Genomic DNA, 288,358 nt, shown 5'->3' with positions numbered 1-288,358 from the left:
AAGGAAAAAATATCTTTGACCATGTGAAACTACAGAATTTCAGGCATATTATACATGAAATAAACTATCATCTAACTTTTCATTAATGATAAGGCTTTTCAAGTAGTACTAAATATTAAAGACAAGAAATAAAAAGATCAATCCTCATTACAAGATTTTAGTGAGGTGTAATCTTGAAATTGCATGAGCTGAGAATTCTTCAGAAGAAATATGCTATGGGGCGGCGCCTGTGGCTCAGTGAGCAGGGCGCCGGCCCCATATACCGAGGGTGGCGGGTTCAAACCCAGCCCCGGCCAAAATGCAACAAAAAAATAGCCGGGCATTGTGACGGGCGCCTGTAGTCCCAGCTACTCGGGAGGCTGAGGCAGGAGAATCACCTAAGCCCAGGAGTTGGAGGTTGCTGTGAGCTGTGTGACGCCATGGCACTCTACCGAGGGCCATAAAGTGAGACTCTGTCTCTACAAAAAAAAAAAAGAAATATGCTATGGAATAGGTTCCCGTAGCCACGTCCTGAATACTTGAATTAAGTAGACTCAGAATAGTCTTCAAAAGCAAGATATAAATGTAGTGGTTTTGGCCTTAAAAATAAGAGGTGTTATTTTTAAATAAATAAGAAAAATCTTCAATTCCTATCCCAGTTATATTTATTGGATGCTAACAAAGTTTTCACAAAGTAATAATTTGGCTATGCTTTGAAAGGGCATTAAACGTAATGAGTCTGAAAATTTTCAAAGTGAAAATATCACAGTATTATGTCCAGAAGAAACATTCTTACTCTATGGACTGGGATTTGGAATTAGGCCCAATCTAGGACTCTTTTTACTGACATTACAATCCTGATATATATCAAGACAAACTTTTCCTATGCAGAAGTTTCTCATGTGTTTTGTTAAGGAAATAACACAATCCATTGAATGACCAAAATAGGAGACTAACATCATCTTTGACACTTTCATTTCTTTCACCTTCCAAATCCAATCTACCAGGAAACACTTTTGGTCATTTCAACTTTCAAAATAGGCCCAGAATTTGTCTATTTTCTGACCACTTCCACTAATCACCTTAGTTTAGTTCACCATCACCAGTCACCAGGGCTGTTGCAATTACCTTCTAACCAGACTCCTTGCCTCCACCTTTATCTCCTCATGGTCCCTTATCAATACAGAGCCAGAGGGATCTATTAAGGCATTAAGTCATGGCATGACACTTCTCTGCTCAAAGCCCGGCACTGGCTCCTCAGGGTAAATATTTAAAGTCCACAGGTCATCCCTGCATAGCCTGGTGTCCCTTATCTCTTCCTGTTTGCTCCCTCTACTCCTGTCCTCCTGACCTCCATACTGTTCCTGGAAGATACCAGGTCCCCTCCTGCCTTAGAGCCTCTGATCTAGCTGTTCCGCTTTGTGATGCCATCTAATTTAGCAAGAAAAGAGTTGTGTTGTGTTTTAAATGTCCCACTTTGAAGAATTAAAAAGACCTAAGCCTAAACCCTTACGAAGACTTTTAAGAGGTACATTGGACAGAGAAAATCCAATCGGAGTATGAGGTCCATGGAGCTTTCTCCAAGTAAGTGCCAGCAGAATAGAGCTGAGCCCTGAGGAGAAAAGAGAAATAGGGATAGAAAAGCTAATCAAGGAAGGCTGAAGAAAGAGCTTTTATTGAGCATCCCCCCACCATTGACTCTGTATGGCCTGAAAGGTGACTCAGGGAGAAAGTAAAGAAATATTCTGCAGTATCTCTGGCCACTGCATGAAGTTGGGACTGGTAAGTAGAGAATTCATTCTGGTGTTGGTTCTGCATTTCTTCAAGAATTTCTTACAATTAGACTAAATATTTAATTTTCTTTTAAACTGACCCATGTAGTTAAACTTTATGTATTTGAGTGTGCTTTAAACTTTGAGCAGGGGCAACTTTTGAATCGTTCTGTGTATTAATGTGACATTCTGAATTTAATGGCTTGATTTAAATATAGCTATCTAGAGAGAAGTACATCTTGTAAATAAGTGATAGCTGTACTGTGTTTTAAACAAATTTCTATAGAAAAATGGGGGGGTGAGCATATATAGAGACTACTTTAGTGTGTTATATATATTTTTTCTTGTTTGGGATTCATTGAGGATACAAAGAATTAGGATGCACTGATTGCATTTGTTACATAAAGTCCCTCTTATAAATGTGAAGAACAGACATTTTCACAATGTTGATTCTTCCCAGCCATGAGCATAGTATGTTATTCCATTTGTTAATATCTTCTGCTATTTCTTTTCTTAGGGTTTTGTAATTTCCTTTGTAGAGGGCCTTCACCTCTTTTGTTATGTATATTCCTAGGTATTTAAATTTTTGAAGCTACTGTGAAGGGAACTGTGTCCTTGATTAGCTTCTCATCTTGGCTGTTATTGGCATATACAAAAGCTACTGATTTGTGGACATTGATTTTATATCCTGAGACGTAACTGTATTTTTTTTATCACTTCCCGAAATCTTGTGGTTGAGTCTTTGGGGTTCTCTAAGATCATATCGGTGGCAAAGTCCAAGAGTTTGACCTCCTCTGCACCCACTTGGATGCCCTTTCTTTCTTTCTCTTGCCTACTGTATTGGCTAGAACTTCCAGCACTATGTTGAATAGTAATGGAGACAGAGAACAATCTTGTCTGTTTCCATTTCTAAGTGGAAAAGCTTTAAGTTTTACTCCATTCAGTAAAATATTAGCTGTGGGTTTGTCATAGATGGCTTCAATCAGTTTAAGAAATATGCCACCTGTGCCTATATTCTTAAGTGTTCTAATTAGAAAAGGATGCTAAATTTTATCGATTTTTTTTGTTTTTTTGCATCTACTGAGAGGATCAGGTCTTTGTTTTTGCTTCTGTTGATATGGTGAATTGTGTTTATGGACTTGCATATATTAAATCAGCCTTGCATCCCAATAATAAAACCTACTTGATCATGACGAATGATTTTTTTGATGTGTAGTTGTAATCTATCTGTTAGGATTTTATTGAGAATTTTTGCATCTATATTCATTAGTGAAATTAGTCTGAAGTTCTCTTTTTTAGGTGGGTCTTTTCCTGGTTTTCGTATCAGGGTGATGTTTGCTTTGTAGAATGTGTTGGGGAAGATTCCTTCCTTCTCAATTTTTTTGGAAGAATTTCCACAGCACAGATATAAGCTCTTCTTTGAAGGTTAGATAGAATTCTGGTGTGAAGTCATCTAGACTAGGGCATTTTTTTTGTTGGGAGATTTCTTTTTATTGCTTCTTCAATTTCAGTTCTTGAAATCAGTCTGTTCAAGAGATCGATTTCTTCTTGGTTAAGCCTAGGGACAGGGTGCAATTACAGATACTGATTCATTTCCTCCACATTGTCAAATTTCTGGGCATAGAGTTTCTTGTAGTACTCAGAGATGATCTCTTGTATCATCCGTTAACATATCTGTTATCTATATTGTATCATTGTTATTTCCCCTTTATCTTTTCTGATTGAAGTTATTAGAGATTTAACTTTTCTGTTTCTAGTTAATCTGGCCAAAGGTTTATCAATTTATTTTTTTCAAAAAAACAACTTTTTGTTTCATTAATTCTCTGAATGACTCTTTTGTTTTCAATTTCATTAATCTCTGATTTAATTTTGGTTATTTCTTTTCTTCTGCTGGGTTTAGGATTAGATTGCTCTTCTTTTCCAGTTCCAGTTTGTTGATGCTGTCTCTTTCTGTTTTTTGAATGTAGGTGTCTAATGTGACAAATTTCCCTCTTAAGAATGCTTTTGCTGCATCCCAGATTTTGGTAACTTTTGCCTTCATTGTTATTATGTTTGAGGAATTTAACAATTTCCTCCTTCATTTCTTCCTGAACCCAATTGTCATTTAGCATAAAATTGTTTAATTTCCATGCTTTTGTGTGGGGATGAACATTTTTGTTGGAGGTGAGTTCCACCTTTATTGCCTTATGATCTAAGAAGATACAAGGTATAATTTCTTTCTTTCTTTTTTTTTTTTTTTTTTTTTTGTAGAGACAGAGTCTCACTTTACCACCCTCAGTAGAGTGCCATGATGTCACAGGACTCACAGCAACCTCTAGCTCTTGGGCTTACACAATTCTCTTGCCTCAGCCTCCTGAGCAGCTGGGACTACAGGCGCCTGCCACAACGCCTGGCTATTTTTTGGTTGCAGTTTGGCCGGGGCTGGGTTTGAACCCACCACCCTCCATATATGGGGCCGGCGCCCTACTCACTGAGCCACAGGTGCCGCACATAATTTCTGTTCTTTTAATTTTGCTGAGGTTTGATTTGTATCCTAGGATGTGGTCAATTTTGGAGTATATACCATGAACTGATGAGAAAAATGTATATTCTTTAGCTTTGGAATAGTGTGTTCCGTATATGTCTATTAATCACATTTGTTCTAGGGACACATTTAAGTCTTTTGTATCTCTGTTTAGTTTCTGTTTAGAGGATCTGTCCAGTTCTGTCAGAGGAGTGTTAAAGACCCTGGCTATGATTGTGTTACAGGATATCATGTTGCTCAGACCCATCAAGGTCTGTTTCATAAATCTGGGAGCATTTAAGTTGGGTGCATAAATATTTAAAATTGAAATGTCTTCTTGTTATATTGTTCCTTTTACCAGTATAAAGTGTCTATCTTTGTCTTTCTTAACTTTAGTTACTTTAAATCTGCTTGTATCTGAAAACAAGATCACCAACCCTTCCTTTCTTCTGATTTCTGTTTGCTTGAAATACTGTTTTCCATCCCTTACCCCGAGTCTTGATTTGTCCTTAAAGGCTTGGTGTATTTCCTGGAGACAGCATATGAATGACTTGTGCTTTTTCATCCAGTCCACCAGCCTGTGCCTCTTCAATGGTTAATTTAATCATTGACATTTACTGAGAAAATTATAAGTGTGGTGGAGTTCTATTCATCTTATTTTGTAAAAGTCTGTTATGTAGTTTTGTTCTTTGAGCCACTGTGGAAGCTAAGTTTTAACCTTTAGCTTCAGACTGTTTATTTTGCTGGTGGTCCATTGTGATGGTCTGTGTTGAGAATAGGTTAAGTATTTCCTGTAGAGCTCATCTTGTTGTGGCAAATTCCCTCAATGTTTGTATATCTGCAAAACATTTGATTTCTCCATCAATTTTGAAGCTTACATTAGCAGGATACAGAATTCTGGGCTGGAAATTATTTTGTTTAAGAATGTTGAAGGTGAGAGGGACTTTACCTAACAATTGCAATCAGTGTAACTGGCTTATTGTACCCTCAATGAATCCCCAACAATAAAAAAATAAATAAAAAAAAAAAAAAAAAAAGAATGTTGAAGGTGGATGACCATGCTCTTCTGGCTTGCAAGCTTTTAGTTGAAAAGTCTGCTGTCATCCTAATGGCTCTGCCTCTGTAGGTCAGTTGATGCTTACTCTTGGCTGCTTGCATAATTTTTTCTTTAATCTTGACTTTGGACAGGTTCATTACAAGGTGTCTTGGAGAAGCTCTGGTTGAATTGAAACGACCTGGGTTTGATATCCATCTAAAAGGAGTGTGTCAGAATCTTTAGTAAAACTTGGCAAGTTTTCATTTATGATAGTCTTTAGTAGGACTTCAATTCCTTTGGGACAATCTTCTTCCCCTTAAGAGATCCCTATTATTTGTATGTTTGAACACTTCCTGGAGTCTCGTAGTTCTCTAAGCACCTGTTCTGCTTTCTTTGTCTTATTTTCTGCCTATTTGACTACCTGGGTTAACTCAAAAACTTTATCCTCTAGCTCTAAGGTTCCTTCTTCTCCATTTTTGATACTTTCTACTGCATCTTTACATACCTTGATTATTTCCTTCATTTCCTTAAGCTCCACCATACCCTTTCTATATTCTACATATCTCTCATCCAACTTTTAGTTTTTTCCATTTTCTCATTCATTCCTTTAATTGTCTTTATTATCCATACTTTAAATTCTCTTTCTGTGAAATCCATTAATTGTTTATGGGTGGAGTCTTCTGATAGCTGCCTTATGATCCCATGGGGGAACTGCTCTGTTTTGGTTTTTCATGTTGCCCAAACTTTTCTTTTTGTTCCTCCTCATGTGTTCTTTCTTTTTGTTCACCTCCTTGTTCTCCTTTTTCCTTTTCATTTCCTTCTTTGCTTCAAATTACCTTGTCTCAGAGCTTAGGTCAAAAGAAAGAGAAGGGTAAAGTGCAAGGAGGGAGAAACAAGAGGAAAAGAAAGAAGAAAAAAGAAGGAAAGAGAAAAAGAAAAGAAAAAGAAGGAAAGGCGGATGAAAGAAAAGAATTGAAGAACAGGAGAAAATGAGGACAGGAAGAGAGAATCAAAGTGGTAGAATAAATGGTATTGATTGGCATGGTATTAAAGCCATGCCTGTAATTCAAAGATTTTGAGGGTCTGGGTTCCTCAAAATCAGGAGCTCCTTACCAGCCTGAGCAAAGCCAAATTCTTCCTCTGCCAAAAATAGGAAGAGAAAGAAAAGAGAAAAAACAAAAAACAAGAAGGAAAAAAATAAACACAAATAAAATGCAAAATAGAAAAATTCTACTGGACTTCCCAATATTGTCTTCCAAGGGCCAAAAGTAGAATTGCTCCCTACACCATGATCAATTGCTCTCCTTGAGCCAGACTACTGTTATGATCTCCCCTCCAGTCCACAGTCATGCCACCCCAGCACCCAGCAATAAAAGAAAAGATGGGAAAGAAAAGGAATGAAATATAAGAAGAATAGATAATGAAATTAAAAATACAGTTATATCAAATAAAGAAGAGAGAAGGAAAAAGAAAAAGGAAAGAAAGAAGAAAGACCAAAAAAAAAAAAAAAAAGAGGTGATATCTTAGCTGTTACACAAGTGATTTATGTAGAAAAGATGAGGAAAGTAAAAGAGAGAATGAAGAGGAGTGGAATATAGAGAGAGAATAAATGAGGCTAAAATACCATGACTAAAATTCCAGGAGTCCTTGCTCTTGATGAAAGTAAAAATGGAAGTTAAGAATAGAACCAACCAAACAAATTAGCAAAAACAAAACACAACAAAACAAAAAAAGCTCAAATAGCCCAAAACTGTAGCAACCACAGAAACATAAAAGAGAAAAACAATAAAGAATAAAAAAGTAATTAAAAAGACAAAAATACATATGTGTGTGTGTGTGTGTATATATATGTATATATATATCAGAAGGAACCAACTTTATAGCAATATATATGTTGCAATATACCACTGGGACACCAGGTGGTGCTGTGCTTTATTTTAAGAGACTGAAAACACAGCTGGCAACCTCTGTGGTTCTTATTCCTAACTTAGTTGCCTTTGGTAAGCACCGGATTATTTCATCAGCATTCAGATCTTGCTGGGTTGGGATCTTTAAGCTCTCCAGAATCATTCAAGGGCAGATCTCACAGTGTCCCCTGACACCAGTTCCCATGGGGAGTCCCTCAGCTGTCCCAAGAGTGGAGCTCTGATCCTAGCAGGTGGAATTAAGATGGCCGTACTTTAGGCCCCTGCTAAGACTTTCTCACAACATTCCCACAATGGCAGCCACTTGGCCACAGAGACCTTCCCACTATGGGTGTCTCACCAGCCACCAAATTGATGGTAAATCCTCTCCAATCAGTATTCAAGTCTGGTTGCTGTATACTGTTTGAGTCTGCCCATTCTTCTAAGCTTTCCACTCAATGTGCAGCTTCCTTCTCAAACCAAAATCTCCAGAAAGGCTTCCTTCCATCTGGACAGGGGGGAGGTGGGTGGCCAATGCCTATGCTGATAATTACCCATCTAATGAGTCAGATTTCCTCCATTCTGGATCACATGCTGTATCCAGCTAACCACCTTGCTATGCTCCCTGAGCTATGACTCCGTGTAAGGTCCCTGTGCCAGATATGGCTGGGTTCTCTCTTTTGTCCTAGTCATACTAGGAGAACTCAGCTGAAGGACCTTCTGGTCCTCTTCTGGTCATCTTGCTCAGCTCTGCCTTTAGTGTGGTATTAATGACATTTTGTCCCTACCAGGAACAATGCAACTCTATTTCTTTTTTTTTTTTTTGTAGAGACAGAGTCCCACTTTATGGCCCTCGGTAGAGTGCCGTGGCCTCACGCAGCTCACAGCAATCTCCAACTCCTGGGCTTAAGCGATTCTCTTGCCTCAGCCTCCCGAGCAGCTGGGACTACAGGCGCCCGCCACAACGCCCGGCTATTTTTTGGTTGCAGTTTGGCCGGGGCCGGGTTTGAACCCGCCACCCTCGGTATATGGGGCCGGCGCCTTACCGACTGAGCCACAGGCGCCGCCCGCAACTCTATTTCTATACAAAATTTCAGTGTTAAAATTCAGCCATATGGATAGGTTAAGGCAGTGTTAAATATTTTAGAAAAGAAAAGGCATCCAAATCAGAAAAGAGGATGTCAAAACTATCCCTGTTTGCTGGTGATAAAATCTTATATCTAGAAAACCCTAAAGCTCTAACGAAAAACTCCTGCATTTTACAAATAAATTCAGTAAAGTTTTAGGGTATAAAATCAATACACTGAAATCAAAAGCATCCCATGCTCATGAATCTGATGAGATTGGGTGCATTCAGGGTGGTATGGCCGTAGACTCAAAAGTAATACTGTATACCAATAACTATCAGGCCAAGAAGACATCCATTTACAATAGCTAAAAAAAAATAACCCTAGAAATATATTTAACCAAGGAGGTGAATGATCTCTACAAGGAAAACTAGAAAACTGATGAAACAAATTATAGATGACACAAACAAATTGAAAAGCATCCCATGCTCATGAATCAGAAGAATTAATATTGTTAAAATGACCATACTGACCAAAGCAATCTTAGATTCAGTGCAATTCCTATCAAAATACCAACATCATTTTTCGTAGAATTAGAAAAAACAATTCTAAGGTTCATGTGAAACAAAAAAAAAAGAGCCCAAATAGCCAAAACAGTGTTGGGGAAAAAAGAACAATGTTGGAGGCATTATATTGCCTGACTTCAAATTATATTACAAACTATAGTAACCAAAACAGCATGGTATTGATATAAAAATAATCACATTAATCAATGGAATGGAATAAAGACCCCATACTTATAGCCATATACTTGCAACCAATTGACTTTTGATAAAGCCAACAAAAACATGTACTGGGAAACAAACACCCTTTTTAATAGACGATGTTGGAAAAATTAGATTGCCATATGTAGAAGTGTGAAACTAGATCCTTATCTCTCACCATACACAAAAAAGTAACTCAAGATGGATTAAAAACATGAATGTAAGACCCAAAACTACAAAAATGCCAGAAGAAAATGTAGGGAAAACTCTTTTGGACACTAGTCTAAGCAAAGAATTTATGACTAAGACTTCAAAAGCACAGGCAATAAATGACAAAAATAGGCAAATCTGACTTAATTAACCTACAAAGCTTTTTCACATCAAAAGAAATAAACAATAGAGTGAACAGACAACCTTTGGAATGGGAGAAAAAACCTACAAACTCTACATCTGACAAGGGACTAATATGTAGAATTTATAAGGAAGTAAACAACAAAACCCCCAAATAGTCCCATTAAAAAGTGGGATAAGGACACAGTGAAATACTATTCATCTGTAAAAAATAATGAAATCATGTCTTTGTAGCAATGTGGATGGAAATGTGGAGGCCATTACTTTATGTGAAACAACTCAGACACAGAAAGACAAACACCCTGTGTTCTCATTTGTAATTGGGAGCTAAATAATGTGTACACATGGAACAGCGTGTGTGATGATGGACAATGGAGACTTGGAGGTGTGGGGGGAGGTAAGAATGTGGATGTTTTCCTTAAACATCTTAAATAAAGATAGAATTGTTTCAATGTCCTTGGGTTGCTGTCAATTGTGCACTGGGCAGCGGAAAAACTGGGAGTATATGCTTTAGGTCTGTGTGTGTGTGTGTGTGCCTGTCCTCACTTCAGCTACAGATGCACAGCCAGGAATTTCCCATGTGCAGCTTCTAACCCTGGACGACAACCAAGGCCTGAAGGTTTCCTGAAAGGAAATTCATCCTTTCATGTCCTGAAGCAATTCTAGCAAAAACAGTTCTACAGGGACCTGTACTTCCCAACAAAGCTCGATCTGGTATAAACCTTTCTTTGGCAGAGAATTAACTATGATAGCAACAAATATTTATTGAATACTTCATATGTATTAACTCATTTTAAGACTTTATTGGGAATGGGGGGATTGGTTTGTTTGGTGTTTTGTTTTTGTTTTTGTTTTTTTGAGTATAAGTAAGCTTTCTATTTTTCCGTGAAAGACAACAGGGAAATAGGCTTTACTTTTCAGAGACTCGAGTTTGGCTGGAACAGATAGCACGTAAGGTTAGCTGTTTGTCCAACACTCCAATCCTGCCACCTTCCAAGCAAAATAAAAAGCAAGTCTGCAAAATAAAAAGCGTGTCTATTGAATTTCTATGTCACGTCTTCCTAATTTGAAAGTCAGGATTATAATCAAAAGGAGAGAACATATCATCTTCTAAAATGTTTGGACTTAAATAAAGCATTTAAAAGTAAAAATTCATCTTTTTACAAGAAGCTATTTGATAGCATGGATATATTTTCTATCATGAGATTTAAAAGAGCGTATTCCTTTAATGTCAGCATATATCCCCAAAGATACAAAAAAAAAAACCATATAGAGTTATTTTCCTCCAAAGCTTCCCGAAATGTGTTATGAAAACATAAATTTACTACTTGTATCTAGGAAAAAAAAATTGTGTAATAAGATGAAAGCCTAAAGGTAAAAAGAGTGAACAACCATGTGAGAGATTGGATATGCACATCTTTTAAAATTAGGTCTTTAATCTTCTTTCACTCACACTTCTGAATTCAACAGTGCTACAGCAGCTCCTCATAAAAAGAGATAATAATCATTCCTGACCACGATGGCCTGGACGTCTTAGGAGCACAAAATGAAAGAGTAAATAAATCGTAATAAACTAAACTTCAATTTCCAAGGACTGTGCATTTTTTAAAAATGGTGAGCGTGAGGCTTTTATTTCTCTTTATGTAAGATGAAGTTATTAAGTTTTCAAAAAGATTGAATAGTTTAAATTCCTTTTCTCAAATCTTCTGCCCTTTGTTGACCTGCCGTTTGAACTGTGGCACAATGCAGAGGGGTTTATCAGTGGGGAGATTTCAGGGCTCAGCAATGCAGAACACTTATTAAATCTAATAAACGAAGCCTATCAGTTTGTATAGCTCACCACAAAGTTGCATTTCCTCATTCCTACTTCTACCTACAGAAGAGATTCAATTTTTCCACCTTCTCCATCCCCAAACCATCCACCTCCCCCATCTCCTTGAAGCCTAAAGACAACATTAAAAAGGCAGCAGAAAACCAAAAAAGGAAGGGCATTTTTGTGGGTTCTTAGATTCTCTCAAACCTGGACACATAAAAAACTACAAGAACAATGGCAACAACAGCCATGGGCGCAGATGCCCCCTTGCCCTGCTCCTGTATTCCTGGAATCTTTCTATAAAGGATATGATTTCAATCTGCTGTGTAATTATTCCTACTCATTGGGGCCTATTCCAATTTGGATCCTCCTGCAGACAAAAATATACCAAGATCTTTCATTAATGTACCATAGATTTTCATTTCATTATAAATCAAACTAAATAGGTCATGATTGCTTAATCAGTATGCAAAGTATCGCATCTGGGAATCACATACGTCCTTCGACAGCTAAAATTCTTTTTAGTGCTTCAAAATCTGATTCTACTCAACCTAACTCAACCATAGTTCACCATACCCTTACATCAAATTTTTCATCATATGAGGTTAGGTCTCATCCCTCCTGGGAGTCCCATCAATGCTAACAGAGTAGGGGTTTAATTCATTCAGGGGTTTAAATAGATTCTATCATTCCTCCCAACATATGATAAAGACCCTCCCCTTTTCCTCAGCAGCCAAGAAAAAAAGGATGGAGAGAGATCCTTTCCCAAAATTATGTGGTTGATGGACTTAATGCCTTCTGCTTAAGAAAGGGACTGATTCTTTCCTACAAAGGAAAGTTCACTTCCCTCCTAGAGGTTAGAACAGTGTTTTTAACCTTTTTTATATCATGGCACACTTGAACCTATAGTTAAACTTCCACATCACACTTAAATTATGTTGATTAAAAAAAAGTAAAAACAAGAATATACTTACTATGTTTTGAGTGGCTTTCAAAAATAATTTAATTAACTATTTTGAGGATCGTAAGATCCTCTTCATGGTATATCAGTGTACCATGCACACGGACTGAAAATCAGTGGGTCCATGATCATCTATTTTTATTAAATAATCTCCAAGGAAACCTCACTCAGTCATATAGTTTTCAGTACAACTATATGCAGATGAATCCCAATAGCCACATCAGCCTTGAACTTTTCTTCTGCGTTGCCCTCTCAGTGTATAAACTTGTTTGTCTGTTGGGCATTTCAGATGTTGCATCGCCAAAACAGAATTCTGGAGTGTCTCCTCCAGATGTATTTTTCAAGTTCTCTCATAGCAGAGAATAATTATTGCATGCCTAAACTATCAGACACGGTCCTACGGACTTTACAAATACTGAATCATTCAATCCACACACCTATGGCACAGGCATTAATATGACCTCAAGTCTGTAGCCCATGAACCCAGTTACGATGCCATCTCCCGTCACAGTAAATAGCTCCAGCACAAAAGTCACACTTGTTCCTTTTATTTTCCTCATCATCCACTTTCATACCATTTGGCTGCCTCTAAATCCTATCTCTTCTCTGTCCATGACTTTGTCTATAAGACAAACAAATCCCCCAAACTCTCTTCCCAACTAGACTTTAAACCCCATTAGCCTAGGAAGTATATCTGTGCTATTTCCCCAACAAAAAGCTTTACACTAAGTAGACAGCTTGACTGTAAGACCAATTTGTTTTTCAAACATGGAAAGACATAAATACATATTCTACTCTGTGGGAGTTCCTTGAACTTGCCTGATCTAATTCAACATCCCAGGGGGAGAGTGACTTTCTCCTCTCCCTGCCCACCTCTTACCCCGCCCCTGTCAGACCTGGAGCAAACCTGGCACACTCTGCCCTGTATTCCCTTCTTACTGCCTCCCATTCCCTTCAGCAAAGGATAGCCAGAATCCCTGGCCTCCATCTAGTTAGTTTATCCTTGCAGTGTGATTAGGAAGGCCAAGCAGAAAGGGCCTACTGGTTCTCACAACCCAGAGGGAAGTTCAGATCAGTGTGCCCTGGAGCCTCCAGGCCTGGATTTAATGCAGAGGTGATCAGACCCAGGAAATTGGAGATTATTCCGCTTTACACTGTCAACATCATTCACTAGCATTGGCTACCAAAGTAGAAACACAAGAAGCCAAAACTACAGACAGATAAACTTATTTAATTTAGTGCCTATGATCCCTCTTCCTTCTTCATGAGACCATTCAGTATGTCTTTTAAACTGCTGCACATCTGTGTGGGGTTTCTTATTTTCTTCCAAATTGTCACCCATAAGTGGAAAAAGGTTGGTTAGCCTCTGGAGGGAAAGTGATGGGCTCCCTGGCTCCATGTCACCCTACTTTGGCTTATGCCGTGAGCCTATCTGAAAGAGTCCTTCTGGTGTACAGTTGGGCCATGTTTAAGGGCAGAGAAACATTCTCCTTCACATGGAAACTAAGGAGCCAGGTTGGAGAGGCACCAGGCTCCTTTTAGCTCCAACTCCTTATATACAGAGAATGTTTACACAGGAGCAAACAGTCTTAAATCTTAGTCCTTAGGAACCAGCAGGCAAAGGTGGCAGCTGGCAAAACTGAAATAATCATTGTTGATCATGAGTACCTCTTCCTACTAGCAGGCCTCTGTACCTGGGAGAAAAGTCCCACAAAGAGAAAAACTTACTCCTACTTATGTATTAGGAATCCAGTATCTTTATCTTCCAGTGGGAGATACTAGGGAAAAAAATACAGAATTCAAAGATGAAAATTGCTTGATGGTGGAATTTAAGACTGAAGTTACAGCTGAAGATAGGGAGTTTCTGTGATTTCCCCATAAGTCCCCTACCCCTAACAGACAAAAAGAAAATTCATATCACATACGTGGGTACCTTGTTCCCTTGGATACAAGACCACTTGGCAAGCAAAACATTTTAAATCATGAGAAAAGTAACACCACAGTTAAATATTCATATAACTTAAAAAATCTGATAAAAGTGTGATTGTAGAATAAGCAAGGTTATTCTGTACCTTGCCTAACACAGGATAAGAAGATAATAATAGCAAGGCCAAAGCTGTTGGTCTAAACTCAGCCCTAAGTATTTCATAGAGTAGTGAGGATGAAAGGCATATACCGAAACATGAGAGGGATGAGGGTTTTTTTAAAACTTAATTGCTGGGCAGCGCCTGTGGCTCACTGAGTAGGGCACCAGCCCCATATGCGGAGGGTGGCGGGTTTAAACCCAGCCCTGGCCAAACTGCAACAAAAACATAGCCGGGCGTTGCGGCGGGCACCTGTAGTCCCAGCTGCTCGGGAGGCTGAGGCAAGAGAATCGTGTAAGCCCAAGAGTTAGAGGTTGCTGTGAGCCGTGTGATGCCATGGCACTCTACCCGAGGGTGGTACAGTGAGTCTCTGTCTCTACAAAAAAATAAAAATAAAAAAAAACTCAATTGCTAACACTCAGTACTAAAACTACCAACCATATGTTGAAAGACACTCAACATACGTAGCAAGTGTCAAGTATGCAGAGAAAAAAAATACCTGCCCACTCATAATTTTTATGAAAAAAATGTAAAGAAAAAATCTACATAATCAATGTTTAAAGCATATAATGAGAGAAAATGTTTAAGCCATAAAACCCCATGCAGGTAATCTGAGTGAAAATAGAGTTTGATTCTGTTTCACATGCAATGTATTTCTTTGTTTTGCTTCTGGAGAAAAAATTTTTTTCCCTAGCTACAAGTTCCAAATCAGCCTTTCAGGAGAAGAAAAAAAAAAAAAAAAAACAGAAGAGAAGAGAAGAGTGCAGAGACAGCGGGCCGAGCGCATTCTAAACTTTGGATCATGTCATACTCACGCAGTGGAAGTCTGCATGTCATGCCAGCTTTTGCTGAAGTTCTGTTTTAATTCATTCATCAGGTTCATGCCGAGTTTTTGCTTTATCTCAACCAGATGCCTTTCTTTCGCTGACAAAACTTGCCGCAAAGTTGTAATTTCGTCTTCTAGCTATAGATGAAAGGGAAAATGGTGAGAAAAATGTCAGACCAGATGTAAAGTACATTTCCAAAAGCTCTGGGTATCCCAGGGCAGCCTCTAAGTCCTGTATTTACAAAGTATGATGCTTAGCTATACCAAATACAACCTATACAGATAACAGTCAACTCTAATAGCCGAAGTTGTGGCGGGCGCCTGTAGTCCCAGCTACTCGGGAGCCTGAGGCAAGAGAATCGCTTAAGCCCAGGAGTTGGAGGTTGCTGTGAGCTGTGTGAGGCCACGGCACTCTACCAAGGGCCATAAAGTGAGACTCTGTCTCTACAAAAACAAAAAAACAAAAAACAAACAAACAAAAAAACTCTAATATCTAAAAATAAAAATTGATTTTTTAGTTTTGGTGATTATAAAAGTAATTCACACTGCTTGTAAAAAATTCAGATTGCACAGCAAAATATAAACCAGAAAATAAAAATCACCTGTAACCTACTAGGAAATAGCCACCACTTATTTTTTATTTGTTTTTTAAATTTGTCTCTAACCTTCTAGATGTTTTTCTAAAGTTGTAAGTAGATACAATTTTTGGATAAAAACTGGCTTTGCACTGTACTGGCTTTGTAAAGCACCTTCTTTCCAAGTGTTACTCGTCAGTGTTACTTATGTTTTGCCAACCAGATACGCTTGCATTGGTGTAGGAATGGGTTTAGCAGATGATGTGATTTTGACAAGCCAGTGCCTTAAGGAAGGGAGGTACGAGGGAGTAGAACAGTGATCCTCAACCTTTTTTTGGCACCAGGGATCAGTTTCATGGAAGAAGATTCCCACAGATGGGGGTACAGGGGGGCTGAATCCAACATGAGGCAGCGCTCAGGCGGTAAAGTGAGCAATGGGAAGCAGCCGTCAATACAGATGAAGCTTTGCTTGCCGGCTGCTCACCTCCTGCTGTGCAGCCCAGTTCCCAACAGGCCATGGACCAGTACTGGGCCACAGCCCAGAGGTCGTGGACCACGACAGTAGAGGATATATGTAAGAGAGAGATTTGCTTTTTCTTTTCACTAGTTTTATTGATGCACAATGGACATACCATAAACTACACACATTTAAAGTATGTAATTTGTAAGTTTTGACATCTGTAACCACCTGTGAAATCATCATCACAATCAAGGCAGTGAACATATCTATCACCTCCTAGTGGCTCTTTTAATTCCTCCCTTTCTCTTCGTTCCTCTCCCATCCTGCCCTCATCAGGCGGCACTGACCTTTCTTTCACTAGGATTTAGTTTGCATTTCCTAGAATTTTATACAAATTGAATCATAGAGTACATACTCGTTTTTGCCTGGCTTTGTTCACTCAGCATCATTCTTTGAGATTCATCCATATTGCTGCATTATCAGTGATCCTTCATTTATATTTATGTGTTTAATTATTTTTTGCAGACTAAAAATCCACTGTATGAATATACTACAGTTTGTTGTTTATTCACCTGTTGAAGTGAGGCAGGAGTGTAAAAAGCAGAGCTAAAGATCTGGCCACTCTGTATAAGCATTAGCCGGTCTATAACGCTCTTACTGTAGCAGCTGTGTCTGTTATCTGTGTATCTTTCCCTTGGTATGCGCTGGGCCTAGATAGTAACCTTGTAACTTCCTTAACCTTCCCTCACCTCTGCAGACAGGTAGCCCGCCCGGTGTCAAGGGCGCGGGCCAACCTGACCTTCCCTTGAGTCCCGAGACTTTCACGTTTGTCACGTCCCTCACATCTTTTGTGACTCTCATGTGCACCCTAGCCCTAAAAACTGTATAAAAGAAAGGTAAGAGATCAAGTCGGTGGGCTCGGTTTTTGAGACACAAGTCTGCTGAGACCCCCGGCTGGAATAAACTCGCTGCTTCCTCTATCAACTGGTGCCTGGAGTCTTCTGTCTGCGTCGGTTTTCTTGCTACAGAAGGACATTTGGGTTTGGCTAAGTCAAATAAAGTTCCTGCAAACAAACATGTGCAGGGCTTTGTATGGACCTATTTCCTCTTTCCCCAGTGCGTCAAGAAAAAAAGCAGATCTCTTCAGCAATATAATGCTGCTCTTGCAAATGTAATTTCTAACAAAGGAGTTCTGTAAAATATCCAAAGTTTAGAAAGTGGTGTTATATGCTCTGAAAGTAAATCTGATAAACCACAAATACTTTGATTTTAATTGGTCATTATACTCTGTAATGCATTACCCTAGTAATCTGCTTAAATTTACATCTTTGTTTTCCAAAAAGTTCAAATAGTTGTGACTTTTCTTTGTTAAACCAGAAAAGACTTATTAGAACTCCCTTAGGCTCCCACATGCACGAAGGTCATAAAAGTAAGCCACTTAACCAGATTTCTTAAAAAGAAAAAAAAAAAAAAAAGGCCAGGCTGGGTGCAGTGGCTCAAGCCTATAATCCTGGTACTCTGGAAGGCCACGGCAGGTGGATTACTTGAGCTCAGGAGTTCAAGACCAGCTTGAGAAAAAGTGAGACCCCCATCTCTACTAAAAATAGACAAACTAGAGCTGTGTGGTGGCACAGGCCTGTAGTCCCAGTTAGTCAGGAGCCTGAGACAAGAGGAATTCTTGAGCCCAGGAGTTTGAGGTTGCTGTGAGCTACGATGACACCATTCTCACTCTACCTAGGGTGAGAGAGTAAGACTCTGTTTCAAAAAAAAAAATTAAAAATAAAGGGCAGCTAAGTTTCATTCAAATTCAAAGTATCACTCTATTTCTTCTTTTTTTTTTTTTTTTTTGTAGAGACAGAGTCTCACTGTACCGCCCTCGGTAGAGTGCTGTGGCATCAGACGGCTCACAGCAACCTCTAACTCCTGGGCTTACGCGATTCTCTTGCCTCAGCCTCCCAAGCAGCTGGGACTACAGGCGCCTGCCACAACGCCCGGCTATTTTTTGGTTGCAGTTTGGCCAGGGCTGGGTTTGAACCCACCACCCTCGGCATATGGGGCCGACACCCTACTCACTGAGCCACAGGCGCCGCCCGTATCACTCTATTTCTGACCACAAACTATTAATATATACCAACGCTGTCAGTCATCTTGCAAATGTGTTCTCTGGGTCACAAGAGACACAGCTGCCAGATAAGCTGCGGGAGAAAGGTGTCTGCCTATGTAAAAAAACAAACAAAAAAAAACAGTCTTTTACTAAACCAAGGAAGATTTTGCCCCAATTATAAATAGACAGGAACAATATCGTAAACCTTTATATCTACCAATAATCACTTAAGCAAAACAGGCCAAAATACCAAACCATAAGCATTTGAAATACCACAGTAAGAGAAAACAGTATTATAGGGGTTTTACTATCTGTAAAATGTCCTGGTAATTTAACATTATTTCTTTATATTCATGAAACATTGTTTATATGTTCATAAAAATCCTTCCAAAATCTAAAATGAATTCCACTTCTATAAGCCTGGGGGAATCACTAGAACCCTGACTTTTCTTGATGACCAAATGTCTTTGGAACGCACACATATGCTGATTATGTAAAAGGAGCAGACTCTGAGACCACCAAAGGGAAAATGCTCTTGGCCTCACCATTAGCTGTGAACACACTGTGACTGTAAATTAATGTCCTCTACTCTTGTTGTCATGTCATATTCCACTTTTTCATCTGTGTCAATCTGTTGCTTAATGTTTCCCATGGTTGTATCTCTTACTTTTCTATCACAGAAAACGTTTGGGCTTCATGTCAGTCTTTAATTCTCTATTTGAGAGACCTTTCCTCCTTTCTTTCACTGAGAGTAAGTGAAATTACTAGGAGTCTGGTTTTTTGATACATTCAGATTCCCATAGTTTCACCATGTAATAAAAAGAATGGGAAATACTTTAACTTGGAGAAATAAATTGCAGATGTACAAAAGGAAAAAGAGGCTTAAACATCCAAATATTCTCAACCTCATGACCGTGGACACCCAAAATGTATTCAAAATCATGGGAGGGCTGTGGGTTATTATTAGTTATCTGAGGGGGAGTGAGTAAAGGATCCACAGTTTTTATTAGATTTTTAATAAAATTTAGACCCCCCCCAAAAGTAATTTAGAGAATCACTGAAGTGACAATTTACCAAATATCCTCCTAAAGAAAGAAACATGAAGTCCACATTTAATAATTTAAAAATACAGATACATCTTAAAAGGCATTTGTAGGGAAGAGACCTCCATGAACTCAGTTATTTAGTCGAGTCTATTCTCAGTTTTGATAATAAAATTCTAACCAATTCAATAAAACGTATTTCTCACAGATTTCAGCGTATTTATAGGAGGCCTAATATACACACTCCAAAATCTATTAAGAAAACCCCAGAAGTTAGAAAAACAATCTTAAATTACAATAACTTGCAAGATTTAAAATGGCCAATCATGTCTCTTCCTATGGAGCTAAGAATCTTGCTGTGCCAACAAAAAGGTCTTTAATTGCAAATACTTTTCCTACTGACAAGGGCGAAATTCAAAGCCCATTTGACTAATAAGATGTTCTGGTCTAGTTATATTAGTTGTTCTCAACTTCCCTTTACTTGAGTTGCCCAGAGAGCATATTTAAAATGCAGACTCCCAGGTGTATGCTTCTTTTTCAATGCCCTGAGCGTCTAACATCTTAAATTTGGGGGTCCAGACTATACAATTATTCAACGAGCACCCTGGGATATTCTAAGGCAAGTAGTATAGAAACTCTCTATTGTAAGTACTTCCGTCAGTCATATCAAATTTGGAATGAGATAGAGTATAAGGAAATCACATTAATTAATTAAAGTATCTAGTAAGTTCTTTTTTTCTTTTTGGAGACAGAGTCTCACTTTGTCACCCTCGGTAGTGCCGTAGCATCACAACTCATGACAACTTCAAACTCCTGGGCTCAAGCAATTCTCTTGCCTCAGCCTCCTGAGTAGCTGGGACTATAGGCGCCCGCCACAACACCTGGCTAGTTTTAGAGATGGGGTCTCACTCTTGCTCAGGCTGATCTCGAACCTGTGAGCTCAAGCAATCCACTCACCTTGGCCTCCTAGGGTGCTAGGATTACAGGCATGAGCCACCAGTAACTTCTTTCTCTTTTGATTTTTTCTTTTTTTTTTTAATTAAGATTCCACTTAATAAAGCATTGACCCTTTTAATTTTAAATTAAATTATTTCTTCATTACAAACTAATAATCTAGTTCTTTTGCTGTCTGACTCCCTGGAAGATCTCCTTACAGAATAAATATTTATGCCCAAGATGAGATGTTTAAACTTGATTATTTAAATATGAATTAATAGGAAAATATAACAAGTGTTTGTAAAGATGTGGAAGAACCAGAACTTTTGGACATTGCTGATGCGAGTGTAAAACAGTTCAGTCACTGTGAAAAATAGTCTGGCGATTTCTCAAAGAGTTAAGCACAGAATTACCATATCACACAGCAGTCCCGCTCTTAAGTATATACACCAAAGAATTGAACGCAGGATCTTAAACACATGTTCATAGCAGCACTATTCACAGTAGCCAAAAAGTGAAAATAGCCCATATGTCTATCAAGAAATGAACGGAATTGTATATAAATAAAGTAGAATACTATTCAGCCATGAAAAGGAAGGGAGTACTGACAGCTGCTATCACATAGACAAATCTCGAAAACATCAGGGTAAATGAAAGAAGCCAGACACAAAGGGTCACATATTGCCTGATCCCATCTATATGAAACATGCAGAATAGGGAAATCTGTAGAGACAGAATCCAAACCGGGTGTCCCAGAAGGGGAAGTGGGAAGCAACTGCTTACTGAGCCCAAGGTTTCCTTTCAGGGTGATGAAACATGCCATGACTAGGTGGAGGTGGTGGTTACACAATGCGGTGACTGAATGCAACACAGGACTAAATGCTACCAATTGTTTACTTTAAAATAGGGAATTTTATCTTCTATAAATTTACCTCAATATAAAATGGAAAAAATTTGAATCAAATAATCTGAATTAGCTGACAATTTAGCTTCAATATGGAATTTCTGTCATAAGATTGAAAATTTATTTTTCTATTGCTATTTTATCTGCAAGAGTACACAAAAGTTTAAACTGAAACCCAGAAGAAAAGAAAACTTTCATAAACTCTGAATCAACAGGATGAGGTTTGGATGTGGGTCTCTTGTGCTGATTGCTTCAAGGCTTGCCTCTACTTCTGCCCACACCTGCCTTTGGCTGAGGGAACTAAGAGTAAAATGCATGCCCTATCTGGGAAGGGCATGACCATAGCACCCGCGGGTTACGAACACATTAGCTGTTCACTAGCTCAGACAAGAAAGAAGGAAGGTCTTGAGGAAGCAGCTGAGAGAGGCCCGGAGCCTAAGGCATTTCTTTGCAAGTCTAAGACACAGATAGCTGGAAGGCACTGTGAGCTCTTCCTAGGGAACCACACACCAAAGGCAGTGGGAAGGGCCAGCAGAGGGGTTAGGGGAACTTGAAAACAGCCTCTGCCTACTTGATAGTGCTGGCTGGTACTTTTCCTATTCCTGTTGATGCCTATTTTTCTTAGTCATTTTATCTAGGGGACATTGGCAGTATTTGATGGTTATATAATCACAAATTTACAGGAGTCATGCCAACACTTCATCCTTTTCAAAAGCCAAGACACATTATGGAATGCTAAGTGTGCAATGCAGCTTGGTGAAATTAAAGTGGGAGGGGGAGGATAGCAGCACAGAATTACTGAGCAAGTTTATGCAAAGAGAAAGAGAGCGAGAGACTGAGGATAGAATATGTGTGTAAAGACTTCAGAAAAGATTTCAGGAGCATCTGATAATAAGACTAATGAGAATAAATATGTGAAACAAAATAGAAATTCTTTGTACAGTGTGGATATAAAGTTCTTGTGCAATTTAAAGTTACAACTATTTTAAATTACACACGAACTTTATGTCCACCCTGTATAGTGATAAGGTTTGTAAAAAAGTAAATTCTACTTTTGGCATTTATAAATATAAATGTTTGTTTCAGCCATAGAAAGAATACAAGTTAATTATAAACATTAATTGCACACCTTCTGTGCACAAATCACTGCAGCAGATCAGAGGTGATACTGGCTTCACATTGGAGGAACTTTTAAGAACAAACATATTGTATGACCACAATGATAGATTTATGTTAAAAGAGATTCTTCTTTTAAAATGCTGAATTTGTCCCAGATGTAAACTGTTTAGACATTATTTGCTTATTTTATGTCTCCCGTCAAAAGGAGATGTCTTCCTACTGCCAGCACTTGGTAAGCACAGAAAAATATGGTGGCTTTGGAGTTATGAGACCAGCCTGAATCTACAGACATCCACACGGGAATGAATATTAAAACAGGGCGGGATGGCCGGGCGAGGTGGCTCATGCCTGTAATCCTAACACGGGGAGGCCGAGGCGGATGGATTACTTGATCTCGGGAGTTTGAGATCAGCCTGAGTTAGAGTGAGATCCTGTTTTTACTACAAATAGTAAAACTAGCTGGGTGCAGTGGCGGGCTTCAGTAGTTCCAGCTACTGAAGCAAGAGTATCACTTGAGCCCAAGAGTTAGAGATTGCTGTGAGCTATGACACCACAGCACTCTATATGCACGGCAACAGAGTGAGACTCTATCTCAAAAAACAAAAACAAACAAACAAAAAACAGGGATCAGGCAGAGGGGAGAGAGGAAAGGTGGTGGCAGGAGGGGCAGCCCCAACACAGCCCAAAGGCAATAGGAATTGATGAGAAAACCAGGAAGAGGGACCACACAGGAGGCCAGACGTCTGGCACACCCAGGACTCCTTTTCAGCAAAGCAGTCGGAGATCGGAAGTCCCTGGGCACAAAGGTTGTGTCACAGCCACAATTGAGTGCCGACTCTGAGGCAGTCATCTAGGAGGCTGGCCTCTGAGGTGGCTTGGTACCCACTAGGATCTTCTCTCAGGCAGAGAGGAGTCGCTTGCTCTCAGGAGCCCAGGAAGGATGTCTGCGGGGAGGTGCGACAGGGGAGCTCACCCCATAAAGCGGTGATTTTCAACCCATGTGCTGTGTCTGTCTGGTGTGCTATGAGAGGATCTTAGGTGTGCCGTGAAAATTTTTAAAGACCATTAATTAAATTATTTTCAAAAGAAGTTCAAAGCACAGTAAGTATAATCTTTTTTACTCTTTTTTTGATCAACATAATTTAATTGTGCTGCGGAAGTTTAACTACAGGTTCCAGTGTGCTGGGAGATTTTAAAAGGTTGAGAAACCCTGCTCTAAACAATGTCGCGGTTTTTCATAAGACCAGTGGTGAAACCCTGAGATGGCTGTGTGTGTGTCCTTGTTGTGACTAAATGCTGGTGGTGGAGGTAACATCTGAATGCATCTGTGACGTGAAAGAGCCTGGTCTGCTGTGTATGCACACGCGGGCACACACGCAGTCCGGAAAGGATAGGAAAAGCAGATTTAAGGACAGAATGGGCGTAAGGCAGAGAGGGCTGAGGTAGAGAAAAGGAAAGGGAAACGTGAAGAAGAAAAACTGCAAAGATACACTTTATCCACCTTCCCCTGGGCCTGGGCTGACAACGGCGCCCTTGTCCCACTGGAAACCTTGACGCTCCCATTGGCAGCAGGTGGTAAGGCTTCATTTCTGAAGAACCCAGGCATAAAAGCCAGGAAGCATGGAGCCTAAGGCAATCTGAAGGATGAAGGCATGGATCCCAGTACCTTGAACACATTCACGGAGAGTCTTGTGTTACTTCTAGAAGTCAGGCTCAAAGAGTCACAGGAATAAAGCGTGTTGGAAGCTTATTACAGTGGCCAAATGAGATAGGAATTTCTGAACATAGTTTATATGTTTACCTTTTTTTAATTGTGAATATATTACATGCTGATTGTAGAACCTTTAGGAAATATAGAATGCACAAAAATCAAACCTACATTGATATGGTGTATTATGTATATCCTTGTAATCCCAGAACCCAGAAAAGTCTAGGCATTTGTTAGCAGTTGGTCTGTTACAGAAATTGTACCTGATTTTAAACCAGCACTATCCCTGCAAAGGAGCAAAGTTTTAGCTTAGAGCCAGGTAGACTATACCAGGACATAACTTTTGGATGCAGCAGTTCATATGAATAGGTCATGAACCAGAATTTCAGGCCTTGAGAAAACGTGGACTTTGTTACCCGTTAAGGCTGACTTTGGCCTGTGCCCCCTGGTACGTGTGGCCTATCAGTGGTCACAGACAGACCTGGCTAAAGACCCAGGATATTTGATTTGAGGCACTGTGCTTACTGAAATCATTTCTGGTTGTACCAGAGGAACAAAATGCTCTTTTATTTTAAAATGAAATTATTTTAGAGTGTGTCTTGAAAAAGCACCTGAAAAGTCTTTAATATTTTTATGAGTTGTCATAGACACACACATTCAGAATGTTAGAATTACAAGAGTCCAGAGTAGACTAAGAGGGGAGAAGGTAAGGTGGAGCTCAAAGCTGTATGCTTAGCCTGTGCCAAGGCCAGCACAGGAAGGCAAAGCCTTGTTTCTGCCCACAAGCCAGGACAACAGAAGGGCAGGGAGTGGTGGCCTCTGCTTTTTTGGCTCTAAGGTTTCATCCTACTTGAGGAGCACTTTCTCCAGCCTTCCCCAGCTAGAAAGGAATGGCTGCTCAGGGAAGTGTCCGAGGGTTGGTGGGTACTTCAAACAAAAGGCTTGAACAAAGACTTATATTCACAATGAGCACAGCATCCTCTTCCTCTCTAAGTCCAGATTCCCACAACTGCACAAGGCCTAATTAAGCTTCAATTAGTCAATCGTAGAACTTTCCTCTCTACCCTTAGAGCTTTGTTTCTGTGATTAACTTTTTCTTTAAAAAAAATCATTTCAAAGTATTTGTTGAGCTAAGTGACTGCCCTAAAACCAGAACTGCTCTTAAAAAGGAGCTTGCAGGCCGGGCGCAGTGGCTCACGCCTATAACCCTACCACTCAGGGAGCCGGGCGGTGGGTGGATTGTCTGAGCTCAGGAGTTCGAGACCAGCCTGAACAAGAGTGAGACCCCTGTCTCTAAAAATAAAAGAGACACTTTTATTGTGGTGTGCACTTGTAGTCCCAGCTACTTGGGAGGCTGAGGGAAGAGGGTCTCTTGTACCCAAGAGTTTGAGGTTGCTGTGAAGTATGACGCCACAGCACTCTACCAGGGCCAAGTAAGTGAGACTCCTTATCAACAGCAACAACAACAAAAAGGAGCTTGCACCCATACCATGGTCTTAAACTAATTACATCAGCTTTGTAAGTGGATTATTATTTCTAGAGTATTCTAGTATAAAAAAGAACAAGAAGCGCATATTTAAAACTAATTATTGTTGCTTAAGCAGCACACATTCATTTTTCCACACCAATAGGTAAAGGACAATTAGCATTAGAAAAATACCTTGGGAAAAAATGAATCATCTTGCAATGCAGTCATTTATAAATTTTATTAAATGAAAGACAACATAATTGCAACATGGGACTTATGGCAAACTAACAATAACTCCCAAGATCCAGAGATAGGAAAGACTATAAACATACCTGCACTAATTCTGCCTTTAACTCTTCCTTTTCCTCCTCAGAAAGTATGCTAGAGAAGTCAGCGCTGGCTACGGCGTCTTCATCTCTTTCTTGCAAAGGTTCAGTCTCCAGCAAACCTTGAGGCAAAATTGACAGAACAGAATGCAATTTTTAAAATGAATTTAGCCAACTTCTGTTTCATAGCCTGAAGGATTAGATATGCTGACGGACCCTCCCTCTGAAAAATAACCACAAGTTTCAGAAAAGACAAAAATCGTCCTAAATGCCTCATGAGCTCAGAGAAGGCAAGAATGCTAAGACGCCAAACAACTAAGTGGAAGTGGGAGGCCAGAGACGTAATCAAAGCTTTCGTGACCACAGGGTGAATTCCAGCTCTGATTTCCACTGTCTCATCAGGTGTAAGGGGGCAGAGGTCAAAGTCCAGGGCCCACCCATTCACCCTGAGAGTCAGGTGAACTAGAAATTTAAATACCTTCTGTTTCCCACACAGGGGTCTGCAGGGCACTGAATGGATGGAGAAAAGAATCCTCCCCTAAGAATTCACGACCATAAGTGGGACTGCACATAACCTGCCAACTTGAATGCATGCTGCCTCGCTGGTCCAAAACAACCTTGAGGTCAGAATTTAATATATGAAGGTCTTTTTCAGCTTCTCTTTGGATGTGGTAAGAGCCAGAACTTGGTGCGGCTGTGGCTGTGAGGAAACATCATGGATGAACCGAGTCTGGTAGAGGAAAACATGCAACCTGCCTGGGCTCTGGCTGCCATCCTTGTGTGCCAGCCTAACCCAGAATAGTTCAAATTCTACATTGTTCTGTGAGATAAGAGCTTTATTATTTTAAATATAAAGAATTTCCCCTCAGCATCTGGCTAGCGCAAATGCCTGTGTTCTCTGAAGGACCCAGGGAACAGGCCACGCATACGTGGAAACTTCCTTTCTGACATGATGCTGGGGGCATTTATACCTCTGCAGGGAAAGGAAGGCCTTTTAATAAATTACATTGAAACAAACAGTTATTTCTATACACAAAATTGTCTTGGACACCTTCATACAATGCATAGGGACAAAACTATAAACATTTTAAAAGATAACCTAGAAGTTTATGTCTAGGACGTCTGTATAGGAAAAGTATTTTTTTTTTTAACAAGATAAAAAGGGCAAACCATGAAAGAAAGGTTGGGTTTATGATAAAGAATGTCTCTTCATCAAACACACTACCTGGAAAATAAAAAGCCAAACCACTGATTCAAAGAAGATATCTCTCACACATAGAACAAACAAAAGATTTGTTCTCAGAATATATAGAATTTCTACAAACCAATTTAGAAAAGAAATAATCCAATAGACACATGGGGCAAAGACCCAAACAGATTCTTTGCGGGGAGAAATCACAAAGGGTCCATATACCTTAGAAAACATGCTCAACTTCATTAATGTTCAGGGAAATACAAATTAAATCATTTCACACTCACTGGATTAGCAGAAAGTTAAAAAGTGAGTGTGACATTATTGAATGCTGGTGACAATGTGGACGATAAAAACTCATACTCTGCTAACAAGAATATAAACAGGTGCAAATAATTTTGAAAATAATCTAGTATTATTTATTGAAGTTGAACATTCCCATACTCTAGAACCCAGCAATTCCACTATAGACACCAGACACATTATCTGCAAGCATCAGACCTCACATAGGAGCATCAGAGGTCACTGATAATAACTTTCACAGTAGCAACAAACTGTAAGGCACCCAAAAGTTCATAAACAAGACCACACTAAGTATATTGTGGGGGTGCCCTTACCCTACAAAGGCTTTGCAAGAGAGAAATGAGCGAACTTCAGCCCTATAGAGACAAAGCTCAGAAACATGATACTGGGTAAAAAAACACAAGTCGCAGAAGAGTAATAAAGTATAATTCCATTTAGATGAAGTCCAAAGGCTATAAAACTAAATGAAATATTATTTAGGAATGAAAACTATTTTAAAAATCAAGCAATGTTAAAAAATTCAGGCGTGTGATTTTTCTTTGAGAAGGAAGGGAGGGAGGGAGATGGGAACAACAGAAACCCGCTTGGTTACCCCAGAGGATTAATGGCAATGCTTCATTTCTGGGGCTGACTTTCCGTGCATGAGTATTTTCTGCACTTTTGCCCTTATTTTGTAAATAAATATACAAAATACCCTGCCACTAGAATGTTTTTATTTATTACCATTTAACAAAACAGTTAAAAAAATTATTTTGTCTAAAGTTAACAGAGAAAAGTAAACAATGATCCTATAAAGTCAGGTAAAGCGAGTAAAAATATGGCACAAGCCTGGATAGTTCTGAAGCTGGTCCTACTCTTGAGGCTATCCTGCTCACATCCTTCAATGTGAATCAACAGTGTACCACATGCGCCCTTGTGTCTCTGCTAACACATGGACATACATTATTAAACATGGCATGTTGCAGACCCAAGTTCATCAGACCCTGTGCAGTCATCTCTATATCAGAGGCCAGGTTCAAGGCTAACTAACTTCCTTTTTAATTAGTAATATCTCTTCATTGCAGAAGACAATAAAAGTATCCATTGTTAATTAAATCAATATTAGTCTCGTCTCTCAGAAATAATTATTATTTTGATCCTTCCTTTCCAATATTTCTTCTGAGCCACCCCCAGGATGTCCAGCCCAAGCAGTGCCCCTGTGGCACCCAGTGTACCAGGATTTACCAAGCATGTGTGCACCTCTTGTTCTGTCCCTGGGAGATGGGGGAAAGAAGAAAGGGAGAAAGAATGAGGAGAGAGGCGCCCTGAGATGTGTACATACAACATTTCTCTTTGGGCTTTGGCCCAGAAAGGATGGAATGTGTTAGATTTATAATTGGGTATTCTCTTTATCCCTCTATTCCCACTCTCCACCCTCCTCCACCCACCCCTATGCTCCAGAGATGACCAAAGGATTATATGAATATGATTCCCTGACCACTGGCCTGTGGGGTGGGGGCAGAAGTGAGTGTCCATCTCTGACTGCCTCCTTCCCTGCCAGGCTGTATTCTGTAGTCTCAGCTTTTAATGACTACAGGCCACCACTGCCATCAGTCCAGCTCTAGTTCAGTTCCAAGATCTCAGCCTTTTCCTCCAGTCTAGGAATCGTCTTCGATTTCCTCCTGCTATAGTTCCAAGGCCCCTCAACAGCCCCTGTTGGTTGCCCTTAACTCTGGTCATATTTTTCTAATAGTCAATTCATTAACATCTCTGGAATCAGGCATTCCTTTTGAGCATGCCATCTCTCCGCTTCTTTCCTGGTCCCCAACTAGTACAGGCAGCCTGCCCCTTCTTGAACTCTAGAAAGGATGATCTTCAGGCTACCCCACACCAACCTGGTACATAGTCACATCACATAAAAGCAGCAGGTGCAGTGGAATTGGGCAGTAGGCCCTTGATGCTTAATTCTTTACTCATTTTTCTGCAGTCAGTTAACCACTTTTAGGAGCAGAATGTCCCAGGGTACTTAGGGAGAAACTTACCACCTAAGCAAGGGGTTGGTGCCTTTGGAGCAGAAACTGGATAACCAGCTCTGGCCAAAGGTCTGGACAGAAAAAATAAAGAGAATTTCCTACCACAAGAGAGAGCCAAGACAAGGCTGAATCAGCTTGGAGGGGCTACTGGATCAAACCCACCTGAGGTAGGCAAGATGAGGACCTCAGCATTAGTGGACATCATACGGCCAGCTGCCTGAAGAGCCAGAAGGGAAGACACTCCATGGTTCCTTCCTGCTTCCATATAACAGACATACCAAATACTGGCAGCTTTTAACTTATAGTTATGGTATCAGACATACCAGATCCCCTCCTTAGATGAGACAAAGAAAAAGGGGAGCTGAAAAAGGAGAAATCTGAACTAGAAGATACTTTTACCAAAGAATTAAGTATTATTTAAATGGGCTTTTTAAATGAATGCATTGGAATAGACTAGGATTTGTGATTTTTTTCCCATTACCCAAAGCCCAGGGGCTCATACCCAGTTCAGGTATAGGTTTACAAAGAAAACCGAACACAGGTAGCATACCAAGATATAGTGTGAATAAATTCTGCGACCCTGCTATATGAGTATTTTGCACTGAAAGACAGCCATTTTATGCAATGAAATATATATAATTTATTAATTATATATCTTTTAATGAAGATAACATATAATGAAATATCTGGTTAGAAAGGAAGAATTTCACTTCTCCATTGGCCAAGGGAGGTAAGTATTTGGAAAGTAGGGAGGCCTTCAAGTACTTGCCGAATGGTACCATATGCCTATTGTCACTATACCCACAATTGGCCATTTAAGTTCCACATTCAGAGACAACACACAAAACTGAACCAGATCCAACTGAGAAGTCACCATGGTCTGGTCCTAGCACCATAGCTGAAGGCCAGCACTCATGGGACCTGGGGCTCAGCCTCAAGTAGCGGGGCTCTACCTAGCCTTGTCTGGCCCCAAATCCTGTATCCCTATGTCCTTCCCTATCTTACAAACATTTAAAGTATAGTGAATAAAATGTTGGCAAATATGAATCAGGTATGAAAATAACTACAATTTAAAAGCCGCCAGAACCCCCAAAACATTTTCAACCTTGAAAGAGATGTAACTGTGATCTGAGTCACACATTGCTACAACTTCTGTGGTTATAGTTTAACTTACTTTCTTATTTTTCTTGTTCTGTATAATGACTAGAGAGAATTAAAGACTATCAAGGAAAACCTCTGGCCTTCTTAATTAATGACCCTTGTTTAAAGATTAATTTTCTATAATTCTATGATATCACAGAATTCAAGTATAAGAGAGATCATTGTGAATTCTACTGAATTTCAGCTCTGCAACTTCAAAAGATTTGCCATGACCACAAATTAAGTTAATTAAACATTCCATAAATATTTGTTGTCCCAAACTGACTTTATCAGAGCCTACAAAGGTCACTTTGCCATTTATACAGCTTTTAGGATCTTGTCTGATATAAATGATTTAGGACCTTAAACCATATTTGGACAATAAATGGCAATTTCCTTCTTTGCTTTTCCTGAGTCCAGCCTCCTCCACTCTGTAGAGGGGCTGCTATGGGGACTGGTTGTCATCCAGTTACCCAGCCACATGGTGCCCCCAGCACCCTTGACACAGCAATGTTGTTCCGGGCATTTGGATTCTCTAAGACAGATGGACTGAGCTACCACCTGTTGGTCTGTGATCTCTGTTTGCACTCTGCAGCCAGGCCTGGTTATTAAAGTTTGGCCTTTTTAGTAGCTTATCTGGGAACAAGTGGGTATTATGCACAGAGGAAAAGTCCAAGGGTCCCGGCTCAACCAGAAGACCTAGAGACTCTTCGGGGACTACAGCAAATATCTCTGGAGAGACCAGTCAGGGATTTCCTAGAGATGAAGGCACAAGACTGGTTTCCCAGAGTTTCTGGGTTGTTCTACATTTGGGAAGATTGGCAGACACCACAACTGCAGGCTTGGGGCTTGTCTTTATAGCTGTGTTCTTCTTTACCCACGATGAGAAATGACAAATGAGCCTTCTCTACTCCAATGTTTGAGGCTGAACCCAAGTTGCCTGGCCTCTCATGGGCAGGTCTCCTAAGAGCACAGGCCAACTCAGAACCCAGGGTTCCACTGGGATAATACAGCCACAGGTGGTGGCTGAGGATTCTGTGCCTCCAAGTTGATGACAGAAGTCACCAGGGACTAAGCCCAAAGCCAAGGATCTAAAACAAGCTGGACTGTTTTCAGAAAAGCTAAGTAGCCTGTCAGAGGTAAAGTCCAGCCTCAGAGTTCAAGAGTATCAGTGGGAAATAAATAAAGCTGTGTCAGAGACACAAGGTGGGGACAAGATTGTGGGATCCTGAAGAAAACGCTCAGGTTTGTTTGTCCCCATAGCTCTGTGCAGGCTCCTGTGGCTTTGAACGACAAGCTAGGGCCTGGTGGCTCACCCTGCCCTTTGGGCTTTAAGGCTGTCTGCACCGGCATAAGCTCCCTTCAGTAAGATGGAAGGGCCAGGGTGGCATGGGACTGAGGCTGGGAGAGCAGCTGTCCCGCTCTCATGCCCTGTGCCTTCCTCCCTTGCGTTATGTGTATTTGATTACACATCTTATCTCCCTTATTAGAGTGTAAGCAGCTGACTGACAAAAAACCAGTTTTGTTCACCTTGGCATGCCCACTTGTCCCAGCATGGTGACGTCGGGGCAGCCCACAGAAAGAGCAAATATTCTAGCTGTGCCTGGAGCCACTGATCAGAGACGGTTTAAAAACAGTCACCTGGAGCTGATGCCCTAAAAGCCATACTACAGTGTGCAAAGGAAGGCATTAAGTGATGACAGAGGTCAAAAGACTGCCAGGGTGGCCGGGCGCGGTGACTCACACCTGTAATCCTATCACTCTGGGAGGTGAAGGTGGGCGGATTGCCTGAGCTCACAGGTTTGAGATCAGCCTGAGCCAGAGCAAGACCTTGTCTCTAAAAAAATAGCCAGAGGTTGTGGTGGGCACTTGTAATCCCAGCTACTTGGGAGGCTGAGGCAAGAGAATCACTTAAGCCCAAGAGTTTGAGGTTGCTCTGAGCTATGATGCCACAGCACTCTACTGAGGGTGACATAGTGAGACTCTGACTCAAAAAATAAATACATACATACATACGTACGTACAAACAAAGACTGCCCGGGTGACCCTCCCTCCTCCACCAATCCCGTCTGGAAACCTCTGACAGGCACAGTTTCTTACACCATCTCCTTCAGATTGCCATTCTCTTAGACAGAAGTTTCTCTCTCTCGCCCTCCATGAACTATGCTTACCTGTCCGTATCTCCAGCTCAAGCCTAGGAAAATTGACAATGGATTGCTGCCAGGCTGCTGTGTTGCTTTCTAATGATACCTTTCTCTTTAAGTTAACGAGGGACCATAGACCTTCAGTTGCAACCAGGCAGCATAATGATCGACTCTTCTCAAACTTTGCTGGATTCTTCTCTATGAATCATTACAAGATCTATCCTGTCCCTCAAACAAAGGATCTGCCCTGACTCTGCAACTATACTGAGCAGGGCATAACTGCCGCTACCAGTGTCTCAACAGCTGCTCAATTACTCTCTTAAAGGAAGATGTAGAATAAATGTGGGTTTTCCTTAACAGCATGCTATGTGCCAGGTGTGTTACATATTTATCTTGTCTCATCCCCCCCAGCCCCTGAAACACATTAGGCAGGAGGCATCAGGCACTATAAAGGGTTTGAAATTTTATCCAACTTGCAAACTAAAAAGTTCTTCTGCCCCAGTGTCATGGACTCTGGCAGGAGACCCAAGACTCCTAGATCAGAGACTTCCAGCACATCAAGCAGCAGGAACATTGTGTTCAGGGTGGTTCCTCTTGACACCAAAGTCCCACGGATGGTGACAGGGAGGGACCTAAATTCATACTGCACACACAATGAATTTCCTTCCCAGCTTTAGTACCCTGAGCTCAGAGAATTCAAACCTTTTCCAATAGGCAGTAAGCCCATCTGCCCTTTGCACTGGAGGAAGACATTATCTTTACCACCCTGGACAGTAAGCAAAGCAGAGTTCTGCTCCATCTCTGCCTTCTAAAGCTGTTCGCTATACATATCCCTGAAAATGTAGTTCAGAAAAAAAGGCAGTCATTGTCTTTGTTTGCAAAAGATCTATGCAGAACTGTCTTCCATGGGTGGTATGTTTTTCATGTTCCAAAGACAAAATGATAATTTAGAAAGTTAAGTAGCTTGAGCAAGCTACCACAGTGGATGAGTGGCAGACTTGAGATTTAAATGCAAATCTGTTAGGTTCACATTGTTTTGACTTGATCACACCACCTCATGCAGAGGTTGTACAGGAACTAAAATGTCTTCTTATCCCACCCAAGACTCCTGTCAAACCCTCTGCTCCCTAGGACTGGGGCTTACTGAAGGCCAGGGGCTGGAGCTTCAGTAGCTGCAGCCTCCGCATGTGGAGTGCTGGGAAGAGCCCAGGGTGGATTACACTTCCCAAACTCTCTCCTAGAGGACTTGTTCAACTAATGTTCATTGACTTAATCCTCTAAGATAAGAAAATCAAACTATCAAGGCTTCTTGATGTCTTTTTCATAATATCTGTCATATTTGTCTATTCCTTTAAATTTTCATTGCCATTACAGTGATTCAGGCTTTTATCATTACTCAGACTACTGAAATCTTAGCCAAATTTTACCTCCCTCCAAGGAGTATTCTCTTTTTCTACCACCCAATCTACATAAATACTCAATATTTTGAACACATTACTTTCATCATGTCAAAACTCAATTCAAAAAACATTTAGTGGCTCTCCATTGCTTCTAGCCTAGATTTAAAATTCTGATACAAGCATTCAGAACCTTCCACAGCTGGCTGCAAGTGATGATTCCAGCTGGGCTGCCTACAGTTTTCCTACAGAAGCCTCTAAGATAGCTGGGCCCTCACATGCAGTGTTCCTCAGTCATGTTCTGTTCAGTCAGAGGCTTTCAGTCCCACTCTGTCATTCTCAAAAGACTCTCCTCCTCCTCAGTTTCTCTTATAAGACTCCTATCAAGTTGCCAACAATACTAGAATAATAAGTATCACATTGTTTGCCTTAATTTGATCTAAATTATTGGCCTTTTCACCTTCTATATATATTATTATATACATTACTATACACGTACACCCACACAAGGTCTGACACTTAAGTGTGTGAACTCATCCTAGAAACAGTGCTATGTACCTCGTTGCTGAATATCACCATAGTCACCTTTGAAGTTTTCCACTTGGAAAGCTATGCAGTGATGTCAGCATCTGGTCCACCCTTCAAAGCTGTCATTGTATGGCACACAAAAACATGCAACAATAATGAATACTACTCAGCAAGCCTCCACCACATGTCAACATGAACACAGCTATGAAATACTGATACACCAAAGTCATGAAACCTTACCAAATTGTTTGTACAGTGCTTCCAACATAAGTGCACAGTGGTGAGCTCCAAACTTAATCGTCGAAAAAAAGGAGTTCTAAAATTGCTTTAAAGGGTAGAATGGGCACTGGCATTGGTACATGACTTCCCATGGAGAGTGCTTCAAACATGACTGTAGTGATAGTCAGCAATGAATTATGTAGCACTTTTTCTAGGATGAATTCTCAAACATAATTGTCAGATCCTGTACTATATATAGCATAAACAACATTACGCATTGCTTATAAATTATACTAAGACATATAATGTTGCATGTTACTATAATTATAGCTAACAAGTTAGAAAACATTTCAGGCACCCTATCCTGTAAATGTTCATTCTTCTTAAAATGTGAAGAACACATGAGCTGCTGCTATTAATAGTATTGTTTTCTAAAGCTTTGGTTTCATTTAATAATGTGGCTAAGGAAAGAAATTATGTCTATAATGGTCAGTCTGAGAATGTAGTAAGTAGCTAAGGAAAGAAAGATTTTATGTGTTTTCCTAAGAATTTTATCTCAAGATGCTTCTGGGGTTGTAGCAGATTAAATTAAATTCTTATACTCCATGTTTCCTTTTTTCTCTCTCTCTCTCTCTCTTAATATGCTGCTTAGGTGACAATCCAAATAGATGACTCTAATCTCTAAAGAAAGATTTGTGACAGGTCAAAATCTAACTTTGGCTGTAAATGGAAGGGGCATGCGCTTTACAGATAGAGAACTACAAATACAAGGAACCATCCACTTCCATTTCTTATTTATGCATATGTTCCAGGCCATCTCCTTTTTTTGTTTTCTTTGAGACAGAGTTTACTATGTTGCCCAGGCTAGAGTGCCATCATTGTAGCTCACAGCAACCACAAACTCTTGGGCTCAAGCAAGCCTCTTGTCTCAAGCCTCCTGAGTAGCTGGGACTACAGGTGTGCACCACCACACCTGGCTAGTTTTTCTATTTTTAGTAGAGACGAGTTTTCACTTTTGCTCAAGCTGGTCTTGAACCCCTGAACTCAAGCAATCCTCCTGCCGTGGCCTTTCAGAGTGCTAAGATTATAGGTCTGAGCCATCATGCCCCGCCCTGAGGTGACCATCTGCTGACTGCAAGAAGAAAGAAACTATTGATATAAAACTGTCAAGTTAACTGTGTATTGCTAAAGTCACCAAAGTTCAATGGAATACTAAAAACAGCAGAAAGTATTCAATACCCAGCAATTGATTAAATACCACACAGGTTCTGAAGGATCAGTGACCTCTGAGGAGCTCAAACCAGTTAAAGGCTTCCAGAATGCCCATAAAACTAAATTACCTTTTCTGTGACCAAGATCTGACCCGGACTCACCTTCAGGGACAGGAATCTCAGGGAGCCAGGCCTGGTCCCTTAACTGGAGGTCTTCCTGGTCCCATGCCCAGCCTGTGCCAGCAGGATGCTCCTGAGTGCACCGGAAGGTGTGGGCATTGGGGTGACACGTAGAACCTGCTCACCTATGGCTAAAGTGACACTGCCCAGGGCCATGCGAGTGGTTTGCTTTGGGATATCACATCACTGGGCTAACTTCAGGAAATGTCACTGCATCATAACACAGCTTTAATTATGGTATAAGACCAGCTGACCTTTCAGGCTGGGAATTCCAGGTTATCCGAATATTTGAGAAAGATCATATTTGAAGCCTTCCATATGGCTTTTTAGGTCTAGAAATTTTATTTCACCAGCTCACACTAGGTTGAGGAGCCTTTTGGATGAGAGTTTCTCTGAACAAATCTCCTGGGAGACTGATTTGACTACAGACCAAATATCTGCAGGCAAGTTCTGTGCTCTCTCCCTCCTCAGAACAAAATCTACTTGAGAAACCAAGTGAACACTAAGAGATTATTGTCTAAGCATCGTAAAGAAAAAAGAGTTAGATGACTCTAAAATGTTGTAACAATTAATATGTTGTATTTTGATCACACGATTCCTCGTCTTTTTCTTCCTTTAGATTACGAAGTGCTCTATTCTTTGTGTCACCACTGCCTTGTTCATACAAGGTACTCCATAAATAGTTATGAAATAATGTAATAGTTATCATGGCCTTACATACACACTGTTCGAGTGCCTACAAATTAAATCTGATATTCAGCCAGGGTTTCACTTCTTGCAGTGTTGAAGTGATAAAACAACCAAGACTTACAACCAACGCAATGGACATTGACGGGGGTAGCAAATGACACGTGGCAGAAAAGCAACAATCAGCACACATCAGAATATCAGCTCCACTGATACAATCACAACATTTTTATTTCTGCAACTTGCCCTGTCAAGGACTCCATCAGGCCAGAGTCAATGTTCTGCTCAAGTCTATACCTTTGAATCCCAAATAACCCAAGTCCTAAATCCCTACTTCCTTAGAAAAACTACAAGTAAAGCTTAAAAACTTAAGATACATCAGGCTTTTCATGACATAACAGGTGACCCTCGATGTTAGTTCTATTGGACAACTGAAGACACCCATAGCAGGGTCTTATTCAACATCCTGACAAGCTGAAAACTGATGTACGCTGGGACTGTCTGTGGTAGAAAGGTGTCTCTTTGTGTCACCAGGACAGTGTTGTGTTCTATTTTCCAAAATCGATGTTAAGTTATGTTGTTTAGAATATAACAATACAAGAAAGCTCAACTTAGCTGTGACTCCTGTAGAAATTGCTTAAAAAATGTTTTAGAAGTAGGTCAAGGGAGCAAGTACAGACGCTTCAGGTTTCCTGAAATGAAAACCGGAAACAGAGAAGCTCAAGTTCCTTACACCTGGGGTGGGAGAGGTGTCCTGGAGAGGCTGCTTCACGCTCCACTCCGGTGGGGCCTGCTTGTATCCCAACCAAAGAGTGAGCACTCAGACCTCCACTTTTATCCCTGACTTGGGGTCACATGGCCTGATCTCCACCAATAGCTTCTTCTGTGCTATTAGCATGTCAGTGGCCACACTCAAAACCACAGAGACAAACACTATGTCAATTTTCAGTTAAAAGATGTAAAACATTCATCACAAATCTTTTCCAGTTTCCTGCATTTCAAATACGAGATGAAAGCATTTGGTATATTCTTCCCCCATCAAACCATTATTCACTACTCTCAAAAGCTACGGTTTGACATACATGAAAGATGCATACTGGATCAGACTGCAAGTCAGATCAAAACAACCCAAAAATAGAATCAGAAAAACACAGCACTATGAATAAAAAGTAAACAAATAGTTATGCAAAAACAAAAAATAGTCCTTGCTACCGATGCATAGGCTCCTAGAACTTCCTTGACTGAACAAACTTCCACATTGTATAAGAAAAATAAAAAAAAAAGATTGCAGGAATGGGGATAAGCCCATCAAAAATAACTAGACCATCTAAACTTTGCAATCACCCTTCTCTCTATATCTTGTCCCCAGTTCACAGCACTCCCCTCACAGACACATATTCAAATTCACCTCTACTGCAACATGAAAAAGAAAGCCAAACCTAATAAAAGATAAAGCTCCAAATATAACACCCGACCTTACATTTTTGCCTGAAAGAGGAAGGAAGATAGTTTCATGTATATTGCAAGAGAACTTCAGGGTAATAAATTCTTATAAATTCAAATTCACCAAGTCACACTCCTTTCAATTAAAAAGAAAAGAAACCCATTCTATTCTGTCTCCTGTTCCTTTTTATTTTCACACCATCTAAACTTATTTGAGAACTAGATTTTCCATTCATTTATTTGGTTACCTGAGTTGTGAGATACCCAATCTTATAACCAATGGCTCCAGGACCTGTTTCTCATCTCCCCCTGGCCCTGAGGAAATGAGATAGATACAAGCCGTACTGTGAAGCCAGCTTCAGTGGACAGGCTACATTCCATCCTAGGTCCGTCCTTCTGTGTTCATTGATCTTTTAAAGTACTGGGTCACCCTTTAGAGTCAGTTCAAGAAATAAAAAATTCCCCTGACAATGGGAGACATCCACTATGAACACACAGCAGGATAAGATGTAACTCGTCCCCAAGACATATTTCAAGAAAGAGGTGCCAGGGATGTCCACCTTTTTTTTATTTTGTCTCTGCCACACATTAGAAGAATAATTGTTGTCTTGGGCTACACATTAAATATACTAACACTAATGAAAGCTGATTAGCAAAATAAAATAAAATAAAATAAAAACGCTTTTCATGATATTGGACACCAGCCATAAGCAAACATGTCCTCACAAAATCAGCAAGCATCCCACCGCCTGCAGGTTGGCCACCCGGGAGATAGTAAGAAAGACTTCTGCACGTGATAAAGTTCTCTGGTCCTTACACAACATGAAGGCTACTGGGAGGATTACAGAGTGCTGCTCTGAGGCAGCCACCAATAGGTCAAGCTTGGACCTATGCCCATAGGGACTGCAGCCAGACTCAGAGGCTTACATATTTGAAAAGCATTGTTCAGCGGTATAGATGGTCTTCCCTTTACTCTCAGCAAATCAGTTCAATAACAGTCACATTTCTCCAGTTTCTTTTCAACTCTTTAGCATTTCAAATGCTGCTCCTGACAATGTACCGGGGAAAATCCCCTTTCCTCTCGAAATCTGTGTAGAAAAATAAATGCTAAAGGAAATGGAAATATGCATTTCTGAGTCATGACATGTTTGGCAAAAATAAAATAGAAAATATTAAAGCAAGTCACAGACAAGAAAACGCAATGGCCAAATGAAATATGAAAAGACACTTAACCTTACTAGTAATAAGGAAAGAGCAAATTCAAATGACAGAGATATACTATTTTTTCATCTCAGGCCTTTGCAAAGTGGCAAAAACAGGATAATAACCTGTGCTGGCAAGGTTGTGGCTTCTGCACTCTGACAGCTGATTGGGAGAGCCTTTAATCCTGCCATTCTGCTCTTAAGAATCAATCTGAACAGATACAAAGGTACAGACCTAAGGAGCTATGTATATAAACATTGTTGGTAGTGGCGAAAAAACTACAAAACCCCGAATACCCACCAGTAGGCCTGCGACATACAAGCTGCGTATACCTACACTGCACTATTTTTCAGTTATTAAAAACTGAAATAAAACATAATTTTAAAGCCTTGAGAGAGATGTGACTGTGATCTGAGTACGACATAGGGTTCTAATTTGTTTCTCAGATTACAGATTAATTCACCTTCTCGTTTTTCTTATTGTGTACAATGACAAGAGAGAATTAAATTATATCAGGGAAGAAAACCTCTTGCTTTCTTAATTAATGACCCTTGCTATAGATTAACTTCTCCTTGTTGTCCTGCTTTGCTTAGAGCAGATGATAGAAAATCCATGACTATTATATTCTCTATGAAAAAATGTTAAATGTACCCTTTCCAAAAAGAAATACTATCCACCCATAACCAAACTGCCATAACTATGCCCCAATCTTGTATGAAAAATGTAATCTTGCTAAAAAGGTCTCTGTCTCTGACTGTATAAAGGAGATCTTAACATCCCTACTTCAGAATGCTGACTCCATTCCTTTGGAATTGGTGTTTCTGGGTTGGCCATGCTCACACTTTGTGTTTAAATACTCTGTTTTTCTTTATTATTATTTGAGATTCATCAAGGGTACAAAGAATTAGGTTCCGCTGATTGCATTTGTTAGGTAAAGTCCCTCTTATAATTGTATCCTGCCCCCAAGAGGTGCGCCATATACCATAATCACTCATCCCTCTCCCTTCTCCCTGTCCCTCATTCCCCTGCCCCAAACTTGAATTGAGTTTTTCTCTTATGAGAGTATGTATTAAATCGAGTATATTGGATTCTTTATTCTCCATTCTTTTTTTTTTTTTTGCTGGGGCTGGGTTTGAACCCACCACCTCCGGTATATGGAGCCAGCACCCTACTCCTTGAGCCACAGGAGCTGCCCTCTTCTCCATTCTTCTACTTTACTAAGAAGAATGTGTTTCAACTCTATCTAGGTTAATACAAGAGATGTAAAGTCTCCAACTTTTTTACGGCTGTATAGTATTCCATGTTATACATATATACCACAGCTTGTTTTGTATGGAACCAAAAAACAAACCCATATAGCTAAGGCTATTCTTAGTAATAAAAACAATAAAAAACAAACCCAGAGGCATCACCCTCCCATATTTCAGGCTATATTACAAGTTCACAGTAATGAAAACACAATGGTATAAGCATAAAAATAGAGGCATAGTTATGTGGAACAGAATAGAAAACCCAAGAGATCAAACCAGTCTCTACTTGCCATCTGATCTTTGATAAACAAAAAAAAAAAGCATACTGTGGAGAAAAGAATCCCTATTCAACAAATGGTGCTGGGAGAACTAGATAACCACATGTAAAAGACTAAAATTCAACCCACACCTTTTACCACTTAATTTTTTTTTTTTTTTTATTGTTGGGGGATTTATTGAACACTTACAAAAATTGACTGAAAATGGATAAGAGACTTAAATCTGAGACATAAAACAATAAAATCTTTGAAGAAAGTGTGGGGAAAACTCTTGACAATGTTGGACTGGGGAAAGATTTTATAACAAAACTTCAGTGGCCTTCACAACAAAAATTAACAAATAGGACTTGATTAAGGTGAATACTCTCTCTAAAGATCCTGACCCTTTTGATTATTTTAGGTTGACAAAATAATGAATAGGATTAACATGTTTGGACCAGGAGGAATTTTCATTGTATATTGTTAAATGCAAAAATCGAGTTACTGAGTCATGTTGGCACATAAGCCATTTGGGGGAGGAATAAAATACCTTTTATAGGAGAACATGAATATCCATGTGTTTGCATGAGGGATGACAAAGGAGAGAAGGATAAGCATGGAATTGTTAATGACTACCACTGCGAAAGGGCGAGTGGGCATAGGAAGAAGAGGATTAATTCTGTTTTACAGTCTTCTGTATTACTTTCTGGTTATAATACATAAATTTTCTTTTGAATTCGTACTTGCTTGTTCTGGAGATGAATTACTACTGAGGAACACTTAACAATTAGGGTGCGTTGAATTATTTAGAAACCATGTGTATCTTTTGTCTCTATTTTCTAAAAACATTTCTGATATTTTGAATGGAATTTTTTTTTCAGAGAAAACACCTATTTAAATCGTTTGTGGCTAGTGTACCTTTAGTCAATTTTTAACACATTTTTTAACAAATGACTGACTCTAGGACTATTTTTTTAAAATAGAAAATAAAAACTATCTTAAAAATTTATTAGTGGAAATTATGGCTTGCTAAACATAGAAGCAAGAAGAGGCCTCAGTTCTCTTTCAAAACACATCCCAGATGGCAAACAAGGCTCAAAAATGAGTCTGCAAATAAGATGACTGAATGAGGGCTTAATAATCAGTGGCTTTGAAAATGCATGTTCCCTTAAAAAAGGTGCGACTTCTGACCAGCAACCGCTCGACATGGCAATGGATGCAGGCTGTCCCCTGCACCTCTGATAACCCAGTCTAGGCAGAGAGGTGGTGAGCCACCCACCAAGGAGACTTTACCTAACATAATGGGAACAACATGGAAACACAATGAAAGTTGAGCTTTAAAAGTTGCCCTATGACGCCAAAGCATTTGTACCAATTTAAATCAATTTGTAATTTTCGTTGTCTTATTTCCAGTATTTTGTGATAGAAGCACTCAATTCTCAAATATTTTATTTGTGTATGTCTGGAAAGCTAAACTTAATACCTTTTTCTTTTAGGTTCATCTGACTTGAAATAAGACTTTCTATATGTGGGCGGACAATTAAGTTGGCAAACTCATCCTAGAGAAAGTGTTACATACCTCATTGCTGAATTGCACCATGATCATCTTCCAGACACTCCCTTTGGGAAACTATGCACTAACATCAATGCCTCGTCCATCTTTCAAAGCGCTTTTTCTAGGAAGAGTTCACAAACTTAATTGTCAGATGAGAACTCTGAGGTGCAATCCAGACAAAGAGTTCCAAAATTGCTTTGGAGGGTGGACTAGGGACTGATATCAGTGCATAGCTTGCCAAGGAGAGTACTTTGAAGATGACCCTAGTGATATTCAGCAGTGCGGTATGTAGCACTTTTTCTAGGTCAAGTTCATGAACTTAATTGTCTGACTTTGTACACAGAGTGTAACATGTGACTTTCTCTTGGTCCTGTAATTGGTTAACAGTCCTATGCATCATGCAAATATCAGTAATTATTTAGTAAATCATATAAATCTACAAAAACATCTTTTAGAATACATTATTGGTAAAAAAATTAAAATCAACAAAATCTACCCTTTGAACCTTTAATCTGTAGTCCAATAAGCTGAGTGTAAGAATTGCTTATTTAATTTTTTTTAAAGCCATTACTTTCTCTTTGGAATCCAGAAAGAGTTTTCTTTCCCGAGAATCAGAATTCATTTCCTAGCAGGGTCCTATAGGCAATTTGTCTCCTTAAGTTCCAGAAGAGATCTTTAATGTTAGTGTGTTAACATCTTCTGATTCCTAAGGATGAAGGGAAATCAGCTAACCTCATCCTTTTTTGCTATCACTGTTCATCCCGGGTTTCTCAACCTCAGCACGGTTTGACATCTGGGGCAGGAGAAGAGTCTGTTGTGGGAAACTGTCCTGTGAATAGGAGGATGTTTAGCAGGATATCTCAACTCTGCCAACTGGACGCCCGTAGTACCATTCCCCCAGCTGTGACAAACAAAACTGTTTCCAGACATTGCCCATTGATCCCTGTAGGGCAAAATCAAGCTTCTGAGGAACCATAAAGGAAGCTCTTTTCCAACACAGAGACAGGTTGTGTGTCCAGAATTTTGGCTGACATGTGTGCTCACAAGGTGTCAGGCACTGTGCCGGGATTTTATGCACATTATTTCTTATGGGTAGGTAACATTATCCCTAATTTATCGATGAGAAAATTGATGTTCACTGAGAGAAAGTGGTAGAGCTGGGTTACCTGCTTTTTCTACATTCCAGCTGACTAATCACCTCTGCGTGTCCCTGGCCCTCCCAGGTTTGGACGCTGGCCACGTGTCTGTGGTCATGTGGTCATGTCTTTGTAAACACATCTTTATTACCCTATGCATGCAAGCATGTATGTGCAGCAATAGGGTTGGATGGTAATTCTACCCAAGTGATAGAGATGGAAAACAAAGGAGAAGACGTTACAATTTTTCTGTCTCCAGGAAACAGCTGAAAATCATTTATCAACCTGGCCACTACAGGTTGCAAACACTACACAAGATGCCTGCGAAGACTCACATTGCCTGAAAGGTTTTAGGGAACAATCAGGATGTGCTGGAAACTAACTGGAGAACACTGTCCTTGAAGGTGAACAGACTCTTGGCGCCTCTCTCAGAGGACAAAGCAGAGTTCAAGATCACACTTAGGTCAGTCAGAGAGCCCTGTCCTGGCTTGAAGCCCAGGGTATAATCCTAGTTTCTGGCAGAGCTTTGACTGTGTTGACCTTCCCAGATCCTGGCTGTTTCTTATGTCACTTGAGCCAAGGGCTCACTCAGAAGTTCCAGAACTAACTGATCCTTTGGCTTGCTCAACACTGACCTAGAGCTTGCCCAGCCTTACCCACGTGGACTCAGCAGTGAGCTGCTGTTAATCATACCCTGTTCTAAGGTCCCTACATCCCTCCCTCTTTCCTTTCCTTTGGACTGTTTCAGATAATGACACCCAAGTGCTTCTTTTTTTGAGACGGTCTCACTTTGTTGCCCTGGGTAGAGTGCTGTCATGTCATAGCTCACAGCAACCTCAAACTTCTGGGCTCAAGCAGTCCTCTTGCCTCAGCCTCCTACCAAGTGCTTTTTCAGACTCTGTAAAGTGGATGAAGCAATCCTTCACCTCTGAGGCTTAGTGGCTTCAAATCCCTTTTTACCCTCATCACTACTTCCGAAGTTACGTATACTTTGCTTGCTTAGTTCCTGCCATCCCCTGGCAATCTGAATCCCTAGCAGTAAAAGGTAAGGAAAGGCAAGTAGCCAGATGGTTGTAATTTGGGGGCGTACATCTCAGTTGAGAGTAATCATTAAATGGGAACTCTTGTTCTGAAGTGTGGCCTAATCTTAAGAAAATACAAAATTATATGTTCTTTTATCAATAATAGCAAGTTCATGTATCATATTAGTAATTTATTTGCTTAGTTTTTTTTTTGGAGACCGGGTCTCACTTTGTTGCTCAAGCATGAGGGCAATGGCATGATCATAGCTCACAGCCACTTCAACCTACTGGGTTCAAGCATCCTACTGCCTCAGCCTCTTAGTAGCTGAGACTACAGTTGCATGCCACTTGCCTGGCTAATTTTTCTGTTTTTTTGTAAGGGCAAGGTCTTGCTATGCTGCTTATACTGATCTTGAACTCCTAACCTCAAGTAATCCTCCCTCCTGGGCCTCCTCCAGGTGCTAGCCTAGAGATGTGAGCCTCCATGTCCATCCTGGGTTAGTACTTTATATTATTTTCTACTGTGGGTGGAAAACAAACAGTACTTTAAAAAAAAATCCTTTTAACTATTCTGCATCTTATAGCTTGGAACTCTACACTTTTTTTTTTTTTTTTTTGGTAGAGACAGGGTCTTACTCTATTGTCCAGGCTGATCTCAAATCGCTGGCCTCAATCAATCCTCCTGACTCAGCTTCCCAAAGTGCTGGGATTACAGGCATGAGCGACCATACCCTGAAATCCAAACTTTTCCGAAGAGTCTTTATTTTGGAGCCTGTCAGACAGAAAGAGGGGAGTGTCTCTTGCTTTGGGGGAAGCATTTCCCTGAAATTCTCTTTAGCAGAAAAAGAACTCAAAATAGAAATGAAAGTGAGTTGCAGAAAAACAAGGAAAGTTACACTTCTTGTACTTCAGAGTTCATGAACTCTCTTCCTACTTGCTCGACACTGAACTGGAACACCTGGTGGATATACGCAGTTTAGAGTTATTAAATTACAGAATGAGAACAGACCCACCAAGACAAAAAAGTAAAATGATTCAAGGGGTTGTAAGGTCAAAGCGGTAACAAATAAAACAGATTTTTCATCTAGAAAAGGGACATCTCTAGAAATCATGCATACAGGGGGGCTTGTTGAAAGGGAAATGACAGCCAGCTCTTTTCTCAGCAAGCCAGAAGGATGGGCAGAAATTTCAAAGAGAACTATTATGAGTCTGTATTAAGAAATATTTCCAAAATATAAATTAAATGTAGCTCTACGTGGTTGAAAAGCTTGGGGAAACCTTTCTGGTGATCCTTGAGGGACATTCCCCACAATTGTTCTGATTAATAAAGTCACAGACCTGGCCAGACATTAGCCTGCTCTCTCTTCTCTGCATTTTCTTCTTAATGATTTAGGAATATGGTTATACTTTGGATACCAAGAGAGAAGAATTCCAGTGCTGGGTCTGTAACTAACTGGCTAAGTGGTTCTGGCAGAGGACACTCAAATGTGATTCTTATTCATTCTTGCTTCCATGGCTAATGTATACCTAGGGAGACAGCATGTCATACTTATAAAGCTGCTTAGATACCAGGTGGTATAAGTGGAGAGTCTAAGAATAGTCTGATATCAAATACAGGAATGTAAAGAAAAAAGGAAAGTTCTATTTTCAAGGAAATTTGCTAAACAATTTTAATAGAATCTGATAAGTAACAAAGTATATATTATGGATAAATGAAGCATTTATTTTAGGTTATTAAATGTTATGTACTTTATATAAGCTAATAGAAAACACAATTCCATAACTATTTAAATGTAGTATAATTCTTAAAAATCATTTGACAATTGTTGGTCTTGAGTGATAAGTACTTGCATTTTTGAGACAAGACAAGAGCCTGAGTGATAAGTACTTGCATTTTTGAGACAAGACAAGAGCCTGAGTGATAAGTACTTGCATTTTTTTATTTGTAAAGCACATGTCAAAACCTGTTTATACATTAAAACTACAATTAAACTATTACATTAATGAAGATATTAATTAAAACTTCGGAACTGCTGCAGGGTTTCTGTGGCTAATATAAGTTCCTGTTTGATCTTATTTTCTCTCAGCAGCAGTCACAAGGATTAAGCATATACGGTGAGTTTTCAAAATAAAATATGGACAGTCTTAAAAACAACCACAACTTCAGAAGCTATAGAAAGCTTATCTTTCCTTGTTTTCCTGAATCTTTGGTGATTCATACATTTAGATCTAAATTTGCGGGTGTCACTCTAGGACTCCTGAATTAGACTCTTTGAGGTCAATGTTACAGATCTGTGTTTTTTTAAGCCCCACAGGTGACATTGATTGGCAGCCAGTGTATAAAACCACTGATTTTAAATAATACGGTGTGATACAAGAGGCCTATGAGCCCAGCACTATTCTGGGTCCTGGAGATACAATGATTATCAGAGTAAACAAGGCCTCCACTCTCATGAAACTTAAGGGTCACATGATGAGCAAATGAACAATGACTTACCTGGCTGTGAAGGTGTTAACAGGGCAACCTGTTAGTGTCATTGGAGGCAAAACTTCTCTCAATGCAAGACCAACCATGGTTTGAGAACTCACAGAATGTCTCTGCAAGACTGGTCAGTGTGTTGGACTTAAGAAGGAGTCACCACGTGACACTCCACAAGAGAAGGGATTTTTAGGGAGAGATAACAGCTAATTTAAATGCTCTAAGGTTAAAACCCGCAGTGGTGCATCAAAGGATCAGAAAGATGCAAGTGTTGACTACAACACCTCAAGACAATAATGTGACCTGTTCAGTATCATCAGGGATTTCACATAAGTGCCTTTTCCATAGATCTAAAATTTACTTAATCTTAAACCACTTAAAAATTACTCAATTTTGTTGATCCCAGGAGTTATACTCTAGCCTGTGCAACAGAGAGAGAATATCTAAAAATAATAATAATAATAATAATACTTATTTTATACAAATCATTGTCATTGAAGAGTGACACAAAACACATAAGACATGCTTCTTACCCTCAAAGAATGTAGAGATCCTCAATGTACCCAGATAACAAAAAATAATTTTTTAAGAAAGGCTACATGCTTTAGCCAAGGTCTAAACAAACTGCTACACGGATTAGCACAGATAAGGAATGCTCAGTTCCAACAGATGAAGGTCTTCATAGAGGTAATGTTTGAGTTTTGTTTTCCAAAATAAGAGGATTTTGACAAGTAGAAATAAGAGATCTTCTTGTAGGGAAGAGCACTGGTTAAGTATTGGAACCAAGATAGTTTAGGCATGTTAAAAGAATGAAGAAATGCTTGATTAACTAGAGTGAGGGTTCTAGGGGAGCCTAAGGGCAGAAGGAAATGTATTAAAAAGGACATTTGGACCAAATCCCAGAAGGCCTTAAATTCCATGGTAGGGAATCTGCAGGTAATGGAGAAACACAGATTCTAGAGCTGGGGAATGTGCTTAAGGAAGAAAACCTACTTCCCTGGTGCTACGACGCACTTCACTCACCATCTCAGAGGCTGCTGAATTACACATGGCCTTTTTACTCTTAAATAGCCCTGAGAACTTAGAGTTAATGTTTCTTCTGGTTCTTTTTCTGCTGTCAGCTGCCATTTCTAATTAATCGCAAACTAGAAATTGCTAAGGGAAACAGAAAAAGTCATACTTAGTATTAAACCAATAATTAAGTAAAAAAAAAATCTCAAGCTCTAAATGTGGTCCCAGTCCACTATTAGGGACTAAAAATCATGGGCCCTTGTCCTTGAATTATTATTATTTTTTTTTAACCTTTCAGAAGACTTTTCTACAAAATTCTCTATCTGTCTGAACCATTAGGATCTACAAGAACTGATCTATAAATGGAACTGTCAGTGCTACCCTCAAGAAAAACAAAAACTCACTGGACTGTAAGTTCCTCAAAGGCCTGGAAAGGCCTTTGTCCCCACCAGACCCCAAGCTCACTCCGCAAGGCACCAGGCAGTTGTGGGATGAAGTGTTGCATAACGAATGCATAACAGCCTGCACCCTTACTAAGGCCGACGCGGGACCTAGGAGAGAAGGATATATATGCCTAGAGTCATACACATAGACATCGATAAATGTTTTTCATATATATTTTAATATATGCATATATTTTTCATGTGTATGTGTTCGGCATACTTTTTTTTTTTTTTTATTGAAACAGTTCCTATTTATTCATTCCCTCAAGAAACATTGTCAAAATCCTATCACGTACCAGGTACTGGGTTATGCACATAGTAACAGGAACTGTCTCCTGTTCACTAACTTTGCTTCAAAAATCGGTGGTTTCCTTTATGCATAATTTGCTTCTAAATGGAATGGGTTGATCCAAATGGAGCAGACCAAGCAAATTGTTCTTTAAACATTTGTCAGTTGAAGACAAACTTCCTATTTTTTCAATTTAGCATTTAATCAGATTTAAAGGATATGCCTTCATTCAAGTCTTTTGGACTTTTTTTTTTTTTTACCATGCGCTGGTTTTATATACAATTTGAAATATTTTAATCACACTGGTTAACATATATTTTTCATGTGTATGTTTCATGTTTTTCATCTACATGGCTGTTTTCTCTCCTTCCTCAGCACCCGTAACAGAATAATGGCACCTGAACCTCTGCCATCCCAGAGCATTCCACATGCAGGAAGTCCCAGGAAAATGGCTTGGGTTTTCTTCAGTCCACTGGTTCTCAGCTATTTTTCCATCACAGTACTCCTGAGAGCTACGGCACTCAGGAACAGTGACTCAGGGTGACACTGACAGACACCCACATATCAGAATGGGGAAGATGGAACTGGGCAGTATAAATGCAAGCAGTTTGACAAAAGTCCCTAAGTCCTTCTGCTATATGTACCTCACCATGGGACAGGTCTTAGCTGCAGCTCCCATCCGCAAATTGAGAACCAAAGTATCATTTAAATATAGTGCCTTCAGAGTTCAAAAGGACCTGGCCATTCAGCGTCAGATGGGCCTGGGTCCAGTTCTAGCAACACAATTATTGGCGGAACGATTCCAGCAATCACATTTATTAACTTCTCTATGCTTTACTTTCCTTATCTGTAAAATAGAGACGATAACAGTAATATTTCAAATATAGTAGAAGCTCTGTAAGTTAACCATCAAAGGGACTGTAGCAAACTAGTGAACATACAGAGGCGGTCAACATAAGAACCTAGGCCTACAGTGCTGATATGTACATGTGGTGCATGTCCAGTCTCTGAAAATTAGGTCAACTTAAGGAGCTGGTCAACTATGGAGGTTCTACTGTAGTTGTTTGGAGGATTAAATGAGACGAAATCATATGAACTCTTGGGTACAATGTCTAACACACACGATAATAAATAGACGTTAGCAATGGTTATATAAACAACCAGCCAAGCAGAGGGGAACTGCACCCTGAGTGCCTTTATAATTAAATGTTTGCCATGGAGAACACAGATGCTAATAAAATCTTTCAAACAATCAGGTGGGACTCTTATGATAGATCCAGCTCTCATTAAGGTGACCACATGTGGGAATGGCTTTATCAACAAGGTATGCACACAAGTCAAGTGTGGACAGGTGAGGTGAGTCCAGACAGGCCAGTGCGGGCTCAGGCCCACCATGCAGACTGAGGCAAAGTGCTTGGTTGGTGTTTGGAACCATGGCTAATGTTCTCTTTTCTTTCTGGGTTCCTCTTAACTCAGAAAACTGGGCTGAACCAAAATAAGATGCTTATTTTCTTAGAAATGAATAGGGGACTCTGTTAAAGATGTTACTGGACCAAAAGATAATCAGGAAGCCTTCCTTCCTTCACCAGGAGGTGCTCCCTGCAACAGCAGCTCCTCTGCTGGCCAGGTAATGTCACAGCAGGTTTTCCTCCATTAAAACAAAGTATGAAGGAGCCACATCACAGCTTCCCATCCACGTCTCCTACCCTTGATAGTCTATGTTCCACACCACCAGCAAGTACATTTGGAGATCCTGATGAGGCATCACCAGTTAAACAAAAGCAAGATTTTCTTTTGTTCTCCAAATTCTGATGGCTGAAGATTAAGCCCAAATCATTTCATACTGTTCAGAAGAGCTGGGTTCTGAAACTCCTAGCATTAAGGGTACATGTCCATATGACTGGGTGATGGTCATATGCCTGCTGCTCAATGTCTAATGTCCCAAGTGCAGCCATACTCATTAGGGAAACAAAATTTTCCACTTGGAGTCAAACCAACCTCTAGCCCTCCCAAAATTCTTCTATAACGAAGACCTGAGGGAACAGGAGGATATAGTTTTCTTCTCCAATAGCATGTTACAGGTGATCTCAGGGGAGCTCAGATATGTCAGGGCCTTTCATGAAAAATTTCATTCAAATCTTTTATGATTTTACTTCGATTCTGCCTTAGAATGTCAAGGTCCATATATTATTACGTGGCATGGATATTGGTTCTTTCTATTTTTTCTCGTAACAATATATGTTCAAGAAAAAAGTAATAGTTCACCACGAAAAGGCATGTTGGTGTCCAGTGAACAGAGGATGGAGAAGCAAGGACAGAGGTATCCTTGGGCCACCGACAGCTGGTGAGATGCCCACGGTTATTCACATCTTCCTTTACTCAGAGCTCACTCTCCTGAGATGACTGGGAGAGAAACATGCTCAGAGTATGTCTGGTCTTAACTCAGAATAGAGTCACCCAGTTACTGTATTCTACATGCAAGCACAGCCAGCCAAATGGAAAGCATTGCTGTCCTTGGGCATCTATAATGCTGCACAAGTAATGTTGCCTGAGGGGTGTTTCAGTTAGAAGAAAGAAACTATCCGCCGATTTTAAGCACATCATAATCCTTTCACCAAGTGCCTTCTGAAACGAAGGAAAATGAATGTAATCTATATTTTGAAGAAAGCTGGAAAAGGACATTTTGCCTCTTTCTTCTTCCTTTAGAAAAGGAAAAGCTGCTTCCTGTGCTCAGGAAAATATATAAAGCAAGTGCACAACGGGTGAGATGCAAGTGCCAAAGGACAATTTGTTCTTCTGCAAAATCATCCTACCAGGAAACAAGGCCAGGATGCTACTGAGAATAAAGAACATGTGATTTGAATGGACTAAAAACAACAACAACAACAGAAAACAAACCCCGAGGTCAATAAGGAATAATTCAAGAGAAAAATGTTTATAGTTGTGAAAACAAGTGAATTTAAAATGTTATTACGATCTCTTACAGTATATGACGTAATAAAAACCACTGTAGTCAATACGTGGAGTGGAGCCAGTAGGAATGGAGGTCCTGTTGTTTCCTTGGTATAACAACAAAAGGGAATGAAATACCGAGTACATCATAAAAACTCTAAACCATGCTGGTGTAATGTTGATGGCTCTCAGTCCCATCAGTTTCTCGTCATTAGTTTGGTTGTTGTATGATGATTCTCACTTCAGTGCTATTTTCAGAAACAATGATCTAGAACCTATGCAGAAAATAGAATACCAAGGACAACAAGTCATCTTCACTGGGGCTGAACACAAAGATGTCATATTTTGACAGTCTACAAACTAAGGAAGTCAGATTAATTCTTGCCATTCACAAAGTCACAGCTGGTAGAAACAGTTCACATTATGACCGAGGTAGTTCCCAGAAACTATTTCCAGTCTGGCACTTTCAGTTACTTTGATGGGAACTGTCTTTAGCTATCGAAATGTGTCAGAAGTGAAAAGCGCTATCTGCACTTCCATCTTACGGTAATTCCAAATACTTCAAAACTGGTAGGGAATGCTAGCAAAGAAAGGAGAGCGGTAGGGGGAATTTTTGGAGTGAGGACCTATCACTTGACCTTCTACACCTCACGATGCCATTTTTTGCTGTGTTTTGTCAACACACAAACAAGTTTGTAAGTTGTCGCCACTGTTGCTTTCATGTCACACCCTTCTCAGTGTGGCGCATATTAAATAAACCTAAAACCAAAAATGGCTCAATATACTTCAAATACTCATGTAGTCAGGAAATAAAAGCAAGTTCCTGCAATATCAGATTTGGAACTACTTCAGAGTGAAAAGGAAATAACAATGAGCTTGGTGACAGGGGACTGCTGGAAAAGTACCAAGCAGGGACGTTTCCAACCCTCATCTCCGCCTTTACCCCCTGTGAGAACCATCTTTAGATAACACCACAATATCAAAGGCACTGATGTTAATATTAAGAAAATAAGTTAGATTAAATGAATACGGTAAATGGGCCTTTCTTTCCTAGTGAAGGTCTAAAAAAAGTCTCTTATATGCGTTTTAAATTTGATGTACTGTAAAATACAGCACAGGCAGAGTCCAGTTTCCACCTGCTCTTTGAAATTCTTTGCTCCCCAATCAAGTTAGATATAACATATATAATTTTCATTTGATTTCAAAGTATGATTCTGCTTTTCAAACACTTCCACTTTCAATGCCTGTGCATATAAGTCACCTCTGCTTATAATCCACACAAATCCTGTTTTGAAACAGAGTGTAAAACTGATTTCTACTGAGCCTAAGAAGAATTACTTTAGCAGCATACTCAACTAGAATAATTATAACATTATAAAACAAAATCCTTAAATGTTATTTAGTTTAGTATGGAAATTTTTCCTTTTCTAACATTAGCATATTATTTTAAAATCTGAGCAGAAAAGGTGATCCAAGAAAGCTTAGGGCAGAGGTGAAATCAACTGAGATGCCTTCTGTTTATACCAAGATGGCCAGCCTTCTCATGATAGCCCCAATGGAGGAAATAATTACCTAAGACATCCACAAAAGCAACTAAAACTTATTTTTCTCCACTTTAAGCTAATTCTCTAAAAGCATTATAATGATTTTGCTTAGGTTTTCCTAAAACTACCTTAAGGAACCTGCTTTCAGAATGTCTTCCACATGCACTGGTCTTATTGGTATAAATGAAACGAAGCAAACCAAGCCTAGGTCTGCACTTGACTGCACTGAGTAACTGTCTCACCTGTTCAGTGGAAACCTTCTGTTCAGTGGAGACCTTGTATGCAGTTTTGATAGGACTCCTTTGATGCAGTACTTTTTCAAACCACAGGTCACTACTCCATTTAGTGGGTCACTAAGTCAACTCAGTGGGTTATGATCAGTATTTTTTTTAATAAAATAAAATAAAGTTGAATAATAGAATGGAGTAGAAAGTATTAGGAATGCATATAGTAAGGTTAAGTAATGTTTCAAAAATTTTGTTTCCATTAGTTATTATTTCATACACATGTGCGCGTGTGCACACACAGACACACATTCACACCAATAAAACACAGTGCGATCCAAAATGTATTTGTTTTTTGTTTTGTTTTTTTTTGGCATATGAAAATTTATTAACTGTGTTTTCATCAAAATTTATGATCTTGGTCTTTCTTTCTTGCCTTTGTAAAGGGCCAAAAGAGAGACATTAGCTACTTTGACAACCTTAAAGCGGACTCCAGGAATATCACCAACAGCATGACCTTTTTGACCAAATCCAGCAACCAGAACTTCATCGTTTTCCTCAATAAAGTTCAAGCAACCATCGTTGGGTACAAACGCTGTGATTTTCTTGCCATTCTTGATCAGCTGGACCCTGACACACTTCCTGATGGCAGAATTTGGCTGTTTGGCTTCAACTCCTACTTTTTCCAACACAATCCCCTTTGCATGGGAAGCACCTCAAAAAGGGTTGGCCTTCAGGGCTGTGCCCAGATGGGCCTTCTTGTACTGTTTATCATGCCACTTCTGGTCTCATCTGTGACTACGGAGCTTCCTAGCAGTTCGGAGCCCACGACACTTGCCCATGCTGCCAGCACCGCGGGCCTACACGAAAGAGAGCTAAAATGTATTTGTTACTCTGCATCAAAGTTTGAGAAGTTTAGATACAACTAAAGGATATTTAATTTTATTGTTTCATATAATATCTACATTTTCACACACAATCAGTATAATGCCCTCTTCCCAACAAGGTAAGGGTGGGAGTAAACAGGATAAGGGAGCCCACTTTTAGCTACACTCAGAACACAGCTGTGGGAGGAGGAATCCACCCTGTGAAGACGACGACGGATCCTCCGAGGGATAAAAATGTACCTTTCCACTTGGATGACAAGTTGATGACGCGGATATTTTCACAGAAGAGAGAGCTTCCACTTGAGTCACTGTTTTTTTCCACATAGGGTAACCCGTTCGCAAACCTAACATGCTGTGAGGCCTGTGGCGGGATGTACTCTGTGCTTGGATAATTATGGGGGACACTCTTATTCAAGAAGGGCTGCCATAAAACCAGGATGTTTTCTCCATAGAAACTTCCCAAACAAGGTCTCTGTTAATTATTCTTAAATGTAAACGCTCCCCCACTCCTCATTCCACCCCCTAGCTAAAACTTAATTATTCAACACAATTTAAAACAAAACAACTAAACCTCTTAGTTTAATTTCTAGTCTTTGAGATGGTAGTTTAATACGTTATTTTCTCTCCGAGGAGGTATTAAAAATAAAAATGCATCTGTGTCAGGTTCTGGATTTAAGGTATAAGATTGTGTTTATTTTGGGGAAAGTGTGTATGTACATAAACATATGTGGGATACATATATAATTAGACACATACACGCAGACTTCCTGCCACTGTTTGACAAACACGGCCTCATATTCTATATACTTATCTCCATCTTGCTAGTCCTACTTAATAATTCATACTGCAGGTATGTGCCAAATGTTGCTGTTAAAACTCAATTCTTTTAAATGACTGCTGCATATTTCATGGTAAGCAAATAATGGGTGTTTTCAAACACTGTCCTTTTGATGGATATTTATTTTATTTCGCTTTTCTCTTGAGAGAGCAGTGCCTACTATAATCAGTGCTGCAATGAAATCATCTTTGTGCCTGTATCATTATACAAGGTACTTTTAGTTCTGGGAAGTTCCAAGAGAAGAATTTACATTTAATAGACGTTGCCCAATTATTTTCCGAAAAGACTATAGCAATTCACACTTCTATCAGTAACACGTAGAAATACTCTCTTTTCCCATCTTTGTCAGAAGTTGGAGTTACCATATATTTAATTTTTGTCTGTCTAAGATATATAACACAGCATCATATTGTTACTTAAATCTGCATTTCCCTACCATAGTTAATTTAAGAATCTGTTCATATGCTGTTGGCCCATCAGATTTGCTCTTATGTACACTGTCCATTCAAATTATTTGCCTAATTGTCTTTTGGTATATCAAACTACTAGATTTTTTCATACTGTATTGATATTAATCCATTCATTGATATATATAATAAAATTCCCCTTCCCGGCGACTGTTTATCTATTGAATTCAATGATATATTTTTCCATAAAAGTATTTTAAAATTTTATATAGGACAAAATGTCTGATTTTTCCTTTTATACTTTGTATATCACCTCTTGGTTGAAATAGTTCCCCCTAATTACTATTAATACATTGTACATAGTCATCTCATTCTTCTTTGAATATTTGCATTGTTTTATTTTTTATACATAAGATTTCTTTTTTTTTTTTTTTTTTTTTGTAGAGACAGAGTCTCACTTTATGGCCCTCGGTAGAGTGCCGTGGCATCACACAGCTCACAGCAACCTCCAACTCCTGGGCTTAGGCGATTCTCTTGCCTCAGCCTCCCGAGTAGCTGGGACTACAGGCGCCCGCCACAACGCCCGGCTATTTTTTGGTTGCAGTTTGGCTGGGGTCGGGTTTGAACCCGCCACCCTCGGTATATGGGGCCGGCGCCTTACCGACTGAGCCACAGGCGCCGCCCTATACGTAAGATTTCAATGCACATGAAATTAAGTGTTTAAGGCATACCATAAAAGTCAAAGTTTATTTTTTTAAATAGTCAGTTACAATTAAATAAAGCCTATTTCCCACCAAATAACATATATTAAGTTCCAGAAAATTCTAAGATACACTCTAGACTCTTTATTTTTTGGTATTTAACTATGGTGTTAATTCTATGCTGTTTTATAAAAGTGACTTTATAGTATATGTTAACAGCCCCAGGAGCAATCCTTTCCAGTTGTATTTATCATAATGCTTTGTTTATTCTCACAATTTATTCTTTAACAGACACATTTAAAGTACTTGATCCAATTCCAAAATATATTTGTGGGAACTTTAAGTGGAATTATACTAACTATATTTATTCACTCATTTATTTGAGTTTTAAATTCGCCTTGGATCGATTTTGGTACTTTATCTTCTGTTATACTTCCTCTAGTTCAGGGGTCAACCTGCGATGGTATAGCAGGATTCTAGAAGCAGCAACTTAGTGACAGGTGGATCCTCCTGATGGCTCCTCCTCCTAGCAGATTCTTAATAAGTGGCCATGGCAGCAATAGAATGGAGCTCCGTTCTGGGGAGCGGCTTTGAAAGTTGTTCTGAAAGCCTAGTCTACAGTCTACTACTTCTGCTACACAATGATTCTAAGGCCATTAACATGGCCCTGCAAGAAATTCCTTCTGTTTAAAATAGATTGGGGGGGGGGGTCTGTCCTCTGCAGGTGGTCCCTAAAAGATAGATGCTGTCCCTTTCTCCCTGCAGAACTCCCAAGATAATAATAACTCGGTGCTTTTAGTTTTGGATGAAGTTTTCTTGTAATACGTCTCTTCTATATGGAGAACCCTTATTTAGTTTGTATCTTACACATTCCTACTCACTATCATTACCCATTTACATTTATCCAACATTTCAGTGTCCACTGAGTTGCCAGGAATTGGGCTCTACAGAAAAAAAAAAAAAGACTGCCAAGAGCTGGTCTCTGTCATACTGTTCTATATTAGCCAACTTTACAGGCTTTAGAAATGTTTTACAATTTTATTCTCACGGAAGCCAGTGAGGCTTTGTTCACTGTTTTTTGTTTGTTTGTTTTGAGACAGAGTCTCACTTGTCACTCTTGGTAGAGTGTCCTGGCGTCATAGCTCTCCAAATCTTGGGCTCAAGTGATCCTCTTGCCTCAGCCTCCCGAGTAGCTGGGACTATAGGTGCCCGCCACAACACCCAACTATTTTTTTTATTGCAGTTGTCATTGTTTAGCAGGCCTGGGTCAGGTTCAAACCCACCAGCCTCGGTGTATGTGGCCGGCTCAGTAACCACTGTACTATGGGTGCCAAGGCCACTGTTTTTTATTAGAATTGCTTTCCGTAAGATTTTCCAGGAGAGAGCCACAGAGAGATACCAACGACATCACTGTGCCCTCTACTCAAGGCCCTTCACTAAGCAGTCTTCCTCTATCTTACGGCCTACCATTTCCAACTACAAAACCTAGCTTCAAGTGCACCCTTCCAAGAAGTTCTTTTCCATAGCCCTGTCCCAGTGGCCAGCCTGAAACCTTCTGGGAGCTTCTGTGTCAAATATGCACCTTCAAGCTTGCTTTTTTCTTCTCATTTCTATTTTTTTCCCATTCCTACTTACTACAGAAGGACTGGTCATATTGGAAATTTCTTCAAAAAGGAGAATTTCTCTTTTTGGCTGTCCAAAAAGCCATGTAACACCATGATTAGCATAAAGTACTCAACAAATAATATTCCTTGCATTTTAAATCACCATCATAAAGAGTGTGTGTGTGTGTGTGTGTATATATATGAATTCATAGGTGGTGATGTAAATTTTTCTTTCTTTTTTTTTTTTTTGTAATAAAATGATGTTTATTTGGGAATGGACATTGCCATGGGAATACACATGTCTTAGTAAACTCTGTGTATATTCAGGGAGGCAAAGAAAAGTGAAGGTTTCTGAAGAAGAAAGGATTACATGATTATTTTGAAATGACTGTCTTTGGCTGCAGAGGTCAGTAACAAGGGTGACACCAGGCCGAGGTTGGAAAGATAGTTACTGGGCAGATATCTTCTCAGAAATTTTTTTATGTAAGGTTGTGGTGGCCTTCATGCAAAGTTATAATTTCTGCAGAGTCTTGCAGAGTCCTTTGTGATAATTTTTGTCATCCATGTTCCCTTCTCTTCATGGCCTAGTGATGTAAATTTTTCAGTAGTTAGTGCGTAAGTTACTTAAATTCTCCAGGCCTCCATTTACTCATCTGTGAAATGATGCCATCACCTCCTCCTTAGGTGTATTTTGGGGACGATTACATGGAATCCAGTTGTTCAGGGTCACAAGGCCAAGAAGTTGTTGGGAGGAGGATGTCTGACAGTGCCGCTAACACCCCGACTCCTTCAGCTTTTCTTAGTCAATTGAACTTACTGTCCCCTTCTTTCTGTTTCCTCCAGAAGCAAGGGCAACTTTAAGAAGCTGTACCCAATGCCTGGAACATCATCACATTTCCAGATGGCAGGTTCCCTCCCTGTCTACCTTCAACCAACCCTCAAAAACCACCCCCTCAACAATCTTCTCCTGACTATAAGAGAGGGAAGCACACATCTCCACCTCACTCCCCCTAAAAATGCAACTCCCACAACATTTTGCTCACGACTCCAGCTCACGACTCCTGAAAAAGGCAGCTGTGCTTAAACATCATGGTAAGTGACATTGCACTGTGCACTTGCTTTGGGATACAGACTCTCCCTTGCCTCTCCATGATTTTGATGTTTGCAGGGCTGCCTCAGAGAAGGCACAGAATCTGTTTAAATTGGTTTTTACAATGCCCAGCCAAGTAACACATATTTACAAATATTAGCTTAATAAAATTCCCTGGCATTTATGCCCATCTGCCTTCTGAGTAACTCTTAGTCACTATGTTTACCTGGTATCTAGAAAGTACAGCTGCATGCAGAGAAGCACATTAGTGCTTTCCTTAAGCCAGAGGCATGCTAGAAGTCGTCATGCCCATAAGAACTGACCCAAAGGAGTAACCAAGACAGGAGCCACATGGGAAGGGACAGTTCAAAGCCACCTTTCCAAATCAAACCTAACTACCCTAGAATCATCCTGATGTCTCAGAGATTCCCTACTTCCTGTGTCACCAGCCAAAGAGAGTCTGGCCACCTGTCACTGTCAGCCAATACACGGAGACGGGTCCATCACACTTTGTCAGAAGGCCAGCGATTCTGGAGAACAGTGAGAGTAGCCTCTCCAAGACTGTTCTGCTCTTCCATTTCCAAAAGCACAGTTTTATACATGAAAGTTTTATCTAAACAAAAATCATGTCAACCCTTACCTTAAACAATAATAATCCGCATAACACATGACCCATCATATACAATAATCAGCATAACCCATAACCCCAAACAACACTGCAATTCAAAAGTTAATCTCCTAAATCAACTGCTCTAAACTACTCAAGATATTCACTTTAGGTTAAAGCTGACCTTACAAAACAGCAAGAACAGGAGACATGAGGTGAAAGCCGCACAGACCACCCAGACCAGCTGTGTCATCTCAGCCCTGGCCTGCCCGGCTCCATCTTATTCTCACCACAAATGCTCTCACCTGGAATCAGTGCAGGATCTAATAATCACTTGCTCACACTTCTCCTGGAAAATCCTGGCCTTTAATAACCTGGGAGAAGAAACTGTCCAAAGATGTATGGCTCATACCACGGCAAGGTAAGCTGACAAGACCTAGATGTTCATAGACATCTGTGCTGACTTACTTTACCATCCATTCTAGCTCGTCATATGTCCCCGGAATCTATACATTGTCTAGTACACGGAAGATGTGCACCAAATGTCTGTGAGTCAACAAATGTGACCATAACAACACATGCTCCTATTTAAATCTTTCCTCAGCACTGGCATAAAACACCCAAATTTTTTGTCTGTTCATAGTTAGAGACTCAAATCAATCTCATGGTTAAGTCTCAGTTTGGTTTCCTTGCTCTCGATTCTCTCTAGAAAACAGACAGTATAGATACAGCAAGATAAAATAGCCACTTTGCATCTCGGTATCATCCCTGAACTTATAACTGCCTTAGTTCTCTATTGTATCCTGGCCTAAATGTTTCTTGGTTCTGTTAGGTCCATTATTCAATTCTCTTGGCAATTTCTACATCCTCCTGCAGAGACATCTTGTCTTCTGCCCTTTAAATCTTCCTGAATTTTGATCCTCACATAGTTCCTTATGCTAATCATTTACATCCCATGCGTGTGTTACCAGGGGATTATTTATTTATTTATTTATTTTGCAGTTTTGGCTGGGACTGGGTTTGAACCCGCCACCTCCAGCATGTGGGGCCAGCGCCCTACTCCTTTGAGCCACAGGCACCATCCCTATCAGGATATTAGTTAATTACTATAAATCAATAACTATAGTGTACATATAAACCAGTTATGGCATCTTATTCATTCTTGGTTTCACTGTCAAAGCAGCTGCTTCAGCTTTTCCAGGTCTTGAAGAGAAAAACAGACTTCAGGTTTCGACCCATCTGGTCAGAGCACTTGAAGCCATGGTACTTTCTCCCCTCTTACGGTTTCAGCTTTGTAGTCTGCACAAGAACAACACCAGCCCCCTTCACACCCCCAGAAAGAGCTGTGAGGATTCACAGTTAGACGCACTGAAAAGCATTCAGTAAGTATAAAGGGCTGTGGTAATAGCAAGTCATTTGGCTGCAGCTCCGTGGGCCTCTGAAGCAGGAAGCTGATGTGATTCCCTTCATTTATTTAAAAGAACTCTGAGCCAAGTAAATAGAAAACATTCTTGATACCTGAATGTATCATTAGAAGGATCAGGAAACAAGTGTTTTTTTATACAGATGTTAAACAGTCCCACTTCATGTTTTCAATTGTAAATTGAGTTCTATAGAGTGGGGTAATTAGCACTTTCCTTTATGAACTCAGATCAAAAAACAGCCAAATAATGCATGTTCTCTCTCTCTCCACATACATATATAAATGCGTGTGTGTGTGTGTGTGTGTGTGGTAAATGTATATTTAAAAATCACGAACCACATTTAATTTGCAAATTTTTTCATGTCAGTAATTTCAGGACCTTCAAAGTTCAGGTAAAAATGTTATAAGCCAGGCCTGGCACTGTGTGCAATTAACCATAGCAGGTGGTAGGTAATTCTCTGAAAAGTCTCACTTACGAATAAATTTGTCTTTGAAAATGTCATAGGACAGGCCTGCTTTTCCTTTCCTTCCCCCACTTCCACCTTCTCACCATAAGAGTTGAACTGCTTTACAACATCATATATAATAAAGCAATAATTACATTGTGTAGTACTTATTTAAAAAGAAAGAGGGAAATAGAGACATTTGGGTTACTCCAAGCTTGAGTAGGGCAGTTATCCATGTGACAGAGCAAGAATGGAGGAACAGCACTAACCAGAGCCACGGGTTAAAGATGCTGGAAGGTCATCATCCAAGCTCTGTCTAGGGGTGAATGCAGGTGCACCCCACTCCCATGCCAAGTAGGAAGTGACTTTTCTCATTGAAATGCTTTTAAGCACCTTCCCTGAACAAGAATGTCCATGAGAAGTTGCTCCCCAGCAGCACAGCCCACTTAAAAACCATTTTTACATTTTTCTTAGAATGCTCAAACAACAGTATAGTTAGTACATGAGAGCAGAAAAGATTCTCCTTGAGTAACAGCTCCTTTCTCCGTGTTTCCATATACAAAAAGATCACTAGTATTTAGAGTACAGAAAGTGAATGAAAGGGGGTGGGGGGAGTAAATTCGTTCTATAGAGCAAAAAGAAAGACATGAAAGTTCATTCCAATACACGGAAGCTATCCTGTGAAAAAGAACTTATGCCTTAAATACACACCAGGCACAAGAAAATTATCAGTATCATAAAAATAAATCAGTGGTACAACTAACATTCATCCTAAAGACTAAATAGAAAGGAAAAGGTACTACCTGCTTTGAGGAATTTTTAAAAAAATCAACCAGTAGGAAAGCCCGCAGGCACACGCTGGTTCTCAGTTTACACAGTGCTGGGGGCACCTCAGGATTCTTCCTCCTGGGCTTGAGCACATCCAGTCTCTGAGCAGTTGTCCCCAACCAGCAGGGGGCGTGAGACCTGCCCCTCTGTCTTCGAGCTGCACCATCCAGCCTTTACACGCGCTGAGGGTCTACTTGGGCAACTTGTCATGTTCTATAGCCGTGGACTGGTTTTGTGGAAGATCATTTTTCCATGGCTGAGGGTGGGGGTGTGGGTGGGGATAGTTTTGGAAGGATTCAAGCACGTTACATTGATTGTACACTTTGTTTCTATTATTATTACATTGTAATATATAATGAAATAATTATACAACTCACCATAATGCAGAATCAAGGGGACCCCACAGCTAGATCTCGCACATATGCAGTTTACAGTAGGGTTCATGCTCCTGTGAGAATCTAATGCCACCGCTCATCTGACAAAAGTTGGAACTCAGGAGGAATGGGAGCGATGGGGAGGAGCTGTAAATACAGATGAAACTTTGTGGGCTCACCCTCTGCCCACCCTGTGCCATCTGGCCGGTTCCTAACAGGCCATGGACCAGTGAGTACCAGTCCACAGCCTGGGATTAGGGACCACAGTTCTACAAGACACAATAATAAATGAGAAACAAAACATAGTGCTTGTCTTTTTGAAGTTTACCTCTTCCTGGAATGCTAAAATTGGGCCAGAAAGTGACTTGGGGAAATTGTCTCAAAACTGTAGGACAAAACCATGAGGGATGACTGGAATTCAGTCAGATATGTCCATAAAGCCTAAGTGGTCTGAAGAATATGAAGAAATTCAGAATTGGCCGGGCGTGGTGGCTCACGCCTATAGTCCCAGCGCTGTGGGAGGCCGAGGCGGGTGGATTGCCTGAGCTCAGAGGTTCAAAACCCATATGAGCAGCAGTCAGCCAGAGTAAGACCCCGTCTCTACCAACAACATCAAAAAAACAGCCAGCACTGCAGGAGAAAGAAGAAAATTAACAAAAAAGAAGTACTTCGAACAAAGAAGAATGAACAAGCACACTGAAATTAAAAATAAAAAAAAAAAGAAATTCAGAATTACATCGAAGGTCTTTACTTTGGGTGGAAAGTGCATTTACATATTTTAAGAGCCAAAGAAATAAAAAATCCAGTCAAATGATGTGGGGGCTGCAGGTTTCCCTTTGGAAGTCATGGAGTTGTGGACGTAGCAATTACGAGTTCAGAGTATTCACTGGGGTCACCAGAGGGAATCCTGTAAAGTCCCAAGCCAAATCTCCAGTCCTTGTACAACCTTAAGTGTATCTAGAAGGTAACCTCCCTCTGTTGGAAAGTAGCTTCAATGAACTGATAAGGTCTCTACACAAAGTATCAATCCCAGCACAGGTAGGGTCATATATTAACGCCCTTACATCCACCCCACACATTTTCCATTCCCCTTCATCAATTTATTTTTTTCCTTAACATTTACCAAAATAGCCAGGCATGGTGGTGCACTCCTGTGATCCTAGTACTCTAAAGAGGCTGAGGTGGGTGGTTGCTTGAGCTCAGAAGTTTGAGAGCAGAACTAAATGAAATTGAAAACAAAAGAATAATACAATGGATCAATAAATCAAAAAGCTAGTTTTTTGAAAAGGTCAACAAAATAGATAAACCTTTGGCCAACCTAATCAGGAAAAAAAGAGTAAAATCTCTAATCTCATCAACAAAGACGAAATAACAACAGACTCCTCAGAAATCCAAAAAATCCTTAATGAATATTACAAGAAACTTTACTCTCAGAAATACAAAAATCTGAAGGAAATTGACCGTTACTTGGAAGCAGGTCACCTTCCAAGACTTAACCAAAATCAAGTGGAAATGTTGAACAGGCCCATATCAAGTTCGGAAATAACATCAACCATACAAAATCTTCCCCAAAAAGAAAAGCCCGGGACCAGATGGTTTTACATCAGAATTCTACCAAACCTTTAAAGAGGAACTAGTACCTATATTACTCAACCTATTCCAAAAGGTAGAAAAAGAAGGAAGACTACCCAACACGTTCTATGAAGCAAACATCACCCTGATCCCCAAACCAGGAAAAGACCCAACAAGAAAAGAAAATTATAAACCAATATCACTAATGAATATAGATGCAAAAATATTCAACAAGATTCTAACAAACAGAATCCAGCAACATATCAAACAAATCATACATCATGACCAAGTCGGTTTTATCCCAGGGTCTCAAGGCTGGTTCAATATACGTAAATCTATAAATGTAATTCAGCACATAAACAAATTAAAAAACAAAGACCATATGATTCTCTCAATTGATGCAGAAAAAGCTTTTGATAACATCCAACGTCCCTTCATGATCAGAACACTTAAGAAAATTGGTATAGAAGGGATATTTCTTAAACTGATAGAGGCCATCTACAGCAAACCCACAGCTAATATCATATTGAATGGAGTTAAATTGGAATCATTTCCACTCAGATCTGGAACCAGACAAGGCTGTCCATTGTCTCCATTGCTCTTTAACATTGTAATGGAAGTTTTAGCCACCGCGATTAGGGAAGAAAAGGCGATCAAGGGTATCCAAATAGGGTCAGAAGAGATCAAACTTTCGCTCTTCGCAGATGATATGATTGTATATCTGGAAAATACTAGGGACTCTACTACAAAACTCTTAGAAGTGATCAAGGAATACAGCAGCATCTCAGTTACAAAATCAACATTCATAAATAGGTAGCCTTTATATATACCAACAATAGTCAAGTTGAAAAAACAATTAAGGACTCTATCCCATTCACAGTAGTGCCAAAGAAGATGAAATACTTGGGAGTTTATCTAAGAAAGGATGTGAAAGATCTATATAAAGAGAACTATGAAACTCTAAGAAAAGAGATAGCTGAGAATGTTAACAAATGGAAAAATATACCATGCTCATGGTTGGGAAGAATCAACATTGTTAAAATGTCCATACTACCCAAAGCAATATATAATTTCAACGCAATCCCCATTAAAGCTCCACTGTCATACTTTAAAGATCTTGAAAAAACAATACTTCGTTTTATATGGAATCAGAAAAAACCTCGAATAGCCAAGACATCACTCAAAAATAAAAACAAAGCAGGAGGAATCACACTACCAGACCTCAGACTATACTACAAATCGATAGTGATCAAAACAGCATGGTACTGGCACAAAAACAGAGAAGTAGATGTCTGGAACAGAATAGAGAACCAAGAGATGAATCCAGCTAATTACTGTTATTTAATATTTGACAAACCAATTAAAAACATTCAGTGGGGAAAAGATTCCCTATTTAAAAAATGGTGCTGGGTGAACTGGCTGGCAACCTGTAGAAGACTGAAACTGGACCCACACCTCTCACCATTAACCAAGATAGACTCTCACTGGATTAAAAATTTAAACCTAAGACATAAAACTATAAAAATACTAGAGGAGAGTGCAGGGAAAACCCTTGAAGAAATTGGGTTGGGCGAGTTTTTTATGAGAAGGACCCCCTGGGCAATTGAAGCTGCTTCAAAAATACACTATTGGGACTTGATCAAACTAAAAAGCTTCTGCACAGCCAAGAACACAGTAAGTAAAGCAAGCAAACAGCCCTCAGAATGGGAAAAGATATTTGCAGGTTATGTCTCTGACAAAGGTTTAATAACCAGAATCCACAGAGAACTCAAACGCATTAGCAAGAAAAGAACAAGGGATCCCATCACAGGCTGGGCAAGAGACTGGAAGAGAAACTTCTCTGAAGAAGACAGGCGCACGGCCTTCAGACATATGAAAAAATGCTCATCATCTTTAATCATCAGAGAAATGCAAATCAAAACTACTTTGAGATATCATCTAACTCCAGTGAGACTAGCCTACATCACAAAATCCCAAGACCAGAGATGTTGGCGTGGATGTGGAGAAAAGGGAACACTTTTGCACTGCTGGTGGGAATGCGAACTAATACATTCCTTTTGGAAAGAGATATGGAGAACACTTAGAGATCTAAAAATAGATCTGCCATTCAATCCTGTAATCCCTCTACTGGGCATATACCCAGAGACCAAAAATCACATCATAAAAAAGATATTTGTATCAGAATATTTATTGCAGGCCTATTCATAATTGCTAAGTCATGGAAAAAGCCCAAGTGCCCATCGATCCACGAATGGATTAATAAATTGTGGTATATGTACACCATGGAATATTATGCAGCCTTAAAAAAAGATGGAGACTTTACCTCTTTCATATTTACATGGAGGAGCTGGAACATATTCTTCTTAGTAAAGTATCTCAAGAATGGAAGAAAAAGTACCCAATGTACTCACCCTTATTATGAAACTAATGTAGGACCTCCACATGAAAGCTATAACCCAGTTACAACCTAAGAATAGGGAGAAGGGGGAAAGGGAGGGGAGGGAGGGAGGAGGTAGGTGGAGAGAGGGGGATTAATGGGATTACACCTGCGGTGCATCTTACAAGGGTATATGTGAATACTAGTAAATGTGGAATGTAAATGTCTTAGCAAAATAACTAAGAAAATGCCACTAAAGCTATGTTAACTAGTGTGATGAAAATGTGTCAAACAGTCTATGAACCAAGTGTATGGTGCCCCATGATCCTACTAATGTACACAGCTATGGTTTAATAAAAAAAAAAAAGTTTGAGACCAGCCCGAACAAGAATGAGACTCCATCTCTACTAAAAATAGGAAAACTAGCTGAGCACTGTGGTAGGACCTGTAGTCTCAGCTACTTGGGAGACTGAGGCAGGAGGATCCCTTGAGGTCAAGAGTTTGAGGTTGCTATGACCTACAATAACTCCAGGGCCCTATAAGGTGACACGGTAAGACTCTGTCTCAAAAAATAAATAAATTTACCAAAATCCATACTATATATTTTTCTAATTTATGTTATTTACTTTTTGCCTCTGCCCTAGGATTTTAGCTTTACAAGGACAGAAAGTTTTATTCCCTCTCCCCGCAGTGTTTTTCTAGCACCCCTAGCACATAATCTAGATTGGTTTATTTTAGAAAATTATTGAATAAAGAAATGGCTAAATCAAAACCATAGAAGAAGGCATCTGAATATTTGGTATTTTATGTCTGACAGAATTGTTTTATTGAGAGACTATCAAGCTTTAAATTATAATTTTAAATGGTTAATTAGGTTAGTAATTTAAACTTGTGATTTTTAAGTTGAAATCTTACTAAATTTGTAAGCGATATTAAAACATTTAAGAGAATTTTAGAGTACCTATACTAACATATTTAATTTTTAGATTTATAAGATTTAAATACTTAGAAAGGCCAAATGGAAAATTAAAGTACTTAAGTATGAAACTGAGTGTAGTAACTGAATTTGTATGTCAGTTAATATTATACTATTTGAGTATCATACTAACCAAAGTTGCTTTAAACTTCATTATTAGCACCTATTAATTTTACACATAGCATAAGATTTTCAAGGTGAACTTAAAACTGAAAGTGTTCTGAACCTAAAACTTTAATTAATAAAATGTTCATTTTTAAATGAAAAATAAACCTCCGAATAGCCTCTTCAATCAGATATAACGGATGAATGACTGCAGTGTGCTGAAGACAGTGAAGGCTGGTAAAGCAGAGAAAAGATCACGGGGCTGTGGGCTGGAAAACCTGAATTCTTGTTCTGGTCTCTCATTTATAAGAAACCAGCATAGGTCAATCCCTTGATCTCTCGAGTGCTTTCAACTACAAAATGAGAAGATTGTATTAGACTATTTGTTAAGCCCCTTTCAACTATAAATTATGAGGCTGCTTCTTAAGAACATAAAACAGATTCATAGTGCTGTGGGAGTTGAGAAAAAAAAGGATTACTTCCATTGGGAAAATCATAAGTTCATTGCCAATAGTTCCATTGGCTGGGATCTGACAGGTCACAATAAGGGGGAACAGCATTGTAGGTGGATAAAACCGCCCATGTGAACGCCCTAACAAGAACAAATAGAAAGTGGGTTTGGAAAATGGGAGTAAGAAAAAATATCTGATGCTGAACTAGCCATTTAGGCTGATCAGGAGTAGACTTCACCGATAGGTTGATCAATGTATCTAATAGCTCAAAAAGCTAAGGCATGTGACTCAGTGAGTAGGGTGCCGGCCCCATATGCTGAGGGTGGTGGGTTCAAACCCAGCCCCAGCCAAACTGCAACAAAAAAATAGCTGGGCAGGTGTTGTGGCGGGTGCCTGGAGTCCCAGCTGCTTGGGAGGCTGAGGCAAGAGAATCACGTAAGCCAAAGAGCTGAAGATTGCTGTGAGCCGTGTGACATCATGGCACTCGACCAAGGGCGGTACAGTGAGAATCTGTCTCTACAAAAAAAGCTAAGGCAAAGGTAGCAACCTTTACCATACTGACTAAGGTGCCAGAGAGAGTTTAATAAAATAACTGCTGCTAAGCTCCCGTGGAGTGTCAAGAATGATGAAAGGAAACATCTGAGAAACCTGTTGAAAATTATTTTATTCTTGTTATCGTTATTATTGATGTTACTATTACTTTTGTTCGTATGTTTGTTGTGGGTATTTTATAATATATTTAACTTTGACCGCCTGTCCTTAAGTATATGAAAGGAAATTCAGTATTTTTTACCAAAAAAAAAAAAATACAATGATATTTACACAGGACCTAAACAAATTATTATCTGAATTATTATGTCTGTTCATATTAAGAGTAGATTTTGTAAGAAAGATATGCTTTAAATTACAGTCTTTTTTTGGCAACTTACTCAAAAATGACCTTACACTATTGTATTAGTATAAGGCTAATGATGACTCAAATGTTCATTTTACAGACTCCATCTTGAGTTTTATGAAACTGAAATACCCACATAATCTGATATTTCTGTAGGCAATTTCCTCTGCCTGGAATTCTTGAAAAAGCTAAAAATACTCTCCATTGAAAGGTCAGTGAAATTTGGAGATGAATGAATTCATACTCATCAATATTTCAAACTCTAGCAGGCTGTCACTGAGACTTGGGGAAGTGACACATTCAGTGAAGGAAATCAGTGTTTTGCAAGTTCAGCTCCATAACTACTTGAGGCATACAAAATAATGTTTCTAAGCATCATGAGAATATGGACATGTTTTCTTATAAACCCTATAAACTAGCTAGGCAGAGCAGACCACATGTGCATTTTGGAAGAAAATGCCACCAAATTATTGTAGCCTTTATTTCTACAAATGAGACTTGGTCAGGGTAAAATAACTTGACCAGGTGTTGCCAAACCAGGTTTTCAATCTCACTGAAAATCAGCTGTCTGAGCAACCATCCCCCGGGCATCAGCTGCCGTCTCCCCCTCCAGCCTTCTTTCTGTAGGTTGTAACCCGGACACCAGAACAGCCAGAAGAGCACGGACACCCGAAACGCACAGTTCACTTGCGTGTCTCATCCTGAGTCTGTAAGAATTTCTCAGTAATTTTTGAATGGTGATGGGGAGAAATCGAATACCTATATTTTGTTTGTAGAGTATACATCAGCTGTTCAGTGAAGTCTTTTCTTTTGATCTCTCCCACAACAAAACTCCAATCCCACAAAATCGGAATAAGCCATAGAATTTATTAAAGTTATCACAGGGGAAACAGGAGTTGGTTTTAGCACTTCCTGGAAGCATCTTCTGTTCCACGTTTTTCTGCTCAGTCTCCTGGCAGCTTGTGCTCTCTCCCTCTCTGTTTCTTTTTCTCCCTCCAGGGTTCCCTCTTTGTGGACCCTTCACCCTCACTTCCCATATTTCCCCCTTCCCTTCTTCATACCCTGTCTGTTTCCCTTTCTTAAGAGAGAAGCTCCATCCCAGCTTCCATGTTTACGTGGACACACTCAGGCTGCCAAGCTTAACATTTTCTTCAGGATTTCCAAGTTTGGAACAACATTTAATGACCATGTTACAATTCTAAAAATCCTTATGACTGTTGTAGCACTTCTTCAATTTTAGGAACTTTTATACAATTACTCCGGGCGTGGTGGCTCACGCCTGTAATCCCAGCACTATGGGAGGCTGAGGCGGGAGGATTGCTTGAGCTCTAGGCTTGTCTGAGCGAGAGTGAGACCCCAACTCGTGAAAAAAAATGGAAAAACCCAGCCGGGCGCAGCAGCAAAGCGCCTGTAATCCCAGCAGCCCCGGAGGCTGAGGCAGCAGGGTGCTCACAGCCGGAGTCCGAGGTTACAGTGAGCTCCGATGCCACTGCCCTCTGCTCAGGGCATAGGGTAGAACTCTGCCTCAACAACAACAACAACAACAACAAAAAAAGCAAGAAGTTACAATTACTTTGTTTTTTTTTGCAGCTTTTGGCCAGGGCCGGGTTTGAACCTGCCACCTCTGGCATATGGGGCTGGCACCCTACTCCTTTGAGCCACAGGTGCTGCCTAACAATCACATTTTTTAAAAAACGATTCCTTTCTCATAAAAGTTAAAATGTCTATCTTGCTACCCCTTGCCAGAGTTACATATGATGTTGCATCTCCTCAATTATATTCATCTATTAATTAATCTATTGTTTTTTCCCATAGGGAATTACAGAGTATCTTCCACGAATCAATCATTGTTCCAGACAATGGTGATATAGTAAAAAAGAAAACAGTAAAATTCCCTGCCCTCAAGGAGCTTATAATGCTAGTTGGGAGAAAAAGAAAAATCAGACAGGGTCGGTGCCTATGGCTCAAGGAGTAGGGTGCTGACCCCATATACCGGAGGTGGCGGGTTCAAACCCAGCCCCAGCCAAAAACTGAAAAAAAAAAAAAAAAAATTCAGACAGGATAAAAATGACCCATAGTGATATATGTGTGTATATCTACACATACAAACACACACATACGTATACATCCATCACTACAGACGTTTTGAGACAGACTGTGTTATTATCCATTATTTCACTTCCAAGAAACCCAGGCAACAGCATCACTTCTGATTCACCTGCGCAAGCTTCAACTTGCTGGGCTTATTGGTGTTACTGGGAGGGTTTCATTTGCTTCTGTCCTCAAAACGTTGGTAATGACTCATCTACACATAGGTATTAGAAGTTTTCATTTGTGCCTTATTTATTTTTTGAAACACTGAAAATAGCAAGCGCTGAAATCTCTCTTTGTCATTACAGGCTTTTGAGAACACTCAAGAGATCTCAAGCACGCTGCTAAGCAACAGACACGGAGATTTCCAAAGTCCTGCCATCAAGAGCACTCTCCCTTTCCCATGGCCTCTGTGCTCTTTCAGCAAGGCTGCACTGTTATCATCAACATCTGAGCCCCGGAAGGCCAGAGATGAGATCTGCTGAGCGAAGAGACGAGCAGTGCCGCCTCCCTAAGTCGCTTCACTAAATCATTACGAGAGAAGCAACTGTACCGTAGGCCAAACATGTAACCTGTTCCTCCTTTAAATATATCCAAACAACAGGCATTGTTTGGGATGTCCGCTATGCATATCTTCAGGCATCTATCATAGTAAAGAAAGAAGGAACAAAAGCAGCAGTCATTTAAAATATTCAGCATCGTGTTGGCAAAATTTCAGTGTGTTTTAGTAGGTGAAATTTACGCTTCTGGTTTGCATCCAGGCCAGATAGCCAAATTCCATCAACTTATATTTATTTCTATCTCAACCTACTTACCTTTCTTAGCTCCAGAAAGCTATTTTTAACTTTGTGGTAGGTGGTGTACCGAAGAATTTTCAGATAAAAGAATGCATTGAAAAGAGTTGCTTGATGCAACAAAAATAGGGTAACAAGCTCCAAAGGAAGGACTATGACTATGGTGTGTTCACGTCTGTTTTCCTAGCACCTAGTTCAGCGCCCAGCACAAGCGGTGTTCAATCCACATTTCATAAGAAATTAATACATGAATCTTCCTTTTTCATTGCCATAACAGTAGCCAAGCATCATAGTAACAATAGTACCCAAGTGTCATGAGCATTTAACAGACATCATCTCACTGAATCATCACCAACCCACTGGGTGTCCACCATTTCCTCTATGTTGTAGATGAGCAAATGAGACTTGGCAAAGCTAAAGGTCACATTACCCAAGGAACTGAACTGGGAAATGAATCCAAATCTTTGTGACAACATCCAAGCCCTTCACCACTGGCAAGAGTCCCTTTATCGGACAGAACCTTTATTTTTCTTTCTTCTGAGTTCTTCCTCCTGACTCCCTTGCACATGACCACAGCCACCTCAGACTGGAGAAGTAGCTTATGCGGCCGTGCAGTCATTCTTTAAGTGAAAAGCATCAGCATCATTATAACATCTTATATGAGAAACGAAACTATCTAAGTTGGCTGCAAACTTTCCCCATAGAAAAATATAGTTCAAGGAACATAAGCATGTATGTATATATTTTAAAAGCAATACCTATTGAAGGAATTTGAACAGGTTTCTGAAGAACGGGCCAGGTAGAATCTCCAAGATAATGTGATCCAGTGCTCTCAGGAAAGAGGCGAACAAAGAGGGGAGTGACAGAGTGCTGGCAGGGCCAAGGTCAGAGGCAGGCCTCCCGGCTCCCAGGCAGTGCACTCTCTCTGCATCAACTTGCACCATTCCTCCCACCCCGGGGTTTGATCAAGAGATGAATAACAGAGAACGGAATAAAACAACTACCCATGAAAAAATTTAGATTTATGTTGGGGAGGACATTCAAGGCTCTTTACACTATTCCTCAGACGACCTGTCTGACTCAAAGTGGAAATTCCTTTGGCTCAAATGACTAAGCAGGGGACAGCCTTATAATTAAGAGAAGAGTGAAGAGAGAAAGGAAAATGGGACACAGGTTAACAGGGAGCTGCACTCTGCCTTCCTCTTGGATTCCTTCTGTGAGCACGTGCTCATGCTCACACATAAACACATAGCCAGGCTGCCATGCACTAGGAAGAGACTTGCTGATAGAAACGAGGGGTTACATTCAACAGCAATACTGGTAGATGAACTCTGGTCCTGAAGAATGCAAACTCAGGGTCGATTTAGTCTTTTTAATGGGGGAAGGGCAAAAAAGGGTCAGTTACCAACTTAGTTTAAGTTATTTCCTTCTCATCGATTCTTACCAATTGGGCAATCACCTGATACTGAGCAAAGACAGTAGGAAGAGCCTGTTGATTTCAGTAGCACATTTGCCAGGAACTAGCAGACTTTCAAAAAGATGGTACTTTACTTCCTTTATTCAATACATACTGATAGAACTGCTCCTACTTGTCAAGCCCTGTTCTAGGTGCTGGAGACTAAGCAGTCACCAACAGTAAAATACCTTGGCCTTGCAGAATCCACAATAAGGAGGGGTGGGAAACGGCAATGAACAAATTAAACCATGCCATATCCATACATATTACATACTCCTAACATGCTCTATACGTACAGCATGATAGAGAGGCACAGCTGCTAACAAGCAAAGGAAAGAGCAGGCAGAGAAATAGTGTCTGTGTGAATGTGGCAAGGGATGAGGGTGCAATTGTATACAAAGGTGTCAGGAGACAACCATCAGCAGCATTGGCAGGACCCCCAAGCAAGAACACAAAGGCATATGGCCTTTCCTTTCCTCCAACACAGACCTGCACTGTGCTAGTTATCCAGCACTGCATAACAAATTACCACCAAGTTAACAGTTTAAAACAACACACATTTAGGATCTCAGAGTTCCTGTGGATCGAAAATCCAGGCACAGCTTAGCTGGGTCCTCTGCTCAGGGTTTCACAAGGCTGCAAGAGAGCCAGGCTATATTTATTTATTTACTATCTATTTAAATGTCAGATTAATATATGGGTACAAATGATTCAGGTTACATCATTTGCATTTTTTAGGTAAAGTCCAAGTTGTAGTTGAACCCCTCACTCATGAAGAGTGTCATAGACGCCGACATTGTGCCTGTTAGGTGAAAGCTTAGAAAGAGGGAGGGAGGTTAGCAAGGCTAGCTTTTCTTCTAGAAATGACCAGAGGAGCATTGCTTCACGGCTCATTTAGATGGTTGGCAGAACCATCTAATGGCCATTTTCGGGCAGTTGTAGAGGGACCCGGATTTTTATTGCTTTCCATAGTCCTAGAAGACACCCACAGTCCCTTGCCACCTGGGTGTCTCTGACACAGCTGCTTACTTCATCAACCCACAAAGAGGGTCTCAGCTCGTTTGCTAAGAAGGAGCCTTATTAAGGTCATGTAATCACGGGAATCACATCCCATCATGTTTGTCACACACATTCTCAAACCGAAGAGGGCACCAGAATCCCCTAGAGGGCAAGTTCAGCATAACTGGCCCACTCCCAAGGTTTCTGATTTGGGAGGCCTAGGATGTGGCCTAAGAATTTGCATTTCTATCTTATTCCCAGGTGCAGTTGATGGCGCTGGTCAAGGAATCACACTTTGAAAACTAGTTTCCTAGCCTGTATGTTCAAGCTACTCTTATTGCCACTCTGAAAATCAGCCAGCTCTCAGTCACCTCTCATGATTAGGAAAGTGCAGACAGCAGCAGTCTGTCCACGGACTGCTTGTGAAAGCCTGGTACTGTGGGCTGTTTGGGCGGGGAATTCTGGAGTCTCAGATACCCAGAGCATGGCCTAGAAGAGGAGACACAGGTTCTAGGTAGGCCTAAGAACTACTCACTGTGAATAAAGGCTCAACCAGAAGAGGATGAAGTGGGGCCCTCTAAAGCCAAAGGCTCAGGACAGCTGTTAAGAATTATGAGAGGTCTGATTTTATCCTACTTATAAGCCAGCTAATTAACCTGCCAATTTCATGATACTGGTAAAATACACAACCCTCCCAGGTCTTAGACAAAAGACAATTTACTACTCACAGCAATAGCTGTAGCCAAAGTACCATCACTGCACAAGTTCCCTGAGCCCTAATTCCAAGAGGGTATCGTGATAAGGGCCGTGTGTTGCTTGTTTACACAGTGGAGTGTGTTACAGGAGAGAAACACTGAGATTAGGAAACCCCGATGTGTACAGGGGCTGCTAGCAAATCTACCCGGCATCTAGTCTTTATCTTTCTTATCCTAGATAGTAAATAAATCTGCCCATAAGGTAGGCAGTCTGTATCTTCTAAGGCTGCCTACTATGCAAACATCCTTGAAAAGAGAGTCCACAGAAAATTAGCTGCTAGTTACTTTGCACAGAAGATGAGTTGTGCAAAAATCTGAGCGACCCAGGGAGAATGGTCTCCTGAAAACAGAGTCCAGTCACCAGGTCTAAAGATAATACTGACCAGTAACATCTGGCTAAAGAACCAAAGGGGTGAGGAAGCAGGCCCAGAAGATATCTAAGGCAGAGGGATTAATGAACTCGAAGATTCTGAAGAAGAAACAAAGGGAGTAAGGATGACTCTGTCTACTGTGTAGAGAATACACGGAGAGCTGACCTGCTAGGATCCTGCAGCAATCCAGATGAGAGATGAGGGAGGCCTGACGGCAAGCAATACAGCAGAGGTGATGGAAGGCTGTTTCACTTTAGATGCATTTTTAAAGTAAAGCTGGAATGACATACTGGAAATAGGGTGTGGGGGGTCAAACTTTGGAGGACAGGTTTCATCTTTCTCCTTTTGAAGTGGAATTGCCAATGCCTAAAAGGAGGATGACTTTGGGAGGACTAGGGATATTTTAGGAGGGAGATTAGGAGATCAATGTTATCCACGTTAAGTTCAAGATGTTTACTGTGTCCACAGGACACACCAATTGAGCATTCTGAATTTGAGGGGAGAGGCCCAGGCTGGGAAAATAAATTTTGGCATATTTTATCATATGGATTGAATTCAAAACCATGAGTCGTGAGGAGACGGCCGAAGAGAGTTAGTATAGATAGGAAAGAGAAGCAGGCCAGGGACTGACCCCTGGGTCATGCCAGCAGTTAGCAATGGAGACAGAGGGCTTGTAAAGAAGGAGGAAAACAAAGAGACTTCAGTGTTCTGGAAACAACTGAACAAAGTGCTTCAAGGAGGAGACAGCGGCAACGGTGCCAAGTGATGCCAATAGGTCAACTAAGGTGAGTGCTGAGAACTGACCATGGGATTTTGTGTACTTGAGAAGAGAAGGAGGGAAAGGAAGGGAAGGCGGAGAGAGAGCAGGGAAAGAGGGAGAATGCACACAAGTGAATACGAATTTTTTTTGCCAAATCTAATGGAACCCCCAAATCAAAGCTATGATATAAGACCATTACATCTACAGCGTATACAACAGGTCCTATTACATTAAACAAAAAAACATTTATTTTCCCTCAGCCTTGGAGAAGGGATAAAAAGAAAGGGTGAAAATCTGAGAAGGACAGAGATAAATTCTGCAAAAGTGGGTGAGGACGCTGTCTGGGTAAAAAGGTACTGAGAGGAAAGGACACTCTTTGTGGCACGTCTCCAGCACTGTCTGAGTAGAGCAGGTGCTGAGTCCCCTGTGATGGCTCAAGCATCAAACAGAACCCTGGAATCAAGTGGTTTCTCTTCTACAGGTCAGATCTCCACAGCAGACTGGTTTTTGTGTTTTCATACATTGTGAATTCCTGGGTCACTGCAAACAATAGTATTTCAAGGTAAGTACCTAAAATGTCAGATGAAGGTAGATATATAAATAATACATTATTGTGGTCCTCCATTAGCAAAGGTTATAAAAAGTTATATTTGCATCTAATTGTAAGATTTGGAGTAGTAGGAGACAAAATGGTAGTGTGTAGTATCACTGATCTATGTATGCTCAGATCCTTTAATGGAGGAAATCAGCAAATCCATTAATCAAATGAACATAAGTCAAATGCAGAAAATATATTGACTCCAATTATTTTCAAACATATGCCTGAGTCTCTGTTTTCAAATGTGTGTGTTACCTCTGTTTACCATTACTCAACTTACAGTGAAGTTGCCTTTTTCAAGACAAGATTTGCTTTTCAAATGTGTAAGATTAATTATTTGTGAGTACATGGCTTTCCTGTAAATGCCAAAATAACATCTAGAAAGAAGAGGCCAGAGTCTTAGGATCTTCCCTCACAGGCAAGAGAACCTGGGTGGTACAATCACCTGCCTTCTGTCTGTTGGTCCTCCCACATCTTGTGCATGCAAAATCACATTTCAAAAAATGTCTGAATGTGCATTCTTATTTCTACATAGTTCCTAAATTATCACAGTTAAAGTTGAAAGCCCTAGTTCTCAGAATATGCTTCCTTCTTTTGAAGGATGGTGTGGTTGAGAAAGGGCTACGAGAACTTGATAGAACACCTGATGAATGACAGGAAGCATGCTGGATACCCAGTGGGCCAGGAATAGGTAGATATTTCCCCTGCCATTCATGCCCTTGGTGTATTGGATAAAATATAGAGTGCTGAAAGGGATCAAGGTTTCCACCCCCAAATATGCCACTTTGCCATAAGAATTATTTCAAGCTGACAAAATTTGAGTCCCTGAAATGCTTTACTTGCCTAAAAACAGAGCCTTTCAATGGTCATAAATCCCCTCCCAGGAGTAGCTCTCCCTTCTCTTCTAGACACTGTCACAAGCTGTCATATCTCCCATCTATGCTCCTAAAGGTCCACTTATCTTTTTAAAAGAAGTCATGTGCTCTCCTGATATTATACTTTCTCTCTTTCCCTTTCTATTTTCTATTGTAGAAAAGGCATAGAAATTCTCAAACCTCACCACTTCTTGGATATTCATTTCTTTCTCTGATGCCCTAATGCAAGTAAAATTTAAAAATAAGTAACTGTAAGCGTTTCTCCTGTGAATCTGTCTGGTGTCAGTTTAATTCCCAGGATGCCAGGCAGTTAGCCTGACAGGGTGGGGAAAAGTTCTTCCTCTCCTTGTGTCTCTTGCCTGGTGATTAATGGGGCTGTTTGCTCTTTTCTCTTTGATTTGCTTGAGTTTTTTGTATACCATGGAATATTATTCAGCCATAAAAAGATGGAGACACTGTATCTTTTGTATTTACCTGGAAGAATTTGGAGAACACTCTCCCAAGTATCTCAAGAAATGGAAAATGAAGCATCCCATGTGCTCAACACTAAGTTAAAACTAGTAGATTGACATCTACAGGCCCACACGAGAGAAAAACACAATTAAGTTCAAGATGATGGGGGAGGGAGTTTGGTAAGTTCTTACCTAACGGATTCAATGTATGGGTGGGTATATGGGACACTTACTGGGTGAAGGACTCAATGACAACTCCGACTTTACCTTATAAATGCGAACAATGTAACCTAATAGTATGTACCCTCATATTAACCTGAAATTAAAAAAAAAAAAGTTCTTCCTCTCCTACAGTGCTTATTGAGAGCTTTCCAACTATTTAAAAGAAACTTTACAGGCTTGGCACCCATAGCACAGCGGTTACGGTGCCAGTCACATACACCACAGTTGGCGGGTTCGAACCCAGCCCAGGCCAGCTAAAATAACAATGACAACTGCAACAAAAAACAGCTGGGCGTTGTGGTGGGTGCTTGTAGTCCCAGCAATTTGGGAGGCTGAGGCAAGAGAATCGCTTAAGCCCAAGAGTTGGAGGTTGCTGTGAGTTGTGACACCACGGCACTCTACCGAGGGCAACATAGTGAGATTCCATCTCAAAAAAATAAAAAAATAAATCAATAATAAAAGGAACTTTACAGGTAGCATGGGCTCCTTGGAACTTCCTGTTGGTGTCCTGGGATATCTACAAAGGATAACAGGGGCCAAAATCGATACTTTTCTCCTGTCCTAGCCTAACTCTTAAGTCAGGGAAACCATCTTTACATGATGTCTTTGTGTAGAAATGAAACCATTTCAGAAGCCAAAATGTTGAGAAATACTTACAGACAAAGCTGTTTTTATTTCTCATTATTGCTGCTTTCATGTCATTCATGGGGAGAAAAATCAGTGAAAAACCACAAATATTCAACAGCCAGAGACTTTAAAACTGAGCCATCTGAGGAGATCTCACACAACCCCCATCCTAAATTGGCCTTTTCTTTTGAATGAATCAGTTCTGCTTCCATGAATATGCTTGGGAGATGGTTAAATGAATAAAACATATTCATGTAAACAAGTAATTATAATACTCAGGAGACAATAAACAGCTTTCTTTTGGGGGGTACTCAATGAAATTAGTCTTTTCATCCAACATCTAAAGAGGATAGATCTTACTTTCTGGAAACGAGCACACAGAACCTATGATTTATTTATTTTAAGATCCTGAGATTATTGGATACACACGAACACCAAGTGGAATAATATATTTGAACTATTCCATATTTGAACTGGCTTTTCCTTCCATTTAGTGATAAAACTATACACTGTTTTTAACAATCACGGGTTTTAAAGGCTTTTACAGAATTCATCTCAAATCAGTTCTGTTTCCATGATCCTTGACAAGATGCTTTTGCTATTGATTGACAAAAGAGATTTTTAATTATAAGAAAAACTGCATTTTGCAATTTCCAAGGATTTAAAGAGGATTCTTATGTTAGATACATGCCAGGGAAAAAGTACTTTGCTTAAGATAACAAGTAACCACAGGTGAGTTTGGAGATGAAACGTAACACATAGATGCCTTTTCAGTGTGTGGTACATGATCTGGCTACAGCAAAGTGCCAGATTCCTGCCTTTTGAGCAGAATGAGCAGTATCATGAAAGGTATTCTTGGAGATTTCTGGTTTTATTCTGGGAATTTCACTTCCTCTGCATCAAAATGCAGCACTTATAAATGGTTCACACTGTGAGAAACTATTTAAAATTCATCTTTCCTTGAGGACCCAAAGCTTCCATTTAGCCAATTCAAATTCATTAAAATGCTCTGGGGCTGTTCCTGGTTGGTTAACAATGATTCTTAAGCTGATGCATATATTTTAAATAAATTACAGTTTTATTCCTTAAGTATTCAATGAAAAGTGCGATGACAGATTCAAAAATCCACATCTTGGGGGCATCTGTTATGCATTCTTAACTACATAATAACTTAGTAAATTTTAGAGGTGGCTTCAAGGAGTTGTTGGGGGCATTCCAGAACAGCAGTAACAGAGACAGTCTCCACACATGGGGAGCAAACACGTAGATGTCCTGACGTCTTCACTTGCCACTTGAGGCCAAAAAATGTAACACAGAGATGTTAGAGTAGCTTGAGGTCAAATCCTCTCACTGTTGTTTTTTTTCAGCAACTTTATTAGGTATTTTCCTAAAGTAGCTATTGTGCTAACATGCTTGGGAGATGGTTAAATGAATAAAACATATTCCTGTAAACAAGTAATTATAACTTTTAGGAGACAATAAAAAGCTTTCTTTTCAGGAAGGCACTCATTGAAATCAGTCCTTTCAGCCAGCATCTAAAGACCCATACCCTTTGACTTTTATATATTTTCAAGTTCTAAGATTACTCGATACAGATGAACACCAAGTGCAATAACATGTTTGAACCATGTTTGAACTGGCTTTTCCTTGAGCTGGTGGTAAAATTCTACACTGGTTCTAAGAATCACGTCACGTGACTTTTATAGACTTCTTCATCTTGACAACCAAACTGAAATAGTAAGCTGTTAAATGAAGAGTCCCCCTCCCACTTCCAACTTGTCATATTATGAGGCTTGTTCTTAAAAATCTCAGATATACTGAGTTCCATTCATATTCCCAGACCTAGACACTGGCCACATATGGCACAAACCCTGCCTTTTAAAAGCTTTAACTGTATAGAATCCAAAGCAAAATCATTATTTGTAACTTTGCACACTGTCTGCTTATGCATACCAATGTAAACAGAAGCTATAGAATGGTAATTAAAAATTCCAAGGTATAAAGTCAAACTCCCTGATTTCAAATCCCAGCTCCAACACTTCCAAGCTGGATTAGCTAGAGAAAGTTGTATAACCACTTTGTCCTTCAGTTTCCTCATGTGTAAAAAAAACATAACATTCTCTTCCTTGTGAGTTTGATGTACTTATTAAATAACAAGTTTTAAAAAGTGCACAGCATGATATCTGACATCATAAAAAAACACTAAAATATTATTATTATCACCTTAAATGTGAATTAGTTCTACTTAGCATGCTAGCACTCGAAAAATCCTGTTGGGATGGAAATACATCATCTCATCAGTGCTCTGTACCATGACCCACAGGGATGACCCACCGGGATGACCCTCAGCTCTTCTTTGCCACCCTCCTGAAATGATGAACCAAGTCAAGCTCATCTTTGTTTACATTTTCACATGTTGCTGAGTACACACTGAGGCACAGTGCATTTCAGTTAAGCTCATTCATACTCTGGGCTCGCATGGACATGGAGTTGAATCTTGTCTTCCTTACTTGATCTGTCTGATCTTTAGTTTCCATGTTTGTAAAATAAGTTAAAAAAAAAAGTAAAGGTATCTACTTCGTGGTGTTATGAGGTTTCAGAAAGATGATGGGTTCTGCGCCCGTAACTCAGTGAGTAGGGCGCCAGCCACATACACCGAGGCTGGTGGGTTCAAGCCCGGCCCGGGGCCAGCTGAACAATGACAACTGCAACAACAGAAAAAATAGTCGGGCATTGTGGCAGGTGCCTGTAGTCCCACCTACTTGGGAGGCTGAGGCAAGAGAATTGTTTAAGCCCAAGAGTTTGAGGTTGCTGTGAGCTGTGACGCCATAGCACTCTACGGAGGGCAACATAGTGAGACTCTGTCTCAAAAAAAAAAAAAAAGATAATGCATGGAAAAAATTGTGGCATATGCTAATAAGAGCAACCGCACATATTTATATAATTCTTACACTGTTTTAAGCACTTTGCATGCACTAAACTGTTAAGTCCTCATTGTAATCCTATGATATGGTAGCTACTATCTTCACTTCATCAGGGAGAAATCAAGTCCCAGATAGATTAGTAACTTGTTCATGGCCATGTTAATGGTAAGTAACATGATTAGAATTTATATGTAGGCAGTTTGCCTTGATTCAGGGATCTCAACTAAAGTACCCTGTTGCCTCCCAATAGTAAATGTTTCTTGAATATTTGCTCTAACCATAGTAATCAATATCTGTGGAAATATTTATTTCACAAATCAATAGATGTTGAAATATTTATTATTTACTATACCTCGGTAGAGTAAATATTATACTATAGTGTAGGTTACAAAAAATAGACTCTTTTGCTTATAAAAAATCTCAGACTCTGACTACCCAATTAAAAAAATAAGGTATATACTAGGGAAGGTAATTCCAAAAGGTTCCAATATATTATAATACCTATCATTTGTATGAATAGATTTTTTTTTTTTTTTTCAGTTTTTGGCCTGGGGTGGGTTTGAACCCACCACCTCCGGTATATGGGGCCAGCGCCCTACTCCTTTGAGCCACAGGTGCCGCCCTGTATGAATAGATTTTTAAAGGATTTTAATTACATCTACAGTACATGATTTGTTCTACATGACTGACTTCATCTAACATATACATTATTACCTACTTTAAAGCGTTTACTTAAAGGCAAAACAAAACTGTAACGGGCAGCATTGAAGACAGTGTAGATAGTTCTAATAATACTGTTAAAAATCGCATATCAAAGTGTACACCAGTAAGGTTCCACAGTTTGAGGTTTATAATTATGTTCCCTGAATTGCAATATAAAATTCTAAATATAACATATACAATGCAAAATAATTTATAATAATTTATAATAATCTATAACATATACAATGCAAAATAATTGTATAATCTGATACTTACAATAGAGACGAACATACTTCCTTTTATTGAGCTTCACTTTACTGTACTTCATAAATACTGTGGTTTTTATAACTTGAAAGTTTGCGGCAATCTTCCATTGAGCTAGCCCACTGGCACCATTTTTCCAACAACCTTGTGTTCACGTTATGTCTCTGTGTCCCATTTGGTAATTCTCACAATATTTCAAGTTTTTTCGTTATTATTACATCTGTTTCGGTGACCTATGATCAGTGATTGTTTATGTTACCACTGTAATTGTTTGGGGGCACTGCAAACTGTGCTGATATAAAATGGCAAACGCAGTGGATAAATGTTCTGTGTATTCTGATTGCTCCACCAACCAGTTAGTCCCCCAACGCTTTCCTCTCTTTGGGCCTCCCTATTCTCTGTAACACAACAATACTGTAATTAGGTAAATTAATAACTCTACAATGGTCTCTAAGCGATCAAGTGAAAGGAGAGGTTGCCTATCTCTCACTTTAAATTAAAAACTAGAAAGCGTGCCAAAAGCCAAAACAGGTTGAAAGCCAGGCCTCTTGTGCCAGTCACCAAGTTGTGAATGCAAAGAAAAAGTTCTCAAAGGAAATTAAAAGTTCCACTCCAGTGAATATGTGAATGATAAGGTGAAACAGTTATATTACTATTATGGAGAAAATATGATTGGTCTGATAGAACCAACTAGCCCCAACATTCCCTTAAGCCAAAGACTAACCTTGAGCAAAGTCCTAATCATCCTCAATTCTATGAAGGCTGAGAGAGGGGAGGAAGCTGCAGAAGAAAAGTTGAAAGCTAGCAGAGGTGGGTTTGCTAACTTAAGGTTTAAGAAAAGAAGCTATCTCCATAACACAAAAGTTCAAAGCAGAATAGCGAGTGCTGATGTGAAAGCTGAAGCAAGTTATCCAAAAGATCTAGCTAAGGCCACTGACAAGGGGACTACACTAAACAATAGATTTTCCATGTTGACAAAACAGCCATATTGGAAGAAGATGCCATACAGGCACTAACTAGGTAACTAGAAAGGAAAAGTGAATACCTGGCTTTCAACTTCAAAGGACTGGCTGACCCTTTTGTTAGGGACAATTGAAACTAGCAATTTTAAGTGGAGGCCAATGCTGATTTACCATTCTAAAAGTCCTAGGGCACTTAAGGATTACGCTAAGTCTATGCTGCCAAAGCTCTATAAATGGAACCAAAAAACCCTGGATAACAGCAGTCTGTATACAGCATGGTTTGTTGAATATTTTGAGTTCACTGTTGAGACCTACTGCTCAGAAACAAAGATTCCTCTCAAAATAATACAACTGCTCATTGACAATATACCTTGTCACCCAGGAGCTCTGATGGAGATGTTCAAGACTAATGTTTCCGTGCCTGCTAAAACAGCATCCATTCTGAAACCTATGGATAAAGGAGTAATTTTGCCTTTCAAGTTGTATTATTTAGGAAACACATTTTTCTAAGGCTATAGCTGGCAGAGATAATGATTCTCTGATAGACCTGAGCAAGGTAACTGAAGGCCTTCTGGATAGCATTCTTCATTCTAGATGCCGTTAAGAACATCTGTGATTCATGGGAAGAGGTCAAAATATCAACACTAACAGCAGTTTGGAAGTTGATTCCAATCCTTATGGATGATTTTGAAGGGTTCAGTTCTTGAGTGAAGGAGATCACTGCAGACGTGGTGGAGATAGCAAGAGAACTACATAGAAAAGAAGTGGACTGAAGATATAATGGAATTACCGCAGTCTGAAGATAAAACTGGAACAGATGAGGAGCTGATTCTTAGGGATGAGCAAAGAAAGTGGTTTCTTGAGATGGAATCTGCTTCTGGGGAAGGTGCTATGAACATCATTGAAATGACAACAAAGGATTTGGGATAGTACATAAACATGGTTGATAAAGCAGTGACAGGTTTTGAAAGGAATGACTCTAATGTTGAAAGAAATTCTACTGTGGATAAATGTTATCAAATAGCATCATATGCTACAGAGAAACCTTTCATGAAAGAAGTGTCATTTGAGGAGGCAACCTTCACTGTTGTATTATTTTTTTAATTTTTTTTGTTGTCTTATTTTTGAAATTGCCACCACTACCCCACCCTTCAGCAACCACCATGCTGATTATTAGCTCACAGTCATCAACATCAAAACAAACCCTTCACCAATGAAAAGATTATGACTCACGGAAGCTTCAGTGATGATTATTTTTTAGCAGTATTTTTAATCAAGGTATGTACACTTTTTGGCCAGGGCCGGGTTTGAACTTGCCACCTTGGGCATATGGGGCCTGGTGCCCTACACCTTTGAGCCACAGGCACCGCCCCAAGGTATATACATTTTTTGGATATAATGCTATTGCACATTTAACAAACTACAGTAGAGTGTAAATGTAACTTTTACACTTACTAAAAAAACAGAAAATTTGCATGCTTCAGTTTGTTGTGATATTCACTTTATCCTGGAACTGAACTGTTGATCTGGAACTGCGCCTGCAATATTCCCATGATATCGCCTATATTAGCAACTCCAGCTCTGCTATCTGGCCATAGGAAGAAGAGTTATTTTATTATTTTGTAATAAAATATAATACTTTGTTTATAGAGCAAGAATTTGCTTTCCATGCAATATCAATATGGCAGATATAATATTACACATTTTCCAGAGCTTTATCCCTTGTTTCACTTCTTATCCTAATTTTCTTTCATCTATTTCTAATTTACATTATCTTAGTGAGTTTTATATATCTGTATAAACTGCCCAGTGTCATTCCTGGAACAAGATAAGATTATATAAATGTCCTATGAGCACATTATAATGTAAGGTATAAAGGATATTTTTCATTGAACAGAATTTGCAAACAGGTTTAATCTAATATTTATCACTTGGAGTCATTCATGGGCTTCTGAGACTCCTCCAGCATGGATGTCTGAATATAACAATATTATAGTAACTTGAGTAATGGCCTCCCAAGATATCAGCTACTAATTCATGGAATTTGTAAATATTACCTTATATGGAAAAAAGGTCTTTGCAGATGTAATTAAAGGTCTTAAGACAAGCAGATTATCTGGGATCACCTAGGTGGGTCCTAAATAAAATCACAAGTGTCCTTAAAAGAGGGAAGTAGAGAAGATTTGACACAGACAGAAGAGAAGGCCATGTAACCCTAAAGGCAGAAATTGGAGCAGTGGAGCCAAAGAGAGAGGAAGGACAGAATATTTCTGGGTGTCTCCAGACAGAGCACAGGCTGCTTACACCGGAAGTTCAGCCCAGTGGCAATGATTTTGGACATCTAACCTCCAAACTGTAAGAGAATAATTTCTATTGTTAAGCCACCAAGTTTGTAGTAATTTGTTACAGCAGCTTCAGGAAACTAACTCAGTTATTAATTTGAATACATACAAATGTTAAATGGAGACAAAGTTTTCCTTTTAACATTTAAAGACATTGGGTCTTTAGACAAAGTTATTTCCATTTAGAATAATGAAATACTGAAAGGTAGTTTAAAAGGATCAGGAAGTTTTTATTTTAAGGGACCTGCCCCATATTTCAGGGAATTTTAACATTCCTAAGCAAATTCCCTTTCTAACATATCAGTTGTCTTAAAGCAAAACTTTCCAGTACCTGCGTCCTCCCCTGGACTGCTCAATCCACGCTGTGCTCCAGCCCATCTCACTAAATTATTCTACTATAATCCAAGTTCATGATATCCCTCCTGCCATCTCTCTAGAATGTCTTCTTGGTTTGCTGGAAGAAATCTACTCTTTCACAAAATCAAAGAGTGTATTTGCAGAACTTCACTTACAGGCAAGTTTCCGGGACCCCTTTGGGCATTGATTGAACTATATGTGTAAATAATGTCCATAGCACCTGGGTGGCCTCCTGGACAGTTCAGGGGACAATTTATCAGCACCTGCCTGCTTAACCTTACTCATCTTTGCTTGTGTCTAGATTATGAGGCAGGAAGATAAGCCAGCTCCACTCCAGGTAATTCTAAAATAAACTGCACTGAATGTAGAAACTTAAACTTTGAAAATTATAGGACTATCTTAGACTCTAAGAGGCAAACCGTTCATGAAGCCAGGGGGAGAAAAATGTGCCAAGTAGGAAAAAAAAGATTTCTTTTTAATAACTATAATGTCTGTAGAAAGTTTTATTCTTAAAGACCCTAATATGCTTGCTGTTTAAATAACAACAACAACAAAAAAGAGTATGAAATGAAAAACTTAAATTACTGGGAAAATGAGGATTTTAAGAGGCAAGCATCCTCCATTTGGTTGCACAAAGTTAAGAAGGTGGGGTCATCCTTGACACAGCCTCCTTCACATCCTATTCCATCTAAATTCTTTTGATTTTTCTTTTTAAGAATTTCTTAAATCTGTTCACTTTTCACATATTTGTTTGCCTTTTTACCTATGCTCCTTCCCCACAAAGGTTCCACCCAGACATGAGAGGGAGGGGAAGGTAGGAAGGAATTTAGGTTAATCATTGGCTTCACAGTCACAGGCTTGAAGTGAGAATGGGATATGACAGCATCAACTCTGCTACTCCTTAATAGCTGGCTGTAAGTAAGGAGTTTTCCCACCATGCACGTTTCCTGTCGGTAGAATGGGAACAAGAACGCCAGCTGCCTCCTGACCTCATGAGACTGCTGTGCACATGATAGGCATCAACAGATGTAACCCACAAAGAACAGGGACAGGGATGCAATAAACTGTGTGCTCTTTTGATTATTGTATGCTAAATTTAAGTTTTTCGGGCTCTCACTACCCTATGGGGCCCTCTTCCAGGCATTAACACAGTAGCAATTTACATTTTGTTTATCAAGTAGCTATCAAATTAATGTCTGTTTCTTCCTCTGTTGTATATTTCATGCAGCAGAAATTGGGTCTGTTTATGTTCTTCCTAGCACACAGCTTGGCAAAGGAAAGCACTGAAATTTTTGTTAAGTAAATCCTGGAAGTAAAGCAAACCAGTGACAATAGTGGGTCCCAATCTGTAGTATCAGACATCCCCAGAATTGGGATGACCTTTCCTATCTGCTACAGTTCTTTTCTAATCTCACTGAATAACAGAATCACCAGGGAAGCTTTCAAATACACTCATCTCCAGGTCCCAGAGATTCCAATTTGTTTGAGATAGGGTTGGCCAGGGCCAGTATTTAAGACTGCCATTAATTCTAATCCGCAAGTCAGGTTGGAAAGCTCCAGTGTTGCTACCACCTGTTTCAGTTTAGGTGTGAAGGCCTCCAACCTGACCTTTTCTTTTGAATTTGACCAACTCCCTCAACCCTTGGTTAAATTCTCCTTTCCTACTTACATAATGGAGGAAAAATATTGGAAATGGCAGCTTTATGGGCAGGATCTTGGCTGGTAGAACGGAGGAGTATGGTTCGTGCTGTTCAATTGTTAATTGCGATCCTGGCAGCAAATCTGTTGGATGACTCCAAACCCGGGCATTCGCCAAACCGTTCTCATTCAGGACGCTTCTGCCCCTAGAGGGCGAGCATTTAGGGTCATGAACCTCTTTTTTTTTTTTTTTTTAAACGGGCTTGATTTATATTAAAAGCGATCAGAGAATTTCCTACAGTGTAGAAGAGGGGTGAGATGATTGCCTTAAAGGATCAACTTTGCAATCCATCCCTTCCGGGTGTTACTACCCCGGTTGATTTCGGAGTTGATTTCCTTTCTACCCGTCGCTCGCTCGGCGTCGGCCCACCTCTGCCCCTTTCCAAGGTCCGTTTACGCCCATTCTTGAGCGATTCCACTGGTATTCTCCACCCCCGGCCCAAGTGTGACCCCAAGATGCGAGGCCGCCCTTTGTGAAGCCGCCGCAGGCTCCTGGAGCAGGCGGCTCTGAGAGCCGGGTGCCGGGAGCGGGGCTGCCACGCTGAGGTTGGGGGCCCTAGAGCGCCTGGGAGGCGGAGGTCGCTCCCCGAGCGCGGGGAACCCGGGCGCACAGGTCGACCTGCTGGGGGTCAGGCGACCGCTAGTGCTCGCCTCGCCTCTGAAGGCCAGTCCCGGCGCTGGAAACCCCTCGCGTAGCCAGGAGACCTGGGTCTCTCCGGAACCACCACTCGGACAGTCCCCATCCTCCCACTTCCCAACTTGGAAGGCTTAAGGTGCGACTCCATGGCCCGGGGCCAAAGGAGTCGCGTCTCCTCCCCACTCCCCCACAGAAAAGGGAACGAAACGTGAATTCCGGACCTGGCACAACAGGTCCTATGCGCACCATGAGGTGCGGGCGACTGGTTGCGGAAACGGGTAGAGCGTTCTGTGGGCGCATTTTCTATGAAAGGACTTGTCCACTTACTGATCCCCAGACTCACAGCAAATTCTGAGTTTGGGGGCCGGCATTATCCCGAAGGAGCGGTTGGGAGTGGAGTTCCGGACGCGTAGGACGGCACCAATCCGTTCTGCCCAAGAGCAAAGTTAGATGCTGCAGGAAAAGCCTGTTATGCGCGCCCCAGCACCTGGCCCTCAAGGCGATCGGCGACCACTCACCTCGTGCCTGTGCCTCCATGGTGGCCGACTTCGAACTGAGCGCGGCGGGGACGCCCCGGTGCTTCGCGGAGCAGATGGCAGCGGTGCCCGGGCTCAGAAGACAGCTGGTCTCGCCGCTCGCTCCCGCACCCTGCACGCTTGTCGCGAGCGCTGCGTGGAGGGGGTGGGGGACCACGGGCGGCCACCACTGGCCTCTTCTGGTTACCTCCGCCCCTTCCAGTCCACCTGGCCCAAACGGAGCTAGAAAGAGCTCGCCGCGGGGCGCCACCTGCCGGCCGCTCTGCGCACCAGGCGGAAGGCGTCCCCTCAGGCGCTGCACTCTGCAGGTTTTGCTGGCTCCCTTCCAGAACACCGCAAGAAAACTAGTCCACGATTTTTTTTTTTTTTTTAGTTTCTCAGTGTATACCAAAGTTATGTTTACTCTCTGCTGTAGTCTGTTATGTGTGCCGTTATTTTTTTAAATTAAAACTACTGTTTTGCTATAAAATGCTAAAGAGTAATAATCTTTTTGCTGGTCATGGATCTTGCCTGATTGTTGAAGGCTACTGACTGATCAAGAGGGCAGTTGGTGAAGGTTAGGGGGTGCCTGTGGTAACTTCTTAAAGTGAGATCATGCATTTTGTCGCGTCAGTTGGCTCTTCCTTTCACAAAAGATTTCTCGATGACGTGCAATGCTATTTGATACCATTTTATCCACAGAAATTTTTTTAAAATTAGAATCTATCTTATCAAACCCTGCCACTGCTTTATCAACTAAATTTGTGTGATATTCTAAATCTTTTGGGTTGTCATTCCAACAATGTACATGGCATCTTCCCCAAGAGTTGATTCCATCTCAAGAAACCACTTCCTGGCTCATCCCTAAGAAGCAACTCTTACCAGTTCAAGTTTGATCATGCAAGTGATTACAGCCATTCAGTGACCTTCAGGCTCTACTTCTCATTCTAGTTTTCTTGCTATTTACAGTCTTAAATCCTTCCTCTGCAGTCTTAAATCCCTCAAAGTCAGCCTGAGGGTTGGAATAAACTTCTTCTAAACTCATGTTAAGGTTGATATTTCAACCTCCGCACATGGATCATTAAGAATGTTCTTCATGATGTCTACAATGGCAATTCCTTTCTAGAAGGTTTTCAGTTACTTTGCCCAGATCCATCAGGGCAAATTTCCATTTAGGAAATTTATTTCCTAAATAATGACACTTGAGAGTCAAAATTACTCCTTGATCCACAGGCTGCAGAAGGGATGCTGTGTTAAGCAGGCATGAAACAATAGTCTTGTACATTTCCATCACAGTTCTCAGAAGACCAAGTACCTTGTCAGTGAGAAGTACCTTTCTGAATGGGAATCTCTGTTTCTGAGCAGAAAGTCTCAAGGGGACTTAAAATATTCAATAAACCATGCTGTGAATAGATGTACGGTCATTCGTTTTCATTGTCCCATTTGTAGAGCAGAGGCATAGTAGATTTCCCACAATTCTTTGTGGACTTCGGATTTTCAGAACTGTAAATGAGCATTAACTTAATGAGCTTTAACTTAAAATCACCAGCTGCATTAGTCCCTAATAAGAGAGACAGCTGGTCCTTTGAAGCTTTGAAGCCAGATATTGACTTCTCCTCTAGTTATAAAAGATGCTTGTATGGCATCTTCTTCCTAGATAAGGGGATCTCATCTGTACTGAAAATCTATTGTATAGTATAGACACCTCCATCAATGATCTTAGCTAGGTTTTTTGGATAACTCACTGTAGTTCCTACATCAGTACTTGCTACTTGAACTTACACTTTTTTATGTTATGAAGGTGGTTTCTTTCCCTAAATCTCATCAATCACCCTCTAATAGCATCCAACTCTTCTTCTGTAGCTGCCTCATGTCTCTTGGCCTCCATAGATGGAGGATAGATAAGATATTAGCTGGTTTGGCCTTTGGCTTAAGGGACTGTTGTGGTTGGCCTGATCTTCTATTCAGACCATTCAAACTTTTTCCATAGCATAAATAAGGCTGTTCTGCTTTCTCATCATTCATGTGTTCACTGGAGTAAAGAACTTGTTTGTCTTCACAATTTGGTTAAATGGCATAGAGGCCTGGCTTTTGACCTATCTTGGTTGTCCCCAAGCCTTCCTAAGTAAGCTTCATCATTTCTAGCTTTTGAATTAAAGTGAAAGAAGTGCAATTCTTCCTTTCACTTGAATACTTAGAGGTCATTGTAGAGTTATTAACTGTCCTAATTCTAATATTGTTGTGTCTCAGGAAATAGTAAGTTCAAAGAAGAGGGGGAGAGACAGGGCAAGAGCTGGTCCATGGAGCAGTCGGAACACACACAGTATTTTTTGGTTAAGCTTAAGGTTCATGGCACCTCAACACAATTGTAACAACATCAAAAGTCACTAACAATAGATCACCATAACAGATATAATAATAATGAAATGTTTGAAGTATTGTGAGAATTATCAAAATGTGACACATGGTGTTGGAAAAACAACATCAATACATGCTTGACACAAGATTGCCATAAACTTTCAATTTGTAAAAAATGAAATATCTGCAAAGCACAGTAAAGTGAAGCACAATAAAATGAGGTATGCCTATAAATGCCTGATGCAACTGAAGTTGTCCTTGAGGTTGGCAGTGAGAGGACAGGAACGTGAGTTTACACTACTGAAACTTTGCTCCTAGTGGACATGCAAAGTAGGTTCTTGCAAACCTTGGCTCCAATATTTTTGTCAACTGATCCGTAGATAAACTTGTTTGATGTGAGTTTCTGTTTAATGATCTTATTTACTGTGTATTGCTGCTTCATTAATATTGAGAGCTCAGTCAATAGCACTATAGCTTTACTAGAATGAAGTTTATTAAACGTATTTACCATGCATATTTTCTCTCTAGTGCACATCACAGCTATCCTGAACCTAAGAACACTAGACAGCACTTCACTCTACTTGCCATTTTAAACAACAAAATCACCAAGAGAAAAAACGTACAAAAATGGTCTATCTGCAGGCCAGAAAGAGGGCCCTTGTTTCCCACATGAGAGCTAAGCAGGTAGGCAGTGCGCCTTGTTTGACCTCAGTCAGAAACCGGAGTCTTTCAGGGGCTCTGTCCATGTGTCTGAATTAAGTGAGAGTGCCAGGAGAATAGGTTTTGTGAATACAAATACATTTCAGTGAGAAGGCAAATATACAAATTTGGAATTTGCAAATTATAAGTATTGACAATACATATTTTTACTAATTTCAAACCTGTAGGCTGAACTTGTAGGTTGACATTTTTATGTTGCAGTCATGTTTTCAGAGAACAAGAGAGACCAGACATTCACAGTCCCATTTCAAGTCTTGCCTGGCAATGTGTTTAGAAAGCATGGCAGCAGATGAGAAACATCAGCTCGTGTCTCACCTCCACAGTTTTTTAGCTGTTAGAGATCGCCCCTTATTCTCAACATCTACACAGTCTTCATCGGTAAGATTGCCATGAATAGTTCGCCATTTTTTGTAGGGCTATTTTTCTGCTTTCTTTCTTAAAATAGATGGTAGTCTGTCAGAGTTGAAGGTGGATATTATAGTAAACTTCCCATAATTCTTGTTATAAACAGCCTTGTAAACATATCACAGCTCAGAAAAGATTTATTGCATAAACAATTAACTAATCGGTAGGTTATATTTCATCCATGCCTAAGTTACTCTGAAGGTGTAGACTGATAAACATTAATGAAGGCTTACATGTTTGCTTGAAAGAAGGAATAGTTTCCCAGCACATGATAAAACAGGTCAGCGTGGTTTTGTTATGTTGAAGATCTCACTGATTTGTAGTCATTGCCATTAAAATTGCTGTCTAGAACACCGAAACATAGGACTTCTAAATGAGTTTTGGTGATAGTGACCAGGGATGCATGAAGTGACAAATTGATGATTAAATCACTTTTAGCGTCTATTCAGTTGTTCTGGTCTTCTCCACCCTGGAAATTAAACACCAGGTTATGGGTTGACTCCCAGCTGCTAAAATGAGCTAAAAATAGTTAATGACTTTTCAGTTTGACTCATCTAACCTTCATCTACACTCTGAGTCATTTTTCTGATTTATCAAATTTTAAGCTACTATTCCTTTAATGTTTTTATCATCATTTATAAAAATAAAATATTGGTATTCATTCAGAAATAGTTATTGAAAATCTATCTATGTGTCAGGAACTGTTCTAGATATTAAGGCTAGAGATAAAAACATGATTTTTACTCAGAGAATTCATGATCTGGTGAGGAGGAGGAATAAAGGAAGGTTTCTTTCAGGGCACTTGCATCCCCTGAGTTTTGAAAAATGAAGAAATTAGCCAAGTAAGTTGTGTTAGCCTTCAAAAGATGGGTTAGCCAAGGAATACTATTCTTGAAGTCAACATATTATAAAATCTTTTCCCTGTTACTTATGATGGTGAATGTCCTTCGCTTCTCTAAAGCTCGGTACAACATCCATCTTCACATTCATTTTCTTCATCTCTGTAGGCAATCCATGTGGAAAACAATGGATTTGACTGAGTGGAACACCTTAAATTTGTGTAATGTAGATTATGATTATGGCTTCGTTAACATCGATTCACAGTGAGCAGCACTATAACTTATACCAAAATGAAGTTTATTAAAAGAGTTGATTTTTCTGCAGTATGCAGTGGGAATCTTAAATGTCCATAGAAAAAGTATATCCAGCAGTCTTTGCCTAACCAACTCTAGTCACAGGCAATGTGCAGGACTGAAGGCATCCTTGGAAGGTGGGCAATACACAGAATGAGAGGAAGGAGAGGAAGAGTAGGAGAAGGTCAAGGGTGCTTCCTGGCCCTCGAACCTTACTAATACATCGAGGGAGAACAGGGGCTTTGGGATCCTACTAGTTTCTTACTCTAAAAAGAAAGCAGAATTCCTCTTCCTCAAGGTCAGTCATAAAAACTAACCACTCTTTCCCAAAGCTAGCCATGCCACCTAGAAATATTACTCTATTCCCCCCAACTTTCTACCTAGAAGCTGGCTGCAAAGAAATTCTCTGACTTGCCTTGATAGTAGCTTTCTTTCAGGAAGCTGGCCCAGAATCATCCATTTTCCTTAGTTTTTGATAATTAAAACATTCTTATTATATTGGTGTATTATCTATATAATTTAGTGTTTTTCTCAATCTCAAAGTAAATCTCACAGGGGAGGAAGTTTCCTCAACCCTCTTAGGGTCTGAAATAAAAACAAAGAAAGATTAGAAGAAAAGCATTAAAAATTATGGAATCAAAGTTTTATGTGACATGGAAGCCTTCAGAAATAAAGACCCAAAGATGAAGGGAACACTGTCTTTATGCCAAGATGGATGAAGGATGTTCAGCTGTGTAAAACGGCGATTGGACAAAAGCACGTGCTTGAATGGTAATAGACTGGGAGGGGTGGGACAGAACAGTTCAGATTCTTCTTAGCCTCTCTGAGTAGCAGTCCTTCCCTCCAAGTATGGAGCAGGTCCTCTATGGAATGAGAGGTAGAGGGGGTTCTAGTTCCTATGACCTGCCTTAGGAAAGAGGAATTCTGGTTTCTATGAGTCTCTCCAAGGGAGAAAGAGGGGTAGGAGACAGGAGGGCAGAAGGGCAGAGAGTCTTTGCTTCTGAAACCTTCCGATCTCCATTAGTTCAAAGTTCTCAGCATGCCAAAATGCCATACTTTGGGGTATTGTGTTCTGTGCCCCAACACCATTGTCCAAGAAAGGCCTAGGAGGGCTTTGCCTCTCTCCTAAAGAACAAGAGAAGAATGACTGATGGACTATTTTGCTCTGCAATTCTGCTTTAGAAAATCACTAGAAGTTCTATTTTCTTTTTTGGCATTGAACTAATCCACATCAATTCTCTCCAGGGTATACATTTGACCTTATACTGACCAGTGTTTTCCCCCAATCTTTTTTCTTTAGAGAAGAGCAACAAGAAGGACTGGGAAATGTCACTTATATGAGCCTTCAGGTTGGGATGTGATGATCAGAGAGAGACAAAGAATCTGAGATGCTGGGAGCCAAGGAAGGAACCCGGGCCTGCACCAGTTATTTCTTGGTTAGTATTTGGGTTTTTTTAAATGGTAAATTCCTTTTTCTTTCTTTTTTTTTTTTTTTGAGACAGAGTCTCACTATGTTGCCCTGGGTAGAGTGCCGTAGCACCACAGGTCACAGCAACCTCAAACTCCTGGGCTTAAGCGATTCCCCCGCCTCAGCCTCCCAGGTAGCTGGGACTACAGGCACCCACCACAACGCCTGGCTATTTTTTGTTGCAGTTGTCATTGCTGTTTAGCTGGCCTGGGCCAGGTTTGAACCCGCCAGCCTCAGTGTGTGTGCCTGGCGCTGTAACCAATGTGCTACTAGCGCAGAGCCAATTGGTAAATTTCTTAAATTGGTAAAATTGGTCAATTTCATACTGATTACACCTCTTTTGTTTATTTTTTGTGGGACTTTCTCCTGCTTAGTTTTTATTAAATTTCCTTTCAGAAATATACAATCTTTCAGTAGCACTAACGGAAGAAAGAAACAAATGTGTTTTTCACTAGGGTTGGGACAGTACAGAGCATGGCTGGGGAACTAGAAACAAGAGAACTCCAAAGGGGAGAGGCAGAGAACAGCAGAATCAAAAGGCAAAGGCCTCTACCACACAGCCAATTACTTGGTTTTATTTTTTTCTTTACATTCCTTAGAAGATTTTTTTACTGATTTATTTTGAGATGTAATTTCTTTACAGCTCCAGAATAGCTTTTTGCTGATTAGAGGGCTATTATGTTTAGTGGCGATGTTTCCTGTGGCAGCCCCTGCTGTATCTGACCTGTAGAAAAATGGATATTCCCATACCTTCCTTGTAAAACAAATACAGAAAGTCAGATTCTTTTTCAAACACAAATGTACACGTCTGGGCTCACTGTTGACAAGTGACAATGGAAAATTAGAGAACATTTAAGTGGCATGCCACAAAGATTATTGATAAAGTCCTTAGGGAAAGTTAAAGGAGCCAGGAGCCTCATTTATTTGGTAAACAGCAATCTGGGCGGGACACATCACCATCGTTCTCAGACATGCGTAGATCACAAACAACACTGAAAAATAGCAAAGAGTTGCTTAGTGACTACAATAGAAGTCTTCTAAATCTTCACTGTGACTTTCACACTCTGAAATATTTCAAACTGAGCCTTAAATAAACATGATTGACAATACAAAAGAATCATAAACACTGTGCAGAAGGTCAGTAAGAACATACTATAGCAAACTCTAGTACATTAGCTTATGTCAAATTCAAGCCTGGTAGGTAGGTTGTGTCTCTTTTAAATCCCAATCCGAAAGTCAGCTCTGCCAGGAATGTAAGTGAATAATAGAAACTTCTGATTTGGCAAACTATAAAATAGAATGATGCAATGTACATTGTCCAATGTTCCAACATATTATGGAAGAAGGAAAAAAACCTATAATTAATAATTCTTAGTAAGAATCATTTTAGAATTAAAAAATGCTTATAAGCTTGATAAACTTCAGTTCTTCAAATATTTTATTATTAATCTTTAGAATAAAAGCCAGCAAAGAAAATGCACTTACAAAATTGTGCAGAGAAAAACATTTTCTTTTCTTTCTTTTTTTTTTCTTTCAAGATCCAGGGATCCTTTTCTTTGGGTAGACACTCATTAGTAAGATTGCTGAATGGAATGATAGCTCTATTTTTAGCTCTTGGAGGACATTCCATACTGTTTTCCATAGAGGTTGTACTAATTTGCAATCCCACCATCAGTGTATAAGCAAAACTTTTTGCCTAATCCATGCCAGGATCTGTTGTTTTCTGAGATTTTTTTTTAATCTTTTTTTTTTTTAATTCAGATCAATATAAGGGTACATATGATTGGGTTACATCGTTTGTGTTTGTTAGGTGGCATCCAAGCTTACTGAACTCCCCTCCCCCCTTCCTTCCTCTCCTTACTTGAATTTAATTATGATTTTCTCTTGTGAGGGCCTGTTCATCTAGTAGTTTCAAATTAGTATTCAGTACGTGGCGTGCTTGCTTTTCCATTCTTGAGATATTTTACTAAGGAGAACATTCTTTAAATCCATCCAAGTAAATACAAAAGATGTGAAGTCTCCATTTTATGACTGTAGGTATTCTGTGGTGTATATACGTACCACAGTTTATGATCTGTCCATGGGTTGATAGGCACATGGATTGTCTCCACATCTTTGTGATCGTGCAGTGAGCTGCTATAAACATTACATTGCAAATGTCCTTGTGATAAAATGATTTTTTTCTAATGGGTACTTAGTAATAGAATTGTAGGATCAAATGGAAGGTAGACTTTTAGCTCTTTGAGGAGTCTCCATACTTCTTTCCAAAAGGGCCTTATTAGTTTGCACTTCCACCAGCAGTGTATAAGTTCTCCCTTCTTTTTGTGCTCATGCTGGCAACTGCAGGTTTGGAGCTTTGAGAACCATTTTTTTTTCTTTTTCTTTCTTTATTTTCTTTTCTTTTTTTTTGTGACAGAGTGTCACTGTGTTGCCCTCGGTAGAGTGCCATGGCGTCACAGCTCACAGTTCACAGCAACCTCAAACTCCTGGGCTTAAATGATTCTCTCGCCTTAGCCTCCCAAGTAGCTGGGACTGCAGGCGCCTGCTACAATGCCTGGCTATTTTTTGGTTGTAGTTGTCATTGTTGTTTGGGAGGCCCTGGCTTCCAACCCACCAGCTCTGGTAGGTGTATGTGGCTGATACCCTAGCTGCTGAGCTACAGGCGCCACGCCAAGAGATTTTAATAATGGCCGGCTGACAGAGGTAAGGTAGGATCTTGTTGTAGTTTTAAATTGTGTTTCACTGGTGATTAAACATTTCTTCATATGTCTGTGGCCCATTTGTCTATTTTTTTTTTTCCCTTTAGGAGACAGAGTCTCACTCTGTCACACAGGCTAGAGTGTAGTGGTGTCAGCCTACCTTATTAGCAATCTCAACTCCTAGGTTGGAGCAATTTTCCTGCGTCAGTCTCCCAAGTAGCTGGGACTACAGGTGCTCACCACAATGCCCCACTAATTTTTCTTTTCTTTCTTTTCTTTTTTTGCAGTTTTTAGCCGGGGCTGGGTTTGAACCCGCCACCTCTGGCATATGGGGCCAGCACCCTACCCCTTTGAGCCACAGGCGCAGCCTTAATTTTTCTATTTGTAATAGAGACAGGGTCTCACTCTTGCTCAGGCTGGTTTTGAACTTCAGAGCTCAAGCAGTCCTCCTGCCTGGGCCTCCCAGAGTGCTAGGATTACAGGCAGGAGCTACTGCACCTGGTATTGTCTATCATTTTTTTGAAAAAATTCTGTTCCTATCTTTTGCCCACATTTTGATGGGTTTATTTGGTTTCCTTTGTATTTGAGCTCTTTGTAGATTCTGGAAACTAGTCCTTTGTTGGCTATTTAGTTTATTATTATACGTATATTATTACTTCAAAATATTAAGGGGGTACAAAAGTGTTTGTATTCTTTTCTCCTATGCTGAAGGTTGCCAATTCACTCTGTTAATTATTTCCTTTGCTGTGCAGAATCATTTAAATTGAATTAAGACCCATTTATTTATTTTCATTGCTGCTATATTTGCCTTTGAGGTTTTAGTCAAATTCTTTGCCTAGGCCTATGTCTAGAAGAATTTTTCTTCAATTTTTTTCTAAAATTTTTATGGTTTTATTACGTCTTTTATCCATCTTGAATTCATTTTTTTATATGTAAAGAGTTGTTTCATTCTTCTGTGTGTGACTATCCAGTTTCCCCCACACATTTTAAGGAGAAAATTCCCCAGGGCATCCTTTTCCCAGTGTGTTTTTGTCTGCTTTGTCGAAGAATAGCTGGTCATAGCTATATGGTTTTATTTCTGGGTTCTCTATTCTGTTCCGTTCTGATTGACTTTGGGGAGTTCTTCACCTATTCTATATAGTAATTTTTGACCATTTACACGAATGTGTTGTAAACGTTTTCTCCACATGTGACTTTTTACTTTTTTCCTGTATCTTTAATACAAAGATATTTTAACTTTAATATGGTAAACTGATCAGTTTTCACTTACTTTTTGTGCTTTGAGATTTACTAAAACATTAATTACCCTAGAGTTACAAATATAGTCACATATATTTTCTCTGTAGAGTCTTCATATTTTGCCTTTCACATTAAAAAATTCTTCCAATTTAAGTATATTTAATTTTGGTTATAATGTGAGGAAAGGGTGCAAGTGTATCTTTTCACCATACAGTCCCAGTACACCTTTTCTTTTCTTTTGTTTTTGTTTTTGTTTTTGTTTTTGGCCAGGGCTGGGTTTGAATCCACCACCTCCAGCACATGGGGCTGGCACCCTACTCTTTTGAGCCACAGGTGCCACCCTCCAGTACACCTTTTCTAATAAAGGCCCTAGTATATCTTTTTTCCCCCTTATGTTTGCAATGTCAACTCTTATCATGTATCACATTCCCATATACGGTGTATGGTTTTCTTTCTGAAGTATCTTTTCTGCTCCATTGGTCAATTTATTTACCACTAGGTCTATACCATAGCATCTTAATGAATATAGCTTTATGTTAAATTTTAATATTGCTCAAGAACACCCTCCTGCTTGTACTTCTCTTTTAAATGTGTGCCCTTTACCATTTCACATATTAGAATTAACAAGACAGGGCGGCGCCTGTGGCTCAAGGAGTAGGGTGCCGGTCCCATATGCCGGAGGTGAAGGGTTCAAACCTAGCCGTGGCCAAAAACCACAAAAAAAAAAAAGAATTAACAAGACAAACTACAAAAACTACTGCTAGGGTTTTGATCAAAATTTTATGGAATCTATGGGATAAATTTCTTTTTCCCTTGGAGACAGGGTTGAGCTGGGCTCAAATTCACTTGAACTGGTGATCTCCCCACCTCAGCCTCCCAAGTAATTAGAACTACAGGAATGTACCAGCCGTGACTAGGTTATAAATACATCTAAAGAAATCTAAATCTTCCGGTCAATGAATATGGTAACTAACACCATTCATTTAAGTATTCTTTAGTGTCTTTCATTAATATTTTATCATATTCATAACAAAGGCTTTAAATGCCTTTTGTCATATTTTTTCCTAGCTCCCTTGTATTTTTATTGATATTAATAATGGTGTCTTTCAAAATGATAATTACTAGCCTTTTGATGTTTAGAAATGCAGTTGAGTGTTTAATATTAATTTTTCAGTCACTAAATTCTCAATAACTTTTATGGATACTTTTTGGGTTTTCTAGATAAATAATCATATAACATTCAAAAACAACTATTTGTCATCTATCTATAATCATCCTTTAAACTTCTGCAGTACAAAATTAAATCAATGTGGCAAGCGGGGAGATTTTAATCTTTTCCTGATTTTTAAAGAGAAGCCTCTAAGTTTTTACTTACATTGGGTTTTTATAGCAATTCCCTTCAATTCCATGTTTTCTTAAGTTTTCATTCTGAATGGATGTTGAATTTTTTCAAGCTTTTTTTTTGTGCTTAGTGAGATAACTGTGTTTTTTTCTTGTATCTTATAACGTGGCCTATTATACTAATATGTTATCTAATGTAAATTTACCCTTGCATCCTTGGGATAAACCCAAGTCAGTTTTTTCAATATTTTTTTTAGAATATTTGCACTTATATTTATGAGTACATGGATATCAACCAGGATTTAGTGCAGTAAACAGAAACCAGTCTAAGTCTGTAAAGTAGAAAAGTATTTGATGGAGAGGATCCATGTCTTATAAAGTCATTGGGAATGTCAAAGGAGCAGGTTCTATTTGAGCTTCTTGGAACGACTCCCCAAAGTGAACAGAAGTGTTGCGCTAAGAGCAGTAGCACATGGATGCATCTTTACAGGTACGCCTACTGTGCCTGTAATGGAGCTGCCGTCACTACTGATGAAGCCACCTGAAGGCCTTAAGAAGCTAGAAAAACCAGCACTGGAAGCTGCTGGAGTACACAGAACCTTGCTCATTAGCAGAAATAGCTTATATCTGTGAGTTTTCCTCTCTCTTGCACCTTCTAAATGGCATATGAGAGCATCTCACTGGGGAACCTAAATCACACCCAAAGAGTCTGAGAAATACAGTTCTTATCCTTCCAGCCTCTGCCACGTAGAAAAACATTTGTATAAATTGAAAATATTAATATACATTGGGGGATCATTGTATTTTAATTTTGTAATCTATGGCTCTGTACGTTGAAAGGCTCTCAATTCTATCGGGTCTCCTTAGTATATAATATGTATGTGACTTTTCATGTTAACAATATCACATAGATGGGATGGCCCAATTTTTGCTCTTAATAAAAAATTTGAATGAGTAAGAAAAAAATACTAATATACACAATATCCATGCAAAACAGCTCATATTTTCTTATATTGTTCTTGTCAGTAATTCTTATTGATCACTTGTACATATGCTCTGGCACGGCTGTGTAAGTTTGGAATTTCTTGACTCTGGCGGAACTCAAATGTAAAATCATTTGGACCAGAAGTTTTCTTGTACAAAGAATATGAATGTTTATTATTTGTAGGTAGGACAATTTCACTGTTTTAAGTTTTTTGATCAATTTTAGTGAGCTAAATTTTCTCAAATTTTGCTTATTTCTTCGCAGTTTTCAAATTTATTGGCATAAATTGTTGAAAATACTCTTAAGTTTCTTTCATGTCTAAGTTCTTTTTTTGATTGATAATAGTACTATTTATCTGTGCTTTCTCTAATTCTTTCTGGACAAGCATTGCTAAACAGTTTTAAATTTTATTGACCTTCTCAGTAAACATACTGTTCGCCTTGGCAATCTCTCATTATTATTTTTCTTTTTCATTAATTCCTGCTTTTATTGTGATTACTGCTTTCCTTCCATATTCTTTGGATTAGTCTCCTGTTACTTTTCTGACTTCTTAACTTGAGTGATTAGCCTTTCATGATTGTCTTTCTTTTCCCTAGTATATGCTCGTAGTGTTTGATATATTTTTTCTGATACCAATAATTCAAGTATTGTCATGTAATGTTTTTATAATAATTCAGTGTTAAGTAACTTTAAATTTTTATTTTTATTTCTAACTATGTAGGATATTGTTAGGGTATTATTTAGTTACCTTTTTGGTATTTTATTTCCAATTTAATTATATTGTGTTTAACAAATGTGGTCTTTATAATATTTCTTTGAAATTTGTTGAACATGCTACATCATAATATATGGTCAAGTTTTGTAAATTTTCCACTTACATTTGAAAAAATGTGTATCTGTACCTTTATATATATGTATATGCCCTTTCCTTTCCTATATGAAGAACATTTATACCAGAGATTAAAACATGGATATCTTTTGGGGTTATCATTATTCTGCCTATCACAATTATGTAATTTCCCTTTTAATATTTTTAAATGTACTAAACATACTTAATTTGTATTCTGTTTGTTGATTCTACTAGAAGTCATTGATTTTGTTGACTCTTGCTAGAGGTATTTGTTTCATTTTATGTTCTGTGATTTTCCATTTTGATTCTGTATTTCTTGCAACTACCTATAAGGTGTTTATGCCTTAGGAGGAATATGCACTCATCTGGAAAAAATTGTGTTTGCTTCTACCAGGCACCTAAGGATTAATTTTAAAGTATAATTACAGGTTTATGTCATGCAAATATTAGTTAAGACCCCCAAACTCACATGATTATCAGCCACTGCATACTCACTCCTGGGAATTTGCCACCATAGACAGAGTGGAGTCATTTTCTTTTTTTTTTTTTTTTTTTTGTTGTTGGGGATTCATTGAGGGTACAATAAGCCAGTTACACTGATTGCAATTGTTAGGTAAAGTCCCTCTTGGCAATCATGTCTTGCCCCCATAAAGTGTGACACACACTAAGGCCCCACCCTCCTCCCTCCATCCCTCTTTCTGCTTCCCCCCCCATAAACTTAATTGTCATTAATTGTCCTCATATCAAGATTGAGTACATAGGATTCATGCTTCTCCATTTTTGTGATGCTTTACTAAGAATAATGTCTTCCACTTCCATCCAGGTTAATACGAAGGATGTAAAGTCTCCATTTTTTTAATAGCTGAATAGTAGTCCATGGAATACATATACCACAGCTTGTTAATCCATTCCTGGGTTGGTGGGCATTTAGGCTGTTTCCACATTTTGGCAATGGTAAATTGAGCTGCCATAAACAGTCTAGTACAAGTGTCCTTCTGATAAAAGGATTTTTTTCCTTCTGGGTAGATGCCCAGTATGTTTACTTCTGTGTCTTAAAGCTGTGGTCCCTAACCTTTTTGGCACCAGGCACCAGATTCACAGAACATTTTTCCATGGGATGGGGAGAGGGGTGGCTTTGATATGAGTCTGTAAGCAATTGATTTATTATGGTCTCTGTGCAACCAAACCTCTCTGCTAATGATAATCTGTATTTGCTGCAGCTCCCAGTGCTAGCATCACCACCTAAGCCCCACCTCAGATCATCAGGCATTAGATTCTCATAAGGCCCATGCAACCTAGATCCATGTACTGGTCCATAGCCTAGGTATCGGGGACCATAGGCTTAGAGTTTATTTGAATATTCCTTCATTTGAGGTGATAGTTTTTTCTCAGTCCAGATTTTATAAAGATTATTCTCTTGTTTGGTTTTCCATCTCTGTAATTTCAAGACTTTTTTTTTTCTTAAATTAGAAACAATATACATCTCCAAGGTACCTTACCACTCCAGATACCTGTTCATAAATCACTTCTTCCTCATATTTCTCTTCCTACATTTTTAGTTTCATCTCTTTATTTAAAAAATATATTGAACATTTTTTAATAATTTTAAAATATACATTTTTTACTTAGTGGAATGGTATCAGGCTTTATAGTCTTTGTATAAAGACTATAAAAAAATAGAATTAGAGATTTTAGCAGTTTCCTTTACCAAATTAAAATTTCCTAATGCAAAGTTTTCTCATCCCTAGTTTTTCTTTCTTAATCCCTAGACTTTGAAGAAGCAAGAGTTATCGTCTCGAAATTTTATCCTCATTACTCTAGAATGAGCTGAGAGACAGACAAAGTGGACAGGCTTCCACCTCAAGTGGTTATGAGGGGTCGGTACAGCTCTCTGCCAAGAATAACTCTTGACTCCTAAGATGATGCTTGAAATCTTCCCATGAAGCCCTACTCTGTGGACCTTGATGGCAATTGGGTTTTTTTGGGTGCTTTTAAAAAATTTTTACATATACATGTGTTTATTAGGTTTCCATTTTTTTGCCTTCACAAAAAAAAAAAAAGTGATAAGGACTAGAAACAAAAACCTTGTAAAGAACAAATGAACATTAATACATTCAGAAAAGGAATCGAACAATTGCTACATTGAAATATTAAGCAATAATAATAATAATGCAAAGAAAGTAACATTCACATTGTCAAGTAAGAGTATGTCTATTATAGAATGCTTTGACTCTGAGATTCAGTATAGAGTCATCAGTTAACTTTTTTTTTTAAGTCTCAAAAAATAGACAACTAATATTTATAAATAAAAGTAAAAGATAATTTCAAAAAACAGATCATGTCAAATCTTATAGACAATAGAAAAAGAAGAAATACTTCAAAATCATTCTACTTGATCTGGGTACACCTGATATTAAAATTGCAGAAAATATATTATTATAAAGGGGAAATTACAAACATATGTCACTTATAAATGGGGATGCAATATCCTAAACAACATATTAACAAGTTGAATTAAAAATTAATGTTTAAGTAATGTACTTTGATCAAAATTAAATCCAATTTATGTGAGAATTGGTCACTATTTTATTTTCTTTTCTTGTTTTTTTTTTTTTCTCTTTTTTTCCTTTCCCTCACCCCTTCTCTCCTTCTCTGTCTGGTCTCCTCTTCCCCCATGCCCCACCATGTCATTAATTGTCTTCATATAAAAATTGAATACATAGTATTCATACTTCTTCATTCCTATGATGCTTGACTAAGAATAATGTGTTCCACCTCCATCCAGGTTAGTACAAATGCTGCAAAATCTCCATTTTTTTAATGGCTGAATAATATTTCCATGGTATACATATACCACAGCTTACCAATCCATTTCTGGGTTGAAGGACATTTAGGTTGTTTCCACATTTTAGTGATTGTAAATTGGGCTGTGATAAACAGCCTAGTACAAGTGTCTTTATAATAAAAGACTTTTTTTTTCCTTCTGGATAGATGTCCAGTAATGGGATTGCAGGATCAAATGGGAGGTCTAGGTTGGGTTCTTTGAGGTTTCTCCATACTTCCTTCCAAAAAGGTTGTATTAGTTTGCAGTCCCACCAGCAGTGTAAAAGTGTTCCCTTCTCTCAACATCCACGCCAGCATCTGCAATTTTGAGATTTTGTGATGTAGGCCATTCTCTCTGGGGTTAGGTGATATCTCAGGGTGGTTTTAATTTGCATTTCTCTAATAATTAAGGTTGATGAGCATTTTTTCATGTGTTTGCTAGCCATTCATCTGTCGTCTTTAGAGAAGATTCTATTCATCTCTCTTCCCCATTGATATATGGGATTGTTGGGTTTTTTTCCTTGTGGATTAATTGAAGTTCTATATAGATCCTGATTATTAAGCATTTGTCTGATTCAAAATATGCAAATATCCTTTCCCATTGGGTAGGTCATCTATTTGCTTTGGTTGTTGTCTCCTTGGCTGTACAGAAGCTTTTCAGTTTAATTAAATCCCATTTATTTATTATTGCTGTTGTTGCTATTGCCATGGCAGTCTTCCTCATAAAGTCTTTCCCCAGGCAGATATTTTCCAGTGTTTTTCCTATTCTTTCTTTAAGGATTTTTTTGTTTCATGCCTTAAATTTAAGTCCTTTATCCATCTTGAATCAATTTTTGTGAGTGGAGAAAGGTATGGGTCCAGTTTCAGTCTTTTACATGTGGATATCCAATCTTCCCAGCACCATTTATTGAATAGGGAGTCTTTCTCCCAGTGGACATTCTTGTTTGGTTTATCGAAGATTAGGTGGCTGTATGTTGTTGGCTTCATTTCCTGGTTTTCTATTTGATTCCAAATGTCTATGTCTCTATTTTTGTGCCAGTACCATGCTCTCTTGACCACTATGGCCTTATAATGCAGCCTAAAACCTGGTATGGTGATACTCCCGGCTTTGTTTTTATTACTAAGAAGGGCCTTAGCTATACGGGGTTTTTTATAGTTCCATACAAAATGCAGAATCATTTTTTTCAAGACTTGAAAGTAGGATGTTGGTATTTTAACAGGAATGGTGTTGAATCAGTAAATTGCTCTGGGAAGTATAGAGATTTTAATAATGTTGATTCTTCCCAGCCATGAGCATGGTATGTTCTTCCATTTGTTAATGTCCTCTGCTATATCCTTTCTTAGGGTTTCATAATTTTCTTTAGAGGTCCTTCACCTCTTTTGTTAGGTATTCCTAAGTATTTCATTTTCATTGGGGCTATGGCGAAGGGAGTTGAGTCCTTAATTAACCTCTCATCTTAATGAAATGAGGAGTTGGTTTTTTGAAAAAATAAATAAAATAGATGAACCTTTGGCTAGACTAACTAGAAATAAAAAAGTAAAATCTCTAGGAACCTCAATCAGAAATGACAAAGGGGAAATAACAACTGATCCCACAGAGATATAAGAGATCATCTCTGAATACTACCAGAAACTTTATGCCCAGAAATTTGACAATGTGAAGGAAATGGATCAATATTTGGAATCACACCCTCTCCCTAGACTTACCCTAAATGAAATAGATCTCCTGAACAGACCAATTTCAAGCACTGAGATTAAAGAAACAATAAAAAGGCTCCCAACAAAAAAAAGGCCTGGTCCGATGGCTTCACAGCAGAATTTTATCAAACCTTCAAAGAAGAGCTTATTCCTATACTGCAAAAATTATTTCAAAAAATAGAGGAGGAAGGAATCTTCCCCAACATGTTCTATGAAGCAAACATCACCGTGATACCAAAACCAGGAAAAGACCCAACCAAAAAGGAGAATTTCAGACCAATTTCACTAATGAATATAGATGCAAAAATTCTCAAAAAAAATCTTAGCCAACAGATTACAGCTTATCATCAAAAAAGTCATACATCATGATCAAGTAGGTTTCATCCCAGGGTTGCAAGGCTGGTTTAGTATATGCAACTCTATAAACGTTATTTACCATATCAACAGAAGCAAAACCAAAGATTATATGATCTCTCAATAGATGCAGAAAAAGCATTCTATAACATCCAGCATCCTTTTCTAATTAGAACACTGAGGAGTATTGGCAAAGGTGGCATATTTCGTAAACTAATAGAAGCTATCTATGACAAACCCACAGCTAATATTTTACTGAATGGAATAAAACTCAAAGTTTTTCCTCTTAGAACTGGAACCAGACAAGGTTGTTCTCTGTCACCATTACTATTTAAGATACTCCTGGAAGTTCTAGTCAATACAATTAGACAAGATAAGAAAATAAAGGGCATCCAAATGGAAGCGGAGGAGGTCAAACTCTCCCTTTTTGCTGATGATATGATCTTATACTTAAAGAACCCTAAAGACTCAACCACAAGACTCTTAGATGTCATCAAAAAATACAGTAATGTCCCAGGATATAAAATCAATGTCCACAAGTCAATTGCCTTTGTATATACCAACAGAAGTCTTGATGGTAATTGTTAATTAATTACTGTATATGAATGACTTAAAAAGAGAATTAAGGGCCTGTGTTTGATAAATTTGATTTGGAGAAAGGAAGGCAGTGGGCCATGTTAAAGTGAAGGTTCAGCTGGAATCCCCAGAGAATGGGAGTCATTAAAAGCAAGAAAGTTAGTTCCAAAGAATATCCATGAAATGTCAAAAACCACCTTGTTGAAATATCCTTTATCATTTATAATATGGTGGTTATACCTATAAAGAAATACAGAAAGGTTAGGTATGATGATCGAGATTCAGAAAATTGCAGAATCAGTACAATGAACAGCAGTGTTAGACAGGTATTCAAGAGTAAGTAAGTAGATTTTGAGCAAGACTTCCTGCAGTCAGATACACGTGTTGAAATGGCTGGTGTGGAGAAGGAAGGGCTTTCAAAGGAGTTAAAGAAAAAACAGAGGACAGATGCAAGGATGGTGAAGGTGGAGGAGGGCTGATTAACAAAGCAGCCCCACTGAAATGAAGGGTTGATTCTGGGTATTAGCTATAGATAAGAGAATCTGGAGTGCTGATGGTCTCATTACCAATACTATTACAGGTCACGTTCAAATTTTCATTTTGAGGGAAAAAACCAAGGTAATAATAGTAATTTAAGTAAATATCAGCAATTTTATTTTGGACAGTACTATCACACTCACTCACATAACCACATATCTATATAGGATGTACAATATATATACATAGGTACACACATATGCACATTTGTGTGTGTATGTATCAAACGTCCTTGGAGGATGGTGTCATTATCCACATTTTAAGACAAAGAAATTGAGTCTTAGATTACTTACCTGGCTTAGGTCAAACAGCTACTAATGGTGCAGCTGGGGTCTGAACCCAGATTAAATTTCTCTGCCTTAATTTTTAACCATTATGGAAGATCATCTTCAATTTCTACTTTTCTTTCCCTCCATTCCTGAGAAACACTGAAGTAATTACTACGGCAGTTCATTCTATAAAAATATAGGGAATATTCGGTGAAAAATACAAAGTAACAACCAAAGTTAATGGATTACATTTACTTGAAATAAATATTGTACAATATTGGTAAAAAAATTGAAAAAAGAAAGAACACGTTGAATTTTGCTTTCATATATAGGCTTATATCTGTACCAGAATGTTACATTTCTGCATCTCTAATGATATCTGTGAGCCAAATGCCTGTTTTTTTCCATAGGAGAAAGAAAAGAGCTGCTGTATTCATGAGCTAGGTCAACAGTTTAAAGCATTCAATAGAAAAATGAAGAAAATTAACACAAGCTGACAAGCTGCAGGAGCTCCCCAGCAATGTGACATTTTAAACCAGTTCAGTAAGGAAAATACATAATTATTCCCCATAACTGTCAAATGAGTGTGGCAGCCATTCCAAATGCTAGTGAATAAAATCAATCCAGGAGCAAACAGGACCTATCAAACTGGTTGCATAAATCAACGTCTTGTAGAAGAATTTTTTCTTCCCTTCTTACATATTCAAGGAATTTTGCTTTCTACCTTTATTCATGCCACCTCTCCGTCTTCAATACACTTTTGCCAATCTCTTGCACTGTCACACTCACTCACTCCGATTTTGATAACTCACAATGAAAGATTCACAATTGACTCCCACTATTTCATAAGCTAAAATGTTCTACTCAGACCTGTCATTTCTAACAAAATAGCGTGAGATTGCTAATGTCCATAATACATTTTACTTATTTGCTACATTTACAATAATTACAGTTATTATGTTCTATAATTTATGCATCCTTGTGGAGCATTTATTATATTTTGATTCTATCATCAGGAGTCTCCATTCACTATTACTAAAATTTACTTAACGTTGTGCTAATTTCTGCTTTGCATGAGATAGTTCTATTACCTTTCTATGAAATATACTTCTTTTTGTTTGTTAGATTGCATCATTTTTTCCGACAAGGACTATCACTTTAACAAGTCTCCTTTTCAAAAGGTCACAAACTACTGCCTTCCAATTTTTAATACTTCAAAACTATTTTTAGCTCCCGTAGTTTAAAATACATGATATAAGTTGTGATTGCACTACATTTTCTATGTGCGGACCTTGTTGATCTAGCCATCATCTAAACATTTGGCAGCCTCTAGTTTTTTTCCCTTTAAAGTCAGCAACCATACTATTATCAGTGATCTTTCTAAGAAAATGAAATCTAATCATGTTATTACTGTCTTCACTAATTTAAAAAAGGCAAACTCTCCATAATCCAGGAGCAATTTTTCAAAATTTGCTTTGCCTGATACTATATATATTGCTTCTAAAATACGTTAAAACAAATTAGACAACATTTTAAAAAGTATACTCTTTCAAGATGGGAAATCTGCATATTTTGCCCAGTTTTATAGTATTGTTATAATTCCTGCAATATTAAAAATTGTTGCTTAATTTGTTTAACTCAGCATTTCCAAAACTTGCTCCGCCCCATAAACTCATGTATAGACACACATGACAACTACCACATATATGTATTTCAGTGGTGGAGGGGAGTATTTATTAAAATCACATGGACCTCTATCTTGGGAAAATGATGACTTCACATGAAAGAAGTGGACAGTCTTCTGCATGACACAGGAGGCCTTTCCTGGTGGGGACACTGTCCACTCTCTCTTCCCCTACTGCCCACCTTCAGCTGATCACTCACTGTACTCTGGGGTTCAGCCATTCGAAACAACTTACGGTTTCCCCAGTGGGGCATTTCATGTTTTTTGTCTCTTGGGAAAGTCCTTTGTCCCCTTACCCATCAAATTAATTTCTCATAATTCTTTTTTTTAATTTTTGACACAGTCTCACTATGTTGCCCTTGGTAGAGTGCCGTGGCCTCACAGCTCATAGCAACCTCAAACTCTTGGGCTTAAGCAATTCTCTTGCCTCAGCCTCCCAAGTAGCTGGACTACAGGTGCCCACCAAAACGCCTGGCTAAATGTCTCATAATTCTTGAAGTTTCAGTTTTTAAAAATGACTTCCATTATAAAGACTTCCCTGACCTTTCGTATCATGAAATTTATTGATATAAAATTAAGTTTTCCAAAGTGTTGTATGAGGTATGATTCTGGTTGTTAATCAAACTATTTTTATATTAATAGTTATATATTTATTTTAACATATGTTAAAATATACCAGATTTTTATTTATCATAATGATAGAAAATAGGTCTGGGGATATATTCATTTTACCCTAAGAAACAAGTTAATTTAAATAGAAACTTTACGTGAAATTGCAAACTAATACAACTTTTTTTTAGAAGTGTGGAGAATCTGCAAAGAGCTAAAAAAATAGAACTTCCATTTGATTCTCCAATCCCATTATGAGGTATCTACTCGGAAGAAAAAAATATCATTTTACCATAAGGACATCTGCATTCAAATGTTCACAGTAGCTCAATTCACAATCACAAACATGTGGAAACAATCCAACTGGCCATCAACCCATGAATATATAAATAAACTGTGGTATATGTATACCATGGAATACTAGTCAGCCACAAGACAGACTTTACATCTTTTGTATTTACCTAGAAGGATTTGAAGAATATCCTTCAAAGTAAAGTGTCAAAAGAATGGAAAAGCAAGCATCCAATGTACTCAATCTGAAATTGGTAGATGAACAACTACACACCCACAAGAGAGAAAAATTCAAGAGGAGAGGAGGGGGTGTGGTAAGCTCTGACCTATCAGATACAATGTAGGGGTATATGGCACACCACTTGGGTGAAGGGCTCAACTGCAACTTGGACTTTACCTAACAAACGCAAACAAGGCAACCTAACTGTACGTACCCTTATATTAATATAAAATAAATAAATAAATACAAATTTAAAATAAGTAAAAGTACATTTGGACATGGCAAACTATCATGTAAGATAATGTCTTGAGGAAATACTGATCTATGTAAGTTATTAGCATAACGCTTATATTCAAAATTGCATGCCCATAATGAACACCAGAGGGCGCCAAATCACAAGCACTTTAAGACATAGCTTGTTAACCACGACCTTATTACTAAGGTAAGTTCAATGATGATAAATAATAGCTGTCATTTCTTAACATTTTGTTAGGCAATTTACATATATAAACTCATTTATTCTTCACAATGTCTGTTAAAATTAGTGATTATCTTGTTCACAGATGAGATTATTTGAAATAATAATGTTTTAGTATTTGTTTTTATTTCAAGTGCAGTTTGGTTTTTTGCATTTAACATTGTTCCATGCGCGATGTTAAGGAATTAATACTGCTTATCTCCGTTATAATGTGCAGAAACCCTGCGAATTACATTGTATTATATTCCTTGTTTGTAGAGGAAGGGGCCAAGGCTCAGAGAGATTGATTAGTTCAGCAATACATGGTAAGGCAGTTTTTTTAATTGTTAAATCATAGCTGTGTACACTAGTGCAATCAAGGGGTATAATGTGCTGGTTTCATATACAATCTGAAATATTCTCATCAAACTGTTCGACGTAGCCTTCATGGCATTTTCTTAGTTATTGTATGTAGACATTATATTCTGCATTTAGTAAGTTTCGCCTGTACCCATCCATTCTAAGATGCACTGTAGATGTGGCCCCACCCACTACCCTCCTTTCACCGTAACCTCCCGCCTCGCTTCCCCTTCCATGGCCCTTTCTCCATAGTCTTGTGCTATAGTTGGGTTATAGCCTTCATGCGAAAGCTATAATTTAGCTTCATAGTAGGGCTGAGTACATTGGATACTTTTTTTTCCATTCCTGAAATACTTTGCTAAGAAGAATATGTTCCAGCTCCATCCATGTAAACATGAGAGAGGTAAAGTCTCCATCTTTCTTTAAGGCTGCATACTATTCCATGGTATACATGTACCACAATTTGCTAGTCCATTCATGGGTCGATGGGCACTTGGGCTTCTTCCATGACTTAACAATTATGAATTGGGCTGCAATAAACATTCTGGTACAGATGTCTTTGTTATATTGTGATTTTTGGTCTTCTGGGTATAAACCTAGTAAGGGAATTATAGGATGGAATGGTAGGTCTATTTTTAGGTCTCTAAGTATTCTCCAAACACCCTTCCAGAGGGAACATATTAGTGTGCATTCCCACCAGCAGTGTAGAAGTGTGCCCTTTTCTCTGCATCCGTGCCAACATCTCTGGTTTTGGGATTTTCTTATGTGGGCTACTCTTACTGGGGGTAGGTGATATCTCAAAGTAGTTTTGATTTGCATTTCTCTGATGATTAACGATGATGAGCTTTTTTTCTTGTGTCTGCAGATTGTGCGTCCTGTCTTCTTTTTTTTTTCTTTTTTTTTTTTATTATAGTTTTTTTTTTTTTTTTTGTAGAGACAGAGTCTCACTTTATGGCCCTTGGTAGAGTGCCGTGGCCTCACATAGCTCACAGCAACCTCCAACTCCTGGGCTTAAGCGATTCTCTTGCCTCAGCCTCCCGAGCAGCTGGGACTACAGGCACCCGCCACAACGCCCGGCTATTTTTTGGTTGCAGTTCAGCCGAGGCCGGGTTTGAACCCGCCACCCTCGGTATATGGGGCCAGCGCCTTACCGACTGAGCCACAGGTGCCGCCTGCATCCTGTCTTCTTTAGAGAAGTTTCTCTGCAAGTCCTTTGCCCACCCTGAGATGGGATCACGTGTTCTTTTCTTGCTAATACGTTTGAGTTCTCTGTGGATTCTGGTTATTAGACCTTTATCGGAGGTATAACCTGCAAATATTTTCTCCCATTCTGAGGGCTGTCCGGTTGCCTTACTTAATATGTTCTTGGCTGTGCAGAAGCTTTTTAGTTTGATCAGGTCCCAGTAGTGTATTTTTGATACTGCTTCAATTGCCTGGGGAGTCCTCCTCATAAAATATTCACCCAGGCCGATTCCTTCAAGAGTTTTCCCTGCACTTTCTTCAAGTACTTTTATAGTTTCATGTCTTAAGTTTAAATCTTTAATCCAGTGAGAGTCTGTATTAGTTAATGGTGAAAGGTGTGGGTCCAATTTCAATCTTCTACAGGTTGCCAGCCAGTTCACCCAGCACCATTTGTTAAATAGGAAATCTTTTCCCCACTGAATGTTTTTAATTGGCTTGTCAAAGATCAAATAACAGTAAGTAGCTGGATTCATCTCTTGGTTCTCTATTCTGTTCCAGACATTTACTTCTCTGTTTTTGTGCCAATACCTGTTTTGATAGCTATCGATTTGTAGTATAGTCTCAGGTCTGGTAGCGTGATACCTCCTACTGTGTTTTTATTGCTGAGTAATGTTTTGGTTCTGTGAGTTTTTTTCTGATTCCATATAAAATGAAGTATTATTTTTCAAGATCTTTAAAATATGCAATGGAGCTTTAATAGGAATTGCATTAAAATATTGCTTTTGGTAGTATAGACATTTTAACAATGTTGATTCTTCCCAGCCATGAGTATGGTATGTTTTTCCATTTGTTAACATCTTTAGCAATTTCTTTTCTTAAAGTTTCATAGTTCTCTTTGTAGAGATCTTTCACGTCCTTTGTTAGGCATACTCCCAAATATTTTATCTTCTTTGGCACTACTATGAAAGGAATAGAGTCCTTGACTGTTTCTTCAGTTTGGTTATTGTTGGTATATATAAAGGCTACAGATTTATGGGTGTTGATTTTGTAGCCTGAGACATTGCTGTATTCCTTGATCACTTCTAAAAGTTTTGTGGTAGAATCCCTAGTGTTTTCCAGATATACAATCATATCATCTGCAAAGAGTGAAAGTTTGATCTGTTCTGACCCTATGTGGATACCCTTGATCTCCTTTTCTTCCCTAATTGCAATGGCAAAAACTTCCATTACAATGTCAAAGAGCAATGGAGACAATGGGCAACCTTGCCTGGTTCCTGATCTAAGTGGAAATGATTTCAATTTAACTCCATTCAATACGATACTGGCTGTGGGTTTGCTGTAGATGGCCTCTATTAGTTTGATAAATGTCCTTTCTATACCAATTTTCTTAAGTGTTCTGATCATGAAGGGATGCTGGATATTATCAAAAGCTTGTTCTGCATCAATTGAAAGAATCATATGGTCCTTATTTTTTCGTTTTTTTATGTGCTGAATTACATTTATAGATTTATATATATTGAACCAGCCTTGAGAGCCTGGGATAAATCTCACTTGGTCATGGTGTATAATTTTTTTGATGTGTTGTTGGATTCTGTTTGTTAGGATCTTATTGAGTATTTTAGCATCAATATTCATTAGTGATATTGGTCTTTAATTTTCTTTTCTTGTTGGGTCTTTCCCTGGTTTGGGGATCAAGGTGATGTTTGCTTGGTAGAATGTGTTGGGTAATATTCCTTCTTTTTCTATATTTTGGAAAAGGTTTAGTAATATAGGTACTACTTCTTCTTTAAAGGTTTGGTAGAATTCTGATGTAAAGCCATCTGGTTCTGGGCTTTTCTTTTTAGGGAGATTTTGTATAGTTGATGCTATTTCAGAACTTGATATAGGCCTGTTCAACCTTTCCACTTCGTTCTGGCTAAGTCTTGGTAGGTGGCGTACTTCCAGGTATTAGTCGATTTCTTTCAGATTTTCATACTTCTGAGAGTAGAGTTTCATTAAGGATTTTTGAATTTCTGAGGGATCTGTTGTTAATTTCTGAGGGGTCTGTGTTATTTCCTTGTTACTATTTCTGATTGATGAGATTAGAGATTTTACTCTTTTTCCTGGTTAGGTTGGCCAAAGGTTTATCTATTTTATTTATCTTTTCAAAAAACCAACTTTTGGATTTATCGATCTGTTGTATAATTCTTTTGTTTTCAATATCATTTAGTTCTGCTCTGATTTTGGTTATTTCTTTTCTTCTGCTGGGTTTGGGGTTGGAATGTTCTTCCTTCTCCAGTTGCTTGAGATGTCCCATTAAGTTATTAATTTCCTCTCTTTCCATTTTCTTGAGGAAGGCTTGCAGTGCTATAAATTTCCCTCTTAGGACTGCCTTTCCAGTATCCCAGAGGATGTGGTAATTCATGTCGTGATTGTTGTTTTTCTCCAAAAATTTGGTGATTTCCTTCTTAATCTCGTCTATAACCCATCTAGGTTGTTTAGCTTCCATGTTTTTGTATGGGTATGCAGGTCCAACTTTTATTTCATGATGTTCTGAGAAGATGTGAGGAATAATTTCTATTTTTTTAAATTTGCTGAGGTTGGATTTGTGGCCTAGGATGATGTGGTCGATTTTGGAGTATGTTCCGCGGGCTGATGAGAAGAATGTGTATTCAGTTTTGTTGGGATGAAATGTTCTGTAGATGTCTCTTAAGTCCAGATGTTGAATGGTTAAGTTTAAATCTAAATTTTTTTTTGCTTAGCTTCTTTTTGGAGGATCTATTCAGCACTGCTAAAGGGGTGTTAAAATCTCCAACTACTATGGAAGTGGAGGAAATTAAGTTGCTCATGTCTGTTAGAGTTTCTCTTATAAATTAAGGTGCGTTCTGGTTGGGTGCATAAATATTAATAATTGAAATCTCATCATATTGAGTATTACCTGTAACAAATATGAAGTGTCCATCCTTATCTTTCCTATTTTGGTTGGTTTAAAGCCTATTGCGTCTGTGAATAGGATTGCAATGCCTGCTTTTTTCTGCTTTCCATTTGCCTGGAGTATAGATGACCATCCCTTCATCTTGAGTCTATATTTGTCTTTTAATGTAAGATGCAATTCTTGTATGCAGCAGATATCTGGCTTGAGTTTTTGTATTCAGTCAGCCAACCTGTGCCTCTTTAGAGGACAATTTAAACCATTCACATTAATTGAGAATATTGATAAGCCTTTCGAAAGTCTGGTGGACATTTTTAATCCTTTTGTGACTGTGGAAGTTGGAATTTGATCAAAATTTTCTGGGTGGGTTTACTTTTGTGGTGGAGGATTATGCTGGTCTTTATGGAGGATAGGTCTGAGAATATCCTGGAGAGCTAGGTTAGTTATGGCAAATTTCTTCAACATGTGAATGTCATCGAAGTATTTAATTTCTCCATCATAAATGAAACTCAGGTTAGCTGGGTACAGAATCCTGGGTTGAAAGTTATTTTGTTTTAGGAGATTAAAAGTCGATGACCATCCTCTTCTAGCTTGAAAGTTTTCAGCAGAGAGATCTGCAGTTATTCTAGTATTCTTGCCTTTGTAGGTGATGGTTTTCTTTCGTCTGGCTGCTTTCAGAATTTTCTCCTTCATATTAACTTTAGTCAAATTGATTATGATGTGTCTGGTGGATGTCTTATTTGGGTTGAGTCGTGCTGGAGTTCTGAAACTGTCTGCTATCTGAATTTCAGAATCTCTTGCCATGTCTGGAAAGTTCTCCTTCATACTCTCATGGAGAATTAACTCTGTGCCTTGTGAAGCCACTTCGTTGCTTTCGAGGATCCCTATAAGACGAATATTGGTTTTCTTCAAATTATCCCACAGCTCTCTGAGAGAGTGATCTGTTTTTGCCCTCCATTTCTCTTCCTCTTTGAGAGTTTGGAAGCATTTGAAAGCTTTGTCTTCAATGTCAGAAATCCTTTCTTCTGCTTGCTCCATTCTGTTACTGAGGGATTCTACTATGTTTCTCAGATCTTTGAGGGCTGCAACTTCTTGTCTCAATATGTCATAATCTTTGGTCATTTGGTCTTTGAATTCATTGAATTCTTGAGGTATCTTTTGGGTTACTGCTTGGAATTCTAATTCAATCTTATTTGCTATCCAGATTCTGAATTCAATTTCTGACATCTCAGCTATTTGTTTGTGCTTGGGATCTTGTGCTGGGTCTGCCCCATTGATCCTTGGGGGAGTTGATCTACTCTGATTATTCATATTGCTCGAGTTTTTCTGTTGATTTCGCCTCATGATTATTTTTCACCATTGCCTCTGGCCATCCTCAGATTTGGGGAGGTGTCTCTCCAAGATTAGACCCCAGAAGGATCACTCTATTGTTGCTGGATCTTTGTAGGGAGTGATCCTGTGTAGTTCCTCTGGGGCTGCCCCAGCCAGGGAGTTCTGGTTGGGGAAGCAGCTCCAGAGTGTGACACATCCAGATCCAGCAACAGGGCGGGAGGTGGTGCGCACAGTTCTGGGAGTGCCTGGTGCCCAGTGACTTTGGCACAGACATCCCAAGGCTCCAGCAGTCTCTGGCCAGGGGAATGGCCCTGCACAGAGGCAGGGAGGACTCCAGAGGACACATGGCTACCAGAGTCCCCGTCCAGATGTGCGGGCCAGTGTCGAGGCAAGGAGGGTACAGGAGGGAGGATGCAGGGTTGCGTGGCTCCCGCAGTTCCTGGTCAGGGCATGCGGGAGGCCCGGCAGGCACGGGTCACAGGTCAAGGGTCGTGGCATAGCTCTTATGGAGGTCCGGGCAGTGCCAAGCCCAGGAGTTTGAGGTTGGTATGAGTTGTGATGCCATGGCACTCTACCCAGGGCAACAGCCCAAGGCTCCAGTGTGCCAAAACCGGTCTCACTCTTCTCCTGAGAGTTAAGGCTGTAAGGCAGCTCAGTCCCTGCCTTCAGGCTTCTCAGTCACTAGGTTACTAGCTCCCGCCCAATCCTTGCTCTGCAACCCTTAGGGTGGAGCTTGCCAGGGCAGTTCTCTCACAATGGCTCCCTGCGGCCCATAGCTGAACACTATTAGCTCCGTCTGGCTCAGCGGCTCAGTCTGAGGCCCTAGACAATGCCCAGATTTCTCCACACTCCTGCTCAAGCTCTTCCCAAGGCAGTTCAACTGAGTGCCAAGTCCAAAAACACCGAAACAGTTCACAGGTAAGGCCTTTCCGGTTTGCAGTCTCACTGCTGCTTGTACTTACGGCTGATGGTGGGATTAGGTCGATTGAACACACGCAACCACTTGCCAGTTTTCCACTGTTTTTGTCCTACTCTTGGGGTCCAGAAGTCCCTTGCTGACTCCCTGTATCCTCAAAGGGATGATTACAGGCAGATTCTACCAGCCAGAGATTCCTGGAGTCTTATCTCTCCAGATTCACCGTGCCTAGTTTCAGAGAAGATGTTACTCGGCCGCCATCTTGCTCCACCTCAGTAAGGCAATTCTTGATGGAGACAATTCTCTCTCAAGTGATCACCTCCTATTTCACTAAGTCAAATAACCTTTCAAAAACCTCAGGATAAATTACCTCCCTTTATCTCTTCCTGCCTCTTTTTGTGTGCATTAAACATGAAAACATGATGTCTGAGAGTGATGTTAGTACAATGGCTGACTAGAGTCATCCTCCCCACAGAAATGACCAAAAACAACATGTGAACATCAATATCTCAACCAAAGTGACGACAGATGTGTGGTAGACAGCGCCACAGGAATGGCAATGTCTCTGGAGTACAGAAACCCAGAAGAGATCCACAGAGACGAGAATAAGGAACCCTCCCTCACCAAACTGTCTCCCAACCAGGATCAACTTAAGTCACAGAAACTTCTTCTCAAGAGAAAGGAAAGCTGGAGATGCACTGGGAGTCTGGGCGGCCTCACTGGCTCATAGTAAGAGCCCACCTTGACCATGCCTTAACTCAGCGACCTAAGCTGCTATGGCTTGGCACCATCTTGAAAGCATATCCACTGCTAGAGTGTCTCTTCCCCTCCACAATGTTCACAAAGGTGTTCACAGCACTGTGACTTCAGCGGCCTGGACCCCAAACCAGATGGAGCAGCTGAGACCCCAGTGTCCAAACCCAAGCAGCATAACACTAGAGCTCCTTTCCTGAGGAACAGGCAGACCCTAAAGAGGGAAAGGTGCTGAATAGCCTGCCAGCCACCAAGCCCACTCAGGCTCACACTTGGCTTCACAGTTTTGTGATGATCGTGCCTCTTTGGACAGACCACTATGGAGCTACCAGCCCCTGCCAAACTCACCAGCACCTGCCAAATTCACCATGCCCTCTGTGGAGACCACAGCAGAGCTGCCTGACCCCCTTGCCCCCACACCTGGCCTCTGACAGCCAGCACAGCACAGGGAGAGCTCACCAGACTGCCTGTCAACCCTCCATAGCTACACTTGTCTGGCTCAACATGCAGCCTTGGGCCCCGGCCCTCAGCGAAACTTCACCACTGCATCACAGACACCTGCAGCCCAGGCCGCCACAGCAGTCACAGACATCACTGACAAGGATCACAAAGATGGAAAAGACTGCAGAAACCACATACTGAGTCCACTCAGAATCAAATCCACACACCAGCACCCTATGACCCACCCCCAGAAAAAAGTCTATTCCTCAAAAGCCACTCCATAAAATTGAACAAGTGGCTATTACACTGAATGAATGAATAATAATGTGAGGTCACAGGAAATGTAAAAAAGCAAGAAAACATGACACCCCCAAAAGAATACAGTGAATCTCTAGTAATAGATTCCCCTGTAAAAAAGACATTTATAAAATCCTTGAAAAGAAGTCCAGAATAATGATCTTAAAAAAAACTCAGTAAAACAGAAGAAAAAACAAACAATTTAGTGAAATCAGGAAAACAATTCATGATCTGAATGAGAAATTCAACACAGATAGATAGTATACAAAAGAACAAAATAGAAATTTTGGAGTTAAAAAATTAAATACATAAAAATATAATTAGGAGCTTCAACAACACATTAGATGAAGAAGAAGAAATGTTTTTAAACTTGAAGGCATATCATTTGAATAAAGCAGTCACAGGATAGAAGAGAAATAAGAATAACAAAGAAGAAAGTAAGTCTACTTGTGAGACTTGTGAGATACCATGAAATGAACAAATGCTCACATTATAGATATGCCAGAAGGAGAAGTCAGTCAGTGTCCTAAGCTCTTCTTCTTATCAGGACACCCATCATGTCATACTGGATTAGAGGTCAACCTAATGACCTCACTTCAACTTAATTGCCTCTTTAAAGACCCTACCAACTATAGTCACCTTCTGAGATACGTGAGATAGGATTTCAAAATTTGAGTTTTGGGAGGACACAATTTATCCCTTAAAAAGTGGTAAGAATTTGAATATGGCTATTACCTGAGCTATTATCCTTTTTTTCTGTTTATTGGCAGGTGGTGGCACTAACATTGTGTTCATATTTTATGTCTATTTCTTCACGGAAGAGCTTCTGTAGGTAATTTCACTTTTGGAATCAGGAAATTATTATTTTTTTAATTTAATTTATTTTTATCATTGTCTTACGAAGATACAATTTACAAATAACTTATACCATATATATCATGTTTGTCTATGGATATGCACATACATGCATATACACACATAAACACACTCACATTAGTGGTGTGCTGGTGAACCAGCTCTCTGCTACATCTCAGCTCCCTCCCTCCCACAAACAAACAAACAAACAAACTAAAAAAAAAAAGAAAAAAAACACTCTGGTTTGTAGAGTTTGTCAATTCCTGTAGTGTAAACAGTCTCATCTTTTTCAATTTCAAACTACCCACTTAATGTTGCTGAACATAGTGTCTGGAAGAGATGGACACAGTTGACTCACAAACTATGGAAGCCAGTTCTAGGACATGCACGTGTGTGTGTGTGTGTGTGTGTGTGTGTGTGTGTGTGTGTGTGTGTGTGTGTGAATTAGAGGTTAATGTAATTTTTCTATGAAACTTAGTTCCTGTTATGCTTTTTTCTCTGACTCTACATTGATACGTCTATGTTCTGTTTCACGTTTCCTCAGCCCATCTTTTTACTTCAGCCAACAGAGGCAATCAATTATGAGCAAGTATAATCTTGCAGCACCTTTCCTCAGATTTCTGTCTTGGGAGTTCTCTGCCTGTGTGTCATTGAATGCCCTGTGGAGACTGTTTTACATGTGGAGACATGTAGAAATGTGGAAATACGAGGGAGTTATTGCCCCACAGAGCAACCCTTGACAAATGGGAACCAGAGCAGATGGATAAGCATCTCCTCTTCTGTCCTTGGAGTGGGGAATTCTGAGTCACATTATATGGCTGGCTCCTCAGGGGGTCCTGTGGGATTGAGGCAGAGTTTCCAATACAGACCACCACCTTGATAATGCACGCTCAGACTAGTGTTCCCTCCTTTTTATTTCATTCTTTTCAAACACTGAGTTATGTTGCTTGGATTCACATCCCAAACTAAATTAGTACCTTCAAGCAAAATCTAATCTTGAGCTCTGCCTTTTTGGTGGTCACAGCCTAAGAGACTAGGCTTTTTGTTATGGCTGTGTGATAACAATGATTTTAAAAAATGAAATTACCTCTAGCAACACTGACCAGTTTAAGTATTTTTAAAATAAAAATTGAATTATTAATTCAATAAAAATTCAATTTTTATTTTAAAAATACTTAAACTGCTTTCTCCTTAGGTTAATTCCATGTGAAGACTAATTGGCTTTAATTGTAACTTCGAATAAAGAAAAATCTAAATGAGTCCTATCGAAAGAACCAGACCAGCGCCATCTTAGGAGTCAAGTTTCGCTTTCCCCACCATTTCACTCAGTAAGTTTCACTTTCCAGACAAGCCCAGACAAGCCCAGGCAAGCTCAGGCAATTCCTCGAAATCATGAGACAACCATCCACCAATCAGGGACCCCCCACCTAACCAATCCAGAAGTACCCCCTTTGTTTCAAGCTTTGCATGCCCACCCACTCTGCTGGACCATAAGAACCCCCTGCTCCAGAGCTTGAGGCTCCTGGCTCAGATCTGTTGCAGCAGAGTCCCCAGGAGCCCAAGCTCGAGATTACAATAAAAGGCCCTTTTGCTTTTGCATCGGACTTGGCTCTCTGGTGGTCTTTGTGGGGAATTTCGAGATCTGGGCACAACACTATTCAAAGAAGATAATCTTTGCGAGACAATGGCACATAAAATCAGTGGCCTTGGCGTTCTTATATTTCAGATTTATATGCCAGAAAATTGTCAAAGACAAAAATATATTTATTTAGTAGACTATGTGTTTTTCCTGCTGACATTCAAAAAATATCAATTCTTATTGTGACTTAGTAAAAGTAATATATTTAGCAACACACAAAATTTTTATGTGGTGTCAAAATGGTTATGAAAACAACTGTCATTATAATAGCAAAATATTGTGATCAAGCTGATTTTTACATCTGTAAATAAAAGGAAACAATAATAAACTCAGAAGGTGGTTTTAACCCATACTTATTCTAAGTTATAGATTGGTATGTTCCTTTCAACTTAGATTTGAAATGCAGTAGAACCTCCATAGTTGACCACCTCCTTAAGGTGACCTAATTTTCAAAATTGGACATGCCCCACATGTTCTCAACAGAAGTTTCTTACATGGACCATCTCCGTATGTTGACCAGTTTGTTATAGACCTTTAGGTGGTCAACTTACAGAGCGTCCACTGTATTTAAGTATGATAAGACAGCTATTTCCAATGAATGTATGTTTGTGATTTCTTCTCTTTCATACAACCAGGAGTAAAAACCTAATACTGAGGTATGTTTAAAATGTTAGTTCAAATAAAATGAAACAAAAACACTTTATACACTGAAAAAAAAAAATCAATAAATAACTCTGTCACAGACTACCGCTGCCACTGCTTGTCAGGGCCCGGGACTGGCCAGGTCTCAGGCCAGCTTAACTAGTTTCTGGAGGCAGACGGCTAAGCTACCTTGCTCAGGAACAATTGCTCTTAGGTTCCTGAATGCTGTCTACTTTAGTGAGAGAGAGAGGAGAGAAAAGCAGTCTTCATAGAGTAGATAGATCTTAGTCTCTAGCAGAGCTTAGTAATCTTCAGCAGAGGGATGCCATGCTGGTGTTCTGCAGGCAGGAGAGGAGACAGAGTTAGAGTAAGCGGGTCCATGATAGAATGCACGTACTCCCAACTGCCTTCTCTTCCAGCCTAATATAAGTCTGATCTCGTGTCTCTCAACACCACAGGCATAGAGACTACCAGTTCACCAGCACTCTCATCTTGCGAGCTCTCATGCTTATTAGGAGAGCTAAATCCCCCTCCATGCCCTTTTCACCAAGGTGTTCCATTATTGAGCTATACAGGTATTTCTTATAACTCTCACTCCTCCTAGACATAGGCTATACAGGCTGCTACATAACTCAAATACAGTAGAACCTCCATAAGTTGATCGCCTAAGGGACTGTTACAAACTGGTCAACATACTAAGGTGGTCAACACAAGGAACTAGGCCTAGTACTGATACTTGTATATAGTGCATGTCCCATCTGTGAAAATTAAGTCAACTTAAGGAAGGGGGTCAATGTAGGGAACGTGTCAACTATAGAGGTTCTACTGTATAAATTTCAAGTCTTTTTAAAAATTTTAATGGGCAATACCCCAAAGCATAATCACATCAACTGTTTTTCATTTAATCTAGGCTACTTATTTAGAAGAACATTAATTTTTAAATTTCCAAATTTTAAATATAGCATTTGAACATGAAAGATATGCATATAGTAAGAATTTAGAAAATACAGAAACAAAAGAATAAAAATTACTTTAGTCTATTTGGGTGTAGAGACATCTTCTGCATGTAAATATTTTTTTATTTTATTTATTTATTTTTTTGAGACAGAGTCTCAAGCTGTCCCCCTGGGTAGAGTGCTGTGGTGTCATAGTCACAGCAACCTCCAACTCTTGGACTCAAGCAATCCTCTTGCCTCAGTCTTTATATTTTTAGTAGAGACGGGGGTGGGGGGTGGTCTCACTTTCACTCAATCCATATGTTCAATCTGGTCTTGAACTCGTGAGTGCAAGCAATACACTCACCTCAGCCTCCCAGAGTGCTAGGATTACAGGCGTGAGCCACCACACCTGGCTAAATTTTTAAATTTTAAAACCAATTTCATTACAGTATAATTGACCTTAAACTCTCGTATTTACAATTGGATGGGTTTCTGCATTTGCATAAATCATTACTATAACCAAATTAATGAATCATTGCCAGAAAGCTTCCTCATGCCTTTTTTTTGTAATCCATCCCTCAATCTCTTCTGTGTGGGATTCATAGTAGTTTCAGCCCCACATATCCTTAAGATTCTATTCATTTTCTTTCCATTTTTCTGTCTTTCAGACGGAACAATTTTTATTGATCAATTTTCAAGTTTACTGACCCCTTACTCTGCTATCTTCACTCTGCTCTTGAATTTATCCAGTGAATTTATTTCAGATATTACCTTTTTTCAGTTCTAAAATTTTTATTTCGTTCTTCTTCTTCTTCTTTTAATAGTTTCTATTTCTCTGCTGACATTTCCTCTCTTCCTTCCTTTCCACTCCATTCCTTCCCCTTCCAGACTCCCCTCACACTCCAGGGCTGCCCTGTCTTGTTGTTGCGGCTCAACCAGTTCATCTGCCCGTTGTCAAGAAGCCAATGCACCCAGAGGACAGGGTTTGCAGCACAGAAAGTTTAATGGGCATAGCACTAAGTGGGGAGATGACAAATTTCTCCAATATGTCTCCCTGAGAATTTGGGAGACAAAGATTTTGGTTGGCCCTGGATTAGGCCATCAGGGTCTGCTATTAGCTGGGTTCAGAGGGGAACCATCGGTGTGTTGGCCACTGCCTGGGTAGATCAGCTAATCCAATTTTACTGGAATGCAATACTTTGGGTGGGGGTGCAAGACAAGTTGAGATAGTTCCTTGAACTGGGTGGGTCAGCCAATTCACTGGAATGCAGGATCTGGAAGATTCCTCAAAAACTAGCCCTGGGTCCTTGGTAGGTGATATTACCTATAAAGTTAAGAATCTTTATAACCAACAGCTGTGCCACTGCAGAGCAGCAAATATAGAGAAATGAACAAGGGGACAGTGACTATTATCAAGCAAACCAGGGGATGGTGGCTGATTGTTATCATTATTTTTAGCTAAGCCTGTTCCTTCATAGATTTTTGGGGCCCTGACTCTGGTTCTTGCTTTGCACCCCTTCATTAATTTGTAAGGGCCTAAGGGTGGTTTCATTCTTCCTGTGGTTCCAAGACTGGATAGATGGTCAAGGGTTCTACCTGAATTTTAGCAGCTGGGCTCTCTGCAACTGTGCCCTTGGGCAAAATCTCAGGAGGAAAACAAAACAAAACAAAGCACCTTCCCACCATAGGGGTTGCTTCTCCAAATTTTGACTCCTCACCACAATCTGCCTGTTTTTATTTTTCACCATTTTCTGGTTCTTTTTCATTTTTTTAATACTTAGTAAGAGAGATCTGCTGCAGAGGATTTGCACAGCAGAACCAGAACATCCCAAATTCTCAGGGAGAATATTTATTTTTGCATTATAAAACAAATTTTAGAAAGAAGAAATAAAAGTATTGTGGAAAGAGCTAGGGTTCTGTCATAAAAATGGTTGCCTGTAGCTTTAAACACATTTGTTCAGCCTAAAAGAAGTTTTGGGGTTCAAGATCTGGGGCCTTTTTGGTTCCTTTAAAGAGTTAACAGTGCCAAACTAAGTTGATATGCTCATTTGGGAAATGTTTTAGAAGACCATTTGGTTGCCCCTCTCCCCCAATACTTCCCAGTTCTGTCCCTGGACACAGGCCTAATGAGTTAGATTACTGAAATTTTCCAGACCTTTATTATTTCGTTTGGTATAGAAGATAAGCAATAGGAATAATGTTCTCAAGGCCTCTTAGCAAAGACATGTTTGAAGCTGTTTTCTAATGATCTGGTAATTGTTTAACAATGAGTGTGAAGTGTTTCAACAGAAACCTCCTGCTGCCTCCAATGACCTTAAAAAAATCAGATTTTGCTTTCTTTTCATTTTCCTAATTACAGTTAGACTAATACTGAGCTAAGTTTGAATACAAAGTAATAGAGGATAAGAACAATTGGATCAATCAACCCTTTTTACAATGCTTTTCACAAAAACCAGCAACATTTAGCCGGTAGTAGATTTAATAGTCATCATGAAACGACTCTGAAAATAATGGAATGATTCTGAGGGCCCCTGGTGGTTATAGGAAATTTTACAGTGATATGTACAGTGTTTAGCTCACAGATTTCTTTTCTCAGAAGGCTGAATGGTTCTAGCAATCTAGCAACAGGACTCCAAAAGTTGTTTGAGCAGCCTTTATTCTTGTTGCTCTGGATTCTGGCTTCTGGCCTCCTGGAGTTAATTGCAGCTGCCAATCTTTCCCGCAGAGCCAGCTGCTTTTTATGGTCAGAGGAGATAAACAGAGGCTCAATAGGAGATCTATTTCTGGGTGTTGAAAGGGCTTCTGTGCCAGTGGTGGAGGGGAAAATCATCCAACCTCTCTCATGGAATGCCGGGATGACTTATCAGGGCCGTGCTCCTCAAGTTGGCAGTCCTGTACCCAATTTAAATAGTAGATAGGCAAATGAAATATAAAACACTTTAAATAGTCTTAAAGTATAAAATCACATCTAACTTGGCAAACCAAAATTCCTGCTTGGCAAGCTAATACATGTTAATTCAATGTTGAATTAACAGCAGTATTTAAGGTCACAATCACAACCAACCCTATAGTTGTCAATAACATTCTCTGGGTCAAGAGTGATTTGCTTAAGGGAGAAGGTAGTTTCCATTAATTGAATTTGACTTTGGATTTCCTGCATGAACAGTATCCACAGTGTATTTATTCCTATTGTGTACTTGTTAAAGCAAAATTTAACTTTCTTTTCTTTTTTTTTTTTGAGACAGAGTCTCACTCTGTCACCTGGGCTAGCGTGCGATGGTGTCATAGCTCAGAGCAACCTCAAACTCCTGGACTCAAGTGATTCTCTTGCCTCAGCCTCTCTGGTTGCTGGGACTACAAGTGCCCAACACAATGCCTGGCTAGTTTTTCTATTTTTAGTAGAGGTGGGGGTCTCACTCTTGCTCAGGCTCATCTCCAACTCCTGAACTCAAGCAATCCACCGGCTTTGGCCTCTCCCAAATTTAACTTTATAAAATTGTGAAATGGGATTATAATTGTTGTAGTTTGAATTTATTGCATTCTCTTGGTCATACAAATAGCATTGTGTGTTAAAGAGCTGGGTCTCCAGTATTCAAGAGAATGAAACATGGCTACAAAGAGTTGACCATCTGGTCCCAGACTTCAGCATCCATGAGCAGACAGGAGGATCCAGGCTTTTGGACTCCTAAGGCGATGACCATTCCATTCCCCCAGGCTATGTTATTTATGTGATTTTCTTGATTAAAAATGTAGGTCAAGGGCGGCGCCTGTGGCTCAGTCGGTGGGGCGCCGGCCCCATATACCGAGGGTGGCGGGTTCAAGCCCAGCCCCGGCCAAACTGCAACCAAAAAATAGCCGGGCGTTGTGGCGGGCGCCTGTAGTTCCAGCTACTCGGGAGGCTGAGGCAAGAGAATCGCTTAAGCCCAGGAGTTGGAGGTTGCTGTGAGCTGTGTGAGGCCACGGCACTCTACAGAGGGCTATAAAGTGAGACTCTGTCTCTACAAAAAAAAAATGTAGGTCAAGAACAAAACAAATGCCTAATCTCAATAGTCACATTAAGAATAATTATCTTCTCTTTCAAAACAATTGTTATTCTGAAAAAAGCCTTCTGCCAGTAAACAACACACCTTTAAGATATTTTTCACAATTATCAATTGATGACATAAAATGCGTACTATAGAACTACAGTTCCCAGCCTCTGAAACGCAGACCAAAATTGGTCAGTGGACTGCTAGGAACCAAGCCCATAGTGGGAGGTGATCAGTGGGTGAACAAGTGAAGCTTCATTTGTACTTACAGCGGCTCCCCCTTACTCACATCACCGCCTAAGCTCTGCCCTCTGTCAGAGTAGCGGGCATTAGTTTCTCATGGGAGCGTGCTCCCTCCTGTAAACTCCGCATGCAAAGGATCCAGGTTTCAGTGCCCCTTATGAGAATCTATTGTCTGAAGCTCTGACATGAAGCTGAGGTGGTGATGCTAGCACTGGAACTGTTCAGTTGCGGTAAAACAAGCCCCTGAGGCTTCCACTGATGCTGCCTTATGGTGAGTTGTATAATTATTTTATGATCTATTGAAATAGAAATAATAGATATAAAGTGCAGGATAAATTTAATGCACTTGAATCATCATGAAACCATGTGCCTCTATCCCAGTCTGTGGAAAAAATATCTTCTGTGAAACCGGGTCCCTGGTTCCAAAAAGGTTACTCTAGGATAGCATCAAACTAGAGGTGTGGTGACCATAGGATCCAGACCTGCCAAGGCCTTCTCTGCTTTGGACAAAGGCCATCCTGATTTGTTTTTGGTTTTACAGTTTTATTTTGTTGTGACGGGAGCTGAAGATTGGTGGGAAGAAAATAATTTTGAAATGGTGAAAGGGTTGCTTCCTCTTCCCTTAACTTTCACTTAAAAAATGTCAGCCTTACTAGAGAGGCTGAAAGGGGAGGATCATTTGAGCCCATGAGTCCCACTAGCCCAGACAACTTAGCAAGATCTCATGTTGAAAAGAAAAGAAGGGAAGGGGAGGGAAGGGAAGGGGAGGGGAGGGAGGGGAAGGGGAAGGGGAAGGGGAAGGGGAGGGGAGGGGAGGGGAGGGGGAGGGGAAGGGGAAGGGGAGGGGAGGGGAGGGGAGGGGGAGGGGAAGGGGAAGGGGAGGGGAGGAGAGGGGAGGGGAGGGGAGGGGAGGGGAGGGGAGGGGAGGGGAAGGGGAAGGGGAAGGGGAACGGATGTCAGAATTTTCCCAGCGTAAGAAAACATAGAATGGTAGGCAGGAGACCTGAGTTTAAGTTAAGCCCCTTTTGTGTGACTTCAAATAAATCACTGAACTTTTCTTCATTTTACTTCAGCTTGGTTTAGTTTTGTTGTTTTTTCCCCCCTCACATTATTTAAAAAATAAAGATTAAAATAACAGCACAGGGTGGTTATAAGGTTTACATACATGTGAACACATAGCAGATGGTAGATAAATATTTCTTCTGTAATCATCCAAAAGAATCTCTCCAATCAGGAAGAAGAGATTGAGGAAGCCCAAAGTTAGTGCCCAGCTGCAAGATGAGAGCTCGGGGCTGGAACTTAGGGTTCCTGTTTGTGTCTGGTGTTACTCCCATCTTCTGCTCCTCTGTTCGTTCTAATGTGACTTGCTCATGCACTTGGAGTAGGAAGTCCCAATTAGAACCTCTGGCTTCATCATTTCTGAGTTGCGTGATCTTGGGCATTTCTCATAACTTTTTGGAGTCTTTTCGGTTTCTCATTTATTCTACAAACATTTCCGTGCCTGTGATGGACCTGCTGGTTACTACAGAAGGTCCAGGGGACATAAGAATGAGTACAATATGATCTTTAACTATATAGAATTCATGGTTTTCCTCAAGGATTTTGCACCCAATACAGGCAAAAATAGTTAACTGATTTGTTAGTGATCACAGACTATGACAGAAGGAAGGGGTTCTGTTTAATGTTGGGGATGAGGGCCATTCCTGCGGCTTTCCAATAAGCAGGGATTGGAAAGGTAACTTGAAATGTTCTGTGCAGGTTCCAGCCCCACCCCTAAAATACCCCTGTCTCTATTCTATCTCATTCCACCTCATCCCATCCGTTTGAATGGGTTTGAATGCAACCCCAGCACGGATGCATTCATCGCTACTGAGAGTGCTGAGGACTGGCAGCTCTCAGCTGAGTCCTGTTTAGAATGTTCTCCTCTTCCCAGGATCATGCTCACTACCCAGGGGAAGCTCACATTCAATAACTGGTCTATGTGGAGTACTAAGGCCACTTGCCTCAATTTGGGCTTTCCTAGCTCCACAGGCTCCTGCTGATGGGCTGTCCACGTGGGGAATTCAAGGCAGCCCGGTTTCTCTCCTTGCCTGATCCTATTTCCTTCGCTTCCTCCCAGACGCTTAGTCCTGGGAGCACTTAGCAATATGCCTCTGCCCCCAAATCTCCATGCAAAGGAATCTTGGACATGAGGGACACCTCCTATGGACCAATCTCTGTCATAGGCATGGGAAAAACAGAGGAGTAACCTGAAGGCAAAAATACTAGTGATTGCTATAATCCAAACCATAAATGAGGACAAAATGAATGACAGGGTAAAGGCGTGGATAGCATCATTTTATTTAGAAGTTATAATTAAGGGGCAAAGAGACGGATTGAGTGAGGTTAAGTAAAAGGTAGACACGTAGGAAAAACCCCAGAGTTTTTTGGCTGGGGCATTTTAGATCCAGGTCAAAAGAGGCTGGACTTCTCAGCTGTCCTTCAAATACCTGAAAATCTAGATGCCAAGCGTTAATTAAGATATTTTTGGCAAAGGACAAAATAGCTGATTAACTTTTTTCTGGACCGGTTTTCAAGATTTTTTCTTAAGTTGTGAATTCAGCCCCGCAGGGCCCACAGGGCCTCAGTTCAGTTTCTCCACTTCCTCTTTCTGCATACAGCCACAGGCAGAGACTGGCCTTTTCCAATCTAAGGATCCCTGATAACGTGGGCATCCTCTTATGGGTGCTCAGTAATTATTTGTTAAATGAAAAATGGGGAGAGAATGGCTGTAACCAAGGGACTTAGTTTCCATGATGGCAGAGGGAGGCAAGGCCAGCTGGGTGAAATATGAGTAGGGCCATGATTCATTTTGGACCTTGTCAGCGGATATATACCTTTTTCTTGTCACTTGCTCATTTGTTACATGTTTGACCAATGGAGTACTTCAAGTTCTTTTACCTTTATGAGAACCTTTATGATTTTTTGAAAAACTCATGTTTCTTCCTTCTGCCAGTATAATGATTCTGACTGGGCAGTAAATGTCACCCAAAGTCTATCCAATAGCTTATCACAGGGAGTGCCCACCTGAGTACAAGCAACTTATTGAGAAAAAGTAGAGTATGTCCTGACCAGCAGAGCTGAGGGGCTATGGTCATTGGGCCAAGCGTTCCTAGTTTTGCAGAAGCAATAAATAAATAATACAGGCTTTACCTGTCACCTCTAGAGAGCCAGCTGGTTGGGGCCCTAGATTATTTTATCTAGATGTGACCTGGAGTGGGCAGATAGTCCAGGCTTGGAAGACACTAAGACCTGGAATTCTTGATTACATTGCCATAGAGTCTTCCTGCCATAATAATACTTTGGATAATTACAGAAATATCTTCTTGACTGGTAAAGACAATTTGATTCTCTGGTACATCAGCAAATATCACCAGTTCTATACTTATGTACAACAACATCTCACCACCTGCCACTCTCCTGCTCCCAGCAATCCCTAGCTCTAGCCTTGATGACAGTGGTAGCCTCTTAGATAGTCTGCTTTTGACTGCACCTTGCTTCGCTCTGGTCTCATTACAGAAGCCAGAATGGTCCTGTTAGGACCTAGGAGTGGCCACATCTACTCCTCTGCCTATAAGCCCCAGGGAGCTTCTCATCTCAGTCAAGCTGAATTCAAGTATCATTACAATTATCTACCTACATTTGCAGTATTGCCCCCCCCCTGCTCATACTATTCTCCCTCCTCCTCCCACTCCAGCAACCCTGAAGTCTCGCTTTAGGGCCCTCACCCTTGCTATTTCCTCTGCCTAGAATGCTCTTCTTTCAGTTCATCAGTGCAGCTCCCTTGCCTCTCTCAGCATTTTGCTCTCTGGGTATGGGATGCTAACAATATTATCTTCTCACCAGTCTCTGCCTTTGACCCCACTATGCATTACTTGTCCCTTTTCACTTCTGTACTTTACTGATTTAACTTGTCTGTTCACTTCACTAGAATGTAAGCTCCATGAAGGCAAGCATTTGTCTCTTGTTCGTTGAACTATCACCAGGACTTAGAATAGCAGTTCATAATAGGTACTAAAAAATATCTGTTGAATGTACAAATGGCAAGCCTGCCACTGACAGTCAATTTCTACAGCCAGGTGGCAGGGCAAGCATCATCATCTGCCGTGACTGCTTGTGATGCTGTCAGTGATGCTGTACCAGTTTTGGGGTCCAGGCTTTAAGAAAATGGCAACCTCAATTTCCAGGCTATCTGCAGTACTTGCTGTCTGAACTCAGCCAGCATATCGGCAGGAAGCCAAAGAAGCTTGTTGTGAGGGCTTTGGGATAAGGAACCTGGGCACTGACTCACCAATTCTTAGAAAATGAGGACAATGGGAACTGTGGAATCATGAAGATTCTTGAGAATGCTGCCAAGATTGTTCCAGCCTCATCTCAGTTTCTCGCTTTCAGTAGCTTTACTCTAAACTGAGTCGGTTTAAACAAGAGAAATTTATTAACTCACAGTTCCAGAAGTTAGAAGTCTGAAATCAAGATGTTGACATGACCATGCTCTTTCTGGTAGCTCTAGGGGAGAATCCTTCCTTGCTTCTTCTAGATTTTGGTGCTGGCTAGCAATCTTTAGCATTCCTTGGCTGATAGGTGAATCACTGTAGTAAGGTGGCCATCTCCTCCAGAGGGCAGAAACATAGCCTCTGGAAACTCCCAGACTCTCATTCCATAGCCACACCATTAAAAAGACAGAGAAAGGAACAGGCAAAAGCTTTCTATGGTCTTAAGTTCAAAATTCCTAGGAGGGCGATAATTGGCTTAACTTGACTCAAGTGTCCTTCACTGAACTAATTGGTTTCACCTATGGGGTGACGTATCAGGAAAGATGGCAGCTCTGAAACGAAAAACATGGTTGGGTGGGTGAATTACTCAGATGATGAAACAACAGATATCAACTAACAATAATAATCGACTCTTTAAGCAAAATTTTAAATTGAACCAATTTGTTAATCCAGAAATATTCACATGGTAAGCATTATCCATTAAAATAATTTGCTTTTTGGAATGCTTCATGTTACAACCTTGACCTAATATCTAGAAATAACACTAAGTTAGTCTTAGTGCCACTTAGCTAGTCTCCAGTACTTGTGACTGACATCAAAGAATCACTTTGTGCTGTCCAACATGATCATAATGAAACGGTCACCAACAATAACAGCTAACATTTACTGAAGGCTCAAGAGGAAGGTAATATTTCAAGTGGTTAAACATGTCTTAAACTCAGTTAATACTTACAAGTACCTTGGAATCATGTGCTGTTATCCCCAATTTACAGGAGAGAAAACTAAGCCCAAGGGGGATAAGTAACTCACCCAAGCTAACACAGCCTGGAAGAGGTAGAGGTGGGTTTAAATTCACAGCCAAGCCTCAGAGCTGTGCTAAAATTCTTCAAAATCCTACTGCAATTGTGATTTGAGGGCTAAAACCTAGTAATTCCCAATAATCTAATCAATTATTATTATTATTTTTTTTTTGAGACAGGATTTTGCTCTATCACCCACACTGGAATACAGTGGTATAATTGCAGCTTACTAAAAGTGAACTCTTGGCCTCCAATGATCCTCCTGTCTCAGCCTCTTTGCTAACTGGGATTACTGACAAGTGTCACTATCCACAGCTAGTTTCAAAATTTTTTTTGCAGAGATCAGGTCTTACTACGTTGCCCAAGCCAGTTTTAAACTCCTGGACTCAAGAGATCCTCCTGCATTGGCCCTCAAATTTCTGGGGTTACAGGAGTGAGCCACTATGCCTGGCCCTTAAGATTGAACTCCTAATAGGACATCACTGAAATATAAGTTTAATTAATAAATATGTGGAGCAGAATATTGGGCTTAAACAAGTAGACACTCCATAAACAGGTGTCCCATTGGTGACCGACTCACCATCTTTAAATTGAGTTTCCCCAGCCATATTAAAGGCATTTTTTTCTTTCAGCGCCAATGACACAATTGGCTCAAAAAGAGGGGATATATAGTTTTAAAAACACATTAAATGTCAGAATCACATTCAGCCTGTTCAACCCTAGGAGAGGCACTCTGGAACCAGAATGCCAGAAGAAATAGGAGATTCACAGTTCCCATCTCATGTTTATATTGGAGCATATGTCATGACAAACATTGGTGGTGAACTGTGTTAAATATTTCTCTACTGTACTATGTATGTGTGTGTTGGCAGCTGTAGCTATAATAAAATTCATCACCATTTTTGCATTTAAACATAACAGCTTGGGGTTTGGAAATATAGGAAAACAGAAGGAAGTTATGAGTGCTTATTACAATGAAAGGAACTAAATGCAAATGAATTTAATGGAAATTTAATTTAGAGAACAAAATTTGGTATTCTATATGTAATATTTAGCCACAATTAATGATTAGATTCATTTTTTTTCACTTTGTCAAATTGGCAAATAATAAAAAAAGATGAAATAGTTTTGGTAAAAATCAAATTGAATCAACACTCTTGTAAGGTGGTGATGAGAATATAAATTGGCATCAACTTTGAACTGTGCCATTTGGATCTAGAAGGGAGCATGCGCTTCATAATTGTTTTCCACCCTTGCGCCTGCAATTCCTTTACTATAAATATAATCCCAAGATTTTTGTTCAAGAATGTTCATTGCAATCTGCTAATAGTATGAAACTACAAATACTTAAAATACATGCCACTCGAAAAGTTAAATAGTATGTTTTCAAAATATTTTAATGACCCACGAAAGACCATCCAGTAATAAAGAAGTGGCTACATTTACATGGATATCATATTAAAGTCATATGTTTATCTTTATCTGGAATTATAAGTAGTATTTATTTTATAAATTTTCCAAATGACAGTTTTCATTCCACTGATTTTTTAAATGGAGGTAGGAAATACATTCAAGATATGTTTTAAGTGTACAGATTTTAAATGTACAGCACAAAATATTTATATAGGTTACAGCCTAATACAGTAATAGGACGTTTTGTCATTGAAGAAAGGTTCCACATTCTACATTCTCTTTCTCAATAATTACTAGCCCAAAAGTAACCACTTTGTTGTTGTTGTTTGTTTTTGTTTGGTTTTTAGACAGAGTCTCACTCTGTTGCCCTAGGCTAGAGTACCTTGGTGTCATAGCTCACAGAAATATCAACTCCTGGGCCCAAAAGATCCTCTTGCTTCAGCCTCCCTGAGTAGCTGGGACTATGGTGCTCACCACATCTGGCTAGAGTAAGCACTGTTTTGATTTTGATCACTGTTGATCAGTTTTGTCCATTTTTCATCATATAAATGTCATCCTAATACACATACTCTCTCTCTCACACACACACACACTCTAATGTGCCTGGCTTCCGTTGCTCAATATAATGTCTGTAAGAGTCAACTGTAGTTTTGCATAGATTGCTCTTTTTTTAATTAATTTTTTTCTTTCTCATTGCAGTCTAATACATTTTATGAATATACCACAGTCTGTCCAATTTATGTTGATAATTCTTTTGAACCTTTGATCAACAAATGTCCTTCTTTCTGTGGGGATAGGTCTAGGAAAATAATTGCTAGGTTATAGAATAGGCACATATATTTGGCTTTAGCAGCTTAGTGATTTCTATTTTTCCTAGTTCAATTACTTGGTCTAGGGTGTCCAACCTTTTTTCTTTTCTGCCTTACCTTGGGAGAAGAACTGTCTTGGGCCACTCATTAAATACACAAATATGAAAGCTGATGAGCCCTCCAAAAGGTCTTTGCATAATTTCCATGATATTCAACACCACAAATAAGCAGAAAAGTTCTCAGATAACCCACATGTGGCCTGTGGACCTCAGGTTGGACACCCCTGGGAGGGTGATCACCACCCCATGTCAACTTCTTACTTCCACACTATTTGCTTCCTTATTTTACCCCATGCAGGATGTATGGGCTGATCTTCACTATTCCATGCCCTTTCCCCCAAATATGCCACAGTAACAAAACACAATCCACCTTCCCCAAAGCACTCATGAATTTCCATTCATTCCTACTTCTCCATTTCTAGAATCTGATGCAGAAATGACTTCAATAACTCCATGTTTACTCACATATGATAGCTTGGACACTGTCAAATTTTACCTTTTTGTGTCTTTAAATCCCAAAGCTACCAGAAAAAAGACAAGAGTCTTCTGTTTTCAGAACTTTTATTAGGCATTGCTAGATGGTGTTGCACGATGTATTGCACACATCATGCAGTAACCAGCACTCCACAGTAATCCACACAACAGCTCAGACAGTGACAATCAAAACACAGTTTGATTCCCATCAGAGTTTTCATGCAAGCAGAGTGAATGTCTTCTTCCATGCAATCTGATCTCATAATTAAGATTACCCTTCCATTCTCAAAGAACCAAGCAAAAATAATAATAATTAAAAAAAATCATAACAAAAGGCCATTGGGACATTAATCAAAGTCCAAAATTAGACTCCAAAATACCACGAGATATCCATCTTTTGAAAGACTTGTCCCTAAAATTTGTGTGATCTGGGTTGCTTTTACTGCCAGCAGCAAGTGAGATTGTACTTCCTAAGAAGAAGCAGTACGTTGACACATATCCACCGAGAATTCTTGAGGTAATAGATTTTTAAATTTCACTGCTTAAAAAACAAAAAAAAATCTGTTAATTTCCAGGTTCTGTCCAGCAGGACCCATGTGTTGGCAGGAAGGATTCTTTTTCATTTTGTCTTTGTCAAATATTTACACATTTGCGTATACAACCTGTGTCTTTGTCTTTTCTAAGCACATGGTTTATTTTAATTATTCATCATACATTCATCAGGAAAAGTTGAATTACATACCATAATACATAAAGAATACAACAAAACCAGCACATTGCATAAAGCTAAAACAAAAGGCACAGACCCAGAAGAACAAAACAATATAGTATACAAAATGGCTTGAGTTGATAAAGCTGTGAATGAATTAACATGTAAATAGCGAACACCACGGTGGTTCTCTAGCGTCTGCATGGAAGTATATTACTGATAAAATATTGCCAACCACAAGTTGTAGGGAAATGGTCAAATCCATAAACTACAGTAATCTCCCCATTATCCAGCACCCATGGGGATTGGTAGATTCCGGATAAATGTAGTTTCCGGTTGCTTGAGGGTTACTATTAAAAACAGGCCTAACTTATTCTATACCCCACACCATACTACGCCCTACTACACCATAAACTCTGTGTTGACTTGATATTAATATTGAAGCACACTAATTAAAAACAAAGTAAGACAAAGACAAACGTCACTTACTGTAATACAGTTTTACTGCATTATAAAATAGCTTTGTAAATACAGTGTATAATTTTAGTTAAATGTCAGTCAATACAACTTTTCAACTTTGCTACCACATTTTTTAACTTTAACTAACACACATTAACACTTAAAACTGTTACAAATAACGCATGAGAGCTGCAGGAGGAATGCAGGAAGCAGGGGTTAATTGGCAGCAGGGTGCACCAACTTTAAACTCAGAATTTTTTTTTTTTTTTTGGCCAGATCCCATGCCGGTTGCTTGAGTTCCGGATCACAGTGAGTTTACTGTAACACAGTTACTTTTCTTTCTAACGCTTTTTATAAAGTGATTTTGTCCTAATTGGGGCTATAGATAAAACTCAGCCATTTATTTCAAATCCTGTTCAAACTTAAAAAGCATTCTTTTGTGTGGTTTCAAAATATATTTCAATTTCAATAGCTTCAATTTCTAGTGTTTAATATACACCTTTATCCTTTAGTTTAAAAATGAATAATGCCATTTAAGAAAAATACATTGGCTAGTCTGCTGCTCTTATAACCCAGTAGGTTAGGGTAGCAAACACAACCTACAGACATTCCTAAAGATACACTGTCTCCTTAGTACTTTAAACAGAGAGACCAAAGAACACTCACAAAAAATATATGGCTCTTTAGATAAGAAATAAAGTCAAGTGAAAAAAATAAGGCACTAATAACATGTATAAATGTTATATACTCGTCACACAAAGCACCATCATGGAAGGTTAAAGGGATTATACATTAGTGCTATTGGAAAATGGGAATAAACCCAGTTTTCCTGGTTTTTATTCACCAATCTCTTCCTTTCTTTTTAGTAATTAATTTATAAACACTAAGTGGTAAGGAAATTATGTACTATGCTAAAAGCACAACTCATGGAACCAACATCATGAAATAATCATTTAGAAATAAGAAGCTGATTTCAACAATGTAAGAAATTAGGTCTTTTAAATACTCCTTATTTCCCTAGATTTTCTTTTTAGTGGAATTTGCTTTTTCCTTTACATTTTCAGAGATATCTACATAAAAATATTCTGTTTTCTTATTTTATTTCTGCCTGCTTCTTTTTAAAAATGTTTTGAAATGCTTTCTTCCACATACTTTTGTAGATGTCAAGATTATAGTATAACTAATGAAATGCAGAAAAAGTTAAAAAATAAAATTACATGAATATTTTCTAATGTCATTAAAAAAATCAAAGAAATATCTTTTCAACCAGGTTCAATTTAAACATGAAAAACATGACATATTCTTTGGGAAACGGCTACAAATTTTGCAGAAAACTAACAACAGCAATATACTAGTAAATGTTAGAGAAATTTCTTCTCATATTTTACTGTTATGAGAATATAATCAAAATGGGATACAATCTGATAATTAAATAGAAGATGGTAATTATTCCGTAGACCTGCAATTTCTGAGTATATTGTAATAACAGATTAAATACCCAAATGCTTTTTTTCGTATTTTACATTCTTTGTGAAAAATATGTAAATAATTTACTTGTCCCACAGTTTTGATTATAGACATACAATACATAAGTTTCATGTAAATATCTTATAATCAATTTTGTTTAAAATAGAAACAAAATAACTTATACCTTTTTAATAAATAATGTGTTAATTTACTAATGATTTAATGTTCTGTTTAATGTTCCTTCTACACAAACTTTTTGTGATCTGTCAGAATTTACTAATTATTATGTTAATAATTGTTTCCATAGCAACATGATTGTCAATTTTTATGTTAAAAATCTGTAACAGATTGTTCTTGTCAAGGTAAATGTTCATATATACATAAACCAATTACTATTCTAGTTTTCATGTTAAATATAAGGTTGGTCTACATTTTAAAATTCCATCAGCAGAATTTTAATTTTGATGAAAATCATCAAATAATAAAAGTAAGCTTTGGGGGGTTGCCCTATGGAAGTTGAAAAGGAAATGAGTCTTAATAAAAAGGTTCATAGTCAGCTGACAAAAAAAAAACTCTCAATACTTAATCTAGAAACATAAAGCATAATAATTTTCTATGGACTAAAAAAATTTAGCTATTTCTATCAAACATTTAGATACTATTTGCTTGAAACAATCAACATATATTTGGATATTGAAGAAGTAAAATGTTAATACAAACGTTATTTTTAATAACTTGACCAGATCATTGAGACTATTTCCCAAGCTGGAGCATGAGGTGAACACCACGCAAATTTTCAGGGACTATTGACTGACAGCATAGTTGGCCAGCCACAAGAATCTGAAATGATCATTATTTCAGCAATTTCTAGGGCCCTCTAATACCCGAGTTTGACTCTCCTTTGAACTTTTCTGGGTCATGTACTAAACTATACTATGAAATATATCTTCATATATTTATTCAGAGTGTGACATATCTAAATTATAACAATGAAAAGTTGAATATTTGCAAATGACAAATGGTTTCTCTAGAATAGAGCTAATATCAATTACATTCAAGGTGATCTACTTTAGATTATCAAAATTTAATAATGTTCACAGAGTATGAATCCATTGGCTGAATTTTATATACAAATGCTACACTGCATAAACGTACCCCAAGTCAAAGCTGGGACGACGATCATAAACCATAACCCTTTCTGGATACAGGACAATGACTCGGGGTCAGGCTGGATCAAAGTCCATATGTGCTTTCTGTCCAACTAATAGGTAAGCACAATACTGATGTTAATGATGAAGCAATTTCTGAAGCCTGGTTTTAGGGTGTTATTGGGCCCTCTGATCCAATTGTTATCTTCTCATTCATTTGCCTGACTTCTTGGTAGAGGGCTAGGCAGTGTTCTCCACTCCTATCAAGAAGAGGGAAAAGTGTTCCAGGCACTCCTAATACATTTCAAAAAGCAAAGGTAAATCATGCTCACTACCAGAGATGAACTGTAGAGTCCTTTCAGTGTTGATTTTTATTTCACTAGAATGAAGAGTTAACGATAAGACAGAATTTATCCCACACTTGGCAAGATGGGAAGAAGACTGCAGAGGCAAAAAGCAAGATAATCAAGAAATCTAAGAGAAAATAAGAACTTGATGTTAAAGTATGTGGATATCATTTCACCAAGTCATTTAGTACTACCGATGGAACAGAGTGACAAAACATGGCACGGAGCTGAAAACAAAGTGCTTTCTATGCTAATAATAAGTCTGAATAATCTAAGTGATGCAAAGTTATTTTATATACACTGAATGAAATTTCTTTGAAAAGACGAGTATCAAAAAAGGCAGTGGTAATGTTTTGTGTTATTTATTTAAAAAATAATTTAATGCTTTTTAAGTCTATATTATTCTCAAAACAGTCACTTCTTTAGCAAAAAAAAATGTATATAGTTTGTAATGTGCACGACTGTATGATTCTAAATTGGCAGTATGTATAGGTATGTGTAAGGTATGTGATATATTAAAGCTTCAGCTAATGCTCAAAAAAAAAAACAAACCTACAATAATCTCATACTACGTGACTGTTTCTTGGATTTGGATAAAGTCATAAAGTTCTGGCCTTGCAAAAGTGAAGTACCCTACATAATACTTGGCTAGGAAATGTGTATTAGTTCTATCCTCAAAATCAGAGTGACAAAGGAGTCCCACTGCATTTTTCTTTTAAAGGTTTGTATCATTACTTATCATTGCACAATCTTAAATACTCCTGACATTTTGAAACTCTAATTTTGTTTAGATTATACTTTAATGGTCTATAAAATTATTTTAGTTTTATCAGAGTAGTAATTGTGGATATACGATACTGAAACTTATTTTCCATATCAGGAGGAAAATATCATTCTTAGATAATAATGATTTGAAAAACAAAATATACTCCAACTGGCAACTGGTGGCAGAAGTTTTAACTTATCTCGTTTCAAGTTAGAGAAACTTCTTTTTATAGAATTGCATGAACTACTAAATTGCAATTAAAATTTTCAGCAGAAATTAACATTTTAAACAAATATTACAACTGGGTTATTAGGTAACATTTATTAAGTATTATGTGCTATGTTTGAGCTCCTGATAACCAATTTCCAGGATTAATATAATTTCAGAAATTGTATTTTTTCAGGTATGTTTTACTTGGCTTTAAATCTTTAGCTTCTGATTCCACCAAATTTAAAGAGATGACACATATTTGCTAATACTATGACTCTACTGTCTCCATTGATAGATATGTATTAGTTGCTTTAACATTGTTAAATTATTTAAATGGGGTTGGGCACAGTGGCTCACACCTGTACTTTGGGAGGCTGAGGCAGGAGGAGCACTTGAAGCCAGGAGTTTAAGACTGGCCTGGGCAACAATGAGACCCCGTCTCACCAAAAAAAAAAAAAAAAAAAAATAGAAAAAGAAAAAATTAAATGGCATGAGTATTTTAAAGTGCATTATGGAATTTTAAGGCTATGTTTATAACAGATAATAACATAAACCAAAATAAAGCTGACCACAGGAAAAATTACTTTTAATAGATGGAATAGATTTTAGCCACAAATATGAAAGAGTAAGAATATAATCCAATGTGAAGACTCACATTAAGGCATATGTGCAGCTTGCTTATAAAATTAAAATCTAAAATGGCTTTTGGCATGAATTTTCTTATTTTTTTTTCTTACTTAATAAATATACCAATTAATGTTCATTAGGCCACTTTTTGTGTCAAAGTCTAAGATTGAAACAACTGTATTTAACATGCGAGCAGCTGGTTTTATGTCTTGGCAGATGTAGTCTCATTTGGCAGAGGTCAAGGAGGAATGCCAATGCTTTGCACATGCCAAAGTGAGTTTATCAACGCCCCTTCCCCTGTCTTCTTCTCTTTTAATAAAAAGGAGTAGTTAGAATAGCAGAGAATAGTCTAGAGAAAAGGAGTTTGAGAAAGGGCATCCAGGACTGGAAAGATTACCATGGTTTGTAGGTAATTTTACAGGAGTACTGGTTCATACATTTGGATGGTAGGATTGAAAGCTGAAGGCTGAAATGAGACCTTGGGGACTCAAGAGATGGAGGTGTCACAGAACAAGGAATTTCCTGACAGGCATGGCCGAATCTTGATACCACAGCAGAGAAAGTACAGTTAAAGATATCATGTTGTAACCCGACTGAGGTTTAATTATCTTTGATTGTTTTCCTGTCTGTTCCACTCTTAGGATACAATAGCACCTCTGAGGAAATCAAGGGGGTAGCAATAGAACGTGGCTTACACCAAAAGGTTTGATCTCTCTCTTATTCTTATACCACACATAGAAATTCCTAACGAGCTGTTGGGATTCATTATAAAATAAATGTTTCATGTTATTTCATAATTTATAATCATCCCACCACACCTTACATCATCAAATGTGTTTTTCTATTAATTATCGTGGGCATTTATAACCGCCAACATGTTGCTTCCTACTGTTCACAATGGCACAATCAGGTTCCTCTGTAGAGCAACATGCACGAACATGGATAGTGTTTTAAAAAATGTAACAAACATCATCAATTTGGCTTGGGTATTTCATCTAAATCCCTCAAGTTTTAAAACTGCGTAATCCAAAATCAATTCATCTCTCTCACATTTTCTGACAGACATGGCATCACGTTTTATTTTTTTTTCTATTGGAAAAAAATTTTCTCTTCAAGTTTTGACAAGGTATTTACCTGACTAATCAAGCAGACAGGAAATTATCTTTCAAGGTACGCTTTTCTTTAAAAATTATGTTCGCCTGTACAATCTTTCTGTTTACCCCAAAAGGGTCTCAGATACATTATTCCTGTGACCTCATTTCCTAAAAATGCATTAAAGATGTTATTACAAAAATCTTGTAAGAACAAGATTTAAAGACTTATGGAAATGTTCACACAAGGTGATAAAAATAAACGTGAAAGAGTCTTTACCAATGCTTTGTCATAGAGAATTGAAAACAATCTTGATGTTCATTCAACAAAGGACGAATTCGGTAAAGTATAACCCTAGAATGGATTATGTAATAATTTATAAAAGAATGAGGTAAATCTAAACCCTTAAGAAAAAGTGTCTACTGATACATAATAAAATGAAAGAGTCACAGTACAGTAAAAATATTATTATTCTATTTGTACAAAACTAACTCACACAGATACAGACACACACACGCTTGTGTATTTGTAGAAAGTGTCTGGGAGTAGACATACCAAACCATAACAGTGGTTACCCCTATAAAATGAGGGGTGGGATAGGCAGACAAATTTGTATTTTATAAATTCCATATGGTCGATTTTTTAAAAAGTAGTATATATTAAATTTATAATAAAAACATATAAAATGGCAAGCCTTGGATAGAAAGGTATTTGTTTTATGTGCACGCTTCTTTTTCTAAAGTATAATAGTTTCTGGAATTTATCCCAAAAGTTACTACTATTGTTTTACCTTCAAAGTTGGCACTGAAATATAAATAATGTTCTCTTTTTAAGATCTTGATAAAACTTAAAAAAAAAAAATCACAAATAATTACTTTAAGTTACCAGTAGGGAAAGCCCTAATATATATCACCCTTCGAAAAGAAAATGCATACGTTAATTAAAAAAAAAACTATGCAATAGTAACATGAAAATCTTGTATAGCACAGTGCACACTACTTCAAACATTGCTGAAATAGCCCTCACTGAAAACAGACACCTCTTTGTACTGGAATATCGGAAAGTTTTCCAAATAATATAAAAATACCACCAAAGGATAAGTTATTTAAAGAAAGGAATAAAAATCCCTGAGTAGGCCAAAGATAACAGACACTATAACCTAAGAAAATAGGCTATCTCAGACCAGAAGGTACATTGTCTAGCCAGTAGGTGCCTATGACTAGGGCATATGTATTCATAAACAGTTATGGGAATATTTCCTATCTATCATGCATATGATATGGAGACATCATACATCATATATGTACGGATCTGCTAGGTTTGTCTCATCATATTCACATATTGCCAAACTAATGCCTAAGTCCAGGAAAGATGAACTTATAAAACTTAAGCACTTTTATGACAGAAACATTTGTATTTCAGGTTAGGAAGTTTCCTGCCTTCAGTCTTAATACTAGAGTACCTAAAATAGGCACTCAATAAACATCTGTCGAATGGATGGATGAATGAAAACATGAATTTCTGAGACTAGCTCATCACTTTATCTTGTGTTATATAATGCTTTAGAAATATGCTATTCCAGACCCATAAATGTCACGCCCTAATCTTACTGGGAATAGACAACTAGTCTCTGGAACAGCTGTAGTTTTTCTGCATGATTAAAAAAAAAAAAAAAAGTGGAAAGGATGCTGGCTTGTTACCAATGCATGTAAACATCACTTTTTAGGTCAAAAATAATAAAATGTTCTTACACTCTGGAGCTTAACAAACACAAACTATCCGTGTTAATGCCTGTTTTATCATATAACCTATTTCAAATCAGACAAGGTTGCTGACAAATAAATGTACATCTAAAGTGAATAGCTCATTTTGTGAGTTTGGAGACAACTGGCAACTTAAGGCTTCTTTGGGGTTTCTTCTTGTCTGCTGATAAACTTTTGTGATGAAAACAAAGGAATACCAGTCGCTTGTCCTTTTCTTATTTTTAAAGATTTTGCAACTTGAAAAAAAATTCCCGAAAACATCTCCTTCATGTTTTTGGTGTTTCCATTGCCAAAAGCAGTTTATATTTCAGATAAACTCATAAATACAAAAAGTTTTCAAATTGCCCCACCATAAGAAGACACCAACACATTGTTATGCACTTGAGCAGTAAACATAAGAAAAATCCTTCAAAACTAGCATTTGTTTTTCTGAAAAACTTGGGGACAAATAAAGAAAAGAGAGAGGAGAAAAGGAAAAGAGGGTGGGGGAATTAAATAATGTAAACTTTGACCTACAGCAGAATTATTTGTAATTACAAGTTGGTTAAAAAATGAGGAGAATAGGGATTTGTTTTTAAGACTTACGCAGTTCTCTCTACACCATACTTGTTCTTTGGACTAAATATTCCCATGTGAAGGATTTATCCATGAGTGAAAAATGTATGCCAACGTATAAGAAATCTGAAAAGACTCAATATTTGCATCTTGAGAATTTCTTAAAAGCAGGCTTTCATTTCTGTCAGTTTACAAAGCTTAATACTCTTGGGGTGACATTGCACAAATTTTTAGTTGTGAGTGCCAAAAAGAGAGAGCAAGAAATAGAAAAGGTCAACATCAACATAGCCTGTTGTCTAGATTGGTTTTAATTTAATCCATTACCAAATTATGCCCACAAAGGAACCATCATCTTTAAATAGGTGTATGAAAGTGTGGAAAAATAGTGTAAAGGCATGGAACCAGATAAATACAAGGATAATGGGCCTGATTTTAATACATATTATATATACACACATTCATATCCCTACACATATGCACTTTAGTAACTCAGGATTTTTCTGATTAATTTAGTTTCATTAGTTCCCTTTTGGACATTGAGACTTTCAAGCAATTATAGCATCCAAAGGATAAAGGAATTACACAGATGAAAACAGGTGCATTTGGTGAATTCTCATCTTCTGAAAAGTGGCCTTGCTTGCTGGGGTACAGACGGAGGACGTCAGCTACTCACACCAAGTTTCACAAGACAGCTTGGAGGGAGGTTCAGGGTTCAGACAGTCCAAGTGATGCTCAGGAGAGGTGTGCTCAGAACAATTCTGAGGATAACTAGTTCTTAATTTTAAAATATTTTCTTCCAACCACCACAAAGGTCAGAGTTATGATACAGATGTCTATAGTTTATGAAAGTGACCATTTTTGAAAAGCAGCAACTTGTTTAAGGAAAGGACAGGACACCAAGTTGGGAGTGCACCGTAGCTAGAGGCATTGTGGCCTGCAGAGAATCAGGGGAGAAGAGATGGTGGAAGGTTCCTCTCCCTGTCTTTCAAGATGTGACTCACTGATGGGGGTACCATTCTGTACGGCTCCTACTCCAACCAGCTTAGGTCGACACACCTACGTTTTACCAGTGCATACCTGTCCGTGATCGCTTTCTCTGTTTTTTACAAAGGCAGTAGATAGGAAATACAAACAAACCTAGGGATTAAAAAGCAAAGTTAAATAGGACGGGCAGTGTTTGGATTTGCATATTCAAAATTTTCCATTTTAATTTATTTGCAAACTGTTTACAAATATTTATCATTAGCAATTTATGAAGATGAAAAGGGAAGAGACATCCATGCTATGAAATTACTTACTTCTATAAGATTTCATTCTTTAATTCCTCCCTTTAGCTCTTTCCCCTTTCATCGCAACCCTGAGTAATACCAGTTTAAATGAGAGTAACACCACTTCAGTTTTAGGGAATATAGCATATTACTTCAGAGTAGACTGTAGAACCAAATGCTGGGTTTGATTTCCATTTCTACCACTTCTTAGGCCCTAGTAAGCCGAATTTCCTTACTTATATAATTCAGATAATAATACCTACTTCCTGACTCACAGCAAAAACGTAAAAGTCAGAGACTTTACAATTCTATCTGTCCTATTCATGTATTACTTGCTAAGTAGAAGTTTATATATGAAAAATCATATTACTTAGCAATCTTCCATGTCTACTATATGAAACACTCTTCAAAGCAACCTTTACAGAATTTAGTTTAAAATTATCTAACACGATGATTGTCAAAGTGTGATCTATAAGCCAGCAGTATCGTCATTATCTGTAAACTTTTTGGAAATACAAATCCGTGTGTTCTGCCTCCATATTGTGTCAGAAACTGCAGGCATCTGTGTTTTGATCAGCTCTCCAGGCTATTCTTAAGCATACTAGAGTCTGAGAGCCACAGCTTTAAAATACATATTTTAACATACTTTTTTTTTTTTTTTAAGAGACAGAGTCTCACTTTATTGCCCTGGGTAGAGTGCCATGGCGTCACAGCTCACAGCTGTGAGCTCTTGGGCTTAGGCAATTCTTTTGCCTCAGCCCCCAAGTAGCTGGGACTACAAGCACCCACCAGAATGCCTCGCTATTTTTTGTTTCAGTTTGGCCTGGGCTGGGTTTGAACCCACCACCCTTGGTATATGGGGCCAGCGCCCTACTCACTGAGCCACAGGCACCAACCAATATACTTGTATAAATAAAACCATAAAAATCACTAAACATTTTCTATTTGTCAGTATTTAAGTACATTTTAGATATGTTCCTATACACACTGAAGGCATTATTATTTTTTTAATCCAGGGCATTTTTTACTGGATCAAACACCTAAGGGCACACCACGGCTTCTTTTCCTTGATGTTCCAATGCAAACTCAGAATTGGAAGATCTGAGTTCTAGTCACCCCTACTCTTTCACTGAGATACTAGCTGTATAAAAACCCTCATATTCAAAGGGAGATAATAGTGCTTTGAAAGACACATGAATTAAATTGTTCATAGACAGAAAAAGGCCACACAAATACATCCTACGGGAAACATACTCCTCTCAACTTTTAAAGAACATGCTGATTAGCTAGCTAAAGCAGGCATAAAACAGAAATTGTGTCCACTTAATAAAAGTGTTTCTTACCGATTACAACTGCTATGGCCCCTAGCGCTAATCCCAAGACCAGGATTAGAGGTGCAATGAATAATTTTCCAGCTGGAAAACAAAAAGCAAAATAAACGGAGTCTCAAAATTAATGTAGCGAGCAATCAGAGCAATGCTTTTAAAATACCATAGTGTATGTTATTTTGTAAAAAGTCTGATTATAATTAAGGCTGTATTTCTCTAAGAAATATTATCAGGTATAGAACAGTAGATACACACTGTGAGTTTAGTAACTTCACCAAAGTCCTGAGTTCATGTATATAACATGTCATAAATTGTTTATCCTTTATAACTCCCAATTGCAAAGCAACTTGCTCACTCTATTCTACCAGCACAATCCATCTTTATACTTTTCCTTTAGATCACTTCCATATTCAATGTTCAAGATGCTGAAAGATTAAGAAGGGAGTGACACATTCTGAGTCAGCAGGAGAAAACCTAGCTCACTCACAAAATAGAGGGCAGGTAGGTACTGCAGGAGGCTTGACCAAGCCCACAGCTAAAAAAGTGTTTTATTTCCTGGGTCCAAAGAAAGCTAATGATATGAAGACCTAATAGATTGAACTACAAAAGGGATATTTTAAGACTGTTAGAGTACCAATATTCATAAAATATGTTGAAAGTTAATTAAGTGAATCATTTTTTAAAAACTTTTATTAATTTTTTTTTTGAGACAGAGTCTCACTTTGTCATTCTCTGTAGAGTGCCGAAGCGTCACAGTTCACAGCAATCTCAAACTCTTGGGCTCAAGTGATTCTCTTGCCTCAACCTCCCAAGTACCTGGGACTACAGGCGCTCGCCACAACACCTAGCTATTTTTAGAGATGAGGTCTCACTCTAGCTCAGGCTGGTCTCGAACTCATGAGCTCAGCCAATCCATCCACCTTGGCCTCCCAGAGTGCTAGGATTATAGGCATGAACCACCAGACCCAGCCTAAGTGAATCATTTTAACAAACTGGAAAAGGAAGCACTTATAAAACAAGAAGGATAAATGTTGGTAAGATGTCTGAGGATATCAGCCAGAATTTTCTTTTCTAAATGAATAATTAGGCAGTGAATATAATAAAATTTAGTCCTATGTAAACACAACACAGAGTGCACAATCGTAATCCTACTGACTTTGAAAGACACTAGTGCAAAAAAAGATGCCAGTAACTAACATCTTGCCATTGCAGAGTAACCTTAAGGCATGTGACACACGACCCAAATGCTACCCACAAAGAGAAAGGAACAGAGGACTTTGCAGCAGCATCACACAGCTGTTTAAGAAAGCAGCAGCGACACCATGCCATGAATTAAGGACAGTGATTTGGAATAACCAATTACATAAACAAAAAAGCAGCATAATGCAGGCATTTGTTGGGAATTTGTCAGAAGAATATAAACTTTTTTATTTTTAAGAAATGTCTTTGGAACTAGATGGCCAGACCTGTACAACATACAGTTTTTAATACTAAATTTTACAAGATCAATTAGTGCCACAAATCCAAGATGGCACTAAAGTAGGAAAGAAAATAACAATGAGAAAATATAAAGGTTTTGTGTTTTTAGTTGCTCTCTCCATACAGATTTATAAATAAGTTAGCGTTCCAAACTATCTCTCCAAAATCTACTTAACTACTAAGTAAATATTGGTAATATAATTGTAATATCTCCTATGTAAGTCAATAAAGAAATAGCACACACTGAAAATAATCAAAACCAATGTTGAATGTTATTGGCTGTGGAAAATTATGTTTACTAAACCTTAGGGAAACTGCTTTCATAGAGATCACACAGATTTTAGAAGATGGCAGTGGTTTCCTTATGTTGAAGTGCATTTTAAAATACATGTTCTCACTTCTATCTGGTAGAAATCTACCATGAGCACCAGCTCTGTCCTGACCAGCCAGCACATGATTCAAGGGAGCAAAGCAGTTCATAAGAGTAACGAAGAGACAGAGGGCTATGGGGAGAGACAAAGAGATTCTCAAGAAGTAACTAGGCAGAAGTCGGTAGAAAAGGGGAAATGTGCAAGATGTTTAAAAGTAATGCAAACACATAGCAAAGACAGCCAGGAAAGAAATAATGGAGCTCTGAATGGTGAAAAAGAGAGGGAAAAAATCTCACTGCAAAGGAGTAGAGAGGGGGCTCCTGGAAGAACTGCTGGGTTGGAAGAACCTTTTCACTCAAAGGCAATGGCATTAGCCTAGGGTGATTTGGTTACAAGCACATATCTGTGTTTCTGTTTGCAAATATGCATGTGACTCTGTGTTGGGGGGGTGTTGTTGAGGAAGAAGGGTGTAAAATATTTACCCGTGGATAATCAAACTTTGGGTGGTAGGCACTCATTCCACTGATGATTCCCTCATCATTACTTATTACCTATTAATACAACAGCAAAATATATATAATGACTTATCAATTATAAAGATATAATGATGAAACTCCATTATAAGGCCTTGAAATATGTGGACTTGTTTATTTTTTTTGCCTTCAAAGACCACGTTCTGTGCTATGTTATACCGCATGTTTTCCATGATTTAAACAGAGGGATATGTGTAAGACATGCCACCAGATACTGTCCATACAAAACTAAATGTTGACACAGTTTCTCTCAAGTGGCTTCCCATACGGTTCAGAAATTTAAAAGGTTAATGACTGCCGATTTCTGCAGTGTAATTAGTAATTTGCTTTCCCACACAAGTAGAGTGCTGCTAACAAAACTTAAGTTTCTAATTAAGTTAGAAGGGTGAGAGAATATGCCCCTCCCGCTGCTGTAGAAAAGCCCTACTAGGATATCTGGCTCATAGTAGGTGCTCAGAATTGTCATGGCTGGCACATTTCTAAGTTCTTATCACTTCTCGATTCCCAGGAGAAGTTCCTGTAACAGTGTTTTTCAAGCTGTTTGTAATCTCACGGCACAGTTGAACCTACACACTTTCACGGCACATTTAAATTATGTCGATCAAAACAAAAAAGAAAAAAAAAAAGAAGATAGCTACTGTGCCTTGAGCGTCTTTCAAAAAATAATTTAATTAATGATCTTTAAACATTTTTGTGGTACACCTAAGATCCTCTCCTGACCCACCGGTGTGCTGTGGTTGAAAATCGCCGCCCTGTAAGTATGTCGGATACTCACCACAGACCGACCCTCGCACCAATCTCCTCAAGTGAGGTCTCTCTGGGAGGTAACGATATTTGCATCCAAATATACTGAGGTTTGATGTGTGGTCTCCGAAGAAACGGAGCTGGCGGTATCTCTCCCCACATCGATAACAAAAATTAGTGTTACATTGGGAGCACGTCATGTGGTCACACCCTTCAGTTCTCTGGATGTGGATCTGTAACCAGGAGAGAGAAAGAGGAAAGAGGGTATTCAAGTTTTTAAAAAGTAAAACCTCACAAATTTTATGAAACGTTTATGAGTTTCACCAAAACAGAAGTCTCATAGTATTCCTGAGGCTGTCAATTTGCTTATAATCACATCCTCTAAAATGATGTTTTTACTGAATACTTTCATGTGTGCAAAGCTTGGTAACATTTTGGGTACTCAAGCTGTTGGCTTATTTTGAGCAACATACAAATAAACACAGCCCAAGGAAGACATATTTGTCTTCCTGGATATACTCCTAACTCAGTGGGTGGGGGCAATTTAAAATGCTGGGAAAGTGTATTTTATTTATGTTTAATGATCAGCAAGAAGGAGGTGGCTTGGGGAAATAAGAAGAGATGAAGGATATTCCTTACAAGAAGGCATTATGTATAATTTGTTGTGACTAAATTTCCAAAAGCAGAAATCTCTCTCTGCTGAAGGAAATGACAGCAGATATAAATGTATTTGCAAACCATTTTAGTTTCTAACTCTTATTATTCGTAAATACATTGTTTATAGAACTGTTTGTATGATGCCATCTATACAACTAAACACCTTCCTCTACTCTTGTAGTCAAGTTCTGTGCAAATACAGCTTCAGCTATAATGTAACAAGGATTTTATTCTTGGATAGTCTACCGCATAGCAATGAGCTAGTCACCGTCTCAAGCACCGAGGCCAAGTTGTAATTAAGATCGTCTTTTCAGGGTGGTGCCTGTGGCTCAAAGGGTAGGGCACTGGCCCCATATGCTAGAGGTGGCGGGTTCAAACCCAGCCCCTGCCAAAAAAATTTAAGATCATCTTTTCAATAGAATCGGACACATTCAGAATCCTTATGGATTCTGTAAATAAACTGGAGCCATCTTTCACTCAAATATGTGCCCACTTTGTTAAGGTGAATAATCGTGAAAGAGAACTCAATGTAATTTATAACTTATATATATGTCATCCAAAGGAAAATAATTTGCTTACACTGCCCAGCTTTCCTGTGATTAAAATGAGATCACCTCGTAAGAGTCTTTCCTTTTCACCAGGGAGTTGGCATCTACTGTGATACATTCAAGTTGTATCTGCACTCATTCTCCTATAAATACTTATCAGCTATTTGTTTAGAAATTTTATTAAACAAAATGTTCCAAAAAACATTTTAGCTACTGTAAGTGTGTGTCTATAACATGTGTTGGGACTAGCGTGTCAGAGAATGTTTTTATGCAATTAAGAATTTTGCAATTAACACATGAGTCACTCTCTCCTGTGGCTGATGGAGTCTTGCCAGGTAAACCTAGGCCACCGTACACACTTTATATGCTTCATTTGAAATTATGTTTTTTCCTTTCCCCCAAATACTGTGTAGTTCCCCAAACTTTTGCAATAGTGTCCTTATAAGTGCATTTCTAAAAAACTGGCAAATGATTATGGAGGTGAGATAAAATCTTCCAGGAGAAAGAGAAGAGCTCTGTGAAAAGAGAAATTAAAAGTTTTAGAGACAAAAGAATTCATCCACTTTATAATATAACCTTCTATTACAAGGTTTAAGATTAAAACATGCTTGTGTGACGCCACGGCACTCTACCCGAGGGCAGTATAGTGAGACTCTGTCTCTACAAAAAATAAAAAAAAAAAAACATGCTTGAAGCTACTAACTGCAAAACATATACAGTATTTCAGTTTTAGTGATAAGCAAAATGTTAAAATGAAATTTAAGGGAACTATGAATTTAAAAAGAACTGTGAGGCCGCTTGTAAAATAACAACAAATATTAATCATAGGAATAGTAAGTTTCACTTAAAAAATACACATATGTGTGAATCTAATTATCCATCTATCCATCCATCCATCCAACCGCCGACCTACCAACTACTCTGGAGAGTTTCTAGGTGATTCTGACCATTTCCAAGAAGCAGTAATTAAGTAGAAGATGCGTATGACAGCAAGCACTTTATACCCGGGTAAACGAATGAACCAGGAAAGAAAAGTTTACCAAGTGGCTGTCAGGACCTTAGGTATTCAGAATCTCTAGGTAAACTGTGAGTTCAACGTCCATTCCCTCCTAGTGTCTGAGTGACCCTAGGCAGGTCAGCCTCAGCCCTGTGGGGAGGTTGGGAGAATCTGGGCTTTGACTTCAAAGCCCCTGTGTTTGAATTCTAGCTAAGAGAACTATTTAAAAAGAAGTTAATTCGCCTTTCCTCAAGTTTTAAATTAGATAATAGTTCTTACCATGTAGTAATATATGTACAGTGCCTAACCCACTGTTTGACACATACTGAGTCAGATTAATGTAAACTTGGTTCTCATCTACCCCTTCTCCTTTACCCAACTAAAATGTGAGAAATCAAATGCTGGGGTTATATATAACTGCAAAGTCCTGACTGTCAGATAGTCCCCTTTCTCACTTATTCCTATGGATAATTGTTAGGTAGAAATGGCCTAGAGAGATGAGGGCTAGCTTGTGGTCAGGGGCATATGAGCATCCGGGGTCAAGGGTTACCAAAAATACGATTTAGGCAATAAAAGCTAAACTCATTTTCCTTGCTATCAGTCACCTTATCCTTTTTTAGGCATGATGATTTTTTTTTTTCTTTTTTAAAAAAAGTCCAGTAGCAGTGGATCCAGGTGTTGTGGGGCCTGTGGGTTACCTAATTTGAGGAGCCTTCTTTAAGGAGAAGAATGTAAATTACAGATACAAATTAGATACAAGGTCTAAGAAGGGGCTGGTGCAGGGGAGGGTCTCTGACGTTTAAGCTTGTTAGCTTTCTGGGAAGTCAGCCCCCTCTGTTCTGCATGTTTATCAATGACTACTGTGGCCACACTGGTTTAGCACAGTCGATGGTGTTCGGGGTGACATAGGCCAAAGGAGGCCCCACTGGTCCCTAGAGCCATTTCTGATCCTTCTTTCAATCACCTGTGCACTAGGAAGAAACACGCTTGAAGACAACTGATAAGCACCCAGAATATCGTACAATCAACTTCTAGACTAGGTATTGTATTTGGTCTTAAAATGGAGGTAACACTAGCCAGGCGTTGTGGCAGGCGCCTGTAGTCCTAGCTACTTGGGACGTTGAGTCAAGAGAATCGCCTAAGCCCAGGAGTTGGAGGTTGCTGTGATGCTACAGCACTCTACAGAGGGCCATAAAGTGAGACTCTGCCTCTTAAAAAAAAAAAAAATGGAGGTAACACCCAACTTAAATTTCCTACAGCACAGCAGTGTCACAGACGACCTATACAGGGAAGAAGGCTGATACTTGTTGAGAGCCCGTGACGTGCAGGGCACTGTACACAGATCAGCACTGTTACACCTCATACTTGCACCTTGAGATTGGCGTTCTTATTTATAACCAAGCTCAGAAAAGGCATCTGTTTGAATGACAACCCTAGTGAATGAAGAAAGGATTCTAAATTTATGTCTGTTTCTTTATTATGCTAAGCAGCCTCTTATGAAAGTAAAGGTAAAACCAGAAGGTCAATTATACTCTTTGCTAAGAGATAGCACAATCTTTAGTCAGGTCTGCTGTCTCTGCACCAGGCATGTAATCCCATTGCTTGTGTTTGCAATTCTCTGAGCCAATTCACATTCGTTACTCAAAATGGTACCAAAACTTTTTCTGACAGGCAACTTGTTCTAGTAAGTTAAACCTGTGACTGAGTTCATTTGCCTCAAAATTTCACATATCATTTTCACTGTCATTTTATATCTGCTTTTAATAATGCTTCATTGGCTTCTAAAATCTTTATGTGGGCTATTTATTTCATTTTTAAAATTTCTGTTTTTTCTCTTTTCACAGTCTTTTATTAGTAGTAATATAAAATTCTGAACACAGCAGGCAACAAAATGTTGGTCAAATAATATTTCTGCACAAGAAGTGATGAAATTATAAGCTCTGATAACACTCTATAGTAACCTTATAAATTGAATTATATGATTCTATAGATTAATTTCAATGCTTTATGCACATAATCTTGGGAAAATGGTTCCATAATTTACCAACCATCAAGCACACAGTGCTTCCTCAAACACTATTGTTGAATACTCTAGATTATGAATATTTTACTGCTTGCTACTAACAGAGAAATGAACTAATAAAATACAAGTTTATTTGCACCAGGAGACATGACTTTTCAAGTTGCTAAGCAATTTGTAACTTTAAACTTCTAAAAGGGTCACGCTTTGAGGATGCCATCTTTGTTTATTTTCAAAACACAGGTTTAAATCGTATTTACATAAAGTTCATTTTTTATTCGATGAAGTTGTTTTTATTTTTTATTGTAGCTTTGAAAACCTTCATCAGTTTAGCTCTGTTAACAGATAAACTAATTGCTCAAGTGACTACAATTTAGCACTAAAATTCTGCTTTTACTTAAGACATGAAAACAGACTGGAACAGACTGGTTATTCCTAATCCATTAGATGAAACCCACTACTCATAAACTACAATGTCACTTGATTTGTTATTACTCAGAGAATTCTTTTCTCCAACAAATAAGACTCAAAGCAAGAACTAAAATAATTATCAAATATTGAAAGAGGAAAAAAGGAAGGGGATAAATCAGTGAAATGAATCCTCACCTGCTGTGTCAGGGGATGCTCAGACAATGTCAAGGACAATGTACATAAACTTACTATTTGAGGTATTTCTCAGAAGCAAAAACCTGAATGAACTAAAAGTTTTCTGATAGTCTCATAATCTATCAGGGTAGACAATGTTGCAAAAATAAGATGCTGATTTCAAAATTATTTGGTGTCTCCTGCTACGTTGTTAGTGTTTTAAAGCAAACACTCTGATAACTTTAATTGTCTTCAGTGGACTGGTTTTCCTTATTATAAGGAATTTCATACAGGCATTCAAGTTATCTTATGATTAATTTATCATAAGACAGAAATTCCCTAGAGTGTAGAGCACTATCCAATTCTTATCTCCCAGGGTGGAGCTCTACTACAAATTATCCCTAGTTTTCTTCCTTCTTCTTAACCATACTGCCCTTGACTCCATGTCCCCATGTCCTGAGAAATCTTCAGAAGCCAGTTTTCCCCTTTTCCTTTCATTATTACCTATTCCCCAGTGGGACTATAAGCCCTATTGAATTAATTCTTCCTATATTTCCACATGACCCTCTAGCCAATAATTATCTTCACAGTTTCATTTTTATAAAACTTAAGGGAATCCCCTCACTGTTTACTTAATCATAGAGTAGTTCCTCCTCAGCTGAGTACAATCCCATGTGCCTGCAACATCTGGCTGTCATTCACTCAACAAATAATTATTTGGTCATTGATAAAATCTGACATGGCTCCTGTCCTTAAGACATTAATCAATTGTAGAAATAAAGATATACTTATTTGCTGTGTATTTATATACTTATAAGCTATATATAAACTATGCCAAATGCTGTAAGAAAAGAAGGCGGTAGGGAGTACTCAATACAGGAGCTTGATCAGGTGTAAGGGTCACAAGAGGTTTTCAAAGGAGGTGACATTTGATCTGACAAATGGCAGACAAGTAGCATCTCACCAGTAAAGGGGACTTACAGGTAGAGAGAGCATTTCAAGCACAGCAGAGTCACAGTACTGTATTCATGAACTGAGAAGCACCCTGTGCTAGCCCTGTGGCTGCATTTCTCACTGATATTTTAAACCTCTTTAATTATCTGTATCCTTCTGCTCAAACCTTCTACTTCCCCCATCTATAAAATCAACAAGGGCCCAGATCATTTACACCTTTTCAATTATCTCATTAAAGGACCTTGCACAAGTACTTTTGCAAACCATGTTCTTGATAAATGCTTGTCAAAAAACCAAATTAGTATTATCCATGATCTCCTCATTGCTAAGTCCAATGAACAAGTTTTAATTTTTATCTTATTGTACCTCTGTGCCATTTAATCACTGGTGGCTACCTCCTTCCAGACCTTTGATGTATTTTCGCTTCAAGGACACTTTTTTTCCAGATTCTTCTCTCATCTCTCTTAGGTTCCTATTTTTTTCACCTGTTCTTTAGTTTCATCACAATTTATCACTTTGCACATGTTCTTTGGGTGATCTCCATGTTCAAAGGGTTTCAACTTTCCTCCACTGGATCTCACTTCTTTATCTCCACGGTGGACGTGGCTCATAAGCTTCAGACCCACATAGCAACTATGTGACTTTTAGCCATTTAAAGTCAAATAAACACAACAAAATTCATCATTATGCCATGGCCCTCTATCACAATAACAGAATAAATGTGGGTCTGCTTCAACTATTTTATCTCAGTTTATGGCAATGCCGTCCATCTAGACAGAAGCAAAATATCTGGTCCTTATCCTCTTATTTCTCACATTCAGTTGATCATCATGGGCAGACAGCTTTCACCCCATAATAGTTACCTAATCCTTCTCTTCCTAAGCCTTCGACAACCAGCGTGGTTTATACTGTCATTATTTCCTTCTGGATGTCTGTAACTACCTCCACAAAATGAACACCAGCAACCTAAAATATAAATCTGATAGCATCATCTTCCTGCTCACAACTTTTCAATGGCCTCCAGTCTGGTGGGTAAAACCCAAGTTTCTGAATGTTGCATGCTAAGTCCCAGCCCCACCTTTCACCACTTCCTTCTGTGCACCTTACGCTAAGGGAACCACAAAGTGCTTGTGGCTTCTATAGAACCACACACTTCCTGGCTCTGTGACTTTGTACTTCCAATTGTAACAGTCCCTCTACTGGGCACTTTTCATCATGCCATAATCTACCAACAATGCCCAGCAATCTAGCTCTCCCACATGCTCCAAGATGAATGAAACATCTTTTCACTATGGACCTTCTTGTAATACTCTCTGCAAAGCCCTACTGAAGGGCAAAAGTGTTCTCCTTGCCAGTCTAACAACTATGTCTCCCCTTCTGTGAGTTCCATGAAAAAAGGACCACGTCTTACAAAGCATGTAATGGATTCTCAATACACAGAGGAATGAAAGAGGGCATTCATTTATTCAGTCATCTATTTGGTGCTAAACAATGCCCAGAAATAGCTCTGAACAATACTAGTGGGACCTCTGAAGAAAAATACATGAAATCTCTGCTCTTATGAATGTAAAATATGTCTCTTATAGCCATTGTTTAAGTAGTGATAAGTAGTGTGATACTATGGAGAACAAACAAAGCCATAGGGGAGATAGTGCCTATTGAGCTAGGGGAAGGTAGTTTGAAACTGCAGGTAAGGGAGCCTAGGACAGCCTTACTGAGAAGCTGAATCTTACTCACAGACATGTAGGAAGTGAGAGAGCTGGCCATGCAGAGATCTGTCACAAGAACATTCCAGAGAGAAGGAAGAGCAGGTATGGAGACCGGGAGAAGGGAATGTACCCAGTGCAGTTGACGTACAGCAGGAGTGAGTGGAATGTGGCTGTAGTGGGGGGAGGAAGCAGAAGATGAAGCAAGAGAAGTCACAGAAAGGAGGCATGTCCAAAGTGTGACAGTCATACGGTCACCAGAGAGACTAGCTTTTGCTCCGTGTGAGATAGAAATCACAAGGAGTTTAGAACAGAGCAGTGATGTCATCTGTCTGATGACAGCCTCATTCTGCCTGCTGGGTTAAGAATATTCTGGAGAGTGAGAAAGCAGTCAGGAGGCTGTTGCAAAGATCTGCAGAGGGAAAGATGAGGGTATCTTGCCCCAGATGAGTGAAAGAGGAGGGGGTGCTGAGACGTGGTCAGATTCTAAATATAGTTTGATGGTAACATCTGCAAAACGTAATGATTGACTGGATGTGGGTATGAAAGAAATGGAGTCTGGAATGGCCCAGAGTTCTTGACCTGAGCAGCTGAGAGATTGGAATTGCCATTTACTGAGACAGACTTTTCTATCTTTGAGAAAAACCATTTTGGGGAGAGGAGAATATATTGCATTGGAGAAGGCTGTTAGAGTCAAGTGAAGCGGCTGAGTAGGCATTTGGATGTGAACCTCTTCTCAACAGTTCTCCAAACCTTTATTGCCTTCCTATTGACTGAGCCACTGGCAAGATTCATGACCTGTTTTCAATTCTCAGTTCAGTTTGCCATAGAAAGCTCTTAAAATTTGAAGTGACATAAAATGAAAACAAATGAATTGCCTAAGACAGCGTTAGCTCTTTTTAGCAAAGTTGGCTCCATTAGTATTCACATAGAAATTGGGCAGCTTTTAACTTAAATCTTCCCCTGTCTACATAGCTCACTGGACTTCATCTGTCTTAGAAACCCTGAAACCAGACACTCTCAAAAGGGGCTCTTCTACCCCTGGAGAGAGTTTGAAATTTTCTTGTGTTTTTGTTGGTGGATGTTCAGTTGTCACAAAGGTGGATGGTGCTGGCATTTACAGATATCCTACAATACTGGGGGTAGCCTGCATGGTAAATCAGTGGGCTCTTCCCATATAACTTTCAAATGCTTTAGACATTCACACAATCATCTTCTATTAAGTATCTGAACTCAGAATTTCTTATAACTCTATTTTACATACAAATACAAAATGTTTGCATGATTTTAACATGCCATTCAAAGAATTTTTAGTTATATGACTACCATGAAAATTGAGGAAAGACTGCTTATGATTAGCGCCTAATTTCATTTTATATACAAGCCTAACATATTTGCATGTTTTAATGTATATTAAATTTTCTAGTACTATATCTACAGACATATAGATGCATATATGTATATGTACGTACATGTACTCACACGTATGTATGCATACATATGTGAACATGCATATATATATGTGTGTATATATATACTTACTCTGTCTTCATTTTATTTAAAAACAAATTTTTGACAGGTTTTGCTCTGTTGCCCAGAACTAGAGTACAGTGGCATCATCACAGCTCACTGCAACCTCAAACTGCTGGGCTCAAGGAAGTCTTCTAACTCAGCCTTCTGAATAGCTGGGACTACGGGTATCCACCACACCTGGCTAATTTTTCTTTTCTTTTCTTTTTTTTTTTTTCTGTAGAGATAAGGTCTTGCTAGGTTGCTCAGGCTGGTGTTCAATTCCTGGCCTCAAGCTATTTTCCTGCCTGGGCCTCCCAAAGTGTTGGGGGATATGAACATGAGCCATCATGCCCAGCCTGTCTTTATTTAAAAATGCCGACTATGAAGGAGAAGTCTTGATAACATTCTCATTTAAAGATTTCTTAAATCCAAATTCATGCACAAATCTACCCACTTTGTTATTTCTTTTAATGTCAAGGTACTGGAGTATTTACCTTTTAAAATATATATTATTTCATTATAATATTTTTACTTGTTTCTATATACATTATACTATAAGAATATACTAATTTTAAAAATAAAATGTTATAGGTAGTCACATTACATATTTAATCTCAGGATATTAAACACAGATAAAAAAATTATTTTTCATCAGACTAGGGCATTGGATGCAATACAGTTACTAGCTAATATCCTAGAAAGTATTTGTCATGAAACAATCAGGTTCTTCTCACAGCTAAGGTCTAGACTTTGGCACACCAAAAAAAAAAAACAAAACAAAACGTGGCAGTGATAACCACTGCTCCAAAATTAGTGATTTCCTGAAATTTGGAGGGTTAAAAATGGTTTATTAGTGGCCAAAAGAAATTTTATTTTGTTCTGAATGACCACTATTTGAAAGCAGTCATCAGCCTCTGAAGGTGCTTTTGTAGCGGTACATGAAGTGTTAAAGCATTGCAAGGTATCTATAAGATCCAGTATTAATATTCCAGGTTCTTTTTCTAGCATCCACAAGCTACAAATACAACTCAGATACAAGAGAGCACAGACGTGGCTTTGTGTTAATCTGATGTGAACAGGGGAAATTAATCATTTTCTCTGAATCAATATATCCTTGCCCAAAGCATTCTATTATAGGATTTAAGAGAATAAACTATCCAATGGGAAGTATCATGACAAATAAATTATTTTAATTTCAAATTTACAATAAATTATGAATGAACATAATTCACTTTCTTCTGCCTGCTTTTTAAAATTATTCATCCATAATTAAACTCTCTGAAACTGGTTCTATATCTAAAATGATGGTTAATTGTACCTTCCTCCTAACTTTCTTTTGAGAATTAAATGAGACAACAAATGTAACTAACATACTATTAAGCATGTTGTATTATTATGACTGTATAACATCTTCAAGTATTACCAAAAAATTAAAATCTGTATGGCACACTGGAAATCGCATCTTGAGATGTCATGAGACAATATATGTATCATAGCTACAATGGAGACTGATAAATTAAGGATGTCAGTGTATGTTACACAGTTGTATCACTATTATTATCATCCTGCTGATTCCACCAAAAAGTAGACAGCACAGAAGGCACTTTGTATAAAAATGGCACTTCAGAAGCCGGGCGCGGTAGCTTAATCCTGTAATCCTAGCATTCTGGGAGGCTGAGGTGGGTGGATTGCTTGAGGTCATGAGTTCAAGACCAACCTGAGCAAGAGCAAGGCCCGGTCTCTACTAAAAGTACAAAAACTGAGGCAAGAGGATCATTTGAGCCCCAGAGTGAAGTATGATGATGCCATGGCACTCTACTCAGGGTGACAGCTTGAGATTCTGTCTCAAAAAATAAAACAAAAAAACAAGATGGCATATCAGAATTCAGCAATGCCTATTCACGTTTTATACTTCTTTTCAAAACAGAAAGGTTATTGTCCTGTCACCTAAAAATAAGGAATGTGTTGACCCTGGAATACAATAAATGACTTAATTGCCCACTAGTTCATAAATCATGTTACTTATATATTAATCTAAAAAAATATATAATTTCCTCAGTAATTATCACCCCTCAAAGTGGGGTGATAAAACACCTTAGAAAGGGATGTGAGATATTTATGTCAGAGGAAAATCAAGGTGGTCTGCTGCAGGGCATCCAGTTGGCTAACAGTGACTGTATTTCCATCATGGTACATAATGTTCACGTAAATATTTCTTTTATCTGACTTTAAGGAAGAAGGTAATTTGGGGGAAGAATGTCTGAGGAATTCCCCTTTAACTTCCTAAATTAAAAAAGCTAACCACTGGGGCGGCGCCTGTGGCTCAGTCGGTAGGGCGCCAGCCCCATATGCCGAGGGTGACGGGTTCAAGCCCAGCCCCGGCCAAACTGCAACCAAGAAATGGCCGGGCGTTGTGGCGGACACCTGTAGTCCCAGCTGCTCAGGAGGCTGAGGCAAGAGAATCGCTTAAGCCCAGGAGTTGGAGGTTGCTGTGAGCTGTGTGAGGCCACGGCACTCTACCGAGGGCCATAAAGTGAGACTCTGTCTCTACAAAAAAAAAAAAAAAAAAAAAGCTAACCATTGGGCAGCGCCTGTGGCTCAAAGGAGTAGGGCACCAGCCCCACATGCTGGAGGTGGTGGGTTCAAATCCAGCCCCGGCCAAAAACTGCAAAAAAATAAATAAATAAATAAATAAATAAAAAAGCTAACCATTTGGAGAAACATGAACCCCAACTTTCCTTTAGTAAACCCAGTATTCTGAACAACATTTAACCTCTACCCAAGGATGGAAAAAAATATAATGTTAACAGTGAATTCTCTAGAAGTTGTTTGTCTAGGCAAATAAAACTGTTTTTCTATAAGCTAAGTAGCCCTGGAAGGGTGTGATGGTATAGCCCTTTTGTTCTCTTCTTAGATTTTATTTATTGTTAATCATTAAATATTTCAAGCACATAAAAAATTAAAGATAATAATATAACAGCCACATCAACTTATTCACATTTAATCGTTAACATATTGTAATATTTCCTTCAGAAATACTTTTGAAACGGTAACACTTCCTTTACATAGTACCTTCTTTATATAATGAATGTTTCTTAACTTTCACTTCCCAGCTGGATTACATCTACTTGCCTCAAATTGTCAGGTAAGAAGGTCCGAAGCTTTGTCCATCTTTCTTTTTAAAAAGTATATATGTTAAAAATATATACCGAGTGGTTCGAAATTTGGCCTTTGGAAAAGATGGAATTTTAATAATTCATAACTTCACAAGGACAAAACATGATGGGGGAAAAGTCAAAACCAGCCCAGTTGAAAGACGAGTAATAGGCTTGGTGCCTGTAGCACAGTGGTTACGGTGTCAGCCACATGCACCGAGGCTGGCAGGTTCGAGCCTGGCCCGGGCCAGCTAAGCAACAATGACAACTGCAACCAGTGAGCTGTGATGCCACAGCACTCTACCCAGGGTGACAGCTTGAGACGCTGTCTTAAAAAAAAAAAAAAAAGAAAGAAAGAAAAAACAAAGAAAGACAAATAATACTAACTGGCTAATACTGAACTTTTTGAGGAAACAGAAGACTGACTCATTAACCTTTCTCACAAAATTCTCACATTCTTGAAGGCTTCATAATTATTTCTACCATTAATGATGCTTATTATAACATTAAACAATAATATGACTTAGTAAATTAAAATCATATTTATTTTAAAATTTCCTTTAAAAAGTATGTTGAACAATGATATTGTATGTGGTAGCTACTTTCTGACAAAAAGGAATTGATGAAATATTATTGTTTCTTCCCTTCAATTTAGTTAGAACTATAGTAAATATGTACTTTAGAATAGCTTATAAGTGTTTTTAAGCTTTTAAATGGAAGAAAACATTTTTTAAAAAGTGCTATTTGCTTTAAAAATGGTAAGGATGGTAAATTTCATGTTTTTTTTTTTTTACCACAATAAAATAAAAGTGCCATTTAATTCCCGATAAGCATAATTTCACAAACAATTTATAGTCTCTGCATATGTGAAACTGCTTGTAATTATGCGTACTTGTTTTATACTCTATAATCCTGTCTTTGTGCAATTCACTTTTCATTTTCTTTGACTTCGTAATTCTTTTTCTTAACTCAGATTTGGTATCTAACCTATACTATAAGACATTGTCTCAAAATGAATTTTTACATAAAATTTAACTAATATTTCAATATTTCTAAACAATTTCAAATCACCCACTTACTTTAAATTTAATTTAATCTTGAGTTTATCACAAACTAGATTTAGTTTTGTGGTAATTAATTTCAAGAAAGACATTTCAAAATTTTCACATATTTTCTGAAGGTTAAGAGTTTACATAAAGTAGAAAACCCATTGTTAGGAAGAAGTATTTTCCATAATTAGATAGTTAATGAAGAATATTCTTCATTAAGAGGCAATGAAATTCAAATAAAAATGGGTAATAAGTTGTCATATTTAGTGCTGTTAAATTTTCATAACAATGTTCTATAAATAACATTCAGAAATGCTTGTGTATTTTTATCTTAGTATAAAAAAATAACACTTATGAATATGTATCTTTTTTTTCTGTTTTTGAGACAGAGTCTCAAACTGTCACCCTGGGTAGAGTACGGTAGCATGATAGCTCATAGCAACCTTCAACTCTTGGGCTCAAGCAACCCTCTTGCCTCAGTTCTTCTATTTTTAGTAGAGACAGGGGTCTTGATTTTTGCTCAGGCTGGTCTCGAACTTGTGAGCTGAAGCTATTCACCTGCCTTGGCCTCCCAGAGTGCTAGGATTACAGAAGTGAGCCACCGCGCCCGGCTACGAATAAATATCTTAATCATATGTGGGGAAAAATTAATATTCATCCCTGTTACTGCCAAAATTCAATTATAGATAATAATTTTGATTTCTAAGCACAAGTCAAACCTCTTTATAATACTATAACATGTATTAAATTGGTCTTTCCATTTGATAAAAATGTAAAAATTGTAAGGGAGACGTTAACATTTATAATTAAATGAGAGAAAAATTTGATTTACCTGAAATACTAATTAAAATGATGAATGAACATATTATCATACCTTGTTTAGATGGGCAAATTTTATGAAAGCATAATCACTTAAAATTCATCAGTATAAGTACAGAATTTTCTTTAAAACTTCATAGTAAGATTAGAGACCTCAGAAAAGAGACTATTACATATTATAATTTAACATGTTTAAAGAGAAATTAAAAATCATCTGCTAAGGGGCGAATTATTTAATAAACACAATTTACTTACATGGTTTCAATTTGGAAAAAATTAGTTTAGGTACCAATGCATAATAAACACCAAAATGAATTATGGATGGATTAAAGAGCTAAAGTATTTAGAAATTAAGTAATGAAAAGAAAGGAAGAAAACAGTTTTGTCAAACTTCTGGACAACACACAACTTTTTAAGCTTAGAAACAAAATACTTCTAAAAAATATATAAAATACATAGGTACATAAAAATGTGAGTATGGGTATGACTTTTGTGTGGGTGTGTGTGTGTTCAAAAAGAAAGAGAATGATATATTTCGTCAAATAAAAACTGTAAAAAAATTTTAAAATATATGTAAACCAATTAAGTAAAAAATCCTACTCATTAGATTAACAGAAAGAAAGTGAAAGTAGGGAAAATATGCAAGGAAAATACGCCAAAAGAGGAGTTAATATTTTCAAATAAAGAGCTCATATACTTTGATAATAAAACATGTACCAACCTGACCCCCACGAATGAGAAAAGGATATGAACAGAAAATTATTAACTCAAAAATACATGACTTTATATTCAGTTTATAAGCAAGCAACAAAATGTAAGATATAAGAATAAAATATTTTAAAGAAATGCTCATATTGTAACAAGTTCTCAGATTTTTCTGGTGGAATTATAAATTGTTTCAATCCTTTTACAAAGCAAATTGGCAGTATGGACCAAATACTAAAAAAACACTGCTATCCTTTAACCCATGATTCCACCTTCAAAAAATACATCCTTTCAAACGTTCAAAATCTGGAAAAAAAGATACATTCAAGCTTAATATCATTCATATATTATCTATAACACAGAGGTATTTAAAATCAAGTAAGCTTTGGTATCCAATAGCAGAAGGATATTTAAGCAAATTTCACACAGTTAAGGAAAGAAATATTTCAAAAACTGTTTAGCAACATGAGAAATGTTTGTGAGTAAGCAAACTAATAAATGATATCAAATTATTTGTACACCACAACTAAAACTTTTTAAAAAGTCATTTACATAGAGGAAGGACCAAGGAGATATACTAATATATTAATAGTGAGAGCACTGGAGAAGATGGATTCTGGGTGAACATTTTCCTTCTCTTTCCCAAATTTCTATCTTACATGACCTTTATAAACAAACTACTTAAAAATCAAAATAATTGGCCAGGTGCTGTGGCTCACACCTGTAATTCCAGTACTCTGGCAGGCCAAGGCAGGTGGACTGCTTGAGCTCAGGAGTTCCAGACCAGCCTGAGCTAGAGGGACACCCTGTCTCGGGAGGCTGAGGCAAGAGTATGGCTTGTGCCCAAGTTTGAGGTTGCTGTGAGCTATAATGCCATGGCAGTTCTGAGGGTAACAAAGTGAGACTCTGTCTTAAAAAAAAATAATAATTATTAAAACTGTGAATTAATTTAAAACATATATCTATAAGCAGGGCACAATATAAATATACTTTGATAACAAAATTTTAAACACCTTAATTACATGATTGAAAGCTTTTATATGAACATATGTAATTGTTTTGTTCACCTGAAGACAGTATGTGATTAAATTTTCTTTTTTCACAAACTCCTACATCTTCCTTTAAATTTAAAAGGATGTATTTATGAAAAGCAAGTTATGGAGTTTAAAATGAATATTCATTCATTAAGTAATATCACCTCCTGGGTTACTAATGTTTCATGAAGAAAAATAATATTTTTTTTTTTTTTGAGACCGAGTCTTACTCCATTGCCCAGGCTAGAGTGTCCTGGTGTTAGCCTAGCTATACAGTAACCTCAGACTCCTGGGCTCAAGCAATCATTCTGCCTCAGTTTCCTGAGTAGCTTGGACTATAAGCACCTATCACAATACCCAGGTAATTTTTCTATTTGTAGAAAAGATGGGGACTCATTCTTACTCAATCTTGTCTCGAATTCCTGACCTCAAGAGATCTTCCTGCCTTGGTCTTCTAGAGTGCTGGAATTATAGGTGTGAGTGACTGTGCCCTGCCAGGAAAACATAATTTTAAGGCGCAAGAAAAATGTCATAATTAAGAAAATGCAAAGATTTAAAGTCATGCTTAAAAAAAGAAAAAGAAAACGAAACCATTTGTACTCAAAACAAGTCATAAAATATGAGTTAAACAGATAAAAATTTTATGGACCTAAATTCCACCAGAAAGTAGGTTCTCTGCTACAATGTAATCATGTAAACTGATTCCATGGCGCTTTTCCAAAATTTTACCTATTTAAAAGGTAATTCCTTTTAAAGGCCTGACCTTTTAGCTGTTACTTCAAAGGAGAAGCAGCCTGGGTGCTTTCTCTTAACTGTTGATCTGCATTTGTTAGAACTGTGGGCAGTTGTTAGTGCATTCAGTAAGTTCCTAATGGTTGGCTGCTTTTTCTTTCTATATGTGAGTCCGTTTCCATTAGATTAAGAAATTATAGTAATAAATGTATGATTTTATGTATTATATCAATTCATTCAGAATTTCCCCACTGTAGAATGCTATAAGGTTTTTCATTCAGAGTATAGTCTTAGAATCAGGCTAACTGGTAATTGTTTTTATAGCTTTCCAAAGTGATATAAAGTGTACTTAGGAACTAAGCGATAAGTACAGTTATTTAATAGCACTCCTAAATTCCTACTGTCCTTTATTAGGTTTAAAACTGAGTAGTAGCTTTGAATAAGCCAGAAAGACAAGAGAAAGGGGGAAAGGCTTCGTTTTCTAATTGTTCTTTAAAGTGATGAAAAATAAGTGTCCTGAGCAATCCAGGCAGTGATCTGAAATAGCTCTAAAACAAAAAGGGTAACTGTGGAAGAATCTGTCCTCTACAGGGAAAACAAAGAAAGCTTTACTCCAAACATTTTTAGACGTCACTTTAAAGAGAGCCAGGTCATCTAAACTATTTCAAAAATTTCTTCCAAGAATTGCAATGTGTTATTCCCTATAATACTTTTTCCTTACTATATGTGAATTTGGGCTAGTGAACCTGCACATTATTATTATGCTTGTTAACAGGCTTCAGAATAAACTTTTATTGCTTTGAATTGTATTCACAATTATTCAATTTTTAAAATTGTCTGACAATTCAAATTTCATTTATCTGGTGTTAAGCCTCCAGAAAGAAATTGAGGAATTGTTTTTAAAGGAAAATTAGGCCTACTTTAGACATGATTTTCAGAAATAAATTTGGGAAAATGTGAACACCACATTTGATAGAGTACACATATACATAATTGCACACATGTAATTTTCTAAAGTAAGCTTTTAAAAGCCGCCAGACTTTGACAGATCCCTGTCTTGTAAACAGAAATCCAGGGTATTCTGGCTGGATTTACTGGCTGACCTCCCCATAGAAGACTCTTCCCTGTTATCTGCATGGGTAACTTTCAACTTCCCGGTCTCAGCTCAAAGGCTTGCTAAGTCTTGTTTATTTTACATGACTATCAAGGGAATAGATGAAAAATGACATTCAGAAAATCCCTAAGTCCTGACTTTAGCTATTAGCTTCTACTTCGCCAGATTTACAAAAGTCAAAATGATCAGTTTAATTTAATGTAATCCCAAACCGATATGAAAAGGAAAAGCAAAAGCAAAAGATTGCAAGGATTCAGACAAAGCCCACAGAATTCAGAGTGATTAGGGGACATGTGGCAAGCCACAAATGGAAAATAATTTTCATACCAGCTTTTCCCCATACATACATCTTCACTTTTAAGAGGAACAATAAGGATGTTAATGTTTTAAATTAGTATTGATATATTGCCTCCTTCAATTTTGAAGTGTAATGCAGATAATAATATACATTGTTTATATAGGAAAATTTCAGTTTAGTTAATGTAATATAATTTTCCTCTGAAATGGAACAGCAAATACTTTTTCTCCATCACCTGCCTTAAAACAGTTATAAACAGAATTCACTTCAATAGTGTGAATATTCTTCAATTATATCCAGAAGTTCACAATTTTCCCTTTGCTCCTACAGGTTATCTCACCTTGCACTTTGGACACTTCTGGGCATTCCTCTGCCCATGCTCGATCTCGCTGGCCCAGTGACGCAACAATTTGTCTCCTTTTTTGTATTCCTTGCAGTTAACACCTTCATGCCAAGGAGAGTGGCACTTAAAACACCAGACGAATTGGCAAGTTGGGCACTGGATCTGTGTAAGGAAAATTAATATTAAGTACTAATGGATATACTGAAAATATCTAAAAGGGTAAGAATGGTGATACTTAGAGAAATTAGCCAAAAGGCTATAATTTAAAATACTTCCCGCTCTGTAAGACCACAACTACCATAACCTAGGAATATTCTGTTATTAAAGGAGGAAAGAATTACTTTGGCAAGGATGCTTTGGCTGTTTGTAGACTATACTGGAATTAAACAGTTGGGGCAGTCTGGAAATTAATCAGCTTGAAGAAAATTTCTCAGATTAGATCGCAGTACATAAAACCTAAAGGCTCATGATATCGGAACCCACACACCCTGAGGCTGCCCTGTGACTCACCTTTCCCTTGAACCAATTTCTCAGTCATGTCCATTGTCTTCTTACCAATGACTTGCTTCACTTTATAAAATCAAAGTCCCCTAGATGCTTCATAAACTGAAAAACACTAGCAAACAAACTGCTAGGCCAGTATTTTCTATGAAGCATCATTTAAAATAATGGGTATCCCTGGATTGTTACGAATCTAAGGGAGATTAATTATAAAAATAATGCAAAGAATCCTATTATTAGAAAGACATCAATATGGTGGTCCTGTGGCCTGTACCTAGAAAACCATCAGAAAGAGGATTTCACATTTTCACTATGTGCATAGTATAAGTCTTCCATTTGATGTAGAAGATATCTTATCTGACAGCCTTTATTTTGAAAGACAGTGGAATATCCCATTCTCTCACAGTATTTAAGTTCTAACACTCTAAACCCATAGCTACAACCTGACTTGCCCAGCCTCATATGATTAAAATGAATTACTGATATGCTTCATGACGAATGGTATTTGTAACCATTCTCTTTGTTCCTGCATATTATGTCACTGCAGCACAAGTGAACTTACTGCTACATATTAAAGATTAGTTACAATTTATTTTGGTCAACTGTATATGGTATCATCACTTAACCTTTTGGAAAACCACTTTTTGGACTTCAGAGGTTCTACTACATAGAGTGAGGGGCAGTTACAATCACAGTATTTCCATCCCACTCCGGTTTCTCTTATGTCAAGAATAGATAATGTGCTTTCTATACAAATACAAAGTAATTAAAGTACTTTTCTTTTTAATTTTATATGAAAATAGCTATCATAAGATTTTTAAAACTTCATATTTGTTGATTTACTTAAATTCTATTAAATGGTAACGGCTATACTGAATGCATTACCTATATTGTTTATTTTTATTCTCAAAATAATGTTGCAAGTACACATGAACATTGCTAGTTTACTGATGAGGAAAGTAAGACCTAGCGAGATTAAATAACTTGGCCAAGGTAACATGCAAGTAAGCATGAAGAAGGAATTTAAACATCAGTTTGTCTGATTCCAAGGCCAGCAAATTTTCACCATGCCAAAACATTTCTTCATACTAAACTATCCCTTCTTTGACATTTGACAACTGATGGTAGTCAGAATGGTCATGTGGTTAAACTATTCAGCACGTGTTTGCCAACATAAGAACTTTGAAAATTATTTTCAAGATTTTACTCACATAAATTGAAAAACTTTGTGGTTTACATTTTTTAAAAAGATGTTACTTTTCAGTCATTTAAAATAACTCCTTTTGCCTTTGTGACTATTAACATTAAAATAAGTAATTTTTAAAGTAAGGGGAGTGAGATGACGTGGGTGAGATTCAGATCATAAAACTTTACAAAATGTTTATTCCCCTATGTCACTGAACAATGAGGAACAGATGAACCCGCACATGGGGCCTTCCTTCTGAATGTAATGAATGAAACGAGGAAGAAGTCAAGACCCTGCTTTTCCGCACACATTTGCCGTTGTCAGAGGCTCTGCATAATTAATTCAGCTATGTTCTATTAGACAGTATTCATAATTCTAAATCACTGGACTCCAGCACTGTGAAATAAATTTTGAAAAAGATCTCTTTGGTTTTCAGTCAGACTTAGATTATATTTATGAAATGAATGGAAGAATGAATGTAAAGGTGGTTTTAAACTGGGATTTGCTTTATGAAGGCACATGTTTCAAGGTTCAAGGAGCTTTGTGATCAAATGCTGAACTATCGCATCCATGGATCTCTCATGAAGACAGTTAGAAATGTGTGATTCTACTAAGGTCCTCAAATGATAAGGAACCTGACACTGGGTGTACCAGGGTCCTCCTGCAGATGCTATCACCAACCCTCACCTACGACACAGGCTTAGTGTGACCGAAGTTATGCAGCAAACTCTTACGTGAATATGAACAAGTTAAATTCATACCCAACTGCTTATCTCTCAATGAAAACATCAAAATAACACTTTTTTTTTTTTTTGCTTTGGATTAAAATAACAGACTATTAGCCAACCCCAACAACTTTGCTATTAAGAGACTACATTTGAATTGTCTCAATACAGATTTTTTGGTTGGAATATGCCTTATTCATTCTGACCTTAACCATATTCAAAATTGGCTTTATAGGAACACAAATGGTCACCAACACTCCCATCTTCCTTTACTCTTTTAGTCACAATTATTCCTGCACGTGAAATGCCGTCTCACAACCAAAGGCTCACCACACGCAGTGCGTGCCTTCCGAGGGGTTGCATTCACACGGAAGTCACGGTGCTCGATCCTGCCTTCCAAAGTGTGACTGGGGGATCAGCAACATCAGCAGCACCTGGATGCTCATGGGAAACAGAGAATACCCGCCTTCCCCACCCTGCTGAATCCAGGACGTGCATTTCCACAAGCCCCCTCTCAGAGGAATCACACGCATGCTGTAGTTCAAGAAGCACTGCTCTAGGTCACGTCACTCCCTCTTCCCGGCCATGACTTATTGGCCCAGTCTCCAAGCTGAAAACATGTATCCTCCGGTTGGCACAGCTGGCAAGCTGCCTCAGAGGTGGCTAGCCTGAGCTCTGTGCAGCACGTACGCTCATGGCTGAATGGAGATTAACCACAACAGATTTCCTCTCCTGAGGAGTGAAATGAGGACACACATGCACATATGTCGGTCATGACAAAAGTCTCAAGATACACAAAAATCCAGAAATGTAAAATCTGGCGGACAGAAACACATGAAGCCCTCCCAACAACACTGATAAGCTGACAAGTTGAAACTTACACAGTTGAATCAGAAAGGATGCTGCTGACTGTGTTTCCTGCAAGTGAAATAATGCACCAACACACAATCCGTCTCAAAACTTTAGTAGTCCCACCAATTACCCTCCCTCCACCCATCCGCACCTTACAAGGGTACACGTGAAGTTTATTAGGTGTAGAATATAAATGCCTTAACACAATAACTAAGAAAATGCCGTGAAGGCTATGTTAACCAGTTTGATGAAAATATTTCAAATTGTATATAAAACCAGCACATTGTACCCCATGATTGCATTAATGTACACAGCTATGATTTAATAATAATAATAAACTTCTGTAGTGACCTACACATACCCATCAAGGCAGAGACAGAGGAGCGCTGAGTGGCCATGTGCAGATCAGTAAAGGAGGGGTAAGCACTGACTTCCCGTGAGATGACACAGGGGCTCGCATGTTACCAGGGGCTAATGTCTGAATATTCATGAAGTCTGCCTGCTGGCTGCTGAGACTGTCTTCTTGCCTTTCTAGAATCCCTAGGGAGCCTTACATTGAACCTCACAAGTTGAAATAAGCTGAGAAACAGCACACCTTTACTTCTGATAATTGGATCAAGTCCAGTGAACGCAATCTAATGAAACCCCATCCTGATCAGATGCTCCTTGCTTCAAGCTCTCGCCCTATTCCTCCCAACTGGATTCAGTAGCTTTCCTATAGAACTTATATGAGGCATGTAGATGTCTAATCTTCCTAAGGGCTCACAGGTTCACGGAGGGCAGAGGCCGAGTCTCAACCACTCTGGATTCCTTGAGTTAAGCAACATAGAACTTCTGGCACATGGTAAACACTCAGTAAGTTATCTGCAAAAGGAATTATCTGTTGACATGAAATGAATTCAAAGAAAACACCAACATATCTAATTTGAAGCCAGTGGCTGAGATGGTATCACTAATTCCGAGGTTATCAGGTGATGTTTACTAAATATTCTATCCTCATGACATTTTACAAAGCCTTGTGATTAATACACAAACTCTTCTAAAGGACACAGAGTTGCAAGTGTTTCAAAAATAAAGTTATCAGAATTAGGAATCTTGATTAACTCGCCCTAGAATCCACAAAAGATAAGAGACTTTTGACTTCTGAATCCCTTTAGTTTTTCCAGAAATCCTCGCTAAGCTGACGCTCAGATCACAAGTACGCCAACCCACATGCCCTTAGCAAATGGTGTTTCCTCCTTACAATTCATCATGCTGAATACACAACCCACAAAATAAAAAGACCTAAAACCAAAGAGCACCCCAGGTAATTATCTCTTGACCTAAATTTATTGTATACATTCTTATGTATATCATAATTATAACTAAATCACAAAATTGCTACTTATCAAACTCAAAATATTTGACAATATCCACATGCAAATGCAGCATTGGACGTAGAAGAGCTGACTGAGTTTTCCAAGAAGAATTTACTTTATGAGAACTTCAGGTTAAACGGACACTCAATAATGAAACAAGTTTATCAATTCATTTGCCCAGTCAACAAATTGCAAATTGAGCACCTTCAAATAGCAGGAACTGACTGTACTGATTTTAGACAAATGGAAAAAAAAAGAAAAGAAAATGCCTGTCCTTAAGGAATTTAAAGAGGATAGATAGGTAGGTATAAGCCAAAAGAGCTATAAAATCACTTAATAACTGCTAGCAGCTTGGACAAGTGGGTAGTGTGGAAAACATGCTTCACAGTAATGTGTACAACGTCACTGGGATATGTGATGGAGTCACAGTTTGGGCAGAAGGTTCAGCCTGAACCACACAGAGACTTCACACATCAGGTGTGTTGGGAAAATAGCAAGTATTCTAATGTAGCTGAACAGAGATGTCACTTCTGTTTGCTTAACCCTAAGCCTTGCTGAAGTGTCCAATAAACAGGGTCTAATAACTTCCTATCATCCTGGCATGTCTCCAAAATATACTGTGGTCCAGAAACTCTTCAGATGGAAAATGTTAAAAATTACAGTTGTCTCACTAGGGTGTGCCTTAAAGAAACTAACCATTATGGTAAATAATCAGGACATCAGAGTCTTTGATGCAAGGAAGTACTGCCTGGTCATATCAAAACTGATGCTATAGCCATGGCAGAGGAGGGACATTCTCCATGTGGGAAAACATCACTTAACTTCTTGCTTCAAATCTCATCCCCTTAGATTGCACTGCCTACTTGGGGATCTCTCCCTGAAGGGATATGCCAGTAACATATGGGCTTCATGGGGCTCCCTTCAACATAGTCTGGTGCAGCCAAGTGACTTTGCCTTAGTTTTTTACTGCACAACTGAAAACAAGCTGGAAAAGCAAAGAGAAAGTTTCCTAGAGATTGGGGACCAAAAGCAGACAAGAAATGCAAAGAGTAACTAACACATGACAAGATAAGCTGTATCCAGATTCATCTACTGCTTACGGACCCCCTTCAAAATTGGCTGCCATGCTCCTTTTACACATGTGCACACATTATTCATCACACAGTAAATTCACTGCAATACCAGCTTGTGACGTGAAGTGGGAGGCACGCTCTCCTAGGACAGCATGTCAGAACATGGGACTGAGGGCTATTTGAAGAGAGCTGTCTCCCTAATTTAAGAATCACTGTTTCATGCCAGTGCCCCTTTCTCCTATCACCTGGAAACACTGGTAAGAATTTATAGACTCTTCCTATAAATCCAGAAAGCAAAGCCCAGACAAGTATTCGTCTGAGTCTATCTCATGTCCAAGGACCCACTTTTTCACTAAGGAATATAAAGGGCACCTGGAAATTCTGCCCAATTTGTGTATCCCAAACTTCTAGTCAGGAAACGGTGGCATCATCCTGTTTTTATCCCAAGACTTTGTTCTGAGCATAGTACAATATGGCTGAGATCTCAGAGGAGGAACAGTATAAAGCAGAAGGGCGGCCATTTGATTATCCAGCGTGTTAGAGATGAGAACTGTCTCTGTACCCCCGTGAAAGCAGGGGACAGACCGCTGCCTGAAGATAACCATGAATTCTTTTTGAAAATGGAAAGGAATGATCCTATAGATCTCACGTTCCTTAACAAAGGAAGCGTTCAGAGGAGTTTCAATGGCCAACCGGTAGACATACTGTAGAGAGGATTCTCATGCTGTGTAGACAGCCCCATTAGGTTCTTTCACAGATCTAAAGGGAAATATGGAAAGGAAGGAGTGCAGAGGGTGGTAGGTAAGAAACACAGGGTCCAAATTCCACTTCTCCCAGAATATCTTGCAGACCATTTTACGAAGAACACCAGACTTGGCTTCCTTTAACTCATTATCCTGGTGGCCACCAGAGAGAAATGATTTCTGGCTTGTTTCTTGCACTGAAGACACAAGGGGCAATGTGATAAAATGAAACAAAACAAAACAAATAAGTAGTTCTCTGGACTACTGCAGGTGAATTTATAGTAGCTGTAAGCCTTGACTATTATCATTATTATAGCCTTTTTTTTTTTTAAAGGTCAGATGTAGGCTAAAATATCAGCGAAATTCCAATAGTTGCTGTTAGAAATTCAAGCTCTAGTAAAAACTCTAAAAACATTATTATGGCTAATTTATGCATTACGCTAATAACAACTGTGGCAAAGCACCTCATTTATAACTGAAGGGAGACAGGCACTCCAATAAAATTTAGTGGACTTGCATCATAGCTCAGTATTATAATTTTTTTCAAGGGTATATATATTCAAGGGCATATAACACACCCTTTGTTTAGACTGGCTTCTTTAAACAGGGCTAGACGACTTCATCTTTATCTCCCTCATAAATCCACGCCAACAACAACCATTCAAGAAACTACACTTGTTTTCCACTAGCTCCTGATGTGGATGAGGCATTAATCCCAAGAGAAATCAGAGTGTGTCACAAGCTAACCTGGCCTTGCAAGGTTGATGCAGAACTGGGTTCTCTATTTGTAAACACTGTCAGCTTAAGAGGGAAGGTAGAGAAATGAAGAACAAAGGAGCACACTAATTATACTTCCAAGGGAAGCTTTAACCATTTTTACATGGAGAAAACAACCAGAAAAGAGTTTAAGCATATTTTAAACAATTAGGAACATCCTATTGATTTGACTGTATTAATCCAGCCCTTAGAAAAATTATTCTACCATGTGAGGAAATAAAATATTTCTGCAGTTTTGTAAACAATGGTTTCCACCCAGAGGGCTCATAATTGTAAGGGAGACAAAAAGAATGCTAAATAGATAAGGTAATAACATAAGAGTGTTTCCAGGACATTTTACTGGCTTTTTTCTTTCACTTTGTGATATATCAAAGCTCCATCGTATAAATCACCAAGTTTCTGCTTAACATTTTTTGGAAGAAGAACAGATATATTAGTTTTGCCTCAAGGAAATCAACAGGAGAATTTCCTGTAGCATGTTCCCTAGGTTGATACACATGATCTCCGACTCTCACTCCAAATCAGCATGAAAAGGGGGATTATTTCTTGATCTACAGCTGAAGTAAAAAGGACACCTACATTTGCACCTACCTCAGTAAAACTCCTAGGAATAACATAGCTACAGTAGAACCTCTGGAAGTTGACCACCCAATGGACTGGAGCAATCTGGTCGGCATGTGGAGGTGGTCGACATAAAGAACTAGGCCCAATGTATTGATTATGTACGTGTGGTTCATGTCTAGCCAATGAAAATCTGGTCAACTTATGGAAGTGTTTAATGTAGGGAGGTGTTCACCTGTAGCGGTTCTACTGTACTTTGAATGCTTTGCAGGTCTTTCCTCTCTTTCATGAAGAACTGCTATCACTTTCCCTACATCCCAAAGCAAATTTTTTCATTTCTGTAAGTTTAATAACAACATCCTTCTCCCCCAGTATCAGTGACTTCCTCAGATCATTCCCAAGCCATGTTTTCTGGACATCTCTTTATACCCAAATGGGTCTTCAAACTCAACACCATCAACACGTTGTATACCAAATAAATTTTCCCTTGCCACACCTGTGGTTCCTCCTCCAGACATAGTCAATTTTATCTCCTCTTTCTACCCACCAGCCATCATTCACCCATCTTTTATCATATCTCTATTCTTCTTGGTCCCCCCGCCCCCTTCTCAATACCCAATACCATTTCATAATAGCAATGACCATAATAATTTCTCTTACGAGTTAAGCACTTACTATGTGTCAGACTTGGTGCTAAACGCTTTATATGTGTGTGATCTCATTTACTCTTTACCACAGTCTATGACACAGGTGTAGCTCCAGTTAAAAGTGTGGAAACCATACTCAAGGTACAGAGCTAATGTGTGACAGGCTGAGGGTTTAAGTCTAGTTTGACCCCAGTGCTCTGACCTACCTTTTCCACCTTCATAAATTCTACATTTCAAGACTGAGTTGAATGTGTTTACTCTTAAATGAAACCTTCCCAATCTCTCCTGTCCCTTCTTCTATGCTCTGTGTATTTTTCACCTACTTCTCTAATGAAACACGTAGTTATTTACACATCGGCTCATGTAGTAGTTCCTTCAACAAATAGAGGTTTAACGCCTACTCCACCAGACACTGCTTCACACAGGTTATCAGCCATGAGTGAAACAAGCCCAGACTTGGCCTCCTAGAGACCAGTTAGAAAGTGCAACTTTAAACAAATAACCACACCAATACACCATAAAATTGCAGATGATAATTGCTATGGAGAAAAACTTCAGATGCGGGTGCTACATCCGCCTCCAGGCATCACATGAGGAAACATCAGGGTCACAACTTACTGTTTATTCTTCCACCATCAACTTCTTCCCTGTATTAACATGCAGTTGGTGTTGCATTAATAAATTATGGAAACGTTTCAGGTTAGATATTAGATTTCTAATCGGAAATTGAAGTCAATCTTGTAGAAATGGCATAGTAAGCCTTTCCGGAATCACAGAAAGTTACGAGAAGAAGAAGGCTATATTGGAATGAAAAAGTAAGACTGAATTTGACCAAAGGCAATGTTGTTTCAATGTAAATCTCTCAATTCAGGAATGCACTTGCACTACTTGATGCAGTAGGAGTTTGACAGTGTTCAGAACAGAATGAAAAGGTCTATTTACTCAAATTTCTGCTGGAAGGGAGTTGCTGTGTGAGGGCCTAGAAAGAGAAATGGATACCTAAGAGTTCTGGTTTCTGCTTACTGATACATTCTGTTTACCTTTCTTTCATCTGCTGAGTACAAAATGTCTAACAAGTGGTTTTTATAAAATCCCAAATAAATGAAACTCCCGAATATGGTATTTTAGATCTCAAATTTCATGCGAAAAGCACTCACTAGACTATAAAATAGCTGTACTATTTTCAAACAATTTTAACCTTCGATATTAAGTGTTTCTGAATTGACACCAAAAGCCATAAATGTGCTCAAAGAGTGACAACTTGGATCAGGAAACTGTAACTCAATAATTCAGAATAATATTATAATAAAAATTACAGGAGTTATATCAATAGATATAAAACCCACTTAAAGCTGTAAATAATATATAGAGATTTTAAATTGTTCAGAAATGTTAGCCATTAGTAAAAATGCCACCCACTTTTCTGTTGCCTTACAATGCAATTTATTACATTTAAGTACTTGGATTCATGTCTCTTAATGGCATCATAAACTATACCAATGTGAAAGTAGTTCTTGTATTAGGGAAACTGAATTATAAAAAATACAGCAAAATGAACAATATCCATCTGTTTCCTCATAAAAGACCAAGCCCTTGATCCCAGTGTAGGGTGCTCTCTTGGGCCATGAATGTCACTCCTGGTTTGCTGGGGCATCCATGTCAGTGCTATCACACTGACAGGTATGGGTTTGTAGACTAGCTAGTTGAGGTAGAGTGTGGTGTTTAATAACGTAAATTCTATATAAACTTTGTAATAAATGTAGCAAAAATCCCCACTGGTTCAGGAATTGTTTTGAATCATCCCTAGAACTCGTATGTGTACAAGAACTCGTATGTGTACGTGTACACCGGACAGGAAGATTATTTACCTCTTATGTCATAGATCTTCTCTTCTACAAAAGTAAAAAGGAGTAACAAAAATAATCATCCTCTGGTGAAATTACACCTGTGGTGCATCTTACAAGGGTATATGTGAAACTTAGTAAATGTGGAAAGTAAATGTCTTAGCACAATAACTAAGAGAATGCCAGGAAGGCTATGTTAACCAGTGCGATGAAAATGTGTCAAACGGTTTATGAAATCAGTGTATGGTGCCCCATGATCACATTAATGTACACAGCTATGATTTAATAAAAAAACAAACAAACAAAAAACAAAACAAAAATAATCATCCTCAAATTCTGTGGGAACTTTACTTTTGTTGAAATTAGCCCTATGGTTTTCGCTTTACAGTATACTGAGATTTCTATCCTTCACTTCCCCTGAGGATTTTTTTTTTGCAGTTTTTGGCTGGGGCTGGGTTTGAACCCGCCACCTCCAGCATATGGGGCCAGTACCCTACTCCTTTGAGCCACAGGCGCTGCCCTCCCCTGAGGATTTTAACTGTTTCATCAGCAACACTTATTTTGTATTGAATTCTACATCTCCCAGAAAGAATTTTTTTTGCCTTTGCCTGTCAAAAGGGAACAAGTGAGTTTACTAGGCTAAACATTTTGATCTATACCCCTGTTTCTCTTCTCTTTTCACCTCTAATCCAATTGATTGACATTGGAGGAAACTTGACCATTGGGAAATGTTATCAGAATGCTCTTGGTTCACTCAAAATTATACAGATATAGATCTTATATATGTCAGTTTCTACATATTTCACTCTCAGCACATGTACACTGTGATAAATTATGCTCATCACAACATGGTTTTTGGATGAAACACATAACATTTTACTGTTACAGAATTGTACATTCGATTATACCTCTTTTTACTAGTTTCTTAAGAACAACACATTTCTAAATCACTCAAATATTTCCACTTTGATTCAATTTTGTATACATTTTAATTACCACTAATTCCAAAATTAGTATAGTTTGAGTTTACATATATATGCGTGTCTATATAATTCTAACTAGGATTTAGAAAAAATAAATCTAATATCCAAATTTATGGAATAACAAGCCCTTCTAAACTAGTCATTTCCTGAAAAAAAAAAATACAACAGAAATAAACTCGAAATAACTTAAAGTTAAACAGCATCAAATAAAAGTACTCTACTGTTATTAAATCAGAACTCAGCATCACTATAAGGTAGAATTTAAAATTATGCAATTTTGTGTCCTTAAAAAATGACACTTTTTACATAAGGAAAAAATTTCCTAATGGTTGTACTTTAAAGAGACTAGCTTGCACAAAAACCATAAACTAGGAAATTAACTATGAGAGTCAAATAGTTTCAAAGAGCAATTACTCATTAAGAAGCTTTGACTAACCTATAAATACTGTAGCTCATTCTTGCAACAGCTGAGGAAATTGCTAAACCATGGTCTTCTCAAAGCTACAGGATGAGTAATGCCATGACCATGGCCTTTAAAACATGGAACATGGGCAAAAAGTTACCTTAAATGGAGTGACTTCAGTCTCTGAAACCACTTCATCCTGCCATTCTGCTGTAATGACAAGGATGACAACCTTGGCTTCACTGGTTTTCAGGTTCATTTACTACAAAGGTTCTCTGCTGTACATTGGTCACCTGGTAAGGCTCAAAAATTGCAAAAACAATTGTTCTGGGGTGGGTCTGGGTTGCTGATGTATGCAAAAAGCTCTCCAGGTGGTTCCGATGTTATCAGGGATATGAACCAATGATCTGCTGCCACAGCTGTGGTCTTTGATTCCCAGCTTTCAGTCTCATCTTGCTGTGAGAGCCTTTAAGAACACTGCCAGAATGATGGCTCTCTAATGATTATAGAATTAAATCCACACAGTGTACAAGACTCAACATGCCCTGCTCTTACCTGCCTGATCAGCTGCCTCTTCCTTCCCCTCTCCCCACTAGTTGGAGAGGCACCTGCATCTAACAGGCCTGGCCCAGACTCATGGCCTACGCACTAACTGATTCTTTGGTCTAAAACGCTCTCCACGTTTACTGCTGGGGAATTGCACCTTTTCTGTGAAGCCATTCCTAATGCTCTAGCACCCATCCCTCCTTTGAGGGCCCCCAAAGCACCCTATGTATAGAGTTTGTCTTCACTGATTTTCTAATTATATTGAACTGTCATTTTCTAAACTACGTCTCTTTCACCTTCATTAGACTTTTTTGAGGCATGGACTGTATCACGTTTGCTCTGTGTCCCCCAAACGTAGCACACTGGCTAGAAAACACTGGCACTCATATGTGCTGAATAAATGAATGAATACTATGCTATACTATTTTCACTTATTATACTCAGAGCCAGAGGAGATTTACACTGGAACCACTGAAAAAGTGAAACACTTAAAAGCCTTAGTATTTGGTAATAGTAATGACTTTAATGATTAGCTTTTCAATTAGATACCAGATGAATTTTCAACATGTTTAAAATCAAAGAAGAAAACCTTAATTATGTCCTCAAGAATGCTCTCTTATCATCAGCTCCCCAAACCACTCATTTTCAGAATAACAGCTGATATATGCCCACCTTAGGCTCTCGTAAAGGAAGGAACCCCCTAGGGCCCACCACAAGTTGGCCTAATTTGGCTTCTCCCACCTTGTGACATCTAACCCGCACCTCTGGTGAACATGCTTACTTTGTATTTGCTTTCTGATCTGGAAGGGATGGGAATATGTCCTTTTTTCTTGAAGGTTGTAAAGTGCTTGCACTGAGGACATGGCTTGGTGCTGGAATCGATACGGCCAAGTTCCAAGAAGTACTTATACTTGATGGAGTCTTCATGTGTTAAGTTATAGACAACAGTTGTTTCTTCCAAGAATTCAAAACACTCTGTGATAGGGCATTTGATTTCTACTTGGCCAAGTTGTACCTGTGTGAAAGAGCAGATGAAAGAAAAATTTAATAACCAATGGCCTTTATTTATCTTTTTTCCATAAGTATTAAGTATTGCTTATTTTGTGATTGCAGTGAAAGACTATAATTTCTTTTATTTATTTATTTATTTATTTGGCCAGGGCTGGGTTTGAACCCGCCACCTCTGGCATATGGAGCCAGTGTCCTATTCCTTTGAGCCACAGGCACCACCCAAAGGACTATAATTTCTTAAGATGATATAACAAATGGTAATTACCTTGATACCTGTATTAGGCAGTACTAAAACGATCGCTATGTGGTCTCCAACTTGATTTAGAGGATGTTAAACTCTTCTCTGATCATTATATTTGTGAACATAAATGGGCCTAAGCCACAGGCTCACCAAACAAGCAAATTATCATCCCATCCTTCCAAAAAGGGCGGTGTGAAACTACATTCAGAAAATGGCCAACTGCAGGCACTGAGGGGTGAGGCGGCATGTGGATGATGTGCCAACTAAATGGTGTTCTGGGTTTTTTTTTTTTTTGAGACAGAGTCTCACTGTACCGCCCTCGGGTAGAGTGCCATGACGTCACACGGCTCATAGCAACCTCTACCTCTTGGGCTTATGCGATTCTCTTGCCTTAGCCTCCCAAGTAGCTGGGACTACAGGCGCCCGCCACAACACCCGGCTATTTTTTTTGTTGTTGCAGTTTGGCTGGGGCTGGGTTTGAACCCGCCACCCTCGGCATATGGGGCCGGCGCCCTACTCACTGAGCCACAGGTGCTGCCCTGTTCTGGATTTTTCAACCTCACTACGGAGTACATGAGCACTGAACCTCAAGGGCACTTTATTACTTCAAAAGGATGAAAGAGAGATTTTATAAAGTACAATACTTCCATACCCAAAACACTGTTTTTGCTGACTCTTCCATGTCAAGAACATAAAGTAGTTTCGATGTCAGCAGAATCACAGGAACAAGTAAGAAAATTAAGCCACTGACAATAGTCTAACACAAAACAAACCAAAAAAGCCCTTATGAAATCTGGCTGCCACTGAGGTAATATATAAAATTAATGTGTTCAAAGGAGAGAAGTGAGGATCTATGAGAATACCACTTGTAGCATTTGAATGGGATACCAGATATGGCTAGGATTAAAGATTATGGTGAAAGATTGAAGCATGAAGTGTAGACAATACTAATTTTTAAAGGGAAGAAAATAAACGACTCTGAAATAAGAAGTAGCTAGACTGTTTTCTATAAGCAGTGAACAATAACTCTTTATCTTCTTGGCATCATAATCTCTTTCTGTCTTTCCTAATGAAGTAAAGGAAGGCACTCAAACTCCCAAGGGCAAACAAATGCCAAACCTTTCTTTTTTAGTTGGATGAGTCTGACATTCTGAGAAACCAAAACCTATCCAGTTGCATGAGAAAAACAGTCTGAAGACTCAGGCAGTAAAGGGAGAAAGACGCACTATCCAGGAAAAGAAAAACATCACCACAGAGAGCCATTTACAAGAAAAACTCAATTCATGGTAACTTTGAACTTTACTGTTTATCTGGCACAAACTTGAAGAAAAGTAGTTAAGAAGTTACAGGCTGAAGGGTACATGGAATGACAAGTTTAATACCCGCAAAGGACATGAGGTGAATGGAAGAGTCTGGTTTGGATAAACCACCTTGTTAGTATTGACCTTTTGAAAGTAAAAACCGCTGCACACTTTTATTGTACAATTATACAAAACAAGGTCCAGAGAGGTTTGTAAAAAAATATTTGCTCAAACTTTCTACTTTTTTGGACGAGTTTACTCACAATGACAGTCAGATTTTATTATAACACATGTTACAGAGCTATGATAATGTTATTATGACCCAAATTACATTTCATCATAAATTTTTTAAGTTAAACCTCAAGAAAAAAAGAGTCCTCCTGAGATTTTTATATAGATCAAAAGCCCTTGTTTAACATAGTCAGAACCTGGCCTATTGACACAAGTAACTGGAACACTTGAAAAATGATTAAGTGTTTCGTCTTTTAACATTCTGTTGACAATCCTCAAGCCGAGTTCTGAGCCAGGCACTGCACTGGGTGCTGATGCTTTGCAGATGCCCATCAGTAAAGAGGGAGTCAGGACACCTAGTGGTGAGTGCAGGCTGTGTGGGGCGGATGCGGGGACAGCTCAGCAATCTGACATGGGAGGTTCAGAAGAAGTGAGGTTTCAAAAGTGAGATCGTAGGAGTAGTAGGACTTAGCGAAACAAGGGTGAAGGTGTTCCTAGCACACAGACGAGACGACATGGGCAAAGGCCTGGCAATAAGAGAACAGAACACACTCACAGGCCCCAACTGGACCACCTTGGAAAGTGCCAGATGTACCGAGATCCCAGCCTCGGGAGGAGGTGCTCAAGATGAGCAGTAAGACCGGACCACAAAGAGTGAGTATGGAAAGATGAGGTGCTACAGATGAACTTGGGCACAAGGGTACGGCATAAAGGCATCTTAGGAGTCTGAACTTTTTTCTATAATAATAGAAAACTATTCAGTTTTCAGCATACAAAGAGTTTCTTTTCATTCCAAAGAAGTGGCTCACTTGGTCCACTTCGAGAAACTCCTATTAACTGGGGGGCACTTTAGTGGTTAAGAGCCTGAGATTTTTATTCCCAGGTCCGTGTTTGAATCCAGCATCCCTCACCTATGAATTCATTTATTTTAACTATGTAAATGGTAACAACGGAAGCAGCAATTTCACAGCCACTCATGAATAGTTAGTTCTTATGGAAATGAAATGTATTAATAGTTTAAGGACTAGATCAATTCAAGGTAGCACAAAGGGACCCTTGTTACTCCCTTAGTGGGTGTTAATTACTCCATCACATTGGGACACCATCCAACATCCCATCATTACTCCATCACATTGGGACACCATCCAACATCCAACCAAGCACCTTGTCTTCCATGTCAGAGTCTGTCAATCTGTCTGCAAACCCAGTCTGTTTCTGTAGAACATATTACTTCCACTTGCTTTCATACCCTCTGCATTAACTTTTCCATACCTTCTCTTCTTTCTCAAAGCTCCAACTTCCCTACCCTACCGCACGAGGCCAATGACCTCACATTTCATTAAACACACAGAAGCAATCAAATGCTTATTCCCACATTTTTCCACTAGAGAGATGCCACAGTACCAATCTATGTCTCCATCTGTTCAGTCTTCCCTCTTTGTACAGTATACGGCTGAATCTATTTCCAAGGCAATTGCATGTGAGTTTCTTAAAATATCTGTTGTGAATTCAGGTTTCCTGGCCCACTTAAGACCTGCAGAATTTGAATTATTGCTGCTAAGCCAGTAGCTGGCAGTTGGGAACAACTACTCATATGCTTCTCTCAATCACTCATAGTTCTTCATGCAGTATCTTCTTTTTGTAATACAGTATTTCTCATGACCTGTGCAATCTCTTGTATGTATCTTTTTCAGATTAATTTCATCAAAAGACCACGATTAAGAAGAGTGCGTTTATTTATTTATTCAACAAGATACGTACGCCATTAACTCAGGAACGCCTTTGAAAAACTTATGATATCTCAAAAGTCAAGGGTGTTTTATGATCTATAGTCATTAGCGTTGTGCCGTGCTCTCTAATTTGCAGTGTTTCTACTTTCTCGGTGGCACATATGCTAATGCTGCGTCCTACAATCAGTCGTATCTTAGATTATAGTGAAGTGTGCTTTTTAAGGGTTAGGCACTCTGATGAACTTTTGAAGAGAAGAGAGAAACTGGGCTGCTACTGGAGGAAACGGAGGATAAACAAGTAAATAAGGCAGACGGCACCAGTGTTATGAACAAACTATGAATCAAGGTGGTATCTCTGAGCTAAGAACCAAGGAACTTGTTATGTGGAGAACTTGGGGAAGAGATTGCAAGCAAAGGACACAAGGACAATGGCCCAAGGCAGAAGTCCCCTGGTATGCCTGTGTTGAGAGCACAGAACAGGCTGAGCAAAATACGCCCCAAGGAGGGAGAGAACAGTAGGAGATGAAGCTGGAGAGTAAGGCAACAGACAGATGATGCAAGCCATTTGGCCGTGATAAGAAGTCTGGATTATATTCTAAATTCACTGTGACTCACTGGTTTTAAGAGGAAGAGGGGCATGCCCTGCTGTACGTTAAATGAATCATTCAGGCTCTTCCTGGAGAATGGGCTACAGAGGAGCGAAAGTGCAGTCTTAGGAGGACAGCGACAGTCTGGATGGCAACTGCTCTTTCCACCAGTGGCATATGGCCAATGCAGCTGTCCAGGAAGCAAATTTATAGACAGCTCAACAACGCAGCAAATGCTAACCAGATATGGGATGTATTTGGGAAGTGGAATTAATGCAATTTTAAAAATTGACAAAAACTGTATATATTTTTATGGTTTTAAAATACACTGTGGCCCAGTTACATCAAGCTAGTGAACCTGTGCTTTACCCCATCCTATGCATTACCTCATATACATATTTATTTTGTGTGTGTGTGGTGAGAACACTTAAAATTTCTTCTCTTAGAATTTTCAACTTGACAAATACAATATGGTTAGCCATAGTCAAACATACTGCACAACAGATCTCTTGAATGTGTTCCTCCTTTTGACAAACACCTTCCTGATCTCTCCCTGCAGGCCCCTGCTCACCACCTTGCTACTCTCTGCTTCTAAGACTTAGGCTTTTTAAGATGCCACATGTAAGTGAGATCAGTGGTATTTGTCTTTCTGTGCCTGGACTATTCCTCTTTATGTCATCTAGGCGTACCCATGTTATCACAAATAACAGGATTTCCTTCTTTTATATGGCTGAACAGTATAACATTATGTTTATATATCACATTGTCTTTAGCCATTGATCTACCGATGGTAGGTAGGCTGTTTCCATACCTTGCCTATTGTGAACAACGCTTCAGTGAATATGGGAGTGCAGATATCTCTTCAGAAACTAATTTCATTTCCTTTTGATATATGGAGTACTCAGATTGCTGGATTAGATGATAGTTCTGTTTTTAATTTTGGGCATATCTTCCATACTGTTTTTCATAAAGTCTGAATTAATTTACATTCCCACCAATAGCAGGCAGAGGCTCCCTCTTCTCAACATTCTTGCCCACACTTTTAATCTTTTTCATTTTTTTGAGACACAGTCTCACTCTATTGCCCCAGACTAGAGTGCCCTGGTGCTATAGCTCCTAACCACTTCAAATTCCTGGGTTCAAGCAATGCTCCTGCTTCAGCCTCTTAAGTAGCTCTAGGACTTTAGGCTCCCGCCACAACTCCTATCTAATTTTTTTTCTCTCTCTTTTTTTTTTTTTTAGTAGAGATGATCTAGTCTCAGACTCCTGAACCCTAGGGATCCACCTGGCTCAGGCTCCCAAAGTGCAAGGATTACAGGCATGAGGCATTTCTCCAGGCCTATTTTTTAGTGGTCCTAATAGGTATGATATTCATTGCGGCTTTAATTTGCATTTCTCGGTGATCTTAAGCACTTTTTCATATACTTGTTGGCCACTTGTACTGCTCTTTTTCAGTGCATGTAATCAGTGAGATTTAGTGATGGACTAGATATTGGAGATGAATAAAGACAAGAAATCAAGGGCGATTTTAGGTTTTTGGACATGAACAGCTTGATGACGAATTGGTGCTACTTAGAAGTTTCTAATAAAATATAGGTACATGAATATATGCTATTTGCTAAAAATATTTCACTGAAAAATTTTTACAATAATAAGACCAAAGATCATTAATACATTTAAAAATATCATGCTGAGCTCCTACAATATGACAGGGCCCAGGACATAAAGTAGATCAAAGCATGAATCTTTCCTTCATGGAACTTGAGAGCATAGCAATTAAAGTAGTGTTATATCCTCTTCTAGTAACTTGGGATTTATGGTACTAATTCATTTAATATTTACCCCATATTTTAAAAACATTTTCTTTGGGATAATTATAAACATATGAAATTGTTGGCAGATCAGTATTACAAATCTTTAAATAGCCATTCTCCAGTTAAATAATTGTCAACTTATGGCCAATCTTGTTTCTCCTGTGCCCTGACCCATATGGCCCTCCCATGGCAAATACCAGACGCCATGTGATTTCGTTCACAAATATGTCTGTATGGGTCTAAAAAATTATTAATTTTTTAAACCATAACAATTGATATCATATATCTCCCCAAAAGTCAATATTTTTAGTATCAGGTTAACATTTTAAATAGCATGTCATGTAACTTCTGGTCACAGGATGTGTACTTAACATACTTAAAATAAAGATATTTTGCAGTTCTGTGTGTTCAGTTCTAATATTATTATTTATATCTATGCAAAATATGCTCTCCAATTCTTCTGAATATGTCCACACTTGTAAGAAAAACTTGCTTAACTCTAAAATAATCTACAAGGTGTCAGTAAGAGACACCATTATCCACTTAATACTCAAGATGGATGGCTAATTTGCCACCTGGGAGAACACAAAAGTAATTTAGTTACTCAGATGAGGGGGACTTCTGGAAAAAGTGGCAGATTGATTAATTAAATCCTCCAAAGAAAAGGACAGAGGGCTTCCAAGATCAATTTATCAAATGTATTGCTTATGGCTTTGATCTTGATTTTAGCCATTGGTCAGGATAGTTTATGGAATGCTTTGACTTTTTCACTTGGTACCAGGCGATTTCAGATTTCCTCTTTTCCGAAAAATGGAAACATGTTAATATAGCAGAGGAGAAGAGAATACCCCAACAAAAGTAGTAACGAAACACACACAGCACCTATGTAAAACACAGCTCGGTGTGTACATTAATTACATCTTTGTGTTCATTAATTACTTTGTAGACACCATAAGGGCAGGTGCATTTCAGATTCACTGATGTCCCCATAACTGTATTCATCAGTGCTGACAGGAAGGTGGCTGCTCTCCTGACACATACACTTTTCTTGTTTAATTGGCAGCTATTTAAGAATTCAATGCTAGGATCTTTGAATTTTTAAAAAACATGAAAAACATTAAGCCCCAAATTGCAGAAGTCCTCTCAACTCTAAGCCAGATAATTACAGCATGAAGAATATCACACTGAGGAGCACAAAGTAAAAATACCAAACAGCAGACACAGTGAAGAAGCGACCAGAGGAAGGCGCCATGTGCCCAAAAGGAAAGCTTCAGGAAGGTGCTTTGCTGCTCATTGTTGTTTCTAAGCTACCCCCTTTATGGTATTTTGAGATAGCAGCTCAATGGGCTAAGATAAAACGTTCTTTATCTAGAAAAGTAGCAAAACTTTATGAGTAATCATACAGAACCACAGGAATTGAAATATATAGTGTGACACTGGCACTAGATAATACGTAACAGAAAAGTGGAAAGAGTGCAGAACAAAGTGACTTAACATAAGGACACGGGGTATATTGTCACTATCGAGCATAGGGTAGGATGGTTTTTTTAATAAATCGTGCTGAGTCACTTAAATATCCATTAAAAAAAATTAGACTTGACTTCTGCCTCAAACCTGGAAGACCATTAGCTATAATATGAAAGGTGAAGTAATAAAGCTTCTAAAAATGATCAAGAAAGGTATCTTCATGATCTTGAAGAAAGGACAGATTATACACATTAAAAACATCATAAAAATTTGATAAATTGGACTAAAGATAATTTAAACTGTTCTTTACACCAATAGGTACTGTTAAAAGAGTGGAGATTCAAACAAAAGTGTGAGAAGGTATTTGTAACATATAAAGGACAAGTTTTATATATCCAGAAAATGCAAAAATATCTCCTCCTAATTGGTAAGAAATACGCAGCCCAACAAGATACTGTACACTGTCCAGAGATGATATCCAAATGACCAGTAATATGACAGTGTGTCCAACTTCACGATCATTAGGGAAAAGCTCATCTAAGTCACAGCAACATGGAAGAAAGAATTGATACAGTTCTCATAACACTTGAAAATTCCCTAAAACAAAGTGTATATAGTTACAATAATAACTATACAATGAATGTGGTATTAAGGTTTGATGAAATCAATCCAAATGTATTTTTCTACATATCATACCTTTTTAAATACTTAAAGTTCTTTCTTCCTTCCTTTCTACTGGAATTTTCATGCTCCCTTATCCACTTATGTACATTAAAAACATTTTAACTTGGCTGGGTACTGTGGCTCAGGCCTGTAATCCTAGCACTTTGGGAGGCCGAGGCAGGTGGATGGCTTGAGCTCAGGAATTCAAGACCAGCCTGAGCAAGAGCAAGACCCCATCTCTACTAAAAACAGAAAAAAAAAAAAAAAACAACAGAAAAAAATATTAGCCAGACATTGTGGCAGGTGCCTGTAGTCCTTAGCTACACATGAGGCAGGACAGTTGCTTGAAGCTTGATATTTGAGGCTGCTGTGAGCTAGGCTGACTCCATGGCACTCTAGCATGGGCAACACGGAGTGAGACTGTCTCAGAAACAAAACAAGACAAAAGAAAACTCAGTTTCTTAAACAAGGTCATACGTTTTCATAGTTCAAAACCCCCCTTGACAAGTTTCTCTTACAACTGTCTTCTTTTCTCCATTCACCCCATAAAATGATGATGTTTCCTTCCAGAAACAATTTAAGGATATACAGGAAATGCAAATATGTGTGGGGGTGTGTGTATTGACCCCTTTTAACTCAAATGTTAGCAAATGATCACGACTTGGCTTTCTTTACTTAACAATATATTTGGGAGATATTTTCACATCACATGCAATGATATAGTATAATGTCTTTTTCCTCTTTTCTCTCACTACTGTGTGTTTGATATGTGACACTTTTACTTGATGTGTCTAAGTGTGGTTTCTTTGTATGGTACTTATCTTCCTTAGAATTGAGAGAATTTTCTTGTCTTTTGTTCTTAATAACTGCCTAGTATTCCACTTACCTGTAACCAGTCTTACTTCCCACAGTGATGGACACTTAGATTGTTTCTAATTATTTCTCTACGTCAACGCTGCTATGAATAAGCATACACATATGGTATTTATGCACACATATGTGCAAGTGTATTAGCAAGATAAATTCCCTAGACCAAAACTAAGAATCAAAAGGATAGCTGGATCAAAAGTGCTTGTATTTTTACTGCTCAGTCCCAATTTTCCTTAAACAGATTTGAAACATTGCAGTGAAGAAGGTACAAGATAACAAGAAGGCCCAAAAGGAACAATTTGTGATACTTTATGAGATAAATAGCATATTCAGATTTGGGAATGTAAAAGGCCAATAAATGTTTCTTCCTTAATAATTGAAAAGAATCATAAACACAATCCATTTTTCCTTGAAAAACACATTAAGATGCATTATTAGATGGTAGGCAAATAATTAGTATTTTAGGAGTCAATAATTTATCTTTATTCTTTGAAAACAACTCCTAAATTCATTTAATCCCTAAAGAATACTAGTATGAAGGGATTTTTTGATGCAAATTACTCCATAACTATTTAGACTGAAGGATAAATATGTAATATGTGCTCAGCTAAAGAGAATGAGTACATATTTATTTAACTATGATACAATTTACTTTTTTAAACATGGAAATTTTTTCCCCAAGGGAAGCAACTTTATTAACTACACTGCTTATGAGTTCCCTTTACCTTTAGTATTATGGGGTCAATTCATTTCCAAAGTTATTAAGTCAGCATCCTTTTCCACTCAACTCCTTCATTGAGATTTTTTCTCCATATATTTAGAATACAGTTAGATTCTCTTGTCACGGTTTGCATTCCATCCTGGTATTCTCCAACCTCCTAGATGTTTTTTTGTTTTTTTTTTTTTTAAATATGTCCCTATATTAAGGTCCACTCTTGTGCTACAAAGTTCTGTTAGTTCCATGGGTTTCTGACAAATGCATAATGTTATGTATCCACCATTACAGTATCACACAGGATAATTTCATCCCTATTGTTCATATTTCCATGGTGTGGGTTCGGCTGGGTGGTTCTTCTGATCCATGTCCTTTCTCCATGTGACATCATCTGGGGGTTTAACTGGGCTGGAAGGTCCAAGATGGCTCATTCACATGGTTTCCATTTGCTGCTGACTATTGACAAGGGACTCAGCTGGGTTCATCAAACAGTGTTGTTCCCCGTGTGGCCTTTTCATATAGTATTGGCGTTTCACAGCATAGTTACCAGATTCTAGGAGGCAGGAAGTAGAAACTACCTGTTGTAGGTTGGATTCTCAAGGAGAAGATTCTAAGGTTATTGTGATCTGTTATCAGAGTCAGATGTAGATATGTTTGGGGATTGGGAGAGACTTCTCACAGCTCCTCAGAAGTAAGATTATTTGCCTTTTAAAGGTGAGTAATCTAATGCAAAGAGGGGTGGACAGCTTGTCCCAGGTCACATCACCTTTACTGCCTTCCATCTTTTCCGTGTTTCACTTTCCCCGTGTCACTGCTTGTACTTAATCCTTAACTCAGAGCCCGATTCTGGCTAGAAGCCTTGGCAGCACACAGCTAGTTGTTCCTCCAGCTCTGATGCTGTCCCACCCATTACCCACAGTCACTTGAGTGCCCTTCTCAGACCAGCTCAAATTGTCGCTGCTCTAGTCCCAGTTGGACCTAAACAGAGTTTTTAAAACAAACGAGCTGTTTGGCTATACTTTAGAGGAGGAAATTTTTAAGAGAAAAAATTTGAGTTTATTTTGTTTGAATGTTCCCTACTTTCTTTTTTTGCATCAATCTAAGTGAGATACTAAAATTTCTTACAACCATAACATAAATACAATATACAGATACTTTTTTAAAAAAGAACTCTAAAATGAAAATCACACAGAAGGTCCTAGTACTGTTTATGTGCTGGGCGTCCTCAAATTCCAGGGACATACACAGCTATCTATCTTGGATGTGGACTAATTCACATTAGGTATCTCTTCTAGTTGTAAAATGTTATAATTCTGAGATGTGCTCTAACTTATTAACAAAAAGACCGAATTCTACTTAAGCTCTCTAACGCTTTAGCATTAAAAAGCTGTAGTTAAGAGTAGATTCCAAAGTCAAATTGTCCGTGCTCCTTAATCATAACCTCTCCTTAATCTCTCCTTTCTCCAGAATCAACATCTGTAAAATGGGAATGAGAATATACCAATGATGATTAGCAGGGTATGAGTTAATTTATGTAAAACACTTGGAACAATACCTGGCAGATAGGGAATACTCAATAAAGTTTGCTAATATTTGTCTTCCTTGGTGTTTAGAAAGTATTTCATAAAATTAATTTTAGAAATTAAGAACACTTATGCTTCTTTTTGGAGAACATTTTAATTTCTGTAATAATTGATAATTCAGTATTCTCTTTCATAATTCACTGTTCTATCTCCAAAAGCATGTATTGAAAGGAATATAAACAAACATGCATGCTATATAAATATACACCTTTACGTGAAAAATGCCTCCATTTTCCCATAAAGGTAACCAAGTTGTAAGTTCAGACACAGAATTATGGAAATGTAAATAGTTGGCAGTAGTAGGCCTGGAATCACATAGGGAGTATTTTTAGTTGAGCTAGTACCACCAGGTCGTAATTAGTATTACTACAGTCTAGGGGGAAAAGAAAGCCTTAAAAAACAACAACTTAACTATATGTTCGATTTCTGTTAAAAGATACAAGTGAAAATTCTAGGTACTAGATTAAAAGACAACTTTAAGTTTTAAAAAAAATGTATGGAACCCACAAGAGAACTTCTATAACTTCCCTCACTCCCTCTTGGTCCTTTTCTTGTGGCCTTCAAAATGTTCCTAAATATCTTAAAAATGCCAAAAGCAAAAGCCATTGGTGGTTTAGTTATAGAAAAAAATATAGCAAATTCGCTTAACAATTCTGAAAAGTGAAATAAGAAAGCAAACTTTTGCAAACACAATTTTGAGAATGTGTGAGTAAGTGGACCAGAGGCCACTGGCTCAAGCAAGCAAATCTAAGGTTAATAGATTTATAGAAAATTACTGCTAAATACACATGTTGGCCCAGAAGAGTAATCTAGTAGCTTCCCAAATTTGTTCCCTGTATACAGCAAGCTGTTTTTATTCCTCTCTTGGGGTCCTATCGAATGTGTGGACTCTTCGTGGTAAATACTAGAAGACAGCTATCACGTCCCTCCAGACTTTTCAAGGTCAACATCCCCACTTCTTTAATGTCTCCTCACATATTGTTTAAAGTCTTTCTTCTTTCCCTGGTGTGTTGGTTTGTAAAAGTATGATACTCAAAAACCAAAGCATCAGGCAGGTCTGATGTGGCCTTGTTAAAATTGAAAGAAAAACCACCAAAAAGAAAAAAAAAGGTTCCAGGAAAAATAAAGTACCAAAATTAATCTCAGAAAAGGTGGGAAACTTGAATGAGCCAATTACCATAGAAGACATTAAGGTCTTCTTCCTAGGGAAGCATCTATTTCCTAGGTTTTCACTTTCATTGCAATTGAATATTCTATTTCCTCCCTCTCTTTGTTTTTTTCTTTCCTCATCTTGTCTATTTTTTACTTTCTTGTACTCTTACATCAAGCTCTTAAAGGGTTTATCATTTATTTCTGAAGGTATTCAGCTTTGGACTTGATTAGCCTTTGTAGTACTGTTTTTCTTCCTTTTGGTTTTTACCTTTCATATTTTCTACTTTCTGCTTTCATCTAGTTTATTGCATTATTTTTCCTAATTTCTTAAGATGAACCTTAGTCCCTTTATTTTTTGCTTTTATTCATTAGCAATGAATATAGTTTTTTGCTATGTTCTAAAATTTTGGATATTTCATATTTTGTCATTTTCTAGGCAGTTTATAATGTTTTCATTCCTTCCTTAAGTGTTTCTTAATTTCCATGTAGTTAAAACTTTTGGGGGTAACTTTTTCCTATTATTTATTTTTAACCTTACTCAATTATAAATTATGTAAGTATACTATGAAATCTTAATTTTAGAAATAGTAAAGGTTTTGTTTTCGGCCAATTACAACTCTTCTTTTAAGTGTTTCTTAGACATTGATTTTTTTTCTACTCTAAGCAAGGAATGTAAGATTCTACACAGATTTCTATTAAACCACAGCTTTGATAATTTGCTTCAATTTATCTACGGTCTTATTATTTATCTGCTTAAATGGACTCTAAATGAGGAATGTTAGAATGACTAATGTAATTTTTTCAAATTATCTTTGCATTTCTAGTAATTTTCTGTTAATATGCAGCTGCAATATTGCCCAGTGCATCCAGGCTAATGACTCTTCTGTCTTCCGAGTCTTCTCCCTATTTGGTACTTTTACACTTAAATCCTACTTGTACATCATCAGAAATTAATATTACCACTTCTCTCTGTTGATTGGCATTTTATCAGTCATGTTGCTGTGAATGATTCTATGAGTTTCAATTCAGTACTCAAGGATCTATTCAGTGCCTGCCACAGGCAAGTACTCCACCAGCTACTGTGGACATTTAGAGGCATGAACTGCTGCCTTCAAGAAGTTTCCTGTTAGCCGGGCGTTGTGGCGGGCGCCTGTAGTCCCAGCTGCTCGGGAGGCTGAGGCAAGAGAATTGCTTAAGCCCAGGAGTTGGAGGTTGCTATGAGCTGTGTGAGGCCACGGCACTCTACCAAGGGCCATAAAGTGAGACTCTGTCTCTACAAAAAAAAAAGAAGTTTCCTGTTGATCAGGGATGGACACGTGCATATATCACCACAGCGCAGTCAAAACCTAGTTTTGACTGTTAATGGAGGAAGAGGCCTTTTACTTAAACCATGAAGAATGACAAGGAGACCTGGCTATACCTTATCCCTCAAGTAGAAAAAAATATGCAAAAGAATTTCTTATAATGTTAGATGAAAAAATAGAATACAAATTTTATTTATGTAATTTAAGTACATAATACACATGCTGAGAGGGAAGAAGAAGAAGCCACTAAAAATTTATTTTTCAGGTTGTAGAATTATTTTGTTCTTATTTAAAGTTCAACTATTTTGTTGAAAGTTTGGTTATTCTCTGTGTGCGTATTTATTTATTTTTTCCGTAAGTGTTTGTGGAACTGTAATAGATGATAGTTTCAGAGTTACAGCAAACCAGTAACCAATCTTTGGAATGGTATTGAAAACAAGACAGGATACTGAGAACTATGGGTTCTACTCATTAAAATTGGATCGTGAACATTAAGTTTGTTTCTGAATACATCTGGGAGTCTCAGTTTTTACTTGATTCCTTGGCATAATTCTGAGCTTTGTCCTAACACCCTGTAGTGTGCAGGGGAGAAAGCAGCGATGACCTAGGTAAACTGATCCCTCCGGGAACCCCACCCCCCACAGTGCTGTCCTCATCACAGCCAATTCACAGAAAGCAATGTTCCCTTTGTGCAACTGATTTCAACACAGATTTTAAAAAACCAGAAACTTTTTATCTTCAAACCTCTTTAACAAATAGAGCAACAAAATCATTCCTCAAGGATGACAATTTTAAAAATATATACAGGTTCTATATTTTTCCTCACAAACATTTAAAGTTTCTTCCCCCAAAGGTTTCGGTCTTTCAAAACTGGCAAGTGTCAAGGCTTTCCTAGATGTTAAACAAGTTAACATAGTTCTTTAACTTAAAACAGCAATTTCAACACAGCCTTTTCATGCCAAAACAAAGTATCTTTGTGCACCATCCATCCAGTTCTAGGAATAGTCTGCTCATTACCTGGAGTTTTCAGCTTCAATAAAGAAAGAAAGAATTTCCTCTTTTCTGGCTTCCATTCACTACTTCCAGATATAAAATACCAGTTAGTAAGATACTAATACTAAATACTATTTAGGAAAATAACATATATTTTCCTTTGTATTTACCAGAAACAAAATTAAAGTATAGTTGAATATAAAAAGAGAAATAAATGTTTTTTAAAAATTGCTCTTTTTTTGATGTTTAAATTTTAATACCTTCAAAGTAGAGAGTAAACTTATTCTAGCAGTATGATAATCTCTTTTTAAAATATTGCTGAAATAGAGAAGTGTCCCCAAAAGACTGGCATGGCAAATGAATATACTATCAACTCTTACTGAAAAGTTTGTGATTTGACTGAAAAAGGATAGGAATATTTAGTGTTAAATGTCTTTATTTAGGAAAATATATTTTATAAAATCCTGTTCTGCTTCAACTGAGCTTCATGATTTCTTTGGTTGGAATACAATGAACACTTCTTGGTCTTACAGGGTAAATATTTGCTCAAGTATAGTAAATGCAATAGATCAAACATGAAGTTTTCGATGGAAATAACAATTCTCTTAAGAAAACCAGCTAAGATAAAGAATTAGAAAAAGACAGGAAGATAGAGAGCACATCAGAAGGCTTACATGAGCAGTAAAAACCCAGAGGAGCATGCTACAGTATTTTAGCAATAAATAGTAAGTAAACCTAACACGTTGTTCTATGAAGCTCTCAGACCTTTCTCTTGTAAGTGAAACATAGGCCCGTGTGTAAAGAGAGAAAAATTGCACAGTCTAAGTGGCTTTATATGGTATAAATTTGTATTAGCTATTTTTAGCTTTATTTTATGCTCTTACCACTTTTTTATACCAAATTCTATTTTGTCATAACAGATATACCAGAAATTAAATTCTTTTGGAAACTACACTGAGTGTATTTTTATCAGGAGATCCTAACCTAGAGTCCTCAGATTATTTTTGTGTGTTGTTTGCCTGTATGTTGTTGGGGGCAGATAGTCCTAGATTTTATCATGTAGCTAAAGGGGTATGGAACCAAAAAAAGGAGATTAAGATGAATAAGCACACAATAAATGGAAACAGACGTAGGACAAATGATGTCATTTTCATTCAACAAATGTAACAAAAATATTACTGTATTTCATATTAATATAAATATTTACTATGTCCCAGACCCTAGTACTCTTTACATCTGAAAATATTGCTACTGTACTTCAAGTACATCGTGGCCCTTTTATATTTGTTTTCATTCTTTTCACCCAATAATGGAGATAAATCAGGGCATGTACGTCATTCATACCTACCTTATCTTCCCTGAGATCAAGGGTCACCCAGGAAAGCAGTACAATTCCTGGAGAGTTTAAGGATTGCATATGAAACTTTGCCTACTAAAAAACCTGACTTGAACAACATCTAACTTTGATTCTCTATTTTTTTTTCAGACTGAGGTTGTTAACATTTGTTTCAGTTTTATCCTTTAATGCACAGTGCCTTTTGTCATCCTCTGTACCAGTGAAATATGGAGCACTGACGACATGTTAGTGCTTTCAATGCTCTAGCAGGGGTCCTCAAACTTTTTAAACAGGGGGCCAGTTCACTGTCCCTCAGACCGTTGGAGGGCCAGACTGTAGTTAAAAAAAAAAAAAACAAAAAACTATGAATAAATTCCTATACACACCGCACATATCTTATTTTGAAGTAAAAAAACAAAATGGGAACAAATACAATCACACTGCCTCATGTGGCCCGCGGGCCGCAGTTTGAGGACCCCTGCTTTAAGGCTTGAACCATAAACCTACTAGAAACTTACCCTATTGTCACAGTGAACCGTAACAATGCAGCATTCAGTGGAATGATCGGGATGATGATCGCGGCAGCTAACATTTATTGAATGCTTAGTATGTGCCAGATACTATTCCAAGCATTTTCCATTGATCACCTCGTTTGCTCCTGAGAAAGACCCTATAACCTTAAGTAGTAATCTGCCCAAGGTCACACACAAAGAATCACTAGGGCTTTAATTCCAACCTAGTCACCACCAGAGTCTGGACACTTTGCCACCATGACCCTGCCAGTGCCTACCCAGATTCTACAAAACTAACAGCTTGGAATAATGATGCCAGGTTGTAGTGGCCACTCAGGATTCTTAAATGCAGCTAATGCTTTCCCGAAGATGGTGCTGGTAAGTACGAGCAGTCTAACTTCATCTCCCTCAGTCCTGTGGACAGGCAGATGATCTCCAAGCTCATCTCTCATTCTCACCTCCTTCTTCAAGGCCTTTCCCTCAACTTTTCCTTTTAAATCAAGGACACACACACTATCAAATAGTCCACCTCCTACTTGACAGGGTAAAATCCAACGTCAGCTACGAACACCTTCCACTTTCCATCCCCCTCTGACAATGAAGTGCATTTGACTGTAGTCATGGCTTCCTCTCTCCACAGAAAGCAGGACTTCTCAAGCTTCTCAGGGGGGTTATTTCTTTTCTTTTTTTTTTTTTTTTTTGAGTTTATTTATTTATTTATTTTATTGTTAAATCATAACTGTGTACATTAGTGCAATCTCCTGTACCCATTCTAAGATGCACCATAGATGTGGCCCCACCCATTACCCTCCCTCCACCAAAACCTCCCCCCTCGCTTCCCCTTCCTTGGCCCTTTCCCCATAGTCTTGTGCTATAGTTGGGTTATAGTCTTCATGTGAAAGCTATAATTTAGCTTCATAGCAGGGCTGAGTACATTGGATACTTTTTCTTCCATTCCTGAGATACTTTGCTAAGAAGAATATGTTCCAGCTCCATCCATGTAAACATGAAAGAGGTAAGGGGGGTTATTTCTATCCACAGATCTCGTCTCTCTTGCTAATTTCAGACACTCAAACACATAAGCCTGCTCAAGTTTCTCCCACCATAAAAGTTATACGAACAAACATTCATTTGGACTTCATGTGCCTCAGTCTCTCTTACTCGTCCTCCATTTTGAAGCAAGATAACTGAAAGATTACGAAACGTTCTTGTTTCCATGTCAACATTTAAAAACCCACTGCTATCTGTCTCACCTCTTCTGCTTTAAGTCACTCTCCACAAAACCACCAATGATCTTTTGGTTGCCAATGCCCTTCTGAATCCTTACCCTCCTGCCTCCCGGGCAGGAGCTGACAATGATGACCTGTTTCTTTCTTGACCCCCAGGACATCAGATTCTCTTGATTCTCCTCACTTGCTCTTGTCCCCTCCCCTCTATGGATTCTTCCTGTACCTCTCCTTTAAAGTTTCCTGGGTCTCTGTGTTTCCATTTATAATAGATCGTACCCACTGAGTACTATTTCCGAAGGTTATTCTTCCAACCCATAGTTTCAACTCCATGAATTCCTTCCTTGATGTCTTCAGTCCAATGCCTCAAACTCATCAGTCTGGAACCAAACTCATCTGTTTCTATCTCTCCCTGACTGAGCACCTCCCACCATGTTTCTTATTCCAGAAAATGGCACAGAAACCATAACCCAAAGTATTACTCCCTCCTGACTTTTCTTCTGTCTTGTCTCTCCTGCAAACAATCAATAAAATCCTAATTTATTAACTCATTTACATCTTTTGAGCCCCACTGCCACTAAGTTAGTTTTGCCTCTGGAGAACAAAAATGTTTGGTTTACCTCATATATTTATTTGTAGTGAAAACACTTAAACTTTGCTCTCTTAGAAATTTTCAAGCATATGATATGTTGCTATTAACTATAATCACCATGTTGTACAAAAGATCTTTTGAATTGATTCCTCCTGTCTAACTAAAATTTTGTATGTTTTGACTAGTATCTCCTCAACCCTCTCTCCCCTCAAGCCCCTTGTAACCACCATCTACTCTCTGCTTCCAGGAGTTCAACTTTTTGAGATTCCATTTATAAGTGAGATCATTTGGTATTTTTCTTTCGGTGCCTGTCCTATTCTACTCAACATAACATCTTCCATCTGTGTTGTTACAGATGACAGGATTTCCTTCTTTTCTTTATCCATTCTTCCATCAATGGACTCTTAGGCTGTTACCATATATTGACTACTGTGATCAATGTTGCAATGAACATGAGGGTACAGATAACTCTTCAACATACTAACTTCATTTCCTTCATTTATACAGTAGGACCTCTGAAAGTTGACCACCCCAGGGCCTGTAACAGCCTTGTCAATACACGGAGGTAGTCCACATAAGGAACGAGGCCCACTATACAGGTATGTACACATGGTACGTGTCCAATCTATAGGTCTGTAAGAATTAGATCAACTTAAGGAGGTGTTCAATGTAGGAAGGGGTCAACTATGGAGGTTCTAATATATATGCAGTAGTGGGGTTGCTGGTAATTCTATTTTTAATTATTTAAAGAATCTTTATACTACTTTCCGTAATTGCTGTACTAATTTGCATTCCCACCAACAGTGTGCAAGGGTTCCCTTTTCTCTGGGGTACTCTTTTGAAAATAAGAGTCTGACCATGAAACTCCACTAATTAAAATACTTCTTGATCTCAGGATAAAGTAAAAAACGTTCTAAATGCGAGATAAAGACCCAACTCATGATTTGACCACTTTTCTGGACTCCCTGTTCCCGGCGTCACAGACTATGCCTCAGTCATACTATATCTTGCCTCTGGGCTCTCACACGTTTACCTGCTACCTAGGGCATACTTTACACACACTTTCCTTTATGTTTTAGCTTAGATGTCAAATTCTTTTTTTTTTTTAATTGCAGATTAATATGAGGTTACAATTAGGTTACATTGTTTGTGTTTGTTAGGTAAAGTCCCTGCCATAGTTGTGGCCGGCTCCCAGGAGGTGTGCCATGTACCCTTAACATCATGCCCGTTAGGCAAGAACATACTAATCCCCCTCCCTCTTCCTTACCCACCTGTCTTTTCCCCCTTCCTCCAACTTGAATTAATTTTTTCTCTTCTGTGGGCATGTGTTTGTTCATTTATTGGCTTCACATTAGTATGGAGTACATTGGATACTTGCTTTTCTAATTCTTGTGATACTTTACTAAGGAGAACGTTCTCCAACTAATTATATCCAGGTTAATACAAAATATGTAAAGCCTCCATCTTTTTCATGGCTGAATGAAATGATACACAATACCATGATACACAAATACCACAGCTTACTAATCCATTCATGGGTTGATGGGCACTTGGGTTGATTCCACATCTTGGTGATTGTAAATTGAGCTACGATAAACAGTCTAGTGCAAATGTCCTTATGATAAAATGATTTATCTCCCAGGTAGATACCTAGTAATGGGATTGCAGGAGCAAATAGAAAGTCTACTTTGAGGTCTGCAAGGATTCTCCATACTTCATTCCAGTTAGTCTGCAACTCCACCGACAGTGTAAAAGTGTTCCCAGATGTCAAAATTGTTCTGGAAGACGTTCCCAATCCCTCAAAACTGCCTCTGGTGATCTTTCACCATATGTGCTCCTGTAGCAACCTATACTTATTCCTACTGTTTTACTGACCCTATTCTAGAATGATTGTCTAATTTTCCATTACCCTATAAACTCTTCGAGGGAAAGAATTATGCCTTGTTTATTCTTACCTTGCTTACCCTGTGGCACAGAGTAGGCACTTAATAAATATTTGTCAAAATTAAAGAAGAGGTTAATAGAGTTAGTGTGATATTTCCTAGAGAGCATCAGGTGATAGGTCTCCAGCCACACAACGCTCACGGTCAAGCAGGGAGTAGGTGAAGAGGACAAAGGAGCACACCAGGCCAGGCCACTTGCCCAAGTACAGCGTCAACTAAGGAGAAGGAAAAATGATTTTGTCTGTTTTGCCCAGTGTGTAATGTGGCCTTGTTAACAGACTAATTAGTGTCCTGGTCTGGACTACTTTAAGAGGTTTGGAGGAGAGGAAGCGGTGATAGCCAAATTAGCCTTGCTCATCATTGGTCATAAGAAGACTCAGTGGGTAGGGTGCCGACCCCATATACTGAGGGTGACGGGTTCAAACCCAGCTCAAGTCAAACTGAAATAAAGATATAGCCGGGTGTTGTAGTGGGCGCCTGTAGTCCCAGATACTTGGGAGGCTGAGGCAAGAGAATTGCCTAAGCCCAGGAGGTTGGAGGTTGCTGTGAGCTGTATGATGCCATGGCACTCTACCGAGGCGATAAAGTGAGACTGTCTCTACAAAAAAAAAAAAAGAGAGAGAGAGGGAGAAATGATCAGTTACAACTATGAGGGTAGAGACCCCATTCAATCTGGACACCTGGCCTTCCTTACAGGGAACAGCCACCTCCCTGGCTGGCTATGGGCTCAGCTGTTGCACCCAGTATGCTCAGTGAAAGTAAAAAGGTACAGATATAGGGAAGGAAATACTTGTGGACCTCTATCCATCTGCCCATCTGTACTAGTCCAACTTCCTCAGTGATCCTGAGCTGCTCAGATTGAAGGGCACTGATTATTACTGATACTTACTTTTGCCAATGAACTACTTGTCAAAACTGCTACTGGCTAAAATTTCACCAGATTCCTACTGTATATAATGAAACTACGGTAGAACCTTTATAGTTGACCTCCTCTCTACATTGACCACCCCCTTAAGTTGATCTAATTTTCATAAACTGGACATGCGCCACAAGCATGTATCAGTACAGAGGCCTAGTTCCTTATGTTGACCACTTCCATACATTGACCAGACTGTTACAGTTTCTTGGGTGTCCAACTTACAGAGGTTCAAGTATAGAAATTGTATCTATTAATATCATTTTTTTAAAGGGAAAATAGAAGCATATTTTACCCCCTAAACCAAATAGGTCTGGTTTGAGCCTCACTTGTTACAACTAGCAGGAACAGATCTCAGACAGACCGGGGAACAGGCGTATGGAATGTCTGATGACAGCCCTGCAGTGTTTTCTTTATTAAAGAAAACAATGTCTGATCTTCCTATTCAATTTTTCAGTGATACAGGGAAATGGAGGGCACTTGTGTTTGTGCAGCTGATAAAGGATTTTTATAAAGGAAAAGTGAAAAACAGAAAAATGGGAAAAATTATCCTTTGTGTTATCCACATACTTACCAATATTAACATTTTCATATATTTTCGTAGAGGATTTACTATATTTGTTGCACATGTACTCTAAATTCAATTTGATAACTTGTCTTTCCATGTAACATAATGTAAGCATTTTCTATATTATTATTGTCCATAATCATTATTTTTGTTTTGTTGTTTTGTTTTGAGACAGAGTCTCCCTTTGTCGCCCTTGGTAGAGTGCCCTGGCATCATAGCTCACATCAACCTCAAATTCTGGCCTCCCAAGTAGCTGAAACTACAGGAGCCCACTATAACATCTGTATTTTTCTTTTTTTAGAGATGGGGGCTCACTCTTGCTCAGGCTGGTCTCGAACTCCTAAGCTCAGGAAATCCATCTACCTCGGCCTCTCAGACTGCTAGGATTACAGGTGTAAGCCACCGCACCCAGCCATTATTTTTGAATGTAGTTGATACCTGAGAGAATAGAGGAACCATAGTAAACCTCCACATGGAGGCAGTCTCCCAAGTTAATGCTATTCTAAATAATGTGGGATGAATAACTTTGAGCATAAAGCTTTTTCAGTATTTCAAATTATTTCCTTAGGATACATTTCCAGAATTAAAATTACTGGGTCAGATGTGTCATGATTATACACTCCACACATTGCCAAAATGCTTTCCAAAAGCCATGTTTATTTACACACCATGATAGTAACCTTTTTACTACACCTTGCTCTGATGAGTATTCTCATTTTAAAAAACCAAGTATACAAACAAAAACAATGCCAAAAAACCCCCCAAAACTCCTGCCTTTGATTTAATAAACAAAAATGGCAAATTATTGTGTCTATACTTTATTAATTATGAGTCTCATTATATACCGTGTTCATATTGTTGTTTTCCCCTTTTCTTTATATTTTGTAGCCATGGGTTGATCTGTATTGGTTTGATGATCTATGCACACTACACAGTATTCCTGGAAATTATATAACATTCTATGTGAAGTAAGAATAGTTTCCAAGCCAAAGCAGCAAGCCTTTATCCAAAATCCAACCCTGAACAGATGTTTATTTGGCAGCCTAGCTGTAATAATTAACATCAGAAAGCAAGGCAATTAAAAAAAAATACAACCAGATCTTGCATCCATGAATCATGGTTCTGTAAATGTCTCAAACCATCTGGATGACTGGGCTGCCAATCCTCCACTCTGAGAAAAGACCTGCATGGTAGCCCTAAAGACAAGGGGCCTCTGAAGCCAAATTCTCATAGGATTGTTTGCCTCTTAAATCACTTCTCACTATCTTTTAATAATAGATATTGATTTAACTGTCTCAAGCCCTTTTTCCATAAATTCTATACTTTTCAGAGGCACATACCATATTTTATTTGTCTTGGTATCCTAGGGAGCCCCAAGACACTGCCCTGCATATACAGTAAGCATTTAGGATTAAGTTTGTTGAAATAAACTGAAATAGAATAATCAAAACCTTGGCAGACATCTAGCCACAAGCCAGAGGGTGTCTCTTAATTGCAGCAGTAGCTGTTTATCATGCTGATGAGCAGCTCAGTCTAAAGTCCTGCTGATGGTGGGAAGTCTGGCAAGGGGAGTGCAGCCCAGCAGGGTTGCAAGGAAAGAGCAGAACAGGGCAGAACTGGCCCAGGCAGGCGCCTTCACAACACGTATTCCCTTGCCCAGGGCTACTGTGAAGGCTGACCAAGCTATGAAGCCAACTGTGACTTTAACTTGATATGTAAAACTGTCAGCATATTATTTTAATGTCTATTATTTTAGCAGAGAATTTTTTTTTCTCTAAAAATCAGATGAATGATTTTCATTTTAATGTCTTAATGTCATTTGGTCACATATTTTTCAAAACATTTCACTAAGATCTATTCCACATTTTAGGAAGCCTGCTGATCGCCTTCAATCCCACACCATCTCTTTTGCAAAATCAAAAATCTCTACCAAGTCCCTGTATTGGCAAAGAACGTACTAAGGTGCATTAAAAAAAAACGCATGCACGCCCATAATGTGTCCCTCACATTATTTATTTTCAGCTTTCTATTTTGGAACACATCTGAGTCTCTGTCGCCCTCTCTCTCGCTAACAAACACCCACACACTTTTTTTTTTTTTTCATTTTTGCTTGGCCATTTAAAAGTGAGAGCATTCTTTTATTTAATCACAATATAATCATCTCATCAGGGAACTTAGTATAGATGAAGTCTTTTTACTTAATACAAATTCCATACTTGTATCTCCCCAATTTTCCCAATATTCTTTATAGCTCTTTCCCAATTTCCAAAATTGGGAAATTTGGAAAGAGCTATAAATACTTTATAGCTCACTTTTAAAAATTATGTAGTATCCAATCAAGGATCACATAGTTCATTTAGTTGTCATTTCTTTTTATCTATTTTACCTTTTTTTTTTTTTTTTTGCCAGTTTTTTTGGCTGGGGCTCGATTTGAACCCGCCACCTCTGGCATACGGGGCCAGTGCCCTACTCCTTTGAGCCACAAAATAATCTGTCATTTAAAATTTGAGAAATTTAGGCCAGTTGTTTTGTAGAATGTGTCACAATCTGGATTTGTCGATTACTTTTTCCTTAATCAAATTCCATAATGAAATTCCAGTTAAACATTTTTGATGGTGTGGTATTTCTTTCTGTGTCAAATCAAGAAGTACATTCCGTTTACCCCATTACTCATGATGACAGGGTGATCGATTAGTTAGGATGGCATCTGCCAGATCTCTCTATTCTAAAAGTACTTCCCTTTGTAATTAATATGTGATCTTTCATGATACTTGACCATGGGACTATGTTTTGTTACTCAACAATACTTTACCCAGTGGTTGCATCACCCATGGATGAGCTCAATCAGATGTTGCATGGGTGGTTGCAAATGATGATTATTTTCTAGTTCTGCTATTCTATCTATATTAGCTGACATTCTTCTGTATAAAAGAGTACTTTTTATACCTCCTTTTCAAAAAAAAAAAATCACTGTAGACAGAATTTTCTTCTTTATTCATTATGCCATAATCCATTGCTATCTATCAAAATGTCCCAAATTTGGCCTGTGGGGACCTTTTAACATCACCACACTTTTGAAAGGTCTGCATTAGTCTTGAATAATTTTTTGTCCTAGAGATGGAGTCAGATGATTTTGGAAAAAATGCTGTTTCTTTTAGTGGAGAATGACATTTTGAAACCAAGATTTGGGCTTCAGATGCACTTATTTCCATTGCTTCTAGGCCCCTTCAGTGATCAGAGCCTATTAACTTATATACATACATACCATCCATCTTTATTTTAAATTATGATTTCATACGGATGTCTCCAGTTCAAACTCAATACTATAAGGGCTCTTCCTCACCTCAACTTTCTTTTCCCACTGGGAGAAAATAGGAACATATTTATTTTCTCCATCTTCTAAAACATGCAGAAGAGTTTCCTAATTATACCGACAAACCAGCAACAACAGACCGCTGCATAAAGATCAATGTTTATTTGAAATTCTTTTTGTCTACAGAACATTTCTAAGTAGAAAGTAAGAGAACTGTGTTGCCTGAATTAATTCTTTTGTGTGATTATATAATCAATTGATAGTTTAGTTCCTTTGTTTCTGTCATTTTTTATTTATTTATTTTGAGACAGAGTGTCACTCTGTGCCCTGGGTAGAGAGCTGTGGAGTTCTAGCTCACAGCAACCTCAACTCTTGGGCTCAGGTGATCCCCTTGTCTCAGCCTCTTAATTGGACTACCGGCGCCTGCCACGATGTCCAGCTAGCTTTTCTATTTTTAGTTGAGATGAGGGTCTCGCTCGTGCTCAGGGTGGTCTTGAACTCTTGAGCTCAGGCAATCCACCTGCCCTGACCTCCTGGAGTACTAGGATTACAGGCAGGAGCCACCATTCCCAGCTTTTTAAAATTTATTTTTTTAAGTCTCCACACATAGCATTGAGATGTTTCTGTTCTTATTCTATTCTCAGGCTTGCTTTTAAAAGAATTCCTTTTTGATTTAATTTTAACTTTTTGATAATCAAAACATTTATATGTTGCAAAAATCAAAATTACAGGAAAAGTGTACTCAGAATACTTTCACTCCAAGAGTATTCATACTCGGAAAGGTGCAGTCATTACACCTTCTACTTCATTTGCACTCACCTTGATAGGTAAACATTTTCATTATTATTACTTTGTCATTCCCATGTTTCTTCTTGTAAGAATAAGAAAATATATTCATATATTCTTATGTTTCTTTCTTATTTTGCCCCATATTTTTAATCTAGTTGAAGAGATAAAGAATTCCCACATAAGGCTGGGTGCAGTGGCTCATACCTGTAATCCCAGCAATCTAGGAGTCCAAGGCAGGTGGATTGCTTGAGCTCAGGAGTTTGAGACCAGCCTGAGCAAGAGGTAGACCCAATCTGTACTAAAAATAGAAAAATTAGTAGCTAGGACCTGTCGTCCAAGCTACTTGGAAAGCAAAGGCATGAGGATCCCTTGAGCCTAAGAGTTTGAAGTTGTTATGAGCTATGATGATGCCATGGCACTATGGCACTCTACCCAGGGCAACAGAGTGAAACTCAGTCTCAAAAAAAAGGAAAAATTCCCACATAAAGAATTAACTGAAGAATACAAAGCAGAATAGTGGTGCTAAAAGTATTACAGAAAATCGATACACTACTATTAATATTCTGGTGGTCTTCTTTAGCACATCTGTAAGAGGTAATCAAAGACAAATTTGACAATCAAAATAATCATGCGCAGAATTTAAAAAGCCATAAATATCCAAAGCTTTTCATTTTACCAAATACATAGCATAGAATGACTTTTTTCTAACCAATTCTAGAATTTTCGATTCTAACGCACATTGTAGTCATCATGTACACCTATCCTTCACCACCAGAGCAACACTAACTCTGTGCCATGCATTTGACAAGAAGGAATAGTTACCATTATATGCAAGGGGCACTGGAAACCATGAATACCACATCAGAATTGAATTTTAGAAATTATCTAGCAAACATAAATAGATATAAACTGAAAGCTCACTTTAGAATAGAGCAGATAAGGTAATACTGCACTTCACAACAGGAAACGAAGGAAGAGTTCTAGCAATTGTAACAAGTCTTAGAAGTACAAATTTTATTAATAATTTGACATTTAATTGGAAGTTAATTAAATATCGACACCATCATTCTGACTTAAAGGTAATAAAGTAAAGGCAAATTGCTACTCAGAGGTAATCTGACTCCTCATGGCCTATCAAAAGCTTAAAGGATTAGAGAGCCAAATACAGAAATGTTCAAATAATATAATACTCAACGTTGATTACATGTACCAAACTACAGCACAGCTTTGAACATCATTTTGTTTTTCTTCATAAGATTCCTTTAAAGTTATTTTGTTGTTCTAATTTTGTTTTGTTGTTATAATTATTGCTATTACTTCCATTTTGCAAATGATGAAACCAAGGCTTTCCAGAAGAAGGTGAGTAACCAAGGCTTTCACAAAGCCAAGGAGCAAGATAATCATGTCTAAGAAACTCAAAAGTTAGAGTTAGGTAAGTTATCTACATGTAACTGTCCACTATATTTTTATCACTATTACACATGTATGTTACTTTTAAAAGTCAAAGTGATTCTTGCAAGGTAAATTAAAAAATAAAAACAAACAAACAAAAACAGAGACCTAACCCTTATTCCTCAGGGGCAAAGAGTTTTCAACTCTTAGCTATTTCTTTGGGTTTTACCTTCCTGTTTCTCAATATGCTGTGCTCCTATATTAGAGGCAACCTATTGACTTCCTATTAAAGCAGATTGGAGGCTTGGCACCATACCTCGGCGCCATAGCTCAGTGGTTAGGGAGCTGGCCCCCATACATAGAGGCTGGCAGGTTCAAACCCGGGCATTGTGGTGGGCACTTGCGGTCCCAGCTACTTGGGAGGCTGAGGCAGGAGAATAGCTTAAGCCCAAGAGTTTGAGGTTGCTGTGAGCTGTACGAGGGTGACTGTCTCAAAAATAAAGAAAGATTAGAATCTAAAATTTTTCTACCTTGCTCATCATTTTAGTTACTTCCACCCTTTTCAATAGCATAATATTTTATTAACAATCCACATTTAGAATATTGTGATTATATAAGTCAATATAAGCAATATTGACTATTTACAATTAATTAAAAGAATACCTATTTCATTACTTACATGAACTACTGCAATCCTAGAACTTAAAAAATTTCATTTTCTATTTTTGAGCTTTCTATACTAATTGCTAATTAATTTCTAAACTCTATTACCTACCTATTATTCTCCAATAAAGTTACAAACTTTCCTGAAGATCATTTTTCACAGAATCAATCAGTATATCAAGTCCCATTTTTTTTCTTTCTTATAGCACACTTTCTGAAGCCCTCTGTTCTGCTCCAACATGGACATGTTAGGTCTGTTCCTTCTCTCCTGCAGTGGAGCCCAAGGCTTCCCGGATTCCACATTGTCTGCTCTCTTGCTTCATTTCATGCACTCCACATTTAACAGGGCGGGAGTAAGAAGCTCTCTGTAAGATCACAACCAGCCTCACTGGTTGACTACATCTTTGTGATCAGGTCGCAAGCTGGCCTTTCTTACTGGGAAATAACCAAGTGTCTATGACCTTGGGTCCTTTTCCTGGGACTAAACGCTTTCTCCCACGAAGAATCCTTCAGTTTTATGTCTGGGGGTGATGTCCATCTGCCAGTGCTGGAACAATCATGGCCCTTTATGTGGACATCTCCCTAGATCTTCCCTTTCGGCAAGTGTCTTTACCCCATCACACTAATACCTCTACCATGGACCTCTACTTTTCATTCCCTGGGAGTGGGGTCAGGAAATGGGATGGCATTCCTCTTCCTTATTTAGGATTTAACGATTCCTACTACTTTCAGCCTCACATCTCACCACCATCTTCTAAATATTCTGGTACCATCTATACCAAAGACTCTGAGATTCAGTGGTACACAATAAACTCTTTCCTGTTGTTATGGCTTTTTTAATCACCTAAGTTTCAAACAGTCCAGCAAAGTCACTTACTTCAACACCCACTGTTCTCCTAAAAGTGAGTCTGGATTTCTAGTCCACTGTTGTCTTTTCCCTTGTTCTCTTTGTCCTTGTGAGTTAAAACTCAAGTTTTGTGAATGCTAACGTGTTTGGAAAGCCTTCAATAAAAACAAACAAGATGGTATGTTTTCAATGAAAATTCTCGTGCTCAGGGAGATCTGTCCCTGAAATAATACAATGAGCTCATTCTGCTATATCAAAAAATAAAGTATAAATGAAGCCAAACTCTGGGAAAAAGTAATTCTTTTTACTCAATACCAGTGCCTCCTGGATTTCCATCAAGTCACTTGATCTTATAAAAAAAAGATAATTGTAACTTAAATTGCAAATAATTATAAATATAAGGAAGAAGGCCTAGGAAATTAATTTAAATACTGTGTAAAATACAGATACAAATCAGTAGCACTGCATGGTTCTGAACTGCCTTTAATCTACGCTAATGCTGAAGTAAGGAGTCCTGGTACCACGTCTTTCCTTAGCTACGTGTTACTCTATCACAAACTCTTGAATACTGATATGAGAAATGGATAGTGATTATACTTACAACAACTCTAATTCAATTAATTATATGCTATCACAGAGTTGGAAGGTTATCAAAATATTTTAAATGCATAAAAAAATCAGATTAATGAAAATATAAGGTACCCTCTTTTGTTTAGTGAATAAAACATGAGATAACTTCTTTTGTAAAGTGAAAACACGTTTTTCTTTATCACTGGACTAATTCCTCCAGTGCTAAGTATGTTAATTCATTCATACCGCTACACTTGCACCAAAGTAACTATTGAATGCAACTTGAATAGAAGGATTAAAGCATTAGGTGCTACACTGCAAGAACGTATACTCAGTTAAGATTTAATAATGATTTCCAAAAAAAAAAAATCTATGACTTCTAAATATACATAATTAAGGAAGGACTATAACCCCGATTTTAATCATAGGGCTGTACACAGTTGAGCTTAAATGCCTATAGAACATGTGATACTAGTATGAAATAGAGAGAAATGTGTACACTTCTCACAACATTACCTACACAGAAGCCTTTTTTCCCCAAGATAGGTTATACTTGTTATTTTAATATTGATATGCTTGTTTTCTATAACCGATTTATAATTCCACAGAATAACCTTAAAGTAGCTTATGATAAGAAAGACAAATACAAGAAAGCTGGAAAATACCTGTAAAGAACACCTGCCAGTTTTTAGCACTAATACTATTAAGAAACTTGCTTAGAACAACTCCAATTAATCCCCACACTTAACATTTTCCCAGGACAAAGGCAAATGGGAAAGAAACATAATGGGGTGAATAGCTGGTTTTGTCTAATAAAGAAAAATATAACAACTCACAGGGGGAGAGAAACATTTTTTCCTTCATTAGATTTTAAGAAAATCTCTTATGACTTTTCACTAAAGCATACTGGATACCACAAAAGACGGTGCCATCAGAATAAGTTTTCAAAAGATATTTTCATATAGCCATGACCATGTCTTTTTTTGTTTGTTTTTGTTTTGGTTTTTCTGGTCATATAGCTAAGATTTACTCAGCAAAAGGGAAAATAAGCTAAGGGAAAAGGTGCACAGAAAGAAGAGCAGAAGAAACTGGGCTCCAGTTTCCAAGAGTCCTTTCCCAGGGAAGTCATACATGCCTGATTTTTCTAGCAATTGTGTACGTGTGAAGTTTTATCTACCAGGAAGTTACTCAGAGCCCAAGGTTTTTGCCAGCCACTGCTCACATAGGCTTCTTCTGAAACTCCAGATTTCCAGCAGAAAGGCAAATTTTCAGCATAAAGTATACCATGTGCACAATTTAGGCATAATAAGTCACTTCTATCATTTAGGGAGAAAAGTTTTAGAAGTCTAGTAACATGCTTACCAATCTTGTTTCCTTGGGTCAGCCAAGGGCCAGCGTTGTAAGCAGGACTTTCTGAGGATAGCATTCTCAAGCCTGTTAATTCTTTTCTGCACAGATTTTCATTAAAATTAATGCACTAATGCCCACTAAACTGATTTCACAACACATTGAGGAGTCATTATTTTTTCCCCATTTATTTTTTATTTTTATGTGTATATAGCAGTGCGGTACAAGTGCAATTGTGGTAGGTTGATATAGTGCATTGGGGTGAAGTCAGGGCCTTAAGTGTAACACACGGATCCACCAAGCAACCTTCCTTCACCCACCTCAGGACTCAGTTTAAAACACAGCCTTAGTATTTCTCATTTTAAAAAATAAAAAAAGGCTACTGACATATTCCCTTCAACTTCTGATTTTTTTCTCTGTTCTCCTTCACTAAAATTTCTCAGAGTGTTTTGTATTTTGTCTTCCTTTCTTCCCTCCAACGAAGTGTAATTTTTGGATAAAGTACTGAAGATACAGAAAAACACAGAGAATAATGAAACCATCATATTCCTCCGTCTAGTATTTAGGGTCTTATAGTCTTCCAGATCCTTTCCCCTCGTTTTCTCATGTTTCCTCCAGTGGCATCCAATGTCATCAGATTGGTGGGCCTCTTTATATGTTGTTAAAAATGCAAGTGAAGCTATTCACATATTTAGTCAAGATATATTGCTTTGTATTTTGTTTTTACTCTCTCAACATTTTTTAAGACCTACTTACTTAAGTTGGTAAACAGAAATGTAAGATTTTTACTGAAATGCTACATTATAGCCCATCACATTCTTATACCATATTTTATTAATCAAATTTCTTCTTGGTGGACTTTAAGGCTATTTCTAAATATTAGTTCTTAGAAATAGTACAGCAGGGTGGTACCTGTGGCTCACTGGGTAGGGTGCCAGCCCCATACACCAAGGTGGCAGGTTTGAACCCGGCCCGGGCCAGCTAAAACAGCAGTGGCAACTGCAACACAAACAGCCAGGCACTGTGGCGGGCGCCTGTAGTCCCAGCTACTAGGGAGGCTGAGGCAAGAGAATCGCTTAAGCCCAAGAGTGGAGGTTGCTTTGAGCTGTGATGCCACAGCACTCTACTGAGAGCGACATAGCGAGACTCCGTCTCAAAAAAAAAAAAAAGAAAGAAAGAAATAGTACAAAAAAAAAAACCAAACAACAAAAAAAATAGTACAGCAATGAAAATCCCTGTACATGTTATATACACGAATGTGTGTGAATGATTATATCCAGAAAAGAAATTCTTGAGTTTTGGGGAAGCTGTGTGATTTTTGCCATTATTTTCTTTCAAAGCACATAAAATTTGGAAATAGAGAAAATATAACTAAGGTACATACACATGTATGTAAACACACACTATAGATAGTTATCTGTAACTATATAAATTATGTACATATATAAAATTTAACTAAAATAGGGGTTATACTGTACATATTATCATAATTTGGAATTTATGCTTACTACATCATAACTACTTTTATTTTCCAAAATATTTTAAAATATCTGCATATAGGCTTGGTGCCTGTAGTTAGTGACAAGGGCCTGCCAAACGACGACAACTACAACCAAAAAAAAAAAATAGCTGGGCATTGTGGTGGGCGCCTGTAGTCCCAGCTGCTTGGGAGGCTGAGACAAGAGAATGGCTTAAGCCCTAGAATTTGAGGTTGCTGTGAGCTGTGATGCCACAGCACTCTACCAAGGGTGACATAGTGAGAGTCTGTCTCAAAAAAAAAAAAAACAAAAAAAACCCCTGCATATATATGTGTCTCATTAATTCAACCAGTCTCCACCATTCAGCATTTAGAGTTTCCCATGTTTTTTCCATTGTGTTGTAGTGATGAATATCCTTATATGCTATGTATGCGTTTCTGATTAATTTCTTAGAAAAACTTTTAAAATTGCTGACTTTAAAAGTGTGAAATTGTGGGCAAGGGACTTGAAGAGAAACTTCTCTGAAGAAGACAGGCACACGGCCTACAGACATATGAAAAAATGCTCATCATCCTTAATCATCAGAGAAATGCAAATCAAAACTACTTTGAGATATCATCTAACTCCAGTAAGATTAGCCCTTATCAGAAAATCCCAAGACCAGAGATGTTGGCGTGGATGTGGGGAAAAGGGAACACTTCTACACTGCTGGTGGGAATGCAGACTAATATGTTCCTTTTGGAAAGATGTTTGGAGAACACTTAGAGATCTAAAAATAGACCTGCCATTTGATCCTACAATTCCTCTACTAGGTATATATCCAGAAGACCAAAAATCACATTATAACAAAGATATTTGTACTAGAATGTTTATTGCAGCCCAATTCATTTATTTTTTATTTTTTTATTTTTATTTTTATTTTTATATTTTTTTTATTAAATCATAACTGTATACATTGATATGATCATGGGGCATCATACACTCGCTTCATAGACCATTTGACACATTTTTATCACAGTGGTTAACATAGCCTTTCCGGCGTTATCTCAGTTACTGTGCCAAAACCTTTACATTCTACATTTACCAAGTTTTGCAAATACCCCTGTAAGATGCACCACAGGTGTGATCCCACCGATCCCCCTCCCTCTACCCACCCCGCCCCTTTCCCACTTCCCCCTATTGTTAAGTTGTAACTGGGTTATAGCTTTCATGTGAGAGCCCCAAATTAGTTTCATAGTAGGGCTGAGTACATTGGGTACTTTTTCTTCCATTCTTGAGATACTTTACTAAGAAGAATATGTTCCAGCTCCATCCATGTAAACATGAAAGAGGTAAAGTCTCCATCTTTCTTTAAGGCTGCATAGTATTCCATGGTATACATATACCACAATTTATTAATCGATTCGTGGATCGATGGGCACTTGGGTGCAGCCCAATTCATAATTGCTAAGTCATGGAAGAAGCCCAAGTGCCCATCGACCCACTAATGGATTAATAAATTGTGGTATATGTACACCATGGAATATTATGCAGCCTTAAAGAAAGATGGAGACTTTACCTCTTTCATGTTTACATGGATGGAGCTGGAACATATTCTTCTTATCAAAGTATCTCAAGAATAGAAGGAAAAGTATCCAACATACTCAGCCCTACTATGAAACTAATTTACAGCTTTCATATGAAAGCTATAACCCAATTATAACCTAAGAATATGGGGAAAGGAGAAAAGGAGGGGAGTGGTGGGGAAGGATGGGCGGAGGGAGGGTAATGGGTGGAACCACATCTACGGTGCATCTTACAAGGGTACATGTGAAACTTACTAAATGTAGAATTTAAATGTCTTAACACAAAGTAACTAAGAAAATGCCAGGAAGGCTATGTTAACCAGTGTGATGAAAATGTGTCAAATGGTATATAAAACCAGTGTATGGTGCCCCATGATTGCATTAATGTACACAGCTATGATTTAATAATAAATAAATTTTTAAAAAGTGTGAAATTTAGAAAAAGTCATAAACCCAACGTACGGCTATTTAAAAAATCAATACTAATCTTTTTTTTTTTTTTTGAGACAGTCTCACTGTGTTGCACAGCAATCTCAAACTCTTGGGCTGAAGCAATTCTCTTGCCTCAGCTTCCCAAGCAGCTGGGACTACAGGCGCCCGCCACAATGCCCAGCTATTTTTTTTAGAGATGGGGGTCTCACTCTTGCTCAATACTAATCTTATGAAGAGATTTTCCACAGGGATGTAAAGTAGTACAGTTTAGGTTTATAGCTTTCTGAAGATGTGACTTCAAACTGTATAGCTGATGTGTCCCTTCACTTTCTTTTCTGGAATAGCAACAATTTTAGATGACCTTCTAATAAAAACTACCTAGCATACAGGATGATATTAAGAATACCGCTAATTAGCTACTAAGTATTAGGTGAAGGAACGTATGCTTCAGACAGAAAGTATCTAAATGATAATGTTGGTGGCTTTCTGCGAAAATAAAAATGCATGATCGGTATACTCCCATGGTCACAGGACCAATTAGTTCACTTTGGAACACAGATGGGCCGGAGAGCAATGTGAGCTGGGTCAACATGGTTTACCAGGAAGCAGCTGTGGATTGGCTCAAAAGTTCAGTCAAGTACATGACTGATTCCGCAACCATACTACACTAGACAGCACGTTAAGTGATGATGCTACCATGAAATGGTATTAATTTTTAATTTAAAAAGTCATTTCTCTTCATCACAACAATGAATTCATCAGAAAACTGTACCCCAGGTGAATGAGTGAGAATGAAGAATAAAGACTTCATTACTGCCTGACAGAATGCCAAGAATCTAACCCACATGGTGTGTTTGTTTCTGAACTGCTTCTGATCATAACTTGCTAAAAGATTCAGTTATGTTCAGAGGCTGACGATTCCATCTACACTTAAATGATGTAATCAGCACACAGATGAATTCATAGATTAATTCTTGCAGCAGGTATACAACAGCCATACCACATAACTTAATCACATGATTAATAAGAAAAAGCAGAGCTTTATACCAACCATAGCGTGAGTTGATTTTTCTCTCTTTGCCTCTGTTTCCTCCCCTTTATGTAGCTCGTGGAATTGTACCAAAGATGTGGTGAGCTAATCTATACATGGTTGTTAAAGACTACAGCCTGGGATACAGCACAAACCTCATAATGGTTAGTTAGTTCTATTATTTATTTATATTAAATCATAGCTGTGTACATTAACGCAATTATGGGGTACAGTGTGCTGGTTTCATATACATCTTAAAATAGTTCTATCATTATAACACAAAAGCTTTTCCTACGGACTCTGTGGGGGCATTTTGATATGCAAAGAAGAGCTTTCAATTTATTCCCGGATCACCTAGTTTAGTTATAACGACTCATCCATACTGCCCAACTCCAGGGACCACAATACAAATGGGACTATGGGAAGCTCTAAGCAAACAGTGCCCTCTGGAGCTGTGTCACATGAGACCTGATTTAATCCAGAGACAGTTCCCATTTACAGAGTAACAAGCAAAAGGCCAGTAAAAATCTTCAATAAACTTCTTTTCTAAACAGATACAGACTGACACCGTAACTTGCACATGCAGTCTACAGGACATGACATTTCTAGAATGTATACTAATTCCTCAAGTTAATAAATAAGAACTGCTTTTCCTTGTTGGTGCTGGTATGTTAGTTACTTTTCAAACACTATCCAGTAGGTATAATGTCCGAGTGGGGAGTTAGAATTAGATCTGCTAGTCTAAAAATCTCTTTCTGGTCTCCACTCGGTGAGATGATACAATGATACAATATTCTTCAGAATATACCGAAGAGTATGGAGTATTCTCACCATATCCCTTTCCTCAGAATTCATAAATTTCCCTTTCACTGTGTTATTTAATGAATTACCATTCATTTCCTGGTAATGGTAGATAAATAGTCTGCACTAAAAAAAAAATAGCCAAAGCTTTCAGACTTTTTCAACCCAGGCATACTCTGGTCTCAGTGCTACTAAGCCTGCTGGTCCTTCTCACTGGAAGGCTCCCCCTCTGGGCGCTCGCGCAGCACATTCTCCCACTGCACTCAGACCTTTGCTGCACTGCCCTCCTCCACGAACTCTCCCATAACCATGCTCTGAAAAACAGTAAACGGACACACACACACACAAGCACCTACCTTACCAATCCCCACCCCTACTCTTCCCTTGTTTTCTTTTTTTCTGTTAACAATAACAATTATCACCATTGTCCTGTGATGTATATTTTATTATCTTTTCTTCCCACTAGACTATAAGCTCCAAAAATCAGGAACTCATTTTGCTTCATTACTATATCCCCAACACCACGAACAGTTGAACAGTTAATTTATAAAGTAGGTGCTCAAAAATATGCCGAATCAATGAAAAAATATCAAAATTAAATGTCAATGATTTCAAATATTTCTCCACTCTTTTTTCTTACAGGCATTTAAGAAAAATGAAGATGGAAATGCTGACTTTCAGGAAACAAACATTTAATATTCTAAAACTGAAAAACCGTCAATGACAAAGATTGTGTTGTTCAAAGGTGTTTTACTAATAGCTCTAAAAGGATACTTTTAATTTAAGGAGTTATGAAATAGTAATTTGAAAAGGAAGTGGAATATAGTCATCAAAACATAATACACATGAATAGGAAATTCAAAGATGACCACAGATTTGCTAATAAAGTCAAAAAATAAAAAAATTACATCATCACATCTAATTGATTTAAGTATTAGTGACATAACCACATTACAAAAGTAAAATATAACTTTAATTCCCACAGGCTGTCAGCTACCATATTATGCTAACAAGCACCAAAGGAAATTACAAGAACGAATTCAAGAAAATTTTGAAGAGACTATATTTTTGTAAAACACAAAACTGATGCTTTCTAGAAATATGTAGAATACTGTAATTATAAATCCACCTTTATCAAGGAGGCTCAGATTAAATTAAAATCATTATGAAAACAGATTTCAAATAGAAGCCCCAAACAGTATAAACAGCTGTGAATCATTACCAATAATAGGTACATGCATTGTTAATACAGTTGGTAATAAAAACACACTGTAGAGGGCGGAGCACAGTAGCAGGCACCTATAGTACCAGGTACTCAGGAGGCTGAGGCAGGAGGATTGCTTGATCCCAGAGTTTGGGGATGCTGTGAGCTATGAGCCACTGCACTCTAGCCTGGGCGACAGAGTGAGACTGTCAAACAAACAAACAAACGAACAGAAAACCCACCCAAAACACACACACTGCAGAGATGAGAGAGCACATTAAACATATTAGATTCACTGTAGTTATCTCAAATTCATTAGTGAATGTTGATTTGAAAAACTGCCCAAATTCTATCAGGTAAGCTATTCAAACCAAACAATCCTCATTCTGCTGATCAGGATCCCTTTCAGGGATGCTTTCGTTCTTAGTACTGTATGTGCTATATTTTAAATATTTGTTAACATCTAAAATGCTTCAGTTCCTTCCTATTCCTTTGTTGTTCCTTATTGGCTCTTTTGAAGTATTTTTCTCTTCCGAAGGACTAGCTACCAAACCATGTCTGACTTTTTTATTTAACCTAGTCCTTTAATTGGATTCTATGTATTTATTAAATGAGTGTCCTTTTAAAAGGAGAAAGTGACTTTTGATTCAAAAAATGGCATCTGGCCAGCACCTCCTGATGTGACCCCTTCAACTCCCACAAAAATGTGTTTGAAGATAGTGAAAAAAGTGAAGAAAACTCCAAAAACTAGAGCTGCCAGTTAATACCCTACCAAGACTTTTTAAACATCTCGGCTGATGGAGGTGGACACAGAGCAGGAAGAGCGAAGGAAAGAAAATCAAAACGCAACAGAAAGTAAAGAACTAGACGGAAAATACCATGAAAGAAACAATACTGGCTCCTAATTAATAAATTGTTAAATTTAAAGGTAAAAAGTATTGAACATTTCCTTGCTCTCTCGTGTACAACTACGGGATGCAATCTAACACAAAGTACATCTACACTATCCTCAGGAGATGCTGTAAGATGGTATTTAACCAAGGGGTCTTTTCCAAGGAATTATGGAAAGATAATTATTAAGGTTAAAATAATAGTTGAGAAACTAAAAATCATGAGGTGAGATGAACAAAGCATGGGGCTCTAGAATCAGAGCACAGTGGATCTAAAAACCAATTCAGTGTGTATCTGGCCCAGTATGTACGTGATTGTTTAACCTCTCAACACCTCCAGTTCCTTATTTTCCAGTGAATATCCTAATGCCTAACCCGCCAGGCTATTCCGTGGGTAATCGAAGATGATGGCAGATACTGAGTGTAACTGATCTGCTCGACATGTGGCAGATACTCAGTAAACGGTGGCTATTACTATTACTTGTATCATCGGAGGTGGGAAGATCAATTACACTCAGGATCTGGTTTTGGTCTTCACCTTTCTGCTGTCCCTGAAGACAAATATTTGTGTGGAGTCAGCCTTAGACGAACTTGTACGTAAATACACTTTGTCTTTGGTGCTTTGCTTCATTCCATTTTGATGTCCCCATTTCATTTCTTAAATTCTTGATTTCCTGTATCACTACTTTCGAAAACACTGCTTTTCCAAAGAGATTTCTGGAATCTAGAGTCTGTGCTGGTGTGTCTGGCATGCCAAGGGCTACATGTGTCAATCTTCCCGGACCGTAACTGTGTTTCACCCCTGTCTTTTCAGGGGCACATCTTCATTCAATCTTGAGTCTGACAACAGACTTTTAGGTGCCATGGCAGACCAGCGAGGGCCGGACTTTGGGGCTAGCAGGTCGTAAATCTTTCCTCAGACCTCTAGTCTGCTGTATCTGGGCACACAACATCAGGGAGACTAACTGCACGAGATCCCTAGAGTCCCAGGTTTTATCCTCCAAGTCAGAGATTTTCTTGGGGTTCTGCGGCACACTGAGGTGCCATGAGAGGATCTCAGGTGTGCCACAAACATTTTTAAAAATCATAAACTATTTTCAAGAAAAGTTCAAAGCACAGTAAGCATATTCTTTTTTCTTTTTTGATCAACATAATTTAAGTGTGCGATCAAAGTTCAACTATAAGTTCAAGTGTGCTGTGAGATAAAAAAGGTTGAAAAACACCGCTTTAAATAATGGGGTGGTTAGGAGCAAAGAAATAAAAAAATGCCCTTTCTGTAAATTTTAGTTAAGTATTAAATAGGCTAGGTCTAAGAGCCAGTATATGTCTAAGCAAAACTTATTTTTTCTCTTAAATTCTAAAAGGCCACTATTTCTTTTTCCTTTATACAACAAACTACTTTTACGGAATAAAATAAACTAGATGGAAGCATTTTTGAATACATTTTCTTGGAGATTGAATGTGAAATTTTTTATGTCAGAAGATGAGAAATTGGCGCAGGCCTTTAAATCTGCGAAGCACAATGTTCTCATGAGCTACTTCGTGCTCTGCTCATTTAGAAGGCAATTACAGTAATGCAGATACTTAGCTTTATTACAGCTTCTTACATCAGATCGGTTCATGCATTATGCATAATTAGCACATTAGAATGAGAAGGATCAAGTGAAACTAAAGTTGAACATATGTAGTCATTAATAAACCAAGAATAAAATAAATAAAAACATGGCAAGTCATTAAGCTCTGGCAGTTCCTATCTGAAGAGGAAATAATTTCTAGTTACGCTAAACAGCTCTGTACAGTCACCTTAATAACACCAGCCTCATTCTTTTGGAGCAAACACTTAAGGAAAATAACTTAAGACAATATGGCTCACGTCAATTATGTAAAATGGCTGAGACACAGAAAACACAGACAGTATGCCCCAAGGGTGGCTGGCCAACGGCAGTTCTTTCTTCCTCTTTTCTCTGCCAAACCTGCCAGTCTGGAAACCTGTCTGACCCTCAGATTTAGTAAAAAAAACAATGCTGAGCTGTCTTCACATCAGCAAAAGGGGTTAGAAGAAGACAAGCACAAACCCTCAAAACTATTCACTAGAGCTAGCCTAAAATAATTGAAGCAATATGGGCATCTGAACGTTTTTAAAGGTTCTATAATATAACGTGGGAAAGGTCAACTGGATATAAAATTGCAAGGATATGAACAGTTTTTCAGAAGGTTCTCCTGGTGAATGTGCACGGAAATGGAATGCAGCTTGTCAGCAGTTTATCTTTGATGCTAGTTAGGAAAGCAAAGGCTTTGGTATCTGTCTAAGTTTCTCAGAGGGAACATACAACAGAAGAGATAAAAAGGAAAGAAGGGAAGTAGGGAAGGAAGGAGGGTAAATAGGGAGGAAGGGAGGAAAGGCAGAAGTGGGTAAGAGTCTGCAATTATTATGCAAGCAGAGCAGTCAGCTGCCAGGAACCAGAGGCCTGTGTCACTGTGATGCATTAGTACACGGACAGAGCTCTCCAAGGCAAATATTCTCTCTCTCTTTTTTGCCTTTTTTCCTTGTTCTTCCCAGAAAGAAACAGGATCATCTGAAAGAGAATCACTTTTACTCTAGAAAATTGAAAACATCTACTCGTCCATGCTCTTTGTCTGCGCGAGGGTTTGACAGGAGGAGTTTTGAAGAAATTACAAAGGCTCGTGAAGCACAAATAAACGAGCCCTCTTCCTACACGCATCCTAGTCTCATCCCTTTCTTGAACTGGTTGATGAGTGCGGATGAGAAGAGAAGAAAACTAATTAAGCAACAGCTTTAATTACCCTATTCTATACTTTTATCCAAGTACCACAACAGACCCAAGAATGTGAGCAGAGAAAAAAATGGTGCACGGTCAAAGAACACTTCTGACACATCTGTTAAGGGAAGCACAGTCTGTCTACTTCTTTATTCTTTTAGAAGGAATGATAGACAATTACATGTAACAAGATATGAAAACACATGTAATAATGTATCATTTTCAACCATTAAAGCAGGGGAAAAACATTTTAAATGATAACACTCAAGGATAATGGCAGGACGGAGAAACTAAAACTCTTACACATCGCTGGGGGCACAGAAAGTTATAAACCGTTTTGAGAAAGTAATTTGACCATTTTAGTTCAATGTGATAAACTGAGCTGGTAAAAAAAAAAAAAAAGTCTCTCCACCAGCTGCTGCACACTCATATTAAGTACTGAATAAAACAAAACATTTTTGTTATCTAATTAAGCTTGAAACCAAGAGAAGGAAATCTACAGGATGAAAATAAAACAAAAAACAAAGAAAAGAGACAGCTCCAGGCATGGGACCAGGTACAAGCTATAGCTGAGGGCAAAGGAGGTAAAATGATTCAGTCACAACAAAATCTTGACCCTGAGCTAAATGTCAAAGGCATATTAGGCCTGGCAGAGTGCCTCAAAAAATATCTAATTAGTTAATAGCCCATTACTGGGTTCTTATAAATGGAAAAGTTTTCTTACCTATTCCTTAAAGCTACAGGACACAGTATAAATAATCTTCACCTAAATTTTATTTTTATGCAGGCGTTTTTTTTGGGGGGGGCGGGGCCTGGTTTGAACCCACCACCTCCAGTATATGGGGCCAGTGCCCTACTCCTTTGAGCCACAGGCGCAGCCCCTTTACCTAAATTTTAAACACTACTCCTAGGAAGCATGACATAAATCAAGCCTGAATTTAATTATAACATTCCATAATTCCTAATTCCCTAATACTTTGTGTTCTGTAAAAAAACATATTCAATTAATTAATAATTTATACTGGAAAGCTTTCTCCTGACTACAGTTTGCTCAAAAAGAATAACGGAGTAAATAACACATCTATGGACATTTAGAATATAACATGGTGGACAAAGTTCTAGCATTACATCTTAATTCTTAAAGATTAAGTGTATCTTCAAATTTTAAAAGTTTGGATTTAACAAAATTCTTTCAAAAGATGTTCAAAGGAAGCTTTGAAGAGCTGTTATAGGATGCTTAGATGATGACTACTTGATGACTGAAAAACCAGATTTATCTGCTTTTATCAAGACTGTCCTGCAGAGATCAAGTTTATTCTGCTGCCTGCAAAATGGAATATTTTTCTGCTTTCTCATCATCATTTAAAAGTTTCACCTTGTTCCCTCATGTTATGCAAGACAAATCTGTCTTAAGCTGCACAGTCAACATTTTTGCACATAAGTTTTTGTCCTTTGATGTTCAATATGCTGGTATTTCAGTTTCAAGAAGCTCCAGACACTTCTCTGAGTCACCTGAGACACCAACTTTGAGGTTGAGTTCACAGCACCAGTCCTTTCTATCACAGTTATTAGGCCTGCTGTGCTTTGAAGGTCTTTTCCAAAACTCATGCTGAAATTTAATCACCGAGGTAACAGTATTAGTAGGTAAGACCCTTAATAGGTGATTAAGTCACAAAGGCCTTACTCTTATGAATAAATTGATGCCATTATTGCAGGAGCTCCATCTCCCTTTTCTCTCTTTTCTGGCACACTCTCCTGCCCTTCCACCATGGAATGAAAACCACAGGGAAGCTCTCGCCAGATGCCAGCACCACCATATTCTTGAATTTCCCAGCCTCCAGAACCAGGAGCCAAATAAATCTTTTTTCTTTATCAATTACCCAGGTTGTGATATTCTGTTACAACAGCAGAAAATGGACTAAGGCCAGGCCTTTAGAAAACTACTGAAGAAACCTGGATCCTCTGCATGACTATGGAGTAGTGAGACTTTTAGAAACAAAATCAGAATTAACATTTATACATAAGCCGTGGCCCTTGTCCTTGATACATCTATTTATACATTGATAACCTTACCACTCCATTCCACAAAAGGCTTATAGTTAACACAAGAGAGGATCATGGAAGATTCAAACAGCTTCACTAAAAGCCCTGTTCTTACAATGATGCTATCCCAGCTCAGGACTCAGAACACTTCTCTACCCTTCTTTAGGGACAATTTCCTAGACAAGGAAGAAAAGTATTCATTTAACCCTGAATTTGGCAGACATTTATTCTCCACAGCATTAAGACCTTAACTGTTCTTATCTCTCTCAACTTCCACTCCCATCCCTTTTACCATGTGATTCATCAGCCACAGGAGACTATCCTGGCTGGTTGCCGGCTGGCAAAGTGGTTTGAGTGTAAGGGCAGAGAAAAGCAAAGGTTTTTGGTCTATTATTTTTATGTTCACCTAACATTTTACTCCTAGATTTTTTATTCAAAACTACCTCTGAGAAAGATGACCTTATTTGATTGCTGAATTTTAAAGAAAACAACTTTAGGCCAGGTGCCTGTAATCCTAGCAATTTGGAAGGCTGAGGGGGGTAAATTTCTTGAGCTCAGGAGTTGGAAACCAGCCTGACCAAAAGTGAGACCCCTGTCTCTACCAAAAATGGAAAAACTAACCAGGCACCATGGTGAGTCTAAGTAGTCCCAGCTACTCCAAAGGCTGAGGCAACAGGATCACCTGAGCCCAGGAATTTGAGGTTGCTGTGAGCTGTGACGTCAGAGCACTCTAGCCTGGGGCAACAAAGTTAAGACTCTGTCTCAAAAAAACCCACAAAACTTTAACTCACCATGTAAAAAAAATAAGAATAAAAAATCTAACTTAAAAACATGCATTTTAAGGGCAGAATTTTACAGGCCTTAACAATGAGATTAAACATAGATGTTGGGATCAATTCATTTTGAGTTTCCATGACAGGCCTACTCTAACTTCTCCGAACTCCCCCCACTAAACCGTGTAGCTCACAAGGAGACTTTGAGGACTAAAGGACATAGAGTAAGTGAATCCCGTGGTAGGAGATCTGACAGTAGACAATCAAAAAGCATTTGGTTTTTCCTTTGTTACAATGACCTTTACTTTTATAATTGACAAATAATAATTGCATATATTTATGGGGTACTAGGTAACATTTTTGCTATATGTATATATTGTGAATGATTAAATCAAACCAATGAACAAATCTATCACTGATTGTTTTGTGTAGTTAAGAACATTTAAAATTTACTCTTTTAGTAATTTCAGAATATACATTATTATTAACTATGATCACCATGCTGTGTGACAGATAGCTACAAATTTATTCCTACCATCACCTTTTGATAATTATGATGTTGTTAAATAATTTGTGAGTATTTATTATGTACTTGTTATGTATTTCCAATATTACATGAGGATCCCAAAGCTTAAGGAAGTTAGATAGTTTTTCCAAGGTCACAAGCTAATAAGTGGCAGTGCTAGGATTTTAATTCGTATCAGTCTGACTCCAGAGCCTGTGTTGTTTTCCACCATAATAGGCACACCTGTTCTCTTATCAGTGATTAGACCAGAGAGTCACTACCTACCACGTTAGTCCTTTATTTAATCTTTGGGCACCACTACTCGTAAATCAATCTTCCCAACATACAACCATTTTTTTTTCTTTTTTACTTTTCTCCTTATCCTACAACGAGATTTCCTGACTCGACGGCATCCTGGTTGCTCTGATTAATATATTTTATACTGTAGACCCAGAACCATCATGACAATACACCAAGTAGCCTCCTCTGATTAATACAGACTGCAAGATTCTCGCCTTCATCTAGATATTTATAGAACCAGAAAGATTTCACCTTATGCATTAAGTACTTAGTTATAAAAATAATGTGATGGAGAAGAGTTCTACTTTAGCTAGGCATAGGAAGTTTCAGCGCCAGCACCAAAGTCATGGGGACACAAGCTGAAAGTAGAGAGAGAGGCCTGAGCCAGACTTCAAACAGCAAAGCACAGAACCACAGTTGGGCAAATCAAGGGAAATGGCAGAGGCAGCAGTGTGGTGCATAATAAGGTAATAAAACAAAATAACCTTTGAGATAAAAGCGAAGGAAGGACTTCAATGGGAAGCAAACGAGGAAACGAAAGCAAAGCAGAGAGAAGCCAGCGATCCCTGTACATCATGGGGGGAGATGAGGGGACCCTGACAGCACTCAGACACAGTGGAAGCAGAAGCAGGCAGTAACTGAGAGCGACCAAGGCCAGCTGGAGACCTCGAAGCTTGTGATGAGGAGGATTAGAAGGCCTGAGGTCATGGTTTACTTAATCCACCAATGAGCACATTGTTCTGGTGCCTGGAAAGCGCAGCTCAATTCCTCAGCCGCCAAACAAGCTTCCTCACACTCATTTGCAGCAGACCAGACGGAGAGACGCTGAGCAGCTTGCCACCAGACGAAGATGTCCCGTTTTGATTAATCAGCGCAGACCTCTCTGGAGATCATTATTCTCCCTAGTATTTTAATCTCTAACAATACCAAAATAATTCAGTGGATACCAGCCATTAGGAGTTTAGAGTTTATAAAAATGGCTATAACTAAAGATCTTATTTCATGCTGAGAGTATAACCATAGCCTAAAATATACATGCTTTGGGTACATATGTCTTTATTTTAGTGCACCCTGCCTAGATGGAAACAGCAAGTCGAGAGGTCTCCCTCATCTGTCAGGCATAAGTGATGAGAGTAACATTTGTTCTCCAGCTGCCATGCATTTTTTCACTTATCATTGCTCTGAATCATACCACTCAGCATTAAAAAAAATAGTCATTTTGTTTTACTCTATCAGCACAAATAATAAAAAAAGTCCATGCAGTGATGCATGAAAGATTCCATTACGATGTATTCCTGTCACACAAAAGAGAAATCCTATCTTTTACTCAAAACTGTACACTTCAAGGGAAAGACCAAGGGTGTGAATTATATATTAGTAAGCACAGTAAGCAATGACCCTAATTTTAACAACTGTGATTCGAGTTTTAACTTTATATTTTGGCACTAAAGGAAAATATTTCTAAGAATTACAAGGAACAAACCCAATTATTTCAATGTCTTTCTACTGTCATATTTTAAAGAGAAAACAATAATACATTTCTACTGCCATGTTATAAGATACTGCTTGGTGGTAATATTAATATGGATTCTCCGCCCCAGACTTCACTAGATCTTTCATTCTACAGTTCTCAAATGAAGTCCAACAAGTCGGAAAGCACAACCACCTTTACCTCTGACCTCAAAGGTATGGCCTCCAAAAATAAATGGAAACAGGGGTAGAATATGGCTGTGTGAGAGAGAGAATAAACACAAAGAAATGATAATAAGAAGAAAAAGAAAAATTCAACACAACTTCAAGTACGTACTGAGTTCAACCCTCCCTTTTACAGCAAACTCAAATCTTCAGAGACAGGGGTCTCACTTTTGGTCAGGCTGGTTTCCAACTCCTGAGCTCAAGAAATTTACCCTCCTCAGTAAATTGCCTTCTATTATTTCCCTTATGAGAAAAATCCCAGAAATCAGCAGTAGGTGAATATTAACCAATGAAAAATACAAAGAATAATTTAAAAATTAATATTTTATAAAATGCCAAATAGGTAAAGACATAAAGGTAATCTTTACCTCTGACTGGAAATTTGAGGCTGTATATTCCATGGTCACTTTAAAATGTTGTCATTATTTACAATCAAATTTTTTTTTTCAAATATTATACTTCTACACTTTTAAAACATCTTATGACATTAAATATAAAAGAAATAACAAAAAAATGTCTGAGATATGCATGTTACTCTCAGAAGCTAAGGATTTAACCTTGTTGCTACAGTAATCCATTCTGGACTGTTCCTTCTGTTAATACAGCACATTGTTGGATTATAGTCATAATTCAAATTCAAATAGGAAGAACTTCCTTAAAACACTGGCTGTCATGCTAAAAAAAAAATGTTTTCCTTGGGGCACAGTGTTTTATTAGTTCACGATAGGTCAGGAGACCTGTGAGTTATATATGCTTCATGAGATCAGGAGCTCAAAATGAGCATAAGTTAAATACAACTCACAAAGCAGTTACTTTTTTAAAATGTAGGGAAGCAGATACTCATGTACATCAGCTAATATATTTAGATAAATTATATTCTTGAGTTTCTATTTCTTAATATGCATAGAAATCAGAAAAGTACCCCCATGTTTTTCTAGAATACTTGATTAACATAAGGACTAAAATTTCCTTAAGAAATCATGAAAGAATAAATATTTAAGGATAAAAGAATCAATAATTGTGTTTTGCAAAAAATAATAAAAAATTTTCTTTTGGCTCGGCACCTGTAGCTCAGCAGCTAGGGCGCCAGCCGCATACACTGGAGTTGGCGGGTTCGAATCCAGCCTGGGCCTGCCAAATAATAACAACTGCAACAAAAAAATAGCCAGGCATGGTGGCAAGCACCTGAAGTCCCAGCTACTTGGGAGGCTGAGGCAAGAGAATTGCTTGCCCAAGAGTTTGAGGTTGCTGTGAGCTGTGATGCACTCTACCCAGGGCAACATAGTGAGACTCTGTCTCAAAAAAAAAAAAAAAGAAGTTTTCTTTAGAGCACTATATATTCATATAAAAATTACTAAATAAACAACTGCCAGCTTACATCTATAATACTCTCGCTTGCATTTATATGTATGTTATATATAACTCATCAGGAATATTATGTGTTGGTGTTTTTCAAAGTGGAATCTAATATAAAGTAACCACTACTCTATTCAAAGAGGTTTTTATAACCAGTTTTTAAGACAAAACTCCTTTTTAAGTTACTATTCATGTCTTTAAATAGAACACATCTTTACAGATTTTCAAATAGAACCCTTATTTAAGATCCAGATAACAGCATAATATGAGAAAGTTTTACAGTACCAATGGCCAAGTGCTGAAGAAAAGTAACAGAGATATAAATGTAGAAAGTAAATATTACAATAAAAATGCAAAAAAATGGTGTGTCCCCACTATATAAACCAAGGTTTCTCAGTAGCTTAAATGGAAGTAAGGCTTGAAAGTCATCACATGACTGATGGCAATAATCAGTACACTAACTCATTTGCCCTAATTTAGTGTCAACAGAAACAACATTGTTCATTGTTGATCTTGCTTATTTGTCCAGAAGTTATTGGTCGTATAATTGTGTTGGGATCTATTTCATAAATCTGTTTCAGTTTTATAGTTTAGTTTACATAACCTTATAAGAGGTCTAAGCATAAAGTTTGTGAAAAGTATTACTGGATGTTTTTTATGTATTACAATGTTAACACCAAGAAGTCCATGACAACTTTTTCCTTTAAACGCAGTCTAAACATTTTCAATGTTTAAAATACTACTCAAAACTTTTCAAAGCAGTTTTTCACCATTTCATGGAATCCTCCAAGGAGCTGGCAAGGGTCACCCTCATTTTCAAGATCAGGCGAGTGTGGCACAGGCCGGTTAGTTGGCTTGCTGTGGTTACACTGTAGGCTTTGGCAGAACTACAGTCGATGACCCTAAAGTACAGTGCTTTTTCTACAGCCGTGTGCTAAGCATATTAGTGAATTTGAACTGGAATTGTAAAGCTTGAAAGAAAAAGATATGTGCTATTTTTCTAAAAAAAAAAAAAAAGTACTTGTGTGTGCTTTTTTTCTAAAAGAAGCGGGAGAGATGAGAGAGACGCTATACTTAAAGGCATTTACAAGACAGAAAGCATCAAGTGAAAATGGAGAAGCCATGTGCAGGGACGTCAGCTGGGGAAGAAATGAATCCCTGCCAGCTCTAAGTGCCAACTTCCCCATGCACCTGCGGTTAACCGCTGACGTCACAGGCAAGCTAAAAATGGAATGGTGTTCCTGCAGGGGGAAACTTAAATGAAATCTCCTGAAGACCAACAACTGTCAGAACTAGACTAGGCAGCACAGAACCAGAGCTAACAGGAGACAGCAGGCCTTGTCTTCACGTTAATATGCAGCAAGTTCTTCCTTGAACCCTTATTAAAGGGTCTAAGTTACTTTGAGAAGTCGTGTTTGATGTCAAATAACATTATAAACCAACCGCAGGTTCTAGACTATATGCAAAGGTACGAAACATATACTAGAAACAAACAGTGACAACCAAAGGCACCTGTGGAGGGTTCGGTCACCATGTATGTATTCAGTGCCTGTTACATGTCAGCACCGTTCTTGACTAAAATGATAATACAGATTTCTTGCCCACTCCAGGTTTATAATCTTATAGGCACTTACAATCTTATGTTGACAAATGATGACTACAATTTTTTAAAGCCTACGACTAATATAAAAATACTGTGTATGGAATAATGATAGTTAGAGAAATTCTGAATTTGGGGATGATGGGCAAAGTGACTATCCAGGTAAGCTTGTGGGTTTACATGAGCACTTAACAAAACTCCATCTGAATCCGTCTTCATTCCCCCTGTCACTATCCCATCGCAGTTTGTACCTCTCTTAGAGAGTCTGAAATGGGGGAAAGAGCTGAGGGGTAACAAAAGCAGATGTAAGTGCTACGCAGGCGAATCCTGAGAACGAATGGGCAAGGGGAGGGAAGTGAAAGGTGGAAAAATAAGGTACAGAGAAGACCGACATTTGAAGCTCGGAGAGTGGGAGAATGGAAAACTGAGAAAGGAGTATGAAAGGATGAAGTCGTAGATGTTTGGGGGAAATCTAAAAACTTTAGACACATTTAATTTGAAATATTGGGGAGGCATGTCTAGAAGGAGATGCTCCCAGCTCACAATCAGAAAAGGGACTCTGGAGTTTGGGAGACAGCTCTGGCTAACCACTGAAATTCTGGAGTCATCACACACAAGGAAAGATAAGAACAGCTAACATGACTGGATCAATGAGGTCACAGGGTTACTTACAGGGTGAAAACATTGAAGGGAAAGCAGGTATTGGAGAAATAAATTAAATTCAGGCAATAGAACGAAGAGAAGCCTTTGAGGGAGAAAGCAAATAAAGGTAACAGAGCAGAGAATGTAAAGAAGACAAGAAAGAAGTCTGTAGAGGGAGGGAGCAGACGGAGACACAGGACTGATACTGTGTCGTATAGACGTCAGGTCTCTCACCTACACAGGCTCCTTCCATGGACACAGCAATATGTTCATCTAGTCATACGTTTTTGCAGAACTAAGATATTTTAACCGCAATTGGTTAAGACACCTGTCAGTTTCCATTCTGACTTCTCTGTCACTGTGTCCGCTGTCATTCCTGCAGCAATGAGTGAATATTTTTCCAATTTGCCTAAGGAGCATTCGAGTTGGTAATATATTAACTTTCCATTCTGGGAATATGTCTAAATGATTTACAGTCACTTTTGAGTATAGTTAAGCAAAGCCCTAGGTAGGAATGACTTCTAGGATTATTTTACAATCCTGACTCACCTGGAATCATGACTTCAGGTACAAAAATTGGATCACAACATGTCCCGTAACGCTCAGAGTGGAGAACATGTGAGCAGTGAAGGAGAAGCAGGTTTGAAATATACGGAGCCATAAACTTATCTGTAGAAAAATCTTCCCAATCATCAAACACGGAACATTTTAAACAGAGAATTTTCTTCTCTATGCCTGATCAAAATGGAAGTTTTCTGTCGGTTTGAAAATAGAAAACATACCACTCAAAGCAGAAGAAAAAATTTTTGCTAGAAACGATACAAAATTGTATCTATGAGCACTTTTGTGTTTGTAGGACACAAATTTGTACTACGAACAGGTCTGTGTGAGGAGGTACAGCTTTTATGAACTTAACCATTGATATTAAAAAATAGTACAACTTTTTCAGGAAAAGCTGGATGATTTTTATATTCTCTATTTCAAAATTGTATTAAAAAATTTTTGTCATACAAAGGTAATCCAACTGTATATGGTAAAAACTAGATAAGTAATAAATATAAAGATGTACAAGGCAGTTAAAAGAGGTTCCTTTAAAACTATGCAGGGTTGACAGCATTTGGCAGCTTTTAAATTTGTAATTGTTATGATTTATTATCATTTGCTCTTGCACCTAATTTTATATTCATAACTTAGTATTCTTCATCTTAAAGAATTACAGTGCCAACACTGTATAAGCTTCAGATTACACAAAATTTGGCTCAACTCCGATTACAGTCCTTACGTTCCAGAGCACTGCTTTTCAACAGCACATCGTCTTAAGTACATTACTGTCTAGTCACACAGGGAACTACAAAAAAGCGATGAAAGTAAACTACTGTCACATACACTTCAATATAGGTGAGTCTCAAAAATTTAACTTAAATAAAAAAAAAATTCCCATAAAAGAAAATACAACGTATGCTCTCATTTCTGTACAGATAAAATTACACAAAACTAATCAACACTTGTTTAGGGATGCATACATTAGTAATGAAATTCCACTGATAAATGAGTCAACAAAATCCAGGCCCACTGTTTAACTCTTTGCAAGAAGAGTGCAGAATCAGGTTTAGAAGCACACCACGACGCCCTTAGTGGTATTCATACCAGTCTATTTCTTATGCATAAAACAATCATTTTATTATTGTTTTAAAAACTCTAACCTTATGTTGCAAAAAATATTTTGTGTATACGATATTTCACCAAATAAAATTTGTAAAAGTAATTAGAAAGAGGCAATAAGTACGCCAACCTTTAATAAATCATGACTTGGGCGGCGCCTGTGGCTCAGTGAGTAGGGCGCCGGCCCCATATGCAGAGAGTGGCGGGTTCAAACCCAGCCCCGGCCAAACTGCAACAAAAAAATAGCCGGGCGTTGTGGCGGGCGCCTGTAGTCCCAGCTGCTCGGGAGGTTGAGGCAAGAGAATCGCGTAAGCCCAGGAGTTAGAGGTTGCTGTGAGCTGTGTGAGGCCACAGCACTCTACCCGAGGGTGGTGCAGTGAGACTCTAATGTCTCTACAAAAAAAAATAAAATAAAAAATAAATCATGACTCGTGAAGGAGGTGTTGGGTACAAGTAACTGACAAGCCACAAACATCTTATTCAAGGTTACAATACAGTCAAGAAGCAGCAATAATCTTGTTTTAATTTTTCTTAATAGACCTATAAGTTATCTTTAGGTAATATACGAATACTTAGCATCCTGTTTTTGCACAATACTAACAGCTTGGGCAAAACACATTTAACTAACAAAGAATTAGTATTCTGGCTATAAAAATAGAATTCCTATGAATCACTAAGAACGAGATCAATAATCCAAAAGACAAACAGAACAATGTGCTAAAGACACAAAAAGCTGTTATAATCATCATGAATGAATTGTATATTCCTGGATCTGCAAAACTTCTTGTACCATATCCTTGACTATCTCAATGCTATCTCTTTTGGATAATAAGCTTCAAATCCATGAGGCTGCCAGCAGTTAGCCACAGATCTATAAAATTCAGGGGCCAGTAACAGGTGTACAGTTTCTCAAGTCTTATTCTGACTCCTAAAAATATGAAAGTACAAGTGGAAATACAATGCCATGCCACTACCTGGGTAGCACTGAACCCTGGGCAGCTTAGGATACAGCGGCTTCAGGACACATAGGAGAAGCAGGTTGTAGAAACTTCTGTACAAACCTAAAGTTATGCTATTAACATTTCCCCCCAAGGGAGAAAACAGACTCAAATCTGGAGTAAGAAGTCTGGACAGTTTGGGTAATTTAACTCACACATTTATGAATTATGGTTTCATGAGGCAACTGGACATTTGAATACTAACTCCATGTACAATGTACGATGATATTAAGAAATTAAATTATTTAGGTGTAATAATATATTATGGTTATGTTAAGGACAATAAGCCCTTACTTTACAGAGATTCATATTGCAAGATGAAATTATGTCAGAATTTTGCTTCAAAGTAAGAATCGTAGGGAAAAATGAGTGGGACAGAGATGCGAGAAAATTGGTTATAAGACACTAACTGCTACAGCGCTGTGATGGGCACTTGGGGATTATATCATTTTGCCCATTTTTTTTTTTTTTTTTTGCAGTTTTTGGCCGAGGCTGGGTTTGAACCCGCCACCTCTGGCATATGGGGCCGGCACCCTACCCCTTTGAGCCACAGGCACCACCCCCATTTTGCCCATTGTTTAAAATGTTCAAAACTCTCCATAATAAAAAGATACACATGTGTAGACACACACACACCCTTGTGTATTTTTTCCTCTAAGCTAATATTTTTAAGTTACATTTTCTTCTACTCTTGTTTTCTCTTTCCTTCCATTTCCTCTTTTCCTAATCCCTTCTCCACAGTCCAGCCAAAGTAATTTGTTTTCTGTAATTAAAATATTGTTTCAATGACTTTCCACTACCTGCAGAATAAAGACCCAACTCCCTGCCCTGGACTAAGGGCTGGAATTCCACCTTACCCTTCTCACCTCCTCAGGGGATCTATTGCTGCCACTGAGCCACTTGAATTCACGAGAAGAGCTGTGCTATCACAGCTGTGGCTCTCTCGGCCCGGCACACCCTTTGCTGAGCACCTTCTCTACCTGGATAATGCCCTCTTACTCTTGGACCTCACCTGAGGCCTCAATGTTCCTTACAAAACCTTCCCTAACAGTCACCCTTCCTGTCCCTCCGATGTGCTGTCGGGCACTTGTGTCCACCCTTAATGTAGAACTTACCACACTACAAGACAAGTAATTTTACTTCTATGTTTACCTGTCTAGGCAGTAATTCCTTGACTTTAAAACATGAGAGGTTCACCTCGCACTGCCAGGATCCGGAATAACACCTGTCACATCTAGAAAGCCCTCAGTGTTATTTTTGCAATTAGAAAATGATCTCAGTCTCTCATATTTCCTCAGCTTCTTCATCAAAGTAAAGGAGAACTAACCAGATTTTGGCTGTTGATAAAAATTTTAGTAACAATAATGGGAAGGAGGGGGTGGAGGGGAGAAGAGCTATTTACTCTTCTTTACTAAGCTTTACTATAGCTTTATAGTAAATAGCTATATTTACTATCTGCCATTTAGTCTTCTAAGCACTGTACTTTATTCACTTAATTAGAAAACCCAAGATATCTGTTAAAAATAAGATTCCTGGGACTCATCCCAGAATCATTGAACCTGAATTTCTTGAGGCAGGGCCCCGGAGTCTATTTTTAATAAGTGCTTCATGCATTTCTAATCTGAAGTCAGCCTTTTGAGTTAACTGGTTTAGTAATACTAAGCAAAATAAAATTTAGATGGCATCATGTACATTTTTCAAATTTGAAGTTCATTATCACAAAATAGATATTATTTGATAATGTTCTATAAATCTTCCAAAAATCCTAGTATAAGAAAAAAAAATCCAAACATTCCAATATAAGCAGGGCCAATGATACTAGTTTCTTAGCCTATAAAATGGACATTCTATTGAACTGAAGAATTTAGACAGCTTCTCATCAGTGTCTTTTTGTGAAATATATAACATAATAAAGGATATAAATTGTTTTAGGGAAAATATAGCTGGTCAGCTTTACAAACAACTAAGGACAAATTTACTACATTTACTTAAAGTAAACCAGTTACTTTAAAATTAGAATATGACAACAAATTACATTACAAGAAACAATAATGTCCTGCTAACTAATTTTTTTTTACAAAGATTTGGAATAACTGAACTGTGGGACATGTACACTATTCAGCCATAAATAAGATGGACACTTTACATCTTTTGTATTACCCTGGATAGAACTGAAACACATTCTTCTTAGTAAAGTATCACAAGAATGGAAAAGCAAGTTTCCAAGGTACTCAATACTAACATGAAGCCAGCAGATGACCTAATACACACCCACTAAGAGAAAAACTCAATTCAGTTCAAGTTGGGGGGAAGGAGGGTGGGGAAGAAGGAAAGAAGGAGAGAGATGGGTGTGTCCCACTGAATGGGCACAATGTAAGGGTATATGGCACACCTTCTGGGTGCGGGACACAACTACAACAGGGACGCTACCTAACAAATGAAAACATAGTAACCTGATTGTTTGTACCCTCACGTTAAACTGAAATTTCAATTTAAAAAAATGTAAAATTAACAAAAAACTTAACCTAATAACATACTGATTTTTGAGCAAAAAAATAAAAAATGAAAAAAAAAACCCCAACATTTGGTACAAAATAAAATGTAATTTTATCATACAAAATTGAACTTGAATTCTGAACAAAACAAGACAATTTCAACAATAAAACCTCCCCATCTTCCTCTATTTAAAACTTTCCATTATATAAACAGAAATCAGCTAACAGAATCCAAAACAAATCATCAGAGAAGCCATTACATTACAACTGCACATCATTAGAAGTGTAAAGTTAACAAAAACTATCCTATGTCTGGTACATTCTTAAAATGAATGCTCTGGCCAGGCACGTTAGCTCATGCCTGTAATCCTAGAGCTTTGGGAGGCTGAGGCAAATGATCACTTGAGCCTAGAAGTTCAAGACCAGCATGAGAAACACAGCAACCCCATCTCTACAAACAAATTCAAAAAATTAAATGACCTAGGCATGGTGGTGTGTGCTCATAGTTCCAGTTACTCCAGAGGCTGAGGCAAAAGGCACTAAGCTAAGGAGTTTCAAGTTGCAGTAAGCTCTGATTGATGCTTAGCCAGTGTAACAGAACAGAGACTCTGTCTTAAAAAAAGAAAAAGAATGTCCTACAGCCTCTCAGTTTCTTATTTTCTCCTGCTTGACTATTATTTATGAAATTTTCATTTGAAAATATAGAACATATTTTAATATATGTAGCTTTATCATGAGGCCAACTAGTGTTTTTTAGGAAACGTTATCCTAGTTAAGAAAATACACCTTTGTGATAAAAATGAATAAATGTCCTACTTAAATAATATCAAAAAGAGTGATTCCTTAATATCCGTAAGGCTTTCTAGTCTTGCTACTCACAGTGTGATGCCACAGGTCAGCAGTCCCGGCATCACCTTGGAGCTTGTCTGAAATGTACAAGGTGCAAGCTTCTACCTCAGGGTTACAGAACCAGAATTTGCAATGTTAATAGGATCCTAGGGCATTCATATGAGAAGCAATGCTTTTTAGTTTCCATAAATTATTTGGGTCCCATGGATTTAATAACAGTTCTGGACTAATGACCTGTATGACCTTGGGGAATCCAATGGTTGCCAAAAGAACTTTCTTAGGATGACATAAAAGTTACATACTTGTGTGGACAAACACTGTAGCCATTGGTCACATGGGCACTTGAAATGTTGCTATTAGGACTGAAGGACTGAAGTTTTCATTTGTCTAATTTTAATTAATTTTAATATTTATTTATTTATTTATTTTGAGACAGAGTCTCACTTTGTCACCCTTGGTAGAGCGCTGTGGCATCACAGCTCACAGCAACCTCAAACTCTTGGGCTTAAGCGATTCTCTTGCCTCAGCCTCCCAAGTAGTTGGTACTATAGGCACCTGCCACAATGCCTGGCTATTTTTTTGTTATAGTTGTGATTGTTGTTTAGCAGGCCCAGGCTAGTTTTGAACCTGCCAACCCCAGTGTATGTGGCTGGTGCCCTAACCACTGAGCTACAGGCGCCGAGCCTTTAGCCTATATTTAAATAGTTCCTTGTGGCTATTAGCAAAGGTCTAGGAACTATTTCTAATATAAAAATCTGTTCTGGTTCTAAAATATTACAATTCTAAATATAGAAAAATTATTTCAAAAATTATTTTCAAGAAAAGATTTAAAACAAATATCTACTGAGCACATCCTATGTGTCAAGTATGCAGACTTAATCAAGTTGACCAAAACCAGAAAAAAATCCTTTTCAAGGCTTACAATCTTGCAAGGATAGAAAGACAAATGTAATAAATAAATAAAACAACAAACGTAATAAATAAATGAAACATTACTAGAAGACAACAATACGATGGAGAAACATCAAATTAAGAAAGCATAAATAATGCTGGTGCAAAGCAATGATGGGTGGTGGCGTTTACACAGGGTACTAAGAGGAGACCACTAGGAGAATTTTCCATTTAAGCAAGGACTGGAAACAGATAAAAGTCAGCCATGTAAATATTTGGGGAAAGAGTACACCAGCAAGTGTGAACAGCTACTGCAAATGTCCTGATGTGGGCATGGGCCTGATGTGAGTGAGGAATAGCAACAAGTCCAAGTTGGTTCTGAGTGAGAGACGGCAGGGGTCATAGGAGATGGAGCCACAAAGGTCAGAAAAGAAACTGCTTGGGGAAGAGGGTCATGGGTCATGCAAAGACGGGTAGTCACTGTGGGACCTCTGGCTTTTACTCAGAGGAGCCACTGTAAAGGCGTAACATGCCAGGCTTTACATTTTAAACAATTCCTCTGTCTTTACTCCTTAGGTCACTCTACGAAGGTGCCAGGGAAGAATCAGGGAGAACAGTTAGGATTTTACCATTAGATTCCTGGTGAGAAATAATGGTGGCCTGGTTCACATTATTGGTAAGAAGTGAAAATGGCAATAAGTGGTTCAACCTGGACATTTTTTAAAGGTAGAATAACAGGTATGTGTAAACATTAGAATGTGGAGTGAGAGAAAGACGATTCAGAGTTCATGCCAAGGTTTTGTTCTAAGCAACTAGAAAGAGGTTTAGAGGGAAACACAGAGTTGATCTGAGTTTCTGGGATGTCAGATTTGAGATGTTTATTATACATCCAAGTGGAGATACATTATGCAGATAAGTAAACAAGTCTGGAGTTCAACGAAACAGCTTGAGCTATGGATATAAACTAGAAAAAAGTGAAGCACAGATGATACTTAGCCGAAATTAGATAAGATCAGGAGAGCAGTGAGTGTATAAAGGGAAGATAAAAGGGCAAAAACTGTTATAAGTTAAAACAGAAGAATCTCAGAAGAGAATAAATTAACAAGGAATCATAAAAGAAACACCCAGCATGGGAGGAAGAAAGTCAAGGAACTATGGGATCCTTGAAGCAAAGGGCCTTGAAAAAAAAAGATGTTTCAAGGAGGAGAGCGTGGTCAATGGTGTCAGACACTGCTGAAAAATTAAGTAAGAATGAAAAACTTCCCATTGAATTAAGCAGTATGAAGGTCAATGGTGATCTTTAGAAAAGTAGTTACAGTGAAGGAGTAGAGGCAAAGCTTGTTTAAAGTGGGTTCAAGAAAAAACGGCAAGAAAGGAATTAAGAGATAATGGAGAGCTTTTGCCAAGTACTGGATTATAGGAAAGTGGAGGAAAGGAACACTAGCTTCCAGGGAAAATGGACTGCACAGGGTTTTCATGTCTTTATTGTGTTGCTTTTTTTTAAAAAGGGAACAACAACAGCTGGTTTGTATGCTAATAAGGAAGAGTCAATAAAAGAAAAATCAATGTTACAGGACAGAATTCAGTAAACTGGCCCACTGGCCAAACTGGCCTGTGGCCTGTTTTGTACAGCCTATGAGCCTTTAAGAATGATTTCTACATTTCTATATGATTAAGTAGAAAAATAAAAAATAACAATATTTCAACTCACATTAAAATTGTATCAAATTCAAACTTCAGTGTCCACAAATAAAGCTTTATTGGAACACAGCCATGCTCATCATTTATGTACTGTCTATGGCTGCTTCTGTGTAACAATGGCAGAGCTGGGTGGCTGGGACAGAAATCATACGTGACATTCTAACTGATTCTCACCATTTCGCAGTTCACTATGAATCACAGTGATACTTATAACTTGATACCATTTCAAGTACCATGCATATCACCTTACTACAACACTTTTGATTTTAATTACCAACGCATAGTCCAAAGCAGAAAGTAGATAAATGAACTTAAATTATTAGGTTTTAAAGACACAGTGAAGTGCAGATTGTTTAGCTACTGAATTAGACAGCAAAGCATTTTGTTTATTATACAGTGACACTACAGCTATGCTAAAAGAATACTATATGCCAGCTATGATAAAAGAATACAATATATTCATCAAAATATTACCAACTCACAAGAAAGCAAAGGCGAGAAAAAAATATATAAAACAATATCCCATCATTGTAGAATTTCTTCACAAAATATAAAAATGAAAATAAGACTGCAACCACAGTAACTTTTCAAATGTCACATTTGTTAGACAAAAAAAGAAAGCTATTCACTAATGACAAGGTAATTAAATTATTTTACTTGTAGCAGCCAATGATGCATTTATGAAAAAAAATAGACTTAAAATGTTTAGAATTTTGCTAAAAACACAACTCTAAGAGCTGAAGAACCTTGAATTAACATAAATACTAAATTTACAAACCAGTTAATGATTTCAAGTTGTTTTACCTCGTTCTTTACATGTCAACAGATATACAGACACTGTTTAATTATTGTCATTTATTCAAGGAGTCAATACTGAAAATTAGGCTGTAGGAATTGTCTTTGTGGAATATCTACAGGCAAAGATTAAGGAAATTTAAATTAAAGATTAAAGAAATTTAATTAAAGAAGGTTAGTGGTTAAAAAAGTTGAGAAATCAGAAGGTACAAGATGGCCAACTAGAGGCAATTTCTACCAGAAGCTCCTGTTCAGTAAGAAAAATGTTGGATTGACGAAGTTTAGAAAAAAAAATTCAATACAACCTGAAGTGGAATCTGGTAAGATGTGTTATAATGGATGATACTATAATTTTGTAGAATAGAAAAAAACTTAGTTTGAGAAATTTACAAAACCAGTGAAAATTTAAGATACTTAGAGGCTATCATTACTCACTGTATTTATCAGAAAGTATTTTGTGAAACACACTCAAATCTATTGTGTGTTACTGAACCAATGGCGTCATTCATAAAATTCATTTGCTTTCATGGACTTAATCACCATTAGTTTTGTGAATTTTGTCTGAAATAGAAACTAAATATTTTGATGTGCCTTATCATCCAGCATTTCAATGAGTTAGCAGTGGTAAAGGTTCACTGCAATTTCTTGAGCTCAGGTTGAAACCTGTTTTGAATGTGAAGAAACACCTTCAACCATCTAATGGCTTTGGATATCAGGCTTTATAGCACTCTTTATGATGTTTATTAAATAATTCAACCAAAATCACAAGAAACTACAGAAGTTATAAACAAAAGTTATACTGCAATAAAATCATTTTTGACAGCTAATGTTCAAATTACAAGATTCAAGTCCAAGCTTCTTTATAAATTTCTAGTAATATCAAGAGTTAAAACTGAGGGCAGTGGTATCTACCTATAGTCCCAGCTTCTCAGAGACTAAGGTGGGAGGACCAATTGAGCTACGAGTTCCAGGCCAGCCTAGGCAAGGTAACGAACCCTGCCTCTTAAAAAAACAAAAGAATTAAAGTCAGATTCCCATTCTCTCACAAACTTGCAACAGATACAGTTCCTGGGCTCTATTTATAATTTCAATACTCCAAAACCTTTTTTTGGACTTTGACACAGTACACAAAATTTCCATTTCTCAAAATCCATTTAAGTCAGTCACAAAAGACCACATATTGCATGATTCTATGTTTATACGATGTATGGAATAAACAAATCTAGAGAAACAGAAAGTAAGGTAGAGAATTCTTAGAATGGAGCTTGCAGGGGTGAGTGCAGGCAATGACCACTGATTGTACGGAGTTTCTCTTACGGGGGTAATAAAAATGTTTTAAAATTAGATAATGATAATGGTCTCACTCCTGTGAATATGCCAAATGACAATGAATTACACACTTGAAATATGCGAACTCCTTGATGTGTGAAATATATTTCAATAAAGATGTTTTTTAAAAATCCATTTACTTGAACAATTAAGGAGCTTCCATTTACCCATCAAGTGGAAGTAATTAATGTTACAATGTAATGACATTTTAAAAGGCAAGTATCAGGAGAAGAATATAATAGAATCTTATTAAAAAACTTTTAAACCAGAAATGGGCATATGTGCTAGTATATTAGAATCTGTATTAGGCTATACCTATCTGTGTGAAAAGATGTTTTAAAGATCAAATATATAAAATCTCAATACAGATCAGCACGACAGATGACTATCTGCAAACAATATTGACAACAAACACTAATTTTGAACCTCAACAAACTAAATGTTGCTTCAAATAAAGAATTTTATTTTTGTTTTAGTAGCTCTCTATTACAGATTTCAAAATACCTTAATTTTATTACCAATTCAATTTTTTATGTATTCAATTTTGTCAATAAAAAGGTGTGGAAATTTTTTTTTCTCTTGAAACATGTGTGCCTACATAATATTCTTCATTTTGCTTCTTGGGCTGCCAAACCTGAAATATTTACTATCTTTAAAAAAATGTTTTCCAACCTTTGCTATAGGAGATATATAGAAGAGATAGATGTCAGAAAATCACTTTCAATAGATAAGAAAAGAAAGCTATTTCACAATGATTGGTTTAATTCGAACTTTCTAAAATCTATTTGAAAGGATTAGCATAATTATTAGCATGGAGATTCAACATACGATAGCCAAAATACATTAAAGCAAAGGCTTAGGACAACTGGGAGGAAGGGATTGACAATAGAATTCATGCACAGAGTATCTTAGTAAAACCTCAAAAGAACAGCATGAGATCAGTACCTGAAAATAATATCAAAGACTGTTGCCTGATGGTTGTCCTCTTCAACCACAAAATTGCATCTTTCTCAATATAGGGGAAAAAAGAAGTCAACCTGTCAATCACCAAAAGCAAGGTCACAGAATAAGGTAGGACATTTATAAAAGTAGTGATCTTTGGCCTTGTAATTAGAAAAAGTTAGAAATCAAGAATACGGCCAATCTCACAGGGAAGACAAAAGATAAAAGCCTGATCACTCTTGGAAGGATAAATCATTCTTCTTCCTCCTTTTTTATGTGAAAATAATAAAACATTACACATAAAAATATAATTCCTTGCTATCCTCCTCTTCCTTTCCAGAAGTAGATACTCATAAAGGTTTGTTTTTTTAATACTACACTACACACATATCTTCAAACAATATATAGTGGCTTTATGGGTTCTTTAAAATGTGTCTGCTTTGAAACTGCTTAAATTCCAAAACTTTGTTGTATTTTACTTAATATCATATTTTCAACATATGTATACATGTTCACGTTAATAAACACAGATTTAGTTAATTATGTTTATGTAGCTGAATATTCTACTTGATGAACATACCAGAATTAACTCATCCATTTTCTAATGACATAAATTGGTTTATTCTATATCTTATGTTAATATATATAATCTTTTGTGTCTTACATATATTATAAAACTACTTTCCCAAATGAGAACTGTCCATTGTCTTAAATTATAGTATCTTTCCCTTCTCCTCCCTAGAGATTCTTAGATGAAATCAAAGTTAACATTTTATTTTAGAGTTGTATTTCTCAGTTCCTGCCTGAGAAATATTATTCTACATGTATACAAAGGTTATACAGACATCTGTAAATCTATTCTACCAACAGATTTACAATTTGATTATACTTACAGGTCTTTAACATATCTAGACACTTACTTCTCTATATGATGAGATAAAGAATCTAATTTTCATATGGTGAGCCAGTTATCCTTAAACATTTATTGAAATACACACTTCATTTTCATTCATTTTGGGGGCATTCACTATTATGTCCCAAGTTCCCACATTCAACTGGGTTTCATTCTTGGCTCTTTTCTTTAGAGGTCCTGTTTCCCTCTAAAATTCAAGTTGACACCTAACCCCCAAGGTGAAGGATATTAAGAAGAGGGGCCATTGGGGGGATATTAGATCATGCAGGCTGAGCCCTAATGAATGGGATTAATGCCATTATTAAAAAGGCTTGAAGGAGCCCGTGTTGCCCATTCCCTCATGTGAGAATGATAGAAGGCTCCACCCATGAGAACAGGTTCTCACCACACACTGAATCTCCTGGAACCTTGACCTGGGACTCTAAGCCTCTAGAACTGTGGGCAATAAATACCTGTTGTTTTTAAGTTACTCAGTCTAAAGTATTTTGTTATAATAGCCTGAACAGATTAAGACACTTATCTTTAAAATGTGGAAATTTAGTAGGGAACATTTTGCTTATTTGTTTATTCAGAATTTTCTTTGTTAATCTTGGACCTTATTCTTCAATGCATACCAAAAAAACTGTTAATATACTTTAAATGTACAGATTAATTCAGGAAAACTGACATCTTTATGATATTGCATCTTCCCATTCAATAGGATATATCTCTGCATTAATTCTGTTCTTCTTTTATACCCCTCATTGTCATGAACAGGATTTGTAAATCCTGTTAAACCCTTATAAAATAGGTTGAAAGAAGTGCTTTTTTGCCTTTCTGTCCCTTCTGCCGGGACACTGTGTTTGGATCCTCCAGACAGGGACAGTACTGAAGCTGCCATTTTGGAAGCAGAAGGACAGGCCCTCACCAGACACAAAATGCTAGTGGCTTGATCTTGAACTTCCCAACCTCCAGAATTGTAAGAAATTAATTTCTGTTGCTTATAAACTACCCAGTCTCAGGTATTTTGTTACAGCAGCAGAAACAGACTAACACAGCAACTCACTAAGCATCTTTCCAAGTCATATCGTCATTATGACGATTGAAACCCAAATCTTCTAACTCCAAGGCTCTTTTTACTTGTCTAGTAAGTAAAGGTTGTCTTTTAAATAGATCCACAAAGCACTTTAATTAATTTATTTTACCAGGGGTAAAAATTCACTGTTATGTATATTATGTAAAGCCCCCACGCCCCCAATACAAACGTGAAGATTACCATAGAAGATGGAATAGTATGACTCGTATTAGTTTTAGTATTTCTTACTGATCATCTGCATTCATGAAGTATACAATTTGAAACTAGGTAGCTTTGATATATAGTGATATATAGATATAGATGATATATCTATATCTATATTTGAAACTAGGTAGCTTTGATATATAGATATAGACGACATATAGGTAGCTTTGATATATAATTAAATGATTTCTAAGGTCCTTCCCCGCAGTGAGAAGTTAGCATATAAAACCACCAAACCACCACTTGGGCTCTAAACTTTTACATTTGTCCTGACCATGTTTTACCCACTACCTTAATTTTCTCATTTCTCTGTCCTCCTCTGTATACTAAATGGACTAAATAGTCAGATCTCTAGCCCACACCGCAGTTTCCATAAGAAACAAATAATCACCAAAATGATTGTCTCTATGTCTCCAGAAGTAAAACCCTTTTAAAACTGATGGCTCTAAACCCTTTTGGGATAATGGCCTAAACACTTAATATATGTTCTGGACCTAGTCATAAGACAACATTTTACATAAAGCTTCAGAGCATTTATAACCCTTCTGAAGACAGTCCAGGATCTGAAAGACTCCCAAGGTAAGAATCTCTATTTGGGAGAAGGGGAAATTGAATAGGAAATACATACAAACTTTTCTTTAAAACAAAGTACTCTACAAAGTGATCCTTTTACTGTAATAGTTACATCTGATTCTTCCCTTTTCTCACCCTTCTGTGAAGCAACAGCAAACATCTTTCCACTTTCCTTGCTAGCTAAGGAAAGATGAATGACTTCTCTTCACAGCTTCTCAATCTTATTCAAAGGTAACATAAATAATGCAAACCCATTTCTATTCTCACTAGGAACTGAGTAAATTACTTTTACGTATTATAGAGTCTGTCAACTTCTGTCAATTTTTTCTTTATAAATATATCAGTGATATGGCAAAGGTGACTTGGGAAACAAGAAATTTAATTTTATTAAAAGCTTTTAGAGAGGATAGTTATGTAGTTAAAGCAGTTGTTTAATTTGTTTTCAGGTAGGATCTAGTATAGCATCACATATAAATATTTTATTAAAGATAAATTATAAGATGGCAATGTTTATAAATTACTATATAAAATGTACTATTTAAACAAGATGAAATATAGGAATTGTTTTTGGAGGCTGGGAGTAGGTTTTAGACTATGAAATTTTCCCATAACATGAAGTACCAATGACCACATTTTTGCTATAGAAAATGCCAAAGAATCCATAAACTTAGATAAATGTGGGGAAAATGTCTTATGAAATATCTTCTACTTTTCAATAAAATAGTTCTGTGGGAAAATGTTACATAGTTGACAAAAATTAAATCCTATTCACACCTACAGAGGAACTTTTTGCAAACATTGAATTTACGTTGAAGTAAGTTGATTCTTGACTTAAGATTAATGTAGGAAAAATATATTCCTACAAATGATTTAAATGAACTATTACAAACTTAATGAATGTTTTAAACATAAAACATAAAGTCAAATTTTTAAATATTTCTCAAATTGTTTTACAATCATTTTAAACCCTAATGTACTCGTAGGCATGATCCAGTGTTCATAACTGCTTATACTGATACAGGACAGGTGTCCTGGTGGCGCCCCAGCAGGCTGAGCTAGAGGACCTGCTGCCTCCACCTTGGCATTTTGGTGCGGCGGCAGCCGGCAGAGGAACCAACAGGCTGGAGGGTAGGCAAGGGCGGGCTCCCACTCCCACCCCCACTGGAGGCTCCAATAGCCAAAGGAGCAGAACAACTGCTGGGGAGACACTGGCGCCTCAGTGTCTCCTTCCCTTTACTCTTGTGACTGAAAACAGAACCACCATTTCCTATGCCTAGGTCAATTTCATGTAAGTTTCCTAGGCCTCAATTCCCTGAATGGACTGTGTCCATTCATTGATACATTCATTCACCTTGCCCCAGCGGAAGGGTCTGTGTCCATTCATTTCCTGGCCAAGGAACCCATGCACCTGTATATACTGCTAGATAGAAACAAAAGAGAGCTTTTCTCCCCGACTTGGGTTTTCTCTCTGGGAGCTTTAGTGTTTTTATATTCTTTTCTGTAAATAAATTTTGTCTTACCACTGATTTGTGGTCTGTGAATTTATTCTTCAAATCACCGAGACCAAGTACCTGAAATTCCGGTATCAGATTTGGCGAGCCAGCCAGGAGAGAAGACGAAATTCCGGTAACATATTTGGTGGCCCGTATGGGGATAGCAGAGGAAAGAAGACATCTGTGGTAACTAATGGGACCACTTACCTCTACCCTGTTTTTCTCTGCAGCTGTCCTACTGGAGGTTAATAAATTCAATGCCCCCAAGCCTGTCAATGTGCATAGTGTAGATGCTGACCTCCAGGTCAGGGGCAAGAGGCTGTTGGGGAGCAAATTTTCTAATTCCCCTTGGCTTCAGAAAGGAGGCGAAGGGACTAGTGGAAGAATGTTGACCCTATTCTCTGTTTATTCCTTTTCCCTGGTTGAGAGCCGAGTAAGGAGGTAGTACCCAGAGGCCCTGGGGTCCCTGGCAATTGTTCTGACCCCAGGACTTGGGAGGGTCTTCGAAAACTCATGCTCTCCCAGCTTTTACTATCTTCTCTTCCATGGTCCCAAACTTTTCCTATTTATCGCTACAGATCTCTTCTAGTTCACTCTCTCTCTCCTTGTAGTTTACTTGCTTTGTTTGAATGTTGGTAAAGGATTGCTGTATTTAGTTGGGTTTGTTACTGATTAATTCTGGTATTTTTCAGATGTTTTAAGTGTGCTTCAAGTGTTGGAGGTGTGTTGTAAGGTCCGTTTGTATTGCCTTTCATTGCAGAACTAAATTAGATTGACTTTATGGGTCTGAGAAAAAAGACTGACCTTGTTAAAGAGAAGTCAGTCCCAAATGAGGGGCAAAATGACTTCCCTCCAGTTTGTCTGGGCAACCGGAGGCCTGTGAAGGGAAGCCCAGGATGACTCCCCAAGATGGGAAAGGCCCTGAACCTTAGCGCAGTCTCTTAAAAATAAAGAACAATGAGGATGACCCTGGGTATTTGACTTCTTCTGGTGTGGGAAAATTTAAGATAATTCTAGGTTCCTTTAGGACTTTAGCTAAGTGCAACTAATTGTGATACAAAAAGTTTTGAAGTGTCTCTCAACTCGACCCTGATTTGCAACTAAATTTAGTTATTGTTGCCTTGCTAACCTTTGGGAAAGAAAGAGGAGGTTGGAAAAGCATAGCATTTAACACCAAGACCTGGTCATGTCGGAAAGCCTATTTTCCTTTTGGTTACGGGGAATTTAGAAAAGGCTTGTACAGATTCTATGAAATTAAATGTGCAAACACCACACAGCCATTTTCTCCAGGATGGGGCTCATCCCCACTTTGATCGATACTCTGAGGCTAGTGTGGGGAAGGGGCAGAAAGGGGGCAGAATATATGCATCGGGTGGGACCAGGCTCCCTGATACCTGATTTCTTGGAGCTGAGCTGCCGGCACGTTATAAGCACAGGAGAACCAGTGGGCACTAAGCGCTACACTGGTAAGAGTGGCTAATTCCAGACAAGCACAGGAGGTCACTCTCCTCAGGTACTCTTCCCCAAGCATTGGAAGGACACTTCCTTTTGTTTGGCCAGAAGGCTTGTGGGTTGGTTAGGGGATGCTCTGATGACTCAAGAATACGGTGGGATTGATTAAGACGCTGGACGTTTGTTCTTTCTCACCAATGGGTAACATATTCTCTCATCAAAAGAACACCCCGCTGGGCTGTATTCTGGAGCACTGGGACATGTTTGATCCCCAGACGCTGAAACAAGAATGTTATGGTTTTCTTCTGCACCCAGGCCTGGCCTCAGTATCAACTCTCTGCGGTGAACAATGGCCCCAGAGGGTACTTTTAATTATGACACTATTTTCCAATTAGATGCCTTTTGCAAACAGGAAGAAAAGTGGTCTGAGGTGCCCTATGTGCAAGTGCTCTTTTCCCTCAGGGACAACCCCCAGCTGTGTGAGACCTGTCAGATAGATTCTGCTCTCTTAGCTGTAGTAACTTCCTCAAATGGTCAGAGATTCTCAAGGGAGACACTATCACCACCTAGTTCAAACGCTCCATCTACTTCTCTCACACCTTCCTCCATGTGTTCGGAGGACCCCAGGAGGGAGACTATCCCAAGATCCCAAGAGTATTTTCTGGTCCTACTGGGACCCCCAGAAGGCAACCTTATCCCTCTTTGTGTCCCTTGGTTGAGACTGCAAGTGGTGAAAGGGGAAGTGCGCGAGTATACACTTCATTTTCTCTAGCAGATTTAAAGCAAATTAAAGGTGATTTGGGAAAGTTTTCTGATGACCCCTTTAAGTACACAGATATTCTCCAAGGGTTAGGACAAAGCTTTGACCTCTCTTGGAGAGCCATAATGTTACTACTAAATCAAACTTTAACATTTAATGAAAAAAATGAAGTCCTGGATGAAGCCAGAAAGCGGGGTGATTTATGGTTCATGTCCAATACTGATGGCAGTATATCTCCTGGGGACAGGGACAGATACCCCACGGGAAGACAGGCAGTTCCCCTTCAGGATCCTGAATGGGACCCTGAGAAGGAAGGTGACTGGTGGCGTAAACATTTTCTAACAAGTATCCTAGAAGGTTTACGTCGGTCCAAGAAAAAGCCTGTAAATTATTCCAAGTTGTCTACAATTTGCCAGGAGCAAAACGAGAGTCCCTTAGCCTTTCTTGAGAGGGTTAGGGAGGCAATGAGGAAACACACCCAATTGACACCTGACTCCATAGAGGGTCAAATTATTTTAAAAGACAAATTTATCACTCAAGTGGCTCCAGATATCCAGAGAAAACTCCGGAAATTGGCTCTGGGACCAGATCATAACCTGGAGAATCTTCTTAAAACGTCCACTATAGTCTTTTATAACCGAGATCAGGAGAAAGAGGAAGAAAAAGAGAGAAGGGATCAAAAAAGAATGACAGCTCTAGTAATGGCGCTCTGACAAATGAGCACCTTTCAGGAGCAGGGGGAAGCCAGAGGAGCTAAGAACGAGTGCTTCCAATGTGGTCAGACTGGCCATTTCAGAAAGGACTGCCCCCAGCAGCACCACTGGCTGGGGCAAGCCACCTGGCCCCTGTCCAGAATGTAGGTAGGGGTGACCACTGGAGGGTAGCCTGTCCCCAAAGGCGAAAGCCTCCTGGGACAGTGATCCCATCAGCACCCAAACTGGACTGAGGGTGCCCAGGGCAGGTTCTCATGGCTCCAGCTTTTGTCATTACCTCTCAAGAGCCCGGGGTTTGCCTTATAGTGGAGGCCCAGGAGACAACATTTCTTCTGGACACTAGAGCAACCTTTTCTGTACTCCTCTCTTACCCTGATCTTTTATCCCCCAAATCTGTTAACCATGCAGGGGGTGTCTGGAAAGCCAGTTACTAAATTTTTCTCTCAACCTTTAAGCTGCAATTGGGATGACTGACTGTTCTCTGATGCCTTCCATGCCTGAAAGTCCTGCTCCCCTATTGGGGAGGAACATACTAACTAGAACAGGAACAACCATTTGTATCCATTAGTACCCCACTACATTTTCACATTCAACACTGGAGGACCTTTTCTCTCCTGAGGATCTAGTCATGATCAAAACTTTTCCCTCTAATTTCCCTTCCCAACCCCCAACTTGGGAAGATCCTTTTCTGCTATCTTACCTTCCTCTACAGCTATTAAAGTTATGGGCGTGGATTCTTGGATATATCATTCACAAGGAAAATCCTGGAACCCACCATCTTCTACAGAAGCAGACTATGAAGAGAGCCAGCCACAGTCCACCTACACTTGTGAGCCAAAGGAAAGTTTGAAGTTATTATTTAGAAAACAAGAAAAATGTTAATATAGGTTTCTTTTAGCATCACTAAATTTGTGCTTCTAAACTGACACTGCCCTACCTTTGCTTTGTACTGATTATACTAATCAGATTTATATTTTTCAGAAAACTCATCAAGCCACACACAGTAAAGATGGTTCCTATCCAAGACCTGATTCTATCGTGAACCCCTAGATCGCTCTCCCTCCAGAGAAACCCTAACTGCCCCCTCCTATCATCGCCCGATTCAGCAGGAAGCAGTTAGATGGAGTCTTCGCCCTTTTTCCCTAACAGCAGTTAGAGTTTCTACCCTGAGAGGGAGAATTGATACAGGACAGGTGGCACGGTGGTGCCCCAGCTAGCTCAGCCAGGCTGAGCTAGAGGACCTGCCGCCTCCACCTTGGCCACTTTGGTGCAGCAGTAGCCCACAGAGGAACCAGCGGGCTGAAGAGTAGGCAAGGGGGGCTCCCACTCCCACCCCCACTGGAGGCTCCAATAGTCAAAGGAGCGGAACAACTGCTGGGGAGACACTGGTGCCTCAGTGTCTCCTTCCCTTTACTCTTGTGCCTGAAAACAGAACCACCATTTCCTATGCCTAGGTCAATTTCATGTAAGTTTCCTAGGTCTCAATTCCCTGAATGGACTGTGTCCATTCATTAATACATTCATTGACCTTGCCCCAGCGGAAGGGTCTGTGTCCATTCATTGATACATTCATTCTCCTCGCCCCAGCGCAGCGGAAGGGTCTGTGTCCATTCATTGATACATTCATTCACCTCGCCCCAACAGAAGACTGTGTCCATTCATTTCCTGGCCAAGGAACCCGTGCACATATATATACCGCTAGATAGAGAGAGACAAAGAGAGCTTTCCCCCCAATTCGGGTTTTCTCTCCGGGAGCTTTAGTGTTTTTGTATTCTTTTCTGTAAATAAATTCTGTCTTACTGCTGATCTGTGGACCGTGGATTTATTCTTCAAATCACCGAGACCAAGAACCTGAAATTCCAGTATCAATACTATCTAATTATAGAATACTTTAAATCTAGTAATTAGTAGTACTCCTTAAATTACATTTATCCAGTACTAGAAAACTGAGAAATCGGTCATAAAATACATTTACAGAGTTTTAATTCTTCTAAAATGTAGGCAACATGTATATGGGGTAGATCTATTTTAAAGATAAATACTTGAGATTTTCTCATAAATTAAACAAAAAAATCACAGACTTTTTATTATCTGCAATAAAAAAGTATTACTCCTATAGAAATTTTATGATCAATATGGAACATAATAAGAGCAAAGAGTTCAGGACTCTATGAAATAAACAAATCAAATCAGATACTCAGCATAAATTCTACAAAGCAAATCTTATTTAAGTTATTACTTTATTACCAAACTCTCACTAAAAACAAAAGGATAGCCACAATCAAAATAAAAATAAACAAGCCAGTGTATGGTTAAGCCATGACCTCACAGCCTTTGCCATTAAAGGCAGAGAAAAGGAAATTTACACCAGAAGAGAACACTGCTACAAAAGAATTAGAAGGAAGAGAGAAATATACGTAACTAGTAGGAATTATCTGAGAAAACAATAACAGTGATCTATAACAATTGAAAAAAATAAGGACAAGAACTAAATGAAATTACTAAAAAATTCTAATAACATCTTCTCAGGTCTGAAGGTTGGCCAGTAAAATCTTTTGTTATATGTGGGAAGGGCAGGGCAGGAGTTCCTATTTGTTTTAAGTAATAAAGCAATTACTTATAGAGGGCAAACTATTGACCATCAAATTGAAGGAAGACTAGAAAAAGAAAACTGGAAAAATTAAGAAGCAGAGGAAGGAGAACTGGATGTCCACATGTAAAAGACTGAAACTGGACCCACACTTTTCCCCACTCACAAAAATTTGAATCAAGTTGGATAAAGGACTTAAATTTAAGGCATGAAACAATAAAAATCCTCAAAGCATAGGAAAAACACTGGAAGATATTGGCCTGGGGAAAGACTTCATGAAGAAGACTGCCATGGCAATTGCAACAACAACAACAAAAATAAACAAATGGGACTTTATTAAACTGAAAATCTTCTGTACAACTAAGGAGACAACAACCAAAGCAAAGAGACAACCTACACAATGGGAAAGGATATTTGCATATTTTCAATCAGACAAAAGCTTGATAACTAAGATCTATAGAGAACTCAAATTAATGCACATGAAAAAAGCCAACAATCCCATATATCAATGGTCAAGAGACATGAATAGAATCTTCTCTAAAGATGACAAATGGCTAACAAACACATGAAAAAAATGTTCATCATTCCTATCTATTAGAGAAATGCAAATCAAAACCACCCTGAGATACTATCTAACCCCAGCGAGAATGGTCCACATCACAAAATCTCAAAACTGCAGATGCTGGCATGGATGTGAAGAAAAGGGAACACTTTTACACTGCTGGTGGGACTGCAAACTAGTACAACCTTTTTGGAAGGAAGTATGGAGAAACCTCAAAGCACTCAAGCTAGACCTCCCATTTGATCCTGCAATCCCATTACTGGGTATCTACCCAGAAGGAAAAAAATCTTTTTTTTATCTTAAAGACACTTGCACTAGACTGTTGACTGCAGCTCAATTTACAATCGCCAAAATGTGGTAACAGCCTAAATGCCCACCAACCCAGGAATGGATTAACAAGCTGCGGTATGTGTGTACACCATGGAATACTATTCAGCCATTTAAAAAATGGAGACTTTACATCCTTTGTATTAACCTGGATGGAAGTGGAAGACATTATTCTTAGTAAAGCATCTCAAGAATGGAGAAGCATGAATCCTATGTACTCAATTTTGATATGAGGACAATTAATGACAATTAAGGTTATGGGGGGGGAGGAAAAGCAGAAAGAGGGACGGAGGGAGGGGGAGGTGGGGCCTTGGTGTGTGTCACATTTTATGGGGGCAAAACATGATTGCAAGAGGGACTTTAGCTAACAATTGCAATCAGTGTAACCTGGCTTATTGTACCCTCAATGAATCCCCAACAATAAAAAAAAAAAAAAAAAATGGAGACTTTACATCCTTCGTATTAACCTGGATGGAAGTGGAAGACATTATTCTTCGTAAAGCATCACAAGAATGGAGAAGCATGAATTCCATGTACTCAATTTTGATATGAGGACAATTACTGACAAAGTCATGGTGGGGGTGGGGGAAGGGGAGAGCAGAGAGAGAAAGAAGGAGGGAGGGGTGGAGAAAGGAAGAGCAGAGAGAGGAAAGGAGGGAGAGGGGTGGGTTCGTGGTGTGTGCCACACCTTTTGGGGGCAAGACAGGATTGCAAGAGGGACTTTGCCTAACAAATGAAATCAGTGTAATCTGGTTTATTACCCTAACGAATCCCCAGCAATTAAAAAAAAGAAAAGAAAATGTGGTATATATAACATGGAATACTACTCAGCCATAAAAAGGAATGAAATAATGTCATTTGTAGCAACTTGGATGGAACTGGAGACCATTCGTTCTCCTAAGTGAAATGTCTAAGGAATGGAAAAACCAACACTGCAAATACTCTCTAGTAATGGGAACTAATCAATGGGCACAAAGAGGCATAAAGGTCATTGGAAATCAAGAATTAGGAAAGGATAAAAACCTAGTACAATGAACACTATTTGGTTATGGGCACACCAAAAGCCCTCACTTAAACATTATACAACTTACTCATGTAACAAAAACATTTGTACTCCTTTAATATTTTGAAAATCTTTTTAAATGTCTTCTGGAGACTCGGCATTTACAATAAAATTTTATCAAAACTCACACACACACACACACACACACACAAATAAGAAGCAGAGGACGGCTCAACTTTTTTGATGAACTGATTCTGACAATCCAGAAAATGACAACTATGGACATCTTTTCAAAAGATGTTTCCCTATTTTTTTTTGGTGACCTTTTACATTATATCTCTAAAACCAAACAAAAAAATCTATCCCCAGCAGGTAAAATATGAGACAGAATCACGTTGAACAGAGGTTAATCCTGTAATGCATAAAAGATAAAGACCACAGCTGGTGCAGGGGCCTGTCCTACTTGGGGCCTCTTAACAGAAAAGGCAGCAAGCGTTAGCATGAAGTTCTGCTGTACCAAAGGCAGTGAATTCCCACTGTCGTTTTAAAGGCAAAGACCCAGTAAGTGCTGAGACATGCAACAGAACTATCTCCACTGCTTGCATGCTAGTGCAAACCACTGTCGCCTCCTACTTCTGCAATCACCTCCTAACCCATTTCCCTGCTTCTTTTCTTGCTACCCCACCCTGAAAACATAATTCCCTACCCACACAGAGTCCAGAATCTTATTAAAGCATTATCATTTTACAGTGCTACCCAATTGACCAGTGATTTACAACCACAGGTGAACAAAGTATCAGTGGTCTAGAGGATTTGACCTCCTCTGCACTCTCACTCGGTTCCCTCTGCCTGTGGTGCTCCATTCTGTTCCAAGATCTTCTTCCTGCTGACTCTTACACTCACCATTAAGCTCTCACCTCTCTACCTGTATCCGGCCTCTCTGTCCAGTCACCTGCACGCCCTCTCTCTTTATTCCCATGAGTGTGTAGAGTGCCTGCTCAAGCTGCACTACCCTTAAGCTGCCTTCTATTCCCCTCCCTTTTGAGACAATAGCCAAGTTCCAGCTTTTTCTATACTGATAAACACAGTTTTCTCTTCATAGAACCACTTAGTCAACAATCAGCTTCACATAATTTAAGCACATATATTGCCTAGTCTTTTCCTGGAGAGCTTACTTTTACTCACCGATTGAATTCCTGAATTTTCTAAAGATTATAGACTACTCTATATGATTCATTATCTCTTTTTCTCATAGTGATTATTGTGGAAGCAAGTATCTGGTACTCAGTAAATATTTTTAATGGAATTATACTCCAGCTCTCCCTCCCTCTTGGTTCCCTTAAACCCATTGCATACTAGAGAATGGATCTGCTATGGCTTGACTACGGTGGAAAAAAAAATCTTAGTCTGCAGAAGAGAAAATGTGTCTCTCCATAAAAAGCTCTGCAACTCACACATTACCTACTGAACATGCACTTCAATTTGGTTCTTTGAAGAGGTGACGAGAATAATTGTAATTCCTCCCTGCTGTCTGAGTTGTAGTCTACGACCAGAGGCTGACAATGTCGGCTAGGACTGTGCGGGGTTAGCTGCAGGTTATGACCACAGATCAGCATGAGGCGGCCCAGCCTGTGAAGAGACCGCCTGCTTGACCCTGGCCTCACAGCACCCTGAGCACTCCAGCAAGGCTCTGTGCCATCCACTGAGATTGTAATAAGCCAAAAAAATATTAGAAGTTTATTTATCTTAAATTTAATGTAGTGATTAATAATATAACATATCTTGTTATCACTAATAATTATAAAAGCACAGTGTTAGAACTGGCTTCATTATTCCTGAAAATCTTTGTTCAGCACTCACTGATCCTGGGCTTCTAAGGTCTATATTCAATTTATTTCAATAATTTCTTTTAATAACTGTTATAACTGAAAAGTCACCCACCTCACTCAGAGATAGAAAAGTGTGCGCTGCCACCTATGCTTATAAAATCATTGTACTTGCTTTGGTGTCGCATCTGTTAGTTATGCAAAGATTGTGGCTGAACTCCAGCTAGTAGGTTTATGTCTTTCTTGATATCAATCTGCTATTCCTGCAACATGTAAGACACTGCTAATTTCTTTTTTTTTTTTTTTTGTTGGGGATTCATTGAGGGTACAATAAGCCAGGTTACACTGATTGCAATTGTTAGGTAAAGTCCCGCTTGCAATCATGTCCTGCCCTGATAAAGTGTGACACACACCAAGGCCCCACCCCACCCCACGTCCCTCTTTCTGCTTCTCCCCCCATAACCTTAATTGTCATTAATTGTCCTCATATCAAAATTGAGTACATAGGATTCATGCTTCTCCATTCTTGAGATGCTTTACTAAGAATAATGTCTTCCACTTCCATCCAGGTTAATACGAAGGATGTAAAGTCTCCATTATTTTTTAATGGCTGAATAGTATTCCATGGTATACATATACCACAGCTTGTTAATCCATTCCCGGGTTGGTGGGCATTTAGGCTGTTTCCACATTTTGGAAATTGTAAATTGAGCTGCAATAAACAGTCTAGTACAAGTGGCCTTATGATAAAAGGATTTTTTTCCTTCTGGGTAGATACCCAGTAATGGGATTGCAGGATCAAATGGGAGGTCTAGCTTGAGTGCTTTGAGGTTTCTCCATACTTCCTTCCAGAAAGGTTATACTACTTCGCAGTCCCACCAGCAGTGTAAAAGTGTTCCCTTCTCTCCACATCCATGCCAGCATCTGCAGTTTTGAGATTTTGTGATGTGGGCCATTCTGACTGGGGTTAGATGATATCTCAGGGTGGTGCTGATTTTCATTTCTCTAATACATAGAGATGATGAACATTTTTTCATGTGTTTGTTAGCCATTCGTCTGTCATCTTTAGAGAAAGTTCTATTCATGTCTCTTGCCCATTGATATATGGGATTGTTGGCTTTTTTCATGTAGATTAATTTGAGTTCTCTATAGATCCTAGTTATCAAGCTTTTGTCTGATTCAAAATATGCAAATATCCTTTCCCATTGTGTAGGTTGTCTCTTTGCTTTGGTTATTGTCTCCTTAGCTGTACAGAAGCTTTTCAGTTTAATGAAGTCCCATTTGTTTATTTTTGTTGTTGTTGCAATTGCCATGGCAGTCTTCTTCATGAAGTCTTTCCCCAGGCCAATATCTTCCAGTGTTTTTCCTATGCTTTCTTGGAGGATTTTTATTGTTTCATGCCCTAAATTTAAGTCCTTTATCGATCTTGAATCAATTTTTGTGAGTGGGGAAAGGTGTGGGTCCAGTTTCAGTCTTTTACATGTAGACATCCAGTTCTCCCAACACCATTTATTGAATAGGGAATCTTTCCCCCAAGGTATGTTCTTGTTTGGTTTATCAAAGATTAGGTGGTTGTAAGATGTTAGTTTCATTTCTTGGTTTTCAATTCGATTCCAAGTGTCTATGTCTCTGTTTTTGTGCCAGTACCATGCTGTCTTGAGCACTATGGCTTTGTAGTACAGACTAAAATCTGGTATGCTGATGCCCCCAGCTTTATTTTTATTACTAAGAACTGCCTTAGCTATACGGGGTTTTTTCCGGTTCCATACAAAATGCAGAATCATTTTTTCCAAATCTTGAAAGTACGATGTTGGTATTTTGATAGGAATGGCATTGAATAGGTAGATTGCTTTGGGAAGTATAGACATTTTAACAATGTTGATTCTTCCCATCCATGAGCATGGTATGTTCTTCCATTTGTTAATATCCTCTGCTATTTCCTTTCTGAGGATTTCATAGTTTTCTTTATAGAGGTCCTTCACCTCCTTCGTTAGGTATATTCCTAGGTATTTCATTTTCTTTGAAACTATGGTGAAGGGAGTTGTGTCCTTAATTAGCTTCTCATCTTGACTGTTATTGGTGTATACAAAGGCTTGTGGACATTGATTTTATATCCTGAAACATTACTATATTTTTTATGACTTCTAGGAGTCTTGTGGTTGAGTCTTTGGGGTTCTCTAAGTATAAGATCATGTCGTCAGCAAAGAGGGAGAGTTTGACCTCCTCTGCTCCCATTTGGATTCCCTTTATTTCCTTGTCTTGCCTAATTGTATTGGCTAGAACTTCCAGCACTATGTTGAATAGTAAAGGTGACAGAGGACAACCTTGTCTGGTTCCAGTTCTAAGAGGAAAAGCTTTCAGTTTTACTCCATTCAGTAAAATATTGGCTGTGGGTTTGTCATAGATAGCTTCAATCAGTTTTAGAAATGTGCCACCTATGCCTGTACTCTTCAGTGTTCTAATTAGAAAAGGATGCTGGATTTTATCAAATGCTTTTTCTGCATCTATTGAGAGGATCATGTGATCTTTATTTTTGCCTCTGTTAATATGGTGGATAACGTTTATGGACTTGCATATGTTAAACCAGCCTTGCATCCCTGGGATGAAGCCTACTTGATCATTGTCGGAAGCCATATAAGGTACAGCTTGGGCTTACTTCCTTTTTAAGTAAAAAAACAGTTTTACCTTTTCCCGGTAACTTTACCTGGCAACTAGCCAACCAATCACCTTATGCCCCATCTTACTTACTCTAGCCAATCCCCAGTTAACAACTCTGAACCTCCCAACAAGGCCCACCCACCTTCCCCGTAATGCTTATAAGGCACAAGTTTTTTCAATAAAGTTGGGAGACTTGATCAGAAAACTGTCTTGTCTCCCTTTCTCGCGCCCCTTGTTTGTTTTTCTCCTTTAGGTGGTTCCTGCGGCCCCCAGTTGCTGTCCCGCGGGTCGGGACAGATCATGATGAATGACTTTTTTGATGATAAGCTGTAATCTATTGGCTAGGATTTTGTTGAGAATTTTTGCATCTATACTCATGAGTGAGATTGGAATTCTCCTTTTTGTTTGGGTCTTTTCCTGGTTTTGCTATCAGGTTGATGTTTGCTTCATAGAATGTGTTGGGGAAGATTCCTTCTTCCTCAATTTTTTGGAATGATTTCTGCAGTACAGCAATAAGCTCTTCCTTGAAGGTTTGATAGAATTCTGGAGTGAAGCCATCTGGACCAGGGCATTTTTTGGTTGGAAGATTTTTTATTGTTTCTTTGATCTCAGTGCTTGAAATTGGTCTGTTCAGGAGCTCTATTTCTTCCTGGCTGAGTCTAGGGAGAGGGTGTGATTCCAAATATTGATCCATTTCCTTTACATTGTCAAATTTCTGGGCATAGAGTTTCTGGTAGTATTCAGAGATGATCTCTTGTATCTCTGTGGGATCAGTTGTTATTTCCCCTTTATCATTTCTGATTGAGGTTACTAGAGATTTTACTTTTCTATTCCTCGTTAGTCTGGCCAATGGTTTATCTATTTTATTGCTTTTTCCAAAAAACCAACTCCTTGTGTCATTAATTTTCTGAATGATTCTTTTCTTTTCAATTTCATTGATCTCTGATTTGATTTTGGATATTTCTTTTCTTCTACTGAGTTTAGGCTTAGATTGTTCTTCTTTGTTCAATTCCATAAGATCTTTTGTGAGATTGTTGATGAGTTCTCTTTTTGTTTTTCGAATGTAGGCATCTAAAGCGATGCCTACATTTTCCTCTCAAAACTGCTTTTGCAGTATCCCACAGGTTTTGGTAGCTTGTGTCTTCATTGTTGTTCTGCTCAAGGAAGTTAATGATTTCCTGTTTTATTTCTTCCTGCACCCATCTGTTACTCAACAGAAGATTGTTTAATTTCCATGCCTTTGGGTGGGGTCGAGCGTTTTTGTTAGAGTTGAGTTCCACCTTTAGTGCCTTATGGTCTGAAAAGATACAAGGTAAAATTTCAATTCTTTTGATTCTGTTTATATTTGTTTTTTTTTGTCACAGGATATGATCAATTTTGGAGAATGTTCCATGGGGTGATGAGAAGAATGTATATTCTTTATCTTTGGGGTGGAGTGTTCTATATGCGTCTACCAAGCACAGTTGTTCTAGGGTCTCATTTAAATCTCTGATATCTTTATTTAATTTCTGTTTAGAGGATCTGTCCAGCTCTGTAAGAGGAGTGTTAAAGTCCCCTGTTATGATGGTATTATCAGATATCATATTGCTCAGACTGAGTAAGGTCTGTTTCAAGAATCTAGGAGCATTTAAATTGGGTGCATAAATATTTAGAATTGAAATGTCTTCTTGTTGTAGTTTTCCCTTGACCAATATAAAGTGACCATCTTTGTCTTTTTTGACTTTAGTTGCTTTAAATCCACATGTATCTGAAAATAAGATTGCAACTCCTCTTTTCTTCTGAATTCCATTTGCCTGAAAAATTGTCTTCCAACCCTTGACTCGGAGCTTTAATTTGTCTTTTGAAGCCAGATGTGTTTCTTGTAGACAGCAAATGGATGGCTTGCGTTTTTTAATCAAGTCAGTCAATCTATGTCTCTTCAGTGGGGAATTCAAGCCATTAACATTTATTGAGATAATTGGTAAGTGTGGTAGTATTCTATTTGTCTTATTTGGTGAGAGACCATTTCTTAGTTTTATCTTTTGCATCAGTGTGGTTAGGTTCTGTCCTTTAATTTCTGAGTTCTTACTTTGCTGCTGATCCATTGTGGTGGTCAGTGTGCAGAACAGGTTGAAGTATTTCCTGTAGAGCTGGTCTTGTCGTGGCGAATTTCCTCAATGTTTGTATATCTGTAAATGATTTGATTTCTCCGTCAATTTTTAAGCTTAACTTAGCAGGGTACAGAATTCTGGGCTGGAAATTGTTCTGTTTAAGTAGATTAAAAGTAGATGACCATGGCCTTCTTGCTTGGAAAGTTTCATTAGAGAAGTCTGCGGTCACTCTGATGGATTTGCCCCTGTAGGTCAACTGGCGCTTACTCCTGGCAGCTTGCAGAATCTTTTCTTTTGTCTTGACTTTGGACAGTTCATGACAATGTGTCTTGGAGAAGCTCGGTTAGAGTTGAGGTGACCTGGGGTCCGATATCCCTCTGAAAGTAGTGTGTCAGAATCTTTGGTGATATTTGGGAAATTTTCTTTTATAATATTCTCTAGTATGGCTTCCATTCCTCTGGGGCATTCTTCTTCCCCTTCTGGAATTCCTATAACTCGTATGTTGGAACGCTTCATAAAGTCCCATCATTCTGACAGTGAATGTTCTGCTTTCTCTCGCTTCTGTTCTGCCTCTTTTACTGTCTGAGTTATCTCAAGAACTTTGTCTTCTACCTCTGAAATTCTTTCTTCTGCATGGTCTAACCTGTTGCTGATACTTTCCATTGCATCTTTAAGTTCCCTGATTGACTGTTTCAGTTCCTTCAGCTCTGCTATATCCTTTTTATATTCTTCATATCGTTCATCTCTGATTTGATTCTGTTTTTGGATTTCCTTTTGGTTATTTTCCACTTTATTAGCAGTTTCCTTCATTGTTTCCATCATTTCTTTCATTGTTTTCAACATGTGTATTCTAAATTCCCTTTCTGTCATTCCTTACATTTCTTTATAGGTGGAATCATCTGCAGTAGCTACCTCATGGTCCCTTGGCGGGGTTGTTCTGGACTGGTTCTTCATGTTGCCTGGAGTTTTCTGCTGATTCTTCCTCATGAGTGATTTCTTTTATCTGTTTCCTTGCCCTAATTTTCCTTTCACTTCCTCTTGCTCTTTAAGTTCTCGTGCCTGTGGACTAAGGGTTACAGGACCAGAAGGGTGAGAAGGTTGAAGAGCAAAAAAGGGATGAAAGAAAGGAGGGCCGTGTGATAAGAAAAAAAAAGAAAAATAGAGAAAGGAGAGGGGGTGGCTAAAAAGAATATTGACAAAAAGAAGAGAGGCACAAAAAGAGGGAGACAGTGCAATATAGGTGTACAGTAGGGTACTTTGACACAACCTTAAAAAAACCCACCTTATGGGGGTGCCCAGTTGGGTGGTTCCCTTGAGGTCAGCAGCTCTTTGCTAACCTGATCAGACACAGTACCCCACCTCCACCAAGTAGAGAGGAAAGACAAAAATGCTATAAATCAAACCAAACAAGCAAAAAGAAAACTTTACGGGATAAAATTGGGTGAAAAACCAAATAATAGCGGTAGAAACACTAGCAAAAATGAAATTCTAGTTATTGAAAAAGGCAGCAATGGGAAATTATAATTAAACTAGAAAAATTGAGAAAGAAAAAGGATCTGTATGGAAAAGGTTGAAATTAAAAAACAAAAGAACATCAACAACATCAAAATAAACAAAAAAAACAACCAAACCAAAAAAAAAAGCACAAAACAAATCAAAAAAACACAACCAAAAACAAAGCAGTATGTATATGTTATTGAATATTGTCTGGGCAACACGTGGTCTTCTGGGGCATGAGATGTTACTCACAGTTCTGATACGACTGGAGGCTGCTGATTTCTCAAACCCCAGCAGGTAGCCACCCTAAATCTCTCTTCAGCCCACTTAAAAGGCACTTTGAACTTGTAAACTTGCTGAGCAGAAGCTTTCCCAGGGAAGTGCTTGTCGCTGGAATCACTGCTGAAGTGGCTATCCACTTACCCAGTGTGCCAAAACCGGTCTCACTCTGCCCCTGAAGGTTAGGGCTGCAAGGCGGCTCAGACCCCACCCTTAGGCTACTTGGTCGCTGGGTTACCAGCTCCCACCCGATTCTAGCTCTGTGACCCTTAGGGCGGAGCTTGCCGGGGCAGATTGCTCACAACAGTTCCCTGTGACCCACAGCCAAACACTATTAGCTCTGTCTGGCTCAGCAGCTCAGACTGGGGCCCTAGACAACGGCCAAAGTTCTCCGCACTCCCGCTCAGGCTCTCCCCAAGGCAGTTCAACTGAGTGCCAAGTCCAAAGACACCAAAACAGTTCACAGGTAAGGCCTTTCTGGTTTGCAGTCTCGCTGCTACTGAACTTACAGTTGTGGGTGGGTTTACAAGGATTGAACACACGCCACCACTTGCCATTTTTCCACTGTTTTAGTCCTCCTCTTGGGGTCCAGAAGTCTCTCACTGACTCCCTGTATTCTCACAGGGGTGATGATAGGCAGATCCCACCAGCCAGAGATGCCTGGAGTCCTATCTCCCCAGACTCACGGTGCCCATATGCAAGGAAGCTGTTACTCAGCCGCCATCTTGCTCCGCCTCCCGCTAATTTCTTATTTTTAAACAAATGGATTAGAAACTCTCTGAAGCTCTCCAGTTGGATGATCTCTAAGCAGGAGAGAAAATTCTGTTTCTAAGCTTTAAACTTTAAAGCTATGCCAGTGATTTTTAAAGAGAAAAGTGAGACTGAACAGTTTTTTTTCAAAACTCCTAAAAACAAAATGACCAAAAAAATAAAAAAATAAAAAACACCCTTAGCAAAGTATTAGTGAAAATATTCCAATCTTCCCAATGTTTTCTTTCCATGTATTCCTTCTAAACTAAAACAATAAACTAAACTAAAACATTAAGAATGAAGCATCAAGGACTAAAAACTGACTAATGATACATTAAAAACTAAGACCTGGCTCAGCACCCATAGCTTAGTAGTTACTGCGCCGCCCACATGCACAGGAGCTCAAATAGTTACGGCGCCAGCCACATGCATAGGGGCTCGTGGGTTCAAACCCAGCCAGGGCCTGCTAAACAACAATGATAACAACAACAGAAAAATAACCGGGCGTTATGGCGGGCACCTGTAGTCTGAGCTCCTTGGGAGGCTGAGGTAAGAGAATCGCTTAAGTCCAAGGGTTTGAGGTCGCTGTGAGCTGTGTCACCAGGGTACTCTACTGAAGGTGAGACTCTGTCTCAAAAATAAATAAACTAAGACCAACCACAACTAAAGGTAACTCCAAAGAAAACTCTTTTGGTTCCTTCAAATTACACCTGAAATACATGAACTTAACTGGAAATGACTGTACCTAAATTTTTTTTTTTAAACCATGATCAGCAAATATTCCTCTTGTGACACACAAATCAATAACCTTGAGAACCTGAAAGTGTGTACTATCTGTGCATGAATGAGTATATATATGTATATATACATATATATACACACTGACATTTATAGCAATATACACTATATAACTTTAACATAAAGTACCAACACATACAGACATATGGAATATTTCTTTCTTTGATTTGAGGAACCCATTATTTTCAAAATATTTGTTTTACAAAGAATCTTGAGAAGGAAAATGGTAACCCTGGAGTTAAAGGTAAAACTAGTCAAAGGTAGAAACAAATAAGAACTCTTAAGATTATACCTATTATTTCCTACCACGAGCGTCTCTGGCCTGAGAATGAAAAGCCACTTTGCCTACCGAGATTACATACTCATATAAAAAAAAGGTGCATTACATTTGGCCATATCACAATCATTTCTGATTTCACCCAACAGCTCTACTTAGAAAGATATAAACTAATAATAAACTAAACTAAAACATTAGGAAAAATAGCTTATAAGTAACCGTTTCATTTTTCCTGCTGTTTTAAATGTTAAGCAGTCAGAGGGAAAAGCTGTGGTGATTTACAAACACAACTGAAGGCTAATGAGCCTCAGGAACACTGAAAATGGGCAATAATCACGTGAGGAAATAAGGCAAGGATCGACACCACAAAAAGGGAAGCAATTTGCTTGGGAGCCTATAATTAGCCTCTGAATCTTACAGTAAAGAATATTATTGAGGCAAATAGCTTAGAAAGATTTAAAAAGGGATTAGTCATTCACAGGAATGACTAAGCCCAGACTTTAGTTACCTGAGCCAAGGAACAAAAGTAGGGAGGTACATCCTAATAGCAATATACTCCTCTTCCTTTCAGAGTACAGATCCTCAACCAAAAAGAAACTTCTGAGCATAGCATATATGCTTCTGGAAATTTAAACAGTTACCTGTCCAAGAAGACAATAATCAAATAATAAAATCACCCACAATAACTAAAAAATCCAACAGTGCATCAATTTAACAAAGATTAACTAGGATGGTTAAATTCTAAGGTGTCATTAGATATTACACCATTTCTGCACAGACTATGCCAGGACTACAAAAAAATAGGCTCTATTGATTCCGTTTATTCAGAAAGATACTCCTAAATGTTTCAAACATTTTAAATGCCACTCAGGCTGTCATTTTGATATACTATAGCAAAAAGGAAATTATACTATATGGAATAATTCTTTTTATTCACAAGGTTGTCAGTATGCATACAGAGAATAATTGTAAGTGTTAATTAGGACAATTAGAAGCTGACCCTGACCTTGACATATTTTAATTACAATGGGATTCTAAAATATTTAATTTTAAGAGAGAATAGCTTTTATATGAAAAAAAAACAGTTTGCTGACAAAAGCCAGCATCAGCTGCCAGGAAAGTGAGTGAGATGGTATCTAACTACAACCACATGAGAAACCCCAAATGTGAACTGACCAGCTGAGTCCTTCCCAAATTCCTGACACACAGCGTCATGACTTAAATAAAATAGTTGCTTTCAGCCCCTTGGTTCTGGAGGAATTCGTTAAATAAGAGGTATAGTAACCAGGACAGGTATTATAATTAAAGAATAAATAAATACCTCCGGGATAGGTGGAATGCTAGGATAAAGACTCAGGCCATAGTATGTCATTGTAGTCAAAATTTAAATATATCATGGAATAAGTGTCATACATTCAGATTCAAATGCTTACCTTACTTTTTATGCCAATCTAAACATATTATAATTTATTTCCAATCATTCACTCAATCTTTTAACAAATATTTATAGAGCACCTACTCTGTTCTGTGATCAATTCGGGGTTCTACTTAAGAAAGAGGCTCAAAGAACAGCATGGGACAGAGTGGAGGCCTAGTCATAGATAACTAATCCAACATCAATCAGCACATAACATACAATCACAAAAAAGAGACAAATACAATGACAGCAGAGTAAAAAGGACTTGAGAAGACTGAATCAGTACCGCTGTTACCAGCAGATGAGAAAAGGGGGGATTTAGTTTGAGAAGTTAAATTTTTTTTTTTAAGATAACAATAAAATTTAATTTCATACAGAAATTCTGAAATAACAAAATCTTCAAATTTTTCAAAAATTAAATGCATCTGGGATCAAATTATTTCTAAGCTACCTAGCTGCCTGAATTAGAAACTAGGTGTCACATTAAGGTAACATTAAAAGTACTTTGTCTATGAAGTCGAATTATCTACTACCTTTTTACAATATCTGGTAAATCATGCCCATGATCATACTAATGTACACAGCTATGATTAATAAAAAATAAAATAAAATAAAAATAAATAAATAAATAAATAATTAAGTTACAATGATAATAAATGTTAAATAACCCACACAAGTTGTGGGAGGAGAAGTTAAATTTAAGGTGGTGTCATGGGGCATCCAACTAGAATTGTCCAGGAAGGAGATGGCTATTTGGTACTAAAGATGAGGAGAATGACCAGAGCGAGAAATAAAGATTTGACAGACACCAGTACATAGGTATTACCTGAAATCACGAGAGTGGGTAAGATCTCCCAATTAATAGCATATCAAGTGAGAAGAGAGGGAGCTTAGCATGGTGCCGTGCAGATATTAACAGTAAGAAATGATAAAAGAAACCACCAATGGAAAAAAGGAATGGCCAGAAAGTTAGAAGGAAGCCACTAAAACTTAACAGTATGTCAAATCACAGATTTCCTAAGCAAATTCTTGATTTTTTTACATGAAGATGAGGCTGAGTTTTGTAGACATCTTTTTCTGGATCTAAATTGGGCAGAAGATGGGGCCAGGCACAGTGGCTCACCTTTGTAATCCCAGCATTCTGTGAGGCCAAGGTGGATTGATCACTTGAACTCTAATTAGTCTGAGACAACCTTGGGCAAGTATGAGATCCTGTCTTTAGTAAAAATGAAAAACTGAGGCAAGAGGATTGCTTGAGCCCAAGAGTAGGAGGCTGTTGTGAGCTATGACGCCCTGGTACTCTACCAACGGCAACAAAGTGGGACTCTGCCTAAAAAAAAAAGGAAAGAAAGAATTTGGGCAAAAGCCTTCTATTATCTCTAAACATGTGATTTTCTTTTCCTTGGATTAGGACACTTGTGATTTACCATAACACAGATACTAACCTAGAAGAAAAATAAATAAATACATTTAGCTTATGCATGAGATAATAAATTTAAAAAGGCCATGCATGGATTTCAGAGCCAAATGGATCTGAATTTAAATCCCATCCTTGCCATCTCCTAGCTTTGTGACAATAAGCAAACTACTTAATCTCTCTAACCTTGAGTTTCCTCATCCAACATTCTACTACCTAGAATACAAACATGAAGTTAGTTGTTGCTGTTCTTTTGAACCTGCTTTCATCAGAAAGCCAACCCAATGACTGCCAATGCAAACAGCACCTGTTTCCAGTCACCAATACCTCCTTGTTGAGAAATCTGATGGTCTATTTCAATCTTACCAGAACTATCACTAGACACAAGGATTAGTCCCTCCCTTTTAAAACACGGGCTTTGTGTGACTTCTGGGTAAGCACGCTCTGTCAATTCTCTTCTTGCCTAATTGGCCCACTCCCTTTCAGACTCCTTGCTGGCTCTTTCTAATGTCCCACACTCCGTATTTATAAACACTGGTATTCTCAGACTCAATCTTCCATCCTCCTTCTCTAGCTACTATCACTCCACCGTTGACCTCATCTAGTCTAATGGCTTTAAATACCATCTATATGCCATTAACATTCAAATCTGTATCGTCGGTTCAGATTTCTCTTCTGAGTGCCAGACACCAACCACCTACACAACATCCTTTACGAATGTCTACTCGGCATTTCAAATTCCTCATTCTTTGTACACCTAGTCCTCTGACCGTATTCTTATTAAATAGCAACTCCATTTGGTTGGGCTCAAAAACCGAGTCATCCTTGACTCTTTTTCTCACATCCCACATGCAATCATCACCAAATTGTGTCAGTTCTATCTTCACAATATATTCAAAATTCAACCAGTTCAAACTACTTTCACCTCTATCACGCTTGTCTGAACAGTATCATCTCTCCGCTGGGTTACTGCCCTAGTCTTGTAACTGATCTTTTTACTTCCACTCCTGATGCCTACTGTGTGTCTCCATGATGAGATCATCTCTTTTAAAGGGAAAAGAGGCTCAGCATCTTGTAGGAAGATGCTCAACATCTTCTAGCTTCTCATGCCATCTTAGTCCAAGGCGATGAAAATGTTTGGCCTTAAGCCTTAAGCTAGCTCTCTGACTCCTTCTGCTGTCTTCTAAAAGTCCCCACCCCATTCTCCAGGCTTTAGCCACACAGATCTCTGAACCATACCTGGAACACCCCTAAGCATGCTTCTGCCTTTGGAACGCTATACTTTTCATTCTTTTAGACATCCTTGTATTGCCTCATTACCATCATGAAGTCTCTTCTCAAAACTCAAACCTTCCCTGACAACTCCTCCCCAAACTATAAATATATAAAGGTCCCACCCCCCGTATTTCTTAGCACTCTTCTCTTGTTTCTCCTTCTCCATAGCCTTTATTATCTTCTAATATACTAAATAATTTACTCATTCTATTTTCTGTCTCCTTCATAGCTTATCAGATAAATCCCACAAATCCAAGGGTTTTATATGGTTTAAAACCTACAACAGTGCCTAGTATGTCATAAGTATTCAATATAAATCTCAGCATATGAATGAAATAAAAATATGTGTAAGAATACTTAGAATATAGATGTTCAATAAATGGTTATTATCATTATTATTATTGGAAACTTACAAATTCAAGTATGATTATTCCAGTATTGATGGGACAAATACTAGTGATAAAGTTGACAGAGAATGATATAAGGAGTTACTTCCTACAGACACTGAAATTTTATGCAAAATTCAACATAGAAAGATTCATTTAGTTACCCATATAAAACCCTTCTGACAGGGCGGCGCTTGTGGCTCATTGAGTAGGACGCCGACCCCATACACGGAGGGTGGTGGGTTCAAACCCAGCCCCGGCCAAACTGCAACAAAAAATAGTCGGGCGTTGTGGCGGGCGCCTGTGGTCCCAGCTACTAGGGAGGCTGAGACAACAGAATCGCCTAAGCCCAGGAGCTGGAGGTTGCTGTGAGCTGTGATGGCACAGCACTCTGCCAAGGGCAATAAATTGAGACTCTGTCTCTACAAAAAAAAAAAAAAATAGCCAGGCATTATGGCAGGCGCCTGTAGTGCCAGCTACTCGGGAGGCTGAGGCAAGAGAATAGTGTAAGCTCAAGAGCTGGAGGTTGCTGTGAGCTGTGATGCCACGGCACTATACCAAGGGCAAAGTGAGACTCTGTCTCTAAAAAATAAAATAAAATAAAACCCTTCTGACAAAGTGAATTTGAACAAATAATTTTTTAAAGCATTGTAACTTTAACTATTTGTCATATTGTCACAAATGATTCAAAACAAATTTAGCAAAATTACATTATTTTAAGTAAAGGTAGTCAATACTTTGAAAGGAACAAGATATTTACTAATATTCTATTTCCAACAATTGAGAAGAGCTCTGAGAAATATGGATATTAAAGAATAAGAAATGGGCAGATTTATTACTTTGGAGTAAACATAACAGTAGGAATAACGACGTGCTTAATAAAAGTTTAGCTGGTGTCCAAGTATTGGTTTAATAAAAATCTCATAGAAAGAAAGCAGAAGCCAGCAAAAGACCTATAGTTGTAATTTAAGAAAGCTCATTTATGCCATCAGATAAAGCTGGGAAAAATATTGCCAACAAGGCTGTAGGATGATTCCTTGAGGGCATTCAACACGCTAATAGAGTATCCCATGGTGCATACAGGTACCCAAATAAATTCCAGTTAAATGTACAAATGCTACACTAATAAATGAATTGAGTTAATTACAAGGAATGACCACTCAAGTATTTGTCTACATTGCCCATCACAAACTTAAAAAAAGTTTGACAGTTCAAGTTCTTAATGATCTCTTTTTCATGTCTTTGATACCAAAAGTAAGGAAAAGCCACCAAGTATAAAAGCTGAGCTCTACTCTAGGAGGAAAAAAAAAAATCACACATTACAGGTCTCATCTGATGCCGTGAGTCAGTTGTTTCGCTATTTGAGATGTTAGTGGAGTACAGTGCGGAGTTCCTCTGTGAAGCCGCATCTCCAGAGAGCTAGAAGGGAAAGGAAACACCCGTGCAGCATGCACCAGAAAAGATCCTTCCGGCCCCAGGGATCAGCACTCAGAGGATCCCTCTTCAGAAATCAAATCGAAACCAGTTAAAAGCAGATGTTGGAAAGTTTAAAAAGGGGCGGGGGAAGAGATAAGGAGAAATGAAGTAGGGGGAGATGGGGAAAACAAGCGCATGAATCAGGAAGGTGTGAAAGCAAACCATCCTGTAACCCCTCCCCCAAGTACACCCCCCCATATACATTTTGTACCCAAAAGAATATGCTTAAATACGCATTAATTCTCACTTTCCAAATTTGCTGAGTGAGTTTAAAACAGATTTCAGTCTCATATTATTCTTCAGGACTACCAAAATCACACCTGGCAGATAGGATCTATAAATTCACTTGTGTGAAGACAACCGTGTTCAAACTCAATACCGAACACAAAGGTTTCTAAAAATATTAAGGTGCTTTAAGGTATACAGGAAAAAAGAATACCCATGAAGATCTGGATGACTCAGAGTTTAATAATAGGCTCCGTAAGTTTTCACCCCTAGGTCACTGATTCTAGGGTGACTACAGCAGACAGTCATTTTAGGACATTACCATCTAGCAGCTGTTTTGTTCACGATCTGCAGAAGAAATGTGCTGCTTGTCTCTATTAATACTCATTGGACAGGTGTGTACATTCCAAGCCATATGCATCTGCCAATCCCTACAACTTTTCAGCAGAGTGGTGAAAGCTCCAACAGCTGTTACCTTCAGCAAACTCTCTGGCATGCCTTTGTCTCTCCTTTTTCTTCATTCAAAGTACTAAAACATTAATACTTTACTTTTATGACAGATTTTTCTGTCTAAACCAAAATCAGAAAGGGAAGATACATGTGGAGCCTTTCTGAAATGAGTATAATATCATTCTATGTAACAAAGGCAAGAGATAATTTTTCTTCCTATGAAAATGTGATGAAGGCCAAGCCAGACAAGGCCAACACTTAGAAAGGCTCAGTGATCTGGAGAAGGTTGCACGTCCTTGGGCTTGTGTGTTTTAGCCACAGTCATACATGCATAGGTAGGTCACTGGGAAACGCACTTCTAAAATGTATGTGCCAAGCATTTATATACTCAAAGGTTATATAAAACAACATAACTATCTCTGCCCTCCTGCTTCATAGCCTCTAAAACAACATCTTCTGTAGTAGCAAAGATTTTTAATCCATCAGTTTAACCCTTCACCATGGCAATCAGAAATTGGATGGTACCAACTACACTGTAGTATTTTATTAAGAAGACTTCCCTCAGCTCAAGTCATGGCAATAATGGGAGAAACATTATGTTTTGAAAATAAAACTATCATACCACTGCATTGAGATATGAGATACAAAAGTCACCACCTAAGCTATTGTGCCTGTACTGAAATACTAATGGCAGCTGGTCATCCTCCAGGGCCACATATTCAGTCCATGGCACTAATGGAAACAGATTTATCATTTAAAAATCTGCATTCCTATCTTCCAAGTTCAGATCCTCTTTCAAAGAACTCAGCCTCTCCTTTTAGAAGAATATTCATTTAACCAGGCAATATTCCAACTCACATTTAATATGCACTTTTGATGTTTGTACCAAATGCTTAATTGGGACTCTGCTTTATTTTCTTAAATGATGTTACAAATGCACTATGTGCCACAAACTAAAGAGGGGGGGGAGGTCAAAAAAAGTCACCAATAGCTCTTTATTCCAAATACATCATTTTATTTCCAAAGGTTTTAAGAGGCCAGGAAGTTCAATCTTGACACATTTGTTTCTCTTAAACCTAAGAAACCTCATAAAAGGAGAAAAAAATGTATATACTCACTGTGCCCTTCTGATCTAGTTCAATAAGGTAGCAAAACAACCATGCGGGATGATTTTGTTTTGCTTTGGAACTGGTCATTATTACAGATCATCCTCTGCAATTACACTTCATTGATGGGGAAATTAAGGCACAAAGAGGTTAAGTGACAGAAAAAAACACTCTGAGTAGAAGGGACCTTAGCATTAACACTGATCAAAAATATTACAAACATAAATCTGCATTTTTATCCAGCTGAAAAGGGCTATTTTTAATAAGTTAAAAGTTTACCTAACCTGTTTAATTCTCAGCTTAATAACAAACTTAGCAAACCTATTATCTTTGTCTGCTTTGAGCAGGTCTTGTCTTAAATATTAAAAAGCTCAGAGTAGAAGTTAGTGCCCAAGCAGAACACTACTTCCTAGGGTTGGTTTCTCAGGCCTTTCATAAATTCAGCAACTATTGTCGCACGTTTGCGATACGCTACACAATGCTGAAGATGGTAAAGATGTGGAACGACTCCTGTGAAAGCTTCTGTCTTTGTGGACGTACAAGTATAAGACCGAGTATGGAGAAAATAAGAGAAGTGATAGTTGGGGATGAGGCTCAACTTTGAAAAGAGTGGTCAGTAAAGGTCACAGGGCAAGACATTTGAATACGACCGAAAGGGGAGTAGAGGGAGCACACAGAAGGGACTTGGAAGGGGATGCTCCAGGCACAGGTAACAAACAACAAGTGCAAAAGCCCCCTGGGGAAAGCCTGCCTGGCATACATGACTCATCTTCTGATTGTTATTATTTTAAATGATGTATGTTCTTTATTGAAAGTTCTGTCAAATGCCTTAGAAGAAGGTCAGGACCGCATAAACAATCATAAACACTGCAGATCCGCTTCAGATACTAAGTCACTTCAGAGCTGTGGTTACACTGTACCTTGCAATGACCACCTGACTGACCTCACATCCCTCCCCCACCACCATTCCCTCTTTTTTTTTTTTGTTAGAGTCAAAACATTGACTTCCTAAAACTAACTTATGGTGGTGAAAAAAAGAGAAAAAGAAAAAGACGACTGCGTTGGGGGAAAGGTCCCCTATAAGGAACTCACCTACTGGGCAGAGTCCCCCATCCCACAAAGACTTCTTGAACTTCTCTCCACCCTTTGCATTCCACAGGAAGTGCTATCTGGCATTGTGACTCTATTCACATCTCATTCTGTGCTGCCTTGTATTGTTCTATTATACACATCTGCTGGCACAGTGAACTCCTTAGAGCAGGGCCCATATTTTAGGAATTTCTGAATCCCACCCCTGGGTTTTACACATGGATTGCAGCAATATATGTTTTGATGGTGATGTCACAGAAACGACCACAAGGAGCAGCAGACATTCCTCCCCCTTTTAAGTACCTGTTTGTGGATAAAGCGTGGAAGAAGCATTGTAGCCTCTCCTAGGCGTTTGGATAATCTCAACTATTTTGGCCCATTTACTGTTTGTGAAACATTCCATTCTAAATTTCTCTTTGCATTTTCAGTTGGGCACTGTACAGACTTTCAGTCTAAACCCAAGCATGGACTAGCCACAAACAAATAGGACCCTCGCGGTGTGAGTCCTACTCAATCCACTTTGGCCCATGTTCCTAAACACCTTTGTGCAAAAGGGACTCAATGTGAAACTACCACATATGGGCCCGTAAGACATTGTCCAGACGGTCTAGCAATGCAAACAGACACACAGGGAACATTTTCAGTGCCTATAAGATACGTAAGATATTTTGAAAGTATATAAGCAGTGGCCTGTAAGGCTTCACAGAAGAGTTGGCACCTGAACAGACAAGTGTTTTGAAAGATGAATAGGCCCAGGACAATTAGACATGGGATCAAAGGGCATTCTGGGTTGTGCAAAACACTGGCAGAAACATCGCAGATTGAGAACGCGTGCACCCTCAGTGAAGGAAAGCTGGTCTGCTGCATACTCGGGCTTTCCAAGAAAAAAAAAAAAACATTTCAAATAAGAGGCCCAGGAAGAAAGTTTCACCCGTGTTGTTTTGTTAAACCTCTTAGCCTATCTTCGTTTTGCTTTACTCTTTGTTTTGTTTTCCTCTTAAAGAAATAAAGCACTATGCTCGCTTAAAACTCCAGTGAAGAAAAGTACTTCATCGTTCCTATGGTAAAACAAACGAACAAAAAAATACTGAAAAATGGGCAAGGGCCAAGGAATCAAATTTACACTGTTCTGGAATAAATAAACGGGGCAAAATGTAAAATTCTGGTACCCTGGATCTGGAATATGTACTCCAACCCTTCTCTCCACAAGCTCATAAATACTTAGTTTATGCCCACTGCTTGTTAGTCTCTGGGATACCAGGCTGATGAGGCAGTCTCTTGCCTTCCTCCTTTCCAGCAAGCTCTTGCTTGCAATCCGGTAGGAAAAATAAGCAGAGGGCAACTGATTGTACCTTGTGCCTTCTGCAGCTGCCAACCAAAGCCCGAGGCTCAGACCAGAGTTAAATTCCAGTCAAATAAACCAATGAGGACAAAACGCACTTAATAACAAAACACTGAGCTTGAGCAATTGACAGAGACGCTCAGTGTGTCTCAGTCCCTCTTCCCTGAGCAGGGAGCTCAAGAGCAGCACCTCATCGAGGGCTGGACGAGCTCCTGGACAGTGATGCGGAATGATGACTGGGGAACAGAAGCGGGTACAGAGGGGTGGCGTTACCTGGGAGCTCAGGTAGACTTTGAGGCACTCGTCGCACACGGCCTTCTTGCAGCAGGGCAGGGGCTTGATGGGCTTGTCTTCCAGGCACACCCGGCACATCAGCACCATGAGGGGCGCATAGGGATCCCCCACCCCGCCCAGGCCAGAATAGGGTGGAGCTCCCAACAGGCTGGGCATGGAGAATGGCTCGGGCGCCAGGTAGAACTCCAGCTCGATGCTGCCGCCGTCGGGGGAGAGGGGGTCCGTTGGAAGGGACAGCCGGGGGCTGGGATAAGAAGAAGGGGTGCTGGGAGGGTTCGGCACCGACGGAGCCCGCGGTGGCGACGTGGGCGACTGCCGCTGCTCCGCGCGGGGTCCCTCGGGCAGGTCGCTCTCCACGCAGTACACGGAGCAGAAGACTTGTCTCCTGGCCGGGGGCGGGCGCCGCTGCCCTAGCACGTCCAGGACCAGTCCGTCGGGAGCCCCCTCGCGGGTCCCGGGCTCCGGCTCCGCGCAGGGAAGCGCCTCCTGCTGTTCATCCCCTCCCTCTTTTCGGTCTTCGGCTTCCTCCTCCTCCTCCTCCTGCTCCAGCTGCAGTTGCAAAGTCTGGGCGTTGAGAGGCCCGTTGAGTGCCAGTCCCGCGGGCTGCCCCGGTGCTCGGCTCTTCCTCCAGCCCGGGGCCGCCCGGCTCCTTGCGGGCTCCGGGGCGCTCGCGTCCGCGCAGCCCGCGTCGCTTCCGCAGCCACCGCCGCTCGGCTCGACAGAGGCGGCGCGCGGCCCGGACGCGCCAGTGCTGTCCCCCCGCGGCCTCGGAGGCTCGAGGTGGCCCGCGGGGACACCGGCCGGGGCCCGCGACTCAGGGGGCCCGCCGCCGCCGCTCACCGTGCTCTGCTCCTCGCCCATCGCCGCCCGCGGCCCGCGCCGCCGCTGCCCATCCAGCCGCCGGGACCCCCACCCGGCGCCGGCGGGCAGCGGGGGCAGCGGCTCGGCTCGACTCGCGGCTGCGCTTCTGCTTCCGGGTCCCTCCTCCCGGACCGGGACGCCCCACGCTCCCTCCAGGGAGCCCGTGCTCCCGGCCCGGCCCGCCGCTCCTCCTCCTGGTTCTCCGGCGCGGCCGGCCACCGCCTCTGGGGCGCCGAGGGCCGCTGGCTCCGGACGCGGGGGCGCCCCCCCACATGCAGGTCGGGGCGGTGCCGCGGTCCCGGGGAGCCCCGGGCGGGGCGCAGGGGTTCGGGCGAGAGGCGGCCGTCAGTCCCGCGCCATCGCTGGTCCCGGGTGCGGGACGGGTGGGCCGGAGGGCGGTGATCCGAGGTTCGCGGATCTGGGGCGACGCCTGTGCGGCGCGCACCGGGAGGTGCAGCCCGAGCGCCCGCGAGCCGCCTGGGCCCGGGGGGAGAACACGGGGGGGCGACCTCCCGGTCCTCGCGCTTCACCTAGCGCCCTCGCCGCTGCCCCACACCCCACCCCTTTGGCGCACACCTCCCCACACGTACACGCGCAGGCACCCGCGCACACACTCACACCCCGAGTGGGTGTGATCTAAGAGCGGAGATGCGCTCCCGGGCCCAAGTTCACGCCTGGCCCCAACAAAACCCCACAGAGCAGGCAGGCTCCTCTTTGGGCTACGCAGTAAAACTTCCTGCAGAAGTCACTCCAGGCTGGAACTAGAAAAACGCTTGGCTACTTGGGAAGACCAGTTCAGAGAAATAATGCTACGGGTTACTAGTTCAAAATGCTGTACGGTATAGACCGTTTTCTGGGGTTAGGAAGGGTCTTTGAAAACCACAAATAATCCAAAAAGCACTTTCAATCTGCTCCTTCGACTAAAATCTTTGTAAGACCGAATAAATAATTAATTAAAAGATTCATTCCTTTTTTCCCCCTTCAGCGTTCTCTCCGGGAAGTTTTTCTTTCTTTTTTAATCCCTTTTAAATATTCCCAAATAGGTAGCACAAGGTAATAGGTTGGCCTGGCCTCATTAATAAAACGGATCATCAGTGGAAATCATGAAGAGTTTCATTAGCATAACCATATTTACCCCCTAAACCGTTTCTAAGACAATTATATTTGAGCCAGACCTTAATTATGTGTTGATCTATCTTTATTTTACAGGAAGTATTAGTCACCGAGACACTGGTGTGTTTTAGTTCCCTAAAGCCAATGAAAACATTTTTTGGGAAGCCAAGCCTCGTTTTTTTTCTTCTGTGAGGGAATTTAATTTACACATTCATGTAATGGGAAGAAGCTATGAAGTGTGTAGAATTATTTTTTATCTTGAAGCTGTTATAAGGTTGTTCTAAATATTTCCTATTAGATAGAAATTGCTGTAAAGGTGACTTAGCTCTGCAAACTAAGAAAGCAGTGAAATACCAAAGCACATTTTTATCATGTTTATCTGTCTGATACACAGTTGCAGCGGAACTGAATTTGATCAGTCTAAATGCCACATCATTTATCAATCTGACTCAAGAATGGAGAATTCTTACTTGGAAGATTAAGTGCTATTCAGGGATTTTTTTTTTTTTTCATCTTGACTAAATGATTGCTTGATAACTGCTGTTTTCACCAAATGATACTTTTAGGACTTATTGTTTTCAAGACAGAGACAGGAAGCCCACTTGTGTGTGCCATCTGATAACTACACCCCTACTATTTCCAGAGATACAGAAGTAATCTGTTTTTCAGGCGACAGCAAGTTGATAATAAAACCGGAGTAACAATAATGGATGCATTGAAAGGATCCCTCTACCACATCTACAGGAATCAAAACCCCTCAAATTCCTGCCATAGCTTTGCGAATCACACCTCACACACTTCTGTCACTCATGGTTTGAGAAGTTGGTCTTTTGATATCCACCATTTTGCTCCTTATTCATTAGATTCCAGCTCACTGATGGTGGCTGTTGGTGACACCTAATCAGCTGGACAGCACTGTGGGAACTCCTGAAGGTTGCTCATACCTCTCCTGCTTATACTGCAGCCCTTTCCCTTGCCGTGACTTCTTCCCGGGGGGGATTCATATGTTGTTTATGAAAACAACAGTATTTCATTCCCTATATTAACTCCCCAGACCTGCCTGAATCCTGGGCCCCTGGCATTCAGTCTAGGACTTAAGAAAAACCAGCAGCATAGAAATGAGCTAAAATGCAAGTTAAAATGGTGGTCCTACCATCAGTTTTCCCTAAAGTTCGTGAAGCACCAGTGATCATTGCATTGATGGGATACATTATTATTTTTTTTTTTGTAAAAGATCAGTTGAAAACATAGTTACTGTAGCAAAAATTCTGCTTATCTACCACAAGCTTAATATTCTCAAAACACAAACCTGCTCCATGTCAGACCATATACAGGGGTTGATAGAACTGTCACCAATATTCTGTTCCTATAAGGGTCAACTCTTAAAATGTCCTAATCTGCAGTGAACTGAGAAACATCCTTACACCCAGACTTCATTATCAGAAGACTGTGTCAGTTTTAGAATGTCATTTTTCAAATTGCCACCTTTCTTATCCTAGCCTTTAAACATGACTTGATTTCGGCTCTCATGACATTTTATTTATTTTTTATGAATACATAATGTTTGTTCATATTTATGGAGTATATGGGATATTTTGATACATGCATACAGTGTGCAATGATCAAATCAAGGTACTTAGCATATTTATCACCTCAAATGTTGATCAGTTCTTTGTGTTGGGAATGTTTCAAATCTCATAGCTATTTTGAAATACTGTATACAGTGTATTATTCTTAACTATAGGCACCCTATTGTACTGGGTTTGTACTCACTAACCAATTTCTTTTCACCTGCCGCCACCCCTGACCCTTTCCAGACTCTGCTATCACTTTGTTCTCCACCTCCATGAAATTAACAGATGAGTGAGAACATGCAATATTTGTTCTCTGTTCTTTACCTCCCACATATGAGGAGTCTAATTTCATTCCTTTGCATATGAATTTTCAGTTTTCCTAGCACCATTTATAGAAGAGGATATCCTTTCCCTAAAGTGTGTAGCTAGCACCTTTGTTGAAAATCAGTTTTAAATGCCTGGATTTATTGTAGGTTCCCTATTCTGTTCCATTGGTCTGTGTGACTGTTTTTATAAAAAAAAAAAAAATACCATGCTGTTTTGGTTATTATAGCTTTGTAGTGTAATTTGAAGTCAGGTATTATGATGCTTCCAGTTTTGTTCTTTTTACTTAATACAGGTTTGCCTACTCAGGCTCTTTTCTATGAATCATAGAAATATTTTTCTATTTCTGTTAAAAATGACATTGGTATTTTGATAGCAATTGCATTAGGTCTGTGGTGTGACTTTGGGTAATATGGTCATTTTAACAGTATTCCTTCTTTCGATCCATGAGCATGAGATGTCTGTCCTTGTGTTTGTATCCTCTCCCATTTCTTTTAGCAATGTTTTGTAGTTTTGTTAGCGGTCGGTCTTTCACCTTCTTGGTGAAATTTATTTCTAGATTTTTTTTTTTTTTTTTTTTTTAGCTATTGTAAATGAATTGCCTTCTCAATGTCTTTCCCAGTTAGTTCATTATGGGTATATCAAAACACTACTGATTTTTGTGTGAGGTCTGACAATTAAGTTGACAAACTTGTCCTAGAAAAAACACTAAATACCTCATTGCTGAATATCACTATGGTCATTTTTGAAGTACTCTCCTTGGGAAGTTATGCACCAATGCCAGCATCTAGTCAACCCTTCAAAGCATTTTTGGAACTTTTTTGCTGGCCATCTGAGCTGCCCTAATATGAAGTCCAACAATTAAGTTCACAATCTTAGCCTACAAAAAGTGCTTTGAAAGGTAGACTAGGCGCTGGAGTCAGTGCATAGCTTCACAAGGGGAGTACTTCAAAGGTAACCCTAGTGATAATCACTAATGAGGAATATAGCACTTTTTCTAAGATGAGTTTGTGAATTTAATTGTCCGACCTTATATATTGATTTTGCATCCTGCAACTTTACTGAATGTATTTTCCAGATGTAAGAGGGGTTTTTTTTGGTAGAGTTTTTAGGTTTATCTATGTATAAGATCATGTCATCTACAAAGAACAACGATTTGACTTCCTTTTTTTCCAAGTTAGATACCCTTTATTTTTTTTCTTTTGCCTGATTGCTCTGGCTAAGACTTCTAGTATTGTGTTGAATGAGAATGGTGAAAGTGAGCATCCCTGTCTTTCTCCAGTTCTTAGGGAAAAGTTACTCAGGTTTTACCTATTCAGTATAATGTTAGCTGTGGATTTGTCATATGTGGCCTTTATTATGTTGAGACACTTCCCTGTTATGCCTAATTTGTTGAGAATTTTTATCATGAAAGGATGTTGAATTTTATCAAATATATTTTATGCATCTATTGAGATGATCATATGGTCTTTCCTTAATTCTGTTGAAGTGATGTGTAACACTTATTGATTTGGTTTGTGCTGAATCATCCTTGTGTCCCTGAGATAAATGTCTTGATGTCTTGTTGGATTTGGTTTGCCAGTATTTTGCTAAGGGCTTTTCCATCTATGTTCATATTAGCCTATAGTTCTCTTTCTTTTGTTGTGGTATCTTTTTCTGGGTTTGGTATCAAAGTCATTCCAGCTTCATAGAAACACTTAGGAAGAGCTCCCTCCTCTTCAGTTTTTTTGGAATAACTTGAAAAGAATTGATGTTAATTCTTCTTTATAAGTTTAATAGAACTCAGCAGTAAAGCCTTCTGGTCCTGGGCTTTTCTTTGCTAGGAGATTTTCTTACTGATTTAATCTTGTTAGTCAGTATCAGTCTATTCATGTTTTCGGTTACTTCCTGGTTTAATCTGGGCAGGTAGTATATGTCCAGGAATTGATTCATTTCCTCCATGTTTTCCAGTTCGATAGCATATAGTTACCCATAACAATTACTGATGATTCTTTGTGTTTCTTTGGTATCAGTAGTCATGTCTCCTATTTTGTTTCTGATTGTGTTTATTTGGGGCTCCCCTTTCCATTTTCTGGTTAGTCTAGACAATGGTTTATTTTAGTGGCACTGTTAGAGTCAGTGGCTAGACAATGGTTCTGTTTATTTTTCAGGACCAACTTTTCATTTAATTGACTCTTCCTATTTTTTTTTTACTTCATCTATTTTATTATTTTTTTTAAATTTCATCTATTTCTACTCTGACCTTTGTTATTTCTTTCTTTCTACTAATTTTAGGTTTGACTTGTTCCTGCTTTTCTAGTTCCTTGAGGTGAATTGTTAGGTTTTATATTTGAAATCTTTCTACTTTTTCGATATAGACATTTATTGCTATAAATTTTCGTTTTGGTACCGTTTTTCCCTAACCCATAGATTTTTGGTATGGTGTGTTTGTAGATTAGGGATTGTTTTTCTGATTTCTTTATATTGTTTATCTATGTTCTCTTGTGTCTTACTGAACTGCTTTTATACCATTAGTTTGAATTCTTTTTCAGGAATTTGATAGATTTCTTTCTTTGTAGAGACAGAGTCTCACTTTACTGCCCTCAGTAGAGTGCCACGATGTCACATGGCTCACAGCAACCTCCAGCTCTTGGGCTTAGGTGATTCTCTTGCCTCAGCCTCCCGAGCAGCTGGGACTACAGGTGCCCACCACAACGCCCTGCTATTTTTTTGTTGCAGTTTGGCCGGGGCTGGGTTTGAACCCGCCACCCTCAGTATATGGGGCCCGCGCGCTACTCACTGAGCCACAGGCGCCGCAATAGATTTCTTTTTGTTAGAGTCAGTGGCTAGAGAATTATTGTGTTCCTTTAAAAGTGTAATATTTCCTTGCTTTTTCATAATTCTTGTATCTTTTCATTGGTATCTGTGCAATTGCTTCTTCCAATTTTTTTGCATTGGCTTTCCCAGGGAAAGACTCTTTCCTATGCACGCATTTATGGTGTTGGTTGGGTAGGGTAACTTGGGCTTTGATCTGGGGCTTCCAGTAATTTAGTCTTCCTATGATTCCCTTGGCTGTAATCAATTATCTTTGAGTTCCTCATTGGCTTAGGCTACAATGTTAGTGGAGGCTGAGATTTTCCTGGGGATGGCAATGCCGGGTTGGCCGGTCAGCAGGCCTCAGTAATGGTGGCAGTTGGACAAGCATGTTTGTTCTTGAACCCCCAGGCAATGTTAGCTGGCACTTGTGGTAGCAAGTCTAGGCACAATGACCCTTGGCCCTCCAGCCAGCTTGCTCAGTTCTTGTAGTGGCAGTGGTGGGTTGGATGGGTGGTTCCTGGGTGGCATATGTGATGTAAGTGATGGCAGTTAGCAGTGGGGGGCCAACCCCCAAGCTCCCAAGGAGCACATGCAGGCACTAGCAATAGTGACAGCATTCCTCAGCCCCTGAGTGGCACATGGGGATGGGTGCTAGCAATGGTGGTGGCTCCTGGGGAAGATTGGGAAGGAGTGTGCAGATGCTAGCAGTGGCAGCCAGGATCTGCAGGACCCCTGACAACACACATGGGCACTGGTGGGGCTGGCAACAAGCCGTGCGGTCCTGTTCTCAGGTTCTTGGTATTGCCTGGGATCAGACTGTGGTGCATGGGGCTGATAAATTTTCAGGCCCCGGGTTGAAGTGCATGGGCACCAGCAGGCTTAGTCTTCTCAGGCCCTAGGAAGGGATGTGCAGGTACATGTGCAGTGAGCTAGGTGGGTTGATCCTCAGGCACCCCAGACAGCAAGTTTTGGCACAAGTAGCACACAGGCTAGACCTGTTTTCAGCCCTCCTAATAGTACATGTGTATGCCAGCCACAATAGGCAAGTCCATCCCCAGGTCCCTGGGATGGTACACTCAGGTGGTTATAGCTCTGAGCATAGCGAGCCTGTCCTCAGGGCCCCTGATGACACACACTTCCATAGGCTGTAGTATCTGGAGCAAGCAAGGGTTCCCCAGGGCCCCAGATAGGATGCTTAGGTAAACTCCCTCTGTGGAGCAATGCTGTGGCACGGACTCCAGGCAGCATCCTCTTTTAGTCTCAGGGCTTGCAAAACTTGAGGAGCTCACTGGGGGAGTCCCTAGTAGGCCTACACCCAACCCCCACTGGGGAATGTTTCATGTTCCCTGATGATTCCCCCAGCCAACTGCCTTGTTTCCCTCTCTTTCCATGCCTGAGATATTCCTTGTCACATTCCTGCTGAATTCCAGTGTTCTTTCTTAGACATTATATTCAGCATACCATTATATGCTTGCTATTGTGTTCCTCCTCTGTCATGTAAGTGAATGCTGGTAGTCACCCATCTTGATCTATCTGAAATTTTTTATTCTGACGTGAATCAGATAGTTACAGAGTCTAGATTGATCACCTTATTTTACAAAGTTAGGAATCATTTTAGTTTTACATATTAAAGCATAAACTAATTTCTTCTTGACTGTTGTGGAAAAGAAATACAGTAACATTTAAGTACCATGAAATAATCATATGGCAATACCTAAACTTACTTGTCTAACAAACAGTTCCTCAAATAATCCAAAGAGGTAAAAAGAAACAGAAATAATTTAGCTAAAAAAAAAAAATTCATTATCTAAGAGGAATGAATGGGGGGACAGAGTGGTTTTATAGGTCTACTTCTGAAAGGCACAGTATGATGCTGGTCATACCGTCCCTATATTTTCACTCTTCTCTCAGGGAGTAAGAGAACTTGGAAACATGAAGGAAAAGGGGCAGCAAGTGGAAAATAGAGGAACACAACTTTCTTTTTCCACCTGATTCAGGAGGACAATCCAAGTAGCCAACTTTTAGGAAACAAGATTAAAAATAAAACAGTGTGATTTATTCAAGTTTTGAAAATCAAAAAAGCCCAGATTTTTGGAAAACAGAAGAAACCAAGAAGGAAGAAGAAGAAGAGGGAAAAAGGAAAAAGAAGAAAATAAATTAGGAAGGAGCCAGGGAAGGAAAAAACTTTACTTCTCACTACTTCAAATAATCAGTTTAAAATATCAGTATAGTTCATTCTAGTGTTTGTATCTGTGTGCATAACATATATATATATAAAATAGTAATGCTCTTTTTTCTGCTTTTCTGCCTTTGTTAATAATATATACTGAACACTGCTCATGCTACTAATACATCTTTACTTCATCATGATTTGTGGTCATATATTATTATTTTACTATATAAATATGTCATGATTTATTTGACCAATTTCATTGTATTAAAAATAATTTATGATTTTAATAAAATATATAACACTTAGTATGTGCTAATATGTATTAGATTAACATAACCCTCATGAGGGAGTGGGGAGAAGAGAGAAGGATAGGGGGTCATGATGTACTACACACCTCTTGGGTGCAGGACCCAAGTATAATAGGGACTTTATCTAACAAATGCAATCAGTGTAACCAAATTCTTTGTACCCTTAATGAATCCCAAGCAATAAAAAAAATATAACCCTCATGTATATTTCTAATCTACCATAAAATATAGTCCTAAAAATTAAATTTATGTGGAAAATGACAGACTTATTTTCAAAGCTTTGGCACACATTATCACAGAAACTTAGCATCAATTCATAATCCCATCAATAGTGTGGGTATGAAAGATCTACTACCTTAATAATTTTAAGGAGATCTTTTAGAATTAAGAAAGGCTATATACGACATAACTCTTTTAAAAACAAAGGACAAAATTAAATATTAACTGTCAGCTCCCCTCTGTACATGTTCAAGTTAGCGTCACGTGGTGAGGTTCTCTGCTCCTCAGGGGATGATGGATCTGACAGCTTCCCTTCTGCATCTTTTTTGAATTTCCTCTTTACCTCCCGCAATGACAAGTATAATGAATTAAACTTGGTCATGGGTGATACTTGTAAATTGATGATATTATTTCCCTATATGTGCTTTTATAATGAACAAGAAGGAAAAAGAGGATTGTTTGTAAGAGTGAAAGTTTCAACCCAATGATCAGAGAAATAGACTTGGTACATTCTGCACAACTTTAGATCCCAAGTAAGCATTTTTATGGGAAAGAAACTAAAAGAATGCTATTATTTAGTGACTCAAGTATTGTATGGAACTGAAGTTTCCAAATTATGTACAAAGTAGCCTGAAGTACTGTAGCAAGCTCCTAAGGGCTTAAGAGGCTCCCATGGGACATTAAAAATTCTTGAGGGAATCACAGTGTCACCCTTTGGATATCATGTAAACGACCACTGTTAAGTTGTTTGGACCTAATTACTATTAGGAATTTCTTTTTGCTTAAAGAGCAGCATGAAAAATAAATGAGGGACAAGGGCATCATAAATCAAGAAAATTTAGATCCTCAGGTAGAGGCTAGAAACAAAATAAACACCCTAATCTCCAGAAATTTATACCTTAAATTTATAAGACACACTTGTCTAGTAAAGAATTAGCCTTGACTAGAGAAAGGTTTGGACTTTGCCCCTAGTTTCTGGATGGTAAATTCCATGTGTCCAGATAAGTGTCTTTGTTTATGTGGGGTCTTTGAGCCAAGTCATGCACTCTGTGCTAACAGTGTGATTTATGATGGGGTCTTCAGTCATGCTGGACCGGCTTGATCTCTGGGGGTCTTAGAAACTAAGGTCAACTATGTGGGTGGCCAGCCATGTCTACATTACTGACTCTTGATGAAAACCCTGTACTTCCGAGATTCTGACTATATAGACTTAATTCCCTTAAAAATAGTTTGAGCAGATATTTTGTTGTTGTTGTTTTGTTTCTCTTTTGATTAAGATAGTGGGATCATGCTGGGAGAAATACTGTCTGTACCATTCACTGGGAGAGGACCACTGATAACCCCGTGCCTGTTCTCTTCGGGACCCCACACTTTATCCCTTAGTCTGTTGTTGATTTTAATCCATGTCTTCTCACTATAATAAACTATAATTGTGAGTAGAGAGTTTTGATGAATGCCATGTGTTCTTCCATAGAATTATTGAACTTGAGGATGGTGTTGGGAACCTCCGAACTATCCCACTGAAAAAATGTAAAATCATTAACTTGTATAGGTTTTCACTTGCCTCATTTTCCCCAGCAGAAGGATGTCATTGAGAAGTCATCATACACACTAATGTACGAATAAGATGAATTTAATAAAAAATAAAATAAAATAAATAAAATGCATTACTTATTCTTGTCAAACAAGAAAGTTTATTTTCTCAGATAATATAGATAAGAAACTGGCCATTTTGATTTATGGGCTACTTGAAATTTGTTTGGACATTTTACTTGACAAAACTCTAACACGAGAGTGAGATGATTCTGAATGTTTCCAAACTGACAGCTTAAACCATTGAGTTGCATTTATTTTATAATTATGGCAAACAATTTTACCCGTTTATCTCTTAACACATTGCTACCAACTTGGAATGGGAGAGCCCAGCTGCCTTTGGGGGATATTAAATGCCACAAGCTGTTTCTCAAGAATTGTGGTATCAATAAAGCTCAAAATATTTTCTCAAATAGTTTTAAAAATTTCTCAATATGCAGTTTCTCAAGTATTTTAAAAACCTTTTTATTCGCATATTCCTAACTCACTTACATTGTCTCATTTTTAC

General features: G+C 38.7%; 2 protein-coding genes and 1 pseudogene across 6 annotated transcripts in view; all 3 read right to left on the bottom strand.

Annotated features, from left to right (window-relative positions):
* The window catches only part of TPD52L1 (TPD52 like 1), a 108,836-nt gene extending 19,026 nt beyond the window's left edge, over nt 1-89,810 (bottom strand). For 2 of the 4 annotated variants that reach the window (XM_053592820.1, XM_053592822.1), the window contains exons 1-3: nt 89,511-89,810; nt 25,710-25,825; nt 15,050-15,198 (exon numbers count right to left, since the gene is read on the bottom strand). In XM_053592820.1, the coding sequence (XP_053448795.1) occupies nt 15,050-15,198; nt 25,710-25,825; nt 89,511-89,529 (284 nt within the window). In that variant the 5' untranslated portion in view covers nt 89,530-89,810. The remainder of the gene's footprint in view (nt 1-15,049; nt 15,199-25,709; nt 25,826-89,510) is intronic. The other 2 variants (XM_053592821.1, XM_053592823.1) reach the window with 2 other exon arrangements.
* Nucleotides 53,888-54,380, bottom strand: LOC128586740 (40S ribosomal protein S23-like; annotated as a pseudogene). The gene has a single exon (XR_008380288.1). The product of XR_008380288.1 is annotated as a 40S ribosomal protein S23-like (transcript).
* Nucleotides 89,811-136,917: 47,107 nt separating the features above from the next.
* On the bottom strand, nt 136,918-277,868 carry RNF217 (ring finger protein 217). The gene is made up of 6 exons (XM_053591418.1): nt 276,869-277,868; nt 182,922-183,155; nt 169,939-170,103; nt 151,745-151,946; nt 148,602-148,673; nt 136,918-147,127 (listed from the first exon to the last, which is right to left on the bottom strand). The coding sequence occupies exons 1-6, from the start codon at nt 277,748-277,750 to the stop codon at nt 147,054-147,056; spliced, it is 1,629 nt and encodes a 542-aa protein (XP_053447393.1). The 5' UTR covers nt 277,751-277,868; the 3' UTR covers nt 136,918-147,053.
* Between the last annotated feature and the right edge of the window lie 10,490 nt (nt 277,869-288,358).

The sequence above is a fragment of the Nycticebus coucang genome, chromosome 5, assembly GCF_027406575.1.
Source record: "Nycticebus coucang isolate mNycCou1 chromosome 5, mNycCou1.pri, whole genome shotgun sequence".
In the NCBI taxonomy this organism is placed as follows: Eukaryota; Metazoa; Chordata; class Mammalia; order Primates; family Lorisidae; genus Nycticebus; species Nycticebus coucang.
This window is presented reverse-complemented; position numbering and strand designations above follow the sequence as displayed.

Excerpts from the sequence above, each read along its gene's own strand:
- RNF217 (XM_053591418.1), bottom strand. The coding sequence starts at position 277,750 with ATGGGCGAGGAGCAGAGCACGGTGAGCGGCGGCGGCGGGCCCCCTGAG. Across the intron at positions 151,947-169,938 it reads AGAAGTGTCCAAAGTGCAAG|ATCCACATCCAGAGAACTGA; the intron begins GTGAGATAACCT and ends TCCTGGTTACAG. Across the intron at positions 147,128-148,601 it reads GGCCATAGCAGTTGTAATCG|GTTTGTTTGTATTTCCTATC; the intron begins GTAAGAAACACT and ends TTTAATCCCTAG.